This window comes from Pinus tabuliformis, chromosome 9, assembly GCF_031772625.1.
Source record: "Pinus tabuliformis cultivar Carrire ecotype Pingquan chromosome 9, CPIR1, whole genome shotgun sequence".
NCBI classification, from domain to species: Eukaryota; Viridiplantae; Streptophyta; class Pinopsida; order Pinales; family Pinaceae; genus Pinus; species Pinus tabuliformis.
In genome coordinates, this window is record NC_142307.1 from 1,120,272,347 (window position 1) to 1,120,560,704 (window position 288,358).

The window sequence follows — 288,358 nt, forward strand, 5'->3', positions numbered from 1 at the left end:
ACTTTTAATGTACATTTCAAGTTTTTACTATGTATTTCAATAGTAAATCATTTAGTTTTTTACATGTATCAGGATATGGTAGATGGCTATTGATCATCTTTCTGTATATTTCATCTATTTGTCTTTTAACTGTATGTTTTATCTGCCTCCTCTATTTTAACATTTACTGTCTCTATGTAAAGGATTTCTTCTTTGTTTTAACCATTACTGTGTAAATGACTTCTACTCTGTGTAAATGATAATTGTCTTTTAAATTTGTCAAGGATTTTGAATTCATTTCTTGAGAGAATCTGGAATAAACAAGTTTTTTGACTAGTGTAAAAATTGTTTGTCCAGGTCTCCTAGTCTTCTGCTAATCCCCTGCAAAATACAACAAATTATAAGAAAAGCATAGGGTGATAGGGAGGGCTGAAATGGCTTCAGGGAACAGGATATTGAATGGACGGAGTCCTGGCAGTGTTTGGAATGTAATTAGAGGCCAAATTGGGTTGCAGAGGCTCAGCGTAGCGCAGGCAAGGTTAAACAAGTTTTACTGTGTAAACGGGTGAAAAGAGCGAAAGTGAGGGTTTCGAAATTTAAACAGGAAACTTTTAAAATTTGGCGCGGAAGGGTTAAGTGAACAATGGATGGCTCTATCATCTGCGGGGAGCGGTTTCGGAGGCTCATCACACCGCTTTTGGCCGTGGGGTGGTTTTTCTCTGAGGGCACGCGAGTTAACGTGGAGCTGCCACGTAATCATAAGGGGCCCAAGAAAAACCATGAATCTCACGTGGTCTCGGGTGGGTAAAGGTCGGAGATTAGGAGCACGCGATATTTCTATGGGTCGTTGGATCTGGGAGTGGATGATCTGATAGCTATCGCACGGTAAAGTTGCACAGGGGACAGTTGGTGGAGATTAGCGAGGCCCAGGGGTTAATTACAAGTGATTTGTAATTATTTTAATGAATAAAGTGTGGTTTTAAAAGTATAATGGGATGGGTTTAGTAAAGTGGGATTGGGGTTAAAACATAGTGGATATAAGTTAAACAGGTATATTGGTGGAGTATAAAGCGATGGTAAACAAAACTTAGGCTTAAATGGGTTTTGTGGGTTTAAAAGGATTTTGTTGGGATTTTATGGGTATGGCGGAATTTAATTAGATAAAGTGGAGGGGGGAATTTATACTTAGGGTACAGGGTTTTTTTATGGGTTTTTAGGAAATCAATAAGGGGAAAGTGATTTCTTCAAAGGGGAATGAGTTTCACACTAGGGAAAAGGGATTTTTAGGTAGGGGAATGAGTTTGGAGGGTAAATTGCTAGGAAAATGTGTGAAACCAAGGGGCAAAGGTGAAAATGAAGGAAAAAGGGTATTTTCTTAGGAAATGATAGGATAATGAGGAAATTAGTAAGTATGCAGTGGGGGGTGAAATGAAATAGGGGAAGTTAACCAAATCAACTTGCGAACATCTTTTCGCCTTCATAACTGCTCCTACACACTGCAACACATGATCAAGCATGATAAATGTGCTTATGCCTCAATCAACTTTGTACTTCTACAACCTATATTCTACCTATCCTTTACTTACCCTAACCTTTTTTCTTCACTTAATTGGGTGCATTTAGACTAGCAGACCCTTTTCTTTCCTTTTTCTTTTGAAAAGCAAACTATCTAATTCTAACCTTATAACATCCATGGGCTCAAATTAAACTGATGAGCTCCTTATTATTCTCTACCTAACTACTGATCTGCCAAGATTATATAGTTTGGCTAGATCTTTATTCTCTAACTATAAACATGAAATTTAAGGCATGAACTAGTCAAGATTAAACTATTTGACTATCATGGGTTGTGGCATTTATGACAAGCTGCACAAAACCATTATTTTTCATAATAAAGCAAAAAGTAGTGGCACTTGGACTTGCACACTTTCATAGTTTATTGCTTTTTCTTTTCTCTCTAACCTAAAATTTTATTTTTTCCTTCATTTTTAGGGCATATATCCTAACATTTTCTTTGATATGGACATATTATCAAGATATTTCCTAACATTTTTTATTCAATATTCTTTTTTTCCATATCGTAGCTTAATGTTTTTTGAAAAATATTTTCATTTTTTGAATAATTGATTCTAACTTACCAGAACCAAAAAATGCTACAACATTGGCTCCAACTGAGGATTGCTTTCTCCTGTAATGCAGAGAACTTGCAGATCCATGTGCCTTCTCCTCGGGCTATGGAATCTTTTGTTATAAGAAATCACACTGACAGCTTGAAAAGTAAAAGAAACCGGAATTTTTACAATGGAAGTAATGAAATCTACTTCAACTTTTCAGTACTGAATGTAATGTTTGAGAAACCTTCCATTTACAGGATAAGTGGAATATAGCCCCTCAATATTTTGTAGCACAAAAGTGTTGTCTCCCTTCTCTTCAACAATTACTAAAGGTGCAAACCACAAGTTGTCAAACTTGCCATGTTTTCCCTTTTCTTCTCTCCTGGAATCCCATCTTAGAACGAGGTCACCTTCCTTGAATTCCCTTTCCCTGGCTCTTTTGTCAAACAGGCTCTTCATCGTATTATGATACTTTTTCAATTTGTATTGAACTTCATCTCTGTTTTCATTTAGTTAAATAATCTGATTTATTCTCCTTGAAAAATCATCAGGTTCATCTATTGAATCCTGCAAGAATTTTAAAAGAGGGAAGGCCAAATTGGTAGGGAAGATTGCATCTTTCTTGTAAACTAACTGGAAGGGAGATTTTTAGTAGATCTCTTTGGAGTAATTCTGTTTGCCCATACTACATAAATTAAATGAGAGTACCAACTCTTTTTATGATCTGCTAGTATTTTTTATTACCTTTACCAAGCTTTTATTGGAGGATTCTGCAAGGCCATTACCTTGTGGGTAATATGGAGTTGAATGATGTAACAAAATCTGATATTTCTGGAAAAACTCAATCATTTTAACACTAGAAAAAGATGTTGCATTATCAGTGACAATTTGAGTTGGGCAACCAAATCTAGATAAGATGTTCTCTTCAATAAATTTGATTACTACTAAATCAGTAGCATTTCTCACTGGAATTGCTTCCACCCATTTAGTGAAGTAGTATGTTGCAGTGAGGATCCATCTATGTTGATTACTTGAAGTGGGATGAATCTCTCCAATAAAATCTAATCCCCATTGGCTAAAAGGTTCTGAGACTATTGATGGAACTAGTGGAAGAGATGCTAATTTTTGCTTACCAACAAACATTTGACAAGGAACACAACCTCTGACCTTTGCTCCTACTTGTAAGAACAATGTTGGCCAATAAAATCCTCCCCTTAATATCTTATATGTTGTTGCTCTCCAAGCATAATGTCCTCCACAAAATCCTGTATGAAACTGGTCAATGATTCCTTCAGTTTCTGATTCTATTAAACATAATAACAAAATATTTAGTGGGTCTTTCTAGTACAAATTTGCATTTATGATACAGTACTTGACTGCTTTTAGTTTGAGAGTTTTACACTGGCTTTTGGAGAATGATGTTGGACATTCAAAATGGATCAAGAAATTTACAATGTCTTGGTACCAATCTGACAATAGAAATTTGTCATCAATGTATAAGGGGTTGATCTGATTTGAAGGCAAAGGTTCTTGTGAATTCTTTTCTTCAGGATTAAGGGAAGGTTCTTGTGGATTCTCCTCTTCAAGATGAAGGGAAGGTTCTTGTGGATTCTCCCCTTCTACAAGGACAGAAGGTTCTTGTGTATTCTTCTTATCTGAAGTTTGAGAAGGTTCTTGTGGATTCTTCCCTTGTATCTCTAAAATAGAATTGATTCTAAGCACTTTACAGTTGGATTTAGCTAGAAGTTTAGCTAATGCTTGGCCTTTTACTAGATTTGTAGTTTTGATAGTTAGATCAAACTCCAATATTTGAGTGATCCATCGACCTCTCTTTCCATCAATGTCTAGTTGAGTTAAAACAATTTTCACAACACTATTAGGAACATAAGCAATAATAGGAGAATGTAGGGCATACATCCTGAATGATTTCAGGGCTTGAATAAGGGCATAGGCTTGCTTCTCAATTATGTCATACTTAAGCTCGACATCTCTCATAACCTTACTGAAAAAGACTATGGGTTGGTCATGGCAATCTTCATTCTTTTGTATTAGAACAATAGTAAGGGTTGTTTCTGAGGCAAAGGAAAAGATATTGAATGGTTTAGTGTAATCAGGGATGGCCAAGGTGGGAGCTTCAGAGATAGATTTCTTGATCTATTCAAAGGATGTCTGGAAGAGAAAATCCATTTAACTTCATGATCTTTTCGGAGCATGTCAGTTATATCTTTTACAATCTCAGCATAATTTGGGATGAATCTCCTTAAAAAGTTAATCTTTCTTAGAAAAGCTTGAATCTCCTTCTTGTTTCTAGGTAAGGTCAATGTTTCAATGGGAGACACACGCTTGGGATCAATCACCACTCCTTTTTCTGAAATTATATGGCCCAACAACTTTCCTTCTTTGATAGCAAACATAGACTTTTTAGGATTCAATGATATTCCAAATTTTCTACACCTATCAAAAACCTTCACCAAGTGCTTTAGATGTTTCTGATCAGATTTAGAAAAAACAGTTATATCATCAAGATAAATGACCACAAATTTATTTACCTAACCCACAAAAGCTACATCCATAGCTCTTTTAAATGTTGCTCCAGCATTGGTTAAGCCAAATGGAATTCTAGTATACATGAATGTACCCTAGGGTGTAGTAAAGGTTGTCTTCTCTCTATCTGTTGAATCAATATTTACCTGATTATAGCCTAAAAAACCATCAATCATAGAAATTATTTGTGCTCCTTAAATCATTTGAAGTAACTGATCCATTTTGGGCAAAGGATAGTTATCTTTTAATGATTCTTTGTTCAAATTTCTAAAGTCCACACAGAGTCTAATTTCTCCATTCTTCTTTCTAACAGGAACTAAATTTGCAACCCAATTAGAATATCTAAGAGGGAGAATGATCTAGGCATCTAGGATTTTCTTAATTTCCTTTTCTACAGTTGGTAGAAGAGTTGGATTGATCCTCCTATGTTTCTGTTGATAAGTAATTGCTTCTAGATTTAAAGGAATCTTATGCCATATTAATGAAGTATCATAGGTTTTTAGATCATCATAGGTCCATGCAAAAACATCCTTATAATTTTGAAGTAACTTAAGATATTGAGCTTTGATCTCAGGATCTAGAGATGCACATATTTTGATGTTTTTAATATCATCATTTGTTCCAATATTAATTTCTTCTATGTCATCTTGTGAAGAAATGGACTGAGGGTTTCGGAGGACATCATTTTTATCAAACAATTTTTCTAAAGGAATGAGGCCTTTGGAATAAAATTGTTAGACAATTGAATAATGTCACGATCAATAATTTTTGAATTGAAATTTGAAGTATCATTTTCATTTGAATTTTCATTTATTTCTATTCTATCTTCATCAATTTGTAGAGTTGAAAAATCATCTATAACTTGCAGAAAATATTTCAAATGTTCATCATCTTCAAATATATGCCAGTGTTTTAGATTGTCTGGGATGGATGGTCTGTACTTGACTTGTATTTGATAGAGTACATTGGTCTGATCAAGAATTTTAAATGAACTAGCAGAAACAGCTAAGGCATCTGCATGAATATTCTGATTTCTTGGAATATAAGTCAAATTAAAAGCATCAAAGAAGTTTTCAACTGAATCCCAAACTTCATTTTGATAATACCTAAGTCTAGGATGCTTAGTCTGGCAAATATTTCTCACTTGTTTGACAATAAGTTCTGAATTAGTAAAAACACTTAAGTTTTGAACCTTTAAGCTTTTGGCTAATTGCAATCCCAAAAGGAAAGCTTCATATTCAACCACATTATTTGTAACTTCAAAGTCGAGTTTGCATGATTGGGTGATATTTTATTTTTTCTAGCGAAATTAAAACTACTCGAGCTCCTGCTCCATCTTTTGTACAAGAACCATAAAAAAATAGTTTCCATACATCAGTTTGATTTGGTTCAGGACTTTCAATTACATCTTCTATTTTAACTTGAGTTTCATGTATTTGGTTTGAAGAGAGTTGAAAGCAACCAAAATCCTGATCAATTGCATAAATGGAATGGTTCCTTGGCTGGTCTATTTTGCAAACAGTGTGCACAAATCTTACCTCTCTATATAACTTTAGTTGTTCTCCCCCCTAAACTGGAATAGTGGCATAAGACATATCCATCTGAAGAGTTCCCCCTAATTTGGCACAGCAAGACCCAGAAAGGAGCATTCCAAATTTGGGAGGGATATATGTGACAACTATATCAAGCACTACACTTTTCACTGGAATTTGGGTAAGGGTGACTACTAAACCCTTAATCAATCCTAAGCAGGGCACCCTTTTAGAATCAAAGGTGTACAATTCATGATAGGATCTTGTTATGTCAAATTTCAAATGGTACGGGATAGTTTTTGGCATGAGGTTATGTGATGCTCCAGAATCAAGGATACAATTATATAACATGGAATCATTTGTATTAAGATTTACATAGAAAGGAGGCACTATTTCATCTATCATATCTGAGCTAGGACCAAAGACAACTGTTGGTTTTTCATCTTGCAGACTAATGATATCACTTTCAGCATCAACCAAGGTGTTTTTTATCCATTTGGAGACTTGATTTTTATACCTAGGGTTTTTGGAAAGTTCTGAAAGTGGAATTGGAATTTTAACTCTTTCTAACTCTTTTTCAACATTAAATGTAGTCAAAGCATTTTTATCATTTTGAGCAGTATCAGTTGATTGATTTAATGGTCAAATAATAGTTGTTTGAGTTTCAACAGCTTTGGTACGAGGTTCAATTATTGGAGTCTCCTTAAGAGGTCTTCTAGGGCCGGGTCTAGGCCTAAGATCATATCTCTTGTTCAAATCTGCAATTAAAAATTCAGAGAAGGCATAGTATTTAGGAACCTGTGAGGAGTATTGAGAGTTTTACACTGGCTTTTGGAGAATGATGTTGGACATTCAAAATGGATCAAGAAATTTAGAAGGTCTTGGTACCAATCTGACAATAGAAATTTGTCATCAATGTATAAGGGGTTGATCTGATTTGAAGGCAAAGGTTCTTGTGAATTCTTTTCTTCAGGATTAAGGGAAGGTTCTTGTGGATTCTCCTCTTCAAGATGAAGGGAAGGTTCTTGTGGATTCTCTCCTTCTACAAGGAAAGAAGGTTCTTGTGTATTCTTCTTATCTGAAGTTTGAGAAGGTTCTTGTGGATTCTTCCCTTGTATCTCTAAAATAGAATTGATTCTAAGCACTTTACAGTTGGATTTAGCTAGAAGTTTAGCTAATCCTTGGCCTTTTACTAGATTTGTAGTTTTGATAGTTAGATCAAACTCCAATATTTGAGTGATCCATCGACCTCTCTTTCCATCAGTGTCTAGTTGAGTTAAAACAATTTTCACAACACTATTAGGAACATAAGCAATAATAGGAGAATGTAGGGCATACATCCTGAATGATTTCAGGGCTTGAATAAGGGCATAGGCTTGCTTCTCAATTATGTCATACTTAAGCTCGACATCTCTCATAACCTTACTGAAAAAGACTATGGGTTGGTCATGGCAATCTTCATTCTTTTGTATTAGAACAATAGTAAGGGTTGTTTCTGAGGCAAAGGAAAAGATATTGAATGGTTTAGTGTAATCAGGGATGGCCAAGGTGGGAGCTTCAGAGATAGATTTCTTGATCTATTCAAAGGATGTCTGGAAGAGAAAATCCATTTAACTTCATGATCTTTTCGGAGCATGTCAGTTATATCTTTTACAATCTCAGCATAATTTGGGATGAATCTCCTTAAAAAGTTAATCTTGCTTAGAAAAGCTTGAATCTCCTTCTTGTTTCTAGGTAAGGTCAATGTTTCAATGGCAGACACACGCTTGGGATCAATCACCACTCCTTTTTCTGAAATTATATGGCCCAACAATTTTCCTTCTTTGATAGCAAACATAGACTTTTTAGGATTCAATGATATTCCAAATTTTCTACACCTATCAAAAACCTTCATCAAGTGCTTTAGATGTTTCTGATCAGATTTAGAAAAAACAGTTATGTCATCAAGATAAATGACCACAAATTTATTTACCTAACCCACAAAAGCTACATCCATAGCTCTTTGAAATGTTGCTCCAGCATTGGTTAAGCCAAATGGAATTCTAGCATACATGAATGTACCCTAGGGTGTAGTAAAGGTTGTCTTCTCTCTATCTGTTGAATCAATATTTACCTGATTATAGCCTAAAAAACCATCAATCATAGAAATTATTTGTGCTCCTTAAACCATTTGAAGTAACTGATCCATTTTGGGCAAAGGATAGTTATCTTTTAATGATTCTTTGTTCAAATTTCTAAAGTCCACACAGAGTCTAATTTCTCCATTCTTCTTTCTAACAGGAACTAAATTTGCAACCCAATTAGAATATCTAAGAGGGAGAATGATCTAGGCATCTAGCATTTTCTTAATTTCCTTTTCTACAGTTGGTAGAAGAGTTGGATTGATCCTCCTAAGTTTCTGTTGATAAGTAATTGCTTCTAGCTTTAAAGGAATCTTATGCTATATTAATGAAGTATCATAGGTTTTTAGATCAGCATAGGTCCATGCAAAAACATCCTTATAATTTTGAAGTAACTTAAGATATTGAGCTTTGATCTCAGGATCTAGAGATGCACATATTTTGATGTTTTTAATATCATCATTTGTTCCAATATTAATTTCTTCTATGTCATCTTGTGAAGAAATGGACTGAGGGTTTCGGAGGACATCATTTTTATCAAACAATTTTTCTAAAGGAATGAGGCCTTTGGAATAAAATTGTTAGACAATTGAATAATGTCACGATCAATAATTTTTGAATTGAAATTTGAAGTATCATTTTCATTTGAATTTTCATTTATTTCTATTCTATCTTCATCAATTTGTAGAATTGAAAAATCATCTATAACTTGCAGAAAATATTTCAAATGTTCATCATCTTCAAATATATGCCAGTGTTTTAGATTGTCTGGGATGGATGGTCTGTACTTGACTTGTATTTGATAGAGTACATTGGTCTGATCAAGAATTTTAAATGAACTAGCAGAAACAGCTAAGGCATTTGCATGAATATTCTGATTTCTTGGAATATAGGTCAAATTAAAAGCATCAAAGAAGTTTTCAACTGAATCCCAAACTTCATTTTGATAATACCTAAGTCTAGGATGCTTAGTCTGGCAAATATTTCTCACTTGTTTGACAATAAGTTCTGAATCAGTAAAAACACTTAAGTTTTGAACCTTTAAGCTTTTGGCTAATTGCAATCCCAAAAGGAAAGCTTCATATTCAACCACATTATTTGTAACTTCAAAGTCGAGTTTGCATGATTGGGTGATATTTTATTTTTTCTAGTGAAATTAAAACTACTCGAGCTCCTGCTCCATCTTTTGTACAAGAACCATAAAAAAATAGTTTCCATACATCAGTTTGATTTGGTTCAGGACTTTCAATTACATCTTCTATTTTAACTTGAGTTTCATGTATTTGGTTTGAAGAGAGTTGAAAGCAACCAAAATCCTGATCAATTGCATAAATGGGATGGTTCCTTGGCTGGTCTATTTTGCAAACAGTGTGCACAAATCTTACCTCTCTATATAACTTCAGTTGTTCTCCCCCCTAAACTGGAATAGTGGCATAAGACATATCCATCTGAAGAGTTCCCCCTAATTTGGCACAGCAAGACCTAGAAAGGAGCATTCCAAATTTGGGAGGGATATATGTGACAACTATATCAAGCACTACACTTTTCACTGGAATTTGGGTAAGGGTGACTACTAAATCCTTAATCAATCCTAAGCAGGGCACCCTTTTAGAATCAAAGGTGTACAATTCATGATAGGATCTTGTTATGTCAAATTTCAAATGGTACGGGATAGTTTTTGGCATGAGGTTATGTGATGCTCCAGAATCAAGGATACAATTATATAACATGGAATCATTTGTATTAAGATTTACATAGAAAGGAGGCACTATTTCATCTATCATATCTGAGCTAGGACCAAAGACAACTGTTGGTTTTTCATCTTGTAGACTAATGATATCACTTTCAGCATCAACCAAGGTGTTTTTTATCCATTTGGAGACTTGATTTTTATACCTAGGGTTTTTGGAAAGTTCTGAAAGTGGAATTGGAATTTTAACTCTTTCTAACTCTTTTTCAACATTAAATGTAGTCAAAGCATTTTTATCATTTTGAGCAGTATCAGTTGATTGATTTAATGGTCAAATAATAGTTGTTTGAGTTTCAACAGCTTTGGTACGAGGTTCAATTATTGGAGTCTCCTTAAGAGGTATTCTAGGGCCGGGTCTAGGCCTAAGATCATATCTCTTGTTCAAATCTGCAATTAAAAATTCAGAGAAGGCATAGTATTTAGGAACCTGTGAGGATTATTGATCTTCATGAACCTGATTTTGTTTTGAGAGAGGAATCATAATTGTTTGATTAGAAGAAGTATCCATGTTATTGTTATCTTTAGTAATAGTCATAGTATTTTCATCAGGTTTTTGATCATCTATCAGTAAAGGAGTGGGAACCTGTTGATCATTACTAGGTCTTTGAAGAATTTGTAATTGTGGATTACTTCTATACTGACCTTGATTTTGATTTCGAGGTCTAGTAACTATTTGTTGAACTATCCTAGGTTGAGTCTCAATCTTGGAAATTATATTATATAGATTTCTAAGAAGAGAAGTTATTTCATCTATTTTAGAATCTTCAGTTTTAGTCTTAGAAGAACTAGAGGAACTAGAGACTTCTTGAATAGATTTGAGTTTTCTTTGGGCATTTTCCTCTTTAGCTTTCAAGGAAGTTGAAGTAGCCCTATTTTCTTCCACCTCTATAGCATTTGTTTGCATATCTTCAAGACTTCTTAAAGTTATCTCTGTTAGCATTACAACAAAATCATCGTCAAAGGCTTTAGAAAACCTAGACTTAGCTACTGCTACAAGGGGTTTATAATCAGGGGGCATCTTATGATAAAATTTGTCGAACCTTTTGATAAAATTTGATACAAGTTCACCAAATTTTCTTTTAAGTTCTTCAAACTCGGTCAAAAAGTAAAGAGGATCTTTCTTTACACCCCATTGATTTTTAAATATGTTTGTAATCTCTTCCCAATTTCTAATGGAATTTACAGGTAACTGCCTAAACTGGATTCTTACATTTCCTTCAAGTGACTGTACAAAAAATCTCATGTAAACATTTTCTTGTTCAATATTCATGTTGTCTTCAAAGTCTAGAAAAGATTGAAGATGGTCCTCAACTGAGGGACTAGTTTCTCCATTATCCCTCGGAAGGTATTTCAAATATCTAGTTGGGAATGCATCGAGGTTAGCAGCTAAGACTAAAGTTGCATATATAGCATGTATAATAGGTTGGAATTCCATAGTATAAGGTGTTGTATGAGGTGTTTGTGTGGATGAATAAGAAGAAGATTAAGAAGAGGAAGAAGAAGGTGATTTAAGGGGTGTGTGACTATGTGGAGGTGAAGAAGGAGGGGATCTCCTCAATAAATTTAAAGGAGTCTTAAGAAATAACTTTGGGAACTATGAAGCAATACCCTCTTTTGTTTCAAAGAGTGGATTTGAATATATAGAGATGGTCTCTTCAAGTTGTTTAGAAGTAGAAGCTTCAAGTCGTTCAGAAGTGGAAGGAAATGAATAAGTGGTAAGGGATATGAAATATGTGGGTTTGTATTCAGGTAAATGAACACCCAAGTCAGACTCAGTTTTAGGTGATCTTGGTGGTAGAGGGGGTTCTGGATGCCTTTCAAAAGAATGAATGAGGAAATCTGAATCTAAATCAACTCCCCTATCTAATAGTTTATAAACCCTAGGAGGTATTTGTGTCAAATCAGGATCAGATGGAATATTACTAAAAAGATCAAATGATACTAACTCTTCAAACTGCAAGGTTGAAGAAGAAGAAGAAGAAGAAGGTTGGTGTCTCCTTTTAGAACTGGCTTTTCTAAAAAAAAATCAGGATCTAACAGAGGATTAAGATCTGGTGTGATTAAAAGGTGCTAGTTTGGGCTAGTGGAGTCACCAGGTGAAGGATTTTAACCTTTCTATACCTTTAATCATCTTTAAAGGAATAGAATGAATATTGTTTCCCCAGGAAAGCTTAAGGGAATTCGAATCCCTGGCAACAACGCCAGAATGATGTTGTACCTCTAAGTTGATAATGGTCATCTATCAAGCCAAAGCATCTAAGATAATTGTTTTGGGGTTTTGTTTTAATTTGGAGGACCAATGAATGAAATAGATATAACATTGTAATTCCTACCCTTTTGAATAATATTAATCCCAAAACAGAGGGCTTCTATAAAATTTTACGCAGTGATAAAAATTGAATAGTGGTGATTAGAAACAAAAAATAATATGATTATCACAGTTTTCAGATAGAAAATTAAATAATCATAAGTATGAAAACCTCTGACCAATGTTCAGAAGGTTTAAGAGAATATTCTTATGCTTACAACAAGATGTTGATGATTCATTGATTCAGAGGGAATTAATTAAACAGACAGTTCATTAATCCATTCTCTTTATAGATTATCACTTCAGAAGCTTATAGGAATAGATTGAAACATAATTATTCCTACCTAGGTATCTCTGTAAGACATAAGAATATGAAGAAAAACATAATGAGTGTTACTGGAAAAACTTATAGGAAACAAAAACTATGTAAAACTAAATTCAAATCCTTTGCTTTGTATTAAGGGTCCAGAAAAGTCAAGTACATCAAGTGTTTTGAAATGCTTCATCAAGAGTGAAACTCTCTTTCAATGGTCAACCTAGTTCAATGGTGAACTTGGTTCAATTATGAACCCATAATAACTCATAAGGAGAGTTGTTTATACAATAGTAGAACTAAGAAAATATCCTAAATTGTTTTTACAAAAATAGATTTATTCAAGGAAAAGGAAATATCTTCATGCAAGAAAATAGAGACAACGATTGAACTGCTGCTTGATGTCCCAGTTATTTAGGTTTTGTTGTCCTTTAGACTTTGATCTTTTGCCCTTTAAGCTGCTTGGTTGTTTGATCTTCATGCTGGATGTCATTTTTACTTATGACCTTTCATATGATACTCTTTGACCTTGTTGACATGTCAATAACCTTTTACTGTGCTTTTTACTTTTACTGTACATTTCAAGTTTTCACTGTGTATTTCAATAGTAAATCATTTAGTTTTTTACATGTCTCAGCATATGGTAGTTGGATATTGATCACCTTTCTGTATATTTCATCTGTTTGTCTTTTAACTGTATGTTTTATCTACCTCCTTTGTTTTAACATTTAATGTCTTTGTGTAAAGGATTTCTTCTTTTTTTTAACCATTACTATGTAAATTACTTCCACTCTGTGTGAATGATAATTGTCTTTTAATTGTATAAATGATTTTGAATTCATTTCCTGAGAGAATCTGAAATAAACGGGTTTTTTGACTAGTATAAAAACTATTTTTCAAGGTCTCTTGGTCTTCTGCTAATCACCCGTAAAATACAACAATTTATAAGAAAAACACAGGCTAACAGGGAGGGCCAAAATGGCTTCAGGGAACAGGATAGTGTATGGACAGAGTGTTGGCAGTGTTTGGAATGTAATCGAAGGCCAAATCAGGTTGCAGAGACTCAGGGTGGCGCAAGCAAGGTTAAATAGTTTTCACTGTGTAAACGAGCGAAAAGAACGAAAGTGAGGGTTTCAACATTTAAACGGGAAACTTTTAAAATTTGGCGTGAATGGTTAAGTGAATAGTGGATGGTTTTATCACGCGTGGGGAGTGGTTTCGGAGGCTCATTGCATCGCTTTTAGCCATGGGGTGATTTTTCTTCGAGGGCATACGAGTTAACGTGGAGCTTCCACATAATCACAAGGGGCCCGAGCAAAACCATGAATCTCGCATGCTCTTGGGTGGTTAAAGGAGATTGGGAGCGCGAGATATTACTGTGGGTCGTTGGATCTAGGAGTGGATGATCTAATGACTATCATGCGGTAAAGTTGCATGGAGGACAACCGGTGGAGATTAGCGAGGCCCAGGGGTTAATTACAAGTGATTTGTAAATATTTTAATGAATAAAGTATGGGTTTAAAAGTATAATTCGATGGGTTTAGTAAAGTGGGATCGAGGTTAAAACATAGCGGATATAAGTTAAACAGGTATGTTGGCGGAGTTAACTTTATAAAGCGAGGGTAAACAAAACTTAGTCTTAAAGGGGTTTTATGGGTTTAAAATGGTTTTGTCGGGAATTTATGGGTATGGCAGAGTTTAATTAAATAAAGTGGAGGGGGGAATTTATACTTATGGTAAAGGGTTTTTTATGGGTTTTTAGGAAATTAATAAGGGGAAAGTGATTTCTTCAAGGGGAAAGGGTTTCACACTAGGGAAAAGGGATTTTTAGGTAGAGGAATGAGTTTGGAGGGTAAATTGCTAGGAAAATGTGAAAATGAAGGGAAAAGGGTATTTCCTTAGGAAATGATGGGATAATGAGGAAATTAGTAAGTATGTAGTAGGGGGTGAAATGAAATGAGGGGAAGTTAACCAAATCAATTTGTGAACATCTTTTGACCTTCATAATTGTTCCTACACACTGCAACACATAATCAAGCACGATAAATGTGCTTATGCCTCAATCAACTTTGTACTTCTGTAACCTATTTTCTATCTACCCTTTACTTACCCTAACCTTTTTTCTTCACTTAATTGGGTGCATTTAGACTAGCAGACCCTTTTCTTTCCTTTTTCTTTTGAAAAGCAAACTATCTAATTCTAACCTTATAACATCTAAGGGTTTAGATTAAACTGATGAGTTCCTTATTATTCTCTACCTAACTACTAATCTGCCAAGATTATACAGTTTGGCTAGATCTTTATTCTCTAACTATAAACATGAAATTTAAAGCATGAACTAGTGAAGATTGACTATCATGGGTTGTGGCATTTATGACAAGCTGCACACAACCATTATTTTTCATAATAAAGTAAAAAGTAGTGGCACTTGGACTTGCACACTTTCATAGTTTATTGCTTTTTCTTTTCTCTCTAACCTAACATTTTATTTTTGCCTTCATTTTTAAGGCATTTATCCTAACATTTTTTTTATATGGACATATTATCAAGATATTTCCTAACATTTTTATTCAATATTCCTTTTGTCAATATCCTAGCTTAGAATTTTTTGAAAAATATTTTCATTTTTTGACTAATTGATTCTAACTTACCAAAACTAAAAAATGCTACAACACAACCTTGTAGTAAAGGTTGGGATCTACATTTCTCTTTGTAACCCCAAGATCATCAAATAGCTGTATATTCTGGCATACCATGCCTTAGGTGCTTTCTTAAGCCGGTACAGAGCTTTCTTCAATTTAAAAAGTTTAACAACCTTGGTGAATCTTACTAGTCCTTAATATCTAATTTTTAAAATGTTTGATGATAATTCTGTAAAAAGGTTTATATTTCTAATTATTTTATATTAGACAATATATAATATTGGTGATTTTTAAGGTAAAATAATTTTTTACTATAAAATTTGGGCGAATTCATTTTTAGAAAAATGGAAATTGGCGAATCTTTTTTTGGGGAAAAACATGGAATATTAGCCCACCTACGAATATTAGCCCCTAAAATTTTCCTTGGTTTCTATATGTGTACTTCTTCTTCAACTACACCATTCAACAAGGTAGTCTTTGCATCCATTTGTTGTAATTTCCAACCCATAAAAAAAAAGAAATAGAGATGATAGATCTAATGGAAGTGTACCTGGATATAGGGGAAAATGTTTCATTATAATATTTTCCCTCTTTCTAGGAGAACCATTTAGCCACAAATCTAGCCTTGTAATTTTCTATTTTACCATATGTAACATGCTCGATCTTGTAGATCCATTTTTATGTCATAATCGACTTCCCTTTTGGTCGCAGAACCACATCCCACACATCATTTTTCATGATGGATTGGTACTTTTCCATCATAGCACCCTTCCACACTTGGTTTTTTGCAACTTCCTCATAAGTGGAAGGTTTTGAATCAATGATATTACTCATTAGTGCTACATAGTTGGAAAGAATGTGTGGTATCTTGCTATATCTGAAGGAGCCTATGGGAATTACATGTTTTCCTGCTTCCTACAATGTGTTCCAGAGCCATATTGGTGCCTTATTGATGACTATAACCTCTTTGGGTGGATCTATCAGTATATATGGCTCTATCATATCATCTTGATCTTCTGGGATATATTATTCTGGAGTAGAGGCAATCATCAATATATCCTTGGGAGCCTCTTGCTCCTCTCTGTCGTCATTGATGTGAGACTCTCTATATTTCTTGAAAGTTGCTTCTTCATCAAGGGTGACATCACTGTTAATCTCAATCTTTCTTTGTAAGCCTTTGAAGTCTCACTATATCCAATGAAGGTGCCCTTCTTTCTTGAAGGCTCTAATTTTGTTCTCTTTTCCTTTAGAACATGTATGTACACTGGAAAAAAAATATCGTCAACTAGATGACTTTTGGTTTCTTCCTAGTGAATACTTCTTCTGGTGTCTTGTTCCCCAATATCTTATGAGGAATTTTATTCTGAACATATATAGTTGTTCTAGATGCTTTTGCCAATAGATACATGGGTAAATTCTGGTCATGGATCATTACTTTAGATGCTTCTATAATTGATGTGTTCTTTCTCTCCACAACCCCATTTTATTGGGGGTTGTAGGGAGTTGTTAGCTCCCTCTTAATGCCTGCTTCTATGCAAAATTATTTGAACTCATTTGAGGTGTATTCACCTCCATTATCTGACCTCACAACTTTAATATTTTTTCCAGAGAGATTTTCTACTAAAGCCTTTGATTCTTGAAACTTATTGAAAATTTCATCTTTTTCTTTCAAGAAATAGATCCATGTTTTGTGTGATAAATCATCATTAAAAGTGACATAATATAAAAATTTACTTAGAGATGGTACAATCATTTTTCGCATACATTTGAATGTATAATGTCCAAGATCCCCTTGGATCTATTGTCACTGCTTGGAAAATTTCCCTTAGCATTCTTTCTAAGTGCATAATCTTTGTATACTCCATCATGCTCCACTTGCATATTTGGTAGACCAGTGACCATTTTGCTCAAAACTAGAAAGGGTTTGTAGTTTAGGTGAGAAATTCTTTAGTGTCGTAGCTCACTAGAGCTAATACTATTGTGTACAAGAGCTTTTGCTGGGTGTCCCTATAATTTATACAATCCTCCCTCTCAGAAACCAACCACATCAGTTGAATCTATACTTGAACGCTTAAGCCATAGAAAGACTTGGCCATCTAAGCTACTCTGAAGCCTTGATCTTCTAAAGAAGATATAGAGAGAAGATTATTCTTTAAATATTGTACAAGAAATACATATTTTATTTCAATGGAATCACTTGAATCAAGTTGGTAGGATGTTTCTCCTACTCCTTTTACTGCATGCTTTGAGTTATCTCCAAGTTCCACCTGAAGGGCTGAACTCCTTTTTGTCAAATTTGTAAGAGAATTTCATAACCTGGTCATGTTCTTGGAAGCACCACTGTGTACTAGCCAAATATCACTTCCTTGAGTGATGGTGCATGTGAGAGCTGAGACAAAGACATACTCTTCATGTTTTGTCTCCCTTGTCTTTTTCTGAGATGTAGAATCCTCCATATTTGCTACATGCACATGATGTTTTATTTTCCTTCCCCTTGAGAACAATGATAACTAAAATGTCCCAACTTATGATAGTTGTAACACCTAATATTAGATACATCCTTATTGAGATTTGGAACTGATCTTCTAGTTTTCCTTGGATTGTAGTCTCTTCTTTCTTTTCCTTTCTTCGTATGAGTAGTAAGAGATTGATTTTCTTCATCGTTGGTATCTTGTGCCTTGGATACTACTCTTGATTATTCTTTAGCACAATCTATCCATAGCTTAGGTAATTTCCTTCTTGAACAAATGCATCCCAAGAAGAAGGAAAACCATTTAAAGTTGTAGTCATAAGCTTTGCATCATCCACTGAATCTCCAATAGCTGCTAGCTAATCCTTGATCTGAGAAATCCTCATGAAGTAGGTAGAACTTGAATCTGATTTGTTCATCATTACATTTGTGAGTTGATGCCTTAGAGTTAGCTTCATGTTTGTATTCTTTCTTTCATATAATATTGATAAGGCATCAAACATTTCCTTTTGTGTCTTCAATTCTGTACATGAGGAATTAAGTGGTTTTTGATTGAATCTAACAAGATCCTCTTAGCCTTGATCTCATTCTTCTTATGCTTTGCCTTGGTCTCTTCCCCTTCTGGTTATGGGAGGTATTTATTGAAATAATTCGATAGCTCATTCTCTTGTAGGATGAGAAGTATTCTATGCTTCCATGATCTGAAATTGTCTGCTCCATCTAGCCTATCTTCTACTATGAGATTGGACACCATCTCGTAAATGGAAAATTAAATAAATTTATTTCTAGCTATGGAGAAGTGTTTGTCTTAACATGTGCTTCAATTTAAGAAATCCTTATGTTTTGTTTTATATGGTAGGAAATACCAGGGTTCAGTGGTTTACCAAAACCATGGACCTATAACCACCAACTGAAAAAAATAATAATTACTAAATGATACATAAATTATTTTTGATCTCGTAAAATAAATTTTACGGATCAGTAAAAAATTCTTTTGCAAAGTTATTTTGGAAAATACCATGGGCTCTTTACTAGCGCTCTAACACATTATTGAATTCTTTCTTATTTTCAGATCTTGGTAATTGTTTTCTTATGATCAATAATTACACTCTTGAAAAATTCTCAATCTTAATTTCGTTTTTACGATTGAGTAAACATTATTAGATTGATATAAGATATATGAGATATTCATTGATGTTGGATTGCAATTGAAGGCCTCGATATATATACGTAGTGAGGGTATATTTTCATTAAAAGACATGTCATTTTGAAAAAACATGTCCTTTTTCTTTAAATTAATTAATTATTGATTATTTATATTTATATGTTATGTTATATATAATATATAAATATATATTATTGTACATAATATAATACATTGTTTTCGATATGGAAACGAGAGACGAGACAAAATGGCAAGGGTTTTTGAATGATATTTCTGCGGTGGTCCCGCATTCCAACCCAAGCCCGATCTGGTTTTCAATAGAGAACGCAAGATGGGAGATCAACATCTCTATCGAAGGTTTGAAGATGTGCACACAACTTTTTCAAATCATTTAATCGATCTAATTCACCATGTTGTAGATTACGATCCCCCAACGATTGATCGTCCTCTACTTTGGCCGGAGTTGGCATCTTCCTTCCTGATTCGAGGTGTCTTGCATAGATTGGGCCATCATCTATCAGATCTAGTCGTTTAGTTGGTAGATCGGCATATGCTCTAGCCAGATCTGGAAGCCTTTTCTTTGTATGGCGTGGCCCTCTATCAATTTGATGTCTCACAGGTAAATCACAAGGGGGGTCTTCTTTAAAGGACCAAGTAATGATGGCTAGTGCTTGGGATTTCAACAATGCGCTTTTTCTCCAGATCAATCCCTCCCATGCCTTACAGACAAGGATAATTTTAGGGGCGAATGTTCGCCCTTTGGCGAAATTAAGGGGTTTTAAATTTTTAGTCGGCGAATATTTTGTATCATAGTACATTTTTACAAATCACCTCAAATAGCCCACCTTATTTTAAGGGAGAGGGTAAAAAAGGTAAATTTAGCCCTTGAAATTAGGACTTACAACCTTCCATTCGCCCATTTTCAAGAATAGGTTTTATTTAAGTGAATCCATTCACCCATTTTCAAGAATAGGTTTTATTTAAGTGAATCCTATGGGCCAAATACCATATTTATAAAAGAGGTATGGTAAATTAATAAAAATATAAATAAAGGAGAGGTATGGTAAATAAATAAAACATTTTTTATATTTACTCCATAACGGTGTAAACAAATAAAAATATAAGTAAAGTGGAGGTATGGTAAATAAATAAAACGTCTTTTTATACTTACTCAAACGGTATGGTAAATAAATAAAAATATAAATAAACTAGACGTATCGTAAATAAATAAAACCTCTTTTTATATTTAGTCCATAACCCTCGTTCTATTTATGAAGACTCAAGAAAGATGTTTTATTTAAGTGAATCCTATGGGCCAAATACCATATTTGTAAAAGAGGTATGGTAAATTAATAAAAATATAAATAAACGAGAGGTATGGTAAACAAATAAAACATTTTTTTATATTTACTCCATAAGTCACCTTATATTTACGAACACTCAAAAAATGGGTTATATTTAGGTGAAACCTATGGCCAAAATACTATGGGACAAATACCATGGACTAGATTGTTATTAATACCATGCAAAAAACCATTATTAACCCTAATATTAGAATTAATAAAAATAAAAATGGCACATGGTATTGACCCATGGTATTCACCAAAATGGCACATGGTATTGATCCATGGTATTCACCTGGAATGTAGCCTATTTAAATGGGGGAATTAAACCAACATGTAGCCTATGCTATTTAAATGGGGGAATTAAACCAACATGTAGCCTATGCTAAGATTCACTAGGACTTTACAAAGTTTTATTATTTAGTGAAAGACTCGCCAAGATTTTACAAGATTTTATAATTGAGTAAAATATTCGCCATGCCTGGTGAGAGATTCGCCAAAAAATTATATATACATATTATATTATTGATAAAATCGCCTTCCATTTTTCCTATATACCATGGAGATTCGCCCATTTATTATATTTATAAATTTAGGGGGGGTTCTTAAAATTTTCCCTGCTTACAGATCCCTGTCTCACTCATGATATGGCTGAAACTTTGCATGTATCTCATAAATGGGTGTTGGACCAGGAAACAACCTCGCATTCCAAATATCTATTAAAACTCCAGAAGGAAAGTCAATTATATTCTGGGTTTAGGCCTCTGAGAATGTCTTCTATTTGAAGCAAAGTATTTTGCACTTTCTGGGTATTTCGATGCACTCTCAAAGCCTGATCTACGAAGGGAAATCTATGTAGGATGATATAAGAATACAAGAGTACAACATTCTTTCATCATCCACCATCATATTAAATTTGAGGGTTTGGGGAGGCTCCCCTAGTCCAAGCAATCCAAAGGGAACAAAAGGAGTATCAAGATCTAATCTCCCCAAAGAATCAGAATTGAATCAAGGACTAGTATATGGAGGTATTTCATTCAAAGACATCCTAAAAGGGAAATATGGAGTTTCAACGAAACTAGAAGAGGCACACAATCTACCCAGTCCCTATATAGTGGAGCAACTGAATCAAATACCAGCTATGACAGTAGATCTTACAGAAGCAATTAATTTATGCACCACCTATGAATCACAACCTGTTATATGTAGTTTCAACAGTTTCTGGCCAAAAGCAATGGACTTTTTCACTGGATTCTCACAACTTGGTTAATAAATTATGAGATTCACCTCTGCTTAAGGGGATTTTTCATAGTAAAGTTTGCATCATCATAGGAACGTGAATATGTATTGCGAGAAAGATCGTGGTTTTGGGGTTCTGCAAGACATTTTTTCATTCCATGGTTCCCCGATTTCGATGCCAATACAATGATGGTATCAAGAATTCCAGTATGGGTAAGATTGCATAATCTCACCCTACATTTTAGCACCATAAAGTCCTTGAAGGTATTGGGAACCTCTTCGGGAGATACATTAAGATAGACGCACAAAGAATCGAAGAACGAATCTTCACTTTTGCTAGAATTTGTGTGGAGGTGGATCTCAGCAAAGGATTACTAGATCATATTCTCCTTACACATAAAAAGCAATGCTCAACACAGTTCCTAGATTTTGAGAACACGACATTTAGATGTCGAGCATGCCGGCAAACAAGACATTTACAAAGCACATGTCCTGATAACCAGAAAGTTCCTCGAAGGAAGAAGAAACTAGGAAAGAAACCTAAGGGATGGAAATTCCCACAACAACAACCTGAAGAAGAAGAGGATGAAGAAGAAATGATGCCACCTACCACTGAAGAAACCCATAATCCACAAGACAACGTAGAAAAGGAAGGAGTAAATAATGAAGACTCAGGAACCCCAACACACTCATCAATGCAGGCGACCATTACTGAAGCAAAGGAGATAGGGGGATCTAAACGTCATCATGCATCTAATAGCTCAGATTCAGATAAGGAAAATCCAAGAAAGAATGAAGGATCCCAGCTAGCACTTGTAACGACCACTCCATGCCAAGGAGAATGGTGAAAGCTAGAAAAGAAGAAATGGAGAAAAGGATAATGTGTATCTCCATTTTGAAGTTAATTTTTTTGGCTATGTGAACACCAGTTTAGACTGGAATGATTGAATGCATTGTAAGCATCTACAACATGTAATTTTGTTTTCATTAAAAAAATTACGATTTTTCCTGGGGGGAAAAATAGACTGTTTTCTTGAAGGAATACCTTCTGTCTCTATATAAAACATCAACAAATTTGACATTGGCAACGTGGTCATATTTGATTATGGTAGCTATGATATCATATTCAACATGCAAACTTACTAGGGTCTAATAAGAAGGATTGGAAAACATTGGGAAAGTCCCGCTCTTGCACTTGGGGCCTTTGTGTTTGTGGCCAACAGGATCCATGAACACAAAGGTGGCTAGGGGTTGGTAGACAATCGAAGGGGTTTGAGGAGGAACGATGAGTCATAAGCAAAAGAGGGATGGGTGAGGGGAATAGTTACATAGCAGGAAAGAGCTAGAGAGACAGGAAACGTGGGATGTGTCAGTTGAGGAGAGGAACTGTGGAAAGATAGGTGATCTAGAGCATGTAGGATTGCCAAAAGTAACCCCAAGCAAGGGCTGAGGTGAAGAATGCATTACATGAATTTATGACTTTTATGTTACTACTAAAGTGAAAGGTAAAGTGAAAGGTCTGAGCACTATCATCATAAAGGAGTGGAGTGTGAATGAAGTTTCCATAACTAAACCATTGAAAACCATAATCTAGGAGTGGAGTGTGAATGAAGTTTCCATTACTAAAACATTGAAAACCATAATGTTTCCTCAATCCAAAGCCATCATAATGAACTCTCCTTAGTGCTTGTATCAACCTTAACTTTAAACATGATAAGAAAGAGGGGATGTGATGGGGTGTCCGAACGATCGACCATATCTATTTGTTCCTTGCTCCGTACTTCAGTTAGTCATCCCATTCGTGGAGACTAGACAAAAATATTAACATAATTGCAAATTTGTGTTAAGTAGAAACATGGTGGAAAACACTTTAACTTTACCTATGTTTACATTTATGTTATTGGTATAATGATGGCATTAAGATCTTTTTCTTCGGGGTTAATTATTCTTCGTGGAAAAAGGGAAATCTATATTTATCTATGAGGTTGAGGATTTAAATCAAAGGACATGTTTATTAATAATCTTAAAGCAACAAAATGAAACTTGAACGAAGTCTTTAATAACGGTTCTTTCACCCAGTAATTTTTTTATTATTATTTTTAATTAAAGAATGGTTATTCCTTGTCGTTTTGTCGATTATGGATGGTCCGATTTGTCACAAAGGCCCGTACTCTCGTGATAATACAGTGGGGAACAAGAAAACCAATGGGTTACAACAAACAGTTGTACCGTTATTACTTGTAAATTGATTCACATGGAGAATCACATGTCACGTGCTCAAGAAAGTATCTCACAGGATCATGGGCAAGCCTTTAATATTTATATTTCATTTTATATGCATTTCCATATTACATACGGAAGATCATATGAAGTTTTTTTTCAAAGGGAGAAGTATGTCAGTACAATTGGCAATTCATATATATATATATATAATTTTTTTGGTTTTATAATGTCTATTTTTAATGGATATATTATAAAAAATAAATAAAATTTAATGTAGGGTTATAATGTTGAAATTAATAATAAAATTTAATTCATATTCATATTTATAATGTTGAAGCCAATGTACGTGTGTTCAATATAAAATAGTTGTAGTTTAATTGTTTTATATTATGAATTTTTTTAATATATATATATATAGATTAAATTTGTTCGAAATTTGGTAGGGAGATGTTGAAATCACAAGTTTTAGTTGTGAACTCTGCATAATCTGGGTGCCCCAAGATTTTCTCAAGGTGTTGAATCCATTAATGCATTCAAAAACATATTTTAAACAACAAAAAATCATGGTCTAACAAAAAATTGTTTCACCCAATTCCCATAAATACTCCAAAACCTACAATAGTTAGACAACACCTATAAAATATGTTGTAGTCTAACTGTTCTATGTTTTGGAGTTTGTTTAGGCATATTTCCAGTCAAATTTACCCAAAATCCAACAAGGAGTTGTTGGAATCACAAGTTTTAGTTGTGAACTATGCACAATATGAATGATCTAGGGTTTTTTTAGGGCGTTGAATCAATTTAGGCATTCAAGCATACATTTTAAACAACAAAAAATCACAATTTGACCAAAATTTGTTTCATCCAATTATGACAAAACATTCCAAAACGTAAAATAGTTAGAAAACACGATAAAATATTATATGAAACTAATGATATAATAATAATAAATTCAATGTAAGTTAAGCTACTATTCACAAATGTGCATATACATAAAATTAAAACTATGAAAACTAAATCATATTCAATATTGGAAAAAGAGGAATCTAAAAAATTCTACTTGGTAAAATCAGTTACTATTTTTTTAATTAATAAATAGTGAAAGTAAAGCCCTTTGCGTATCTCAACTGATGGGCCCACTGCCGAATCCCCTGAGACGTGCATGTAATCCATGCTCCACATGGATTACTAGGTTGAGGACGAGGTGGACTAAAGTTCTAGCCTCATCAATCAACATGTCTTCCTCTCCAAGGAGGAGTTCCTCCATCACTTTCCTAGCCAATCATCTTGCTCTGTGGTTCAATTTCCAGATCCATCCTTGCATGTGGCTCCCTCGACATTTTCCCCCTCTTTTCCTTTTCCCTTCATATCCCCTGCCATCGGCTCCGCCTCCACTCCTATTCTATCTTCCACAATTGATAGTCGGCTTTGTCTCCTCACTTCTCCTTTGGAACAATATAGCCCCTTTGTAGAAAATCTAACCACCGACACATATGTACATCCCTATGTTTTGTAGGATGTAGGAGCCTCAAGAAGTGGAAAGAAGAAGTTTATCTGGCATCAGAAGGGATTTGTCAGTTTAGTAGTTGAGAAGGGTATTGAAATTTCACTGATCATAGAGTATTCAGGAAGAACTCTAGTTGGACATTTCAGTTGTAAGACTATTAAGGCTTCTATTTTAGGGAATTAGTTGGTAGAAGTATGGTAGCCTCTAATAGAATATGTTCCCTCCTACCATATCCTCTTAAAGGGATGGTTATTGTTTATTTTTCGAACAAAGGGTGATTGCTAAAAAATTCTAGGTATAAATTGGAGCTGGGGTAAAGCAAGTCTATCACTAGAGAATTAGAATGCTAGTTTTAACCCATCTCAGGAACCAATGGATTTTATAAAAGTATGGGCTATTTTGTAGGGCTAGCTCTTATCGTTCCGGAATGAAGAAATATTAAAGGTTATTGGGAATAAGCCTTGTAGGTTTGTTAGTATAAAACAAGGTTGAGAGGCCAAAATTAATCATTGATAGGCCTAGATAAACATAGAGATAATCTTGAAAGATGGGCTGATAACAAACTTAGAGCTACTTTTGGAAGGTTTTAGTTGGAAGCGGAAGGTGGACTACTAGATATTTCCCTTCAATTGTTTCCTTTGCCATGAGGTAGGACATTTATAGGCAGAATATTAGTGTATTGGCCCTAATGCTATTGTTCTAGTAAGGAAAGAAAAGGAAAATGAGGGGGTTTCCCCTCTCCAAAATGGATCATCTCAATATTTTCTTTAAAAAGAATACTTTCGGTCCCTTCCACAAGTGGTAATCTCCCTCTTGGCCTCATACTTAACAAGTATCACTTGAGGTTGCATGTAATCATTTCATAATTTTTTTGGCCCTCTCCTTTTTTGAAGTCTCTAGCTTATCTTCCCCCCTCCGTCCTAGACTCTCAAAGCTCCCTCCTTGCTCCTCTTTCGGTCCTTTTCCCCTCTCTAGGATTCTTTCCCATTGACCTTTCTCTCCTCCACCTCCCACAGTCCCTGAGGACCTTTTCCCTCCCATCCCTAGCTATTCTCTCCCCTTAATCCCCATACTTTGGACACTACTCTGGGAAACAAAAAGAGTTATGCTCTCTACCCCTGTGGAAAGATGAAGGATGCGTCCCCTTTGAGTGGTGGTCAGGCTCTTTAATGGGTTCCCATGATTATGATCTCTTTTAATTCTAGAGGGCTACAGGGCACTTGTAATAAAATTGGCCTCAAAATACTTTTGGTCAGTTGTAAGTCGAACATTGTTCTAATTCAAGAAACCATGTGCTCTAGTGAAAATGCTAGGCAAGAACTATAACACCTTATCAAAAATTGATCTTTCTGTCATTTAGATGTTAATGGGCATTCAAGAGGGTTAATTACAAGATGGAGTTCCAACTGTAAGGCCATCTCCTCTTCAACATTTCCCTCCTCTATTTTGTTGAAATTAAAATATTTTGAATCTCCTTATTTTGTAGAAAAACTTGTAGATTCACAAGCTCATGTAATCTACTAAAACAAGAGACAAGAATCTACTTCTACTTTTTGCAACAGAAGCCCATAAACATCGAGCAAACAATAATCAATAGAGGAAGAGAATCAAAGGCACATAACACAATAAATATCTGGAGAAAGCCACAACTCAAAACCCCACTATTTGTTTTGTATTTATTAGGAAAATCAAGATGAAATTATAATGCTTATTCTCTCTAGAACAATCCCAACACTCAGCAAATTCAATCTCCAACTCATAAGCAAGCTCAAGGCCAAATATTAGCCAATTCACAAGCTCTCCAAGTCTCTATTCCAATGTGTAATTCCTATGAAGGATATATTGTATTTAAAGGGAAATAAAGCCTCTAAAAATAGCACAATCCCTCAAGGACTAGTTCCTGATTGCATGCACTATCAGTGCAACTCAAAAAAATATAAAACAAATAGTACACTGTCCTTGCACTCTAGTCTCAACTGGGTTTTTCTCAGAATCGACATGCATGAGTTTCTGATGGTGGAATCTTTAGTTAACTAGAGTAGCACTAATTAGGTCACTAGTGTCCCAACTGATTGTTTACTCACTATTAGTTCCTGAAACTGATTGGAACTACTTTAAGTGGACTTAACTCAATAAACCGAGTTAACTAATTACAACTCATTCATAACTCATCCTGAACTCCTATAAGTTAGGGAGAACATATACATGTCTTCTAAAAGACTTCCAATTCGAATTTCCTAAATTAATTAAGTTAATTAAACTTAATTAATTATTTTCAAATTGCTATGAGAAAATAATTCTTTTTTAATTCACAGTTTAATTCAAGGACAAATTAAACTGGAATTTCTTGTTGCCATTTCTCAACACTCCCTCTTAACAAGAAAGGGATTATCAACTACCCCGATCCTATCTCTATAAACTCGAATATACATCTTGACAATTCCTTTGTCAAGATGCCAACATCTTGCTTCTCAATGGGAATGTAATCTAACAACACGATCTGCCTCAATACATAAACTCTGAGATGATTATACTGGATATCAATATGCTTGGACCAATCACAAAAGACTAGATTTTCAGAGAGCTTGATGTAACTATGATTATCACAATAAATCATTGTCGGGTCCATCTTCTGACCAAATAAACCAACCAGGATCTTCCTCATCCAGATAGCCTCACATGTTGCCTGACTTGCAGCCATGCACTCTGCCTCTGCCAAATTGAGTGAAACTGATCTTCGTTTCCTACTGTACCAAGAAATTGTTGCTGAACCAATACTAAATATCCCTCCTAATGTGCTCTTTTTGTTGGATGGAATCCCTTCCCAATATGCATCGGTGAAGCCTTGAAGCTTCACTCCCTGTATCTATCTGTACCATAACAAAAAATGAGTAGTGCCTCTGAGGTATCTCAATACATGCTTTGTCACCTTCCAATACAACTTGGTAGGCCTAATCATCGCTTGACTAAACTGGTTAACTGCATAACACATATCTGGTCATATGTTCACCAAATACATGAGTGAACCCACAAACTGTCTGTAAACAATAGCTTCTACTACTTCTCCTGAAGTATCATCCTACTTCCTCCAATTACCGGCTAGAGGAGTCTTCATGGGTTTACTGCTCTCCATGTGGAATCTCCTAAGTATCTCATTGGCATAATTTCCTTGAGAAAAAAACAACTCCCCATCTCCCTCCTATACCTCCATGCAAAGAAAGTAATGCATGAGCCCCATGTCCTTCATCTCAAATGCTCTTGCAAGGTCCTCCTTGCAAGATTTGATGAGCTTCTCATCACCTGTCAGCATGAGATCATCTACATAAAGTACAATGATCAAAAGCTTACCTTCCACCACTATGTGATACAAGTTCACATCTGCTTCACTCTTCGTGAAGCCCAACCCAGTGAAGTAGCTATCAATCCTGGTGTACGAAGCACGAGGTGCTTGCTTCAACCCACACAATGATCTCTTGAGTCAGAACACATGTGAATCATGGTCCAAGGTTTCAAAACCTTCAGGCTTCTCTATGTACACCTTTTCCTCAATCATGTCATTGAGGAAGGTAGTCTTCACATCCATCTGATGGATACTCCAACCCATCTATGCAAATAGTGCCAAAATAGATCTGATAGATGAGTACCTTGCAACAAGAGAAAAGGTCTCATCATAGTCAATCTCCTCTACCTATGAAAATCCGTGGGCCACAAATATGGCCTTATGCTTCTCAACACTACCATCTGTAGCTTGCTTTACCTTGTAAAGCCAACAGGAGCTCACAACTGATTTTTCCTCTGATCTCTGGATCACATCCCAAACACTGTTTTGAACTATGGAGTCATACTCCTCCACCATCGCATCAACCCAAACTGGCTGCTGCATTTCTTCCTGAAAGGAAGATGGCTCTGTCACAACACTTGCACCCATAAGTGCTATGTATCCAGTGTACCTCTCTCATGACCTCCTCTATCTGCGCTGAGAAGTGGGTGCTCCCACATTCTCTTGTGCATCATCCAACAATCTGTCAGTCTCTCTAGTGCGCTTTCTTCCCTCTCTGGAAGACTCTACCTGAGTGGATTTCTCCACTCCCGAAACCTCTGCATGTGGCTGCTTCACATCAATCTGAGGCTCCTCAACCTTAGGAACTAAAAGTTCGTCCTCTGCATGTAGCTCAAGCTCCCTCTCAACGGATACTCGCATGGACTTCTCCTCATCAAACTTGACATCCCTGTGAACCACTGTCATCCTATTGGTTTGCATGTACACCCAATAGTTGTGGGGAGTATTAGTGTACCCCACAAAGATCCCCAACTCTGTTGTTGGCTTAAGCTTCTTCCGTTCATCTTTGGTCACATGGTAATAAACAAATGACCCAAAAATCCTGAAGTGACCAACATCTGGCCTCTTACTGGTAAAAGCTTCCTTTGGTGTTTTACTCTCAAGTATCCGATGTGCGCTATAGTTCTAAACATAAACCATTGTGTCACATGCCTTAGCCCACAAGTGTAGTGGTAGGCCTTGATCATGTAACATCGCCCTTGCTTTCCCTACTATGATCTTGTTCTTCCTCTCAGCAACCCCATTCTGTTGAGGGTTATGAGGTGTCATCAACTCTTGTTTAATCCCTTCCATTGAACTGAAGTTCTTAAACTCATTAGAGACATATTCCCTACCGTTATCACTCCGTAGAGCTTTAACCTTCTTTCTTGACTCTTTCTCGATCAATGCTTTGAATTCACAAAACTTTGTGAATGTTTGATCCCTTCTTTGCATGAAAAATATCTAGCATTTACAAGAATAGTCATCTACAAATATAACATAATACCTGTGTTTGGTGGTAGATACTGTCGAGAATGATCCACACATATCTGAATGGACTCTGCGCCACTGTCTCTATCTCCAAAGGAATACTTGGTGTATTTTCCCAAATTACAACCCTTTCATGTATCAACCTTCTCAAGCGTACCTTTGGGAAGACCGGTAGAGATTTGTGCAATATCTTCAAAGGCCCGTGATGCAAGTGGCCCAATCGTCGGTGCCATAGCTTGGCGATGTCTTGGCTCAACATTTTTCAGCTTTTGAACTCAAAGTAGCACAATCCTCTACCTCTATCTTATATAGATTCTAAACTCGAATCCATATCTTCTTTACTTGACCCGTGGCTATGTGTCGAAGGAACACCTTTCCTTTCGAAAAGATCACATCATAGCCTCATCCTCAAGAATGGCAACAAATACCAAGTTCTTCTTCAGTCTAGGTACATGCATAACATTCTTCAAGGTGAGTGGAGCCGCATGCTCCCTCTGAAAAGTAATAGTGCCCATACCAGTAACATTATACTTACCGTCATCACCCATCTCGATATGCATCTTGAGATCTTTCTCCTCCAATTCACTAAATAACTCTTTGTCGCTAGACATGTGGAAAGAAGTTGCACTGTCTAAGTACCAAACACTTCCCATCATTGAAGAAACCATTCATGCAATGAGGGAAAAGTCAAATTCGAATTGGAAGGCCAAAGCCTCACCTGCCACTCCTCCTGAGGACTTCTCTTTGGACTTATTCAATGGACAATTTGTAGCAAAGTGACCCATATTATGATAATGAAAGTATTTAACTTTTGTCATGTCCTTCTTGTTATCTCCATGATAAGAATCTGATTTGGAACAAGAAATTTTACCTTTCCCCTGCCTTGCCTTAATCGCTAAGGCACAATTCTCTTCATCATCAGTCTTTGATGAAGAGCCATCCTTGGTAGTCCTCCTGCATCAAATCTAACCATAGTCGTTTCCAATCTGGCAGCCTCTCTCGACCATTGATAGAGTCCTGATAACTATGCCAACTCTTTGGGAGTCCAAGAAGAGAAAGGCTCACCATATCCTCCTTGGAAACTGTGATTCCAACACTTCCAAGTTCATCCCGACATTGACTAAACTTGGTCAAGTACTTTGGAATCGTCTCTCCTTTCTCCATCTTGATTTTACAAAGTTTATCCTTCAGTGCCAACTTCCTTTAATCACTACTATTCTGATACAAGTCCATTAATGTTTTCCACATACCATGCATATTTTCCTTGCCACGGAGACTTGAGATGCGGTCTCGAACTCCCTCAAGGATTATTTTCCTTGCCTTCACCACACACTTCTTCCATTCAGCCAAGTTCTGTGCATTCGTAGCTGCTGGCTTGGGGACTTCTTGATCAATGAATTCCTTCAAGCCATTATCTTCTAGAAAAACCTCTATCCTATCCCTCCAGGCTATGAAATTTGAGCTTCCTTCTAAGGAATACTCAAGCCTCAACCTGTGGAACACCATTTTTCCGATCCTGAAGTATTTATGCAAATTCAACTTTCACCTGTAACCCAGAAACTCAAAACTTTGAAATCTCTTCTAGAGAGCCCATTTTAAATCATTGATATCTCCCTCATCTGAACTCTGATTCAGGTGATTTTTCTTTTGAATTTGGGTATCCTTTCCCAAGGAATCCAGATCTACAATTTGTTACTAAAAATTTTGTACATAAATTTTCAGATCTTCTTTGCAAACTCTCGGCCCAAAAACCAATCTTACTCTGATACCATGTAGAAAAACATGTAGATTCACAAGCTCACGTAATCTACTAAAACAAGAGACAAGATCTACTCTACTCTTTACAGTGGAAGCCCATAAACATTGAGCAAACAATAATCAATAGAGGAAGAGAATAAAAGGCACATAACACAATAAATATCGGGGAAGGCCACAACTCAAAACCCCACTATTTGTTTTGTATTAATAAGGAAAATCAAGATGAAATTACAATGCTTGTTCTCTCTAGAACAATCCCAACACTTAGAAAATTCAATCTCCAACTCATAAGCAAGCTCAAGGCCAAAGCTTAGCAATTCACAAGCTCTCCAAGTCTCTATTCCAATGTGTAATTCCTATGAAGGATATCTTGTATTTAAAGGGAAATAAAGCCTCTAAAAATAGCGCAATCCCTCAAGGATTAGTTCCTAATTGCATGCACTATCAGTGTAACTCAGAAAATTCTAAAACAAACAGTACACTATCCCTGCACTCTAGTCTCAACTGGGTCTTTCTCAGAATCAACATGCATGAGTTTCTGATGGTGGAATCTTTAGTTAACTAGAGTAGCACTAATTAGTTCACTAGTGTTCCAACTGTCTGTTTACTCATTATTAGTTCTTGAAACTGATTGGAACTAATTTAATTGGACTTAACTCAATAAACTGAGTTAACTAATTACAACTCCTTCATAACTCATCCTAAACTCCTATAATTTAGGGAGAACATATACATGTCTTCTAAAAGACTCCCAATTTGAATTTCCTAAATTAATTAAGTTAATTAAACTTAATTAATTATTTTCAAATTCCTAAGAAAAGAATTCTATTTTAATTCACAGTTTAATTCAAGGAGAAATTAAACTAGAATTTCTTGTTGCCATTTCTCAACATATTTTATATTGAATATTTGTGGTCCTTATTCTGATTGAATTCCTTTTTGGGAGGAATTGGAATCAATACATGCTACTGAAGACCCCTATACAACTATTGGAGGTGAATTAAATTTCACTACCTCTTTGTGGGAAGTCTAGGTACCAAATCCATGGTAGGATCCTCAAAGTTCATTTTTTGTAAACTATATGATAAAACGTGGTTTGATCGGTATTGAACTAGCTAAGATATTTCCCACCTAGAGGAATGACCACTCAAATGAAAGCAAAGTTGCTATAAGACTAGACTGCTTTTTGGTATTGTAAGAACTATGGAATTCAACATGTGTTATAAGATCCACAATAGAGGTGGGTGGGATTTCAAATCATAAGCATATTCTACTCTGTCTCTACCCAAGTCAATGTCCAAAATCCATGCCTTTTTGATTAAGTCGCTCATGGCTTCTCTAGGAGGACTATAGGTCCCTAATTCACTCTACTTGTAATAATCTAGATTATCAAGCATACTCCTCCTCTATGGCCCAATTTGTGGATAATTTGTCAATCATTAAGTAGGTATCAAAAGACTGGGAAAAAACCTTTTATGCAAAGTCTCAAGTGGAGCTCACTGAAGTGCAAAATCTCCTCCAAGATATTCACCATGTTCTTGGTTCTGACTAGGTATCCTTGAAAGCTATCACAAGCTTGAAAGGTTTAGAAGACAAGTGCTACTCCCTCCTCCTTCAAGAAGAGGAACATTGGTGATTGAAAAGCATAGCTATCTGGCTCAAAGTATGTGAAAACAATACTAATTTTTTTAACCAATTTGACAACTACGAGAAACAACTAAACTCCATTTGGGAGATTAAAAATGAATATGGGAATTATTTGTTTTATTTTGAAGATAAGGTGGAGGAAGGAGCACACTTCTTCCTTTCTCTCCTTCAAGCTTCATCAAGTTGCAAAATTGAAAAAGTTTTGCATGTGCTTTTCCTTCTTTCCTTGGTCATTACAGAAGAAATGAATGCTTTTATGACTATAAAGGTTACTAAACAAGAGGTATTGGTAGCCACACACTCAATGCAAAAGTCCAAATTTCTGGGACCGAATGGCTTCCTAGCGGAATTTTAATTGTGTTTGATGATCTATCTAAGGAAGATATTCTCAAAGTAATCAAAGAATCAAAATACCAAGGGAAAGTTCTGGGCTCCCTTAACGATAACTTTTTATTTATGATTCCAAAAATATAGGAGGGAACTTCCTTTGTGGACTATTGTCTCTATTTCCCTTTGTTAAAAATTCTTGGCTAAAGGACTGTGTCAAAACATCTAGGTGAAGGATCTGTTTTAAAGAAGTTTTCTTTAGGGAAGAAACCCTCGAAATAATGTAAATAAAATCTTCCTTTCTAAAGTATAACCAAAGTGATGAGATCCAACAATAACAGTATAAAAATCTCGAAAGATGTTGATATAAGACTTAAGATGATATTAGACAATACAAATACTCATTTTGAATATTGATATTATCTAACAAGAATAAAAAGCGTGTATAAGATTCTTCAACAACTCAAGCATTAGTACATAAATGAATTGTCTAGAAGGTAACAATCTATTAATGCAGAAGAACTAATATAAACAAATTGTTCATTTAGTTTACTTAGTATTGTAAATAACTTTTCCATGGGATTTAAGGATGGCTAATCCTTAGCCAAGCCTCTCCCAATGATCCACATGATCTTAAATGTACGAATAAAAGACTTTGTAACACAAGAAATCACTTAAATATGAAACCATTATTATAATAGGAAACAAGTACTCCTTGATTAACTTTGGAATATTGAGGTATTACAAAAATATCAATATCTTTGGTCCAAAAATAAACCCTTATTAGTTCAAAATTTTCAATATTTATAGGGTCTTTACAATATCGATATTTACATAACTTAAGGAAATAAACCTTATAAAAAATAACAACTTGTGACTCATCACTTGAAACTCGAATTTGATTGAAAATATTCAACCTGATAATCTAGAAAAACTTTTGACTATTGAATTCACCCCAAAAATCTAGATCTACCTTGATTCTATGCCTAAATGTAGCCTGTCCACTAGGATATTGTTTCTGTAGTTGAGAAATTTATGTAAAATTCCAATGAGCTTATCCCAATAAGTTTTCCTTGTGGATTTCTAAATGATTGTAATCCTCTCTGTTGCAGAAGATTGCATCTCTCAGAAACACTGTGATGCTTTACTAGTATCACATTCCCTGATCCACTATTTGTGTTGTATGTGCTAGTCTCCTCTTTTGTTGGTATCTATGAGAATTAACCCTTTAAAATGTTTGGTTTAAACATTTGAAGTCAAACTTTTAAAACAATGACAAACATCCATATGAAATTATCTTACATAAGATAAAAGCATAGGAATAACAGAGGTGGGGTGGTTGTATTTAGAATCCATGCAAGGGGGATCCATTTTTCACTAGGCGCTACCATATATTTTCAACGATTTGTTCAAAACAACGAATCAGAGACCCCTTCCCCCCTCCCTTACACTAAACGTCGAATGAGCAGGGGGTCCATTTTTTATCTATATCAATTGATCCTTGAGCATGGATCGATGTCATTGAGAGGAAAATGCGCTTTAACCAAAAAGTGCTTTATTCATTTATGTAAATAAACTTTAGAGAATGATATTAAGCTCTAAAGAAAAGTTTATTATATATAATGCTTTATTTATAGGAAAATATAACACACACACACACACACACACACACACACACATAAACTTTTACAAAGTGCAACAACAAAAATGTTTTTAATATTTTTGGAAATAATTTTTTGACAAGAAAAAGTTACAACATTGGCTACATTTGGGGACTGATTCCCCTTGTGGGACATAGAGAATCGTAGTTCTGGTGCCTTCACCTTGGGCTATGGAGTTCTTGTCATAGAAAAATTTCAAACTTGCTCTGAAAAAGAAAATCACTTTGGTTATTTACAATGAAAAATATGAAGCTTTTTAACACTAAATAAAATGTTTTAAATATTGCCCATTCATAGGCTATGAGAAGTATTCTCCATCCAAATTCTGCAAATGAAGGTGTTATTGTTCTACGCTTCAACAATTTTTGACCCAGGTGGATATTGGTGGCCAACCACCTATTACACTCGGACACCCAACAATGTTTCTTTCAGTTTCCTTAGTTGTAGCACATTTTACTATTTTTGGCAATTTTTTGGGTCCTGAACTTCCAAATCCATTTGAGGCCCTAAATGACGTTTGTTTGGAAAATGGGAATATATATTCTTCTACAAGGGTTTTCAGTTGAAATATGTAGTCCTTAGATAGATATTTTTAAAAATGTATCGTACGCGTCAAACATTTATCGTATGCCAAACTTACGACCCTGGGAAGTTGGTGTACCAATTAACCCTAATGAGGCACACAAACTTTTTCCGCTTCATCTCCTTGGGTTAGGTTTTTGGATGTTTTGGGATTTCCCTTATTTATCAATAAAAAAAGGCCTTTGAACCTCATTGTAACGCATTTCAGAGGCATGTATATGTCACATCTCTTCGCAACGATAAGCTACCATCGCACGAGCTAGTTTATTTGCACTCTGCATGTAAACAATTTTCAGTGTCTTGTTATCAATGAATTGAAGTCCATTTTTAGTTGTAGCTTTGTATTTATATTTAAATTTGTATTTCATTTCATTCATACATAAATGAGGATCAGTGGTATCAGAGCGGTCTGCTATTTTCTATTTTTCTATGCATGTCCCCAACGAGGTCGGGGTATAAGGAGCTAGGGCTTGAACTGGTTAAATATTTGCAAGATTGGACTCATCAACCTCGATGACCTCCGATGGCGGAAGAAAATAAATACAAGGGAGCAAGAGATCCTTTCAAAATATTTCTCAAAGAAGCCCTCGAGTGATAAATGATCACGATGATGGATAACTTTCCTCAGATCCTTCAGCAGATGCTCACAACCGACACATCTTCATCTACCAGCCACTCTAGAGGTGCTAATCCCTTTAAGGTACAAAACAAATTTGGCATTCCCATATTTGAAGGCTAGATAGATGCAAATGCCATAGATATATGGTTAAATATGTTGGAAGGATAGTTTTTAGTTCATGGTTTTTCCAATAGGGAAAATATTACTTTTTCACCCCTCAAAGCTACCCCACATCAAGGACAGGTGGGAAACCTACTGTGAGTAGAGGGACGAGAGATAACCCTCACTTTTTTCAATTGCACCCACTTGGAATTCTTTGATGCCATCAAGGAACAATATTACCCTATCGAGAGCTATGAAGGTAAGTACATACAATGGACCACACTACGGTAGGGAAGGGACCAAGATGTATGGAAGTTCACAAATATTTTTCATACCTTTTGTAAAAGTTGGGTATAAGGGATTCTGAGCAACATCTAGTAATTAAGTACCGTGGTTTTCCACACAAAAACATCCAAGATGATATGGAGGTCCTAAACATATCCTCGCTTGGTGTTGTCTATCGATATGCTGTCAAGATCGAGCAAAAATTTAAATAGAAGAAATATTGGATTTGTGAATCCGAAGCAAGGGAAAGGTGCCCCCAAAATACATAACAAAGGAAAAATCCAAGGTGGGGTGACCTAGGACAACCCACCAAAGCCACAAGCAAAGAAAAACATCACAAAGGCAAAGAATGACATAGAAAAGTGGTGTGAGTTCCATAAGAGCCCCTCTCACAACATAAGTGTCTTTCGAGCCAAGCAATAATTGGTGGCCAGGATGAAGGATTCAAAGTCAGATGCATGTTCAAATTAGTGTTAGAACTCGACAATGGAAATGAAAAAGGGATGCATTTTATTGATGTAGAGCCCAACACCACCATTTCCACCACCAAGATCTAGAAGATTGAAATTGAAGATATGGAAGAAGGGGAGCATCTCTTCCACTCACAGATCTGGGTGAAGGGGTCTTCACTACAATTCATTATCAATAGCGGGAGCCAAAATAACCTAATATCAGTAGAGATCATTCAGTGGTCAGGCCTACCAATCACACCACACCACACCCACAACCATACACTATCGGGTGGCTCCACCAAGGATGAGATCTTCGTGTCAACCAACAATGTCATCTTCGCTACAACATAAAACCCTTCATGGATGAGGTATTGTGTGATGTTTATCCTCTTGAAGTTTGTGATGTATTATTATGCCAACCATACTTGTGGAAGTGTCATGCTATGTATGAGTCAAGTCCTCACACTGTTATTATTACTTTGGGTAGTAAGTTATACAAAATAGTAGAGGTGCCCTGCATAAAGCCATCTCTTTGATCTCTGCTAAGAAATGTAGTAAGATCATCTTCGAGACTAGGAAAAATGTTTTGTTTTTTATTTGTTCTCAAAGTAATGGGAAGATAGTGGCCACATCAACGGCCCCTGCAAATGGTTCCGTTGTGCAACAATAATAGGTGGATAAGGTCATGGAAGAATACATGGACATATTCTCTTCATCCACAGGGATAATTTCACATTGTTAGGTCAAGCATTCAATCGAAATGACTCCCGTGGAACCTCTACCCAATGGGTCGATATACTTCTGCTCTATTATGGAAAGTGAATAAATCAAGTGGTAGATCCAGGAGTTGCTACAAAAAGAGAACATACAATCAAGTCCCTCACCTTGTGGGAGCTCGATTGTACTTGTACAGAAGAAGGATGGGACTTGGAGACTTTGCATTGATTATTAGGAGCTTAATAAAATCATTGTTAGGAATAGATATACAATCCAATGGATTGATGACCTTCTTGACCAGATCAAAGGGTCCAGGTAGATCAACAAGATAGATTTAATGTTTGGTTATCACCAGGTTCCAATAGAACCCATAGATGTATGGACGACCTCCTTAAAATCAAAGGATGACCTTTTTGAGTGGTTGGTCATGCCTTCAGGGTTGAAAAATTCCCCTACAACTTTTATGAGGATGATGGATGACATATTGCCAACTTGTTCATGGTTATATATCTGGATGACATCATCATCTTCAAAAATAGTTGGGAAGAGCACTTTCAACACATTTAGTAGGTCCTTCAAACCCTATGACAACACAAACTATGTGCCAACTTAAAGAAATGCACCTTTTGCATGAGACATGTGCAATATCTGGGTTACATCATTGATAAGAAAGGCATACAAGTGGATCTGGCTAAGATCTAAGTCATTTGGGATTGGCCAGCCCTAAACACTCTAACAAAGCTTTGCAACCTTTTGGGCCTTGCCAATATTTATTGGAGGTTCGTGTTGACATTCTCTCATATCACTTGGCCTTTGAGTCAAGTTACCAAGGGCGAAGCAAAATAATTTTTTTTCTGGTCTAAGTCCTAACAAAAGGCATTTGTTGAGCTAAAGCACCGCCTCTGGTCTACACCAATACTCACATTTCCAAACTTGCAAAAACCATTTGAAATTGAGACAGACACCTCTAACTATGCTATTGGTGCAGTTTTCACCCAATAAGGGCATCCAGTGGCCTATCACAGTGAGACACTTTCCAACAAAATTTGTAAATACCCCACCTACAATAAGGAGATGTATTCCATCGTGCATTCTTGTCGAAAATGGAAACATTAAATTTTGGGGAGGGAGACGATCATCCACATAGATCACTAGCCCCTGTAGTTAAACAGGCCCAAGGGAAGTTCCAAAATGATCGCCATCAAAATTGATCCACATATATGCAAAAATTCCATTTTAATATAAAATACAAGAAAGGAAACACCAATCATGTTACATATTGCCTCAGTCGTCCACCAGTTGCTGAACTAACCATTATTGTCAACTATTGTGGCCATGAGACCTCTGGATGGCCACAACTATATAAAAATGATCCAAAATTTTCCACCACACACTAGATGCTAGTGGATGGAAAGCAAGTTCTAGAATTCCACCTCTAGGATGTATTATTATGCTATCTAGGCCACCTCTATGTTCCTTTAAGAAAGCATTCCAAGTTGATCTGGGAGGTGCACTACATTCGGGTCGTAGGACACTTTAGTGTGGAGAAAACTGTGGTCGTACAACCAAAGTATTTTTATTGGCCAAATCTTCGACATGATGTTCAAAAATACATCAGATCTTGCACTACCTGTGCCATCGTCAAGCCAATTATTAAGAAGAAAGGCTTGTATACTCCTCTTCCTACTCATAACCAGCCCTAGGAGTTCATCTCCATGGAATATATATCTATATTTCCTTCTACCCAACATTTCAAAAACTATGTATTTGTGGTTGTCGACATATTTCATAAGATGACCATATTCGTTGCCTGCAAGAAGAGTATCACAGGAGAGGCCACTACTAGACTCTTCTTTGAACGAGTGTGGGTACATTTTGGGGTCCCATAGACCATTATATTATATCTAGATAGTGGGTTCCTAAGTTCTTTTTTGTCGAGCCTTTGGTCATTATTGGATACCAAGCTCACCAAGTTGACTGCATTCCACCCCTAGACTGATGGCTAGATAGAGGTCGTGAACAAGATGATTGTGCACACATTACGCATGTAAAAATATAAGCATCCACAGATATGGGATGAGAGTCTTCCCTATGTGCAAAAAATCTATAAAAAATCTCTCCATAGCTCAACTGGCCACAACCCTTTTGAAGTGGGCCTGGGATTTCAACCATTATGTCTCCTTGATGTTGCACTACCTTTTGCAATGGCACAAGAAGAATATACCAATGTTTAGTCCGAAGCTGATAAAGCCACTAGGTTTATTAAGCACAATAAACACATCCACCAACAATTTCATGACATCCTGGAAATCCAATGCCAAATAGAAATGATGGCATGATCAACATCGAGTGTACCATAAATTTCAGGGGGACAAAAAAGTTTGGTTACATCTGCGGAAATAGCACCTCACTAGAGCCCATCGTAAGCTTCAACAACTTCGATACAGGTTGTACATAATCACCAAGGCTGTGGGAGACAATGTTTTCGAGCTCAATATCCCCCCATTCCTTGTCTTGCACCCCGTATTCAATGTGGACCACCTTCAACCATAATTTCCACAATTACTAGACACATGAGACATTACTGAGAAGTTGACACCAACATAGCTCAACCAAAACTACATTGAATAGGCCACAACTGATCGAATCATGGACACACAGATCAAGAACACTCACAAACAAAGGATCCAACTTTATCGAGTTGTCAAAGCTGGCCAATTCTTGCGACAAGGAAAGTGGCTCACTAGGGATGAAATTCAACAAAAATTTCCCCATATCATGGAGGTGCTCAACATAATGGGGACCATTTCTTCCTAAGGAGGGAGGACTGATTGAGGTGGATATTGGTGGCCACCCACCTATTCCACTTGGACACCCAAGACTGTTTCTTTTAGAGTGTTTCTTTCAGTTTCCTTAATTGTAGCAAAATTTACTAATTTTGGTAGTTTTTTAGGTCCTGAACTTTTGGAGCCATTTTGAGGCCTTATACGGATTTTTTTTTGGAAACAGGAAAACTCGTAACTTTTGATAAGTGTTTTGCAGTGAAAATTTTTAGTCCTCATATATATATATATATATATATATATATATATATATATATATTTCTAACAAGGTATCGTACATGTCAAATGGATATTGTGCTTCATCTCCTAGGTTCAAGTTTTTGCATGTTTGGGGATTTACCTTATTTCTCAATAATAAAAAGGACTGTGAGCCTCATTATAACACAATTTAGAGGCATGTAACCACCATGTATCTTCTTAGAGATAAGCTACCACTGCCAAGATAGTTTATTTCCATTCTACTTGTAAACAATTTTCAATATCTTGTTATCAATGAGTTGAAGTTCAGTTTTCGTTGTAGATTTGTATTTTTGTTTAAATTTGTATTTCATTTCATCATGTATAAATCTAGATCAATTTTTAATGGCCCGAGCCAGAGATTATCAAACTTCCCATGTGATTTGAATGGGATAATTAGTTTTTTGTACTAAATTCCTTTTCAGAATATGTTAAAAGTGCTTAAGGAGTCATGAGCTTAATTTCAAGTTTAAACATGATTTTTTGAGTGTTTTTATGTAATTTTTAGGCACAAATTAACATAAACAAATGACTGAAAAACAACATATAACAGACATGAACATCACCAAAACAGTGTCACAACAACACATGATGAAGGATTTCACCCCGCCTGGGCTACGTCTCCTTGTTCTAGCTTCCAATGGCTTGTCCCTCTCTATTATGCTCAAAAGTGTGAATATATTAGTTTACAATGCTCAGATAGCTGTGAAACTTGTTCTAATGGCTCTAGAGTGCCCAAAAATGCCTATCTAGCCTCTTTCTGCTCCTAATTTAGTAAAAAAGTAAAGAAGTTATGGCTTTCCCAATTCCTTTTGCTAATCGCATCACAAATTCCCCAAAATCTGGCACCATTCTACAAATTCGCTCCAAATCGCGCTAACGGAGCGATAATTTTGCCGATTTTTGGGTGAAATTGTCGGACACGTTAAATTGCCTCTAACGCCTTAAGTCTGAATTTCGTGCCCATATGGGGGCCACGTCCTCGGGGCTAAGGCCAATGGTCGGGCTCCCACTTCCTTTGCTGGTGGTCATATTTGTGGCGCATGCCCAAGGTTTGGTTGTTTCCTCGAATGGCGCGAATGTCACATTTAAATATAAGTCAAAACCAATATAGGTTAAGACTCATCCGATGGTGTATAGGTATATGGCTTGTCTTGTTGCTTGGTGGTCAACGGTTCTACCCCCACTTCTTCTTCCCAGACCTTGACACAAAATTTTGGTGGCCCCCGGATTGCCACATGGCAGCCTCTGGCTAGGCCACGTGTCAACCCATGTTTGGCCACCAACCACCCAATCAAAAATCTCCAAATTTCACCCAATGAAAACGTGCCACTTGGCACAACATGATTTACCGAAGGCCCATTTACTGGTCAAACCTACCACCTCAGCGTGTACAATCAGCACTATATCAGCAATACGGACTGCTGACTGGGCTATCACATTTTGAAAAAAATTGTCTCTTTGGGAAAATGAAGAGAACATGTTTTTGGGAGCATACGGTGTTTGTTTCACACAAAACAATTTGCGTAGATTCAAGATGACGAGCACTACACGTTCGTTTATGTTCCACACCGGTCTGACAACTTTGAATTTTGAGCTATTTTTTTTAGCACCTGATCATTCCTCCCCACTGGAAGCCTTTTGGACCCTAAAAGATCACTTTCAACTGTCCAACAGGTTCCAATCTCGATCCATTTTTCCTTTGAAGAAAATTTTCCCTTGAGGCCCACTCAAAGGTAATCCACATTCCCTCATTTTGAAGACCTTGTTCTTCTATCAAGAATTGTGCCTTGCTGTAGTTCATCAAGGTATTCAGGAGAAAAATCCTCAATGGAAGGAATTTGGACATTTTATCCTTGATCTTCAATCAAAGGAGGCTCATACAACCTTAAATTATCAACATTAACAACAACATAAATTTGCATATATGAAGGAAAATCCAACTTGAAGGAATTATCACCAATCTTTTCTAGAATTTTGAATGGACCATATCTAATTGGTTTCAATTGTTTACCTTCTCCTTGGAGCCTCTCTTTGCTAATGTGAATCCAAACTTCATCACTGACTTGGAACTTGTGACCTACACAATGCTTGCCATGCCTTTCTTTGTACTTGCCTTTGTTCTTTTCAAGTTGATATTGCATTGTTTGATGTACCATTTGGAGTCGTTCAATGAACTCCTTGGATTTGTCCATGTTACCATCAATAGCAACATCCTTCTTACCAAGATGATACAACACATTATGATGCAAATGGTAAACAAATTCCTCTACTTGATTCCTTAGACTCAAGCTTGATTGTACATCTTGAAAGTATTTATTTTTCTGATCATAAATTTCATGCAAAGCAAAATGGTGCTTGAGGAAAGTATTTACACAAACAAGAGGATTAGAAATCATATCAACAAACTTGTTGCTTATACCTTTCTTATTCCTTTTGACCAAGTGGAATAGTAGAAGAAAATCCATCCAATGAACGTTCCATTACCTTTGTAACTTAATCACTGCATATTGAAAATTTCTGAATGAAATTAAATGAAATGGGCTTACCATGTTGCCCAAGGACTGCGCCCATGGCATACTCGCATACATCAACCTAAAACTCAAATGGCTATCTCAAGTCTGGAAGTGAAAGTACTAGATCTGAACTGATCTTTTCCTTCAATGAATCAAAGGCATTTTTTTTATTTTCATCCCCATTTAAAAACCTTTCACACTAGTCAATGCATGCAAAGGAGCTGATATAGAAGAAAAGTTAGCAATGAATTTTCTCCAATATTGGGCTACTCCCAAAAAACTTCTTACCTCAATAACTATTTTGGGCCTTGGCCAATTCAAAATGACATCAACCTTGGAGGGATCTATTTTCAACTCACCTCCTCCAACAATATGACCTAGGTAAACTAAAGAAGTTTTTCGAAATTCACACTTTGACATCTTCAAATACAACTATTCTTTCTTTAACAAATCAAGTACTTTTCTTACATGCATGACATGTTCATCACGGGATTTACTGAAAATTAAGATGTCATCTAAGTAAACTATAACAAACTCATCATGAAATGGCCTCAACACATCATTCATCATATGCATGAAAGTAGAAGGAGCATGGAAAAGAACAAAAAGCACAACAAGCCATTCAAACAAACAGTGCTTGGTTTTGAATGTCGTCTTCTATATGTCTTCTTCAACAACTCTACTTTGATGATAGCCACTCCTTGAGTCCCATTTAATGAAATGCTTTCCATTCTTCTTGGGCACCAAAACAATAGGTGCACCACATGGTGAATGAGATGGTTAAATGATTATTTTGTTCAACAACCCTTGGATTTGCTTTGTTATTTCTGCACTTTCCCTTCTTGACATTTGGTGAATGTTAATTTTAGGAAGAAGACACTTTTGCTGCAATGGTATTTCATGTTGGATTCTCCTCTTGGGAGGAAATCCCTTTGATTTTTGAAACAATTCATCATCATGGTTAACTACATCAACAAAATAAAATTTGAATTTTGAATTACAACCATAAAACGCTTCATAATCAACTTCAATATTGGGTTTGATCATCAGAAGCAGTAAATTCTTGCTTGAATTCACTAGTCTTTTCATTTGCCTTGCATTAACTAATGAAAGGTTTAGTTTCTTGCGATGCTCACAATATACCCCACACCATCTTTGAACAAGTGGTACTTGTTTTCATGACGATGTAAGATTGCTTTTCTATCATAGAGGTAAGGACTACCCAAAACAATTCCTGAAATATCAAGTGGTACAACATCTATTCAACTTCGTCAATAAAATTGTTGTGATTGCAAACCAAAGAATACATTTTCTTGTAACCTGTAAGTTTGTGTCCTTTCATATCCAACCCAATGGATATGGCTTGGGATGTAGAATGGTTTCAAGATTAAGTTTCTTGACTAAGTATTCAGATATCAAGTTGGCTTCAAACCCACTATCAAATAGTGTGTTAATTTTTGTATGTTTTGCAATAACCCTCACATGAAATAATCCAATCCTTGTTTCTTCATTTGGAGTGCTAGTGTGACAATTTGATAAAATAGTGCTAGAAATTGATTCTTTTCCTTTTATACCCATGTCTATAATTTTAGTTTCATAACCTGAATCAGATCCCAAATCCTCTTGAATGATTCCATCTGTCTTTTCATTTCATTTGTTATTGAGTTTCTTAGGCCTCATCTCTAGATGAAGCTTCCAACAATGGTCTTCATCATGACCCTCTTTGGAACAATGTTTACATATTGTTATCTCTCCTTCCTTTTTTATGGATGCATTTTTCTTTCCATTCCATTTGAAACCATTTTATTTTCCTTTACCCTTAAATGGATTTTAACTACCCTCTTCTAGTGTACTTTTTCCTCTTGCCTTAAGATGAGTGACTTGCACACACACCTCATCTAGATTATTGGGATTAAACATAAGGATAGTATGCCTAAGGTAACTATGTAAGCCCCCTATATACTTCATCAATGTGTCTTGTGATTGAAAATCTACACCTAACATTAGATACATTTTTCTAAATTCTTAGGTGCAATATTGAACATTTTTACCTTTAAGTTGTCAAAAGTTCTGCCAATTCATGATGGCTTTCTGCATATATGCTAGAGGGTAGAATTTTGTTTTAATTGCAGCAATGAAATCATACCAAGAAATTGAGATATTACCATGTTTTTTTTATCTCTTCTTGTGTCTTTGATTCCCACCATACTAGTGTAGCACCCTCCGTCTTCAAGGAAGCTGGCTGAATATTTAGGTCATCATCTTGAAGGTTTTGAATTCTGCAATAGACATACAACTGACGAACCCAATTGTCAAGATTCCCTACATTCACTTCACCATTATACATGGGCAATGCAAATTTAACATCAATTTTTATCAGGGGTGTTTTTCCAGTTCCTTTGAGGTATGTTGATGAGTATGAGTAAGGGTTGTATTAGTGGAAGAGGATGAAGATGCCTATGAAGATGAATATAAGATGGAGGAGATTGTGGAGGTTTACCTCCATTTCCATTACCTCCTCCTGAAGAACATTCTCCTTTTGGAGGTTTGGAGCTTTCACCTTGTAGTTTGGTATTCCTCTCTTCATAGATGACCTTCACCATCTCTGGCATGTCAAAGAAAACCTTCCTAAAGACATTCTCATCCTCTCTCATGTTTGTAGGCTCTCCTTCATGAGACATGCTCACTAAATCTTCAACTGCAACTTGAGGAAGAATTGGTGGTGGATATTGTAGCAACCTTGCACTCCTTCTCTTTGACCCAACTTCAGGACTTTCAACCAACTTCCATTCTCCTCTCATGAGCTTCAACCTTGTAAGCATGAAATTCACTTGCAAACAATTAACTTCTTCTTGCACAAAGAAAACCAAGAGCTCTAATAACAAACTTGATCTAAATGGGATAATTAGTTTGTTTTACTAAATTCCTTTTCAGAATATGTTAAAAGTGCTTAAGGATTCATGAGGTTACTTTCAAGTATAAACATGAGTTTTTGAGTGTTTATATGTAATTTTTATGCACAAGTTAACATAAACAAATGACTGAAAAACAACATATAACAAACATGAACATCATCAAAACAGTATCACAACAACACATGATAAAGGAGTTCACCCCACTCGGGCTACGTCTCCTTGGTCCAACTTCCAATGTCTTAGCCCTCTCTATTATGCTCAAAAGTGTGAATACATCAATTTACAATGCTCATATAGCTTTGAAACTTGTTTCAATGGCTCTAGAATGCCCAAAAATGCATGTCTAGCCTCTTTCTTCTCATGATTTGGTAAAAAATTGAAGAATTTATGGATTTCCCAAGTCCTTTTGCTAATCACACTTCAAATTCCCCCAAATCTGGCACCATCCTACAAATTCACCCCAAATTGCGCTAACGGAGCAACAATTTCCCTGATTTCTGGGCGAAATTTTCATACGCATTAAATTACCTCTAATGCCTTAAGTCCGAATTTCATGGCCGTATGGGGGTCACGTACCTGAGATTAAGGCCAACGGCCTGCCCTCGCTGGCTGAGCCCCTGCTGCGTTTGCTGGTGGTCATATTTGTGGCATGTGCCCAAGGCCTGGCCCTTTCCCTAAATTTCATGAATGTCACATTTAAATATAAGTCGAAACCAATATAGGTTAAGACTCGTCGGATGGCGTATTAGCATGTGGCTTGTCTCATTTCTTGGTGGTCACAGGTTTGACTGCTGCTGCTGCAACCTGGACCTTGACCCAAAATTTTGGTGGCCCCTGGGCTACCACATGGCGGCCTCTGGTTGGGCCACATGTCAGCTCGTGGTTTGCCACCAACCATCCAATCAAAAACTACCAAATTGCACCCAATAAAAATGTGCCACTTGGCACACAACATGATTCATCGAAGGCCCGTTAATTGGTAAAACCTGCCATCTCAGCCTGCATAGTTAGCACTGCGTCAGTAGAACGGACTATTGATTGAGTTGTCACATTTTGCAAAAATTCACCTATTTGGGAAAACGAACAAAAGATGTTTTTGGGAGAATATGGTGTCCATTTTGTGCGAAATGAGTTGTGACGGATTCAAGATGAAGAGCACTACGTGGTCATTCAGGTTCCACACTGATTAGACAACTTTGAATTTTGAGCTACTTTTTTGAGCACCTGATCACCATGTTTTCCATTGTCCTATCTTCTAGCATCCCATTTCAAAATTAAATCTCCTTTCTTGAAATCTCTTTCTCTAGCCTTTCTGTCAAATAAAATTTTTGTTTTGTTTTGATATTGGAGAAGTTTACCCCGCACTTGCTCTCTTTTCTACTCAATCTCAATTATCTGATGTATTCTTTTGGAAAAATCATCTGAATTTTCATAAGAATCTTGTAAAATCATCATAATAGGAAAATCTAATTCTGTAGGAAGCACTACTTTAGTACCATATACAAGTTGAAACGAAGATTTTCCTATTTCCCTTTTTGGAGACATTGTTGGCCCAAACTACAAACTTAGGATGAATATCTCAACTCCTCTTATGATCAACCAATACTTCTTTTATGACCTTAACTAATCTCTTATTTGAGGATTCAACCAATTCATTACCTTGTGGGTAGTTTGTAGTTGAATGATGTAAATAAATATGATACTTATGGAAAAATTCAGTAATTTTAATTGAATTGAACACTCGTGCATTATCTTTAATCAGTTCCTTAGGACCTCCAAATATGGACAAAATGTTTTCTTCAATGAATTTAATTACTACAGTACCAGTTGTATTTATTACTAGAATTGCTTCCACCCACTTAGTAAATAATCAGTTGCAATCAAAATCCATTTATGTTTATTACTCTATGTTGGTTGAATTTCTTCAATAAATTTTAAACCCCATTGCATAAAATGTGCTTCAACTAATACTAGAGTCAAAGGCAATGAAGATAAATTTTCTTTACTTGCAAAAATTTGACAGGGAAAACAATTTTTGACTTTTGTTCCAATTTGGGAAAATAATTTTGGCTAATAAAATCCAGCTCTCAAAATTTTATGTGCAGTTTCTCTCCATGCACAGTGTCCACCACAAACACCTTCATGGAATTCATCTATCGCACATGTTGTCTCATTTTCAATTTTAGCACAATAGAAATATACCCAAAGGGTCTTTCCAATAAAGATTCTCATTAATTATGCAGTATTTTATAGCTTTGAGTATGAGAGACCTAGCATGATTTCCGTTAAATTCAGGAGGATTGTGAAAATTTTGTAAAAAATAAACCATGTCTTTATTCCAGTCATATTATATTTTTTTCACTTATTTATACGAAATGTTCTTGTGGATTCTTTCCTAAAATTGGAATTGGAGAAGGTTCTTGTGGATTCTTCTCTGAGATTGGAGCAATAAGCTGCATTGCAGAGTTTATGCCTAAAATTTTTCAATTTGATCATGTAAATATTTTAACAAGTCCTTGACCTTTCACTAATTTTGTTGGCTTAGTATACAAATCAAATTCCTGGATCTTTTCTATCCATCTTCCTCTTTTTCCATCATCGTCTGACTAGGTCAACATGATATTTAATGCATTGTTTGGCACATAAGCTATTATATTTGAATGTAAAATATAAGTTCTAAAAAAATTGAAGGCCTGCACTAAATCATATGCTTGTTTTTCTATAATGCCATACTTGAATTTAGCATCTCTCATGACTTTGTTGAAAAAAGAATCTAGTTGTTCAAAATTCTTAAGGTTTTTCATAATAAAATGGTAGCCAATGTAAAATTTGATGAAAATGAAAAAATATTGAAAGGTTTAGTATAATATGGACTTGTCAAAACTAGTGCTTCCATAAGTGCCTTTTTAATTTTAGCAAATGATAATTTGGATTTTGTATTCCATTTTACTTCTTGACCTTTCTTGCGCATATTGGTTATATCCTTAATTATCTCTGCATAATTTGGTATGAAGCTCACCTGCTCCTTCTCATCTTGATTATATTTATTCAATATATGTGAATATAATATACATCCAGAAAGCTGTATGCCTCGAGAGCTCAGTGGCCGGTAGAGGATTCTCAGCTCTGGCGAACTACTCTTGCCTTCCTTGGTTCGAGGGAAACCATTCCTAGATTCAGACTTTGGGCAGGTGCAAGTCTTCATAAAGTTAATATTTTTTAGAAATGATTGTATTTCCTACTTAGTTCAAGGTAAACATGTTACTTCAATTGTTTATTCTCTCTAAGGATCAATTTTTACTCCACCCTTGAGTGAAATACCATTTTTTTTCATTTCTAAAATATTTGTCTTAGATGCTTGAGATGATGAGAATTTTATTTAGAGAAAACAATGAGATTATCAAGATAAATAAAAATGGATTTGTTTACCTCACCCACAAATTCCAAATCCATGGCCCTCTTAAAGGTTGCACCCACATTCATTAGAGAAAAGGGAATTTTGGCACACATAAATGTACCCCAAGGTGTAGCAAATGTTGGTTTAGACTTTGATGTTCTTCATTTACTACAATATGAAAAACCATATAGCATTGAAATTCTATTTGACCCTATTACTTTCTAAAGAAGAAAATCCATTTTTGCAAAGGATAATTATCTTTTCGAGATGCTCTATTCAAATTTATAAATTCTACATATAGTCTTATTTCTCCATTTTTGTTTTGGGCAAGGATCATATTAGAAATCCAATCTTAATACCTTAAAGGGATAATTATCTTTCATATAACAACTTCTTGACTTCTTTTTCAATTATAGGTAAAATCATTGGATTAACCTGCGCCAATTTCTATCTAAAGTCTTAATATGAGGATTCAATGGGATCTTATGTTATATGATAGAAGTATAATGGGTTTTATGATCCTTCTAAAAGATCAATTGTTGATTCTCTCTAAGGATCAATTTTTACTCCATCCTTGAGTGAAATACCATTTTTTTCATTTCTAAAAGATTTGTCTTAGATGCTTAAGATGATGAGAATTTGATTTAGAGAAAACAATGATATTATCAAGATAAATAAAAGTGGATTTGTTTACCTTACCCGCAAATTCCAAATCCATGGCCCTCTTAAAGGTTGCACCCACATTCATTAAACAAAAGGGAATTTTGGCACACATAAGTGTACCAAGGTGTATTAAACATTGTTTTAGGCTTTAATATTCTTCATTTACTACAATATGAAAAACCATATAACATTGAAATTCTATTTGACCCTGTTACTTTCTAAAGAAGAAAATCCATTTTTGCAAAGGATAATTATATTTTTGAGATGCTCTATTCAAATTTATAAAATCTACATATAGTCTTATTTCTCCATTTTTCTTTTGGGCAAGGATCAAATTAGAAATCCAATCTTAATACCAAAGGGATAATTATCTTTTCATCTAACAACTTCTTGACCTCTTTTTAAATTATAGGTAAAATCATTGGATTAACCTGTGTCAATTTCTATCTAAAAGGCTTAATACGAGGATTCAATGGGATCTTATGTTATATGATAGAAGTATCATGGGTTTTACTATCCTCATATTTCCATGCAAAGAAATCTATGTACTGTTTGAAAAAGCTTAATACGTATTTTTAACCTCTTGTGATAACAACCCTGAAATTTTGATATTCTTGTCCTCATTTCCTGTACCAATGTTCCATTCTTCAATATTTTCTTGTTGAGGTTTTACTGCTATAGAAGTGGGAAAATATTTTTGATTGAATAGATTCTCTAATGGAGCCAATCCCTTTGGAATGTAATTATTTGATATCTGAATGATATCATGATCTGCAAAGGCTTGTCTTTTATTTTTCTATCTTGATCAACAACATTTTCCTATATATCTTCATCAAGTTCTTGGTCTACATGCAAATTGAAAATTCTTCCATAAATTCTATGAAGTTCTTAATCTTATAATCATCCTCAAATGTCCTTTAATTCTTAAGATTATGTGGGATTGAAGGACTGTGTCTAACTTCAATCTGATATTGCAATTGAAAATTATCAGAAACCTTGAAAGTACTTGTTGAAACTTCCAAAGAATCAACAACTGTATTTTATTCTCTTGGCATGGAAAATTTGCGAAATGCTTGAAAATAATTTTGCATACAATCCCACGCTTCTTTGGAATAAGATATTAATCTAGGATGCTTTTTTTGACATGAGTTTTTGACCTGTTTGACTACTAATTCCAAATCTCCAAAAATAGCTAACCATTGAATCTTCATTTACTTTTCCATTTCAAGTCCAAGAATCAGGGCCTCATATTTTACAACATTGTTAGTCACTTTGAATTCCAACTTTAATGACCGACTAACAATTTATTTTGTAGGTGAAACAAAAATAACTCCTTCCCCTGATCCATCTCTAGATGTTTCTTCATCAAAAGATAACTTCCAAACACCATTTTTAGAAGTGTCTACAATATTTATAGAATTCTCAATTTTATTCTGCATACCATACTCATTATTTTTCAGATAAAATAAAACACCCTAAATCTTGATCAATATCATAAATGGGGTGATTTACTAGATGAATTTCATCACAAACATTATTTACAAATCTGGTTTCTCTTTATAGTCTTAAACTCTCACCTCCAAAAACTAGAGTAATCACCATATGCGATATCCATCTATAAAATACCTCCAAGTTTGATACACCAAGTTATTGACAATAACATGCCAAATCTGGGAGGAATATATGTCACTACTACACATTACTACATTCTTTACAAGGATTTGAGCCAAAGATACTACTAAATCTTTAATTAAACCAATGCACTGTACTCTTTTAGGGTCAAAAGAATAAAGATCGTGATAAGGATGTGTTACCTACGATTATAGTTTCTCCATAGTTGACTTAGGCATTAAATTGTGTGAGATGCTCCAGAATCCAACATACAATTATAGAGTAAGAATTCATGTACTCTTAAAGTGACAAAGAGAGGAGGTATTGTCTCTTCAAGAATATCAATATTTGGACCAAATAAGACTGATGGCTTTTCATCTTGGAGATTAATAACATTTCCTTCTGGATATATACTTGAATATTGAATCCATTTAGTTACTTGTTGCTAGTATACAAGACTTCTTGTTACCTCTGATAAAGGAATTGGAATCCTCAACTTTTTAATTTTTTTCAAGAGTGAAAGAACTGGTGATTTTATCTACTCTAGGTTGTTCTTGTGTGATAGTATACTACTTGAAGGATTTTGGTTTTTCTCCTAAGGAACATCAAAAGTTACTTTCTTTATCTGCTTAGTTACATTCGGTCTAGGCCTCAACTCATGCATTTTGTTGAGCTTGGCAATTAAAAAACCAGAAAATGCCTAATATTGAGATACTTGTGAATAATTCACATTTTGGATTGAGTGTTGACTATGATTTGGAGAGAAACTATCACCTTGAAAAGGTTACATAACAAGGAAATCACATTATTTGTAATTTTTGTGACTTTTTCAATATCCTAATCATCAATCAATAAAGGTGACTGGCTCTATTGATTAATATTCCTCCTATATCTTTATAAAATTTGAGGTTGGAAAGGCCTTCTGTATGGATTTTGTGGCCTATTGACATTTTCCTATACTTTTCTTGGTTTGAAATTCTATTTGATAGATTTTTGAGCATTTTGGTGATTTCATCAATCTTATGATCTTATTCCTTTCTTTCTCCTAAAGAGCCTGCTTCTTGTTTTTCTTTCTTCTTTTCTGCCCTTTCATCCTCTGCCTTCAATTTTCCTAAAGCAACCCTATTAGCTTCCACTTCAATAGAATATGTTTGCATAAACTTTTACAAAGTGCAACAACAAAAATATTTTCAATATTTTTTGGAAATAAAATTTGACAAGAAAATGTTACAAAAATCCATTGCATGCTCCAATGTCATCTAAAAGATAACTTTATATATCATTGACATAAGACTAAAGCCAATATTAAGTGCATTTATTTTGGAGGAGAAATTTGGTTTTCTTTAAAATTATAATGTACATGATGTAGTAGCCATTCTGTAAGAGGCTTTGCATTTAGTAAAGACTTCAAATCGAAAACTATAATTCTCAAGTTATACCTTTCAAAGGCATTTGATTAGCTTGAATCGACCTTTATCAAATTTTTTCTCATCCAATTTGGAATGACTCTCCCTATGGTAAATTGGATCATGGGTTGTATCTAAATAATGTATTTTTCTACCCTTATCAATGGGTCTCCCTCTAGATTCCTTAGAGCTTCTTGAAGATTTTATCAGGGTAGTCCTCTTTTCCATTGTTATTCCCCATTATAGTTGAATCCCTTAGAAAGCTCATCGAAGCGCATAAATCTTTAGGATTTTTGAAAGGTATTAAAATTTCGAACTCTGTTTCAAGTTTCACATCTCCTCTTTGTTGATGATGTGTAGTGTTGTATTTAGGGATCCTATAGAGATGTCATCTTCTTGAGAAGTTATATAGACTCTTTTTATAATTGAAATAATCATTAACTCATAGAAATCTTGTCTGATTAGTCATGAAAATTTAAACTTAGTTAGCAATCTAGCTAGTGAATATTTTACTTTCCCTTTGAAGCAATTCAAGGATGAGCTCAAATATTGAGGTTTTGGTTTGAAACCAAATAATTATCAATCAAAAAATTGGTTATGGTTAGTAAAAAAGGTGGAATCTATAATATCAATATGGATATTAAGAGTTTATCTATAAGTGGTCATTTGATTCTATTGAAATTCTTTCTGGAAAGAATCTGGGTATATTGGATCTCTATTGCTTATGTTCCAATGGGTATTACTAATAGTGTTTGCAAAATTAATTAATGTATCTTATGGAAAGGTGCTATATCACAACCTGAAATTGCTTTAGTAGATAGTTCTAGTTTCTCCCAAGGAGTTAAGTGGACGAGGCTTAAAACATATAAATCTCTTCTCCAAATCATTAACTGATATGAACCTATGGAGGTTGGTTCAAGGTATCTCCCTTTGGATAAAATTCACCTAAGCCACATATTTTCATGATATTTTAATTATTGACTGGTTTAGGCTCCCCCATAAATTGAGTAAAGCATCGAATATTTGGAAGGACCTAGTGGGGGCCTTCCCTTTGGTTGGTAAATGGGCCGCTTGGAAAGTAGGGGATGGGAAGAAAATTTGAATCAGTAGAGACCCTTGGTACGGTGCTAATAATTACTAACTTATATATGACCCCCTTATTTAGAAGCTTGAGCAGGAAAATGTCTTCTATCTGGCTGATGCAAAAGCTCAATCTCCCTAAGTCAAAGGTAGACCAGGTTAGAAATATGCCATATCCTTGGACTTGGAAGGATATCTAGATAATGAATGGGACCAACTAATAAACATTCTAGTGAAACAATTTATTATCCTCAAGGAAGACTCTTATAATTCTCCATGATGATCAAGGAACCCAAAGAATGGTGATTCATGACTAATATGGGCTATAAATCCTACGTTGAATACAATTATGAGGGTTTTAAATTATGGTGGTGGAATGGAATATGGAAGGTAAGTGCTCCCTTGAAAGAAAACATAACAACATGGTTGGATCTTAGCAACACACTGTTGACATGGGAAGTTCTTTGAAAGGGAGATGGTTCGGACCAAGCAAATTTCCCCTATGCAAAACATAGGAAGAATCTTCCTTCCATTTATTTGTTTGCTGCAATTTTTTTAATAAGGTCATCTTTCTAGTATGGAAGGAACTCAATCTGAAATCAAATTGGGTGTCACCCAACCTTGTTGCAAGTATAAGACTATGGCTTTCTGATAAATTAGTAAGGTCCTTTTTGGGTCTACTATGAATTTTGGTTGATTATTTATGGAAAGCTCACAATATCAGTCTATTTTATAACAATAACCCCTCTTCAGAACCTTGCACAACAAAAATTATTTCCCTTGCCAAAGAATTCAAGTCTAATATGAAGCTTCCTCCTTAGCGATTCCCTTGACTCCCTAAGATGGTCTATGACATCTCCTAGGGTTACTTTGATGGGCCCAACCAAGGCCACCCCACATGATGTGGAGTAGGCATTGTTTTATATTTTAGTCATACAAATTTTTATATTATAGATACTTACCTGGAAGGAAATCAAATAATAGGGAAAAATTCATTACTGTAGGTTCTTTCTTGAAATTTCTTGGAAGAAAAATATAAGCAAGATTCAAGTGATGGGAGACTCCAAGTTGGTTATTGACTAGGTTAACATGAGAGTGGTTATAAACAACATGGTTTTAGAGCCTCTGCTTTAGTATATTAAACATGATGCAACCTCTTCTGAATGGATCTCCTAATGTCACATTTTATGTGAGTTGAATGAAGAATGTGATGCTCTATTTAAAGAAGCACTCTCTCTTCCAATAAGTTCAGTTGACATTTATGATTTCAAAGACAAGACCGAAATGGGATCCATGGAAAAAAATCTATAATTTCTTATTTTTAGTTTTCTCTCTTTTTCATTTTTATTTTTATTTTTTGACTTATGGTCAAGTACAAGACACTCCCTATGTATAAAACGACAAAGGAAAGTGAAGCATAAGGCTAATTAAGTCTTCTATGATTGAAATTAGAATGATATATTCTACCTCTTTTTAGTTGATCTGAGGATCATTTGAGATGTATATATTCTTCCTTATGAATATATATTATTTTTTTCTTTGATGTCAATTGGGGTTATCTCAGGTGGTTGGGTAGAATGGCTATTATCTTCCCACTCCATGTTCAAATCCCCACTAGTGACATGACAATCTATAATTCCTTGACAAATATTGTTGTAATGGTCTTTTTCCTCTAAATATTGTTGAATTGTTTTCGAGCCTTGCGAAATATTAAGTGAGTATACCTATGGATTAGCCTGGTACCACCAACCTCACTCTAGCCCTCAGACTGAGAGTGACGAAGATTTCTTTAAATAAATAAATAGTGAAAGTTGTATCTTGATTTTCTTTTAGCCATATTGATGCTTAATAGATCTAGAATATGGATCTAGATTATTTGGACACAAAGGTGGGCCTTTTGGCAGTATATAACTATCATAGTGGCTAGGAGTACATCATTTGCAAGAATTTGAAAGTAATGTAAAGGGTGTAGCATCCGAGATAGAAAGGGAGGAATGATTGGAAGACAATGTCATTTCTAATATTTGTGGAATCTCAAACAACCATCCTCAAGATGAGATGTGAATGTACCCATGCATATTAAGAACTAGACTTTAACATCCTCATAGTTTAGAGGAATCATTTCAATTTGGAGAAGTTTTTCTTTTGTGACAATTTACAAAATGAAGAGTTTGCAAGGTCTAATAACATTGGCCAAACATATATCTTTCAAATTCGAGAGGAATATAAATTGTTTTAAAGAAATCTAATTTTGTTGTGAATTTTTCCTCGTTGGATAGATGTCTAGGTTCACAAAGTTTTTAGTATGATCATAAATAAATTAAAACCTGTTAGTAATTTTCAACAATGAGTAGGTTAATTCATTATACAACAAGGGTTTTGTTATAAAATTATATATTACAAAGCAACAGAACACATACAATATTGTAGAAACACAAATACAAAAACGCATAATATAAGAGACACACAGATATACGTGGTTCAACCAATTTGGGCTACTTCCACAAAGAAACAAATGGTCCTTCCTTTTATATTATGCAACAAAATAAAGAGATACAACCTACAATAGATCTTATGTAATTTACTCTTCTCTCTCACACAACCTCCTCTTTCTCTCTCTATCTCTCAAAATAATAATCCACAACTGCAATACAATTCCCTCATATAAATTGAGGGTTTCCTTCTAGGGAAAAAACCCTAAATTAACATAAATTATACGATGATATCATCTACCTAATGAACGACCCAAATTGAATATGAAATTAAAATATTTTACAAGGCAATTTTTCATCTATTTTTAGCTTCAGGGGCGCTGCCTATGAACCCCCACCCCCCATCGGGGGGAATCGTCCCCCCTGGACCCCTGCGGGGGGGAAAAGTCCCCCTGCATGGAGGGGTGTACAATATTCCTGGGGTATACATCTAGCTGAAACAAATATCTTTGAATCAGGAAGATAATTAGGCTCCACACCGAACAATCTCCCACTTGGAGACTGATTATAACAACTCCACTATTGGTTCACTTGATGGACAATGCTTCCACTTTGGATCTGTTTTTTTCTCATCTTCATCATCATACTTGAAGACCAATTGAAACCGAGAAAAATATGAGTTTCTCCCTGTTACAAATTTTGTTAACATATCTGCAAGATTCTTGCTAGTGTGTATCTTTTTGAGCTTCAACTATCCATCTTCCAACATTGATTGTATTAAATGGTGCTTGTGATGTATATGTTTAGTATTAGAATGAAATGTTGAATTCTTTACAAGATGAATGGAACTCTGGATGTCATTGTATAACCTGCCCATCTCCTGCTTCTTGCCTAATTCATCCATAAACCTTTGTAGGTTTGATTTTTTACCTTAGTTATAAATAACACTGGGGAGAATTGTGAAGTGTTCAAACAATAATGCTCAATACGTGTCACTCTGAAATACATATTGCATCAAGAATCTACCAAATACATTGGGTTCATCCTATGTAAAATGAGTAAGCGACATGTTAGTTGTAAATGCTATGTGTATTCAATGTTTTCAAGGCTACCTAGTTATTTCAAGATGAAATACATAAACATGGATCATATTCAAGTCTCGAAAACTTTTCTTAATTGATGGATCCTCTCAAATTAACTACAATTTTCGCATACAAGTATAAATTAGGATGTGAGCCTTTCATAACTACCATTTAGTTAACTATCTTAGTTCGCAAATAATTTGACTCCTTTCTAATATTTTAGAAAAATATGTAATCGGAGAGAAAAAGAAGAGGAATAACACAAATAACTATGCTTTACCTAAATATTAATTTAGGTAAAAAACTATTTTCACATGAGTTCACATTTAAGAGCATTTCTTTAACATCATTAATGAAAGTATGAACACTTTTTTATGAATTTACAAATGAAGTATAATGTATTTTATGCAATTATTATTTAATTATGCTTATTAATATTTTATCACTAATTAGTCAATATGTAGAAATGTTTGAAGCCAAATGACAAATTAGTGGTAATTGTGACTGTCCTCACATTCATTAATTATACTTACCTTAGAAGATCTATGTTACGAAACTTTATTACTTGATTATGAAAATATTAAAGAGTACGCTAATTCTAGTCCCATAAGACATGATTTCATAAATATTGTATTAAATCTATTTTCTAGGACATTTTATATTTAAACCTTTGGATGTAACCTTATTATCATGCCCCTAGAGACTTTACATAATTTTAAGCGGCCCGTGATTTTTAATTGTATGGCACCAATTTGTTTTTCATCAATGGCCCAAACACCTTGAAAATACTTCACTCAGACCACGCATCACAAATATACACTTGTTTTAAGATGTCTTAGACAATTTATATAGCAAAATCTCAAACTTAGTCTAAAACTCAACTGTATTTTGTCATCCATATTAACATCCACCTACATGCACATTTATATGTCAATTACAACATTAACTTCAACAACATTTAACATACATAAATCATCATGAAAATGTACACACAATATGGGAGGAATGGTCCATGACCAAACTAAAAAATAATATATATAATATGCAATATTTTAATAGTACAATATCTTGGCATAGGTCTCCATAATGATTCACTTTATTGGCACCCAAAACACCAAAATTTTACAACGCAAGTCACCTCGAGTTGCTACCACTCGTTTGCCTCATGCAACATGGGTCATGTGCATCTACACCACTCAACCATTCCAAGAATAGATATTTGGTTTGCCTTCAACTGTCCTGGTTGGAAGAGTGACCATGCCCCAAGACACCTCCGGTTCTCCTTCATCTCAACTGCAATACAACATCCCTACACATTACGAACTTTGGCCCTACACCTTTATTTTATCCTCAACTGTGTCTTTTGATTTTAGTTGTGTTTTTTGTTCATTATGGTGTTGTATCTCCACCACCTAATCTTCACATACATATATGGTTACAAGGGGGAATACCAAGGGGTGCGACCATTGGTATCCCTAAAATCGTCACAAAAATTCGCATAAGCAGACCCATCTTCGGTTCATCTCATCTCACAATTCGGTCCAAAGCCACCCATATTTGGTTCATCTTGTCCAACTTGGGTTCATTATATTGTCTCAATATGGTTCAAGCTAACCCATCCCACTATTCAGTTGCTATGTTTTCATGGTTTGACTCATTCCATCTTGATCATTCCAATGTTATGAACATGCACACCTTGACCATGCCACTCATCTCACTTGATTAACCCAGTATGGCCACATGTTAAGGTCAACTTGATAGGTTTGGGCATGCATGCACCTTAGTGCATCCCCACCCACTCTAATTAAGTGCAAACTCACCATCATGCAAATCATCTTTGTCAACTTAGTTGTTTTGTGTGCCTAAGCCACCAAGCTTACATGAAAACCTCACATTTCCTATAAATGTCACAAGTAACATCACATTTAGTGTGTTATAGATTTCATCACACTTGCACCTCTTTGATTATGTGCACACTTATTCTGATGGCCTGACATCTGCCCCCACTCAAAATAATTTCTATCCTCAACAATTCTCTAAACCATAACTACACAAATCACAAACTAAAGTCTTTATCATGAAGTGTTACTCCCTTGGATGATGTATTTACTACATCTATCGAAATCTCTCCTACATATCCTTCATCTATTGGATCCCATTATGGTTCTAGACTAATCAAGTAGCTAATTAGGTCATCACTCCAAGCTCCACAAGAACTCATGTCACTCACACAAATGAAAAATCATTAAACCTTAGATCATCAGAGAAACCCCATCAATATATGATATACATCTGTATGGTACCTCGAAGGTACCCAACATATGAATCACCATCAAATTGCAATATCAAGTCACTACTCCTCATGGATCAATGTGAAGTCAAGGTGCGGTCATGGTGACTACCACCTCCATCTCCAATCGCCATCTAACTTGTTGGAAGTGCACCTCCATAATTCTCCGTAAGATACCTAAACAATGTTGTATGTGAACAAATCTTTCCTTTCACCTCTTCAACTAGATGCTCCAACTCCAAATAAAATTTCCAAATGCCTCCTAAATCTCTTATGGCTGAACCAATCTCCTCCTTGGCTCATTTGTACGAAGGAATATCCTCCTGGCCACACTCATGGATGATAGGTGCCACCCTTGTTTCCATTCTACTCCAAATTATCTACTCTTAACTCCAAATTCTCCATCTTGTCAGTCAAGATCATCTTAATCTATGTCTGTTACAAGATAAGAGTATCCATCACATCCATATTCTCATGAACATCACTTCCCAATCCTTGATCTACCTTGTTAGACATTTTAATAGAAGTCATCCTAATAGTTGAACCCGTAGCTACCTTCAGAACCTTTTCACTACAATTGGATCCTATACTGATAGAATGAACAAGCATCCCATGTGTGGAACCATCATTGCTCTATCCACAATAAAAAACGCTTGTCCCAACACCAAATCATAATCATCCATTTGAATAATGGTGAAGGTCATCTTTCCCTTCCAATCTTCAATATGAATAGGTACATCCTCAATTGTCCCAATCAAATGCGTCTCTCCCAAATTAAATACCTTGAAGGATGCTTGGGTGGGTTTGGATTTCAATATAAGCTCCCCTCACCGCATATTCCCTCATAAAATTATGTGCAACCCCACTGTCAATCATAACCATCATCTAAACACCATTAACATCCATACTGACAAAGTCAAGTCTAGCCCTCTCTTGATCTTGTTTTGGGGTAGCCTTCTTCATATAAGTTACTCCCTAAACCTACAATACTCAAATTGTTGGTGCTCCCTCTTGATCCAAGGTAACCAAGTTCTACTTCAATAGGAAATTCTTCATCAAATGATCCTTTGCACATATCCAACATGAATGGAGATTCTTCTCCTTTGGAGTACCTATCTACTTCACTTCATCATCCTTGGAAGACTTCCTCCCTAGGTCATTCTTCTTCTTGCCCTTATCACCACAAATTCCTTGTTTTGTTCTTTCAAATTTCCCTTGCTATTGAAAATCCAAAATTTTATCTTTTGTAGTGATAGCCTATGCACCAGTCCAAACATTCTATCTCCTTAACTTAATTTGTGCCCATGGTTGCAATCCATTGATGAAATAGTACAATCGATCTTCAATTGAAATCTTTATGGTCTCCAACATAAGGCCTAAGAACTCCTTGATGTATGTCTGTATCCTTTGTGCATTCTTCAATGCCGTAAGGTGATTCCTAAAAATCCATGCTTGATTCCCTAGACCAAGTTGCAGATACAAAGCTACCTTCATTTATTCCCATGTATAAATCCTCTCCGTGACACAATTAACTGCTAAATCCTCCATTTTGGTTCTCCAGCACAAATTTATTGTCCTTGTCAAATACATAAAGGAACACTCACCTTTAGCTTCATGTTAGCACCCCTTTATCTAATCCAAGTATTGCTCCACATCCCAATAGAAATTTCCATGTATCTTGGCACTTATAGTCCCATCATACGACTCAAGTTCCTTAATCTTCACTTTGACCAAAGTACCAAATGTTCTCTATCCTATACCTTCTTCATAATTGTAATCATGTATGATTACTCTTGGGTCATGACTACAAGAGAATCCACCTCATCCTCTAAGTGCTTAAGAAAATATCCCAATGCATCATCTTTGGCTTGCTCCACTATTTATGTGAAACCCTCAAGTAAATTGATGCTATGAAGGAATGTTGCCCTCATAGTTTCCATGTCCCTTGTTATCTCTTGAAACTCATTCTCATGTGCTTTCATAACATTCCTCATTTGGTCCATCCATTCTTCCATAGTGACAAATCTCTTTACCAATCTTGAGCCATCCTGATTGCCACTTGTCCTAGAGTCTACCCTCTCAACTTATATTATATTGTCTTGTTTAAAAACTATGATTTCACCTAATTAGTGTTATATTCTAATATATGCTTTGATATACCACTTTAATGGTAACCTAACTTTAATACCACCTATCACACCCCTAGAGACTTCACACAGTTTTAGGCACCTTATGATATCTAATTGTGTGGCACTAACATGTTTCTCACCAATGGCATGACCACCTTGAAAACACTTCACTCGAACTACACCTCAAGAATCAACACTTGTTTTGATATGCCTTAGACAAGTTATAGAGCATAATATCAAATTCAATCCAAACTCAACTGTATCTTTGTCATCCACATTAGCATCCACACACATGTGCATTCATATGTTTATTATAGAATTAACTTCATAATGTTTCATATATCTTCATTAACATTCAACTAATTTAAATCATCATGCAAATGTACACACAATATGGGAGGAGTGGCATGTGGTAAAAATCCAAAATAATGTATATATAAATTGCAATATTTATAAGAGTACAATAGCTCAAGATAAGACTCTAGAATGAGTCACTTGATTGACACCCAAAAGACCAAACTTTTATGATATAAATCACCTAAGGTTGATACCACCCATCTCCCTCATGCAACAAGGGTCATGTTCACTTATAACACTTAGTCGTTCCAAGAATAGACCTTCGGTCTTCCTTCCAATTGTCCTGGTTGGAAGGGTTACCATGCCCCAAGACACCTCTGGTTCTCCTTCATTTTTTTTGTGGCACGACTCACTTCCACCTTGCTAACTTTGGCCCTACACTTTTATTCCATCCTCAACCTATGGTCTTATGCTTCAGTTGTGTTCTGTGCTCATTGTGGTGTTGTGCCTCCATTGTCTCATCTCCACATATATATACGATTGCGACGGGAAAGACCAAGGGGCATGAACCTTGGTGTCACTTCACCCATAACAACACATTACATAAGTTGACCCATCTCTGGCTCATATTGTCTCATAGTTTTGGTCTAATCCAACCCATCTTTGGGTTATCTCATCCCACTTCAGTTCATCATTTAATCTCACTTCAATTCAAGATGATTTGTCCCATGGTTCAATCATTCCATATTTGCATCACAACTCGTTTTGTCTTGGTCATTCTACCTTAATCTCATTCTAGTGAAATGGGCATGTGTGTCCCTGCCATTCCACTTGTCTCACTTGGTTAACCCTCTGCACCCAAAAAATAAGGTCGCCCTGATCAATCTTGGGCATGTGTATGCCTTGATGCACCCTCACACATGCTAAGTTGTCTCATGAGGTTGTCTTGGTTAAGCGTGCATGCTCACCATCACACCCAATCGTCTTGGCCAAGTCATCTTGTGTACCCATCATGCACCCAACCCACACGCTTGAAAAAAACCCCAAATTTCCTGCAAATGTTGCAAGTAACATCACATCTCTTATGATGGTGATCTCATCGGGATTTCACCTCTTCAATGATGTGCATACTTATCTTAAGGTCGTGACACTTATGGACATGAATTGGTATATTTTATATTTATCATTGCGCCAAAAGGAACTCTAAAACCCAACATAGGGGAGATGTGTAGGCATTAGGCATTAGAAGTTAGATGTGAACATATTTTAAATGTCATCTCTATATGTAATGTAAGTATAATACCATAATTTTACAACACAAATCACCTCAGGTTTCTGCCACTCATCTCACTCATGCAACAAGGGCCATGTGCAGTTACAACACTCAGTTGTTCCAAGAATAGAACTTCAGTCTGCCTTCCAACCATCTTGGTTGGAAGGGTGCCCATGCCCCAAAACAACTTTGGTTCTCCTTCATCTATGTTGTGGCACGAATCCCTTCCACCTTGCTAACTTCATCCCTAAACCTTTATTCCATCCTTGACTTGCGGTCTTATGCTCTTGGTTTTGTTGTGTGGTCATTGTGGTGTTGTGCCTCCATCGTATCATCTCCAAAGATATATGGTTGTGAGGGGAAATACCAAGGGGTGTGACCCTTGGTGTCCCTTTTCCCATCACAACACATTACATAAGTTGAACCATCTTCAATTCATCTTATCTTATGTTTTTGGTGTAGGCCATCCCATCTTTGGTTTGTCTCATCCCACTTTAATTCATCATTTCGTATTACTTCGATTCAAGCCGAAATTGTCCCATGGTTCAATCATTCCATTTTTTCATTACAACTCGTTATATCTTAGTCATTCTAACTTAAGCTCATTCTAGTGGAATGGGCACGTGCATCCTTTCCATGCCACTTGTCTCACTTGGTTACCCCTTTGTGCCCACACACCAAGGTCATCTTGATTAGTCTTGGGCATGTGTATGCCTTGTTGCGCCCGCACACATGCCAAGTTGTCTCATGATGTTGTCTTGGTTAAGTGTGCACTTTCACCATCACACACAATCATCTTGTCCAAGTCATATTGTGTTCCCATTGTGTGCCCAACCCACCAAGCTTGCACATAAACCCCAAATTTCATAAAAATGTTGCAAGTAACACCACATCTCTTGTGATGGTGATTTCATCGAGCTTTCACCTCTTCAGTTATGTGCACACATATCCTAACTTCATGACGTTAATGCACATGAATTGGTATTTTTATTTATTTATCATTGTGTTGAGAGGCACTCTATAACCTAGTGTAATGAAGATGTGTAGGCGTTAGGCATTAGACGTTAGATTTAGATAATTTTTAAATGTCGACTCTATATGTAATGTAAGGGGAGATGTGTAGGAATTAGTTTTTAGATGTTAGAAATATATATATATTTTTTAAAGGTAGGCTCTATATGTAATGTAAGTATATAATTGTCCAAATAAAAAGAGATTGAAACCTAAGGGATATAGATATTTATTAATAAAACACAGTAAATATTTATCCCAACCAACATTTTCAATATCCTCGTCTACAAGTTAGATCACCAACGTCTCCCAACTTCCTTACCACAATTCGAACTTTCAAAGGTGACTGATCTTTGGGGCTCAAAAACAAAGAGAGGCATTGGCTCTAAACAATCGTCACTATGAGCATTTATGCTTTAACAATCCATACATTGGTAAGTAATTTTAGTAGTTAAATATTTTAGTCTTATTTTTCTATATAAATAACAAAGAAATGAATATTTTGTGTCTACTGAGCCCTATTTCTTAAAAAGATAAGTCAATGGTTCCTATATGTGAATAAGTCTTCCAAATACAATTTGTTTCAAGAAGAAACACATTTATTCGATATTTTACAGAAGGTAACTACTCTTGCTAATAAGTTCTTTAGGGTTCTTAGACATACTTCGATTCTTACTAATAAGTTTTTTAGGCCTATTAAACATACTTTGGTATCATTTAACATTGTATGTTTCTTATTGCAGATTTGGGACTTTTAGTGTAAAAATGTGATATGTGTAACTATTTTTAATTGTTTTGAAGAATAAAATGGTTTTTCAGAGTTTCAAGTCAGGTGAAAAGTTACCATAGACTCATGTTTAACTTAATGATTTAAGATAAGGGTTATTCAAAACCACTTACTTTTAAAATTACACAAAAATTAAGGGGTTTCCATCTCATCTCGTTTCTTTATGAGTTCTATTTGGTAGGGGGCAAAGCATTATGCCTATACAATTACATGAATGACACATGGGAAGTGACCAGGTAGGAAGAGGTTCCATGTGAGGTGTTGGAGCCATGTTGTGGCGTCAACTAGAAAATGGGGAGCATGAACATAGAGGAGTGGATCAATTCTTTAGCCATGAGCTTAGATTCTTGGATTCTACACATTATATTTCTTATCATCAAACATAATTAGCTTGATCGTGGAAAAAGGTTAAGACTTTTTATATTTCTACAAGTTTTTTTGACATGATGAATTTCTAATGATTTGTGAGGGCAAGCCCAAGTTTGAGGTGCATGATTGAAGCACCCCCTCCCAAGAATAAATTGCTTCGATGAATGTGTCGAAGATGAAAGTGGTTTTTTGATGATCTTCATCATTTGTATAGAAAAACGTGGTGTTATTAGGTAGCTTAAGGCTATCAAGAGGAGGTTGCAATCATGGGGGCTTCACTCAATGAACCTCTGACATATCACATGTGTTCATGACATACTAAAAATACCCTTAATTTGACTACATATTGGAAAATAACTCTAAAATTTACATTATTTAACCCCCTACCAATATGAACCCAATACACCTTCCCAATTTAAAAAAAACCCTACTTTCACTAGATATTATAGGTATCCATTTTTTTATTAACATTTTTTATACCCTTTTATATTTTTTTATTAACTTTGAGCTCCATTTTTTATACTTTCCAATATAAAAACCCTTTACCCCCTATTATTTGCTCAATATATTATGTCATTTTTTCCACAATATATATCCCCCAACTTGAACACATCTGGTATGATATTGCTCCCCCAATGAAGTCCCCGTGGATGCAATATGGAAGCATCACCATTATTTTCCTTCGCACGAACTAAATTTATATTGAGAACAAATGAATGAATCTTAATACATGGATCTTCATAATATATGGATCCTAGACATTAATACATGGGTTTCCTAATTTAATATTGCTATTGATGTCTATTCTTATGGAACAATGTCAAATGTTGTCAATCCTTACCTCTAGTAGACAATTTGATCGATGATAAATAACTGGCTATACCATAAAATATGAAATATGAAATTAGTCTAGACTATAAAAATGTATTTATTTTATTTACAAAGCATATATGTAGGTTGATACATCATTATTGGTTGTTGTCTAAGCAAGGCAATGTATTAATGTAGTTATCTTAAATAATATATGTCGGATGATAGTCATTATTGTTTAAGGAAGGAAAGCCATTAATTATACTTTGATTATATAAATAATTTTTTATTTTGTAATATATTATACAATATTAACTTTAATATAGTATTAAATTTGATATATTATAATATATATTAATATATTAGGGTATATATTAACATCATAATATTAATATCCATATATATTATGTATTAATATATTGGGATGAAGATCTTTAATATTATATAATATTAAATAATGCATGAATATTAAGCTTCAAAATTATGGATATTAATATTATATTACAGAGAGGGGGGAGAGAGAGGGAGGGAAGAACAAATACAAAGAGAGAAAGGTGGAGATAGAGAGAGAGGGAGTTATAAGGGAGAGATGGAGAGAGAGAGAGAGAAAAGGAGAGAGAGGGGGAGATAAGGGGAAGAGAGAGAGAGAGATGGGGAAGAGAGAGAGGGAGAGGAAGAGAGAGGGAAAGAGAGAGATAGATATGGAGACAATGTGTGTGCATGTTTGAGGGATGAGATAGAGAGACAAAGAAGGAGAGTTTGAGGGAGATAGAAATATAGATGGAGGGGGAGAGAGGGAAGAAGAGAGAGATAGAGAGAGGGAGCTAGGGAGATATTGATAGATATGGATGGAGAGAGCATGCACATTTAGGGGTGAGACAGAGAGACAAAGAAGGATATATAGAGGGAGATATAGATATAGATGGTGGGGGAGAGAGAGGGAAGAATAGAGATACAGAGAGAGGGAGGGAGAAAAACTCTTTCATCTTATGAATATTTTGGTTTTTCACTGAAATATATCCATTCTAATTCAGTGTAAATGTTGATCCTAATCCCATTTGATTGATTTCATAGGATGCATTGATTTTAGTGTAGTTGTTGATTTCTAATCCAATTTGATTGCTTGCACTAGATGCATTGATTTCAATGCAGTCATTGATTTCTAATCCTATTTGATTGCTTGCACCAGATACATTGATTTAAATGTAGTTGTTGATTTCTAGTCCATTTTATTGCTTGCACTAAATGCATTGATTTCATTGTAGATGTTGATTTCTAATCCTATTTGATTGTTTGAACTAGATGCATTGATTTCAGTGTAGATGTTGATTTCTTATTTGATGTAAATAGATGTATGATGGACATTAATTTCAAAGTAACTAGATTAATAGTGTGCATTGAATTTAGTGTAAGTAAATTTTTTTATTGACGACGTGCATTGATTTCTATGTTACAATAATTCAACCATAAATAAAATGCTTGAATTTTCATCTTAAATAAAATGTTCACTTACACAAAATGTTTTCCTCTTGAAAATGTAAACTATTTGTAATTGCCTACATTCTTATTATTTCCATTTTCCATCATTCAACATTATTAGTCACTTTTCATTCAAACAAGGTAATAGAAAACAACTACCATTGAAAATTACTCGGGCTATAACACTATAAGAAACGATTGACTTTGGAGAAAGCTACTATTAATATTGGAGAGCAAGAGACACAAGGTATGGCATTTACTACAATAGATCAAGTTAAATATTTAAATGGTATATGATTTCAACTGCCCTTTTCATATGGTTGATATGAAAAGATGGAAAAATTAATAGGTGTGACAATAAGAATAATGGAAGAAAATAGTTTGAGATTGATCACAATGAAGTGTTTTTGTAATTGACTACATTCTTATTATTCACATTTTTCTATCATTCAATAATGCTACATTGTCACTTTGCATTCATATTTCATCATTTTTCATCATTCAAGTTACTAACAATCTTTATCATCTCAACAAACTAAGGTAACTTAGAAAATTTAAAATTAAAATAAAATGAACAAATTAATCTCAGACATATTTTGCATATTTAAAATAATCAGAATAATTAGATGTTCAACAATATTTTGTGATCACGCATGAATGAAACCAGCCTACATCTAGCTTAACCCTAAATCTATCAAGTGCTAAGAGGTATCAAATCTCTTGAGGCGCATACATTTTCTCAAGTTTTGCACTCAAAAAAGAGGTTTGTACCTTGAGAGATTTGATCCCTCTCAATACTTGATAAATCCAATATTAAGATGGATATAAATTAATTTATTTCCTATATATTTGTTTATAACATTCCCTCATTATCTTTTTTATCATAACCTTTAATTACTTACTTCCATTTGTCTTTTCTCAATCTTTTTTGTTTCAATAAAAACTAGCATTTTCACCAAGAGGTGCAAAGAAACACCAATAGGAGCAGTGGGTGATATCGAAGTAAGTAAAAGCAAAATTTGAGTAAAATGATGCATGTGTTGTATGAGTCAAAAAACCCCCCATTATAGTTAATAATAGAATTAATAAAGAATAGGGACCATTTTCAAAATTAGACTATAATTTAAAAATTCGTAATAAGGTAAGGAAATCTTAGTTTTAAGATCCCAAAAAAACTTAATTAAAAAGAGAGATAAAGTTTAGGTTTAAATTTAAAGCCTCAACGCAAAGGTATTATATCAGAACATCCTAAAAAGTCCTTTTAAGAAAAATGGCGATTAAAACCTTTCCCAAATAAATTTCAAAGGTTTAACGACCCGTATTGTGGGCACAACAATAGTTAAGTCCACCTTCGTTGGACTCATTTGTCATGTATTTTTCTTCGCTAACCCAAATCGGAGAGTCCCATTTATCATACTTTTATATATGGTATGTCTCAAAAAAATCCAATATCGTTATACGCCCGACCTTCGATGGCCCACATCATACCATGTCATATATCGCAAGTTCTCCCATTGGATCTTTTCCAATATAGTTAGTTCACCCCCTGGACCGATATAGAATTTAAATCTGCTTTATGATCCATATCACATCCGTTCATTATATCAGCCTTTTTAATAATTCTGAAAGTTGTAAACTCTGATAGGTTGGACCCGATTTGGAATTTAATTGTGATTTATAATATGATTGGGTCCACTGCCATTTATCGGTATTTTTACGATGACAATTCCAAAAAACTCTGACATCCATTTAAAAAGTGGGTCCAATAATAAATTTAACTGCCATGTATCTGAACAAGTCCTTCCCAAGTAATTACAGTATGAAACGATAAGCTAGGTGCGGGTTGAACGGAGCGATGCAGTCCTGAAATGGACCACATATTTTGGTCAATTTTGATTTTATTTCTACAACCAACAACATGCCAAGAATGTGTTTATGCAACAGAGAGACAAGTTCCCAAATTATTATCACAGATCAAGTTGTTTAAAACATTTTGTTCATTTTAGTATACAAGTGCATAGAAGTTCTATGGTAAATGAAATGTGTGTAAACTAAGCACTTCATTGCATTGTATATTGAGTTATTTGGAAAAATCCATACTGATATATTAATCAACAAATATTTGAGAAAAGGTAGCAGTTGGAAGGAATTATTAATCAAGAAACTTTTAGAACATGTAGCAACAACGAGGGTATAAAAAGCCTTAATTGTTTAAAGGAATTTAAATCATATAGCAAAAGATTTAGACTAAGGAAAATTTGACAAGAGAAATTCTTATTTTAAATAGTATCAAGCCCACACAATTTACCAGAAATGATAGATAAATACATAGAGAATGCCATTGAAATGAATATTGGGCATGCTTCCTTTCTAAAACAAATATTGATGTTCACATTTCATGGGGAAGTATCTTTGTGACAACTGCAAAGTATTTTACACGCCTACTTTATATTATTTTACAAATATTTATTTACGATTTTTTTTAAAGGTGGTTCCTATGGCATTAGATGTTTTTGGTTTCAGTTGTTGGTTAAGAGACAAGCCAAAAATGTTATTAGGTTTCTACATTTTGTCAACAAGTATTATCTAAGGCACATTACGATGGAGCAGTTGAGTCTACAACACATATCGCAATCAGAGGTTTCAAAGTGACAAGGATTCAAAAGTTGCGATATGGTGGATGCAATATTATATTGAAGTTGTTATAATAAAGGCAATCAATTCCGCAAGACATATCGCAATCAAAGATCAGTGGATCTAAGAGGATTCCAAAAGCTCTTATTAAGGGAGGTTGCAATTTATATTAAATATGTTCTAATAAAATTAATCGGATCTGGAGGTAAAAAATATCGCAAGTTTTAGTAGGAAAATCATCTGATTTCTTTGATAAATTTTTTCGATAAAGCTGACGTGTATCAAAGCCCATGTGGATCCACGTTGTGTCAATTAATGGCGAAATGCAGTGAATTTATGGTTTTTGATATTCTAAATGATTTCATTAATACTAACGATTGTTGAAGATTTGGCTCATAAAAGTCTTGGATCCATCCATAATTGGTCATTTTCTCTAAGTTATTTGATGTAAGTGTAGTCACTGGCTAGTCTTTGTGTTTTTTCCTTGTAGGCTAGTCCTGATAAACAAAATTCAGAAGAAATGTCTTAATAAAAACCTTTTTGTTTGCACTACTATAGTTGTAAAGAAGTCGTAATAGAAAGAAGAACCATTGTGATTCTACGTATGAAAAGAGTGAATGTGTATCATGTGATATTATCTGTATGTTGATGGTATGTTTATGAGTTGAATTACTACTTTATTTCAACTTTGCCATATATGTTATTGGATGTGATTGGAACATTTTCACGATTGATGTGTTTTAATTGAAATCTTTTAAGTATATAGACAAACAATGATATCATATATGTGCAGTGTTTTATATCAACTAATGTAATTAACTATTTAATTAAAGAAACTATCATTACTCATTTTATATTCATGAATGGTTTGATGATCTAGATTATAGTTCTATAAGTGAAAATATCCATAAGTCACATATATTAATGATAAATTGTCCTTGGATAGATATTATAAGGCTTTGTATATATATATATATATATATATATATATATATTTAGCTTTATATACATTCATTAGCCTCACATTAATATTTCCTTCACTCATTCAAGACCGTTGTAGTCTCTCATACCATTGAGTATAATATTGTGGAACACATGAAGAAGGTTAAGGGCAACATTTCTTTCTATGAGGTTAGTAAATTGAAACAACAACAAAAACTATTATTTAAAGAGTTTAATGCAGTTTCTACATCTCCTTTTCATTTCTTAATTCCTTAAAAGGATACAATTTTAAGAAATTGATATTAACATTTTGAATATTTTATCCTTTCAGTTGGTTCCCATGTGTGCTATATATAGTTAATTTAAATTTAAGTTCGAAGTGAAAAGTTACATAAGAAGAAAATGGATGCAGAAAAAGGGAATATTTGGGAAATAATGTAGCTTAAATTAGAAATAGAATTAGAAGTAGGATTGTACAAATCTATAGATAATTTTATGATTTTAATAATTAACATTCAACAAGGATGTCGATGGTAATTAACTTCTTTTTATAACTTTATCGAATCGTAAATCAAACGCAATATTATTTTGAATGAATTGCATACCCATATTTGGTTCGTGTATTGGAGCTCTAAACAAATCAGAGGTCTTGTGATATCGCACACTGGAGATCTAAATAAATTGGAGATTTGAGGTAACACTATATCGGATATCAGAGGTTTCGAGGGGTGGTACATTACCAAAACTCCAATATGCAATTGCTTTGTATGATTTAATTATATAAGATGTGCATTATATATTTTTTTGCAGACTTTGATTGAAAGGTTTTCAAAGTATCAGTTAAATACTGCGACAGTGTGTTATTACTCAAAGGGCCCATTTAATGTTGGTTCAATATAAAAGGGTTAAATTCGGACAACAATATAAGTCCTAGACTCAGGGGCTATTTGTTTCATTTAGTCTAATTAATGAATAATAAAAAGAAACTTTAAAATAAGATTAAGTCAAATGAAAAATATAACAAGACAACATAAGGAAAAAAGGAATTGCAAATGATCCAAAAGCCAATTGCAAATACATAGCAGTGCCCATTAGTATTATGATAATAATATAATAAAAATGGGGGTGTTGTATTTTCCACCACAATAATTTGGAAAGCTTGTTCAAAGTAGCTTTTGAGTCCTTTTGTTGTCCGGAAAAATGGATTCCAACTTCTGTGGTAAGTTACTTCTTTGACAGCTGAAAAGAGATTTTCCAGTAAGTGAGAACATACTTGTTTTTTGTTTCTTCGTGTCAAGCATTTTAACTGAGTTTCACAATAACTATTTGTAAAAGAAAGACACTATTGTGAAATTGAATAAAAAATATGCTTACTTAAACGAAGCTAGAAGGGGCTAGATGGAGCGATCAGACTATAGGTGGTTGTAAAGAATTTGATGCTACCATGGATTCCTCTTGTTGCCTATGTTTGATGTAAGAATTTCCTTGCATGTGGGAGTAGCAACTAAAGGAAAATGGTGGAGAGACGTGAAGATCAAATAAGGTACGAACTTTGGAGATGGAAATTAATGTTAAGCCTTGTTGGTCTGTGTTTCCAATGTCCATTGTCACCTTTGGTAATGCCATCCCTTGTGATCTATGTATTTTCAAACCCCATTCCATTCAAAGGGGAATTTTCCAGCGAGAGCCCCGTGTTATTAGGGAAATTGGAACATAATATGGGTTCAAGGCATCCCATGGTGGGCCTTTGTATTGGAAGAAGTCAACAACAACAAATGATGGTAATTGAGGGGGTTTTGATCCAGGTGCATAGAAAATGGAAACTACTTTTCCAAGTGCTATGTTTACAAGACCTGCTTCAACCCACAAGTTACGTGTGAGGAAAACATGTTATTCATTGCAAATAAGAATGTTTTCATCCAAATGTTCGTCATCTTCGTGTGTAACAGAAGATGGTGGTTCCTTTTCTCTTCATAGCATTGTGCAATTGGCATGTTCAATTTTTTGAGCATTTGTTTGTTATGCAATACGACAGCTAGGTTGGTTGGACATAGGTGGATTGCATTGTCGAATTCTTGTTGCTCATCATTTGAAAAAAAGGAATTTTTCATTGACATGAGAAGATTCGAATATTTGATTGCTAGTGTTTCATTTATGATATTCATGAGCAGTTGGTGGAATGCAATTTGAAGAGGGTCGCCCCCCTGTTGACGAAAGATTGTAGTTAGTGTGACGACTGTGTCAAAGGTGCACTAAAGGGAATTGTCACGTGATGTCCCGACATACATTGGGGTGTTCTTCACAGGATGTAGTAGTTTCCCAAGATCACCAACACGTATGATAGATTGATTGTCGATAGGGATATTTTGATAGGAAGGAAATACCTCCCTTAAACGATCATCTATGCGTGAAAGAATTTTAGGCCCAATAAAGCTCATTTCATCAATTAAAATGTATTTGACGTGATAATTTTTTTCTTGGAGATGAAGAAGTGTTTGACCCTCAAGAGAATGCATTGAGACTAAAGGAATGCGAAGGGAAGAATGGATTGTAAACACCTTTATGTTAAATGATGCAACACCTGTTGGAGAAAGTAGGAGCAATGGACTTGAATTGGGAGAAGATTCAATAAGAAATGTATCTCTTAGGAAATCAATTAAATGAGACTTCCTCATGCCAGCAATACCTTGGATCAAAATTCTAAGTGGAGGAATGGAGGAAGTGGTCCTAAAGTGGGTAAGGACAATGGTGAAAGAAACTTGTTGCGTGGGTGATAGTGAGGTGAGAAAGTGGAGAAATAGAGTGGGTCTAGAATGGATTTGGGTGGATGAGCGACTAAATTCTATAAAATGTATGCCTATCTCTTGCAAAGGGGGAGAGATGGTAGTATGGGCCCAATTGTGGTTAGAGTCAAAGTCACGATGTCCAAGCATGTCAAGGTCATCAATTTGCATGTTGTTTCCAGGGTGTAGTTGAGAAAGGAATTTACATTCATCGATGTCTACAGATTCATGGGGTTTGGGCACATCATTAGTGGAGGTGTCACCAAAACTAGGAGAAGGCGGGGGTTTAAGGGGCTCGATGAACATGCCATGGAACATACGCATATATTTTTGGTTCACAATGCAAAATGATTGTTACATCATTGGAGCCAATGTTTGATGGGAGTGTGTGGAAAGGGAAGTATAGAAGTAGTTCACTCCAACAAAAGAAGTGTAGGATGCATCAATAGGAGAATGGATTGAGGAATAGAAAGGGACAACATGAATAATCTTGCAAGGATTTATTTGTTTCCATTAGTTATTTTTTTGGCGAGCAAAGAAGGACTAGGAACATGCAGCCTCAAGAAGAGTTAGTGTTTCAAGTGAAAGAAGTCTATTCATGTATGCTACAATGAAGGGTGGTGTTGGGAAGGGGGAAACTATATCATGAGAAAAACGTTGAAAAACAATTCGAGTAACATTGAGGGAAACAAATGAACAGCTAGAAAGTGAAAGGGGTAGTTTTTGTAGCATGTGGCATGTTTCCTATGCACCGATGTCCCTATCGACAACTGTTTCTATTAAAAAATTTCATACAACACTAACAACAGGTGCTTCGGGCTTAAAAACCTATGAGACACGTGACAACATTTTTTGATAAATTTCTAATTTTGTCTTTGGCTTCGCTGCATATTTCACAATGTAGCGGAGAACAACATCCAGAGACAAAATGGGTTGGAAATTGATGTTTTCTCTCCATATGGATAGCATGGTAGAGTTGTGTACATTGAACTTGTCATCATTACGAGCCAGGAAATATTTATTTTGTCCATTATCATCAATCATCAACAAGGAGGTGGCATTCAAATCCCATGGAACTCCATAGCGACAGACAAAAGTAGGACCTTTTTTGCGAAGAAATGAAGAGGTGTGGCATTTTGTATGTCGTTGAATGCAATTAAGAAGATCCTCGTAGTCCTGAAGGTGAGAGGATGCAAATATAAATGGAGATGGGAGGATTCATGGGTCATGCTCTGTAGATATGTGTACATAAGGTGCACATTGTTTAGCAGGCCGATGATTCCAAGCAGAAATGTGTTCATAGAAATATGACTTTTCTCTATGCATCGTGCCTTGGTTATCCCAATCGAGGTTGTCCATATCAGGTGCATTTTCCAGCCAAAGGAAGCCATGTATGTGTGTGGAGACCCTATGTTGTCACTCATAACTACAAAAATGAGAAAGGAACTTTTGTGAGGCGAGTGTACATCTAGGCAAAAAAGAAAAAAAGGAGAAGGATGGTCAGGGAAAAACCTGCACCAGAATTCCTTTGCATGGAAACATTTTTACAAGACCTCTTCGAGGAATATTGTGAATCAACAATTAATGTACTGCTCTGCAAGATCTGTATTGTTGATTATATTGTTGAATTTCCATCGAGACATCTCCGATGAATCCGGGGGGGATGCCAAGCATGACCATGTGCATGTCATGTCATTTGGTGTCAGCTGCCCTAAGGGTTAAGAAGAAATTAGGGCTACCTCTTTGTATGATCGTATTAATGAGTTCACCTATGCATTTGTTCCAAAATGAGCGTGTCCCTCTAAGGCCTCACCCGAAGCACATAGTCTAGTCAAGAAGCATGGAATCAGGCATGTCATCGAGGTGTGCATGAAGGTCAGCAACGGTCATTGGAAAGCCCTCTTCAAGGTTTCTTTTCATGAAAACAACAGTAGTTACTTGACTACGATGTCACAACATAAGATTGTAAAAGTAATATTGGAATATTGGATGCTCGGTAAAGCGGTTTTCATAGTAGGGTATGAGGTGAGAAACATATTATTACATTTCAAATTTTCTAAGACATGGTTGACCAATCATGGCAACCCCTTTTGGGAAGAGTGTGGGGAAAACCATAGCAAACATGCCTTCTATGGTATATTCATTGATAGCGGAGTGGGAAATAGAGGGCTATGAAAGTGAAGTAGTGGAATGAGGATGGGGAGAGTGCAGGTAGTTGGATATTACTTTAAGATCAACATGGGAATTTGGGGGTGCTTATACTAAAGAGTATGGTTGGAGGTTTGTTGGGGTGGGATGTGCAGAAATGTTATCATTGAAAGTAGGGAAGGCAAGTCGTGGTTCAGGAGAGGAGGGGGTAATGTGATGGATGAGAGAAGACATATCAGTAGGGTGATTTAGCAAGGCAGATATTATATCTTGGTCTAGATAGACATCCTTCTAGTAAGGATCATGGGATAGTTTGTACTCTAAAGTTGCAAGAACATGCGTCTTGCTAACAATGAAATCATATGTTTTGTGCTCAGAGCCATGTCTAGTAACAACGACGATGTCCAATTTGGAAACCAAGCGTGGAAAAATGTTGGCGATCGTAGTGATGTCTTGGGGGAAACAAATAGTATGACCAATGTATTTGTACTGCCCAACTCGTGCATGGGTGGCTTGCAAGACTGGGCTGATATGTGATATGAGAATCTACTCTATTTGTGTTAGAGCAGCAAGGACAAACGGTTGGTTGCAAGGGTCCATGTTGTTTGCAAGTGAGAAGCAGAGGGTGGATTTTGTAATTGCACATCCGTGTAGGTTTTAACCCGCATAGAAAATACCTACATACAAATTCTAAAACATAGAAAATAAACAATGCAAGAGCATAACACATAAAACACATATACACAGAGATTTTCCTCTAAATCCCAAAACTGGGACTACTAGATTGATTTTTCATTATTTTCCTTTCAATGTTACAATACATATATATACATGCTAAAGCATCCAATACCATGGACTGAAAAACGATCGTGCCCAAAACCATGTGCGAAAAGCCATGCACAAAACCATAGGTAGGTCCACCCACCTAATATAGGGTCCAAAATTTTTTTCCCCGGGGCGCTGCCCTAGACCCCATAGAGGGGGGCTAACTGCCCCCCCCCGTGACCCCCTCGCTGCACAATTGGCGCAACAAAGAGCGTGATCTGCCCCCCCTCTAACCCCCCGGTTAACTAGGGGAGATAGTCATGGAAAGAATATACACAACCCAACATTTTACCACTTGTTATTTTCTTTCCACATGGGGCCACAGGAAAGCTTAGTCATTTATCTAGCCCTGCAAATGCCCATTGTTTCTCTACACCAACAGAACTTCTCAGAGCTCACAGATTTTGTCAATGCATCTGCAATATTCTTCAAAGTGTCCAGCTTTACCAGCAACACCTTTTTGTCTTCTATCATGTCCCTCACAAAGTGATACTGAACATCAATGTGCTTTGTCTTTGAATGATAAGCAAGGTTATTTTCCAAGAAATTCCACTTTGGCTGTCACAGTCTATCCTTATAACTCCACACTTGAACACAATCTCTGCAACCAAACTGCTTCCTTGCTTGCATGAGTGGTTGCCATGTGTTCTGCCTCTGTAGTTGATAATGCCACTACATATTGTTTCTTACTCATCCAACTGACTGCACCTCCAAATAGGTTAAACACATACCCACTTGTAGATCATTTCTGATCCAGATCTCCAACCCAGTCTGCATCAATAGAGCCACGAATATCCAAAAATCTATCCAATCCTAGTCTTCCTTGGTAGCATAAACCATAATCACTAGTGCCATGCAAATACCTGAAAACCTACTTCACTGTTGTCTAGTGCTCCTTCCCTGGTTTTGACATAAACCTACTCAATACTCCCACTACATGTGCAATATCTGGTCTAGTACAAACCATCGCATACATCAGGCTACCGACTGCACTTGCATATGGAACACGGGAAATGTCCTCTTCCTCTTCTTGTGTCTTGGGACACTGTTCAGTAGATAACTTCACACCTATAGGAATAAGAACCTTCACCAATTTACTATCCTGCGTATTAAACCTCTGTAGTATTGTCTCGACATACTTCCTCTAGTTTAACTAGAGCTTCCTCTTTTCCTGATCTCTTTTAATTTCCATGCCCAAAATATAGTTTGCAGCACCAAGATCTTTCATGTCGAATTTGGAGGACAATTGGGTCTTCAAATCCTGGATAATTTCTTTTTCATTTCCAACCAACAGCATATCATCCACATATAAGACCAGATAAATAACATGGCCACCAATTAATTTAAAATACACATAGTGATCTGCTTTACTTTTGGTGAAGCCAAGTCCCCATATAAATGTATCAAATTTCTGTTACCACATCCTTGATGATTGTTTTAACCCATACAGATACTTTTTTAACTTTCATACCAGTTCCTTCTTACCCTTCACTGCAAAGCCTTCAGGTTTCTTCATGTAGATCCCCTCTTCCAGATCCCCGTGAAGAAACATTGTCTTCACATCCATTTGTTCTACATCAAAATCAAAAGCAGTAGCAACATATAAAAGTAATCTAATAGAAGCTACCTTGGCAATAGGAGAAAAAATATCACCAAAATCAATTCCCAGCAGTTGGGAATAACCTTTTGCTACTAAACGAGATTTGTATTTCTCCACCCTTCCTTCTGCATTTGTCTTCTTCTTGAACACCCATTTTCTGCCAATGGGTTTCCTTCCAATCGGCAACTCCACTAGATCCCAAGCCTCATTTTTGTGCAAAGATGTCATTTCATCAACCATGACCTCTTTCCAAAGTTTTCCATCCTCTAAATCTACTACTTCCTTCATAGTTCTGGGATCATCATCAGTAATAGATAAAGCAAAATTTGAACAGAAAGTAGATGGACTATACCTTTTTGGTTGCCTTCTTTCTCAAATTGATCTTCTCACAACCAGAGTTTGTGGCTCTTCATCTTTTGATTCCTCTTCTGTTGTAGAGTCAGATTCTTCCTCCTTTAGCTCAAACTCTATCTTCTCAAGTTCCTTTGGTTGGACTTCATGCTTAATAACATCTTTCACCTCTTTGAACAACACATCTCAGTCGTACACTACCTTCCTTGTTACTGGGTTCCAAAGTTTATAACCCTTTAAACCATCCTTATACCCAATAAAGATGCGCTTTTCAGATTTACTATCCAACTTTGTTATTTTCTCCTTTGGAACATGTACATATTAATCACATCCAAATACCCTCAGATGTGAAAGAGAGGGCTTCTTACCAGTCCATACCTCTTGTGGAGTCTTATCCTCCAACGCTGATGAAGGTGATTTTTTGACTAGGTAACATGTTGTCTCCACTGCCTCTGCCCAGAATTCCTGTCCTAACCTGGCACCATTGAGCATGCTTCTTTCCCTTTCCATCAATGTCTTGTTCATTCTTTCTGTAACTCCATTTTTCTCAGGTGTGTATGGATTAGTCTTCTTCCGTGCTATACCACACTTCTTACAGAATTCTTCAAATTCCTTCTTGCAAAACTCTCCACCGTTATCTGTCCTTAGCACCTTTATCTTTCTCTTTGTTTGGTTTTCCACCAAAGCCTTAACTTCTTTAAACTTGTTAAAGACTTCATATTTATTCTTAAAGAAATATATCCATGTATTCCTTAAGAAGTCATCTATAGATGATACATAGTACACATACTTACCCAGTGATGGAACCTTCACAGGTCCAAACACATCACTGTGCATAAGCTCTAATATTTGTTTTACCCTCTTATCACTAGAGGGGAAACTCACCCGATTCTACTTCCCATATACACAATTTTTACATAAATCAAAATCCATAGAGCTATTAGTCATACCTTCTACCATACCTTTACCATGAAGTATTTGAAGGCCCTTCTCTCCAATATGTCCAAGCCTTTGATGCCATAGCATGGTATTTCCTCCAGAGACCACTAAATTTTCTGCTCCACTTTCAGGAACCACAGAACTGTTGCACCCATCAACAATAGTGCTACCTTGCACCTTGTACAGAGTTCCAATCTGAACTCCCCACATCAATACCAGTGCTCCCCGAACCATCTTGTAGGTATCATTCTCGAACACTGTTTTTACACCTGCATCATCCAACTTGCTTACAAAAATCATAGTTCTGGCCAATGCAGGAATATGCAAAACACCTGGAAGTGTTCTAATCCTTCCACCTTGCAAATTCAACTTAAGTTTTCCCTGACCAATGATTTTAGCCTTCCTCTCATCCCCCAAGAAGACATCACCACCATCATATTTCTCATACTCGTAGAACCACTCTCTATGGGGATTGAAGTGAAAGGATGCACCTGAGTCAATCAACCATGCCTCATGATCTACATGTGTACTTGAAGAAGCCAAGTACACATCCCCACCTTCATCTGAGGTGGTTTTCGCCTCTGCATAAGGAGCATCATTAGATCCCTTTCCTTTGTCAAGAACTTTAGATTTACAGTCCCTTTTGTAATGCCCTTCCTTTCTGCATTTCCAACACACCTTTATAGGTTTTCCTAGAGATTTAGATCTCCCACTCGATGAATTATTTTTGTTTCTGTTATGGGACCATCCTTGTACAGACAAGGCATCACCATTATGGCTCTCCAAATTTTTCCATCTCATCTCCTCCGTCAGTAAGGATGAGACTATTTCATCAAAATGCAAGGCAGTTGCATTGCTACCTATTGTAATAACCAGACTATCCCATGAATCTGGTAGAGAACACAACAAATTGATGCACTTATCTTCATCTGAAATATTAATATCAACAATTAATAACTGACTTACCACAGTATTAAATGCGTTCAGATGCTCTTTCACAGAGTCTCCATCTTTCATCCTTAGGTTATACAGCTTTTTTCGTAGGAACAGATTATTCACCAGAGAATTAGATTGGTGCAAAGTCCCTAACTTGTCCCACAAAGCCTTCACCGTAGCTTCCCCTGATACATTCAGAAATACTGAATATGAGACACATAATCATATTGTGCTCTTTTTCTTCCAATCCAATTCTTCCATTCTTCATTGGACACTCTCATTGGTTTAGTATCCGGATCTACTGCGATCCATTGATCTTTGTCCACCAACAGATCCTCCATATTGATTTTCCACAACTCAAAACTCTGACCATTAAATTTCTCGATCTCTATCTTTCCACTACTCTCCATCTTCTTTCACCACCAGAGTCGATCCCGCAGATCTCCCACTAAACAGGGTATACCACAGGCCCGAGTGAAACCCCTCAGCAACAAAGTCGTCCCCTTGAAGCCAAAACAACTCTGACACCAAATGTAGGTTTTAACTCTGTACAGAAATTACCTGCATATGAATTCTAAAACACATAAAATAAAAAATGCAAGAGCATAACACATAAAACACATATAAATAGAGATTTTCCCCTGGATCCCAAAACCAGGACTACTAGATTGATTTTTCATTATGTTCCTTTCAATGTTACAATACATATATATACATGTTGAAGCATCCAATACCATGGACCAAAAACCATTGCGCCCAAAACCATGTGCAAAAAACCATGCACAAAACCATAGGTAGGCCCGCCCACCTAATATAGGGTCCAAAAAACATTTCCCCGGGCCATTGCCCAGACCCTATAGAGGGGGGCTAACTGCCCCCCTCAAACCCCCCATACAAGGGGGGATATTCCCCCCCTGTGACCCGACTTGCTGCACAATCGACGCAATGAAAGGGGGGCTCCGCTCCCCGTCTAACCCCTAAGAATCTGGAGCAAAAGAGGTTACCATGTAATAATTTTGTTTTCATATTTGGTTATGATTCTTTTCATATGGAGTAGACATGCAAGGGAGAGAGGTCATCTATCCTTTCATAAAATTGGTGGTGTGCATGGTTAAGGGAAAGGTTGAGAAAAATATGGGGATGGGAGGGTGCAGCAGGATGAGTCGATGGTGAGGTGTGCGATGTATATGGGGAAGAAATACCAGTGAATGGAGAAAGTTAAAGAGTAGGTACAATCAGAGTAGAGAATGTTGAAGGACATGGGTTTCCAAGTGAAGATTCAAGATGTTCTAGAAGAGAAACATTACATGGGGGTATACCTGGAAACATTTGGTTGTTTAAATCAACTTTATATTTGAGATGTATTTGTTTGTTGGAGACATCTTTATTTTGTGCATAAAGGAGTCTCTTATGAACATTCCTTGAGGGGTTTGCAGAAGACGATGGCATGCCCATCTTGATACAAATATGGGGACGCAAGTATTAGTGAACATAGGATATGGGAAATAGTAGTCTTGAGTGCAAAGATAAAGTACATAGCCCCCAAAACCAAGAACTTCATTACTGGTTATATTTTTGAAATAGTGAATTTTAGCTTATAAAGTAGATGTGTCTTTTGATAAAGTGGCTATAGTTAATTGGTCGGAAAAACCTTTTTATAATAGAGTTTGTGTTTCTTTGACATTATGCACTAATTTCATGCCACTGAAATTTTGTTATTGAAATCAATATTATTTAAGAGAAGTATTTTTTGTGGTGACTAATAACTATTTATCATTGATTTGCGAAATAGATTTAAGGTAAGGAAACAACAATCTTTCATAAAAAGTTAGTGTTTGTATTTAGTTGCACAAAGAACATTTTGAAAGGATGCAAACATTCTATTTTGTTTAGAAGGAAGAAGAAAAAAAAATATACTCCATGTAAAGGTAAAAGATGGAGAATTATGCAAAGGTGGAAGGTGCAACATGTAACATAGGTGTATACACATAAACGAGAGAAGTATAATGATGAAGTGAAGAGAAGAAGAGGGCGACAGGGGACGAAATGATAATGAACGGAAAAACATATAGAAGTTGTTGTTTACACTTTAGCATGGCATGGGGAAAAGAAAATGAGTTTCAAAGGTAGCAAACAATTGAAGTAGTAGACATTATTTTGATATCTTGGAGGAGTATGGAACATGCAGAGCCATAGTTGATTTCCTCTGAATTGATTAGCACAAACTTCAAATGGTCGACACCATTGAAGCTATATGTTTTCACAAACAATGTGAAGAGGAAAGGATGACATGAAACCCTTGCACGAAGCTCGTGGATAGCATCCACATCACTTTGACACCCATGAGTTGACTTACAACATCATCAAAAGTAGTAACATTTTCCAATAGGCCTGTGTGGTCATGCATTTCAAATTTCAGCACATAATGATACTGACATTCCGGGAAGTCCCCACCACATTTTGTGCAGTGCCACATTCCATTTGAGTGGTTGACAACTTTTTTCATGAATTTCATGCCATTAGATGAGAGAGGGCAAGCTAGGAAGTAGAAATCTTGCATGTCAATAGAGGTGATGGTTCCACGAACAAAGAACCATATTCCTTTTCTGGCAAAATGCATTTCTATGAGGTTGAAAATTGTACGTTGTGGGTGGCGGCAGTTGGAAGACACCGAGAATTTTCTACTTAATGATGGTGAAGAGGCCAAGAAATATCTTTTATCAAACCATGAATGGAGCTACTCATTCTCTGGAATGTTAGGATCTAGCACGAGGCTGGTGGTCAAGATAGTCCCAATAGTTCTTCCATTAAATTCAGCTATGAGGTCGTCTTTGATTGCAAGCACGGTCGAAGCAACATAAGAGGAAAGTTTAACAAGTTGCTTGCCTACAGTGTTGCAATGCTCCCCCCATAAGGTGACGTCGATACTATACCCAGACATGTCTTCCAAGCTAAGATTTTTTCTAGGTGTTTCAGAGCCATCTCTTCGACAAATGGTGGAAGTTGGAGAAGTTGACTTGACAATGCTCATGATGTTGAAATTGAGTCGAGGTTTACAGATTTGATTTCATCTACAGATTTAAAACGGAAACGGTGGAAAGGAATTGTTGGAACATCATCTAGGGAAGGTTCAACAGTGGAAGTTGTAGAGAGCGAGACTTCCCATTTGCTATTGAGATGGTTGTAATTTGTGTTTGCTGGTTTCACTATGCCATTTGAAACCATGTAAATCTGCCCAATTTGGACAAGGTCATGCAAGGAATCTGCTAGATCACCGAAGGCAAAGAGATGGATTACATCATTGGCAGAATCAATGAGGTCAAATCCAAAGACCTTTCTGGAGGCTCGAGCATTATTGTACGAGTGAATGACTATTTTTCCAAGGACCCTACCCTGGATTGACCATTGTTTACGGTAGGGGCTTAGCACCATGAATGGAATGGAAATAGGAAGAGCAGAGAACAATTAAGTTGATGATGAAGGAGAAGCATGTGTTGAAGGAGCAGTATACAAGGCTGGGTCGTGTGACGTTGAAGAGTCCGGTTGGTATGTGGATGATTGTACAATTTGAAGAAGGGTCGGGTGCATGACATTCAAGAACTTCGAGTTCAATAATGTGAAGAGTCCTAAAAAGAAGGAAAGAAAGAGAAAATAAATGTGGCATTAGTTAGAGTGACAATGGTGTAGAGAAGGAAGGAACATAAAAACATGATGGATATGGTGAAGAGTTAACATACGCATAGTTTTGCAAAAAAGTGCAAGTGACTTCTTTGAGAATGACAACTAACCCTAATTCAAGGGCACCAGAGATGACATGGCCATTGTAAGAAAAAATAAGCAAAGTTGTATGCTGAGAGGTATTGTTAGAGAGGGAAATATGATAGCATTGGGACATTGTCTTTGTGGAAGCAAGGGAAAGTTAAACTATTCAGAGAAATGGTTGGATCCCTGTAGAGCTAGCCAGCAACAAAGTGATGGCATTCACTGTCAAGGTAACTTCCACGATGAGGAGAAAAGGAGGTGTTCTGAAAAATTAAAGTGTGTGAAATGTTGTCAACATTGGAAAAGAAATAGAAATAAAGCAGCGAGTAGGAATAGAAACTCTGTTAGAAAATTATATATTGCGGAGTAATGGAACACATAAAATATTGCAGAAATATAAACACAAAAAACGCATCAAACAAGAGAGACACATATATACGTGGTTCACCCAGTTTTGACTATGTCCACGGAGAAACAACCAGTCCTTCATTTTATATTATCCAGCGAATTGAAGAGATACAACCTATAGTAGATCCACTGTAACACCCTCTTCGCTCTCAATCTCCTCTCTCTTTCTCACTCATAATACAGATCTATATAGACGCAATACAATTCCATCATATATAGTGAGGGGTTGCCTTCTAGGGCAAAAAACCCTAAATTAAACTTAACTTCTACCGTCAGATCTCTGCCTAATGAACGGCCCAGATTGACTAGAAATTACTATACTTTTACAAGGCAATTTTACATCTATTCTTAGCTTCGGGGGTGCTACCCACGAAACCCCCCGCCAAGGGGGGGCTCCCCAAAGGTCACAACTACCCCCCCTTGGACCCCCCCTGCAGCGAATATTTTTATTTCGAACTGTGGTCCAATGTGGCGATACCTTTGAATACATAAGATAATCAGGCTCCACACCCAACAATCTCCCACTTTGAGACTGATTATAACAACTCCACCACTGCTTCATTTGTTGGACAATGACTCCTCTTTGGACCTGGCTCTTTCTCATCTTCTTCATCATACTTGAAGACCAATTGAAATTGAGCATATTCTCAGTTTCTCCCTGGTTACAACTTTTGTTAGCATATCTGCAGGATTCTGGCTAGTGTTTATCTTTTCCAGCTTCAACTCTCCATCTTCCAACACTGATTGTATGAAATGGTACTTGATCTATATGTGTTTAGTCCTAGAATGAAATGTTGAGTTCTTTGCAAGATGAGGGGCACTTTGGCTATCATTGTATAATGTGCTCGTATCATGATCCTTACCCAATTCACCCATAAAACTTTGTAACCAAATCATTTCTTTACTAGCCTCTATAGCAGCAACATACTCTGCTTTTGTTGTTGAAAGTGCAACAACACTTTGGATTTTTGAAACCAACTGACAGCTGTTCCACCTACAGTAAATACATATCCTGTAGTGCTCCTCCTGTTATCTCTGTCACCTGCCATATCTGCATCAACATATCCCTGTAGAGAAATGTTTGAACAACCAAAGCATAATGCTTGATTTGTGGTACCTTTCAAATATCTAAGAATCCATTTCACTACCTTCTAATGTTCCTTTCCTGGATTGTTCATGTACCTGCTTACAACTCCCACTGCATGTGAAATATCAGGCCTTATGCAGACCATTGCATACATTAAGCTTCCAACTGCTGATGCATATGTAACTTTAGACATATAATCCATGTCTTCTTGGGTCTTTGGGCACATTTCCTTACTAAGTTAAAAATGGCTAGCAAAAGGTGTACTAACTGGTTTTCATTGTGCATATTAAATATTTTCAACACCTTTTGTATGTACTCATTCTGAGACAATGTTAGTTTGCGATTTTTCCTATCTCTAGTAATTCTCATACCAAGGATTTGTTTTGCAACTCCCAAATCCTTCATTGCAAATGAATTTGCCAATTTTCTTTTGAGCACATTTATTTCCTACATGTTAGACCCTGCAACAAGCATGTCATCTACATACAATAACAATATAATAGAGATGCCATCATTTGGCTTTTCCAGATAAACACAATGATCAGAGTGACATCCAGTATAACCTTGTTCAGACATAAACTTGTCAAATTTTAGATACCACTACCTTGGAGCGTGTTTTAAGCCATACAAGCTCTTCTTCAACCTGCACAATAGTTTCTCCTTCCCTTTTACCTCATATCCTTGTGGCTGCTGCATATATATCTCTTCCTCCAAATCCCCATGGAGAAAGGTTGTCTTTACATCTAACTGCTCAATATGCAAATAGTCAGCTGCTACTAGACTTAGAATAGTTTTGATTGAAGTCATTTTAACAACAGGAGAAAATATTTCATCAAAATCAATACATTTCTTCTGTGCAAACCCCTTCACCACAAGTCTAGCTTTGTACCTCTGTTTTCTTCCATCTTCTTCCTTCAGCCTGTAAACCCATTTATTTTGCAATGTAGTTTTACCTACAGGCAACCTGACTAAGTCCCAAGTCCGTTTATGCATTAAGGAGTCCATCTCTTCATCCATGGCTAGCTCCCACTTTTTCCTGCTTTCAACTTGCATTGCTTCTTCATAGCATTCAGGTTCACCAGAATCAGTCAACAATAAATAATATAATGAAGGAGAGTATCGTTCAGGGGGTCTACTTATCTTGGTAGATCTTCTAACACCACTTTCAGGTGTTTGGGGTGCCTATTGCTGTTGTGGTGGTTGTTGTTGTTGTGGTTGTTGATTATTATTATTTTCAGGCACCTTTACTTTTTCAGTGATCTCATCAAGAACTGTGTATTCCTTGTTTTCTTTTTCCTGTTTCTTTTCTTGCAACTGATTCTTATACAAGACCTTTTCATTGAATATTACATCTCTGATCCTAATGATTTTGTGATTTTCATAATCATATAAGCGATAACCAAAATCATTAACACCATATCCAATAAAGGTACATTTCTTTGATTTTGCCTCAAGCTTTGTTCTATTTTATTTATTAATATGGACAAAGGCATCACAACCAAAAGGCTTTAAAAAAGAGTAGTTTACCTTTTTACCTGTCCATGCTTCCTTTGGAACACCACCATCCAAGGAACTTGAAGGCCCTCTGTTTATTAGATAAACAACAGTATCTACAACATCTACCCAAAATTGTAAAGGAAATCCTGCATGCAATCTCATGCACCTTGCACGCTCCATGATTGTTCTGTTCATCCTTTTTGACACACCATTTTCTTGTGGTTTTCTTGGAACTGTATTCTCTCTTCGAATTCCATGCTCTAAACAGTACCTATCAAACTCGTTGCTGCAATATTCACCTCCATTGTCTGATCTGAGACACTTCAATTTCTTTCCTGTCTCAATCTCAACCAAAGCTTTCCATTTCTTGAAAGTATCAAATACATCAAATTTATTCTTAATACAATAAATCCAAGTTTTTCTAATTGCATCATCAATAAAAGTAACATAATAACGAGAGCCACAGAGAGATGATACCTGAGTAGGTCCCCATACATCTGTATGCACAAGCTCTAATTTTTCACTCTTCTTTTCTTTCCCAACTCTGAGAAATCTGACTCTCTTATGTTTTCCATAAATGCAATTCTCATAGAAGTCTAAATTAACATTCTTCAAACCTGGCAACAAATTCCTTGAGTTAAGGATCTTCATCCCCTTCTCACTCATGTGTCTAAGCCTATGATGCCATAATGTTGCATCTTCTCCTTTGCAAGTTAAAGCATTAACAGAGTTAGAAATACCATTGCATAAATACATTGTACCAACATTTTCACCTTTTGCTATTACCAGGGCTCCTTTGATGACCTTCCAAGCTTTATATGTGAAAGTTGTCACACAACCTTCACCGCCTAACTACCCTGTTGAAATCAGATTTTTCTTCAGATCTAGAACATGCCTTACCTCCTTTAGTAGCCATTGGTTTCCATTCAGCTGTTTTACAAGAATCTTACCCATTCCAACAATTTTACAGGGTTTATAATCACCCAAACGGACTTGTCCAAAATCTCCTTAAACATAGTCATGAAAGTATTTCTTATGAGGTGTGGCATGGAATGAGGCCCCTGAATCTACCACCCAGGAATCAGTAATATTTTTGAAAGAAAGAATCAAAGCATCTTGTAACACCTCACTTGTCACATTTGCTTCATGATTGTTTTCTTGTTGTGCATCTCCTTCTTTTCCCTTCCGAGATCTACAGTCTTCCTTTAGGTGTCCTTTCTTTCTGCATTTCCAGCAGACTATCCCTGATCTGGACTTGAATCTGCCTTTCCTTGATTTACTGCGAAACCCTGAGCTCTTTCCTCTTTCCATTTTTCTTCCTCTAGACTCTGCACTCAAAGCATTACCCGATGTCTCATCGAAGCTTTTCCGTCGCATTTCCTCGCTAAGGATAGCACCGACAACATCATCAAACTTTAAAGTACTAGATCCAGAAACAAAGTTACTAATGGCCATTACTAAACCATTCCAACTTTATGGCAATGAGCACAAGAATAACAGAGCTCTAACTTCATCATCAAAGTTTAGCCCTACAGAACTTAACTGACTTGTAGCAGTATTATAATCATTTAAATGGTCTGCAACAGATCCACCTTCCTACATCTTCATATTAAATAAACTCTTCATAAGAAATACCTTATTTGAGGCCAAGGGTTTTTCATATAGTTTCGCCAACGCCTTAATCAAGCCCTCTGTCGTTGTTTCCTTCAAAATGTTGAAGGCAATTGATGCTGTGAGGCACAACTGTATTGTTCCGAGTGCCTTTCTATCGAGAAGTTTCCATTCTTCATCTGTCATACCCGTCGACATCTTTTTTTTCCACCCAATGGTAGGTACAAATCTTTCTGATATAGATAATCTTCCATCTGCATCTTCCACAGTGAGAAGTTTTGGATGTTAAATTTCTCGACCCTAAACTTACCATCTTCCACCGTTTCTCCCACTCGAACGAGGAACCCTTCTTTCCTGCTAGTTTATCAGCCAAATAGACCTTTGGCTCTGATACCAGTTGTTAGAAAATTATATATTACGGAGCAATGGAACACATAAAATATTGTAGAAATATAAACACAAAAAACACATAAAACAAGAGAGACATAGATATACATGGTTCACCCAACTTGGGCTACATCCACGGAGAAACAACCAGTCCTTCCTTTTATATTATCCAGCAAACTGAAGAGATACAACCTACAACAGATCCGTTGTAACACCCTCTTTGCTCTCAATCTCCTCTCTCTTTCTCACTCAGAATACAAATCTACATAGATGCAATAAAATTCCCTCATATATAGTGAGGGGTTGCCTTCTAGGGAAAAAATCCCTAAATTAAACATAACTTCTACCATCAGATCTCCGTCTACTGAACCACCCAGATTGACTAGAAATTACTATACTTTTACAAGGCAATTTTACATCTATTCTTAGCTTCGGGGGCACTGCCCCCGAAACCCCCCGCTAGGGGGGGGGCTCCCCAAAGGTCACAACCACCCCCCCGTGGACCCCCCCTGGAGCGAATGTTTTTATTTTGAATTGGGGTCCAATGTGGCAATACCTTTGAATATAGAAGATAATCAAGCTCCACACCCAACAAACTCTATAGGGGGTTTTTTTCATGTCATGACAATGCAGATATTATTTTAAGCTATATATGTAGTATGAAAACATTGATGCTTGCCATTTGAGTCTACAAGGCGATATGGTTAGCAGGTTTTCAATTCCCACCTGCTTGTGAATGAAATTTCGGGACAGTTATTTGGTTGAAGGGAGCAGAACGATGTGTAGCACCAACAATAAGAGAAATAGAAAGAGACCAGCAATAGCAGAGAAACAACAAAAGAAACTGCAACTCAAAAAAGAAGCAGAATAGTGTGAGGCGAACAGGCTAAATAGAGCACACGACCATCTACCAAGTAAGCAAAGGAAGCAATAAATGAGAGTCAGGATATGTCATAGAGATTGCAAGGCTACCAATGATAGAGACAATGAGAGAGATGCTCGTCCAAGTGAGAATAAAGTGAGAATAAATGCACATAATCAGTCATTAATTAGATTATTGAATAGAAGAGGCCTCAACTCCAAGATGTTTGGATAGGTTTGGAACCTTAATCAAAGGAAAATGTGACATATTGATTAAGTATATACGGGAGTTTCTGGGCTTTGAAAATTTGACATGAGAAGAATCCTTTTGGAAATATTGGAAGCGGAAAGTCCGATCCAACATATCAATGTGGTTCATTTCAATAAATGTGTATCATAAAGTGGCCATGGCATAATACGTATCAACTTTGTGTGAGCGAGAACAAAGTGAAAATAAATAAAGATAGTCGGTCCATTAATTAGATTAATGAATGGAATAGCCATCAAGACCAAGATGCATGTATAGGCTTTAAGTAGGAATTGTTAAACAATGTGGAATTTTGATTAAACATATATCATATTTTTTCGCATATTGAAACCTTAACATCAGAATAAATATTTTGGAAATCTCTGAAAGCAAAATTTTGATTCATCCTATTAATGTGGTTTCGTACAAGGGAATAAAACATACGATCTTCGTACGAGGGAGAATAAAACTGCAGTAAATGCACATAGTCGATTAATCACGCTTAATTAATGAATAAATTATACAACAAAAGGAAGATACATGCATAGACAATGCATCTTATCAGAGCTCGTATTGCAAAAGTTGCGATAAGGGGCGGATGTGATTTTACATTTAAGTTTGATATGATGAAACAACTAGATCTACATATTCTCTAATATTACTCTAGCGGATTCACTATTCCATTAAATTATTTTCGATTACTATATCAGGTCTGGAACCAAATAGACAATCGGAGGATTAAGCCATATTGGTGATTTAACATATGTGGCATTTCAAAATTTTTGATATGACAGTGGATGCGATATTCTGATTGCCTTGCATGTAGTTAGAGGTCCATATCGCATATCGGCAATTGGCGAATCAGAGAGGTGACAACTTTCAAATTTTGCAACATTGAAAATTTGTGATATAAAAGTACTGAGAATGTTATACCGTTGGGGAAATGTGGAAACAAAATAACGAAGGATTTTCATTGCAAAACCAGACATGGACGTGCCTTTTCTCTCTCTTCCAAATAGATGTGTGGCGCAATATGATTGGTTCTGATAAGGGACATGTGGTGGAAAGATATTGGTTCCGATAAAGCCACATGGCATATGACATCAGCATGGCATGGTAGGATGGTGGAAAAGTTGCAGGAAGTTTCAACATTTTCAGGGCCCCAAGGGAGCAAAAACAGGGTGACACGTGTCACCAAATACAAGGTGGCACATTGAAGTGAATGACGTAATGGACCAAATATCGACATTCGAAAGTTGAGGCATATTGTTGCATCAAAGTAAAATCTTGGATTGAAATCCTCCAATTAAGGGGTTGGCCATGGTCACAAAGAAGGAAAGAGGCAAGGCTGAGAACCAAGGGCGATCACAATCACTAATCATATATTGGCATTTTGCAACATGTGCAATTTCAAAAATTCCGATAGAGGGGCTCCGATATTGGGTTGGCACACAGTTATTAAGACTCAAAGAAGCTTGGGCTTAAAGCATTTAAGAAAGGAAAATAACGCTCGTTACGATATGTGATATTTTTAAAGCATATCTGTGGTTGGAGGTCCATAGCTTATAACTCCGATATAACTCTAGTGGATTCCCTATTCCATTAAATTATTTTCAATTACTATATCGGGTCCAGAACCAAATCAACAATTGGAGGATTAAGCCATATCGACGATTTAACATATGTGGCATTTCAAAATTTACGATATGACAGTGGATGCGATATTCAGATTGTGTTGCTTGTAGTTGGAGGTCCATATCACATATCGACAATTTGCAAATCAAAGGGGTGACAACTTTCAAATTTTTTGATATTGTGAAGTTACGATATAAATTTACCAAGAATGTTAAACTGTCAGGAAAACGATGAAACAAAATAACGAAAGATTTTCATTGCAAAACCAAACATGGACGTGCTTTTTCTCTCTCTTCTAAATGGACGTGTAGCGCAATATGATTGGTTCCAATAAGCGATGCGTGGTGGATAGAGATTGGTTCTAATAAATCCACATGGCATATGATGTCAGCATGGCGTGGTGGGACGGTGGGCACTTGGCAGGTAGTTTCTGCATTTTCAAGGCCTTAAGAGGTAAAAACATGGTGACACGTGTTGACAATTACAAGGTGCCACATGGCAGTGAATGACATAATAGACCCGAGATCAGCTTTCAAAGGTTGAGGCATGTTGTTGCATAAAAGTAAAATCTTGGCTTGAAATCCTCCGATTAAGGGGCTCCGATATGGGGGTTGGCCCACAGTCACAAAGAAGGAAGGATGCAAGGCCAAGAACCAAGGGCGATCGCAAGCACTAATCACATATTGACATTTTGCAACATGTGCCATTTCAAAAGTTCCGATAGAGGGGCTCAGATATTGGGCTGTCACATGGTTATTAAGACTCAAAGAACCTTGGTCTTAAAGCATTTAAGAAAGGAAAATAGTGCTCGTTGCGATATGCGATATTGTCAAAGCTACAACTGTTAAAGTGGCAGGGAGGGTCTGTTACAGGTTAACAAAGAAATTATTGGTAAAACCAGAGAAGGACGAGGTCTCTTCTCTCTCATTAGAGGGACACGTGGTAGATAAAGGTTAGTTCTGATAAAGGACAAGTGTTGAAAAGCGATAAGCTACATGCATATGGTGAACTTCCTGCAAAACCATTAAAAGAAGGTTTATTTATCATAGCACGGCCCCTTATGGAAGTGACAAGTGGCAAGGGCTGTGTGGTATGGAGAGAAATGTGGCAAGGGCAAAGCACCAAAGAGCTCATCCTATTAGAGAACAACAATTGCAACCCGCAAACATCACACTGTCAAAATAATATATTCCTCGAAGGCCAACGAATCTGCTACAGTGTCGTAAAGAAGAGCCTCACCATAAAAATCCTATCAGCTTAATTATAAAAAAATTACTTTTAACAACTACATATGTTATAAAGTAAATACATGAATATACTATAAAGTAGCTAATCATTATTAAATAGAAAAAATGAAAAAGTAAATAAATGGTTGAATATTGCATAAAAATGTAAATAAAAAATCATAATAATATAAAAATAAATTTATATAACTTATTATATAATTAAATAATTGTTTTCATAAAAAAACATTAATAAAAAAATATATAAATTAGTCATATCAAAATCAAAATATCACATGAAAAATGTTAATTATTTTTATTTTTTTAATAAATGAGAATCCAACAATAACATGTGATGGTTTCCACTGATTTTATAAAATCTGTATGAAATATTTTTAAATTTATTTTCTATGTTTTAAAAATAAGTCATTTTTCTAAATTTTGTCTTATTAATAAACTTTTTGGATAAAAAAGAATTATATATATATATAAATAATTAGTATATTATATTTCTTTTATATAAGTTAATCGTCCATTAAGTATTAACATTTACATATGTTTCATACCTTCGTATGTCAGTGGCTTGTCACGGAGGAAAACCAGCCTATTAACAAAGCAACATGGAATCAATCCAAAAATTAATAAAGTGTCTAGACAATGTCTTCATGAATATAAAGAAAACTATATAAATCCGAGTAACTTAAAAAGGACTAAACACTAACCTATGCTGACTAGCAAGCCTAAGCCTCTCAAAGCAGCAGAAGCAAACACGAAAAGAGACCAAATTCAGGCCTAGGCCTCTCAAAGCAGTAGAACCAAACAAGAAAAGGGACCAAATTCATTAGTAGGCCTAAGCCTATCAAAGCAGTAGAACCAAACAAGAAAAGAGACAAAATTCAAGCCTAAGCCTCTCGCAGCAGTAGAACCAAACAAGAAAAGAGACCAAATTTATCAGGAGACTAGGAAGAAGTAGAAACATACACCTTGATGGGGTTGATTTTCCCTCGTCGTAGCCTCTCAGAGCTTGAATAAGAGCAATGTGGGCTTCAATTCTTGAGTTTCTCTCGCATTATTTGCTTTTACTTGAGCACCACTTTGTCCAACATCAATAAGATCTCTTTCTTGACATCATTTCTGTCCATAATAATAACTCAACCTCTCTAATAGAGATCATAGTCAACATGTATTGGCTTGCTTTTCTACCATCAATAGGATCTCTTTCTTGACATCATTTCTGTCCATAATAATAACCCTACCTCTCCAATAGAGATCACAGTCAACACGTATTGGCTTTTCTACCATGAATGTGGCTGAACCCTTTCATAGATATCAGCCAGACAACCTCTCTCAACTACCACATTAGCTTCAAATTCTCGAATCTCCTCCTAAACCTCAGTAGAGATTTGTTCCCTAAAGATGCATGTTGAATCTTCCGCCCTTGGGTGAGCTTATGAGTTTGCTAAATCCACCACGACTGCCACTTCCGTGCTTGCACCTATCTCGTTGCCTAACCACAACTACCAAATCAGAGAACCAAACCAGATGTAAACACTGTAAGAGGAACGTCGAGTCAGAGAGTGAAGTAAATCTTGGGCTTGGAAAGCACTCTTCCACTACCAAAGACCACAGAAGACTGGAGGTGACGAGAATGACAAGGAAACAACAGTGGAAAAAGCAACAAGACAAGCGACGAATTATAATGAAGGCGCAGAAGGCGATGATCACACCTTGAGATTTCACAATAGAGCAGAGGGAGCAGGTGCGAAAATGACCCCAATGCTAGAGAAAATTGCGGAGACTGCATCATCAATGACATGAATTGTAATGTATTTAGTTTGAAAAACATAGACTTGAAAGTAGAAATACGATTTTTTTTATTATATATGAATACATTGAATTGTTTTTTTATTTATTTTTATCCAAATTTCAATAAAATTGATAAAAATATATAAATTCTTTTTTTTTTTCAATAAAGTATCTAGAATCGTCTATTTTATAATAGACTTCCAAAATTTTTACGGTGGACCTCGACTAGAACATTAATTTTTTAATTTATAATAACTATATCTGGCATGTGGAAGATGGACTGTGCGATACTGGCAACATCTGGTTTGATTATTGAGCCAGTGTGCATCCTTCTGCATGAAAAGTACTTGGCATGCTCGTTGCTTCTTTGCATTTTCTCGATGCGTTTCAATGCAAAAGCGCAGAGATCGATTATTTAGAGAGGACCCATAGTCAGAACCTGTGAGTTGATCCAAACTGTGTCAATTTGGTTGGTTCAATTCAACGCAGCAGTGCAGGAGTCAAATTTTTTGCAATTTTCTTTGGTTTCAGTTCAATGAAAAAGCGCAGGAATAGATTATAAATTCTCTGATTTATGATGGATAAAAAATGCATGGGTTTACAGAATTTCCAGGGATTATGGGGATTCTATTACGTAGTTGGACTAATTGCGCTTCTAAGGAAAAGGAAGGATATCAGGACCAATGAACATAATCAAAGGCTTGCTCAAACCCAAACCTGCAGAGCTCGCTTTTTCCCATAATAGACAAGGTTACACACAAAATTCATATAGAATAATAGAAAAGTTCATACAGAATAATAGAAAATAAGACGTTTCAAGTATTTATATATTTTATTTACTTATTTTCTTGCGTTTGAAGGTCGGTCTGGTCATTCAGTAGTTGGTCTGCAGTTCTGCTTTGTTCATTCGGCTTTCTAAGTTGGGCGGCTGTAAATATCAGTCGTGGGTAGCGCCATTATGAAAAATCCGCTTACCTGCTCTTTGCCTGGTCCTGACGCTGCAATCTTCTCTAACTCGAAAAGAAGTAAAACGCCATATTATTATTATTTTTAATAGCATAAAAATAATAATCTCATCCGGACAAAAATTTGAACACGGCAAGCATAGCAAATATGATCAGTATCCTGCAAACCACAATTTCGACACGGTAGGCATGGTCGGTGGGTCCAGCTCTAGACAGGTCACAAAATATAATGTTTAGATCTTCTTGAAATTTAAAATAGGATGCATGTAACTAGACATTTAATGTCTATTCTTTAATGTTAACATTCAATCAGCAATAATCCGCATGAACATTGAGATGATTGTCTTTTTTATTAGTCCCTGCCATCTGGCATCCGGCAGGGACTATAGTAATCGTTCCGGACGGAGATAGCATTAGTTCTTAGGTGTTATTCGGTTGTTATTCTAAAGTTTGGAAATGGGGATATGCCGACCTAAGCTAAGTTTCATTCGCACCTTAGGCTTCGCGATCTTATTTGGCCTCTTCCCAAGGCGGAAGAGGCTCGAGCATAAGAGGTTCGAGCATAGCTTAAAAGCAATAAGCCCGGTGCAGGGCTCAAGCCTTAAAAGCAATAAGCCCGGTGCATTTTCGCTAACCGTCACCGATCTGGTTTTAATGTTAACATTACTTCGATTCTTGCCGGGGTATGCGAAGGTTTCGTAAGGTTTCGTGTTCCCTGTTACAAGGTTGTGCATTGGCTCCCTGTTACAAGGTTGTGCATTGGCAGCTGGTGCATGCGATGGTTCAACAGCTGTCATGGTAAGGCGCTCGATCTCAATATGATGCTGCTAGATCTGGATCCGTATAACCTGAACCTGGTCCTGTCGCTGCGGTGGAGATTGAATGAAAACCAATGCTCTCTTTGCTATCACCTCGCCCGGAGACGGATCCTTTAGTTCGAAAGCCTATTGATTCGGAATCAGTTGTATTTGAACCAGTGGTTGGGCTAGCTCTGGTAGTAGCTTTCTGTCTAGCTCACGAGAGTTGCTTTCAGGTATTGTTGTTGGGAAAAGTATCCAATACGGAATGACCCTATCCCACTCTAAGGGTGATAGTACCTCAGCAACAATCAAAGCAAAGCTATTTGAGATTACTTCTTTATGAGATGTAAAAGAGGGGAGAAAGAGATCCACTAACCGATGTCTTTCGCTAATGATTGATCCAATCTTCTCTCTTTGCTGCTTGCTCCCAGCTCTTTGCTCTTTCACTGGCCCAGCTACAACAAGATCCTGCAAAATGGCAAGAGAGGGAAACTACAAGAAGCATACATTCATAATTGATTCAAGGATTAGAATAAATCAAATACACAAGTATAACAACACATCATTGAGACACATGTATATAGAAGAACCTCAAATGCTTTATTAATGGAAGAAGTAAAGTTCAGGAAGTGATACAACCATAAGAGGCCCAATCCAGCATCACCTCCCAGCAGAAAGAAATCTCCTCTTCACCTCCTTCAAAGCAAATCACCCAATAGTTCTAAACTCAAACCAACAGCAATTCCTTACATTCACAAGATTCCAGCCTCCTTAGACCTCATGAGAGAGCTCTATATATAGGAGTTTTGGAGAAAGGATGAGTCAGCTTGAGGCTGGCATGAAGCTGACTAGTGTCCTCTCTCACTTCAGTTATTCTTCAGTTCTTGAGTCCACTTGGAGGTTCTTGCTTCCACTTGGAGATCTAGACCCTCTTACTCATCACCAGTCGAATTCCCTGATCCAAGTGTCATTTTGGAAGCTTCCTGGGCATTGACACCTTGAGGAATGACTGTGCCACATGTCCAAACTCGCCCAGCGCAGGTAGCCTTCTTTGCAGTTGACATTCAGCGCAAGTAGACAGTGGAGCAGTTGACATTCAGCGCAGATGCTCAGTGGAGCAGTTGACATGATCCAGAATTGCCTTGTTTTTGAGTGTTTTCAGGTGGAGAATTGTTATTCAGTGCTGTGGTTTGCTGACCTTGTTCCTCTAAGGGTAGGAACAACATGTTTAGGGACTTTGGATCCCTTAGATTATGGACATTTCATGCTTCATGCTGTAAGGCACAAAAATGTCTATAACAGGTATGGCGGCCTCTATGAACTACTCCTTTACTTTAGTTACTTTTTCACCTGCTAGAAGAACTAGATCTGGTAGCGGAGCCCTGTATCTTCACCTTCTTTCAGACAGGATTTCATATTAGTGGAGCTGCTTGCTGCTTTTGAAATAGATCTTGCTAGGAATAAAGGGCATATGAAAAACTTACCTAGAAGGCTTGATGACGACACTGATATCATGGAGGATTGTTAGGATTGCAAGATCTTCATGTAGTTAAGAAATCCCTCCTCTTTGACGGCAAGATCTTCATGTAGTTAAGAAATCCCTGCACAATAACACCATATTTTATGCGGTCAAATGTCAAGTTGTCAATATCAGTCTTACCTCATGTCAATAGGATGTTTAATCTTAAACGGTTGCCATTAGAGAGTCCTGGATCTCTCTGCTCTTCTCTGAAGGCATAGAATTTGTTGTCTAACAGCGCAAAGAAAGCAAGCCGTTCACAACATCACCTGCCTACTCCCAAGTCATTAACTGCACGAAGCCATTCAAATAAGCCATTAACTCAAGTGGTTCACCCACTGCACACAGAAAGTGGTTCACCCGCTGCGCACAGAAGCCATTCATTCACTGCATGAATTGTGCCATTGGGATTTTCCGTCGGGACTTGGATGAACCCAGAACAGGAAGAAGAGGAAGATATGGGGGAATTGGTTGAGTCACCACAGATTGATATGTCTCTGGTTTTTCTGTACCGTCAGGATCAACACACAGGCTGAAACATCCCAGGTATTCCTATACGGCATATACTGGATGGTTCTTTGATTTCTTATCTTTACTTACAACGTATTCCAGCTTCGTCGCTCGATCATGGCGATCTTAGGGTGCAGGTAACGCGACACTTGGTATCCATGCGGTAGCATGAAGTCCAGCGGTCCAGCTGTGGCGACTTTTATATATTTATATATTCTAATTGTCATATTATTTTATTTAATAATTTTTTATATAACTTTTAATTATTCGTTTTTTCTTTTTATTACTAGCCTGTTTATTACTACGTCCAGTCTCTTTGCTAATCTAATTGAAATTCATAGGCTTCATTCAGGCCTACTGACTTCTTGCATGGCTAGTTTTTCAGGGTTATCTGGTTGGAAATGGAATTACAGATGAAGCATTTGACAGCACACAGGTGCCTTGCCCTGCTGTGGTAAATTGCAATACACCCTACGTATTTGAAACCAGTTTTATTTGCAGTATAGCAAATTTGTAAGGCCGTTGGAAGCTAGAATGACATTAAATTCTTAATGCGCTTCGACGATTTCTTTCGTATTTATGGTTGAACTGGCTATAATTTGTATTGAATCGTGAATCTTTGACATCATCTGATCCAGGACTCCTGTGCTAAAAGTCTGACTTTGGCGGCAATTGTATGAAGACTGCCTTTTGACAGCAGAATGGTGCGAACTCCGGCCTCCTTTCCCGTTTCTTTAGATGCCAATTCAAGTTTTACCGTTTTTCTGTTTTGTGGAGCTCAAACCATTGCTGGCTCCTAATGCCTTTTTTGTTTACAGAGTTGAAATGCAAACCGACAAGAAAACGGGCTTAGGCTCGTTGGCAGGGGAAAGTTTGGAGTGCTCCTCTGCGTTGGCAGGGGAAAGTTTGGAGTGCTCCTCTGCGTTGCGAGTTTCTGCATCGGTATGCTCTTTACTAACAGAATGTGGAGCAATCCTGAGACGTACGATGACGTTGATCCCACGCACAAACGGGAATTGCAAGTTCTTTCTCAAGATTGTGAAGACAAGCATGCAAGTATTAAAGCAGGAAGATCTGTAAGTATTTAAGCAGGAATATTTGTAGGTTAAGATGTTGAAAGTGTTAAGAATTTAAGGTATACTTCATACGACTTATTATAATAAGTTATATTGTGTGCATTTCATTAGAAAGTCGAAAATGGCGAAAGCAGAGATATAATGGGGGAAGTTGCCAAGACACATCAAGCCATTCAGTAAGTAGTAGCAATTACTTTTTTCGACCTGTTTATATTTTTGTCATATCACCTTCAATCTGAACAAAGTCCTTGCAGTTAGAAACTTGACTTTCTCCTGTGTTCCACCTGTGCTTCTGAAATTCTGTATATTCTTCTGTAAAATGGCTTTGCTGGCCCTCTTCCATGTTAGGATCCACAGTTCTTCCAATGGCTGTCATCGCAAGTGCCGTGTTCGCTCCCTATCTTATCTATGCCATTGAGTGAGCAGTTTTAAAGACCTTGTTCTACCTGTTTATGTGACTATTCTAGCACCCTTAATTTGAACGAAGTCATTCATGGATGCCTATGATGATTGTGTTGTTTCGAGGTAACAGGCAGCGGCTTTCATTGTTCTCTTTCGATTTATGGCTTAACTTATGTCGGCTGTCATTCATGATCACTACCCTGAATATTGCCTATTTCAGCTACATTGCCTAGTATTTTGCTAATTCATCATACGTATTTAGCAGTTCATAGGGTAGTCAGTTGTAGTTATCAAATGCCCTTGACACTGAGGTGGCTTTATCTTTCTATGGTTTAGGCATCGATGGCACAAGATTTCTTGTTATTGTATAAAATTTGGATTTGGTCTTTGTTTGTGTGCACTTTTTTGACAACAAAATTGAAACCCTTCATTTGAGCTTGCAAATTCTTGTCTCCAGATCGTTAGACAAAACAATTTCTTCTCTTGAAATGGAATTAGCAGTTGCTCGGACTGAAAAATCAGCCAACCTCAATGGGTCACCTGTTCTTGAGAAGCCTGATGGACAAGGCCCTGAGGTACGCCAGAAGGCATTTGTTGTGATTGGAATCAATACAGCTTTTAGCAGTAGAAAGCGGCGGGACTCTGTTCGAGAAACCTGGATGCCACAAGGTCCATATCAGTTATTGCTAATAAATTTTTAGGTTTTGAAATCTGGTTAATAAATAATAAATGCTTTTAATTGCAAAAATAGTTCTCATGAGCGTGTATGAACCTAGGGCAGGGATATTCTGCTGTCTGTAGCTTTTCTAGATATCCGTTGATTTTGATAATTGGACCTTTTGTTCCTCACAGGATCCAAACTGAAGCAGTTGGAGGAGAAGAAAGGCATTGTTATTAGATTCGTTATTGGACACAGTGTTACACCTGGTGGTATTTTGGATCGTGCCATTGATTCAGAAGACGCACAGCATCATGATTTCCTTAGATTGGAACATGTTGAAGGCTACCACGAGCTCTCAGCAAAGACCAAGACCTATTTTTCTACAGCAGTAGCAAAATGGGATGCAGATTTCTATGTTAAGGTCGATGATGATGTGCATGTTAATTTAGGTACCAATCCCTCATTCTTTTAGAACCAGGATAAGTTGATAACTACTATCAATGGAAGGATATCTTTGCCCTATTCTGTTATCACTAAGAACATACGGATGCTCTTCTCAGGGATGCTGGCCACCACTCTTGCACGATACCGATCTAAACCAAGAATTTACATTGGTTGCATGAAGTCTGGACCTGTTCTTGCACAGAAGTAAGTAGCTATGACCAAATAGCATAAAGCAATTTGGGTTTCCAGAGAATATCCTAAAATACTGGACCTTTCCGAATTGAATTTGTTTATAATTTTGTGAAAATTGTGATTGAAGATGTATAGAGCTAAATGATTATAGTCTTTTGGATTTCAGAAGCAAATCATATCCTTGTGCTGTGTTCTGTCACTCTGTACAAAATTCAAATTAGTGGCTTGTAAACAGTTTCCGAAGTCGTTTTATATTTAGAGGGGACATAGATGTCTTCCACGGAATTGAGGTTCTTTGTTTGAATCAAAAGCCATGGTATTATAATACTTGAATGGCAGTAAATCATGTGTAGACTGCTGTGGAGTTTGAAGTTTAAACTGAGGTGTTCTTTTAAGGCTGCCTGTTGAGGATTTTCGTGTGCCTGCTGCAATACAAAACCTTGGTTCTCGCAGTTTTCTAATATTTACTGTCTTACATTTAGGAAAATGTGCTAATAAGAATAATTTGTGTTCTTTCAGAGGTGTCAAGTATCATGAGCCAGAATATTGGAAGTTTGGTGAAGAGGGTAATAGATACTTCAGACATGCTACTGGTCAGATTTATGCTATTTCAAAAGATCTGGCTACGTACATATCTATAAATTCGTGAGTGTGGCCCTGCCTTCTCCACTCGAGATATTTTTCACTAGCAGAACGTCATTGTCTGCTCAATTTTGCTTTGAAGTTTTACAGCTTTTTGAAGGTGTTGAAATTTTCATAGGAGGGTTTCCTTCATATGTGTTGTATATTGTCTATGACAGAAAATGCAGCTGCTATTAAGTAGCCAACCTTGAACCTTAAGGTCAAAACTCTTTGCTAATCTAATTGAAATTCATAGCCTTCATTCAGGCCTCTCCAAAATATGTTGATGACTAGAAACTACGTTACGTTTTAGAGTCTAAAGCCCATGCATGCACTCACTCTGCCTTTGCCGTGTGCCGCCTTGTAACACAGTTGGTTCTAACTAATTAGTGCAACTTGGAGTTAAAGCTAAACCTGTGGTGAAAGCCTATTTCGACTTGCTACTATGGGGCCTATTGGACCTGGAACTATGGAGGCTCGCTCCTCCCTAGACCTAGTTCTAGATTTGATGCCAGAGACAGTAAAGCCATCAATATATGATGTCACCATAGAAACATTGACAAAGTCCATTGTAACCATTGGATTCATATATATATACGTTTGAACATAATATGATGTTTCCATATCTAAGTTTTGCCCTGGCCATTAGATTCCAGGCCCTAGATGTTGCATATCGAAGTGTTACTATATGAGCTGGCATAAAGACGTTTTAAAATACTATACAGGCATAGAAACTTTCTCTCTAAACTCATCAAGGCCCACTTCCATAGCTGACAAGGCCTATGAAATCTGAAGTCTCCATCCACTACAGAGCCAAGTGCCAATGCCAGAGCTGGGCAATGCTAATCCATTTGAACCATATAAATCATACATAGAGAATATCGGCATATAGAAGTTGTCATTGCCATCAGCCAACTGGACCTACTACAACCTCTCTACTTGCCATACTCTACTTGCTCTACTTGCATGGATACGTTGTTGACCTAGCAGCCCCAGTCCGCTCAAGACGTTACTATAGGAGCTCGCCAAAGCCAGCCAGGTGCTGCTGATGTCAGAGAACTAGGCCATGCCCGTTCAATTGTTTCGGGATAAAGAGTGGTGAGTAATGTGATATCCATACTTGATTAGTCAGATAAGCATTAGATTAGTGCTATTCCCATTGCTTAGACCATTGTTGTTGTTGCATATTACTGGGTTTCCTGTATTCGATCACAACTCTCATACGTAAATCACTACTAGCCACAGCCACCTGATTTCGCATTTACTACTGCCGCCACATCCATCATTCCATATGCTATTTGCTCCCCATGTCAGATCGATCACCTAATTGCACCGATCGCTCACTTAACGTAAGGTTTTCGTTTTATGCCCATTAGCTCCATTCCAAATCAATCTGTATATGTACTTATTTCTGCAGCTAGATATTGACATAAATCTCCTGTCTAGCGCGACCCAATCTACCACCAAGATTGCCTGATGTCAGATACATCACCTAATTTCGCATTTACTTCTGCCGCCACATACATCATTCCATATGCCATTTGCTCCCCATGTCATATCGATCACTTAATTGCACCAATTGCTCACATAACGTAAGCTTTTCGTTTTATGCCGACCATTAAATACTGCCTGCTCCATCCGAGCTTCAAGTATTTTAGCTCCATTCACACTTCAAACCAGCTTACAAACACGTTGAACTTTTTTATAAATTGGCCTCTTCTGCACCTGGATATTCACATACATCTCCCCGCTTCACATAACATGGAATCCATTAGCATAAGCCAACTTACTCAACTCGCGGCATTGTTTCTCTTAGCACTTGTTCTCATGGCTCTTCTGATTATTGACATCGTAAAAGTCGAAAGACAAAGAAAAAAGAAACCAAGAAAACAATAATTCTGAATCTCAAGCCTAATTTTGCATTATTTTACACATTGTCTCATTTCCCCGCTTCCTTCTCTGTTACAAGTGTACGACGGATGCTTCAAATATGCATTTGGGTCTGCCATGGTGGTGCAACTCGCATTTTTTATGCTTCTATCGTCTCTGCTCGGATGCCGGTCTAATGTCCTAATTGTTAGCATTCGTGCGTGTCTTGTATTCTTCACATGTTACAGTCTGTCATAAGAAATGCTTATTTTCAAGGTCAACTGTAAGCTCCACGGCGGTTTTCATGTTACTCGTGTCTTAAATTGATGACGATTCTCTGCAAGTTAGTTATTCAATAATGTTCATATCTTTGGTATATAGTGCTCACGTGACTATTGCTATTGCAGTTGTGTGATTTTGGGCTAGCAACATAAACTGGTGCATTCTTTTGAAATATTGCGGGGCATATTATATTATTCGTGGCACAATAGGCTTGTGGATGACCCTTTCCAGTAATATATCATGTAATATTGCAGCCCATAGTTAATGAAACTTACACTCTTTCTTGTTTACTATTTTGACATTTATCATTGCCTGTTGTCTGAGTTTCAGAAGAAGTTGACGCAGTCTACTGAAACTGGTACTTCAGCCTTACACTTGCATCTGTTCCTTGAGACTTAGTAGTTAAGTAATTCATTCGACAAAAAAGCAGGAGAAGCTCCACTGCGTTATCTGCCCAGCTCTCTAGACCACACTATCCACTGCTATCAATGTATGTCCCGTATCACTGGCGGGTTCAAGTCAATCCTTTCATTCAATGCATTAGTGTGTAGGTTATATATGTCAATACGTCATACCAGGTATATATCGTTTACTGGGTATGGCTGGAATCAAGGGAAGTAGTCCTCAGCATGCCCCACCCCATTGAGTTAGGGCGTGGGTTATTAGAGTCAAGTGACATGCTTATATTAGAATCTAGATTGCAGATGCATCAAGAGTTCACTTGCTATATAGTACACACTCTAACTTCCTAGTCCTATTCATCCTTTTTGGTCGCTGCTGCTGAAGATTAATGGACACTTATGAAAGCAGCTGCAGTATGGACACTTATGAATGGTATTCTTTATTGATCCTAGTAGTTGGTTTATAAAGACGTTTTGACTAATTTGATGGTAAAGTATCTCAAGCCTAAATTCAGATTAATGCACACTTTCGTTGTCCTTCAATCACATGAATACCTTCTTCTGCTTATCAATATGCTTACTGTTGTACCCTGCTCTTTACCTCAATCCAACTGCAGTGTTCTGCTGCAACTTTTCCTATCTGCATATTGCCATGGGCTTGGCAGGCACCAAGTAAGGCTCCCCAAACAGTAACATTAGGTTTAAATGGCATTTTTTTTATAAAATCATATGCCTCATCCAAACAACCAGATCAACCATACAGGCGTAATGCCCTGTTCTTTAGCCCTAGATCTTAAATGTTAACTTCATGCAGGGACTCGCTGCCTCGCAGCTGCCCTTGTTAATCTAAGTTTTACAATGGAAAATACCATTTAAATTTGTTTTGGCCTCCCATAAGAGGCCAAGCAAGACATGGTTTTTTTAATGGGTTAAAACAACAAATGTTGTTATTGCACTGATTAGTGAAAAAGCAAAAACATTTCATTAATATAAAAAGAGATTTATTTAAATGGGAAAAAAATTCATTAGTATCAGTGTCATTCTATTACTAAATATTTTTTTTTCTTTCACTTCTTAATTTATGACATGTTATTAGTAAATGCATTATATAGTTTGAGTGGTCCTAATGGTTACGAGCATGTATTTCCTTCTAAGAAGTCATAGGTTCATAACGACTCGAGTAGATCGCTAAATAAATTAATATATATAGTTTATTTTATAGATGAAATAGCAATATAATTTCAAGATTTTTTATTATTTAAAATATATTTTTCAATGTATAAATGGATTCAACACTCTGAATCTTTAGGGCACTCAAATTATGTAGTTTAAACAATTTAAACTTAAGTTTTAAAAAAATCTATTTGATTTTGATTAAAATTAACCAAAAAAAACTATTTCTTCTATAAGTTAGACTATATATATATATATATATATATATATATATATATATATATATATATATATATATATATATAGGATCCAATTATATTATTTTTAATTATTATTATTATTAAGATAAATAATAATAAGTACATTATTACTATAGGGAAAATGGCCTAAGTAATTAAAAAAATATAATTTAACTAAATATTAATGTATATATATTATATACAAGGTATTTAGTTTGCAATTATATTATTATTATTATTATTATTATTATTATTTTTGTATTTTAATATTCAAATTTGTATATCATATACTTTTTAAGTTGTGAATTTGATTTAATTTGGGGTTATAAATATTGAAGAGTTTTCTTACTATCTTTTTGATGTAGCTTTATAAGTATATTGAAATATTGATTTGTTTTATTTGCTATTTTCACAATTAACATAGTCATCACCACTCTAATTTAAAATATGCAATGATATCCAAAGTAAGTTAGTTTCCAACTAGTGCAGGTTTAGTGAAGCTTTCAAAACAACAAAGTCGCGACATAAGATATATGTACTATAAGAATTCCTATTTATAGAGAATCAAACAACCTTGTGCATAGAATGGTCAATAAAGGAATTAATCGTATCAATGGTGAAAAGGATGACCCATAGGAATATATATCACAAGTGTAGGAATTTACAGGGTAAGTTCCTTAGAAAGAATACCAAAAGGACAGCGCTCACAACCAGATCTCAAATCAATACACCAGTATTTTTGACGTGGTTAAAACCCTCAAAGTGCAAGGAGGGAAACAGTCCACGGCCTGTCCCAACGTGGGTACTACAGGCAATTTATTAATCAAAGAATGAAAATTTACATAAGCTTCTCTCATGCACGGATTACCCGAACAATGACCCTCCATGCGCTTTAAATAGAACTCATGGACCAATCGGGTGTCAAGCCACGGATCAAGTGTCGGTAATACCGAGGTGAGAGTGAACCGTCGGATCACTACATATCGTGACCGTCGGATTGTAAGTTACAAAATGTACAACGGTAAAGAAACACACTTTACCTAACTCTAACCTAACTCTATACTAGACCAAGTTGAACTTAACTATATCCTATGTGTCGGAATATCCTAACATCCCCCCTTAAGAACAACTTGGGATAGGATTGAAGGATTTACAAATATGACACAATAGGAGAAGGAAGGAGGCACTAGAGCCTATCCCCCCTTAGTGACAACTTCCTGAACTCCAAGCATATATCGAAGTTTAGTGAACTTCGCCTCTGTGAGAGCCTTTGTGAAGATGTCTGCAACCTGATCATCTGTTGGACAATATTGCACTTCAAGAACATGGTCATGAATGAGCTTTCTGATGAAGTGCATGTGTAGTTCAATGTGTTTGTTGCGCTGATGCTGGACTGGATCTTTGCATAGCTGAATGGCACTTTGATTATCACACCAAAGTGTGGTTGGATGCTGCTGCTCAAAGCCAAACTCTGATAGGATCTGACGAAGCCACAAGGCTTCCTTACTAGCTTCCACGGCACCACGATACTCTGCTTCTGCTGACGAAAGAGAAATGGCAGCCTGTTTCTTACAAGCCCATGTAATAGGTCCTGAACCAAGAGTGAAGACATAACCGGCAGTAGACTTCCGATCATCATGGTCACCAGCCCAATCAGAATCAGTGAAACCAACTAACAGAGGAGCTGCTTTGGCACTGTAATGAATCCCAAACTGTACTGTACCTCGAACATAACGAAGTATTCTTTTAGCTGCTTTCCAATGACTTTCACGGGGGTTTTGCATAAAACGAGCAACAAGGCCAACAGCAAAGGAAAGATCAGGACGAGTATGGGTTAAATACAAGAGTTTTCCGACAAGTTGACGGTATAAGGTAGCATCAACTTCAGGAGAAGTACAAGAGACTGAAAGTTTGACTCCAGACTGAAAGGGAGAAGGGGCTGGCTTACAGTCTTCCATGTGAAAATGACGAAGAATATCACAAGCATACTTGGACTGGGAAAGGAAAATACCCTCCTGGGATTGCAAGACTTGAAGACCGAGAAAATAGTGTAAGTGTCCTAAGTCTGTCATTTCAAATTTCTTTTTAAGGCTGGACTTCACATGGTTTATAAGGTTGGGATCACTACCAGTAAGAATAAGATCATCAACATAAAGAACAAGGATGATAAGAGAGTTGCCCACTTTCTTGGTGTAGACAGTATTGTCAGAATGACACCTAGAAAAGCCAGATTCTAAAAGAAAGCTATCCATTTTGGCATACCAAGCCCGAGGAGCTTGCTTGAGGCCATAAAGGGATTTCTTAAGTCGACAAACAAGGCTGGAGTCTGTTTGTATGAAGCCAATGGGTTGTTCCATATAGATTTCTTCCTGCAAGTCCCCATGCAAGAAGGCAGATTTAACATCCATCTGATGGACTTCCCATTTTAAAGAGGCAGCAAGGGAAAGAACAAGGCGGATAGAGTTCATTTTGGCAACAGGGGAGAAGGTTTCAGTGTAGTCAATGCCTTCAACCTGTGAAAAGCCCTTAGCAACGAGACGAGCTTTATGTTTATCAACTTTCCCATCTGGTCCATACTTGGTTCTGTAAACCCATTTACATCTAACAAGTTTGCGTCCCTTTGGTAGAGGAACAAGATCCCATGTATCATTTGTCATCAATGAATGATATTCTTCATTCATAGCTGCTTCCCAATGTGGATGGCTTGAAGCTTCTGCAAAAGTGTCAGGATCATGATTTACTGGAGCTTGAGCCAGTAAAGAAGAGGCTCTTTCAAACTGAGAACGTGTACGTCGCTGATCTGTAGGATCACCGGCAAGATCACCTGCTGCATCCCAAGTAGCACGGACCCATCTTGGAAGTTGAGGATCCTGAGAAGGTGGGGGAGGATTATCATCCTCGCTTTCATCATCTGAAGAAGAAATGTTTTCAAAGGTAGAAGAGATAGGAAGAGGTGGCACATCCGCCGGACTAGGCTCGCAGGCCGATTTATTTTCATCAAATTTTACATCTCTTCTAATGATAACATTTTTGGACTTAAATGGAATAATTCTATAACCTTTTACATCTTCAGAATATCCAACAAAAGTACATTTCTCACTCTTAGGTTCTAAAGCTTTATGCTTTTCATCTGGAATATGGGCCCATGCTTCACTTCCAAACACACGAAAGTGACTTACATCTGGTTTAATGGAACTCCAAGCTTCTTCTGGAGTGATATTCTCTAGAACCTTAGTAGGAGTGCGATTGATTATATAATTTGCACAATTAATTGCTTTGGCCCAAAAACTAAGACTGAGTCCTTTAGATTGCAGCATACAATTAGCCATTTCCTTTAAGGTGCGATTTTTCCTTTCAGCTACACCATTTTGTTGTGGAGTGTATGGAACAGTATGTTGCATTTGAATTCCATTTTCGGTGCAAAAGTTGATGAATGTGTTTTTAACATATTCTCCACCATTATCAGTTCTTAGCTTAAGAATTTGATGTCCAGATTGTTTTTCAACAAAGGCTTTGAAGGCCAAAAAAGTGTTAAATACTTCGCTCTTGAGTTTTAAGAAGTATACCCAAGTGCGTCTGGAGAAATCATCAATGAAAGTTAAGAAGTACTTGCAGCCAGAGAATGAAGCAACAGGAAGAGGACCACATAAATCACTGTGCACAAGCTGTAAAGGGGCTGAGGCGTGCCAAGAGGCACATTTGTCAAAACTGTCCCGATGATGTTTTCCGAGTACACATCCGGAACAAACACCATCTCTGCAAGATACCATAGGAAGACCTGTCACCATGTTTTCTTTACATAGATGCTGAAGGGAGCGATAGTTTAAGTGACCAAATCGCTCATGCCAAAGTTTGCTCACTTCATCATTATGAGCAACAAATACTGAGGGAAGATTTGATGACCCAAAGTTGTGAAACTTATACAACCTTTTGGAATCATCAGCAAGACCAGTAGCTAGAATCTGTTTAGGATCTTTTAGATCCTTGATTACAACATCATGAGGTGAAAATTCAACAATTTTACCTTCACCTGAATGAGTTATCTGATAGACAGATAGAAGGTTGCAGGATAAGGTTGGAACACATAATACATCATTAAACTGACCATTGTCTAGATGAACAGTTCCAGTCCCTACAACATTAAGAGATCTATCATCACCAATATATATATTTTTGGTGTTACAATCATTTAAAGAAGAAAACATGGCTTGGTTTTTGGCCATGTGACAAGAGGCTCCAGAATCAATGAGCCACTCATGAGAATGAGAAGAAGAAGAAGATACATTTAATGCATAACCAGACTGAGATGATTGATAATGACATGCAGAAAGTGCCATTCCGGAAGTTGAAGTTGAAGTAGGCTCCACATGGATGTTATGTTTCTTCATTGCGGCTTCCAAGGCTTCCATCTTCTTAAAGCATTTAGATTCTAAGTGGCCATCTCGATTACAAAAGTTACAATGTCTATCAGTCTTCTTCCATTTGTTTTTATTGGTCTTATCATTTTGCTGAAATGATCTTTCATTTTGAGGCTGAGATGGTTTAGGACCATTCTTTTGAGGATATGACTTCTTAGGATTCTTTGAATTTGGTTGCTGCTGGGCGGCTAACGCTTTCGTGGAAGAGTTTCCAAGATTAAGAAGACCAAGGTGTAAGAGTTTTTCTTGTTCTCTTATTAAGGAATCACAAAAGGAGTCAAAGGAAGGGGCCTTGTATTCTTGTCCTTGACAAATGAAAGCTTCCCTTGTAGAATGGAAAGTGGAAACAAATACAGAGTAGGCTGGTCCCAACTTAGTAAGGATGGAATAAATAAGGTTACCATCTTCTTTCTTAACTTTAACACCTTCCAAGAGATATCTAAGGGTCTTGAATTTGGACAAGAAATCTTCAATGCAAGAAAAATTATTAGGATCCAAAGTAAGCAGCTCATTTTCAAGTTGATGGGCTCTAATTTCATTTTTAATCCCAAAAACTTTAGCAAGTTTTTCTAATGCTTCATGAGGAGTCTCAAGTTCTGCAATGTGGAATCTAAGATCAGGAGAAATAGACATCCCTATCAAACCACGTGCTTGATCTTGTCTATTTTCCCATTTTTCCGCCTTGTCTTCATCTTTTGGTTTCTTCTCTTGGTTTGTGGCTATTCTGTAGAGACCTTTACTTCTAAGTAAATCTTCCATGTATGCTACCCATTGGAAGTAGTTAGTGCTGTCAAGAATGACTTGGCATGGACTTTCCATTTTTAAAAAAAGCTGAAGCTGAAGATGCTGAAAGTAAGTGTTCCAATGGATAGATATCGAAAAAATAGGCGGTTTTAAAAAAAAGGGCTCTGAAAAAGGCTTCCGGATGAAGAAGTTATGGCTTTTTGAAAAAAAATTGTTGACGTTGCCGGCAAAGTGCGCGAATGTGCGGGAATGAAAAAATCTGCCCCCACAAAATGGAGACTTGAACCCAAGACCTCTACTCTCTTAAAATAGCTTTGAACCAATTGATCTATACAAAAAATTTGAGAGAGAGAGAGAGAGAGAGAGAGAGGGGGGGGTGCCTTGGTTTGTGTGCTTGCCTTGAGAAAGCTCTTTTTCCCTACAAAACACAAAACACAAAACCCAACACGAATATGCAAAGAAAAATGAACCTTGCGGCTCGAAGTTAGCTTTAGCCAAAAAACTAGAAATTTTAAAAAAAATCTCAAGGTTAGCTTTAGCCGAAAAACTAAATATTTTTCTCAATGTTTCTGATTTTTCGAGATCACACTAAGGTGCAGGGAAAAGAGCATACGCATGAGAAAAATCCTTCCTTTCTGTTTCTGATTTGCCCAGATCGCACAGAGTCGCAGGGCAAAGAGCATACGCAGAAATGAAAGGTATAGATCCGGTTAAAAAAAAAGGCTAAATAAACTGAGACCGAAATAAGCAGAGAGAAAATAATAGTAAACTGCAAAAAAAACACTGTATACCTCCCGATCTGAAAAATGACGCAGCTAGGGCTACCGGAAACCTTTTCGCGTGAAACGAAAGGGGTTCCTCACTGGAACAGATGCTCCGAACGCAACAGAGCAGTCCTCTCAGCCCGAAAGCAGTCAGAAACAATAGATCTAGGAAACGACAGCCGCATGCAGTTCTACTGGCTTCAGATTTGGATCACCAACGGACGCGGCCCTCAAATAGCTCTGATACCATGTAGGAATTTACAGGGTAAGTTCCTCAGAAAGAATACCAAAAGGAAACCGCTCACAACCAGATCTCAAATCAATACACCAGTATTTTTGACGTGGTTAAAACCCTCAAAGTGCAAGGAGGGAAACAGTCCACGGCCTGTCCCAACGTGGGTACTACAGGCAATTTATTAATCAAAGAATGAAAATTTACATAAGCTTCTCTCATGCACGGATTACCCGAACAATGACCCTCCATGCACTTTAAATAGAACTCATGGACCAATCGGGTGTCAAGCCACGGATCAAGTGTCGGTAATACCGAGGTGAGAGTGAACCGTCGGATCACTACATATCGTGACCGTCGGATTGTAAGTTACAAAATGTACAACGGTAAAGAAACACACTTTACCTAACTCTAACCTAACTCTATACTAGACCAAGTTGAACTTAACTATATCCTATGTGTCGGAATATCCTAACAACAAGAAGCTACAACAAAGCTGCCTCTCAATTAGTAAAATGGAAATGTTCTCATTCAATACAGATAAGATGAAGTCAATCCCTTTTACAGGGTGTTAGTTGATAATATTAGAGATGATAGGGGTGACAAGACTCATATAATGTTCAAGACATGTTAAACATCACCAAAATTAAAGGAGAGGAGGCATGAGGGATTTACTCAAGGAACCTCTGACATATCACGTGCATTTATAGCATGCTAAACAATACCCCTAATTTGACTACACATTAGAAAATATCTCTAAAAATCACATTATCTAACCCCCTACCAATACGAACCCAATACACCCTCATAATTTTAAAAACCCCTACCTTCACTAGATATTGTAGGTATCTATTTTTTCATTAACATTTTTTATACCCCTTTATATTTTTTCATTAACTTTACACTCCATTTTTTATACCTACCAATTTAAAAACCCTTTACCCCCTAATATATGCTCAGTATATTATGTCATTTTTTCCTCACTATATATCTCCCAATATGAACCTATGTGCTATGGTATCACTCCCCATAGTGAATCCCCCATGAGAGGAGGCATTATTGTACCAAATATGTTGGATATGTTATGTTATTTGCATGTTAATTATGCTAAAAATCCGTGGATCTATTGTTTTGTAAAGAAAACAACAAGTAGGAGAATTTTAGAGAATTCTTATATTCTTTGCATGTAGATTACACTAGGGATTGCTCCCCTTTCCCCCAACAAAAAAAATGTATATTTTTTGTCAATTTTTGTGCTTTTTCAACAGATGGTTTTTCAGAGCATTATAATCTAATATCAATTAAGGGATTACGTTCATAATTTAGTTTGGGTTTATGAAATAGTGTTTTTGATTATATAAAGTAGATAAATATTGTATAGTGTGTGGTCAAGTAAATATTATGAAGGAGATTAGAGGTTTGGTTGTAAGATAGGTTTGTTTTCTCTCTAAGAGTTTCCAAGATAAATCTTTATGTATTGTATGTGTGTGTGCCATTACTAGTCTTTCTATTTGGTTAATTAAGAATTTGTATCATATTAGTGGTGGCATATGGGAGAGGGATTCTCCATAATCTTGATGGAAACAAGGTGGTGCATTATGCATGGGGATTGGCAAGTGTATCGAATAATCTTACGAAACCATATTTATGCAAAGCCTCTTCATTGCTAAAGAAGAGGACATAAAATCCTTGATAGTCCCATGGGATTCGATGTTAATAACCAAAGCAATGTTGGCAAAGATACTCTTGGAGGAAAAGAACTCAATTTTCTCATTTGTAGGATCAAACAAATGGCATAATCCTGTTTGAATAAGTATCATTTTATCATATCGGGTGAGAGTTGAACAATGAAGTGGTTCATTGATCCAATGTGGCCTCTTCCCTTCAGCTTGGTAAAATGTGGCTAATAGTCATAGTTTAATACCTTGATTTAATGGAAAATGAACCAATCAATAATTATCACATCAATCAACATTCATCTCGAACCAAAAATTGGAATAACTTTGGATTAGGTGGAGATACATGGTATGCCAACTTCCCTCACTCACTTCAAACAAGCTCATTCATGGTTCTTTAATGCAGTGCATTGTGATTTAGCAAGAAATATGAGATATGGTTTAGTCATGGTGCATATGGTTCTATTCATCAATAGTGTTTGTGTGGCTGTTATGGGGTATGGCATCAAGAGTCATGCCTAAAAAGTAACAAGGGTGATTGTACATTATGCAAATTTGGGTTGCAAGCCTATCCTTTGGCTTGAATTGAGGAATTCTACTTAACTCAAACTCTTTATGAATGATTAAGTTGCAACGTCAACTAAGAATTCCTTAGTGTCTTAATGCCCTCTTGCAGGTTTAGTAATTTCTAGAATTCCCTGGTTTCTTAATACCCTCTTGCAGGTTTAGTAATTTCTGATGATAGTTTTGTTGATACTAGTTTACTTTACCCTGCAATAGTTTCCTAGCTTTAGCTTGAAAAGAATTTTCAATTTTTGAGATTGAGGCTTACAAGGTGTTATATTTTTGTTATTTCTATGGAACACTTGGTTTTCTTTGGGATGGAAACCTTTTATAGGTTATACATGGAGAATCCAACAGTGAAGGAGGTTCAATGTTGTTTGAAGGTAGAGGGAAATCAATGAAACAAACATCAATGCATTGATAACAATTTCCACCAAAATTTTGCAAGCCAGTTCCTCTCACAATGCAAATGTTATGAATCTCCTTATTCAATAGTAACGACCAGCTAAAAATCTTGAGGAAAAAAGTAGTTGACTCAAAATCCTTATTCATCACTCAACACATGGATGGTCTCTCCTTAGCTTCCAACAACCTCTCCCTATAGGCAGGAATAACAAAGGAGGGCTTTGTCCATTAAAATAAAGACACAATGAAGATAGAGGAACCAAGCTCTCCTCACACAAAGGATTAGGAAGCTCAAGGAAATGCTTAGCTATGCATTATGTTGTGTGTTTTTATTGTATAGTTCAATGCATTCTAGGTAAACATGTGAAGCAATTTACTTGCAAAAAAATATTGTAGTTGCTTCTAGGAAAGGTTGTTAGAGGATCTAGTAGGCCATTTAGAACTATGTATAGTCTTAATACAATCCTAGAATTATAAAAAATATATCACTACCAAATTCAATGTGTAATGTCCCTTTTTTCGGGCATTGGGAACAAAGAGCATATTAGTAGCCTAGTCTACAAATTAAAATTTTATTGCACGCTATGAGAGTATTAATTAGTTAAAAGTGGCTATGAAAATAGCATATTAAAAAAGTCACTTTATTTAATAAAGGAAAAGTGATCCGTGGCATTCCCATGAACCATGGTATTGTCCATGGTATTCCAATAAGCCATCATAATAAAAAGTGAAGCATGAACTTGTGGAGGGCATGTATGATGTGTAGTTGATTTGGTGAGTTATTTTTTAGGTGGCTCTCTGAGCATTTGTATGACAATTTGTAACCCTAAGTGTGGATCATATTAAGGGGTGAGACTATCCTCCCTAGGGATCTAAGTGTTCTCTAGTTTTGGTGATGAAACATCCACCCTAACTAGTCTTATAGGGCAATCATTTCAGATTCTCTATTGTCACTTAATGGAGGAAGGAGGATGTGGTCTCCATGAGTCCAAGATTTTGTAGCAGCTTGTATCACCATCAACCAAGTTTCTAATAAATTGATTTTGGCATTTAGAATAGTTCTCAGCATAAATGATCAAAATTCATAAAATAATTTAAACAAGTTATTACAATGGTATCAAAGTTGGTTTTCTTGCCAACTTCAAGGGTTTTATTCGAGGTTTTATTCGAGTTACGTTGCAACAACTAATTAGGTTATGAAATCGAAGTTAAATTTTGAGGCTAGAAATCCTAGCACCAATTTTCTCATGGCAGATCGAGTGATTTCAAAACTTGAGTACAAGTCAAAACCCTAGAGCGAGTAAGAAATTTCTAAGGGTCGAATTCTGGTGAAAAGGGGACAATCTCATAGGATGAATTGTTGGAGCTTCAGAATCTATTTTATGTCTCCTAGATGGGGCCGAAATTCATTATCCAAGGGACCAAAATCAAATTTGGAGGTTTCCTCAAGCTAGTAGGAAGGGTGAAATTAGTCCAATAGGCTGAATTTATCAGGGTATTGGGAGGCCAAATTGTGGGTAGAGTTTCTCACTAAAGAAGTTTGATTTTTTAATGGTAAAGGAAGCCTGCATTTGTAGAGGATGAGGAGTTCGAATTGGAAAGGAACAAGGGCTAGAATTTTCTAGAGAAATTTTAAAAAAGCTAGCACGAGATTGCTAAAATCCAAATTGACAATGTTTTATATAGGTTGAATTCGTGTGAAAGGCGATCGAGTTTAAGCCGAACTTATTCAGGCTGATTTTTCTTGTTCCGTCCCGATGTTAATTGGGCCTGAATTGATTTGTAGGAAGTAGAGCAAATCCATGGCCATCTCTGCTGCTATATGAGGGATTTGATATTCGCCCGGTGAAATTTGGGAAACAAAACTAGTGATTAGGGTTTTAATAGTTCAGTGCAAAGTTCCAATTTAGAGTTTATGTGTAGATTATTTGAAAAACATGAGTTCTTTATATCGGGAATAAATCGGGAATGGGAAAAGGAAGCTCTGAAAAGGACATGCCACATGAAATTCTTTCCAGGTTCCTTTAACAGAGGGTGAAAGCAAGGACACTTTTGTCAAAGAGATGAAAGGGTAGAAGAACAAATCTAATGGGGGAAGTAAAAAAGATTCTCATAATTCATGTGCTACTCCAAGACATTCATCGAGGCTTAGATATTGGAAAAATATTAGAGTGACTGATTATTACTCCAAAACTCTGCAGCATATAGCTCTATATTCACTAGTAAAAAATAGTTGTAAGATGTAGCACATTACCTGTAAATCCATAGTTGATTGCCACTTAGATACATTTTAAGAGTAAGCACTTACAAAAATCCAGTTTCATACCTTGCGGAGACATTGAATAAATGAATGAAGAATGAAGGAATTTTAATGACGTCCACAAGACGAAGTGGTCTGAGGGACTTAGACTCCAAACCAAACAAGAAATCATAATCTCAATTTTCCCTCTAAAACAACCCTTTTGCCATGAATCTTGATCAAGAAATTCACAATTTTATGAAGCCTTGCTTCCTCAAATAGTTTTCTCACATTGTCCACCTTCAGATCATGTTCAAACTAATTGTGAATGTCCTCATAAGTAGCACATTCCATGACGAAGTGCCATTCAATTTCTATCACTCCTACCCTATAGAATATAAAAGTTATTTCTTCCCACTCTTCCTTGGGGGGTGTTCATCTACCCATTTCACACCTAACATGGTGAGATTTGGTCCTTAGATGTGCTATTAAAATTTTAGAATTTCCCTTGATATTGACACTCAAATAAGTATTTTCGTCATGCAAGTGAGATGGGTTGAATTTTTTTAGGTATAACGCTTTTTTCCTACCAACCTATTTTTCCCACATGGTAGTCCTAAATTTTTCAACCACCCATTTTTTTATCTCCTCTTTGGAATTAGGACAATCTTCCCAATTAATTTCCCATTTGCTCATCCACTTGTCATTTTGCTTCCTACAAGTTTTCTTCCTATGCTTTATCTCCTCTGCAACAATCATCTTGGGTCAATGATGTGCATCCATGCATTCCACCTTTTCTAAATAACTTAACAAACGAATGATTGTTGAAGCCTCCATCAGGAACATTCCAACCTCAACTAATATGATCTCAGATGGGACCATTTATTTGCTTTGAGGTTACTAATGATTAAGTGCTTTTGAATTCTTTCTAGTTGTCTCCACTTATGATTTGACATGTTTCTCCCCCAAACTTCACATCCATAAAGGACAATGAGGGTAAACAACACTCCAAAAAGAGCTTTCTTAGTTTTCCAATCCCATAATTCTTCTTTCCTACATCTGTTCTAAAAAAGGTAAGAAGCTCTTCAACCCCCTTAGATCCTTTGAGTTATGCACGCCTCCCAACTAAGCTTGTTGTGAAAAACAATTCCTATGTACTTGTACTCTTCCATTATCTCCAAGGATTTTTCCTCAAATATAAAGCTAATGTGCTGCTTTTGCACTTGAAAGAGAAGATCATGACTTTAGTTTTGCTAGTGTTTACTTACATCCCCACCTCTTGACAAAAGAGCTCTAAGGCCTTCAAATTCTCTTTCAAACCATGAGCATATTTTTCAATTAGGATAAGTTCTCCAACATACAAAATTAGCTTCACCATATAACCTACTAGTTGAATACCCTCTCCAATGGTGTTGTTTAGCCATTCTTCTAGCTTATCAACATATAAACGAAATAGAGTGGGGGGAAGGGGGCATCCTTGCTTGACCCCAATGTCACTACCAAAGCATTCCGAAAACCCCTCTTTAGTTTTGACTTTTGCACTACTTTCTCATAAATTTTATGGACAACAACTCTATATTCATTTGGGATTCCAAGCTCTTCCATTCTTCTCCACAACTTATCCCTAGGAACAATGTCAAAAGATTATTTGAAGTCAACAAAGAAACAAAAGGATTCCCCACCCTGAATGTCCCATATTGTTTCAATGCAGTGCCTAAGAGTGATGTAATGATCAATTGTAGAGTGCCTTGGCATAAAACCAACGTATCCTTTTTCTCTTTTATCCTATTTTTCTACCCAAATGTTGATTCTACACTCCATCATTCCCCGAAACAATTTTCCAAGAAGAGGATTGACCATAATACTGCAATAATTAGAGGGATTACTGATGTCTCCACTTTTGTAAAGAGGGATAGCAACACTTGTTGTCCATTCAATTGGAAAATTGTCTTGCATGATGTTGTTAAAGATCCTTTTGATGATTGGGGCATAAGATCTCAACACCCCATTTTAAAAATTTTGCCTGTAACCCATCAATATCTTGGGCTTTACCACTTGTTAAATTTTTTATACCGCACTTGACATCCTTTGCTGAAAATAACATGGTGTTGGAATTATGATTCAAGTGTTGTCCTTGATGGAAACTCACTCATAGGTTAGTTCAGTTTTGATGAAAGGCAACCCACATTGTAACAGGTCCATTTAGATGTAACAGGGCATTGGTATAGAAGAAAAGGAAGATGGAACTAAAATCTACTAATCGGAATGAAGAAGTTGAAGGTAAAGGATGGTGAAAAGCAATTTAAGATGTATAAGCAAGTACACCTAGTCAAAACAATGTATACACGCTAGTTCATAGAACAAAAAGAGCGTATACGTATACACAAACTTTCACAAGAAGGAAAATGCGTATATGTTGGAAAATCAAGGAAATTCAAGAGGAGACAATACCAGTGGTCAATACCATGGTATTAGCACATAATATTGAGCGTAGTAACGACTATTTTACCCTGCCCAAGAATACCACGGGTCCTAAGTGGTTTTGGTTTGAGGTATTGAGAAAGGCCAAAAACTATATAAGGAGGAGAAGATCATTAGGCGAGCGTGTGCAAGTGAAAAGGTTTCTAAGGAATACTTCTATCTGAAGTATATTTTATGTTGCAGGGGCTATGCTGGTGATTTGATCTGAAATATTGTGTGCACCTTGAATTCAATGTTGGATCAGGATCATGAGACCTGAAATGACTTATCATTAAATGATCTGATATTGGTTAGGCCATATTTGATTGTGTACACCTATTTTATTCTTTAAATGTCATGATCTGGGTTTGGCTAAAGTCTAGAATAGCAGTGAAGTTATGAGTTAATATTTACAGATCTATACGTTGGTTTGTCTCAGTAAAAGCGCATGTACATGCAGGTTCTACTCTTCCAAGTAGCGTATATAGAGGAAAAGCCTATTCTTCAGATCTCAGTGATCTATCAAATCAGTTCTGTCGTTTTAGTGTTGTCTGTCAATGAAGTCTTCTTAGATCTGAATGTAAAACTGAATGCATAAGGAGTTTGATATCTGATTGATTGATTGTATAAGTGAGAAGGGTGATCTCTGCTACTACCTATGTAAAGCTCTATAAATTGACAATAAATGTTCATTATATTGTTGGTTGGTATAGACTTGATTCAAAAGTTTTATGTTTCAGTAGTTTTGAAGGTATACATGAGTTTTATTAAAGGAAGTAGCGTATACACGCAGGTTAGGTTCAGTAAAGTAGTGTATACATTCTGATGCATGATTTTTGAGGTTTAATTTGGTTTTAAATTATGATGTAGGTTTCTAGGTTTAGCACAATGTTTTGGTGACAATGATATGATTGTTCAGATTAACTGATTGTTGGTTGATGTAGTTTGAGTTTCAAAGTTTTTGATGGGTCTAGTATGAAATTTGATGAAATGAGGCCTTCATGTGTATTGTTGTGTACCAGGAGCATCTAGTTTGAAAATTTATGAAACGTTGTCCCTGGAGGAAGAGAGAAGGTGGTAGCCTTCTGTAGGCCGGTGCCTACGTACTAGTAAACTAATTGGTTAGTATAAGAGCTAGGGGGTTGTAGCTCCCTTCCTGTCGAAGATGGAAAATGAGAGAAGGTTGTATCCTTCTGCAGGTGGGTGTTTGTGTACTGGTATTAGTCTGCAGTAGTACAAGATTGTAAAAAAAAAAATCTTATTATTAAAAGAAGACAGAGACGACAACAGTAGGTGGTTTTCACCCACATTGGGTTTCCACCTTAAGTCTTGGTGTTCATGTGTGTTGATTATATGTGATGGTTTATTCTGTTTTTACTTCACTATTTAATAAGTTACTGATGCACTGGTTATAGATCAACACATGATAAATTAACTAAATCACAAGTTCTCTAGGTATACACTGGTTTCACTCACAACAGTAGAATGTACACGCTAGTTCACTTCACAAAAGTAGCATATATAAATCTATTTGGGAAATAAAAAAGTATTGACCTGATAATACTGATTCAACCCCCCCCATCTCAGTATTAATTCCAACAATTGGTATCAGACCAGGTCCTTTAGAAGAAGCTTGATCGCTTGAAGGAAGATATTTCAAGATGAATTATCATAAAGGCATGGGATCCAAACCACCAATATTCAATGGAGAAACTTAGTATATTGGAAAATAAGAACCAGAGCCTATCCACAATCGCTTGGAGCTGATGTTTGGGAAATTGTGGAAGGAGGATATCAATTTCTAGCAGCAATTCCTATAGACTCTATAGGTTAGAAGTTATACGAAACCAATGCCAAAGTTGTCAATATGTTATTGGGAAGTCTGCCAGACTCAAAATTTGTCAAAGTCATGTAGCTTAATAAAACCAAAGAGATGTGGGACAAAGTCATTCAGAGCTATGAAGGAGACTCTCAGGTAAAATGTGCTAAGCTTCAAACTCTCAGAATTCAGTATGAAACTCTTAAGATGCATAGTGATGAGAGTGTTGCTAGTTAATTTTTATGTATAGATGAGATTGTTAATTGTATCAAGAATATGGGTGAAGAGTTAAAGGAAGCTACTTTATTTGAGAAAATTTTGAGATCTTTGTCTTCTAACTTTGAGTCAAAAGTGTCTTCCAGAGAAGAAAAACAGGATCTTCAAACTATTGCTGTGACTCAACTACATGGAATCCTAACTACCTTTGAAATGAGAAAAGGAGGTCCATGGGATATGAGAGAAGCTACTTTTAAAGCATCAACATAGGAAAAAGAAAAGGAAGAGCACAATGAATCAGAACATTTCAGAAGAAGAAGATAAGGTAAAGTTTGTCAAGAAGCTTCAATGGGGTTCTGGAAGATTTAGAGTTGAGCTACCTTTCAAATTATTTGCTTGTGGTAGAGTCAGCCATTATGCTGCCAAATGTCCTCATAAAGATAAATATGAAAAAGAAAAGGAATATGCAAAAGGAAATAGAAAACAAGTTGTGAATAGGAGGAGTTACTATACGCATGAAGATAGTGATGGCTTATCCAATAGTGATGAAGATGAAATTTACCAAGATTATAGACTACTCATGGCTTATGAAAATGATGATTTTTTGGATGCCTTAGAAGAGGAATACTTTCTTGAAGAAATAACTAAACTCAAAATATGTTTAGAAGAAAAGAACATGATCATCGATACGTTGACACACAAACTCACTGAAAGAGAAAAAAACAATGAAAATCTAGAATGTGAAATTGTGGGTCTAAGAAAAGAACTTGAGAAGACAAAATATCTTAATCTTAGATTTTCTAAAGGATCTGAAACTTTAAATGAAATCATCAAAGTTCAAAATTCTCCTCTAATAAAGACAGGTCTTGGATATACTAAAGAATCATCTCAATCACAGAAGCCATCAGCCTCCACCAAAAGCTATCTTGATGCAGCAAAGACCAATGAACAGTATGTCAATCGTCAGCAAAGGCCTAAAATTACTCATTAGGTAAATCATACCCAATTTACTCCAAGGATGAATATCAGTAGAAGCTTCAACCAATAGGTAAACAATGCTAAAAGATTCTCTAATCGCAGAAACTTCTTTAATGGGCAATGTTTTTCATGTCATAACTTTGGGCATAAGGTTGTTCAATGTGTTGCTTACAAATCCATCATGACTAGAGAGGCACGAAATCAAATGAGTGTAACAGGAATCAAGAAAAGTTCCTATAATAACTTTTCTCTTCTTGAAAATGAAGTAGAATGTTCGATTTGTAACAACTTTGGTCATGAAGAATCTAAATGTAGGAGAAAATTTCGGCCATCACTTCAAAAGGAGCAAACATCATTAAATCCCAAGATATGGAGAAAGAAGGAATCTCAATTAGAAAGATGTGGCATAGCTCTGTATGCAGAAGGACAAGAAAATTAGTGGTACATTGACATTGGATGCTCCAAACACATGACAGGTGACAAAGAGAAACTTCATTCATATAATGCTTTAGAAAATGAAACGGGTGTCTCATTTGGAAATGACACTCCAGCTGTCATTAAAGGTAAAGGTTTTGTCTTCTTAAAAGAAAAGGTTAAAGCTGGAAATGTCATGTATGTAGATGGTTTAAAGCATAACCTGCTGAGTGTCAATCAAATGTGCGATCAAGGAAATGAAGTTGTGTTTCGATCAAAACACAGGGGCTTCACTCAATGAACCCTTGACATATCACGTGCATTTATATTATACTAAAAAATACCCCTAATTTGGCTACATATTGGAAAATACCTCTAAAAATCACATTATTTAACCCCCTACCAATAACCCAATACACCTTTCCAATTTAAAAAACCGTTACTTTCACTAGATATTGTAGGTATTCATTTTTCATTAGCATTTTTTATAACCCTTTATATTTTTTTATTAACTTCGAGCTCCATTTTTTATACCTGGCAATATAAAAACCCTTTATTGCATAATATATGCTCAATATATTATGTCATTTTTCCCTCAATATATATCCACAAATATGAACCCACATGGTATGGTATTTCTCCCCCAATGAAGCTTCTGTGGATCAAACAAATGTGTGGTTTGGGAGCTTAATACATGAAATATCGTGATCAAAGGAACAAGAAATCCAAACAACTTAAACATACTCAAAGGAGGGCAACAACAATGCTATCTATGCAAAATAGAGGAAAACTAGCTATGACATAGAAGATTGGGACATCTAAGCTTTTCTCAAATAAGAAAAGCATGCAGGCTCAAGGCAGTTCGTGATCTTCCAGATATCAGCATCCTAGAAAATACCATCTACAAACCATGTCAAGTCGGTAAGAAAACCAGAGTTCACCTCAATGAAAAAGAAGGATTGGCAAGTAAACCTCTTGAACTCATCCATACTGATTTATGTGGACCAACAAGGAAAAAGTCACCTCATGGAGAAGAATACTTTATTTTATTTATTGATGATTTTTCTAGGATGTGTTGGATAGGTCTACTAAAGCATAAAGATGAAGAATTTGAAAATTTTAAAGCCTTCAAAGCTTTAGTTGAAAATGAATCAGATCGAAAAATCAAATGTCTCAGATCTGATCGAGGGGGAGAATTCATATCAGATGAATTCTTTGAATTTTGTGAACAATATGGAATAAAGAGGCAATTCTCCATCGCAAGAAATCCTCAGCAAAATGGCATGGTGGAAAGAATGAACAGAATAGTTCAACAAATGGCTTGAGCAATGCTTGATGGATCTGGAATTCCTGCAACCTTCTGGGGAGAAGCTATATTTGCTACCGTGACTATTCTCAACAAAGCAAATGTTTGGATAAATAGCAATCAAACTCCATATGAACTTTGGTATGGTAAGACTCCTACTATAAAACACTTTAGAGTGTTTGGAGGCAAGTGTTTCATCAAAAGGATTGATGAAAAACTTGGTAAGTTCGAACCCATAGCAGACGAAGGAATTCTTCTTGGTTATTCATACAGAAGTAAAGGATACAAATGTTATAACAAAAGACTTCAAAAAATTGTTGAAAGCATTGATGTTGTAATTGATGAAGCATGCAGAAATCCAGAACAAATGAAATCAACAGAGGAAGATGAAAATGAAGAATACAAGGAATGCTTTCCTGCATCAAATCAAAATGATATAGAAGAAGAAACCAATGAAGCACCAAAAAAAGATACAACAAATAGGGAAAAGACTTCATTAAGGTATGTTCAGAAGAATCATCCAAAATCTCAAATTCTAGGAGAAAAAGGGGCTGGTGTACAGATAGGAAGAACTCTTACAGGGAACTCAAAATGTAAATGAAGCCTACAAAGATGAATGTTTGGTCAATGCCATGGATGAAGAATTGGACCAAATTGAAAGTAATAATACTTGGGAATTAGTTCCTAGACCTCATGACAAAAATGTTATAGGAACAAAATGGATATCTAAGAATAAGCTGAATGAAAATGGAGAAGTTATTAGAAATAAGGAAAGACTTGTTCGTAAAGGGAATGCTCAAAAAGAGGGTATATATTTTGAAGAAACTTTTGCACCTGTTGCCAGACTTGAAGCCATAAGGATGGTTCTTGCTCTTTCTAGTTTTCGAAAATTCAAAGTATATCAAACGGATGTAAAATCAACTTTTCTTAATGGAGATTTAGAAGAAGAAGTTTATATTGGACAACTAGAAGGATTCATTCTTGGAAATGATGCAAAGCTCATATGCAAGCTCAAAAAGGCTCTCTATGGTCTAAAACAGGCTCCAAGGGCTTGGTATTACTACCTTGACAAATATCTACAACAAGGTTTCACAAAAGGTTCTGCAGATAACAATTTATAGACAAAGGTTGTGTTATCACTTAGAACTCAAAATCTGATGTATATAATTTTCTATCCTAGCCCGATGACAAAGGTCCTTGTTAGTTTAATTTCGTTTTAATTTTCTCCCCCTAAGATTTTGAGTTTTAAAGAGTTTCTTAACTCAAGTCATTCTCAACTCCCATTGGTTCTCCTCCACCCATCAATGTTTTGTAGCCACCTCTATGTCTTATCCGAGTCACCATGTCTTTTAGTAATTTCCCAGCATAATTCCCATTCGCCAGTTTCACAGCGCAATCATGATTAGGCAGTTTCGCAGCGCAATCATGATTAAGCAGTTTCGCAGCGCATCATGATTAAGCAGTTTCGCAGGGCATCATTAAAATTTGAAACTAATAGCGCTGCGAAATCATGGATTCGTACTTCCGCAGCGAATCTTTCCCGAAATATCAAGTCCGTTAGGTGAGTCATCAGCCATGTCTTCTCATGTCAGTTCATATATCTCTCCCATCACGTTTTAACGCTCATTGCCACTATCACCACCACTAGCTCTGTTGATACGCATGTATTATCATTCCCAAAAAATTTCACTGTGCATAAGCCTTAATGATGGCTGTAAGTCTCACATGAATGATAAATCCGTAAGATTATGTCTTGAAAGGTTTTAAGCGGAAAGATTCAAAATTCAAGCGAGGCTGATAATCAAGCGAGGCTGAATTCGAAAAGAAGCTGAATCACAAATTCTAACCAGAGCTGGTAGTCTTTGTGTGCGGAGATTTGGAAGAATTCATGGAGAAAAAAGAGCACAGATCCAGTAAACCTCTAAGGACTGAACCCGAGGGCCTGGATATAACGCTGAGAGATGAGGGTGTGAAGAAAGCATTTAAAAATGCCGGATGCTGGAACTTTTGCAAAAAATTACAAGGAGGGCATGCGCAGGTAACTAAAGAATTTGCACTAAACTTCACTGGTTTAAATTCAAAGGTAGCCATGTTAGAAGTGCAGGTGTCTCCAGAAGCAATATCCGTTGTGACAGAGATCCCAAGAGGACAAGAGGAATGGTTTAAAAATTTCAAATTTGACCTGAATCCTTGTAAGGAGTTTTTAAAGGATGCATATGTAAATGAAGATTTGAGTAGGGGAGTGCCCAGGAATTATGTCAAGGAACATTATGCTCTCTTACTCACCTGCATACAGAAATATTTGACTTGTGAAGGAAGGTATAATAAGGTTTATTCTTACCATTTCAAGCTGCTTTTGCATTTCACTGGGAAAATCTCCATAGACCTACCTTTTTATTTGTTCCGTAGCTTGAGTAAGATGTGTGATAAGGTACAGCTAAGAAAAGAGGATTCTGAAACCTCTTTGTTTCATCATGGTTTGATCAAGTTACTGGTTTTAGATGGATTCCAGAAGATAGACAGAGACTGGAATTCTTTTATTTTTATGGCTGGATTCCAAAGCAAGACTGGCCTCACTCCTCAACCGGCCAGAGATTTCACAATAGCTGAGCTCCAAAAAGAGGCAAGAGCCAAAAGGGTTCCAAAGTCACAGCTAAGAAAACCAGTGAAGCCTCTCATCATCCAAGATCAACCTCAGCAAATAACTAAGGAAAAGGCTCAGGGTAAAAAGAATGTACCCGAAACAAGCACATCTGAAGCAGTCTCAAGGGTAAGAACAAGAAGTCAAATAATGAAGGAAAAAGGTAAAGCTGTAGCAGTTGAAGAGAGCCCAGTGTCCAAGGCAAATTTGAATGATTTATTACAGGCCATTGAATTCAAGCAGTCTCTACCAGTCCAAATTGAATTGATGCAGTCAGAGCAAGAAGGTACCAAGAAATCCAAGGCTTCAAAAAGGTTGAAATTTGATAAGCTAGCTGAAGAATTCATTTTTAAACCTAGAAGACCTATGACAAGGAGATTCCAGCAAGTACAGGAAGCACTGCCGAGAACAGAGGAAACAGGGGAAGGAACACAAAAAGACATGGGCAAAACAACCATTTCTTCTCAAGAAGATAATATAGCAGCCATACAGAGACAATTAGAGTTAGCCAAGTATGAGATTGCTAAACTGAAGAAGGCCGCTAGAAAACATGCAGCCATACATGCAAAATATTATAAAACCTTATGGGAAGGAAATGAAGTTGTAAAAGCTCAGTTGAATTCAGTGGTTGATGGCCATGCACAATTTCACACCTGGACAGTACCAGCAATCAAGGAAGCTAAGTATATCAGAAGGATTAATATGCAACTGAGAGCTGGGAATAGAGCTATGAGGAAACAAATTGAAGATTTGAAGACACAGCTGAACCGGCTGCCTGCTAAATGAGTTTTTCACTTCAAGTAAGGTTTTGTTTCAAATTTTTGACAAATTTGCTTAATCTTATTTCTCTGAGGAAATAAACATGTGGAAAGTCGAAAGGAGTTTTTTGGCAATCAAATACTCAGTTGATAAAGATCTCGGGTCAAAGACAAACTGTTTCAAGTAATTCAGAAGATGTTGTTTTTAACGCAAATCAAGTATTTTGAATTAGAAGCGGGAATTTTGAAAGGGAAACGGCTAAAGGGTGTACAAGACATCAGCTGGAGCAAACAACATCCAATCAGGTCAAGACAGATGGATGTTTAAAAGGATTGAATATTCAAATCCAATTTTGAATTTTTGTCATAAAGACCCTTTATCACAGTTCAAAATATATCAAACGATTTGCTTGCAAGGAAATTTTGCCTGTACACATGTTCATGAAAAGAGCTTACAACGCATCAAGGACGTGGCAGTCTTCCATATCTTGGGTAATTAAAACCTAAAGAACATGCTTCTGTGCATTCGAAGATTTTGGAAAAAACTGAAGCCGAGAAGCAAGGGTAACCTCCTGATAGTTCTGAGCAGTTAAAAAGTTTCAACATCAAAGTAAACATGGGGCATTAAATACCCATCTCAGCCATTTCAGCCAAACTAAAAGAAGACCAGGTGCCAAAGAACGAGGAGAAGCCATCATGCATACAATATGGAGTTAGAGTCATAGTAGATTTAGAACTCTAAAAAAACTCCAGTCAGCACTTTATTGAATTTATTAGTTAATTAAATAGTTGATAGGTGTCATTAGAGGTAGTTATCGAATTCCCCTCATGCTGGAGGAGGAATCTCGATTAGTTAGAATAAGAATTCTATATATAGCTGAAACAGCAATGTAATGAGGGTTGGAAAACTTTATGACAGAGCATTGTATTTGAGCTTATGTAAGACCGAGTTCAGTAATATAATTTGGCTTTTACTTCTCAGGATTCATGAAGGATTTCTATGTTCAGAATGTGTGATCTTGTCCTTTCCTAAATTTTTACAGTTTTATAAATGTATAATCACTCAGAATTCACTGATTGTGCTCTGATTTCCTGTATGCATTTATAGACTGTGGTTTCATATGAGTTATGTTCTGAATATTCAAATGCTGAATGCCCTGACTTCTATGTAAAGTCAAGATCCTTGTTTATTGAGATGTTGTTGACTCCATAGGCCCAATGGAAACTTGATTAATGTTTTTCCAGCATCTATATTTGTCACAGTTATTTCACAAAGAGTTAGCCATCTTATCTTAATCAAAATCATTAACCCATCTGGAGAGAGCCCTCTCAGGTTGAGGAGGCTAAGCCTCAGCCTAAAGTAGGTTTGAAATAGTTACTTGAAATCTTCCTGGTATGCAGCCTTCGAGGGCTTGATTTTGAGATAACAGGTTGAAAATGATAAACTTCTAGTTATTGTTGTTTATGTTGATGATATCATATTTGATAGCAATGAAGAATCCATGAGTCATAATTTTGCTTCAGTAATGCAACAAGAATTTGAAATGTAATTACTTGGTGAACTTACTTATTTTATTGGTCTACAAGTACAACAAAAAAAAGATGGTATCTTTATTACACAAACAAAATATCTCAAGAAGATCTTGAAGAAGTACAGAATGGAAGATTCTAAACCATCATGTACTCCAATGGTAACAGGATGCAGTCTCAGTTCTAACGATGAATCACCAGTAGTAAATCAACCAACTTACAAATCTATGATTGGAAGTCTGCTTTATCTAACAAGTACCAGACCTAATATCATGCATGCAGTAGGAATTGTTGGAAGGTTCCAAGAAAATCCAAAGGAATCACATCTCCAAGCAGTCAAAAGAATTTTCAAATATCTTCAACGAACTCAGGACTTTGGTCTATGGTATCCTAAAGATACAGATCTTACTCTTCATGCATATACAGATGCTGATTGGGCAGGAAATGTGGATGATTGAAAGAGTACTAGTGGAGGAGAATTCTATATGGGTTCACGGTTGGTGTCTTGGTTCAACAAGAAACAAAGTTCGATTGCCTTATCTACAACTGAAGTAGAATATGTGGTTGTTGCATCTTGCTACACACAACTACTTTGGATGATGCAAACATTGTAAAACATTCAGATCACATTTACTCCACCCATCTCCATTCTATGTGATAATAAAAGTGCCATCGGTATTTCGAAAAATCTAGTCCTGCACTCCAAGACCGAGCACATACCCATTAAGTAGCATTTTCTATTAGAACAAGTGCTTGATCGAAAGGTTAAATTGGAGTATGTTCGCTCCAAAGAATAGTTTACTGATATATTCACTAAATCACTTCCCAGAGAAACATGAATATCTCAAACAAAAGCTGGGAGTAGTTGCTGCATCATCATGCTGTTAAATCTAGTTTTCAGATGAAGGATATTATATGCGAGTTTCATGAAGTATAGTCGTGTATACATGCAGGTTTCTGTGTTTGAAGAAGTGTATATGTTTTTCTGAAGAAAAAAAAAATAGTGGGTTAGACTTTGATATGGGTGCTCTATCTAATATTGATTATTACAGTACGACGATATGCTTTGTTCATTTATTTTTATCTCACTAACAAATTTGCCTTGATGAATGACTTGTTGACAATGCACATGTAGCACAAGTTCAGGGGGAGCATTAGCCTTCACATGCATTCAACATTGTTGGCATCATGGTTGCTGAGCTCAGCTATGGCTTCATATACTTATATCATTTGTTGCATAAGCCATGTAAATATCTAGGGTGTGATATGACTTCTTCTGTCATGGTCTATATTTCAATGAGTCCTATTGGACATATGATGTAATTTGTATCCCCACTTTGCATGGGATGGATAATGTAATAATTGTTGTATTTCTATCATCTATAAACAATTGGTATATCCCCACTTGGTTGGGTGGATGAGTCAAATATGGTGTACCCCCACTTGGTTGGGTGATTGATGTATGTATGAGTCATTGGTCATTGGGAGGTCATACTCACTTAGTTGAGTTATAGAGTCATGTTATTCTTTTGAAACATATCTCTGTAGACTTGGAATGTACTCAAGGGGAGCATGGATAGCATAATGTATATCAAAGGGGGAGAATAGCTTGGTTCGCCCTTTGCCCTTGATGTCAAAGGGGGAGAGTATTTTGGTGTTGCTTGTTATATCTAACATTTTCTATAGCTTGCAGTAATCAACACCAGCATGGTTGCCATCAAGTCCAAAGGGGGAGATTGTTGGCATTATGATTGGAGTGTTATCCTTGATTGCAACTCACTCACAGGTAAGTTTAGTTTTGATGAAAGGCAACCCATAGTGTAACAAGTCCATTCAGATGTAACAAGGCATTGGTACAGAAGAACAGGAAGATGGAACTAAAGTCTACTAATAAGAATGAAGAAGTTGAAGGTAAAGGATGGTGAAAAGCATTTTAAGATGTATACGCAAGTCCACTTAGTTAAAACAGTGTATACATGCTAGTTCACATAACAAAAAGAGCATATACATATACATGCACTTTCACAAGAAGAAAAGTGCGTATGTGTTGGAAAATCAAGGAAATTCAAGAGGAGACAATACTAGCGGTCAATACCATGGTATTAGCCCACAATATTGAGTGAAGTGACGACTATTTGATCCCACCCAAGATTACCACGGGTCCTAAGTGATTTTGGTTTGAGGTATTGAGAAAGGCCAAAAACTATATAAGGAGGAGAAGATCATTAGGCCAGGGTGTGCAAGTGAAAAGGGTTTCTAAGGAATACTTCTATCTGAAGTATATTTTATGTTGCAGGGACTATGTTGGTGATTTGATCTGAAATATTGTGTGCACCTTGAATTCAATGTTGGATCAGGATCATGAGACCTGAAAAGACTTATCATTGAATGATCTGATATTTTTTGGGCCAGATCTAAATGTGTACACCTGCTTTATTCTTTAAATGTCATGATCTGGGTTTGTCTGAAGTCCAGAATAGCAACGAAGTTATGAGTTAATATTTGCAGATCTATACGTTGGTTCATCCTGGTAAAAGTGCATGTACATGCATGTTCTACTCTTCCAAGTAGCGTATATAGTGGAAAAGCCTATTCTTCGGATCTGACTGATCTATCTGATCAATTCTGTTATTTCACTGATGTCTGTCAATGAAGTCTTCTTAGATCTGAATGTAAAATTGAATGCATAAGGAGTTTCATATCTGATTGATTGTTTGTATAAGTGAGAAGGGTGATCTCTGCTACTGCCTGTGTAAATCTTTTTAAATTGACAGTAGATGTTCATTATATTGCTGGTTGGTATAGACTTTATTCAGAAGTTTTATGTTTCAGTAGTTTTGAAGGTATATGCAAGTTTGATTAAAGGAAGTAGCGTTTACACACAGGTTGGGTTCAGTAAAGTAGCCTATACATTCTGATGCATGATTTTTGAGGTTGCAGCTGGTTCTAAATGATGATGCAGGTTTCTAGGTTCATCACAATGTTCTGGTGACAATGATTTGATTGTTCAGATTAACTTATTGTTGGTTGATGCAATTTGAGTTTCAAAGTTTCTGATGGGTCCAGTATGAAAATTTGATGAAACAAGGCCTTCATGTGTATTTTTGTGTACCAGGAGAATCCAGTCTGAAAATTTATGAAACGTGGTCCCTGGAGGAAGAGAGAATGTTGTAGCCTTCTATAGGTTGGTGCCTACGTACTATTAAACACATTGGCTAGTACAAGAGCTAGGGGGTTGTAGCTCCCTTCCAGTAGAAGCTGGAAAATGAGAGAAGGTTGTAGCCTTCTATAGGTGGATGCCTGCGTATTGGTATGAGTCTGCACCAGTACAAGATTGTAAACATATTTTCTTATTATTAAAAGAAGATAGAGACGAAAACAGTAGGTGGTTTTCTCCCACATTGGGTTTGCACCTTAAATCTTGCTGTTCATGTGTGTTGCTATGCGTGATGGTTTATTTTGTTTTTACTGCACTATTTAATAAGTTACTGATGCACTGGTTATAGATCAACACATGATAAATGAACTAAATCACAAGTTCTTTGGGTATACGCTAGTTTCACTAATCATAGTAGCATTTACACACTAGTTCACTTCACAGAAGTAGGGTATATAAATCTGTTTGGGAAATAAAAATTATTGATCCGATAATACTGATTCACCCTCCCTCTTAGTATTATTTCCAACACATGGTTGTAGTGTTGATTATGGGGGATATTTTTCTCTTGTTTTCTCTCATAGAGGAGTTTTTCATATTCCAACCAATGTGTATCTGATATATTATTATTTATTTGCTTTCACTTTTGTTGTATTTCGCACCAAAATCCTTTGGGGTTCTACTTTCCCAAAGAGATTAATTTATTCCATATTAAAGTCACATAAATTTATTTCTTTGTTTTATTATACTTTTTCATGCTTTCTGTGTCTCTCTCCTTCTCCTTAAGGGACCTTTTAGCAGCCTTGCACTCTTCATCATACCAAGGATTAGTTGGAAAAATGTTTGAGAACCCCTTCTTAGGCTGAGATGTTTTTCACACCTTTAAGGATTTATGGATTAGAGGGATCAACATATTGTTGCCAATGCATTCTATTTCTACATTGCAGTCCTTGTTTTTTGTGTTTTTTTCCCACTGAAAGTGTTGCTAGAGAGCAACAACAAAGAGCTTGGTTTTCCTGATTTACGAGGATTCTTCCATTTGCATGCCCTTTCTTATGACATTGTTGGGTCTACCCTTCCTGTAGCCCACTTGTGTGTATGCCCAACTTAATAAAGAGAGGCATATGGTTAAAATTCATCTCAATAGGAAAAGCCTTAATATTGAATTCTAACAAATTGCAAATAGATCTCTAAGAGCATATTACATAGTCCACCACACTTTGACCATTGTAGGTTTTACACGTGATGCCACCAGATGTTTTCCAAGCTTTAATTCCATTGCAAATTACCATGTCATAAAGGATACATAATCCTAACAACTTAGCGCCAAAGTGTGACACACTCCCATTCCCATCTCGAGAAGTCCTTTTCCACATGTTCTCTTCATTATCCTCTAACCAAAGATGGTTGCTATCTAATATCCCATCACTTCCCAACTAAATACACTTATTGTTTGTTTTCCTAGCATTAAAGTCATTGATTAGAACTATATCTCATAAACTCGTGAAGGTAACAATATCTCTTTTTAAAGCAACATAAGTGTCTTCTTTATCTAAATTTGTAGTCTTGTAGAACTTCGAGTTTTTTGGGGCAAAGTAACATGCATCCTGTTGAGAAATATAAAGCGAAATGATTATAGATATTTCTCTTTACTTGATAACTGATTGTGATGCCTTTTTACTTATTAGCTTTGTTACTTATTATTATATGTGTGTATCATAAAAGGACTACCAAAACAAGAAGAACAATAACACATGATATAGGTTGCAATCCAGGGCCAAAACCTCTCCACTTGAGAGTAAAACTCGCAAATCTCTTATCTTCCTTATATATTCTTCAATTAATGAATTCCAAGACCTTAAGACTGACTTTAGAACCCTCCAAGACCAAGGCCAGCCTCTCCGGATGATGTGCTAACCTTGACCTGTCAAACCCAGTCAAATCTCTTCTAGTAGCACTTCTTCGACCTCCAATTGTAGAAATTTCGGCCTCCACTACAGATCTGAAATTTTGGCCCCCAATCAGTTGTTGTTGTGACATGTGTGAATTTCTATCTACCTTCTATGCCCTCCTTTGACCTTCACTTGAATTTCCCTCACTTTAGGAGCATGAGGATTACTGGCCTTGGTGACCTTCGCTTAACCTACTTATCTCCTTTTCTCCAAGATTGAACTTCAAGATAGAAACCCTAGGTCTTACTGCAAAAACCCTCATTCTCCTTAGCATGTGTGAGAGAGAAATAACCCAAACAAATATCTTCTTCATACTCTTCCTTCTTCGATGCCTTCTTCTTGCTTCTTCTTCGATAGAATGAGATATGCGTGAATGTGTCTGAAGGAGGACAAGTTCCCTCCTATATATAGGCTCTTCAAGGTGGATGTGGCTCTTCCTTTTAGGCCGACTTACCAGCTTCCAAGTTGACTTGGTCTTGGAGACTATTTGGACAACTTTTAAGACAAAAATAATTTTCTTTACAAGTTAAAATGTGCTCGATGGGGTCTTCAACTTATGAAAATGCCTTTTTTGACTTCTTGACCTAGTACAAGCCCTAGAAGCACTCCATGAGTGCTTGGCCTATAAAATAAAAGACCTTGAGCATGAAATCCATGCTCCAAAATAATAATAATAATTTTTTCTTTCATTTTTCATTTTACAAGAATAAAAAGTAAGTTTCATCTATATGAAGATCGACCTAGTTACAAATTTTTCAACACTCCCTCTTAACTAGGGAGGTATTCATATATGGTACATGGACATTCTCAATTTGAAGAGATCTCATAAGAAGAGTCGGATTAGTAACCCATCTGTAATAACATCATACCAACCAACATTGCCACATAGCAAGGCCTTGACTAACAACTCTATATGTCCACAAGATCATATCATAATGCTAGTGAGAGCAATGATTTATAGACACCATCATCATTGTCTCTCAAGGTATATACTCCACTCGGGTGTTAATAGAGTATGACCTTCTTTGGACTATTCTTATCTTGGATAGCCAGTCCTCAAAGAATATCGGTCCACGACCACTCTCATCTTGGATGCCCTACCACATCCTCAGAGAGTATCAGATGCTAGATGTTTACCAAGTCCTCCATTTTGTCTTCCCAAGTGAACACAAGAATGATGTGCCTATCTCTCCCTATCAACTAGTGAGGATATATCAACAAAACCAGGCATGTCTCTCAAATACACAAGATTCTTATTAGGAAGAGAAATTTTCAATATGTTAGCTACCTGTTCATCAATGGAGATATATTGTAGTTGCAATAGACCATCTTGTACTAGCTTCTGAATATAGTTATACTTGTTGTTGATATGCTTCGTATTTCCATGAAATATTGGGTATTCAAACAATCATATAAAACTAGTATTGTCACAATGTATCACTGCAGGGTCCATAGGTCCAGCAAATAGGTCGGATAACAACTTCCTTAACCAAACCGCTTCTATGCTTACCTCACAGGTTGCAATATACTCAAACTTGACACTACTCAAAGAAATTGTATATTAATTTATACTCATCCATGAGACCATGGAGGATCCCAAACTAAAACATCCTCCTATAGTGCTCATTCCATCTTGCTGACTTCCTCCCCAATCAGAATTTGTATATCCAATTAGTTGGACATCATTCCTTCTATCATACTTTAGGCATAATTTGATGGTTCCTTTCAAATATCTCAGAACATGTTTTGCTACTATCCAATGATCATGCTTCAGCTCCACTTGGAATTGACTAAGAAAATTTACTACAAATCATATCTCTGGTCGAGTATTCACCAAGTACGTTAGTGAGCCAATGAGTTGTCTACACTTGGAACTCCTTAGTCTTTTCAAGTTTGTGATCATCAAAGTTGTCATTGGTTTGCAATCCATCATGTCAACCCTCTTCAACATATTGATCATATACTTCCCTTGACCCAGATAAATCTCACCAGGTCCTTGCCAGACTCCTAGCCCAAAATAGTAATGCATCAGCCTTAGATCCTTCATGTCGAATTCTACTGCTAATTTCTTCTTACATTCTTCAATTCAACCTTCTACACCTGTCAAGAGAAGATCATCTACATACATAATAATGATTATTGGTTCACCCTTCACAACCTTAATATAATGGTTTGAATCAACAAAACTTTTCGTGAAACCTAACCTCTGAAGGTATTCATCCATTCTAGCATACCATGCCCTTAGTGATTTTTTGAGGCCATATAATTCTTTCTTCAGTCTGCAAACATGTTAGGTCCCTATAATAATAGTGTAACCCCTTATTGTTATTAGTACAACCCCCTTATTATATTTTTGTGCCCATGTAGTCCCCATATTGTAATTATTGTGCCCCATAGAAGCCCACTATTGCTATTATTGTGCCCTTACATTATTATTGTTATGTTAGCTCTGATTATATTATGAACCCTTAGACTCCTATATATAGAAAGGAGGTCTCGTCATTTGTATCATCCAAGAATTTTTCATTTGTGTAATGTAAAGGAGGTTTCCCCCTCAAAGAGGCTAAATTCTAAGGTGTTGATCTTTATTTCTATCTTTTTGTGAGCTAGTTTCATAACATTTAGTATCAGAGCTTTGGATTATAGTGTTTCGTTGTTCCAAACATGTCATTGTGGAATTTTCGCTATAACATTGTTTCTACGATGTTTCAGAAGCTAAAAAAAAACCATTTGATCCGAAATATCACTCAACCTTGGGTCCAAATTTCAGATCTTGTTACACTATATTTTCGGCAATACGATCTGAGAAAGTTAGGGTTTGGGAAAGCTCCAAAATTCCATCTCAAACAGGTCATCATTCCATTTTCACTATAATTTTCTTTATACGAAGGTTTAGATTCTAAAATTAAAACCCATTTGAGCCGAAATCTTGGTGAAGCTCGGGCCCAAATTTCAGATCTTGTTTCAGTATATTTTCGGAGATACAGTCCAAGACATTTAGGGTTTCTACAAGCTCCCGAATTACATTCTAAACATGAAACCTTGGGGAAATCATCATAACTCTCTCTCTGAGCATCTAATTCAAATTTTGTAAAACGTGACAGAAAGTAGACAAACTATAGTTTGTTGGGTGTCATTTTAAAAACCTAAGGGCGAAACAGTGACGTGGGGCACGTCATACAAGTTCGCTCTACTGAAATAGTCTATAATTAGGTCACCACAGGAGATTGGGAATAAATATTTCTTCATGAATCCAATTGCAATCATACTTGTCGGGTTAGAAAGAGGACTCGGACTGCTATCACAGGCCAAAATTTCAAAACTTAAAGATCTGAAATTACAGAGTTACAATCGTTTCAATATCGAGCACCTAAAATCAAGAAAAGACGATATGAGGAAGTTTGATGGAAAGGATCTGGTAAATTCGATACTACAGATGGAGAAATATTTTGATCTACATGAGGTGAAATTGTTACCCAAAAGGTACATACTGCATCTTTATATTTAGAACTGAATCAATTTTTATGGTATAAAGGGCTTTGTTTTCGTAAAGAACTTGTCACTTGGTCAATTTTCACGAAAGAAATGATAGCACATTATGAGGATACAAAGAGTAACACCTTCTTTAGCCAATTGATAAATCTCAAACAAAAGGGTTCAATGGTAGAGCACATTGAGGACTTCCAAAAATTGAATATAAGGGTAAACGATATTCTAGAGAACAAAAGGATTGATGTCTTCATAGGGACTTTAAAGGATAACAATCAACATGAGGTTCGTCTTTGGGAACCTGATTCACTGGAGAAGGCATTCAGGTTGGCAAGAAAAACTGAAAGCGGAATTATGTAAATAAGGAATCCCACCACTCATGACTATAATTATGGAAGTGTTTTTTCTCATAGCCTTACACAACCTACAAGGTTTACACCACTACAATTGGAAGAAAAAATAGAAAAAGGGCTTTGTTACAATTGTGATAGCAAATACACTAAAGGTCATAAGTGTGATGAGAATAAATTATTTTACATAGATTATGAAGAGGAGAAAGAAAAGGATCAAGAAACATCAAAAGAAGAGGATATGCACCAGGAACCAACCATAGATAAAGAAGAAATGAATCTGACCATATCTTGTAAAGCATTGGCAAGAATTACCACTCCTCAAACTCTCAAGATAGAAGGACATATCAAGAAGAAAAAGGTTCAAGAAGTGAAAGATCACATCGAGAAAGAAGAAATGAATCTGACCATATCTTGTAATGCATTGGCTGAAATTACCACTCCTCAAACTATCAAGGTAGAAGGAAACATCAAGAAGAAAAATGTTCAAGAAGTGAAAGATCACATTTAGCATCAAGAATGAATCCGACCATATATTGTAATGCCTTGGAAGAAATTACCACTCCTCAAACTCTCAAGATAGAAGGACATATCAAGAAGAAAAAGATTCAAGCGGTGAAATATCACATCGAGCATCAACAACAAGTTCTCCAACTTTTAAAGGATAGCGCCACTATGGTGCAGAATCGAATGAAACAACAGGCATATCAACATCGCAGTGAAAGAAGTTTTGATGTAGGCGATTGGGTATTTTTACGGCTACATCTCAAGCAAGCTATTTATGAGAAGGAAATGTTGGAAATACTACATGCACTTAAGAAATGGTGACCTTACCTAATGAGAAGACACTTCAAGGTAAAAATGGATCATGACAGTCTTAAGTACTTTTTAGACCAAAGATTATATTTAGAAGAACAGAAAAATGGGTCACAAATATGTTGGGTTATGACTTTAAAATCATCTACAAAAAAGGGAAGCAAAATTTTGTTGCAGATGCACTCTCAAGAAAGGATGAGGATGTGGAAGCATTGTTTTGTGCTATTTCTATCATCCAACTAGATTGGATAAACGATGCAAGGGATGAAGGGAAGAAGGACGAAGAAGTGTGGCTAGTCATTCAAAAGTTGTAGAATATCCTAGTTCAAACAATATTGCCAGAACTTGATGAGGAAGGAAATCAGATTGGAACTTGGAGCAGTCATAGAAACAAGAACCCGATAGCTACGAAATCAATCAATTTCAGAGTATCTCATCAAGTGGAAGAACTTTCCCGCTAATGATTCCACATGGGAGGACAATAATTTTATACAAAAGCATCAAGAACTACTCAAGCATTGAGGACAACGCTTTTTGAAGGATAGGGGCATGTTAGGTCCCTATACTACTAGTGTAATCCCTTATTGTTATTAGTACAACCCCCTTAGTATATTGTTGTGCCCATGTAGTCCCCATATTGTTATTATTGTGCCCTTTCATTATTATTTTTATGTCAGCTCTGATTATATTATGACCCCTTAGGCTCCTCTATATAGAAAGGAGGTATTCTCATTTGTATCATCCAAGAATTGTTCATTTGTGTAATGTAAAGGAGGTTGCCCCCTCAAAGGGGCTGAATTAGGCATTGATCTTTCTTTTCTATCTTTTTGTGAGCTGGTTTCATATCAAAACATATTCCTTTTTGTCTTTAACTTCAAATTCCAAGGGTTTCTATATATAGATTTCTTCATCAATTGTGCCATTCAGAAATGAAATCTTGACATCCATTTGGTGGATGTTCCATCCCATCGATGCTTCTAAAGAGACCAATGAACGTATAGGTGTATTCCTTGTTGTTGGGGAAAATTTCTCTTCATATTCGATGCCTTCAAGTCGAAAGAAACTCCTAGCCACAAATATCGCCTTATACTTATCAATACTTCCATTTGTTGCATGCTCAATCTTATAAATCCATTTGGAAGTTACCATAGATTTGTCATCAGGCCTAGGCACGATATTCCACACTCCATTCTTCATTATAGATTGATATTCTTCATTCATGGCATCCTTCCATTCTTGATGGTTGACAACTTCTTCAAAAGTGGATGGCTCTGCTTCTATTAGTTTTGTCATGTAGGCTACATACCCAGAATATCATTTGGGCTTCTTGCTTTCCTTGAATGAGCCCTGAGTTGCTCCATGACCTTCTGCATCAAGTAGTGTTGAATTCAACCAATTAGGTCTCTTTCTTTATTTGGGGATGACCACAAGTTGAATAGGTTCACTGGGACCTTCATCTTCAAGGTGAGATTATTCTTCTTCCCTGTCAACTTCCTCTTCAAATACTGGAAGTTCATCATCATCAAAGTCCATGGGAAGTTCCTTTGATTTCTTAAATGAAATACTTTCATCAAATATGACATCTCTATTGACTTCTATATGATGTCCTTCCTTGATGTAGATTTTGTAGGCCTTAGAGGAGTTGTTTTAGATAACAAATGTTCCTCTCATGCCTGATGGATCAAAATTCTTTACTTTTTCCTTCGATATATGAAGATATATGGGTAAACCAAGGATTCAGAGATGAACTATAGTTGGTTTCTTCCCAGTGAATACTTTTTCAAGAGTTTCGTTATCCAGTGACCTATGGGGACTTCGATTTTGAATATTTATAGTTGTCTTCATGGCTTCTCCCCACAGAAACTTCGGTAGATCTTGGTCATGCAACATTCCTTTTACACTTTCTTCAATGGATCGATTTTTTTTCTCTGCAACTCCATTTTGTTCTGGATTGTATGGGACTATCAATTCCCTCTTAATCCAATATTATTTATAGAAAGCTATAATTTCCTTGGATGTATACTCTCCTCCATTATCAAATCTTAGTATCTTGATTTCCCTTTCTGTAAGGTTTTCTACTTCATCTTTGAATTATTGAAATTTTGTAAATACTTCGTCCTTTGATTTCATAAATTAAACCCAAGTTTTCCTTGAATGATAATATATAAATTTACATAATATAGATGACCTCCAAGTGATTTTGGAGTCATAGGACCACAAACATCGAGATGAATAAGATCCATGATTTCTTTTGACTGTGAAGCACTGCTTCCAAATGATCTCTTGGTATTCTTGCCCAATGCACATCCTTTCCATACTCCTTCATGATCTTATTTCAATTTGGGGAGTCCTTCTACTATAGAACTTGGACAAATTTTTAAATGAAGATGACCAAACCTTCTATGCCATATTTCATAAGCGTTGATTTCAATGTGAACCAATGCTTTTGCAAGAGGAGATATCAACATGTAAAGCCTTCCTTCACGGATACCAATTACTCTAGAATTCTCTATGATTTAGTTTTTACTCCATACTACAACTCTTCCATCAATGAAGGCTTTTCTATCACCCTTATCTTCTAGACTTGAAATATAAAGTAAATTCTTATGCAAACCTGGAACAAATAAGACATTTTTGAGATGAATTTTACTTCCATTTTCCATCTCTATAGATGTAGATCCAATTCCTCTTACATGATAGCTCTTATTATCTCCAAGTTCCACTGAGTAAGAATATTTTCCCTTTGATAATGTCTTCAGTTTTTTGTGATACCATTCATGTGTCTAGATGCACCACTATCAATTACGCAAATATTCTTGTCTTGGAATGTGCCAGTGAGTGCTGAGAAGAGTCCTTCATCCTTTGTCTTGGTTCCTTCCTTCTTTGTAGTGAATAAAATATTCCATGCTTTCTTTATGCCTCTCTTGAGATGGATTTCTACCTTTGAACACTTTTTGAGGAGCTTCCTCAATCCAATAGAGATATTCATAATGCCCTTAGTTATTCTTAGCTTTGATAACATGTTGAGAAATCTAAAGGGCAATGATTATAGATATTTCTCTTTACTTGATAACTGCTTGTGATGCCTTTTTACTTATTAGCTTTGTTACTTATTATTATATGTGTGTATCATCAAACAAAAACCAAAACAAGAAGAACAAGAACACATAATATAGGCTGCAAGCCAATGCCAAAACCTCTCCACTTGAGAGAAAAACCCACAAATATCTTCTCTTCCTTATAGATTCTTCAATTGACGAATTCCAAGACCTTAAGACTAGCTTCAAGACACTCCAAGGCCAAACTCTCCATATTATGTGCTAACCTTGATCCTATCAAATCCAGTCAAATATCTTCCAGTAAGACTTCTTCGACCTCCAGCTGCAGAAATTTCAGCCTCCACTGCAAATCTAAAATTTTGGCCCCCCAGCAGTTGTTGTTGCCACATGTGTGAGCTTCGATCTGCCTTTTAATCCCTCATTTGACCTTCGCTTTACTTTCCCTCACTTCAGGATCATGAGGATTACCCTTGGTTACCTTTGCTTGACCTACTTGTCTCCTTTTCTCCAAGATCGAACTTGAAGATAGAAACCCTAAGTCTTGCTTTAGAAACCCTAGTTCTCCTTAGCACATGTGAGAGAGAAATAACCCAAACAAATATCTTCTTCATCCTCTTCCTTCTTCAATGCCTTCTTCTTGCTTCTTCTTTGATTGAATGAGAAATGAGTGAATGTGTCTTAAGGAGGATGAGTTCAAGGTGGACATGGCTCTTCCTTTTAGGTCGACTTGCCAGCTTCCAATGTGACTTGGCATTGGAGGGTATCTGGACACCTTTTAAGACAAAAATAATTTTCTTTACAAGTTACAATGTGCCCGATGAGGTCTTCAACTTATGACAACGACTCTTGATTTCTTGACCTAGGAAAAACCCTAGAAGCACTCAATGGGTGCTTGACCTATAAAATAAAAGACCTTGAGCATGAAACCCATGCTCAAAAATAATCATAATAAATTTTTCTTTCATTTTTCATTTTACAAGAATCAAAATTACATTTCATTTATATGAAGACCGAACCTAGATACACATTTTTCAACACAACCAACCTAAATGTTACTTTGTTGTCTATTATATTTAGCCACATAAATTGCTATTTGGATCCCCTTTTTCCACTTCACTATTCCACTCCACATTTCTCTTATTATAAAGGTGATCCATCCATGCCCTTTCCCTATACTAGTCTCTTCATTCCACTAAAATTTTACTATATCCTTCGAATTCTAGAACCCTGCAACCATCATGCTCATGGGTTTCCATAAGGATAATGATGTCTTTCCCTTCTACTATGGGCCCCAATCCCTGTCCTCTCCTCCACGGGTAACCTTTACAATTCCAACTCACCACGTTTAGATACTCCTTGGGAGCCCCTAATCCCTAATTTTTATTTGTTAAGCGCTCACTGACTTGAGCTTTCCAATTTTTAGCCACACCCATTTTCCTGCATCCCTTGTTGATTTCACTTTCTCTCATTCCTTCCTTCACTTGTCTTGCTTTTCCAGTGTCAAGTCATCATCTAGGTTAATATGAGTGCCTCTAAGTAGCCCCCTATTCTTTAGTATATTCATCTTGCCTTCCATACTTATTAATGAAATTCTAACATGTCTATCCCTTTCATTTTTTGCCTTCCAATCAATCCTATTTTCTTGTTGACTATAACCTGTCCAATTCAGCTTGTCCTTGAGAAAAGCCCTTGCTAACACATCTGTTTTTTTTTCTCCATAGTCTTTCAAGCCCTTGATGGTGACATTTGTGGCCTTGTCTTGCCTAGCTTTTTCTTCTCTTATATGCCTCTTGATTTGTCTCTCCATGGTTTCTTTTTGCTCCGCCAATGGTTCCTTTGCCACTTGAACCCAAGATTTAGTTTCTTCTATTTATTGCTTTAGTTTGTTTTCCCTCATTTCCATGTTTGTAATTGTTGATTGAAATTCTTCCATTTGATTTTCTCTGCTAATTTTCCTTGTCCCTATGTCTTTTCCTTCTACTACCTTCGTTTTCTCTAACTCTTGTTTCAACATGATTAACTCTTGCTACCTTATTTCCATATTGTTTTGTGATGTATGTGCATTAGTCCGAGCACATAAAAATGATAAGTTATTAAAGTCATACCAAGAGCCTAACAATGTGATGGATTGATCACATGTCAAGGCTAGAACATTTTAAAGTTTACTTGTGAAAAAGTTTTTGATATTCAGCTAAGATTAGTTAGGAATATCTAATTAAAAGAAATGATTTAATAGCTAGTAGGTAGTTAATAAGGCTAAGGGAAATTGGTTCACATCCATGAATCCATTTCTTGGACAGTTTCTTTTAGTTTTGAAGGAGAGAGGAGGAACATTTTTGGGTGTTGGAAGTTTTGGTGTGATATTAAAGTTAATTGGGCAAGCATTTCTTAGACCAAGTGGTTTTTTGTATCAGCAAATAGAATATGTAAGTGTGTGTGAGATAGTTATTTGCATATTTGTTTGTGAGGTTTGTGAACCATAATATTAATATCTCGAGATTGAAATTGATTTTGTCTTTAAATTGTTGTGTTAAATGATGAATTCTTGTACTTTATTTTCCCTGTTATTTACACTTAAATGAGAACCCGGAGAATCATATTTCAGTTAACATTTTAATCCAGTACTTGTCGTGGCGGAAAAAGTCGTTTGTGCGGACACAACTGACCTCCCTAGGAGTCTAAACTCTCTAGCGACAAACAAGACAAAATGGAGCGATCTTTCTCTAAATACATCTTTTAAAACATGAAAACTACAAGTGTTTAGGCTTACCTTATTCCAAAACGCTGTTGTTGTAGTCCGTCCTTGCCGATCCGGATGAGCTCCTCCTTCACATCAATTCCTGCAACCACAAACAATCAAACAATTACCAAGCACTTTCATTTCATATAATAAAACATATATTCAACATGCAGACCAAGGAACACATGAAATAACTCATTAACACAAGCTATTGAGAAAAATAAACCAGTTTGTATTAATAACGAAACAAAGAAACTCTTACAACCTGGCCTTGGTGTTGTGCAAGTTCCTCCCAGGGTCCATCAAGGGTTTTCCTCTACTTTGACAAAGCTCACCCACTTCCAAGTAGAATCAAGCAAAGACAATCTCTCCTCACAAGGTTCTAAATGGGAGTCCTAATTCCTGCAGCATTTACCCAAAGAAAATGTATAGCTTCAACCTCCCCTCCCTCTGGCTCAATGCCTTTATTTATAGTGCTTTAAGGAGGTTATTCAGGTCCACCATCAATGGGATAATCCCCCTCTTTGGGTGGGATAGCTCCCTTATTGATGGGATAAGTTCCTCCTTAATAGGGATACATGAACCAACTGGAGGCGCATCCATTTCATCAAACCGACCTCTAGAAAGTTCTAGAAGTAACCACAAGTAACTTTTTTAAGATGAAACTTGCGCATTTTGCCTTTTACAGAAGGACGCACCTGTCCCTTAACATACAGAGCGTCCAAGGACGAAGTCTTTGTGAACATTGTGAGCGTCCCCGCAGGTAAGGCTTGAGAGAACCTGCGTCCCCAGAGATAACACATTTTTTACAAGACTTTCTCTCTTTTTTGAGTTTGAGATGGATAGCAGAGGCATAAGACTTGCCTAAGAGGGTAGCATGACTGTTGATTGAGCCATACTAACTGTAAATAGTCATGGTGACATTTTTTAGTGTAACAGATTGCCCCCTAAAGTGCGAAGCCTGGAATAGATTAGGGTTTGTAATTCTAGGAAGGGTGAAGCGCTTTATCATTTCAAGGATTGTCTTGTGGATGACCTGGTCGGAACCTGCAATTTTCAACACAAAATACATGTATAAGATTATATCATCACTGAGGTAGGCATTCCCATACTCAGATTCAAAACTTTAACTAAAGGACTAACTACTCTGATACAGGAATGATCTTGCAGTACATCATTTTATAGACTTTTGTAGACACAGTATGGACGCAGCCATCTGTTTATGATTAGTCTACATAGATAATGAATACAAAACTCCTCGCAACCTGGATGGTAGAAACTAGATCCAGGGTCTTCACTTCTACTTCCCGAATTGGTACGATTCTAGCCATGTGATTAAATGATTTGATGTCGAACATGTTAGAAACCACTTGATTACCAGTCGATGATGTAAACTGTTAACAAGCGTGAGAGAGACCACCAGTAATGTCAATGGTTCTCAAAGTACCAAGCACAACCCATGAAATGTGAATAGATGTTTTGATGTCGAACACTTCACGGAATCCTTTGATCGAAAGTCAATGATGTAAACTGACGTCAAAGGTGAGAAACCTGCCATTGATGCATGCAGACTTCAAGGTACTGTTGATTCCTAAGTCATCTTTCTAGATAATGTGTCGATGTCGATAGAAAGCGACCCGTTGCAGGCAAGCCCGCAACACGAAATCATTGTTCAAGTTGAAGAAATGTTGTTGTAAGGACTGACTCAGGGATGGTCAAATGGATGACAAGTATTTTGCAGATGAAAGTTTTGATTGCAGACCTCTTGAACACATAACGACACGACAGATGGCTTGGTGATGAATAACTCAAAGTTAATCCCCGGAACCCGGTTAAAGACTTTCAAAGTGGTTTTATCAACTGTGAGGTAAAAGATTTCCCAACCCAGGTGAATGAAAAAGTGTCGTGTTCAAGAGTGGTAATAAAGTTTCTTTTGAGACAAAAGGTAACAAACAGGTTCATTCTTCTCTCTTTTCCCCCACCATTTCTGGCAAGTACCTCTTTATTTTTAACAAGCTTGAGGAGGATAACATATGCTTGATTATAAGCTCATCCTTCGGACGAGTCCAACCTAGTTTAAATTCGAACCCTAGGAAGGAGTGGTTCGTTCCTGTTTGTAATTGAACAGGTCCTCTACTGTAAAAGTTTAACGAGCCCAGTATAGGAGAAACTCGGCATTTTTCAATTTTAGAGAGTCTGAAAAAACAAAAGGAGACTCCATGTTGAACTTTTTCGTATATTTGTGTCCCTCAAGCCCGAAAAAGTATAAAATAATACCTGGGGGAACCGCTCGATCTTGTGACCAAGGAGTACTTTCAAAATAGTGTCGTTGACCTGAAAAGTAAAAAGCGATCAAGGACACGTCGTTTTATTTCCTTATCGAGTTTGAAACGACAAAAACCCGGCAATCTTTTCCTGATTTTGCGGTCATAAAAGAGCTAAAAGGGGACCGTCTTTTAATTCCGTTTTAACGAGTGTAAAAGAAACGCTCGGCGATCTTTTCATGTTTTAGGAGTCAGAAAAGGGCTTAAAAGATGACTCTGATATTTTGTTTGTGAAAAAATGACAATTTCCCTCGAAATCCCTTTGTCCTGCACAAAAGCAACACATTACTCATACCTGTTTAAAATAGGCAAAAATACATCGAAAAATATCTTTTCATGGTAAAAAATGAACTAATTCACCCAAAAAACCTATAAAAAGACCTTTTACCATGTCATTTTTACCGTTTGACTATTGAGGTTGAAAAAGGAGCTTTTGACAAGAAACTTCCCGTGGTTGCTGCGGAAAATCCGACCGTCGGAATCGAACGCCGTCTTATCCAGGTATTTTACACATCCTACTCTGCATTTCTATCCGTTTAGAATTAATTTTTAGGTCTTAGTTTCATTTTTTGGGGGGGTTTTGGTTTTGGAATGCGCCTCTCGGCGGACGCGGGTGCCCTTCGGGTGACCCGCGTCCCCCGACTTTTTCCTACACAGGAAAATGGTCGGAAGACGCAGACCGCCTTCAGGGCATCCGCGTCCGGGCGCCCTGTGCTGTAAAGTCGGGGTGCGTCTTCCGTGAAACGCGCATTTCAAAACCCCAACCCCCTCAAAAAACTATCTAAAAATTCCAAAATCAATTTCTAATGACTATTTCTGATGTGCAGGGTATTAACCATGTTAGATTGGAGAGAAAGAGAGCATGTAGAGGATGATGAAGCTGCAATAAATCATCAACCTTCCCTGGATGCCCTAAGAGCATGCGGATTATACAAATATTGGACCATACCAGGCATGAGGGGCCAGGTAAGATTCTTGGAATGGCTGGTTGAGCGATGGAACGTTCAAGAACAATGCTTTTACATAGGAGGGCACCAGCTCGAGATAGAGCCCTCGGATGTATACTTTCTCACTGGCTTGCCGAACAGAGGCGAGCAACTCAGTCTTGCGGGGACTAGGCCGGGTGGCCAATCCCTTGATAGTCTCCGCGACGAGTGGTGCACACCTGGGGCTCGCCATTCGAAAGGCATAGAGATAAAACACATCACTCTGCCTGAACTCAAAGTCATAGCGTTCACGGTTACCAGAATTTGCGGGGCGGCCGCTTTACACATTGCTTCCGGATCCCAAATGCGGATGGCAATTGACTATTACCAAGGCACCATTTTCAACTGGTGCGAAGCTGTGTCGGCTCATATGAAGAGCCAACTGACCAAGGCAAAGAACGGACGACTAAAGACTTTTGGATATGGGCCTCTAGTCGTGAGCTTTGCCTTGGAGAGAGTTCCGATGTTGATCCCTCAGCAACTCACTGTTGATATCTTGGGTCCTCGGGAGCCAAAGCTGATACGATGGGTTGCGGTGATGGCCCGGCATCCTGACGAGGGCGCGACAGTGGTTCGATTCTCAGATAGTTACTTTCACTGGTTAGAGGACCAGGTTTTTTCGATACAGGACTTTCCGTATGCCGGAGTGGATTTTAGAGGTGATCCGGACATGGTTCTTCCACCGGGAGAACAATGGGATGACAGAGGTACTTTTATTTTCACAAGTTTTCTAATTATGTATTTTTTTATTTTTCATATATATCATCTCAAAACTAACAGTAAAACTTTCAAAATGCAGATGTTGGTCCACAGCGTCCAGCCAACCTCCGGCCTTTTGATAGACTACATCCAGCTGCACCGGTACCGGCCCCACAGGACGCGGCTGCAGAAGTACTAGCTGAGTTGGAGCATGATCTAGAGCGTCTCACGGCAGATATACCTGAGACTACTATGGACGACATTCCTATCAGGCTTCAGCGCTTCGTAGTCGCGGTCCCTGGACCGTTTAGGAGATTTTTGCGTAAGGTAGCCCGCGCAGTGGTGTCATACAGAGAGCACCACCAGTGATTGACTAGTCACTTTTGTAGTCACATGTGACATTTTGACTTTTTGTACTATCATTTTGCCGATCATAAGGTGTTTTCAACCTATGATCGAAGACGATGTATATATTTTTGACACACTTCTATCTATATATATCACTATTACCAGCTTATCCTGTTTAACATATGTGATGAAATGTTTTTTAAATTTACTTGCATGATTATTGTAAATGTCTGTCCAACATTCGAGAAGCAATTGCATCTGCTAATGTATTCAAAGACCTTGGAATATGTTGATATTCAATGTAATCAAATTCACGTTCCAAGAGACGCACTCTCAAAAACAACCTTAATAACACAGGATTTCTAATGGCATAAACTCTATTAAGCTGTAATACAACAAGTTCAGAATCTAACCTCACTATCAAACGTCGAATTCCAAATGAAATAGATTCGGATAATAATTCAATCACTGCACTGTATTCTGCAATGTTGTTCGTTGTTTGACCGAGGCTTACCCCATGCATAGAAACTAACTCGTCAGAGGGCGAATAGATAACCCAAGCTGCGGAAGAGATATTCCGTGTACTACGACAAGCACCATCAGCAAATCCAATGTATGTTTGGAGAGGCGTCGACATCTGCAATATCAAGAGTAAAACCAAGATAAGCCAGAATAACGACGAAAAACCACACTCTCTAAGCTAAGCACACTGACTAAACTAACACACTCGCTAGCTAGAAAGAAAATCTAACCTATCTAAAAATTTCTCCATACCCATCATTTAAGCATAATACCTCTTTAGGTAAAGTCCATTTCTGGGTTTACCCAAAGAGTCCCCATCAAAGTCAACTAGCTCATAAGCCCCTTTTGCTAGCTTTCGCTTTACAATGTAGGGCCCATGCCACATGGGAACGAATTTTCCAGCACCTAGCTTATCGTTAGCTTGATCATATAATAGTACTAGGTCTCCTTCCGAAAAACTTCGAGGGGTTACATTTCTATCATACTGAGCTTTCATTCGTTTTGCGTGAGTCTCGATTGCCAATGTAGCGTCACGTCGAGTCTCATCTAATTTAGCCAAGTACAATAAACGTTTCTCCTCTTCGGAAGTAGCTGGAAGTAATTCGACAGCCATTTGAAGTGATGGGATTTCGCATTCAATGGGTAACACAGCTTCCAAGCCATAAACTAGCTGGAAAGGAGTGAACCCTGTTGAATTTTTCACTGAGGTTCGGTATGCCCATAGCGCTGAAAATAACATGTTGTGCCAATTCGACCGATGAACACCAATGGTTCGTCGGATCATGATAACTAGAACTTTGTTGATAGACTCAACCAAACCGTTGGCTTGCGGATAATAAGGAGTAGAGCTATCGTGGCGCAAACCAAGCTGGCTTGTAAGCTCAGTCATCATGACGTTTCGAAAATGGCTCCCATGGTCAGTAATGATTGCTTGTGGGACACCAAACCTAGTTATGATATGATTGAATACGAAAACTGCAGCTGTTTTGCCGCTTGCGTCGAATGTAGGCATCGCCTCGGCCCACTTAGTAAAATAATCAACCGCAAGGATGATATATGCATGCCCCCGGCCGAGTGAGGGTTACAAGTAATAAAGTCGATACCCCATTTGGCGAATGGACCAACGGCAATTATAGGGTGGAGAGGAGCAGGTGGAGCGCGCATCTTGCGATCAAACACTTGACAGTTGTGGCACTTCCTGACTGCAATGATACAATCCTTAAACATAGACGGCCAGAAATAGCCAGCGCGCAACACCTTCTGAGCTGTGGCATACCCAGACATATGACCGCCACATGCTCCAGAGTGACAATCATTCAAAACCCTCTCAGCCTCTTCGTGAGTTAAACAACGTCGAAAAACTAAGTCTGCCCCCCGGCGATAAAGTGTATCTCCAATAATTTTGTATGGCTGGGATTGAAACCGAATTTTTCGACGTTTCGCTTTGGAAGCTTCAGGCCGAAAGGTTTGGGTTTGGAGATAGATGATTATATCCCCGTACCACGGATCTACAGTACTGATAAGAAACAAAGATTCGTCCGCAATGGACTCTTCTGCCACAGTCTCTGTGTCAGCACTCGGGAAATCACACATCAATTCCGCAAAAACTAAGGATTTCTTAGACTTGGACTTCTCGAACTCCAAGTCGAACTCTTGCAGGATAACGATCCATTTAGAGTACTTGCCCCCTAGCAATTGTTTTGTCAAAATATAAATCATAGGGTTGCAATCCGAAATAACTGTAGTTTTACGGAGAAGAATGTAGTGACGAAAACGCTGGACAGCTTGAACGGCTGCCAGGGCCAATTTCTCCACATGCGAATATTTTAGCTCAGTGGGATTCAAGGTCCTACTAAGATAATATATCACATGCTCCGCTCCGAATTCATCTTCTTGAACTAACACCATTCCAATGGTGGAATGCGAAGCTGCGAGGTATAAGAAGTAGTCCTGGTTGTAGTTGGGAGGATGCAATAACGGTGCATGGGTCAACGCGTGTTTAAGTGCATCAAAAGATTGTTGGGCAATCTCGTCCCAAAAGAATTGTGCGTTCTGTTTCAACAACCGTGTAAAACCTTTAGTGACCTCGGCGTAGTTTGGGATGAATCGGCGTAAAAAGTTCGCTTTCCCTTGCAAACTTTGGAGTTGGCGCAAACTCGAAGGAGGAGGCAATTTGATGATAGCCTCGACTTTCGAGGGATCGACGCGAATGCCGGCTTTTGAAACAACAAATCCCAGCAATCGACCTGTTTCTATACAGAAAACACACTTGTGGGGATTCAACCGAATTCGATAATGCCTACACCTCATAAAGATTGCTCGTAGGTGGACAAGGTGATCAGCTCGATGTAAAGAATGAGCAGGCAAATCATCGAGATAGGGTTGCACAATGTGCTTGATGTCATGAAATGCATAAGACATCGCCCGTTGAAAAGTAGCCCCGGCATTCTTAAGCCCAAAAGGTAATTTGCAATAAGCAAATGTCCCCCATGGACAAATGAATGCCGTTTTTGGTTGGTCGGCAGGTAGAATATTGATTTGATTATAGCCCGAGAAACCATCCATGAAGGAAAACATTTCACTTCCGGCACAATCATCAATAATTTGATCGATATAAGGCGTAGGATAGTTGTCTTTTGGACAAGCTCGATTTATATCCCTATAGTCGATACAGATTCTTATTGTTCCTTGTTTCTTATTGACCGGAACAATATTCGATACCCAATCCGTTAACGGGATCGGATAAATGAAACCTGCTTTCAACAGCTTTTCGACTTCTGCTTTAATCGCAGCCGCTTTTCGAGGGTGAATTTGACGCAACCGTTGCCGGACGGGTTTAGCATCCGGGTAGGTCTTTATTTCATGAACAACAATGGCAGGATCAATTCCCGGCATTTCCTCGTAAGACCAGGCAAACACGTCGCGGAATTCTTGGAATAGGGCCTTGTAAGTTTGGATTTCTTCTTCAGTACATGCGGCACCTATATGAATGTTTTCCTCGATTCCGGGCTTCACTGAAATATCAATGGGAATAGTACGAGAAATATTCCCTAAATTCAACTCTGAATCAGAATGTTTCGTTGGATCCTGAGCGTCTTTGACATATTCAGCGGTAAAGATAGATGAAAAATCATTTTCAAATGCATCATCCTTAGGTAAAAACGAAGATCTGTGATGGAGATCTTCCCATGGTAGATCGTCTACACTTAGGATTTCGCGAAGTTGTTCGTCAGATGACACGACTTCGGGAAACGTTATCCGTTCTAAGGGTGAGGTGAAAAGTGACTCTTCACTGACCACATTCATTTGGTCGACTTCGGTTGAATGAAAGTCGGTAAAAGACATGAGAGCTTCATAAGCAATTTCATATGGACTCAAAGGCATAGCATTACCGAGTGAGTCTATCTCAGAGTCAGATGGGACGAACCAAGGATCATCATAAATAATGTTTTCTGATGTAATCATATGAATTGTTGCAAACGAAGGATCTGCGCTGAGTGGAGGGAGAGGAAAAGTTCCCAGTAAACCGGAATCCTTAACTAAACCTACACCAACGTCCCTATAAGGGATTGTCGTCTTACCGACATGCTGGATACTCTCTGAAGAGGCTGGGTCGGATGAAAAGTATGTCAGCTGATCAATAGTCACGATCTTACCGTTATGTGGAAACTTAATTACTCTGAAGACCGATGAAACGACCGCTGTCATAGCATATGACCAACTTCGACCCAAAAGAAGGTTGTAGTCTAGAGGGGCATCAACCACTTCCACATCCAGACTAACGGTTTTACCTTCAACCCCTATAGGCAATTCTTGTAGAATACCAAACGGACGGAACCCACGGCCATCAAAGGCCTTAAGGATGGTGGGGGATTGGTTCAACGAAGGAGAACCAAGCGATCTCCAACATTGAATCGACATAATACACGTAGAAGCTCCCTCATCAATCACAGTCCGATGAATAGGCCTGTTTTTGACTATCACTGGAATTTGGAAAGCCATTTGATGGGGGAGACGTGGCGTACTATTTTCTAGATCAAAGATCATTAGGTTCGGGTCCTGAACATCGACAGCTCCGATAGCCGACAAAAGCAATTTCCGTTGTGCTGGGCATGATTGCAGCACTTCGAGTGCCGACATTGCTGAAGGTGAAACAGCTAAGTCCTCAACAATGTTGTAATTCTGGGCTGCTCTCGCATGTGGATTGAAAGCAGACCTTCGAAGTACACCCTTGGCGGGCGGCTTAATCACTAAGTCTGGGTTAGGTTTTTCGATCTGTAGTGGATCGGAACCAGGAGCTGAGGTTGATGGGTTAGAGTGAGAAGATTCTGCTTCCTTACCATCAACAGGAGCCTTACTACCATAATCTTGCGATCGAGTCGCAATCCTCACATGAGACATCATCAAAATGGGTTCTTCACTGGCATTCGAAGAAGAACCTATCATCTTATTCTCCTGCTCCGGAAATGGATTCTTTAACACAGCAGGAGTGGGAGAACCTTTGACTATTTTCACAACCTCGGCCCGATGAGGGCAATCTCTCGTAAAATGATCCTCTTCACAAATAAGACAAGGATATCGAGGTTTGCGTTTTTCGTCATTGGTTTCCGACTTTTCAGTTTTCTCCTTTGGAGCCTTGTCTGCTTTAGCCTTCTTCTTTCCTTTCTTCTTTCCACCGTTTTTTGATTTGGCCGTAGATGACTCTACAGCGTGAATGTCGGCGGTGAGTTCAGGAGAAGACTCTCCTGTCGGAGAATCAGGCAAAGTGATAATTGGAGTAGTTGAAGCCTTGGAAGACTTCTTCTTGCTCTTCGTAGTCACGATACCAATCATACCATCAGCGGCATGAGATCCCGAAGGAGCAGCAGCGATTTGATTCGACTTTGGAAGATCCAGAATCTTCTCGTGTAACGTACCCGACTGAGTGTAAACTAAGTCAAGGTATTGCGCTTGAGCAATGACTTGCTCCTCAGTAACTACTCCGGCCTTAGCTACATCTTCAGTAATCTTCGGTAATAATGATTTGACAAACCATTCAGCTAAGATTTGGTCCGGGATAAAAACTTTCACTAATCTCCTTCGACGTCTCCACTCATGAATGTGATCAGAAATATACGTGGACGTCGATTGTTTTAGTGAAGTTAATAACTCCGTGCCGTTATCGTATCTGACCGGCAACTGAAAGTGAGTTAAGAACGAGGTAGCTAACTGGCTAAAGTTGTAAAAAGAGGCCCGTGGTAACTCAATGTACCACTTGGCCGCGAGACCAATGAGTGTACGCTGGAAAAGACGTAAGCGGATGGAATCATCTGAGATAGAATTCGAAGCACACCAGAGGTGGTAAGTCATCACATGATTGGACGGATCCTCTCCAGACTTACCTTCGAACTTGGGTATATCGCTGGGCAACTTATTTGGCATTGGCGGCCAGAACTGAAGATATTGAATTGGATCGTTCGTTAGGCGCGTCAAGTCGGGTAAATCCAAAGTTGCGATAAACGGTAACTGCCGGTTAGGATCTCTAAAACTCTGGGTCACAATACCAGCCCCAGGAGGAGGATATCCAGGATAACTAGGAACAGGAGTCGCATTTGGGATATTATATCCTCCTGGAAAACCAGGATTAACCGGACCGTACTGGGGTTGTTGAGGTTGTTGATAAGTGTACCCAGGATACGGTTGATACTGGTAAACCGGTTGTTGGACAGCTTGCCCAGGTTGGTACTGTCCCTGGTACGGAGGTTGAACAAATTGAGGTTGAGTAGTGACAACCGTACTTATACCAGGCTGACCTACAGGCATCTGGACTGTGGTTTGAATCGTAGATCCAGACAACGGTAAAGATGTCTGAGGTGTGGTAACAGGGACAGTAGAAACTGGAGCCGTCGATACTCCAGAAGTAAGTATGGTAGATGTAGCGGTAGTTGCAGCAGCCGTTTGAGATGGAGTACTAGGTGCAATTGACGGCTGAGTAACTACCGAAGCTACAGAAGTTTGAACATTTGGCTGGACAGGTTGCGGTTGCTGGGTTGGACCAGAAACTACGGGTTGTCCAGCTTGAGGAACCATCTGTACACTTGGCTGCAACACCTGTTGACCCTGTGATGGATCCCACACTAACATTCCAGGGTATTGACCCGTAACAGGTTGAGGATACTGAGATCCATAACCAGATTGAGGGTAGGATTGATAATTGTAAGGTGCAGTTCCCATACTTGGAACATATGACTGACCTTGAGGCGGTTGATAACCTTGACTTGAGTATTGACCTTGAGGTTGATAACCTTGAGGTAAATACTAATACTGGGGTTGACCTTGACCTTGAGGTTGGTACCCTTGAGGTTGATAACCTTGGGGTTGATACCCTTGAGGTTGCCATCCTTGGGGTTGCCATCCTTGAGGTTGATATTGATACTGAGGTTGACCTTGGGGTACATATTGAGGCTGAGGTTGACCTTGAGGCAAGTATTGCACCATAGGTACATACTGACTTTGAGGTTGCCCCCCAGACACGATTTGTGTACCTTGAGGTTGCCCCCCAGGCGTTAACTGCGGTTGCCCCCCAGGCGGTAATTGGCCACCTTGAGGTTGGGAAACGGGAACTGAACCTGACATCATGTAAATGTCTCCTACACCCAATGGTATATTACCACTGTTTCCAGCAAATAACCCATGATCAACGGGTTGAGGAGATGCCCCCGCAAAGGTACCAGAAAGTGACTGATACCCAGTGGGAACAGAAGGACCGCCGTGTAAAAAAGATTCAGGACTTTGAGTAAACACGGACGACTGACCAGACATATTTACAGGAGTATAAATACCTCCAGGTGGAAAAGGAGTACGAGGTGTAGAAAAACCTACTGAGTTGTCTAAAAAATTGGTTAACGCAAGGTACCAAGAAGTACTTCTAGGAGGACTGTAAAAGATGGATTCACGCTCCCTTAGATCAATAGTAAGTTGACCTTCAAGGTGAGAGACACCTATATCTTCTTCTGGAGCAAGTTCTTCTATAGCAATCAAACCAGAAGGAAGATTTTCGGTGATAATTCTTTCTATTCTCGGTGAATCAGGGACACTAGAAGTTGGAGTAACAGGTTCGGAAATTTCAGGTTCTTCGCCTGTTTCACTGGCAGATGAAAAACTACCAGCAAGCTCAGAAACTGTAACAGTTTCGGGATTGTAACCTGTTTCTAAACTTTGGTAATCTGGATGGACTACCAAGGAAGATTCTCCTTCTTCAGGTGAACCTACTCTACTGTCACTAGGAGGAGTTACAAGGACCTTTAACCCTTCGTACTGACCCGGAATGTCTTCAGGAGATTCACCCCGCGATTTACGGAGTTTTCTTAACAAATCTATTCCGGTAACAATCTCAGGAGACTTGCCCCGAAGTCTACGGGACTGTCTCGGTAATTCCGCCACAATTAAAGATTTTTAACTACAACACACGAAAACAAAGTAAAAATTTCAAATCAAACCACCTAAAGTCTTCTAAAGAAGCAAACAAATTTGAAGCACACGCCTAAATAATCTAGAGCGTCAAACCAAACACAAACAGTAGTCTTCCGGACCAAAAGCGCTAGTTGGTGATTAGGCCCAACCTCGCAGGATTCAGTACAGAAATGGCGGGTGGAACAGTTACCCCGGCAACCTGCTTAATGAATAGACCGGCACAAGTTCCTCCACTTTAACCGTCTCGAAGTGAAGTGAACCCCCCGGAAAATCCAAGTGAGTATAACCGACGTCTGCTCCAGGTACAGTGGGACCTTCCCTCCACCGTCACCTCGGTAGAACCCTAAAGATTATGGTCACTAAAGTTACCAATCACAACAATTACACCTGGGGGAACAGTCTAAACTCCGACAGCACGCAAGGGCAGAGTAACAAGCTCAATCCCCTTACCGGCTCCTTGACAATAATCCAAGGTTTACCGATAAGTGACCCCTGGCTCCTCGACAATGGTTAATCCGAGGTTTACCGTTTGTAATACGTACTGTCTGGCGTCGTTCCCAATGATCCCCTCACTGGTTCGGACACGAGCTCGTGCTTCTCCTTTAAGAGGAGCTTTCCCAGAGTGCAACTGAAACAATTGGATTTAATCTACTCAAGATAAACTATCTGTTTGGTTTTGTAGTCTTGGAGAGTTAAGTACTCACCTACTCCAAGACCCTAGCCTAAGCTATGTTGGTGTTTCAGAGCCCTAGAAAAATAAAAATTACTAGATTGATTTTAATTTAAGCGTTACTTTTAAGGTTGTTTCTTAAGTCAAAAGGTGATGGAAGTGAAACCAGTGGTGTGTTGACTCGACTCGAAACCACTACAAAATGCACCTAGGATGATTTACCCACTACTTTACTTTTTCGATGAATTGCTTAACTAAAAAGTTGAGAGAATGCAATCTTTATAAAAGCAACTTCTTAATTGAAGACAATCAAAGAAACAATTCGTTTGTCTTTTCCAAGCATAAAAACATGACCGCTCTTTACTTGCACGAAAAAACTCTTTTCTCTTTCAAAAACAAAAAGCTACTTGAAACAAGACTTTTAAAGAAGATGTTTTTGTATTTTTCTTTTAATAAAGCAAATAAATCTAAGGTAACAAAAATCAATCTTAACAACTATTAAAATCTACGAAAATTCACTCATAAGCAAACTAAAAGGTAAAATTACTCTAAGCAATCTTAACGAGGCCAAAACCAACAATGATTATTCTAAGGTGTTTTACTTGATCACAATCAAATCAAGGACTAGCTTATTGCAGAACCAAAAACTAGCCAAAACAAAACTCTAATCTTTTTGTTCTTTTGTAAAATGGAAATCAACACTTTATAAACAAGTAATTCGAAATTTGACCCAAAACAACTTAAATGGCAAGCTGCTCACACAAGGAGACTTTACGATAGGCCCGACTTCTAAGAAGGCTGACAAACCAGAGAGATCTAAGGCTGGACAACTTTCTACCGTCAAAGTCACTACAGGACCTATGCAAAAAATCAAACCCTAGGCCTAAACTTCATTGAAATCCACTAAAACACTCAAAGCTCACAAAACAAGTTCAGGTGAAAATTTTTGATAGGGTACTAAAGGATCTGGGCAGAAAACACTAAGAAAAATCAAAATCTAAAAGCAATTAAAGCAAAAAATGGAATTTTCCTAAATTTTACAGGAAGACGCAGGCAACCCGTTATAACAGGCGCGGGCCCGCTCTGTGCAAACGACAACAGCGCGTCCAAAGACGCACTGTGCAGTACTCAGAGGGTGCGTCCTTCTGGAAAAGTTAAGAAAAACCAAATCTAACTAAATCTAAAGCTAAGCCACCCAAATACTATTCTCACAGTCAAAAACCATAAAATAAAAATGATTTTCTCAGAGCAAAGTTCACACAAAGGAAACGACTTTCTCATTAATGGATTCCCCAGTGGAGTCGCCAATTTGTCGTGGCGGAAAAAGTCGTTTGTGCGGACACAACTGACCTCCCTAGGAGTCTAAACTCTCTAGCGACAAACAAGACAAAATGGAGCGATCTTTCTCTAAATACATCTTTTAAAACATGAAAACTACAAGTGTTTAGGCTTACCTTATTCCAAAACGCTGTTGTTGTAGTCCGTCCTTGCCGATCCGGATGAGCTCCTCCTTCACATCAATTCCTGCAACCACAAACAATCAAACAATTACCAAGCACTTGCATTTCATATAATAAAACATATATTCAACATGCAGACCAAGGAACACATGAAATAACTCATTAACACAAGCTATTGAGAAAAATAAACCAGTTTGTATTAATAACGAAACAAAGAAACTCTTACAACCTGGCCTTGGTGTTGTGCAAGTTCCTCCCAGGGTCCATCAAGGGTTTTCCTCTACTTTGACAAAGCTCACCCACTTCCAAGTAGAATCAAGCAAAGACAATCTCTCCTCACAAGGTTCTAAATGGGAGTCCTAATTCCTGCAGCATTTACCCAAAGAAAATGTATAGCTTCAACCTCCCCTCCCTCTGGCTCAATGCCTTTATTTATAGTGCTTTAAGGAGGTTATTCAGGTCCACCATCAATGGGATAATCCCCCTCTTTGGGTGGGATAGCTCCCTTATTGATGGGATAAGTTCCTCCTTAATAGGGATACATGAACCAACTGGAGGCGCATCCATTTCATCAAACCGACCTCTAGAAAGTTCTAGAAGTAACCACAAGTAACTTTTTTAAGATGAAACTTGCGCATTTTGCCTTTTACAGAAGGACGCACCTGTCCCTTAACATACAGAGCGTCCAAGGACGCAGTCTTTGTGAACATTGTGAGCGTCCCCGCAGGTAAGGCTTGAGAGAACCTGCGTCCCCAGAGATAACACATTTTTTACAAGACTTTCTCTCTTTTTTGAGTTTGAGATGGATAGCAGAGGCATAAGACTTGCCTAAGAGGGTAGCATGACTGTTGATTGAGCCATACTAACTGTAAATAGTCATGGTGACATTTTTTAGTGTAACAGTACTTTTGCATCCAAGATTGTGTATTGGAAAGAGTCATTTTACATTACAGATTCGAGAATATAGAGAACTTTGTATAAAGCAAACAAAAGGAAGAAAATTTGTAAAGGAAAACCATTATCAATTTTATGTGTCAATTTATAGTCAGAGGAAGATGAGTTTCGAAATTTTGACATCTGGGTTTTGTGCAGAGGAGGGTCTACCTAGTAAATTATGAGCGATTTCTGAAAACGATCCTTGGTTGGGGAGTTACGAAGGGATATTTAAATTGTGTTTTTACAAACTCAATGGCTGAAAAAAATAAATAAATAAATAAATTTGTTTCTCCTGTAACAACACTATAGTTTGCTGAGAGAGTCTGTAACAACACTGTAGTTTGCTGAGAGAGCTTGTAACATCTATATAGTTTACTGAGAGAGTCTGTAACAGCGCTATAGTTTGCTGAGAGAATCTGTAATAGCACTATAGTTTGCTGAGAGAGTTTGTAACAACACTATACTTTGCTGAGAGAGCTTGTAACAACACTTTAGTTTGCTGAGATAGCAGTAACAACACTGTGGTTTGCTGTGAGAGCAAAAATTTGTTGTTTCTCCTGTAACAACACTATGGTTTGCTAAGATAGCAACCATCAATTTGTGGTATCCGAGCCTTAACATTTTTGGTCTATATAGTATAGAGAGATGAATAGGCATGTAGGAAAGGCACGAGGTCGAGGAGGCAAACCCACAGGAAATACAAAGCTCCGAGAAGAGATAAGGAGATTGCAAATTTGGTTAGAAGCCATGAAGTAGAGAGAAAACAAGATCCTGAAGGTGGAGATGTTAGTGAGGCCGAAGAGGAACTTGAAGAAGAAGGAGCAGCACCTATTGAAGAAGTTGTTGAGAGTATTATTGGGCTCAAGTTCAAGGCCAAATCTTGAAATCTCTATTTATGATGGCAATTTGAAAGATGAGAATCTACTAGATTGGATCAGTGAGATGGACAAGTATTTTGAATATGAGGAAATTGATGAGGATAAGAGAGTCAAGTTTGCTATGACAAGGTTGAAAGGCCATGCTGCACTATGGTGGGACAATGTACACGCTAAAAGAAGGAAGACAGACAAACCATTGATCAAGGGCTGAGATAGAATGATGGCAAAGATGAAGAGTAAGTTCTTGCCAAAGGATTACCAGCTAACTCTTTACAAACAGATGCAAAATCTTAAGCAAAAGATAATGACAGTGAGAGAATACACCGAAGATTTTTACAAGGTGAATTGGAGAGTAGGCTATGTAGAAGATAACCCAGAAAAAACAACAAGGTATATCAATTGTTTGAGGCTAGATATTCAAGATGAAATTAACATGCTTTCTCCAAGGACAATAGAGGAAGCATACCAGTGTGCTTTGACGGCAGAAGAAAAGGTAGCTAGGAAGAAAATCTGGTAGAGGACATGGTTTTTCCAAAGGGAAAGGAAAAAAAAATGGAAGATGAAAGTTTCATGCACAAAAGAATTATGAAGGCACCTCAAATTAGCAAGGGAGGTCAGAGAAAGAAGGTGGCAGCAGAGGAGGAAGACCTTACTAGAGAGGTAGAGGTACATGAAGAGGAAGAGAGACTATCTACCGATGTTACAGATGTAACAAATTGGGTCACCGATCTTTTGAATGTGCTCAGAATGACAATACGGACAATGAGATGCATACATAGCTCAAACCGAAGCAGTAGGGGCATAAGTACCTGAGGTAGAGAATGTGCCAGAGACTAGAGAGGTGTTGATGATGCACAAAGTCCTTTTAAAACCAACAAAGGAGACTGTTGAACCATTCCAGAGGAAATCCTTATTCAAGACAACGTGTAAGGCAAAAGGCAAATGCTGCAAATTGGTGATTAACAGCAGAAGTATAGACAATCTAGTTTCCCAAGAAATGGTGGAAAAATTGGGATTGAAAAAGATTAAGCACCCCACACCTTATAAGGTATCATGGTTGCAAAAAGGACACCAATTGTTGGTGCATGAACAAAGTGAAGTTGAGTTTCAAATAGGCAAGTATAAAGACAAGGTGTTGTGTGACGTAATGCCAATGGATGCTTGTCACATTCTTTTGGGTCGCCCATGGAAGTTTGATAGGAAGGTGACACATGATGGAGAGAGAAATTGTTATAAGTTCGAAAAGGATGGCATCAAGCACACTCTTGTACCATTGAAAGAGGAAGGTACAGCTGAAACAAGCAGCCCAAAAGCACTGCTACTTAGTGGAAAGGAATTTCTACAATATATGGAAGAAGAAGATGTAAGTTGTGCAGTGATTTGCAAGCCAAAGTTAGTACTTTTGCACACTGAAATTGTAGATTTACTTATTGAAGTTCAGGAGTTGTTGCATGAGTTTCATGATATTCTAGTTGATAAATTTCCAAGTGAGTTGCCACCCAAAAGAAGCATCAATCATCACATAGAGTTGATACTGGGAGTGAGTCTTTTGAAGAAGGCTGCATATTGAATGACACCCAAAGAGAATGAGGAAGTGAGGAAGAAAGTCCAAGAATTGCTGGACAAAGGACTAATAAGAGAAAGTTTGAGTATGTGTGCCATACCTACAGTATTAAGTCCAAAGAAGGGTGGAGAACGGAGACTGTGCACTGCTTTAGAGAAATCAACAAGATCACCATTCATTATAGGTTTCCATTGCCACAGATGGATGATATGATGGATTTCTTGGGTGGAGCAACTTACTTCTCAAAGATTGACTTGAAAAGTGGTTATCATCAAATTCGGATCAGAGAAGGAGACAAGTGGAAGACAACTTTCAAGACCAGTGAAGGCTTGTACAAGTGGATGGTCATGCCATTTGGCTTGTCAAATTCACCCAGTAGATTTATGCGGCTGATGAATGAAGTCTTGAAGGAGTTCATTGGTAATTTTGTCATTGTTTACTTGGATGAAATTTTAATTTTCATTCAAACTAAAGAAGAGAACTTAAGACATTTGAAGTATGTTCTAGAGAGATTGTAGCAAGAAAAGCTATTGATTAACATGAAGGAGTGTCCTTTTATGAAAAGTGAACTTGTATACTTGGGTTTTGTCATTTCTAAGGATGGCTTGAAAATGGATCTGGAAAAGATAGAGGCAATTGTAAATTGGCCCTCACCTAAGAATATTTTTTGAGGTGATAAGTTTTCATGGTTTAGCCAGCTTCTACAGAAAGTTTATCACGAATTTTAGTGGCATTTGTGCACCTATTATTGACACCATCAAGAATAATAGGCAGCCATTTTATTGGACAACAGTAGCCAAAAAAAAAAAAAATCAACTATTGAAGGAAAAGATCGTTAAGAAGCCGATGTTGAAGTTGCCAGACTTCAATAAGCCCTTTCAAGTGAGATGTGATGCTAGTGGGGAAGCCATTGGAGCTGTACTGAGCCAAGAAGATAAGCCTGATGCATATTTTAGCGGGAAGTTAAATGAGTCAAAACATAAATACTCTTCCTACGACAAAAAATTTTATGCAGTGGTCCAAGCTTTGAAGCATTGGAGGCATTACTTGATGCCTAATGAGTTTGTTCTATACACAAATAATTTTTCCTTACAATACATTATGTAGCAACATAAGTTAAATCATAAACATGAAAAGTGGGTGGAGTTCCTTCAAAATTTCACTTTTGTTTTGAAGCACATTAGTGGAAAGGCAAATAAGGTTTCCAATGCCTTGAGTAGGAGATGCTTAATCATGCAGGAAAGTCAAATACAAATTTTAGGATTTGATTATTTGAAGGACTTATATGAAATTGATGTTGATTTTAAAGAAACTTTTGTAGCGTGTAAAAATCCATTCAATAGGGACAGTAGTTCATGGAAAGAGTTTATGTTGCAGGATGGGCTATTGTTCAAGAACAATCATCTATGTATTCCCAATTGCTCGATGTGGGAACACTTGGTCCAAGAAAAGCATAATGACGAGTTGGCTGGACAATTTGGTGTTGAGAAAACACTTGAGCAACTGATTCACTTCTATTTTTTGCCTAAGATGAATGCAGATGTACAAAGGTACATGAGTAAGTGTAGGGTATGTCAACATGCGAAAGGAAGAAGTTAGAATGCTGGACTATACATGTCATTACCCATTCCTAAGAGACCTTGGGATTGGGTGAGTATGGAATTTGTTCTAAGTTTAAAAAGAACTCAACAAGGTAATAATTCAATCCTTGTAGTTGTGGATAGATTTACTAAGATGTCTCATTTTATTCTGTGTTTCAAAACTAATGATTCTACCCATGTGGCTAATTTGTTTTTTGATGAGATTCTTCAGTTTCATGGTTTGCCAAAGAGTATGATCTCTAACAAGGACATAAGATTCACTGGACATTGCCGGAGAACCTTGTGGAAGAAACGTGGCACTAAGATAAATTTTAGCTCAACCTATCATCCACAGTCTGATCGGCAAACAGAGGTTGTAAACAGGAGTTTGGGTAATTCGTTGAGGAGTTTAGTAGGTTAACAACCAAAGTAGTGGGATCATGTGCTAGCCCAGGCTGAGTTTGCATATAATGACTCACCAGATAGGAGAATAGGAAACAGTCCATTTCAGACCTTGTACGTCATGCATCCGAGGGGAATTTGTGAGCTAAGAGATATGGGAAAGCTTGAGCATAGAAGTACTGATGGAGAGGATTTTGCAACAGCTATGAGTGAGTTGCACAAGCTAGTAAAACAAATATTACAAGATACAAAAATCAACTACAAGCAATGAGCAAATGTACACAGGAAAGAGGTAAACTTTGAAGTGGGAGATATGGTACTAGCTCACCTAAGAAAGGAGAGGTTTCCAAGGGGAGAATATAACAACTTGAAAATGAAGAAGATAGGCCATTGTAAGATCCTCCGCAAGTTTTCAGTGAATTATTATGAGTTGGAGTTACCTCCAGGAATTAGCGTTTCACCCATTTTTAATGTAGCAAATTTGTATCCCTACATAGTTGGTGATGCGACCAATCTTTTGGGAATCTTGACCAGGATGAAGGAAAGGAACAACACTGGCTGAAGAAAATTCCTGTGGCAAGAGTTACAAGACCATCTGATGGAGGATTCTACTTGGATGGATGAAGCAGCACTATAGAAAGCAGGTCATTCTATAGAAGATTTTATGAGTAGGAGCTCATAAAATTTTCTTTCTTGGGAAGTCTAATGTAGGTGCATTAGGCCGAGCACATAAAAATGATAAGTTATTAAAGCTAGACCAAGAGCCTAGCAATGTGATCAATTGATCACATGTCAAGGCTAGAACATTTTAAAGTTTATTTGTGAAAATGTTTTTGATATTCAGTTAAGATTAGTTAAGAATATCTAATTAAAAGAAATGATTTAATAGCTAGTAGGTAGTTAGGGCTAAGGAAAATTCGTTCACATCCATGAATTCATTCCCTGGACAATTGTTTTTAGTTTTGAAGGAGAGAGGAGGAACATTTTTGGGTGCTGGAAAATTTGGTGTGAGATTGAAGTTAATTGAACAAGCATTTCTTAGACCAAGTGTTTTTTTTTATCAGTAAATTGAATTTTTAAGTGTGTGTGAGACAGTTATTTTCATATTTGTTTGTGAGGTTTGTGAACCATAATATTAATATATGGAGATTGAAATTGATTTGGTCTTTAAATTGCTGTGTTGAATAATGAATTCTTGTACTTTATTTTCTCTATTATTTACATTTAAATGAGAACCTGGAGAATCATATTTCAGTTAACATTTTAATCCAGTACTTTTGCATCCAAGATTGTGCATTGGAAAGAGTCATTTTACATTACAGATTTGAGAATACAGAGCACTCTGTATCAAGCAAATAGAAGGAAGAAATTTCATAAAGGAAAATCCTCATCAATTTTGTGGGTCAATTTCTGATCAAAGGTAGATGAATTTCGAAATTATGGCATTTGGGTTTTGTGCAAAGTAAGGTATGTTTGGTAACTTATGAGCGATTTCCCAAAACGATCCTTGGTTGGGGAGTTACAAAGGGATCTTTAAACTATGTTTTTACAGACTAAATGGCTGAAAAGAAAAAAAAATTGTTCCTCCTATAACAACACTGTAGTTTGCTGAGAGAGTCTGTAACAGTACTATAGTTTGCCAAGAGAGCTTGTAACAGTACTGTAGTTTGCTGAGAGAGTCTGTAACAGCATTGTAGTTTTCTAAGAGAGTCTATAACAACACTATAGTTTGCTGAGAGAGTTTGTAACAACACTATAGTTTGCTGAGAGAGACTGTAACAACATTGTAGTTTGCTGAGAGAGCTTGTAACAACACCGTAGTTTGCTGAGAGAGTCTGTAACAAAATTGTAGTTTGCTAAGAGAACTTGTAACAACACTGTAGTTTTTTGTGAGAGCAAGGATTTGTTGTTTCTCCTGTAACAACATTGTGGTTTTCTAAGAGAGCAACCATCATTTTGTAAGATTGTTACCTACTCTTTAAGAACCTTGTTTTCCCTTTCATGTTTCTCACTGGCCTACAAAATTTCTTTTAATTTGAGATCTTCATGTTGCCACTTTAACTCAATATACTCAATTATTTTTTTCAATCTCATGAGTTCGCTTACATAGAGCTCTGACGATGAAAACAACAAAGTGGTTGTGGGGTTGTGTGTGTCTTTACTGCTTTCTTCTCTGTTTGATGTAATAACTTTGCTTTCATTTTTGGCCTATCTGCATCGTCAAATCTCCTTGTACTACTTTGCATTCACAAATATCAATTTCTCATTTGTGAAAAATACATTGGCTTGAGAAAACTCTGGGAGAAAGGTATTCCAGTTCCCACTTATATTCTCTACAATAATGTTGGGATAAGGCTCTCTATCTCCTCCTGATATTTGGAGATTGTAATTCCAAGATGGGAACCAACCTTCCTCCTAAAGTCTCCTTAGTACTAAACTCAATATTTGCATTTGGTAACCTCCTACTACATCCCACCTATTTGAGGTATTTTTTATTAACTTTGTGTTTCTTGGGTATTTATTTTTTGCCAAAACATACGTTTTTTCTGCATTGGGCTCCCCTGTCCCCATGCCAAGTTATCTTACTACTTTACTTGTTAGTTACAAGAGGTTTAACCGAGTTCAAGGGACCTAGGTTTGAACTATTCTGGATTTATTTTCCAGTTTAAACTATACTTTTTTCTTATCAGTTTGAAACACAAACAATGAACAAAACAAAATAGTCTATAAAGGTGAGAGGTGGGTCCAACCTATGCTTCCTGCTAGGAACCAAACCTCGACCTAAGAATTGTGTCTAACTACAACCTAGAACTCAAGGAACGTTTTTTATAACATCTCTTGACCGCTACTTGGAAATACCACTACCTCCCTACTGGCCACTTGTTTGAGGTAAATTTTGATCCTTTGTTGCATCAACATTGCTCTTCATTGTATATAAGATTTGGTAAGGGTAGGGCACTTGGAAATTTTCTTTTTTCGATAAAAGTAAGGATTCTTATTTGGAGGACAAGTGTTTTGATCACTTCATCGAGATTTTCCAACTACTCCCTGTAATTGCATAGCAACTTTGGCAATGAAGGGTACTTTAAATAAAAATAAATAAATTAAGAAAAGGTTAAAAATGTAATCCTCACATTCATATGATCATAGAAATGATCTATAAATCCTTGTTGACCTGAATTTGTTAATGATCTCATAATCAAATTAATAAAAGGTTGAGCCAAGTAATACATATGAAGACTAGTATAGGTGGCTAAGTTGCTTCTATTGAATAGGATAAACTTTGGGAAGTTTAACCAATGAGGCAGCCAATAGAATCAAATTGAGGGTGACAGGTAAGTGACCAATCTCGAATTGTCAGGGTGTTGTTGAATCTTCTACTATAGTCTTAGCCATCACTGAGGACCAAGACAAATACCAAGGAGGTAACAAGCTTATAATAGTAATTGAAGCCAAATCCCTTGCTAAACAAGATTGCATTGAGTTGTAAAAAAGGCTACAACAATAAATTGCAGGCTATTGTATTATATCAATATTGGAAGTAAGATTGTAGCTATTCCCATCATTATGGATTCATGGATGATAGATGGAAACATGCCTTATAAGGCATAAAAAATTCCACAAATAACTCGGTGAAAAGACAACAATAATTCAACATTAAATCAGTTGGTTCTTTGGATAATGATGTTTTTATAGAGAAAATAACAAGATAGATAAGAAAACCCATCTCCAAAGGAGTCCATATTACTCTTGAGCACAAGCAACGAAGGGATATATATAAAGAAATGGAAGTGGGAAATTGGCTTTTTGTACATGGATCAAATTTGAAGTTTATGAAGACAGGGGATGTCCTCTCTAAATTACATAAGTTAACACATGCTTGTCCAAATTAGCCCAATCTTATTGGAGGATATTTAGTTGGGAAGTGAATCCATCAATGCTTGCCTTGATCTAGCACAGGTTCATGGAACATCCTTGTAAGGAGGTAATACTTGTAATTACTTCTTGCCTCTATGAGATCATAAGGATAATTTCTCCTCTTCCCCTCTACAATGATGACATTCTAAGAAGGGTTTTACAACTGATTATGGAAAGCTTCCAAGGATTGCATGATATCAAGAACCTTGCCTTTGGTAATAAAATCAAGATCTTGGATATGGTGGTTAGAACTAGAATGTGTGCCACTATGTTCAATCTAGATTGTAGTGTTTTGATTTTCAAATATTCCACCATTTCTTCACCAACATCAGAGAATATCATCCAAGATGTTATGAAACTAGCTCACAAAAAGATAGAAAAGATAGATAAACGCCTTCGAAATAAGCCTCTTCGAGGGGGGAACCTCCTTTACATTACACAAATGAACAATTATTGGATGATACAAATGACAAGACCTCATTTCTATATATAAGAGTCTAAGGGGTCATAACATAATCAGAGCTGACATAATAGTGATAATGTAAGGGCACAATAATAACAATATGGGGACTACATGGGCACAACAATATAATAAGGTAGTTGTATTAATAACAATAAAGTGTTACACTAGTAGTATAGGGACCTAACATTCCCCTCTCCTTCAAAAAGTGTTGTCCTCAACACTTGAGTAGTTCTTGATGCTTCTGTATAAAATTCTTTTCCTCCCATGTGGAATATTCAGCGGGTAAGTTCTTCCACTTGATGAGATACTCTAAAATTGATTGATTTCATAGCTGTCGGGTTCTTGTTTCTGTGACTGCTCCAGGCTCCAATATGATTTTTCCTTCCTCGTCAAGTTTTGGCAATATTGTTTGAACTAGGATCTTCTGCAACTTTTGAATGTGTGGCCACACTTCTTCATCCTTCTTCCATTCATCCCTTACTTCATTTATCCAATTGGGTTGTATAATAGAAATAACACAAAACAATGCGTCCACATCCTCATCCTTTCTTGAGAGTGCATCTGCAACAACATTTTGCTTTCCTTTTTTGTAGATGATTTCAAAGTCATAACCCAACAAATTTGTGACCCATTTTTGTTGCCCTTTAGAGGATTATATTTGTTCTAAAAAGTATTTAAGACTATCATGATCCCTTTTTACCTTGAAGTGTCTTCCCATTAGGTAGGGTCGCCATTTCTTAAGTGCATGTAGTATTGCCAACATTTCCTTCTCATAAGTAGCTTTGTGTAAATACTTTCCTTTGATTGAATGACTTTCAAAAGCAATGGGTCTTTCATCTTGCATTAAAACAACACCAGTTCCATTTCCTGAAGCATCACATTCCACAATAAATATTTTTGTGAAGTCCGGGGTAGCTAAGACTGGTGCTTGGCACATTGCCTCTTTAAGATGTTCAAAGGCCTTTGTTGCTTTTGGAGTCCATGAAAATGCATCTTTCTTCAATAATGTTGTTAGAGGTGCTACTATTCTCCCATAATTCTTAACAAACTTGCGATAATACCCTATCAACCCAAGAAATCCTCGTAGATTCTTTATGGATGTGGGGATTTTCCATTTCTTAATGGCTTTAATTTTTCTAGGATCTACCTTAACACCTTCATGAGATACAATATGACCCAGACATTCCACCTCTTGTACTCCAAAGAAACATTTGGAGCTTTTTGAATATAATTGTTTCTCCTCCAATAGTTTGAGCACCCTATCAACATGTTGAACATGATCCTTCCAAGACTTGCTGTAGATTAGTATATCATCAAAAAGTACTAACACAAATTTTCTAAGGAAGGGTTTGAAAATGGAATTCATCAAACCTTGAAATGTAGAAGGTGCATTGGTAAGGCCAAAAGGCATGACCAAAAATTCATAATGACCCGCATGAGTTCTAAATGCTATTTTCAGAATGTCTTCAATTTTCATTCTGATTTGATGATATCCTAAATGAAGATCCAACTTGGTGAAGTAAATTGGTCCATGTAATTCATCCAATAATTCATCAATGGCAGGAATGGGAAATTTATCTTTAATAGTGAGCTTGTGAGCTCCCTATAATCTGGAAACATGTGTGAAGATCCATCCTTCTTGTGCACCAATACTACTGGAGTAGAGAAAGAACTTTGACTAGGTTGAATTATACCAGCCTCTAGCATTTCTGCAACCATGTGTTCAATTTCACTCTTTTGGGCATAGGGATATCTGTACAGCCTGATGTTTGGAGGAACACTTCATGGAATCATATGAATAGCATGATCATGATCACGAATAGGTGGGAGGCCTTTGGGAGTATAAAATACCTTGGAATGATTGTCCAAGGCTTTTTGGAGTTCTGGAGAAATAGATGATTTCGATGTCGGAACCTCTAGCGAACATAATTGTGCAATTACGCTTCATTGTTCCTTCTTTAGAAGCTTTTTCATACCGTTAGAGATGATTATATTTCTCGATTTCCCTACAATACCCCTTAATTCAACTTCCTTTCATTTCGTGCAAAATTTCATGAAAAGTTCTTGAAAATTAAAAGTTATTGTACCCAAGGATTGTAGCCATTGGACTCCTAGTGCAACATCAGCACCATCCATTGGAATGGAAAGCATTGGGCTATTCAATACATATTCTCCCATGGATAGCTTTATATTATGACACTTTCCAGAGTAATTTATGGTTCCTCCACTTGCAACCATCACTTGACACTCTGGTGCTGGATATATGAATCAATTCAATTCCTTGACTATCTTACAATGAATAAAATTATGGGTACTTCTCGAATCAATCAACACTATTAACTTTTTCTTCTTGATATGTCCTTTTGTCTTGATAGGTTGAGGAGTGGTAATTCCAGCCAATACATTACAAGATACGGTCGGATTCATTTCTTCTTTATCTAGGGTTTTTCCCTGGAGTATATCCTCTTCTTTTGACATTTCTTGTTCCTTTTCTTCCTCCTCTTCACAATATATGTAGAATAATTTTTTCTCAACACACTTATGACCTTTAATGTATTTTATGTCACAACTGTAACAAAGCCCTTTTGCTCCTTTGTCTTCCAATTGTTGTGGTGTCAACCTTGTAGGTTGTAGAAGGCTAGGGGCAACAACACTTCCATCTTTATAGTTGTGAGTGATAAGCTTCTTGATTGCCATAATTTTGCTTTCCATTTTTCTTGCTAACCTGAATGCCTTCTCCAATGAATCAGGTTCCCAGAGGCGAATCTCATGTTGGATATTATCCTTTAAAGTGCTTATGAACACATCAATCCTATGCTCCTCTGGAATATATTTTACCCTTATGTTCAATTTTTTGAAGTCCTCAATGTGCTCCATCATTGAACCCTTTTGTTTGATATTTATCAATTGGGTAAAAAAAGGTGTTGCTTTTTGTATCCTCATAATGTGCTATCATTTATTCCATAAAAATTGCCCAAGTGACAATTTGTTTACGAGAGAAAATCCATTGATACCACACAAACTGATTTGGTTCCAAATATAAAGTTTCAATATGTACCTTTTGTGTGTTTTTCACGTTGTGGAGATCGAAAAATTGCACCATCTGTAGTATTCATGTTCCAGGATCCTTGCCATCAAAATTCCTCATATCGATTTTTGGAACATGGTGGGTCTTCAATCCAATATTAGAGTCTATGAAATCATGATTAACATTTCTTTTGTTCTCATCATCAGTTTCCTTTACTACCCTTTCACCATTAGTAACCATTTCTTGTAGCAACTTATTCAAATTTATCTTCAATTCTTCCATCTTAGCATCCATGTCATTCATCTTAGCGTCCATGCCATTCATCTTAGCTTCCATGCCATCCATATTAGCTTCCACGACATCCATCTTAACTTGCACGCCATTCATATTAGCTTCCACGCCATTCATCTTGGCTTCAGTTACCTTTTGTGAGAGTGAAATTTGTTGTACTTGGTCTTGTAATTTTGATATATCATGTTGCATTTCTTCCTCTTCTTCACAAAGCATGCTAGAGCTTTTAGGTTGCCTTCTGGGTGTTTTCATTTTCTATCTTTGGGGCATCAATTAATGCTAATAATTCTTCACTATTCCCTTTGAATTCCTTTAAACTAATTTTTCAAACCAATCTCATGCAAAATTTAAAAAAAAACTACACACCTTTTTTTCACTTTGTAAGAGCTCGATATTGTGTTAGAAAATTATATATTATGGAGCAATGGAACACATAAAATATTGCAGAAATATAAACACAGAAAATGCATAAAACAAGAGAGACACAGATATACGTGGTTCACCCAGTTTGGGCTACGTCCACCCCGAACATCCAGTCCTTCCTTTCTATTATCTAGCAAAATGAAGAGACACAACCTATAGCAAATCCACTATAATATCCTTTGTTTTCTCTCATAGTCTCACCTCTCTATTTCTCGCTCAGAGAATACACATCTATATCACAGCCTCAAATACAATGCCCTCATACAAAGAGAGGGGTTGCCTTCTAGGTCAAAAAACCCTAAAATAAACATAAGTTCTACCGTCAGATCATCCGCCTAATGAATGACCCAGATTGACTAGAAATTAATCTACTTTTACAAGGCAATTTTACATCTATTTTTGGCTTCAAGGGCCCTGCCCCCGAACCCCCGCCAGGGGACTGCTGGCCCCTGGACCCCCTCGGGGGGGACAAGTGCCCCCCGCACCCCCCCCCACGTGGAGGGGTGTACAAACTTCCTGGGGCATACATCCAGCTGAAACAAAAGACCTCTGAACAATCATGCTCCACACACAACAATCTCCCACTTGGAGAATGATTGTAGCAACTCCACCACTTCTTCATTTGATGGAAAATGACTCCTCTTTGGACCTGGTTGTTTCTCATCTTCATCGTCATCCTTGAAGACCAATTGAAACTGATCGTGTTCTCAGTTTCTTCCTAGTTACAACTTTTGTTAGCATGTCTACAGGATTCTAGCTAGTGTGTATCTTTTCCAGCTTCAACTCTCCATCTTCCAACACTGATCGTATGAAATGGCACTTGAGCTGTATGTGTTTAGTCCTAGAATGAAATGCTGAGTTCTTTGCAAGATGAATGGCACTTTGGCTATCACTGTATAACGTGCCCATATCATGCTCCTTACCCAATTCACCCATAAACCTTTGTAACCAAATCATTTCTTTACTAGCCTCTGTAGCAGCAACATATTCTACTTCTGTTGTTGAAAGCGCAACAACACTTTGGATTTTTGAAACCCAACTAACAACTGTTCCACCAAGAGTAAATACATATCTTGTAGTTCTCCTCCTGTTATCTTTGTCACCTGCCATATCTGCATCGACATATCCCTGTAGAGAAATGTTTGAACCACCAAAGCATAATGATTGATTTGTGGTACCTTTCAAATATCTGAGAATCCATTTCACTGCCATCCAATGTTCCTTTCCTAGATTTTTCATGTACCTGCTTACAACTCCCACTGGATGTGCAATATCATGCCTTGTTCATACCATTGCATACATTAAGCTTCCAATTGTTGATGCATATGGAACTTTAGACATATAATCCATGTCTTCTTGGGTCTTTGGGCACATTTCCTTACTAAGTTTGAAATGGCTAGCAAAAGGTTTACTAACTGGTTTTGCATTATGCATATTAAATCTTTTCAACACCTTTTGTATGTACTCATTCTGAGACAATGTTAATTTGCGATTTTTCCTACATGTTAGACCCTACAACAAGCATGTCATCTACATATAATAACAATATAATATAACTGCCATCATTTTGCTTTTTCAGATAAACACAATGATCAGAGTGACATCTAGTATAACCTTGTTCAGACATAAACTTGTCAAATTTTAGATACCACTGCCTTGGAGCCTGTTTAAGACATACAAGCTCTTCTTCAACCTGCACACTAGTTTCTCCTTCCATTTCACCTCATATCCTTGTGGCTGCTACATATATATCTCTTCCTCCAAATCCCCATGGAGAAAGGTTGTCTTTACATATAACTGCTCAAGATTCAAATCTTCAGCTACTACTAGCTTTGTACCTCTGTTTTCCTCCATCTTCGTCCTTCAGCCTGTAAACCCATTTATTCTTCAATGTAGTTTTTCCTGCAGGCAACCTGACTAAGTCCCAAGTCTGGTTATGCATTAAGGAGTCGATCTCTTCTTCCATGGCTACCTCCCATTTCTTCCTACTTTCAACCTGCATTGCTTCTTCATAATATTTGGGTTCACCAGAATCAGTTAACAATAAATAATATAATGAAGGAGAGTATCGTTCAGGGGGTCTACTTATCCTAGTAGATCTTCTAACACCACTTTCAGGTGTTTGGGGTGCTTGTTTCTGTTGTGGTGGTTGGTGTTGTTGTGGTTGTTGATTATTATTATTTTCAGGCACCTTTACTTTTTTAGTGATTTCATCAAGAACTGCATATCCCTTCTTTTCTTTTTCTTGCTTCTTTTCCTGCAACTGATTCTTATACAAGACCTTTTCATTGAATATTACATCTCTTCTCCTAATGATTTTGTGATTTTTGTAATCATATAAGCAATAACCAAAATCATTAACACCATATCCAATAAAGGTACATTTCTTTGACTTTGCCTCAAGCTTTGTTCTATTTTCTTTATCAATATGGACAAATGCCTCACAACCAAAAGGCTTTAAAAAGGAGTAGTTTACCTTTTTACCTATCCATGCTTCCTATGGAACACCACCATCCAAGTAACTTGAAGGCCCTCTGTTTATTAGATAAATAGCAGTATCTACAACATCTGCCGAAAAATGTAAAGGCAATCCTGCATGTAATCTCATGCACCTTGCACGCTCCATGATTGTTCTGTTCATCCTTTCTGACACACCGTTTTCTTGTGGTGTTCTTGGAACTGTCTTCTCTCTTCGAATTCCATGCTCTGAACAGTACCTATCAAACTCTTTGCTGTAATATTCACCTCCATTGTCTGATCTAAGACACTTCAATTTCTTTCCTGTCTCAATCTCAACCAAAGCTTTCCATTTCTTGAAAGTATCAAATACATCAGATTTATTCTTAATACAGTAAATCTAGGTTTTTCTAGTTGCATCATCAATAAAGGTAACATAATAATGAGAGCCACCGAGATATGATACCTGAGCAGGTCCCCATACATCTGTATGCACAAGCTCTAATTTTTCGCTCTTATTTTCTTTCCCAACTCTGAGAAATCTGACTCTCTTTTGTTTTCCATAAATGCAATTTTCACAGAAGTCCAAATCAACATTCTTCAAACCCGACAACAAATTCCTTGAGTGAAGAACCTTCATCCCCTTTTCACTCATGTGTCCGAGCCTATGATGCCATAATGCTGCATCTACTCCTTTGGAAGTTAAAGCATTAACAGAGTTAGAAATACCATTGCATAAATACAATGTACCAACCTTTTTGCCTTTTGCTATTACTAGGACTCCTTTGGTGACCTTCCAAGATTTATCTATGAAATTTGTCAAACAACCTTCACTGCCTAACTGCCCTGTTGAAATCAGACTTTTCTTTAGATCTGGAACATGCCTTACTTCCTTTAGTAGCCATTGGTTTCCATTCTGCTGTTTTACAAGAACCTTACCCATTCCAACAATTTTACAGGGTTTATCATCACCCAAACGAACTTGTCGAAAATTTCCTTGAACATAGTCATGAAAGTATTTCTTATCAGGTGTGGCATGGAATGAGGCCCCTGAATGTACCAACCAGGAATCAGTAATATTTTCGAAAGAAAGAATCAAAGCATCTTGTAACACCTCACCTGTCACATTTGCTTCATGATTGTTTTCTTGCTGTGCATCTCCTTCTTTTCCCTTCTGAGATCTACAGTATTTCTTTAGGTGTCCTTTCTTTCCACATTTCCAGCACACTATCCCCGATCTAGACTTGGATCTGCCTTTCCTTGATTTACTGTGATATCCTGAGCTCTTTCCTCTTTCCATTTTTCTTCCCCTAGACTCTGCACTCAAAGCATTACCCGATGTCTCACCGAAGCTTTTCCATCGCATTTCCTCACTAAGGATAGCACTGACAACATCATCAAACTTTAAAGTACTAGATCCAGAGACAGAGTTACTAATGGCCATTACTAAACCATTCCAACTTTCTGACAATGAGCACAAGAATAACAGAGCTCTAACTTCATCTTCAAATTTTAACCCTACAAAACTTAACTGACTTGTAACTGTATTAAAATCATTTAAATGATCTGCAACAGATCCACCTTCAGACATCTTCATATTAAATAACTGTTTCATAAGAAATACCTTGTTTGAGGCCTAGGGTTTTTCATATAGTTTCAACAACGCCTGAATCAAACCCTCTGTCGTTGTTTCCTTCTAAATGTTGAAGGTGATTGACATAGTAAGCACAACTGTATTGTTTCGAGTGCCTTTCTATCGAGAATGTTTCCATTCTTCATCTGTCATAGCCGTTGGCTTGTTTGTTTTTCTGCTCAATGGTAGGTACAGATCTTTCTGATACAATAATCTTCCATCTACATCTTCCATAGCGAGAATTTTTGGCCGTTAAATTTCTCGGCCCTAAACTTACCATCTTCCACCATTGCTCCCACTCAAACGAGGAACCCTTCTTTCCTACGAGTTTATCAGCCAAATAGACCTTCAGCTCTGATAGCAGTTGTTAGAAAATTATATATTACGGAGCAATGGAACACATAAAATATTGCAGAAATATAAACACAGAAAATGCATAAAACAAGAGAGACACAGATATACGTGGTTCACCCAATTTGGGCTACATCCACCCTGAACAGCCAGTCCTTCCTTTCTATTATCCAACAAAATGAAGAGACACAACCTAGAGTAAATCCATTGTAATATCCTTTGTTTTCTCTCACAGTCTCACCTCTCTATTTCTCACTTGGAGAATACACATCTATATCATAGCCTCAAATACAATGCCCTCATACAAAGAGAGGGGTTGCCTTCCAGGGAAAAAAACCCTAAAATAAACATAAGTTCTACCGTCAGATCATCCGCCTAATGAACGACCCAGATTGACTAGAAATTACTCTACTTTTACAAGGCAATTTTACATCTATTTTTGGCTTCGGGGGCACTTCCCCCAAACCCCCCAGCCAGGTGGGATTGGCCCCTCCAGACCCCCGCGGGGGGCAAAAGTGCCCCCCACACTCCCCCTACATGGAGGGGTGTACAAACTTCCTGGGGCATACATCCGACTGAAACAAAAGACCTCTGAACAATCATGCTCCACACACAACATATTGAATTTATTGTATCTCTGTAATTGCAGATCTCAAATATCTGAAATCGCTTCCTACAGTAGCTCTTTGAGTCCTCTTTCTAACCCCGCAAGTCTGATCAAGGTTGGATTCTCCAAGGAAGAGTTATGCCAAATCTCCCACGGTGATCTGATTATAGACTAGTTCAGTAGAGCAAACTTGTACAAAGTGTCACGTGTCACTGTTTCAACCTTAGTACCTGAAAATGATATAGAGAAAACTTCACGTTGTTCTCTTTCTGAAACTTCTTACGAAATTTCAATCTGATGCTCATAGCAAAAGTTATGACGATTTTCCCCAGGTCACCTGTTTGGAATGTAATTTGGGAGTCTACAAAAACCCTAACTGTTACCGGGAAATCTAGTGTCTATTCAGAACTGCTAGTCCCACTAAGATGGGTAGCTATCTTTGAAACAAACTAACTAAAATTACTTATGTTTTCCTTTACGAGAGAGATGAGAAAGAACTAGAGAGTACCAACCTCAGTCTTTTGCTTGGCTCTTTGCTTGTTTCCTTTCCCCTTCGACAGAATCTCACCACTGCTTCCTTACTTGTCCTGCTTCAAAGAGTACCTGTAGGATCACAACAGCATAATACCATCAAAGCATAGAGATCTATCACTGTAAACAATATAGGATCAGATATATATTTACCATACACATGCATATATCAACAAAATATTCAGAGATACACAAGAATATGGAGGAAAACTCAAATAAATTTATTGATAAAAGTAATAGAAGAGAGGATTACAACCACTTGGTCTGACCCAACACCATCCTCCCAGCTTGAAAGCCCTCTTCACCTCATACAAAGCAAGATCACCCAACAACGTCTTCAAAGAGAAACCAGCAGCACCTCTTTGCAAACTACCAAATTCCAACCTTTGGATCTCTGGGATGAGGGATCCATATATAGATATTTGTAGGGGGGTGAGTCAGCTTCTGGGATTTTGATTAGTGTCATATCTCTGATATTTCTTGGTTCCACTTGGAGATTTCATGATCTCTTACTCATCCTTGGGTGAATTCAGGGAGGCAAGTGTCAAATGAGCAGCTTCTAGAAGATTCTTAGGGTTTCCACCTAGCAAACTGCTTGTGCCATTTATCTTCTCTTGCTCATCGCACCCTATAGAAGAGCTTTCTAGTATGCATCGCACTTTTTGCATGTGGTGGGTGAGATGCATCACACCCTTTGCTCTGGGCAATCTGTATGGTCCTGCTTTGACTAGTTCTGAGTGGTTTTTCATGGAAAACTTCTGGGAGATGACATAATCAGTTGACCTTGGTCCTTTAGGGTATGAAACAACACTTTTAGGGACTTAGAAGCCCTTGGTTTATGGACATATGTGATTGGGGTTGCAGTGCCCAAACATGTCTATAATAGTTGCCCCCTAAAGCATGAGGTCATAAATCTTTTGATGTTGGGTGAAATGCTTTATAATGAGGATCCAAGGTTTTTCGAACTACAAGGTGACCTGTAATAAGATACAATACAATACATTATCTTCATAATATTTTCATGATCTAGCTGAGGCAGGCATTCCCATGCTCAGCTTGATAAATTCATTTTCATGTACATAGGACAGATAATTGTCTGTGTGCAGACTGATGATTCTGGTAGAGCCATCATCCCTTAGTTTGGATGATTATCTGTGGAAAATGATGTACATTTGATGTCTTCATTTTCCTGAATATTTCGCAACCCGGATTGATGAAACTAGATCCGGGGTCTTCAAAACTCGTTCAATATTCACTCGAAAGTACAAGTTGATCCATGTGAAAAGATGTTCTGATGTCGAACATGGAAGGACATCGCCTAATTACCAGCCAATGATGTAAGCTATTAACAGGCGTGAGAGGAATCACCGATGATGATGATGACCCTCAAGGTAATGCAGTACAATTCATGTGGTGTGAATACATGAGTCAATGTTGAACACCAGGCAAAATATTTCGGTCGAAGGCCATTAATGTGAACCTGTCGCCGGAAGTGAGAAACTTGCCATTGAGGCATGCAAGCTTCAAAGTACTGAAAGGGTTGTTCCTAGGTCGGCTTCTTGGATAATGAGCTGATGTCGACAAGAAGTGACCTGTTGTAGGAGGTCATTGATGAATCCCACATCTACAAAATGGAACAGAGCAAATGATTTTGTAGAGGTGAAAATGATCTGATGATACAAGGTTCAAGGTGGCGGTCATGAAAGAATGAAGCATTAAGGTATTGCAGCGGATGAGACACAAGCTGGGTAGGTGAATTCTCTGAGCGACTTCTCTTGAACATATCGGCGACACTGAAATGGATTGGTAGCGTTGACCCCAAAAGTGGATGGTACAGTGGACCAATGGTGATATGACCGGTGAACGGAATAACCCAACCCGACTCAATCATGGTGATGGAGTGAAAGTTTCATGTTCAAGAGCGACCTACTACCAATAAATTTTCTTCAAGTTTTCTTCCCAATTTTCCCCAATCATTTCTGACTAGTACCTCTTTGTTTTTTTCAAGCTTAAGGAGGATAACATATGCTAGTTCTATAATTTGCCCTTCGGGCAAACCCGTCGCTATGTTTTAACGAGCCTAGCGAAAGTGAAACTCGCTCTTGTCTGAATGGACAAGTTTGTCGCTATTGTTTTAACGAGTTTAATGATAAGGATAACTCGGTCCTTTTCAATTTTAGAGATTCTAGAAAGAGACGGAAAGGAAACTCCAATATTCCTTTTTCGTAGTATAATCCCTGTCCAAAAAAGTATAAAACAATGCGAAAGGGATGAATTTTCGATAGTTTTAATGAGCCGAACAAGACAAACGCTCGATCATTTTGTGTAATAATCCCCCAGATCCAAAAAGATTAAAATATAGAGGAGGGATGGTACTTCCAATCACTTTAACGAGCCGGAGATGCCAATTGCTCGGCAATCTTTTCATATTTTACGAGTCAGATGAAAAGAGCTTAAAGGAGACTCGTTTTTTAGGAACGAGTGATATTCGGGTTGCAGCTGGTTGCAGGTGAGGGTTGGAACTTTCCAATCACATCAGTGTTAAGAAGATGGCTAACAGAATCACTCGTCGCAGTTGTTCCTCAAACGGGGTAAACAATCAAATATAGGTGTATGATCGGCTAAAATAGAGTGGAGGTGATAGTAAGAACACGACCAAGGCTCTAAAGCTGATGATAATGCATTTGCAATGGTTATTTACGAGAGGTGGGTTCATTTTTTAATGAGCTTGAACTTTGGTGGAACATATGCTCATTGCTAGGTTTAATTTTTAACAAGCTTGAACTTTGCGTAAAACTGCTCGTTTCTAGGTTTATTTTTTAACGAGCTTGTACTTCGCGTAAAATTGCTCGTGGCCTGGTTCATTTTTTAATGAGCTTGAACCATGTGACATCATATTCTCAGATTTGGTTTCATGTTTACACAAGCTTGAAATGAAAAACTATGCTTGTTATAAGTTCGCATGCCCCCAGCATAATAACGCAAATTGAGGTGCATGCCCCCTAAGCTTCATTGCATTCAACGAGGTGGATGGAATGAAGGTTCACTTTCGAGATTTTTGAAAGACTCAACTTGGATTTTATGAGATCATAATCAAAGACTCAATTTGGAAAGGGAGTTGTTTCATTTTTTAATGAGGTTGACACAGTAAAAGAACTATCCTCATAATCCACCATATTTACAGTATTTGATAGAAAATAAAAAACTAAAGGATGATTAAGGTTGCTGGAATAATCTTTGTGGTGATCCGGAAGATGGGAACGATGGTGGTAATATTCCCATGGTGCCTCTCCTATCATCATTGACTGAATGATTCCTTCGTCTGTAGAATGTACATGCGACCAAGGATCTGAAGAGGTGCCATATTCCTTACACCTATCTATCCAAACACTCGACGAGTGTTGATTTTGGTTTGCCCCCAGGCCAAGAAAATTTATTGCTACAATATTTCTAAAATGGTGATGATCCATGCTTACAAAATGTTCGGGAATCTTCTGGATCTTTTAGATATAGAAGATATCATATTGTAGGTTTCCACCATGGCCACTTCCGCCAGATCACTCTGAGGCAGTAGGGCAAAAGTACCCATCAATGTAGGGTCTTTTAGCAGGCCTACTTCGATATTTTGAAGCGAATGAGAGCTTCCATGGATCATCAGGATGCTTCCCGTAATTTGTGAACTGTTGGGGAGAAAGGTTTGCTGGTCAACGATTGTAATTCCTCCTTGAAAAGGAAATGCAATCTTTTTTAAGTATGTTGACACAACAGCGGCCATAGCATAAATCCAAGGCCTTCCCAGTAGGATGTTATAGTTGATATTTCCATCGATAACTTCTACATCAATTTCTATTGTTTTTCCCCCAAGTTCAACTTGTAAGTTACTCAAAATCCCGTATGGAGTGTATGTTCATCCATTGAATGCTTTTAATGTCATTGACGATCCCGACAAGGGTGGTGATCCTAAAGTTTTCCAGCAACTCATTGACATAATACATGTAGATGCCCCCTCATCAACAATTGTTCGATGAACAGTTTTGTTGAGGGCTTTCACTTGAATGAGGAAAGCGGGTTGAGCTGGTAACTGAGGTTCATATCCTTTATGATTAAAATCCACAATATTGGAATCCATTGGGTCAATCCCACCTGTTGCTGATAATAGAGCCTGCTTTTGGGAGGGGCAATTTTGCAGTACTTCAAGTGTCGACATAGCGGGCGGAGATTGGGCCAGGTCCTCTACTATATTATAATTCTGTGCCGGTCTGGCACGAGGATTAAATGTTGATTTGTGTACTACTCCCTTTGGTAGCTTTATCGTTAGCTCAGGAATGATGGGTGGCACAACTTCAGTTGAAGTTGTTGTCGAACTACTAGGTTGATCAGTAGCCTTGTTGTTCGACAGCTGTGGATTCTTGTAATATTTACTCCTTGTTGATATCAAAGCATCATTTTGCTATTTTGAAATGGACAACATAAGAACTTTGGATGGGGAAGCATTATCGCTAGCAACCAGATTGGTTCCTGGGTTCAAAAATGGGTCAGTCAATACTGCTGAAGTTCTTGAATTCTTAAATATTTTCTTAACTTCAGCTTTATATGGACAATCTCTCGTCCAATGATCCTCATCGCATATGAGGCATGGTTGACTAGGTTTCCTCTGCCCAGAAGGGTTTGCATAAGATTTTTCAGGAGACGAATCATCCTGTTTCTTATTTTTTCTCTTCCCTTTCTTCTTTCCCCCTGGTTGCTTCGGTTCTTTGCCTTTGTTGGTCGACACGGCATTAACCTCCGAGGCAGGAAGTTCTTCATCTGAATTTTGACCAGAAACCTTACGGGTTTTCTTAGATGTAGCCTTTGTTGATTTCGTGCTTGTCATACCTATCACACCATCGGTGGCATGAGAGTCCTTGTTTGATTTAGGAGGAGGAGGAATGGAAAATTCTGGTCTTGGAGCATCAAGGATTTTGTCATAGAGTGTGCCAGACTGAGTATAGATCAAGTCTAGATATTGCGCACGAGCAATGACCTGCTCTTCAGTGACGACTCCTCCCTTTGCCACATCTTCTATAATAGAAGGTAACAAAGACTTAATAAACCATTCAGCTAGTAGCTGATCAGGGACATATGTTTTTACCATTCTACGACGACGTCGCCATTCATGAATATGATCAGATATGTGAGTGGCCATTGTCTATTTGAAATTGGTAAGAAGCTCTTTTCCTGTTTCATACCTTATTGGTAACTGAAAATGGGTTACAAAGGTGGTGGCAAGGGCGCCGAAGTTATCAAATGAAGCTCTAGGCAATTTGATGTACCATTTTGCTGCCAGACTAGTTAACGTTCACTAAAAAAGGTGAAGCCAAATCAAATCATCATTTAGAGTGTTGGAGGAACAACATAGATGAAAGGTCATCACATGATTCGACGGATCTTCACCCGGATTTCCATTGAATTTAGGAATATCAGACGGAAGTTTATGAGGAATCATCGGCCACCAAGGGGCATAAGCTATTGGACTGTTTGTTAGCCGATTTAGATCTGGTAACTCTAGAGTTGCTACGAAGGGCAATTGTTGATTCAGGTTCGGCGAAGCGTACCCAGGATAAGATGGGATCACCTGAGTAGTGGGTCTTTGAATACCAACATAATGCATTTGATGCTGATAACTTTGATAAGGTTGTTGGGCATAATCAATTTGGGATGACTGGTGATAACCATTTTGAATATATGGCTGCCCATTACCTGCAAAGCATTGTTGCTCAGGTCTTTGGTAAGCTTGTTAGAATTACGGTTGTTGATGTTGCACCAGCCACGGTTTTGAAACCATTTGTTGTTGCCCAATACTCGATGTTTGACCAATATGAGGGGTAATAGTACCCATTTGAGCCTGAGTCGCTCCAGTTAAGGAGCCACTAATTGGCGATTGTGGTTGTGTCATGGAGACAAGAGGTTGTTGTACCACAACCTGAGAAACTTGAGGCTGGCATACAACAGGAAATGCTTGTACTTGCGACACTGTCACAATAGCTGGTGTAGTGGGGATATTCGACACAGGTAGACTCGGTTGCATTGAGTATACAACTCTTGGTTGTTGAGGCAGTATTGGAACCCAACCGCTGGATGTGATTCCAATTTGACCTAGATTCGGTTGTGAACTCTCATATGGTTGTTCTCCCGGAGGGAACAATGAAAGGGTATAGTGCCCCCCATACGGCGACAATCCAGTGCTCAAAGGAATGATTAGCCTTTGGGGACCAGGCTACCCAAATTGATACTGTCATGAAGGATCAATTTGCTGAGATCCAACATAAGAAATTCCAGATATTATTCTGGACGAACAAATGGAAACATACCATACTGTCGAAATAGTCCTTGGGTGGACTCCCTCTAGCGGTTGAGAGCTTGTTGGGACAGATGGTATACTAGAGAACATTGTCGGAGTGGTGGCAGGAGGTTCTGCTACTGCTGTATTGGATGACACAGTCCTAGATGTTGATGTTGTCCATACATATCGAGTCTATCCAAAAGAATTCCTATGGATTCTATAGGAACTTGCGATGAAGGGGTATTAACTTCTGAAGTAGAAGGATATAGGTGGATCCCAGTCCCAAAATGCGATGGAGTACTAGATGGAGGATCTTCCGTAATCTCTTCTATAGAAATCAATCCGGGTGGAAGAGGAAAACCGTCAGGTCCGTAAAATATTTTTGGTGCCAAAGAAGGTATAGATTCTGTAGCGACAAATGTTAAAGGGGTAACACCTCCCGAATCAACTTTAGATTGAGCTGGTTCAAGAATCGAACTGTTTACTGTTACACTAGGATCAGTTCCAATGTCCTCTTGTAACTGCGGAACTTCTTCTGTAGAGGCAGGGATACCAGAAATGGTTGGAGTAGCTGGAGTCTCAGAGGATGTTGAAACACAAGTTTCAAACAAACCAAGAGACCTTGACCTACTTAAACGAGTTCGCTTGGCCCAAAATGGTTTTGTTTTCAGAGTCAAAGACAGTTGACTTGTTAGTCTCCGTGAACGAAGGGGTTTTGATTGACTTTCTCCCATGATTGCGGATTATTTGATCAACTCAAAATAAGAGGGGAAAATGTTATTCCGAATTAAATGAATTTTAGACTCTTTGACACAACTTGCTTTTTCAATTTTTAAGAGTCGAGAAAAAGCTAAAGATGACTCTAGTCGCCTTCGATTTTTAATGATCTTGAAGTGACAAGTGCTCAGATGTACCTTTTCCTTTAAGGAGTCTGAAAAGGAACGAAAGAGACTAATCTAGAAATCCAGACATAGGGATGACCAAACCAATCGCAAAACTGCAGAATACTTTTTACAGTACGACAGTCAATATTCCCGAATGTTGTGTTCAGTGCATTGCGATCGATAGGGCGGTAGACATGGCTTCCTAAGGATAAAGGATATAGCCTATTGTGGTCTCGCAATATATACTCGACGGTACGTGGGAGCACAAGTCTATACTGGCACTTGTTGTCTCAAAGAGGAGGAATCACCCAACCTATGATGAGAGCAACAGTTACGAGGCTTTACGACGCTGGAATATGTCTCTAGCCTAGACTTCTAGATGTTGTGCGTTAGGTTCCAAAGCATTTTTATGTTCATTGAATTTATTTTACAGTTGATATTTCTTAAGAAGTTTACCTTTAAGGTTCACTGCGTGATGTAGATATACAATTCATAAATATGAAACCTAAGATGATAAATAGTCATTTACTCTTCTTTTTGAAATGAAAATCCTAGCTACTAAGGAAAGATAAACGAAATCCTTTCAACATAGAGCAGAGAGCACACACTAGATGCACTGTCCTAAATCAAAATCAACAAGTAGTCTAAATGCAAATACACATGCATCTATTTGTTTTACGCTCTCTTAATGTGTGAATGACAAAAAGAATGCTAAGTACAAATCTAAATTATATCTTCTTTCAAAGTGATAGTACTAATTATTTTATTTTCAAAAAACGAAAAGGAGACAAGATGACACTTTGCAATTTTGAATTGAAAAATTGCTTTCGACACTTGAAATACTATTAATTCAGATCAAATACAAGAGTAACAGTGTAATCGACTATCAAAAAGAGAAGGATTCTTTTCCTTGACTGAAAATGACACTTGTGACACTTTCAAATCAAAAGACGACAGTTCGATTAAGCTACTATTTTGTAAATGAGAATTGTGAATGGCGAAAAATACATAAAAACATTCACAAATATTTGTACAATGGAGGTTGGATGATGCAAAGGAAGGGGGTTTCAACAATGGTCTACTGATCACAGACAACAAAACTCCTGAATAAAGTTGAAGACAGTGAAGAAAAAACCAAAATCTAGAGGCAGAAACAGTCTTATCTGATCATCGCACCTGTAACACAGGGAAACAGGGATGCATCTCACCTACTGCACACGGGAGGTGCGATGCACCCAAATTTCCAAGAAGAGAGGGTGCAATGGTCCAGGGATGAGAATTTAACTTGGTTTTTGGTCATAGTTTTCAGCTTAGTTCAGGGATTTAGGCTGAGTTAATGATAGTCAGTAAATACAAAGTATAGGGGCTGATCTAATGAGGTTACTTGAGCTACCTCTAGGGCACTTAGGATGTTTGCAAGTCAGTTGTTCAGATCATAAACAAACCCAGAGATTGACTGAAGCAGCATTTATATACTTTGCACTTGCATAGCAAATTCAATTCGAAGGCTAGCTGGCTTAACTTCAGGCTCTGTCTGTGGTTTATGAATCAAACAAATAGAGACAAGCAATCAAACTAATCGCTCCCCAGTGGGGTCGCCATTTTGTTACCGGGAAATCTAGTGTCTATTCATAACTGCTAGTCCCACTAAGATGGGTAGCTATCTTAGAAACAAACAAACTAAAATTACTTGTGTTTTCCTTTACGAGAGAGAGATGAGAAAGAAGCAGAGAATACCAACTCAGTCTTTTGCTTGGATCTTTGCTTGTTTCCTTTCCCCTTCGATAGAATCTCGCCACTGTTTCCTTACTTATCCCGCTTCAAAGAGTACCTGTAGGATCACAATAGCATAATACCATCAAAGCATAGAGATCTATCACTGTAAACAATATAGGATCAGATATATATTGACCATACACATGCATATATCAACACAATATTTAGAGATACACAAGAATATGGAGGAAAACTCAAATAGCTTTATTGATAAAAGTAATAGAAGAGAGGATTACAACCACTTGGTCTAACCCAGCACCATCCTCCCAGCTTGAAAGCCCTCTTCACCTCATACAAAGCAAGATCACCCAACAATGTCTTCAAAGAGAAACCAACAACACCTCCTTGCAAATTACCAAATTCCAACTTTTGGATCTCTGAGATGAGGGATCCATATATAGATATTTGCAGGGGGGTGAGTCAGCTTCTGGGATTTTGATTAGTGTCATCTCTCTTATAGTTCTTGGTTCCACTTGGAGATTTCATGATCTCTTACTCATCCTTGGGTGAATTCAAGGAGGCAAGTGTCAAATGAGCAGCTTCTAGAAGATTCTCAGGGTTTCCACCTAGCAAACTACCTGTGCCATTTGTCTACTCTCGCTCATCGCACCCTATGGAAGGGCTTTCCAGTATGCATCGCACTTTTTGCATGTGGCAAGTGAGATGCATCGCACCCTTTGCTCTAGGCAGTCTGTATGGTCCTGCTTTGACCAGTTCTGAGTGGTTTTTCATGGAAAATTTCTGGGAGATGATGTAATCAGTTGACCTTGCTCCTTTAGGGTATGAAACAACACTTTTAGGGACTTAGAAGCCCTTAGTTTATGGACATATGTGATTGGGGTCGCAGTGCCCAAATATGTCTATAACACTAACTTCCTCAACTCATATCTCCGAAAATATAGTGAGACAAGCTCTAAAATTTGGACCCGATGTTCATAACAACTTCGACTCAAATGGGTTTTTTTTAGCTTCTGAAACGTCGCAGGAAAAAAGTTATAGCGAAAATGCCACGGTGACATGTTTGGAGCAGCGAAACCCTAGAATCCAAAGTTCTAATACCAAATGTTATTAAACCAGCTCACAAAAAGATAGAAAAGTTAGATAAACGCCTTCAAAATAAGCCTCTTTGAGGGGGAAACTCCTTTAAATTACACAAATGAACAATTTTTGGATGATACAAATGACAAGACCTCTTTTCTATATATAGGAGTCTAAGGGGTCATAATATAATCAAAGCCGACATAACAATAATAATGTAAGGGCACAATAATAACAATAGTGGGCTTCTATGGGGACTACATGGGCACAACAATATAATAAGGGGGTTATACTAATAACAATACTGGGTTACACTATTAGTATAGGGACCTAACACAATCATTGTAAAAACCATCATGAAAAGTATTTTGTCTTTAATTTTAGGTGATGATGATACCATTTTCAAGCATATACAATCAAAGGTGTTGTCTATTTGGAGGAAAGAGCAAGTTGTTTCACTTGCCATTCATGAATTCTTAGAAATATTGGTTGAGCTTAACCTTAAATGGTTCAAAAATGACTTTCCTGAAAGATAGCTAAATTCATTGGGGTTGCAGGCCACATGATATGCCAGCAAGGGTAAGAATCAAAAAGGAAGGAAACAAAATGGTACATCACAGTAGGGAAGGAGGACAACTAGTCACCAGGGTGGAATTGTTGAAGGAAATGTTTTTTTGTAGTCAAATGGTGCTAAAGAAAAAGTAGCAGGTGGAACTATGTAGCATGGAGACAATGCCATACCACAAGAAGAGAACATTTCAACTAATGATGAATTAGTAGAAGAAGAAAGAGCTAGTGAGACACATTCCTTGTCATCTATAGGTGCTATAGTTTATGAGGATGAAAATAACATTGACACTCAAGATATCATGGGTAAACTGAACATGAATGAAGAATCTATGGATTTGCAGGGGAACGAGGAGAGATATAGTTTGTAGTAGGAGGATCATGAATAATCTCTTCTAGATAACTCATAAAAGGATCTAATGGAAGTATTGGGTGATATGGTTGAGCTTTCACATTATGGACGAACAATCATTAAAATGCAATCATATATAGTGTTTACAAGGCTTCCAGATGATAGTCATCGAGAGGAAATTTTAGGAAAGAGTAATAATCTTGAAAAAGACATCTTAGCAATGAAGGAGAAACTCAGGAGGTTAAAGGGCACAATATTAAAGAAGGATAGTGAGCTTGAAGAATGGAGGATCAAGATTACTAGGGAAACTATCAAGCTTCTTATTATTGAGGATAAGTTAAAATTCCTAATAGGGCAAGAAAATAAACATGCGGTTGATTTGTGTTTAAGCAGAACAAGAGGTGATATGTACAACATGCCTCTTCGAAGTACATAATCAAGGCTTGTATCACATTGTAGGGGGGTAGAAGTGTTAGTAATGAGAAACCCTAAAAATGTTTGTTGAGCCCCCATAGAGGGAAATTAATGACACATAAGCATGGGATGGATGGATGGTATGAGGAAGCATGAATCCAAGCTTGCAGGTTGTTTGATCATGATGGAAAGTATATCAAGATGAAGGATTAAGTGATAGAACTTTGGTGTGTTAGCTTCCCAATTATAATCATAGTAGCGTAACATCAACATGGTGGTATTTTTTAGGGATTGGTGATGCTTAGTAAAAGATACAATTTTTGGGAAGTTACAGACTCCAAAGGTGTTATGGTGGTAGTTGACATCTACTACGGAAGAGGTCCCCAAGAGTTGGATTGGAGAGAGGTCATGTGTTTGTATTCTATTGAGTGGGTGACACTTCTACCCAGGGGTACAACACAACATAAACCCTAGGATGTTGGGAATGATAAAGTCCCTATTTGGCAGTGGGATCTAGGTTGGTGATCCCATCTTATGGAAGGGCTTGACCACTCTCTATGGAAGTGGGATCTAGGTGGATCACCTCATCATATGGCAGGGCATGAATCAGTAGGAAGGAACAATTGGGAGCATTAAATACATATTTATAATATGGAAGAGTGTGGTAGGATTGGGATGGTACAACAATTGGATAAGGAATAATTTTGCATATTGGTGTGGGATCCTATTATTTATCTTGGAATTGCTTGGGGTAAAGAAATTTTAGGAAGGGTAGATTGTAAAGTCCCTTTTTTCAGGCATTGGTAATAGAGAGAATCTTAGTATCCTAGGCTACAAAATAAAAATTTATTGCAGGATATGAGAGAATTAATTAATTAAACATGGCTAAGAAAAGAGAATATTAAAAAATTCACTTTATTTAATAAAGGAAAAGTGGTCCATGGTATTTAGATGATCCATAGTATTTTACATGGTATTCTGATAAGTCATCATAATTAAAATAGAAGCATGAGGTCGTGGAGGGCATGTATGATGTGTAGATGATTTGGTGAATTCTTTCTAGGTGGCTCTTTGAGCATTTGTATGAGGGTTTGTAAACTTGAGTGTGGATCATCTTCAAGGATGAGACTATCCTCCCTAGGGATCTAATTATTCTCTAGTTTTAGTGGTGGAAAATCCACCCTAGATAGTTTGATGAGTGAATCATTTTAGATTCTCCATTGGCACTTGATGGAGGAAGTAGGATACAATTGCAATAGTCTCCTGGAGTTCAATATTTTGCACTAGCTCACATCACCATCAACCAAGTTTCTCGTAAACCGATTTTGGCATTTAGAATAGTTTTCAACATGTACTTTCTTATTATAATAAATATAATAGTTGGACAAGTTTCTTGTTGCGTATATTTGTATCTGTTTGATCTATTTTTTTGTGGAATTTTTTATGTGCAAAATTTTCTAAAGAAATAAAAATAGAAAAAATTTCAAAATTCCTAAAATAATATAAAAGGGATATTACATAGTGCAACCCTTTTGGTCTAATATAAATTCCACTTTGGTTAAAGAAAATAATAATTTGCACTATATTGCTTCATTTGCACATGTTTAAAAATTTCATTCAGTATCAAAGTGAGGCTATTGGTTTTAGAGAGATCTTGTTGTTGCCAGAGTTTAGCTTGTTCTCGATAGAGAAATATTATCTTGGGTTTGTGTTAAACGTACTCCTAGTGGGAGTTATGTGGAAATTATTCTTGTGCAAAACAAAATGGTGAGAAGTTCCAGAATTGAGATTGAGAAATTTAATGGTTAGAGATTTGAGTTATGAAATCTGAAGGAGGAGTACCTTCTTGTACTTAAAGAAAAATGGATCAATGTAGACATTGATAATATAACTACAAGTATGGTAACTATAGACTATATGAAGTTGGATAGGAAGGCCTAAAGAATTATCCACTTGTGCTTTTTAGATTCAATGTTATTGAATGTCTCAAAAGAAGCTACAATCAAGGTATTATGGGATAAAGTATCAATCTAAGTCCCTAGTGAATAAACCTTCCCTTCAAAAGATGTTATACCACCTAATGATAAATGATGGTTAGTCCATGATAGAGCATCTCATCGCTTTTAACACAGTTGTAAGTCAATTATTTTCCACTGATACTAAAATATTAGAATAATATAAGTGCATAAGTCTATTGTTTTCTTTTCCAAATTCATGGGATAGCTTAGTTGTAGATATTGGGAGTAATGAAACCACATCAAAGCTTGATAATGTGGCTATATCCTTGTTATTCTAAGATATGAGGTGGAAGACCATGGATTGTCAGACCAAGGATCCCTTTTTCATGAGGTGTTTCCCTATAAATAGAAATAAAAATATGTCTTCAAGGCACAAATCTAAATCTAGAGGTAGAAAGAAATCTTCACAACAATCTATAAGCAAATGTTGAAAATGTAGTAAAGGTAAGCATTCTTTGAAAGATAGAAGATCAAAAAAAGTTGATAAAAGTAAGGAATTTGATGATACTCCTTCCACAAAATAAAATGCGTTGTTATAAGAAGGAGGGGATGTCTACTTGACACTTACAAGTACATATCCAAATCATGATGCATGGTTGATTGAATTGAATTCAACTTTTCAAATGAATTCTCATAAGGAGTGGTTTTAAATACGAAAAATATAATGAAGGTAATGCCTTCTTAGGGGATGAATCTACAACTAAGATCACATGAAGTGGAGGCGTTTGGTTGTTGCTTAAAGATGGACATATTAGAACCTTTCTTGGAGTTATACATATTCCATGTTTGGCTAGAAACTTGATATTCATGAGTAAGATGGATTATGCAAGTGTGTAAGATATATTTGAAAATGATACATGCAAGATGGCTCAAGGACAAATGATAATAATGACGGGAGTTCAGATTGGAACTTTATACAAGTTATTGGGGAGCACTATCATTATGGGTGTAATAGTATTATTGCTATTTAGAATGAAACTAATAGAGCACCTACTCTTTTATTAGAGAAGAAAATACTCTAGAACCAAGAATGGGACATATTAGAGAGAAGGACCTTCATGCATTGCATGGTAAAGTTATGGTTAAAGGTCTCCTTGATTATTCTTTGAACATTGTGTATAAGATAAACGTAATCATGTGAGATTTTCAATTGGTGATATGATGGAAAAAGGGATCCTAAAGAGAATACATATTGATGTGTTTAGACTTGTACCTATTCCATCTATAGGAGGATCTCTATTCTATGCCTCATTGTATGATTGTTATACAAAAACATGGTTGTATCTTCTCAAGAATATTTTTATTTTTTTGAATAATTCAAATAGTTCAAAGATTTTGTAGAAAACCAAAAAGAGAGGAAAATAGAGTGTTGAGGACTATTAATGGAGGAGAGCTTTGTGGGAAATACTTTTAGAAATTTTGTAAATAATGTGGAATACCACAACTCCACACACTCAACATATTGGAGTTGTAGAAATGATAATTATGAAGTTGATGGAAAGGGAAAGAAGTATGCTTGGAAATGCATTCATAGAACACAAATTATGGGCAAAGGTAGTAGACACAACATGCTATATGATCAATTGATCACCTTCATCACTAGTTGATAAGACTCCTCAAGAGGCTTGGACTAGCAAGAAACCGTCTCTTGTACATAAACCCTCTCTTGTACATCATATATTTTTTGGTTTGGATTCTTACGCACATGTTCCAAAAGAGAAAACAAACAATTTGGACAATAAAGTAGACAAATTTATCTTCATTAGTTATAAAGATGGAGTGAAAGGCTATTAACTTTGGAATATAGTAATATGGAAGACTATTTATAGACATGATGTGATACTCAAAGAAGTTAACAATACTCCTAAGCATGAAGTTGAACCAAGATAAGGAGAACCAAAGAAAATAAAGTTCAAGTGAAGAATGAAGAATTTATCTTAATAAATAAAGATGAGTTCAGTTGAATTAGACGAAGAGGAAGAATCATAGACCCTATTCTTGAGGAGATGTATTATAATAAGAAGTAAAATATAAAGATACTCCACTTGATTTTTCTTTTTCCTTTCTTTTATATGTGATTGAATATGATCCTAGAAATGTTAGAGAAGTAATAATTCTAAGCAGGGTAAACTCTATAAGAAGGCCACAATAGAGGAAATGGATGCCTTGGAAAAAAATGAGGAATGGGACCTGGTCAAGTTTCTTGATGGAGTAAAACTTGTTGGTAGCAAATGGGTGTTCAATAATAAGCTCATTTCAAAACGAAAAGTGAAGAAGTACAACATTTCATGGTAGAAAAAGGATATTCCTATATTGAAGGAATTGACTTTGATAATATTTTCTCTTGTTGCAACATTTCATTTCGTAGTAAAACAAATGGATGAACAAAATTATTACATGGGGACTTGGAAGAAGAAATATACACAAAATAGGAAGAGCAATAAGAGGCTACCTCACAAACTAAAATGCCCCTATTTTTCCTAAAGAAATATCCAAGAATGTGGTATCAAAAGTTTGGTACTTACATACTAGGACCAAGATTTGTGAGAATAAATACTAATCATTTTTTGTATTCCAAAAAGTTAGTGATCACTTTATTTATGTAGTATTGCATGTTGATAATATTTTTCTAATAAAAATAACAAGGATATCATCGAGGAGGTTGAGCTTCAACTATCTTCTAAGTTTGACATGAATTATTTTGGTGCTAAAAAATGTATTTTAAGCATGGAGATTAAAGAGATTGCATGAATATGAAATTTATGTTACATTAAAGGAAGTTTGTTGAGGAAATTTCTTAAAGATATGATATGCAAGAATGTAAACTGATCAAGGTTCCTATTCTTATAGGTGCAAAGTTATCTACATAACTATGTCCCAAGGCACAATAAGAGATAGAGGAAATGTCCCATCTTTCGTACTATAGTGTTGCTAGTATTTTAATGTATGCTATGGTCTATACTAGACTATACATTACCCACATAAAGGGAATTTTGAGCAGATATATGCCAAAACCAGGGGAGGAGCACTAGGTAGTTGTTAAAAGAGTTATAGATATTGTGTGGAACTACAAATTATGCAATTTGCTACTAAGAAAGACTTGAACCAAACAAGATAAATGTAAAAGGATTTGTTGATGTAGATAGGGTTGGACATCTAGAACATAGGTAATCTACAAGTCATTATGTGTTTAAACTATCTAGAGGAGCAATTAGATATATGAGCAAGGAACAAGTTATAGTTGCTCTTTCAACTACTAAAGTTGAATAATGTAACCTCTAATGCAAGTGAGGAAATTTTATGGTTGCAAATATTATGTTTAGGCATTAGGTGTAGAACAAATTGTAAGGTTAGATTGAAATATCTATAATGTAATATTTCTACTCAACAAACTTGCTTATCATTATATTGATGCACAATACAACTTTGCGAGGAAAAAAGGTTTGAAGCCAAGAAGGTGTTGTTTGAGAAGGTTGACACCTTGAAGAATGTTGTAGACTCATTAACAAAATCCATTAGTACTAAGAAGCTTTGTTTGTGTATAGAAGCAATGGGAATTGTTGCCTTGAACTCATGACCTTATAAATCCTTCCATTAATCTTTTACAAAGAAAACAAAAAGTGAGTGAATGTTGGAGATATGTTATATTCTTTGCATGTAGATTACATTAGGTAGTGCTATGAAAAAAAATTAAAAATAAAATTGGTTTGTTTTTGGCCTAATTGTTCTTTCGACCAAATTGTTTTTGTCCCATTGTAATCTAATTTGGGTTAATGTATTGGGGTTGAATCTAATTATGGGTTAATGAGTTAGTGTTTTGGTGGAAATGACTTAAATATTGTATTGTGATTGATCAAGTAAATATAATGAAGAAGACAGAGTTGTGGCTATAAGTTAGGCTTGTTTTTATATTTAAGGGTTACCAAGGTAAATATTTGTGTATTGTGTGTGTCCCCATGTTGTTCTTTCTATTTTGCTTAAGATCTTGTATGCAACACTTCACTTTCAAGGCTTAAAGTTTCTAAATATTTATGACAATATCACTACACATTATTAGAGGGTGATGAGGATCGATATTAATCATGGTCAAGAAAGGAAGTGGATTTTCTTTCATCACAAAAATCAAAGGCCTCCTTCTGTAAGGAGCATAGATCTTCCCCACATACTTGTATAATACTAGAATAACTTTAGGATAGGCTTTCAAGTTGATCTCCACTCCTTTATCTACTATTATTTTTCCACTTACCAAAAAAATGAACAAGGGTGACTCAATCTTAGTCTTAGAGAACTTTGACATCAAAGATCAAGAGGATTGACTCCCCAAGCCCACATCTAAACCTAGCCTTGGTGTATAAGATTCAAAAAGAAACTTGTAGGGCATTCAAGGAAGATGAATAATAGAGTACCCTTCATTGTTATAGAGAGGCTCCATCATATTTGATTAAAAATTTGGAGAGCCTACATCATACACAAGAAGGACAAGCAACTCCAAGTCTCTTTCAAATAAAACCACTCTTAAGATACCTACCAAAATGTTACACAATTGGAAAAGGAAGTAAAAATTAGATGTAAGTGTAAAATTCCAAAAATGAATCTCATTTTGATATTTTGCCTGTAAATTTCCATTATACATCATTTTGTCTATTTGGAGATGCATGAATGCTCTAGTGTTTGAATATAAATAAATAAATGTTAGGGAAATTATCATAAAAGTGGTGACATATTTCTCAGAAATAAGGCCAATTAAGATGAAATATAAAAAGAGAGAGATCATGTTAAAGGACATTTGGGAAGCATTCCCGGTAGGTTTTTTTGACTGGGCATGCCAACAGAGGAAATGTGCATGTGACACTTTTATTGGCTAGAGCCAGGAAAATTTTATCACTTTTGGTGGGATGGTGGAAAAGGCACTAATAACAGGGAAAAATGACACTTTTCTCGACTAGAATTAGGCAAATTTTATCACTTTTGGTGGGATGGTGGTAAAGGCACTAATAACAGGGAAAAAAATATAACTCTGTGGGGAGTTCTAATTTTTTCTAGATGGTTAAGACTGGAGACTCTTCATGTTTTTGGTGATGCAAAGGGCATAATTGTCTAGATAAAGGATTATATTCATTTTAGTCCTCCTATTCTATCAAATTGGATGCGTCATATTCACAACCTAGTCCTTCCAGTCTATAACTTTTGAGCATATATATCGGGAACAAAATGAGGTAGTTGATCTTCTTTGAAAGAGAGGCATAACAAAGGAGCTTGGGGAATTTATTTCATTTGTGCAAGACACCCAAATAAATGTTGGAAGCATCATTTTCTCTTGAAGTGCATTTGAGTTCTTTATTTATATTTTATGAGACATTTTATGTAATCTAGTAGGTGCTATATGATACTATGAGATCTATATCTTTTTTGAAGATATATGAAGACCTCTATATCTATAAGGAATTAACACAATATAATGATGGGGAAAATAAAAATAGTATAAAACAATATAGAAATTTATAAAAGATGTTTTTTGTTTTTCTGAGTTAACTTTTGGATACTATGAGTTCAATTTTGGATACTATCTACCAATAAAAAAGGATTGAAGGAAAAAGACCTCTATTTTTTGTACTCTTTTTATGTAATGAAAAAAACGTTTTTTTCTACTTAAAAAAAAATCTCACACACAATAGAAATGATGAGGTACATATACTCTTTTGTTGCCTTCATCATAGATGGCCAAAGGAAGTAACTGCCATCCTTTTCTTCCACTATACTCAAGCTTAATTATTCTTTAAAAAGGGAAATTTATATTTATTTGAGGTTAAGAATATAAATTAAAGAAATGTTTATTAATAGTTCAAAAGGGAATAAAATATATTAAAAAGATGTAGAAGTTGGACCAATGCTTTGATAATGGTGCTTTTACATCTTGATTGTTTTTTATCCATCTTAATGTTTAATAGATTCAAATGATGAATATAAATTGGTTGTACATAAAGGTGGTGTTGTAGGGAAAAGTATCCGACTCGGATGACCCTAACCCACTCTAAGGGTGACAGTTCCTTAGCAACAACTGTAAAACAAACTACTGAAGGTTTACTTCTTTATGAAAGCAAAAGAGGATGGAGAAAGCACTAACCGTTGCCTTGCGCTTAATGTCGAACCCAAACTCTCCTCTTTGGCCGCTTGCTCCTAGCTCTTTGTCCTTCTGCTCGCCCAGCTGCAATGAGATCCTGCACAATGACAAAGAAGGAAACTACAAGAAGCATGCAATCATAACTGGTTCATGGATTAGTGTAAACCAAACATGCAATCATCACAATATATAACTGAAACAAGAGCACATAGAAGAACCTCAATAGCTTTTATTAATGAAGAAATAAAGGTTCTGAGAGGATTACAACCATTGCAGGCTCCAACCCAGCAACACCTCCCAGCAGAAAGAATTGCTCTTCTTCACCTCTCTCAAACAATCACCCAATAACTCAAGAATGAAACCAACAGCATATCATTACTTTGCACAAAATTCCAGCCTCCTGAGCTCATAGGAGAGAGCTCAATATATAGATGAATTGAGAAAGGATGAGTCAGCTTGCAACTGATGTGTAGCTGCCTTGTGTCCTCTCTCTCTTCAGTTAATCTTTAGTTGATCTTCAGTTCTTGAGTCCACTTGGTGAACCTTGCTTCCACTTGGAGAAACAAAGCCTCTGACTCATCACATGGCGAAATACCTGATCCAAGTGTCATTTTTGGAAGATTCCAAAGCAATGACTCACTGTGACACATGTCCAAACTCGCCCAACGCAGGTGGGCTTTGTTCTGCCTGCTTTGCAACGCAGGTACATCATGGAGCAGTTGTGTTTCAGCGCAGAAGCCTAGTGGAGCACCTGCTTTGATTTCAGGATTGCTTGTTTTTGAGTGTTTTCAGGTGGAGAACTGATCTGAGAGCTGTTGGTTTGCTGACCTTGTTCCTCTAGGGGTAGGAACATCATGTTTAGGGAACTTTGGATCCCTTGGATTATTGACAATTCATGCTTGTTGCTGTAAGGCACAAAATTGTCTATAACAAATGCCCCCTAAAGTATGAGGTCGTTTATCGGGTGAAATGCTTTATTGAGAGGATCCGAAGTTCATTCAATCTGCTGAGAAGTGTCCTGTAATAAGATACAATACAATACATTATTTTTCATACATTTTTCATGATCTAGCTAAGGCGGGCATTCCCATGCTCAGCTTTATAAATACATTTTGGTACATAGAACAGACGATCGTCTGATGCTAGACCGATAATTCTCTGCCGAATTTATCATCCTTTGAAAAGGATGATCATCTGTTGCAATGATGTACATATCAAATGTCTTTATGTCCTGAATATATATCGCAGCCCGGATGGATGAAACTAGATCCGGGGTCTTCAGTCTCTTCCGATCTTCACTCGATGTACAAGTCGATCCATGTGAGAATTTCGTGAAGTCGAACATGGAAAGACATCGCTTGATTACCGGTCAATGATGTAAACCGTTAACAAGCGCGAGAGGAATCACCGATAAGGATGATGACCCTCAAGGTACGGCAGTACAATCTACATGGTGGGAATAAAGGACTTGGCGTCGACCACCATGCAAAATCTTCTGGTCGAAGGTCATTGATGTATACCTGTCGCCGGAAGTGAGAAACTTGCCATTGAGGCATGCAAGCTTCAAAGTACTGAGGGGGGTGTTCCTAGATCAACTCCTTGGATAATGAGCTGATGTCGACAAGGAGCGATCCGTCAAAGGAGGGCCTTAATGAATCCCACATCAGTGACACGGAACGGAGCTAGTGATTATGATGAGGTGAAAACAAACTGTGATGTATGATTCAGGGTGGCGGTCATGAAGTGGATGAAGGATAATGTATGGCAGTGGGTGGAACACGGTTGACTCTTTACAGAACCACATCTCTTGAACATATAACGACACTGATGTGATGGATTGGTAGCATTGCCCCAATTGTGGACGGTGTGGCGAGGACCATGGTTCTGCGACCGGTGAATGAAACAACCCAACCCGATGCGGTACGGAGGACAAAGTGTCATGTTCAAGAGCGACTTGCTACCATTAATACTGTGAGGTTCTCCCAATTTTTCCCCAGTCATTGCTGACCAGTACCTCTTTATTTTTGTCAAGCTTGAGGAGGATAACATATGCTTGTTCTATAACCTGCCCTTCAGGCAAGCCCATCGCTATGTTTTAACGAGCCTAGCGATAGGGAAACTCGTTCTCGTCTAAAGACAAGTTTGTCGCTATTTAATCATTTTAACGAGTCTAACGACAAGGAAAACTCGGTCCTTTTCATTTTTAGAGAGTCTGAAAAGGTACGAAAAGTTAACTCCAAAATTCCTTTTTCGTCATCTAATCCCTTAAGTCCGAAAAAGTTTAAAACAATACAGAAGGGATGAATTTTCGGTTGCTTTAACGAGCCGAACAAACAAGCGCTCGATCTTTTTGTGCAATAATCCCTCAGGTCCAAAAAGATTAAAATCTAGAGGAGGGATAGCTCTCCGGTCGCTTTAACGAGCTGGAAGGCCAAAACTCGGCAAACTTTTCATATTTTACGAGTCAGTGAAAAGAGCTCAAAGAAGACTCGTCTTTTGAGGAACGAGTGATGAACAGGGATAGCAGCAGATTCCAGGTACAGGTTGGAATTCTCCAATCACGGCAGCGTCACAAGGATGGCTAAGTGAAATCACTCTTCGCAGTTGTTCCTCAAAATGGGTAAACAAACATATGGAGGTGAACGATTGGCCAAATGAACGGATGGAGGTGATGGCATATAAACACGACCAAGGGCTTTTAATATGGCTTTCAAAGGTTACATTTCCCGAGGTTGTTTACCGGTTCATTTTTTCTGGGTGAGCTTGAACTGCTAGGGAAAGATTGCTCACAATTTACGTTTATTTTTTAACGAGCATGAACTTCTGCACAAAAACTGCTCGATTCTTGCGTTTATTTTTTAACGAGCATGAACATTGCTAAAACTGCTCGATTCTTATGCATGCCCCCAGCATCATAATGACGCATGTCAAAGGAGGGTGCCCCCCAAGCTTCATTGCATTCAACTTGGTGGTTGGAATGAAGGTTTACCTTTGAATTTTGAAAAGGGGATTTGTTTCATTTTTTAATGAGGTTGACATAGTAAAAGAACTATCCTCATGACTCCTTGTTTCATTTTTTAACGAGGTTGACACGAGATAAGAACCGTCCTCGGGGCCTACTGTATTTACAGTATTTCCATTAGGGCGACGATCCACGCTGACAAAATATTTAGGAATCTTCTGAATCCGTTGGATATAGAAGATTTCATATTGTAGGTTTCCACTGTGGCTACTTCCGCCAGATTACTTGCCGGCGGTAGGGCAAAGTACCCATTAAGGCAGGGTCTTTTAGGAGACCTATTCCGATATTTTGGAGTGATTGATGACTCTCATGGATCATTGTGCTGCTTCCCGTAACTTGAGAACTGTTGGGGAGAAATGTTTGTTGGTCGACGATTGTAATTTTTCCTTGAAAAGGAAATACAATTCTCCTGTAGTAGGTCGACACAACTGCAGCCATGGCATATATCCAAGGCCTTCCCAGTAGGATGTTGTAATCGAGGTTTCCGTCGATTACTTCCACATCAGCTTCTACTGTTTTGCCCCCCAGTTCAACTTGCAAATTACTTAAAATCCCGTATGGAGTGTAGGATCGTCCATCAAATGCTTTTAACGTCGTTGACGATTTCGACAAGGGCGGTGAGCCTAAATTTTTCCAACAACTCATCGACATAAGACATGTAGATGCCCCCTCATCAATAATTGTTCGATGAACAGTTTTGTTGAGGGCTTTCACTTTAATAAGGAAAGCTAGTTGAGCTGGTATCTGAGGGTCATATCCTTTATAATTAAAGGCCACAAGATTGGAATCCATTGGGCCAATCCCACCTATGGCTGATAATAAAGCTTGCTCTTGGGAGGTGCATTTTTGCGCTACCTCAAGTGTCGACATAGCGGACGACGATTGGGTCAGGTCCTCTATTATATTGTAATCCTGTGTTACTTTTGCACGAGGATTAAATGTCGATTTGTGTACTACTCCCTTTGGCGAGTTTATTATTGGCTTAGGAACGATGGGTGGCACAACTTCGTTCAAAGTTGTTGTCGAACTACTAGGTTGTTTATCAGCCTTGTTATTCGACCGCTGTGGATTCCGGTAACCTTTATTCCTTGTCAAAGCATTATTCTGCTGCTTTGAGGTGGACAACATAAGCACTTGGGATCGGGAAGCATTTTGATTGGCAACCAGATTTTGGCTTGGATTAGGGAACGGATCAGTCAATACTGCTGGGGTTTTTGAACTCTTGAAGAGTTTCTTAACTTCAGGTATATGTGGACAATCTTTCGTCCAATGATCCTCATCACATATATGACACCCTGTTGGGGGTCTCCCTTTCCTTTTCTTTATCTTCTTGCCCCCTGGTTGCTTCAGTTGTTTGCCCTTGTCCGTCGACGCGGCATTTACTTCTGAGGCAAGAAGTTCTTCATTTGCATTTTGACTATAAATTTTGTGTTTGCCAATCACGCCCTCGTCGACATGAGAGTCATTGTTTGATTTAGGAGGAGGAGGAATTGAAAATTCTGGTCTAGGGGCATCAGGTATTTTGTCGTAGAGCGTGCCAGACTGAGTATAAACCAAGTCTAGATATTGCGCACGAGCTATAACTTGCTCTTCTGTTACGACTCCCCCCTTGGCCACATCTTCCGTTATGGCCGGAAGTAATGACTTTATAAACCATTCAGCTAATAGCTGATCGGGAACATATGTTTTTACCATCCTACGACGACGTCGCCACTCATGTATATGATCAGATATGTGGGTGGCAGTCGTCTGTTTGAAGTTGGTAAGGAGTTCTGTTCCCGTTTCATACCTTATCGGCAATTGAAAATGGGTTAAAAAGGTTGTGGCTAAGGTACTGAAGTTGTCGAACGAAGCTCTAGGCAATTCAATGTACCATTTTGCCGCTGGACCCGTTAATGTCCTCTGAAAGAGGCGAAGTCTTATCGAATCATCATTCAAGGTGTTCGATGAACACCATAGATGGAATGTCATCACATGATTCGACGGGTCTTCACCTGGATTTCCATTAAATTTAGGAATATCTGACGGAAGTTTATGTGGAATCGCTGGCCACCAAGGGGCATAATCAATTGGATCATTCGTCAGCCGGTTTAGATCTGGTAATTCTAGAGTTGCTATAAAGGGCAACTGTTGATTCAGGTTAGGCGAAGCATATCCAGGATAAGATGGGATTGCCTGAGCAATGGGTCTTTGCAGACCAGCATAATGCTGGCAACTTTGACAAGGTTGATGGGTGTAACCATTATAGTATGGTTGCCCATTACTTACAAAGACTTGTTGCTCAGGTCCTTGATATGATTGCTGGAATGGCGGTTGTTGACCAATACTGGATGATTGACTAGGATGAGGAGTCACAGTAGTTGTTTGAGCCTGAGTCGCTCCAGATAAGGAGGCACTACCCTGAGATTGCGATTGAGTTGTTGAGACAAGTGGTTGTTGTATTGCAACCTGAGATTGGGGTTGACATACAACAGGTGGAGTTTGTACTTGCGACACATTCACTATAGCAGGTATGGTGGGAATATTCGACACAGGGTGTACTGGTTGCATCGAATATACAACTCCTGGTTGTTGAGGCAGTATTGGTAACCAACCGCTGGATGTAATTCCAGTTTGACCTGAACTTTGTTGTGAACTCACGTATGGGCATCCTCCCGGAGGAGGTAGTGAAAGGGCATACTGCCCCCCATATGGTATCAATCCGGAACTCAAGGGGATTGATTGCCCAGATTGACCTCCAAATGGATCAATTTGGCGAGTTTCAACATAAGAAATACCAGATGATAATCCGGATGAAGAAATAGGAACTAACCATGTCATTGTCCCTGATTGGACTCCGGCTTGTTGTTGACAATTTGCCATGACAGATGGTATACCAGCGAACATCGTTGGAGTAGCAGCAGGAGGCTCTGCTGCAGCTGTGTCGGACGACACAGTCCTAGATGTCGACGGTTGTTCAGACATATCTAGTCTATCCAAAAGATTTCTTAACGATTCTACAGGAACTTCCACTTGTGGTGGACTAACTTCGAAGATCAACGAGGGAAGGGTGATGATTATTCCGCTTAAAATAAATTTTATAACGACGCTTTAGACACAACTTGCTTTTTCAGTTTTAAAGAGTTGAGAAAAAGCTAAAGATGACTCTAGTCTCCTTCGATGTTTTAACGAGCCCGAAGTGACAAATGCTCGGATGGACTTTTTCAGTTATAGAGTTTGAAAAAGGCCAAAAGAAACTGCTCTGGAGATCTAGGCAGAGGGTGTGCTCAACCTTTCGCAAAACCACGGAATACGTTTTACGGTACGTGTGGTCAATCTTCGTGAATGCTGTGTTCACTGCATTGCGATCAGTAGGGCGGCCGACACGGCTTCCTAAGGATAAAGGATATATGCCTATAGGGGTCTCCCAATATATACTCGACGGTACGTGGGAGCACAAGTCTGTATTAGTGCCACCGACTCTCAGGAGGAATCACCCACCTTCTTCGAGATCGACAGTCACTACGTTTAACGACGCCGGAACACGTCTCTAGCTTAGACCTCTATGTGTTTGCGTTATGTTTCAAAGCGTTGTTAGTTTCATTGAGTATATTTTAAGTTGATCTTTTTAAAGTTTTCCTTTCAAGGTTCACCACGAGATGTATATGACAAATTCCTAAATGCAGCCTAAGATGAGAAGCAAGCTTTTTTTTTTTTTCAAATCTTTTTGACTGATGAAAATCTTAACTACTGAGGGAAAAGAAGGACATATCTTTTCACACAGATCATACAACACAAACTAATGCACTTTCTCCTAAATCACATGCAAAATTTTCAGATGCAAAATGCACAATGCAAGTATTTCTTTTCTCTTTCTTAATGTTGATGTATTACAAAAAGAAAGTCGTTATATAACTTTGATTTCGATTTAAAGCGAAAGTAAACAAGCTTGTCCAAAATCAAAAGACACCTTAAGATTTACTTGCTTAATCACTGGAAATGCATGAAATCAAACCATAATGACGAAAGTAAAATGACCAATCAGCTATGGACAGCAAACAAGCTAACTCTTTAGACCAGCAAAATGCCTAACACAGGTTCAGATCTAAGAGGCCAAAAGCAAGACTAGTTTACTCTTCGTTATGGGAAATTGTAAATGAGTAAGAAATACAAAGAACAAGTACAATTTCGTTATATAACAGAGGCAGAATGATGGCAAGTAATATTGGTTTCAAAACAGGCACAAGACTGACACCTAGCAGCAAAACTAAGTGAAAACAGGCAAGAGAAAGGAGGAAACACCAAATGCACTAGGCAAATTTGGGCCAACGCAGGCTCTGCACAGCCAAACTGGCTCTCAGCGCAGGTAGCCCCTTCGGGACCTGCGTTGCAAAGCAGGTAGCCTGTGTACTACCTGCTTTGGAAAACGAGAATTGCGTTTTCACAGTTTCCGGGTCATAATTTTCTCAAAAATGCACGGTTTTTGCTCAAATCAGAAGCAATCAGTCAAGCACACTCAAAGGGATGATTAGGAAGGTGCAAAGCTATCACTAATAGCTTACAAGGATCCTTGTAGATCAGCTCTTCAAATCATGAATTTGCTCAGAAAATGAGCAAGAGTAGCTGCCCTCTACTTCGCTTTTGATATAGTCAAAAGCTTTTCGATTTGGTACTCTTTTGTTCAGGAAATGAATAGCAAAATACTACAAACACAATCAAACGGATACGATCCCCAGTGGAGTCGCCAGTTTGTTGTAGGGAAAAGTATCCGACTCGGATGACCCTAACCCACTCTAAGGGTGACAGTTCCTTAGCAACAACTGTAAAACAAACTACTGAACGTTTACTTCTTTATGAAAGCAAAAGAGGATGGAGAAAGCACTAACCGTTGCCTTGCGCTTAATGTCGAACCCAAACTCTCCTCTTTGGCCGCTTGCTCCTAGCTCTTTGTCCTTCTGCTCGCCCAGCTGCAATGAGATCCTGCACAATGACAAAGAAGGAAACTACAAGAGGCATGCAATCATAACTGGTTCATGGATTAGTGTAAACCAAACATGCAATCATCACAATATATAACTGAAACAAGAGCACATAGAAGAACCTCAATAGCTTTTATTAATGAAGAAATAAAGGTTCTGAGAGGATTACAACCATTGCAGGCTCCAACCCAGCAACACCTCCCAGCAGAAAGAATTGCTCTTCTTCACCTCTCTCAAACAATCACCCAATAACTCAAGAATGAAACCAACAACATATCATTACTTTGCACAAAATTCCAGCCTCCTGAGCTCATAGGAGAGAGCTCAATATATAGATGAATTGAGAAAGGATGAGTCAGCTTGCAACTGATGTGTAGCTGCCTTGTGTCCTCTCTCTCTTCAGTTAATCTTTAGTTGATCTTCAGTTCTTGAGTCCACTTGGTGAACCTTGCTTCCACTTGGAGAAACAAAGCCTCTGACTCATCACATGGCGAAATACCTGATCCAAGTGTCATTTTTGGAAGATTCCAAAGCAATGACTCACTGTGCCACATGTCCAAACTCGCCCAACGCAGGTGGGCTTTGTTCTGCCTGCTTTGCAACGCAGGTACATCATGGAGCAGTTGTGTTTCAGCGCAGAAGCCTAGTGGAGCACCTACTTTGATTTCAGGATTGCTTGTTTTTGAGTGTTTTCAGGTGGAGAACTGATCTGAGAGCTGTTGGTTTGCTGACCTTGTTCCTCTAGGGGTAGGAACATCATGTTTAGGGAACTTTGGATCCCTTGGATTATTGACAATTCATGCTTGTTGCTGTAAGGCACAAAATTGTCTATAACAGGTGGGTTTACTAGTAATGTGGAACTATACTAATAATGGGGAATAATTGTTTGCAAAAATTTGAAAGAAATGTAAAAAGTGTAATACTGCAATCGAGAAAATAGAATGATTAAAACAAGGGTAATATAGAATGATTAAAACAACGATAATAGTTGTGATACAATATAGTCCCTGTATCTACCATTGTTAATAATTAATTGATTAAAATTTTTGTAGAGTGTCGAGAAAACTCCGCAAAATGAAAGCAACAATCTCTTTGTACAAAGCTCTCCATACAATGAATGCTCTCCGCACAAGATCTCCACACAAATTTCAATAATAGTTTAATTGTCAAACATACTCATAGGTTAATAACATATCTATATAGATTAATAGGTTCATAAGTAATAATAATCGATATTCATATGCATATACTTTGGCTCATTGTAAATGAGTGCAGAGCTACACACAATGAACTTAACTCATTGTGCGAAGCCCCGTAATTCTAATTTCAAGTCAATCATCGATGAAAAAATGTAACACCATGGAGTCTAATAATTTTTCCATATTTAATTACAAGTAATATTAAAGATTTAATATAACCAACATTATATGCGGCACTAGTCAAACATTATTGTATGACAATTGCTTTGATAAGAATTTTTACATTAAGTGACCAAACTCCGCCATCTCAATTTTGGGTGGTGAAATGAGACGCTCCCAGTCCATCTTTTTTTTTTAAATGAAAATGTCCTATACATTTGACATGATCTACCGTACAGTGGATAGTTTAATGACAATGTCAACTAGTTGTGCTCGCTGATATCCAAATCTATTGTCAAAGTTAAAGTGGTTGTAAATTTTGATGCAATGCCTAAGTTTAAAGAGTTATTGCATTCACATGGAAACATGAGAAGGTGTAACCCCTGTTTTAGTTATTTTAGATGCAATAAACTTGATGGTAAGAAGGCTAAGTTTTATTCCCAAGCACACATCAAATATATGAGAATGTCATCCTAATTGCCTCGCCTTATATCATTGCTTCAAATGGGCATTCTCCAATGATCTGAAATGATCATACATTAAGCTAAAGTAGAATTGATTAATGCCATTAGTGAATCGAATGTTAACTTAAAGTTCTTTAACCGTGAGAATCGATTGGAAAGTAAAGACTTTACGGCAGATGAAAAACATAAGAAAGATGTAAAACAGAAGTGAAAAGCAACAAAAACACAATGATACCAGACAACAAGATTGATTATGGAGTTCATCCCTGATGGACTACGTCTCCAGGTCCACTTTCAAGATGGGCAACCGCTTTATTAGGATTGAATCTGAGGAGGTCAATTACACAAAAAATTAACTAGACTGAATGTGCACGCAGACACTTCTAGTCATTGTCACCAAAAAGCTCTCTGAATTATCTTTGCCATGCCTATCACAGTTCCTAATTCTGACTCTGGATGCTCCTGTTACACTGAAAACAAAACAGCCTATATCCTCTAGAATCTGCATACAAAACTCAAAACCACTCCCCTTTTTCTTCAATGAACCAAACTCTGGCTTTATAACCCTGCAAATACACTCTAAACTCTGATGCCAATATTTAGAATGCATGTGCTAGCTTCTAGGGTTATTTTAGGGTTTTAGTTTAAGAAATTAATGTCACATAGGGATAGAGGCCAAGGTCTTCATATTAGTTTAAAGAAAAAACTAACAAAAATAACCCAAAAATAACTTTAGGTTATAGATATCCCCCACTGTTCAGCTAACGGTGCAGAGAAGGATGATGGTGTCCATGTGAACAGGCCGCGGCTAACCATAGGCAGACACTGATACAGGTTAGTTATCAGCATTCCCGGTTGATGACAGTGATGGTGCATGTCACTATGCATACCCTCGATGGTTGCGGCATCATCTCGTTATCTTCCTTACCCGCGTGGTTGCACACTTCCAAACCATTCACATGTCGATGGTTACTACCTGGCAGTTCCACTGTGGTTAAGGCTACGACTTCACAAACTGCCCCAACTCCTACTGCTCACATGATTACGGTTCTGCTGCTGTTTGATGTTGTCGTTAGCTATAACCTCCACCCGGTTAGACTGTCTAGTCACATGGCAATGTTTACTCCACCATGGTCAGGCTATCCCTCTATGTTGTAGGGAAAAGTATCCGACTCGAATGACCCTAACCCACTCTAAGGGTGACAGTTCCTTAGCAACAACTGTAAAACAAACTAATGAAAGTTTACTTCTTTATGAAAGCAAAAGAGAATGGAGGAAGCACTAACCGTTGCCTTGCGCTTAATGTCGAATCCAAACTCCCCTCTTTGGCCGCTTGCTCCTAGCTCTTTGTCCTTCTGCTCGCCCAGCTACAATGAGATCCTGCACAATGACAAAGAAGGAAACTACAAGAGGCATGCAATCATAACTGGTTTATGGATTAGTGTAAACCAAACATGCAATCATCACAATATATAATTGAACAAAAGCACATAGAAGAACCTCAATAGCTTTTATTAATGAAGAAATAAAGGTTCTGAGAGGATTACAACCATTGCAGGCTCCAACCCAGCAACACCTCCCAGCAGAAAGAATTGCTCTTCTTCACCTCTCTCAAACAATCACCCAATAACTCAAGAATGAAACCAACAGCATATCATTACTTTGCACAAAATTCCAGCCTCCTGAGCTCATAGGAGAGAGCTCAATATATAGATGAATTGAGAAAGGATGAGTCAGCTTGCAACTGATGTGTAGCTGCCTTGTGTCCTCTCTCTCTTCAGTTGATCTTTAGTTGATCTTCAGTTCTTGAGTCCACTTGGTGAACCTTGCTTCCACTTGGAGAAACAAAGCCTCTGACTCATCACAAGGCGAAATACCTGATCCAAGTGTCAATTTTGGAAGATTCCAAAGCTATGACTCACTCTGCCACATGTCCAAACTCGCCCAACGCAGGTGGGCTTTGTTCTGCCTGCTTTGCAATGCAGGTACACCATGGAGCAGTTGTGTTTCAGCGCAGAAACCCAGTGGAGCACCTGCTTTGATTTCAGGATTGCTTGTTTTTGAGTGTTTTCAGGTGGAGAACTGATCTGAGAGCTGTTGGTTTGCTGACCTTGTTCCTCTAGGGGTAGGAACATCATGTTTAGGGAACTTTGGATCCCTTGGATTATTGACAATTCATGCTTGTTGCTGCAAGGCACAAAATTGTCTATAACAGATGCCCCCTAAAGTATGAGGTCGTTTATCGGGTGAAATGCTTTATTGAGAGGATCTGAAGTTCATTCAATCTGCTGAGAAGTGTCCTGTAATAAGATACAATACAATACATTATTTTTCATACATTTTTCATGATCTAGCTGAGGCGGGCATTCCCATGCTCAGCTTTATAAATACATTTTGGTACATAGAACAGACGATCGTCTGATGCTAGACTGATAATTCTCTGCCGAATTTATCATCCTTCACTGATAATTCTCTGCCGAATTTATCATCTTTTGAGAAGGATAATCATCTGTTGCAATGATGTACATATCAAATGTCTTTATGTCCTGAATATATATCGCAGCCCGGATGGATGAAACTAGATTCGAGGTCTTCAATCTCTTCCGATCTTCACTCGATGTACAAGTCGATCCATGTGAGAATTTCTTGAAGTCGAACATGGAAAGACATCGCTTGATTACCGGTCAATAATGTAAACCGTTAACAAGCGCGAGAGGAATCACCGATAAGGATGATGACCCTCAAGGTACGGCAGTACAATCTACATGGTGGGAATAAAGGACTTGGCGTCGACCACCATGCAAAATCTTCTGGTCGAAGGTCATTAATGCATACCTGTCGCCGGAAGTGAGAAACTTGCCATTGAGGCATGCAAGCTTCAAAGTACTGAGGGGGTTGTTCCTAGATCAACTCCTTGGATAATGAGCTGATGTCGACAAGGAGCGATCCGTCAAAGGAGGGCCTTAATGAATCCCACATCAGTGACACGGAACGGAGCTAGTGATAATGATGAGGTGAAAACAAACTGTGACGTATGATTCAGGGTGGCGGTCATGAAGTGGATGAAGGATAATGTATGGCAGTGGGTGGAACAGGGTTGACTCTTTACAGAACCACATCTCTTGAACATATAACGACACTGATGTGATGGATTGGTAGCATTACCCCAATTGTGGATGGTGTGGCGAGGACCATGATTCTGCGATCGGTGAATGAAACAACCCAACCCGAAGCGGACGGAGGACAAAGTGTCATGTTCAAGAGCGACTTGCTACCATTAATACTGTGAGGTTCTCCCAATTTTTCCCCAGTCATTGCTGACCAGTACCTCTTTATTTTTGTCAAGCTTGAGGAGGATAACATATGCTTGTTCTATAACCTGCCCTTCGGGCAAGCCCATCGCTATGTTTTAACAAGCCTAGCGATAGGGAAACTCGTTCTCGTCTAAAGACAAGTTTGTCGCTATTTAATCATTTTAACGAGTCTAACGACAAGGAAAACTCGGTCTTTTTCATTTTTAGAGAGTTTGAAAAGGCACGAAAAGTTAGCTCCAAAATTCCTTTTTCGTCATCTAATCCCTTAAGTCCGAAAAAGTATAAAACAATACAGAAGGGATGAATTTTCGGTTGCTTTAACGAGCCGAACAAAACAAGCGCTCGATCTTTTTGTGCAATAATCCCTCAGGTCCAAAAAGATTAAAATCTAGAGGAGGGATAGCTTTCCGGTCGCTTTAACGAGCTGGAAGGCCAAAACTCGGCAAACTTTTCATATTTTACGAGTCAGTGAAAAGAGCTCAAAGAAGACTCGTCTTTTGAGGAACGAGTGATGAACAGGGATAGCAGCAGATTCCAGGTACAGGTTGGAATTCTCCAATCACGGCAGTGTCACAAGGATGGCTAAGTGAAATCACTCTTCGCAGCTGTTCCTCAAAATGGGTAAACAAACATATGGAGGTGAACGATTGGCCAAATGAACAGATGGAGGTGACGGCATATAAACACGACCAAGGGCTTTTAATATGGCTTTCAAAGGTTACATTTCTCGATGTTGTTTACCGGTTCATTTTTTATGCGTGAGCTTGAACTGCTAGGGAAAGATTGCTCACAATCTACGTTTATTTTTTAACGAGCATGAACTTCTGCACAAAAACTGCTCGATGATTGCGTTTATTTTTTAACGAGCATGAACATTGCCAAAACTGCTCGACTTATACCAGTCTTAATACAAGGAATGCTTTAGGTGAGGTAATCTTATTTAAGGAGCGATACCTCACTAATTACTCCGAATTGGCAGGTTTTAACTTTTTCCCTTCATCCTTTCTTTATGCAAGCTAGAAACGGCTAATCCTACGAGTTTAACGGGTTAGACCTACAGGTTTAAAGGGAGGACCTAAAATTTTAAAAAATAAATAGTCGTCCCGTGCTTGCACTCCAAAAGGTTTGCATGCCCCCAGGTATAAAGTATAATTTCGAGATTCTGCCATCTCTTACTTATTATCCGAAAAATGGTTTTGTTTGCTGCCGCAAACTAAACTCTCTTTTCAGCAATGTCTATCATTAGGTTGCTAAGGATGGTGACCACTTGTTGCAGCAATTTCATCTCTTTCTTTGAAGACTGCCCCTACTTATCCTTCAAAACAGCTTGTTTTAATGGGTGAGGCTTGACATTCATAGATGGTGGCTTCTTGCTGCCACAAATAGACCCCCTCCTTAGGAGAGCCCACTTCTTTAGACAAAGGGAGCGATCGCTTCGCCCACATAACTTTGACAAAAGAATTTTATCCTAGAACAACCCCCTCTTCCACTGTCGGACGGGGTACGGACTAGTCCATTCTTCTGCGGAAATTAACTTTATACCTAAGGTTTTCTCTGCCCGAGGCAGGCCAGGGTGCATGCCCCCTGGGTCCCAGTTCTTTCTTTCCTGATTACTCGCATTCATCGGGAAGTAGAACCGGAGGCGGTGGCATTCCTTGAGCGAATAAACCGTTAAGGGATGGTATTTGACTATTTGCAATGCGTGATCCTGGAAATGAAAGTTGGTCTACTAGCTGGACCATTCTTCCTTCGTGCGGAAAACACATGACTCTAAAGAGCGAGGACACTATTGCCTCCATGCAATATATATAGTCTCGTCCAAGGAGTAAGTTATATGCCAAGGGTCCCTGGACGACCATGATGTTCATGCGAACTGACTTCCCTTTCAATGTAAGCGGAACATTGGGGAGAATCCCTAACGGGTGACTGGTTCCTTTATCAAAACCTGATAGATTTCTCATCTCAGGTAAAAGCGCCAGGCAACCCAGTGCTTTCCAAGCAACAGAGGAAAGGATACTCACAGATGCCCCTTCATCAATGATAGTTCCAGCCATCACCATTCTGTAGATTTGGACTATGATTCTGAATGGGATACTGGCTGGTAACCGGGATCTGCCTAGTTGATTCCAATCAAAGGATACAACTAGGTTGCTTGGTGGTGGGACCGAATATACGGCCGGATACGACCCTAACGATGTTCCTTCCTGCGATAAAGGAATGGGCGCATTGCCCTGATGCTCATCAGAGTCTGTGTTGATGAAAAGAATATGGACGGTGTCATCCTTATCCTCTTCAGTGAGGGTGTCATTTGAAGATGGATCTTCAATGACGGAGTCATTGGACGATGAAACCTCTGAAGGAAGAACCGGGTCAACTGCCGTTTCGACCTTTAGACTTTCGTCTGGTCTGGATTCAGTAGGTTCATTTTCAATGACCGACTCTTCAGCTGACCACTTGGGCGGGTCAGCTGGATTTTCAACTGTCGAGGGATTAGGCGCGAGTTTTTGGTATCCAGGAGGAAGTCGTAACGGCGAAACCGGACGATCTTCCAAAACTCTCTTTGCCTCATCTAAGAATCGACATTTGTGGATGGCATGCTCGCCTTCACACAATATACAGGGTGATCTTGGTCTCCCTCTTCGTCCTTCACTCTCGCTAGTTGACGGACTGCAATCAACATGACTGCCAGAGGTTGATGCTACCGGATTGTGCAATCTTGGGGACCAGTCCCTTAGTATCCGGGGAATACAAGGACAATCACGATGGAAGTGGGCCCCTTCGCAAATGACACATGGCGATTTAGGCCCGGTCGATGCAGTGTGTGGGTTTTTGTCAGCTGTCTTTTGCTTGCCCCCAGTCGCCTTCGCCATAGGCTCCTTCTGCTTCTTTTCTCTCTTCTTCCTTTCCTTCTTCTCCTTGGGAGGCTGACTTTTGCTAGTTCTACCTCGCGAAGATGAAGGATCAGAGGAAGTATTGTAAGAAGTGGAAGGCTGGTGGGTAGTCCTAGACTGGTCTGATTGTTGATTCGACTGCTCAGGATTAGTGGCGATCTGGACTACATTAGTTGAAAAGAGCCATACAGGTAGGCCAATTGTCAATCCTGGAAGTGACAATGTTGCCATATGAGGCGCACCAACATCTCCCCAAGAGGAGAAGGGATTTGGACTTCCGCCAAGGTTGCCTCCTTGGTTGGTGGGCTCCATACTTTTCAACTGAAAGATCAACGTGGGAATAACAGGTGATTTTGTTCCGCTTAAAATAAATTTTATTAACGACGCTTTTAGACACAAACTTGCTTTTTCATGTTTTAAGAGTCGAGAAAAAGCTAAAGATGACTCTAGTCGCCTTCGATGTTTTAACGAGCCCGAAGTGACAAATGCTCGGATGGACTTTTTCAGTTATAGAGTTTGAAAAAGGCCAAAAGAAACTGCTCTGGAGTTCTAGGCAGAGGGTGTGCCAAACTTTTCGCGAAACCACAGAATACGTTTTACGGTACGGGTGGTCGATCTTCGTGAATGCTGTGTTCACTGCATCGCGATCAGTAGGGCGGTCGACACGGCTTCCTATGGATAAAGGATAATTGCCTATAGGGGTCTCCCAATATATAAACGACGGTACGTGGGAGCACAAGTCCGTATTAGTGCCACCGACTCTCAGGAGGAATCACCCACCTTCGTAGAGATAGACAGTCACTATGTTTAACGACGCCGGAACACGTCTCTACCTAGACCTCTATGTGTTTGCGTTATGTTACAAAGCGTTGTTATGTAAATTGGATTTATTTTAATGTTGATCTTGCTTATCAGTTTGCCTTTAAGGATCACCACGAGATGTATATAACAAATTCCTGAATGCAGTCTAAGATGAGAAGCAAACTTTTCAATCTTTCAACTTTGAAAACCTTAACTACTGAGGGAAAAGAAAGGCAAATCTTTTCACACAGATCATAGAGCACACACTAAAATGCAAATTTTTCTAAATCGTCAAGCACACAGTCAAATGCAAAATGCACAATGCATGTATTTTCTTTTCCCTTTCTTAATGTGGATGGATACAAAAAGAAAGTGGTTATATAACTTTGATTTCGATTTAAAGCGAAAGTAAAAAAGCTTGTCCAAAATCAAAAGACACCTTAAGATTCACTTGCTTAATCACTGGAAATACATGAAATCAAACCAAACTAACGAAAGTAAAATGACTAATCAGCTATGGACAGCAAACAAGCTAACTCTTTAGATCAGCAAAACGCCTAACACAGGTTCAGATCTAAGAGGCCAAAAGCATGACTAGTTTACTTTTCGTTATGGGAAATTGTAAATGAGCAAGAAATACAAAGAACAAGTACAATTTCATTATATAACAGAGGCGGAATGATGGCAATTAATATTGGTTTCAAAACAGGTACAAGACTGACACTTAGCAGCAAAACTAAGTGAAAACAGGCAAGAGAAAAGAGGAAACCCCAAATGCACTAAGCAAATTTGGGTCAACGCAGGCTCTGCACAGTCAAACTGGCTCTCAGCGCAGGTAGTCAGTTCGGGACCTGCGTTGCAAAGCAGGTAGCCTGTGTACTACCTGCTTTGGAAAACGAGAATTGCGTTTTCATAGTCTCCGGGTCATAATTTTCTCAAAAATGCACGGTTTTTGCTCAAATCAAAAGCATTCAGTCAAGTATACTCAAAGGGATGATTTAGAAGGTGCAAAGATATCACTAAGAGCTTACAAGGATCTTTGTAGATCAGCTCTTCAAATCATGAATCTGCTCAGAAAATGAGCAAGAGTAGCTGCCCCTCTACTTCGCTTTTGATATAGTCAAAAGCTTTTCGATTTGGTACTCTTTTGTTCAGGAAATGAATAGCAAAGATACTACAAACACAATCAAACGGATACGATCCCCAGCGGAGTTGCCAGTTTGTTGTAGGGAAAAGTATCCGACTCGGATGACCCTAACCCACTCTAAGGGTGACAGTTCCTTAGCAACAACTGTAAAACAAACTAATGAAAGTTTACTTCTTTATGAAAGCAAAAGAGAATGGAGGAAGCACTAACCGTTGCCTTGCGCTTAATGTCGAATCCAAACTCCCCTCTTTGGCCGCTTGCTCCTAGCTCTTTGTCCTTCTGCTCGCCCAGCTACAATGAGATCCTGCACAATGACAAAGAAGGAAACTACAAGAGGCATGCAATCATAACTGGTTTATGGATTAGTGTAAACCAAACATGCAATCATCACAATATATAATTGAACAAAAGCACATAGAAGAACCTCAATAGCTTTTATTAATGAAGAAATAAAGGTTCTGAGAGGATTACAACCATTGCAGGCTCCAACCCAGCAACACCTCCCAGCAGAAAGAATTGCTCTTCTTCACCTCTCTCAAACAATCACCCAATAACTCAAGAATGAAACCAACAGCATATCATTACTTTGCACAAAATTCCAGCCTCCTGAGCTCATAGGAGAGAGCTCAATATATAGATGAATTGAGAAAGGATGAGTCAGCTTGCAACTGATGTGTAGCTGCCTTGTGTCCTCTCTCTCTTCAGTTGATCTTTAGTTGATCTTCAGTTCTTGAGTCCACTTGGTGAACCTTTCTTCCACTTGGAGAAACAAAGCCTCTGACTCATCACAAGGCGAAATACCTGATCCAAGTGTCAATTTTGGAAGATTCCAAAGCTATGACTCACTCTGCCACATGTCCAAACTCGCCCAACGCAGGTGGGCTTTGTTCTGCCTGCTTTGCAACGCAGGTACAACATGGAGCAGTTGTGTTTCAGCGCAGAAACCTAGTGGAGCACCTGCTTTGATTTCAGGATTGCTTGTTTTTGAGTGTTTTCAGGTGGAGAACTGATCTGAGAGCTGTTGGTTTGCTGACCTTGTTCCTCTAGGGGTAGGAACATCATGTTTAGGGAACTTTGGATCCCTTGGATTATTGACAATTCATGCTTGTTGCTGCAAGGCACAAAATTGTCTATAACACTCTACAGTTTGGAGCCTGCGGAGTATTGATATTTGTCACATTTGTTTTATATTAAGCTCGAAAGGGGTTTCTAGACTTAGGAAACACATGTTTAATGCATTGTTTAGGTTTTTAGGTATAGGTTAGAGTTTTAGGTGTTAGGGTTTGTCATTATGTTTGTAGCATAGGTTTTAGCAATGATTTAGGATTAGACTTCATCACTTGCTTTAAAAAAAAACCCATTTGTGACATTGTCACAATGTGACAGAAACCCCACATGACGATACCCATGAACCAAAACACTGAATCGACACTAGATACAAATGAAGATTGAACACTGAACCTGTGCAACTGATCTGACGAGATCCTCCTGGATCAATCCACTCCACTTGAAAGCTTTTGGACCACAAAAGTTTTACTTAAATAGATAGTAGATGAGGGTAGAGCTCCCTCACTCTCCACCTTGTCCTGATGATGTACCAATACATTCGATCAACCGCCTGAAAGTGATGACCCTGATGATGCTGATCAAGGCACATTTTCAATCTGTGAATTTTTCCATCCATTTGTAGTATGCACAACTTGCGAAGATGGTCAAACAAATTGTTATGAACATGGCAATCGACTTCTTTCCATGAAGTATCATGAACTAGTGATTCATACACATCTTTGAAAACATTCTCTACATGATATTGTTCAATACTATTGATATGTATTAAAAATCTATATTATGGAATGATAGAGACAATCAAAGAAATTTTTGACATCAAACTAGCTACTTTATTTGATATACTTTCTTGCTTCCTAATGACTAAGTGAACTTGCTACAATAAACCCATCAAACTGTAATATGAAAATTGCTGCAACTTAGTTTGATTTTGAAAGTATTAAAATGGTTGTTGATTTTTTTGAATCACTATTTCCTTATTCATTAAATGATGTTCCATTGATTAGCACTTTCCCCTAATGCATAAGTTTCCCTTAGATGTATTGAATACTTTGACATTGCTTTAGTAAAGGCTTTGATATGAAAACAAATAGGCTTCCTCTCCACTTGAAAAGAGGCTTCCAAACTGTTTGAAACATGAAATGGTGACACAATACAAGAGAAATTTAACACTGACCTTCCCCAATACTGACTTGCATCCCTATAACTGATAACTTCCAAACTTGGACTGAATTGATTCATTCTAGCATTAGGAAGAGGAACTTTAGGCATCAATTGTAACTCATGTTATATTCACTGCTTATGAGTAAAATGTTTGGTTTCTTTAAATATAGCTGAAAAAGTTTCTACCTCTTCGATCAAACTATATTTAAACTCGGACTCATAACTTGAACAAACATCATGTTGATTCTTATGTTGTTCCTTTACACACATGATTACAAATCTCTTATTTGAACTTATTAATCTCTTCATCTAATTAGCAACAACTAAATTCAAGTGATTTTTACTTTGATGTGCCCTGAAAATAAATTCAACCCCATCTCTCTTAAGGTGATATTTATGCTCTCTCCTATAAAATACTACATCATGATCATAAAGATAATGACTTCCCAAGACAACTCCACATATGTCTATTGGAACCACATCTAATTCCACTTTATCAATGTAATTAGTTGTAATGGAAAATCTTAATCAACATTGTTTTGTGACCTTTATCTGAATTGATTTATTTAGCCATCCTAATGGGTAAGGTCTTGGATGATTTCGTGTCTCCAAACCCAAGTTCTTAACTAAATATTCAGATATTAAATTTTCCTGTGATCCACTGTCAAACATTATATCTATCTTTGTGTGCTTAGAAGTTATCCTTATGTTAAATAATTCAACTATTTTATCCTCATTTGAAGGATTTATGTTTGATGAAGATGCAATAGTATTCGAACTTGAACTAGTGTCAAAAGTTTTACCTATCGAAACTATGGTATTTATCCTCCTTTCATCACCTAAATCAGAACCTAGACCTTGCTGAACTGCTACAATTGTTTCCTTTTCATCCTTCTCTTTAAAGAAATTTTTGGGCTTAAGTTGTGGATGAAGTTTTCAACACCTAGATTCATCACGACCAATTCTCTGGCAATGAGAACAAGTAGGTCTTTCCTTATGAGATGTCACTGATTTATTTCTCTTCGAATTGTTCTTCCCCTTACTGTCATTGCAATCCTTGATTTCCAACTCTTTGGGTGATTGCGGTGAAAACTTGAATGGTCTGCCACCTCATTCAATATGTATGGCTTGAACACACACTTCATCAAAATAATCAAGATTAAACATCAATAATGTATGCTGCAAATATGAATGTAAACTGCCGATGTATTTTAATAAAATTTCACGTGTATCCAATGAAATACCAAGTGCCAATGCTTTCTTTCTGAACTCCTGAATAAACTACTCAAACAGTCTGCCCTTTACCTTGCCTCAAATGTTGCCAATTAATAACAACTTGTTGCATGTATCCTAAAGGATAGAATTGTTTCCTAAGAGCTTTTAAAATACCATGAAGAGATGACTTTACCTTTCCGCTTTACATCTATTTGAGTTTTACTTTCCCACCAGATTAAAGTTGTTCCTCCCGTTCTAAGTGTAGCTAACTGAATTTTTGTTTTATCGTCAGAAATGTTCTGAATATGATAATACACTTCTAACTGCTTAATCCAGCTATCTAGCTTTTCAAGATTCATTTCACCATCATAAATAGGTAACTCAAATTTTACATCAAGTTTCAAAAGAGATGTTTTCTTAGGCTTCTTTTCTATTTCAAATTCTAAACTGGAAGAAGAAGAAGATGATGATGATGATGGAGATGATGGAGGTGAAGGAGGTTTGTCAACCTTGCCTTTACCTTTTTCCTTATTTGATGTCTTCAAAGAAGAAGCAGCATCTCTCGCCTTCTTATCTTCGTAAAGTTCTCCCAACATTTGTTGCATATTCAAGAATGCTTGCTAAAACTATTCCTCGCTCATCTTAGCTTCCGGCATTTCACTTGCATCAGATCCTGTCATGGTCGACTTATGAGTGACTCTTCTCTTTCTAATTTTTGGATCAATCTCCTCGAAGATTCCTTCTCCACATTACGACTTTGACCTGGTTAACATTTAATGGAAAATTATACAAATGCAACCTGCTCTTACACCAAATTATATGATCTGAAATGATCATACATTAAACTGAAGTAGAATTGATTAATGCCATTAGTGAACCGAATGTAAAATTAAAGTGCTTTAACCGTGAGAATCGATTGAAAAGGAAAGGATTTACGACAGATGTAAAACAGAAGCGAAAATCAGCAAAAATACAATGATACTAGACAACAAGATTTATTACGAAGTTCATCCCTGATGGACTACGTCTCCAGGTTCGCTTTCAAGATGGGCGATCGCTTTGTTAGGATTGAAATCTGATGAGGTCTATTACACAACACATTAACCTGACTGAATGTGCATGCAGGAACTTCTGGTCACTTTCCCCCGAAAGCTCTTTGAATTAGATTTCCAACACCTATCACGACTCCCAGTTCTGACTCAGGATGCTCTTGTTACACTAAAAACAAAACAACCTATATCCTCCAGAATCTGCATACAAAACTCAAAAGAACTCCCTCTTTTTCTTCAATGAACCAAACTCTAGCTTTATAACCCTGCAAATACACTCTAAACTCGGTTTCCAATCTTTAGAATGCATGTGCTGACTTCTAGGGTTATTTAGGGTTTTAGTTTAAGAAATTAATGTCACATAGGGATAGAGGCGAGGGTGTTCGAAATAGTTTAATGCAAAAACTAACAAAAATAACCCAAAAATAACTTTAGGTTATAGATAGCCCCCGCCGGTCAGCTAATGGTGCAGAGAAGGATGACTGTGTCCATGTGAACAGGCCGCACTAACCATAGGTGGACACCAATGCAGGTTAGTTGTCAGTGTTCCCGGTTGATGACGGTGACGGTGCATGTGACTATGCTTACCCCCAACGGTTGCGGCTTCTTCTGGAGGTCTTCCTTACTTGCACAGTTGTGCCCTTCCAAACCATTCACATGTTGATGGTTACCACCTGGCAGTTCCACCGCGATTAAGGTTGTGGCTTCACAAACCACCCCAACTCCAACTGCTCACATGGTTACTATTCCGCTGCGGTTTGATGTTGCAGTTAGTTGTAACCTTCGTCTAGTTAGACTGTTTGTTCACATGGCAATGTTTACTCCGTCATGTTCAGGCTAACCCTCTGCAATTTAGAGCTTGCGGAGTATTGATATTTGCAATATTTGTTTTGTATTATGCTTGAAAGGGGTTTTTAGACTTAGGAAACACATGTATAATGCATGGTTTAGGTTTTTAGGTATAGATTATGGTTTTAGGTGTTAGGGTTTATCATTATGTTTGTAGCATAGGTTTTAGAAATGATTTAGGATTAGACTTCATCACTTTCCTTCAAAAAAACCCATTTGCGACATTTCTCACAATGTGATAGAAACCCCACATGACGATACCCATGAACCAAAACACTGAATCGACACTAGATAAAAATGAAATTGAACACTGACGACGAACATTGAACCTTTGCAACTGATCTGACAAGATCCTCCTAGATCATCCAAATAAGAATGCAGTGGATCAAATCCAAAAGACCTATAACATAACCCAGCCTCATCACTAAATCTTATGCAAGCTCACAACGTTGAAGAAATGAATCTACCCCAAAGCCAAGAGGATTATGGCTCATCCCTTGATTTCTTTTGGCCTTTACACTTCGAAGTCCACAGTCGTGACCAAAGACGTGGCCCAATTTCAAGCTATTGTCACCAATGGTGCTCATATTTGATATGATATTGTCATATCTATTCCAAATCATATGTTGGTGAGATATTGTAGATGGAACTGCGTGGATTTCACTTTCTTTACTGACACTAAAAACTTCACATAAAGTTGCTCTAAGAACCTTGGTTCACAATTTAAACTGCACACTTGGACAAAATGTCTACAACTCCATTCCCTTTACATTCTCGGACAACTACAACTTCTGCAAATCAATATGAATGTCACTGTATCACGGATTGGAATTCTAGCACACGCGTTGCGAATACTTCTAGTTAGAAGCCTAATGTTACCAAGATCTTCTTTGCTGTTGCAGGAATACTTACGATGTTTTTTTTTTCCTTTTTTGAAACACTGTAAAATCAGAGAGACAAACCACTTTAAGAGATTTTAAAGGAGAATAACTTGAAAATTGAGATGAACTAGTTCGTTCATGTTATTGTCTCACATAACTCATTTAGCTTCTAACACTCTAAAGCTTCTCTCTGGGTCTCCCTACACCGAGGGATGGTCCTAAACATATGGAGAGTGTGAGAAGAAAGGATTGTTTTGGGTTTACTATTGGGCCAAATGGGTCATTAATGGTCTCCATGATTAGGGCATTATTGTGCTTGCAAAACTGATCAAGTTCAAGTCGACAACATGCTATGCCACAAGTCATTCAATTGTTTGTGGATGATCTTGTTGAAGGGCTTGCAGATGTTATTTTGGACATTAGAGACTAGAATGGTCATGATGGTGATAATCATATTGCAAGCCCCTTGTGAACTTTGTTAACAAGCATATGATTTTGCATCAGGTACGAAGATCGAAACCCAATAGCTTCATATAGGGTTTGAAACCTAGTAGCTTAAATAAAAAATCATACAAACACTCGTGAGAAAGCAGGACTGTAAATAGTAACCCAAAAAAAAGGGTTTTTTGAAAACAGTTGAAAGTCTATGAGAACAGTTATAACCTAGGAACCATTCCATTGAATTTGGTGGTTTCACTATTTTTATGAACGTTACATGTAATACCATATATTAGCTAAGTAATTGCATGGTGTAATTTTGACAGATTCTTGCTAGAATCGACATCGAGGGGGGAATATTTCTCTGCATGCTTCTTGGGAATCACAAGGCGATTCAATTTTCCCACATTATTGGGCGTGACAACCTTTTAAAAAAGGTACTCATGAGAAAGACCCCGCATGGAGACAAAAAAAGGAGAATCTATTTCATTGTGTGGGAGTATAACCTAATTACCATTGCCATTAAATTACAATATTCTTCTATGAATCATATAGGTACTGCCTAATTGCTCGCTAGTATTTGGGTAATTTGATTTAAGCTCAAATTTATAGAGATTTTTTATAGTTTTATACTGAAGGCCAGGTCAAACTGCACGTAATTATTTTTATTGGAGGAAGCTCTTTTCTCATGACTACTTGTGCAAGGTTGCAATACGAGTTCATCAGTGGTGATCTGGTCATGCACATTGTCCGACGATTTTGATAGTTTCGTACTAGTGGATGTGGTGGTGGTACTGCTTCTGCCATTTGAGAATCACAGAGCTCCCTGATAGTAGAGTGAATCAAGATGTTCAAAATAAGGGTAGGTCTTGAAATTCTTAGGCCTCTTTCTGTTACTGTCCTTGGTTGTAGTAAGCATATACATACATACTTGGAACCATTGTTTTTCTTTCTGATGACATCCAGTGGAGTCCATTTTGATTCGTCTAGAAAACAACCATGTAATAATTGAGTCTATACTCTAAAGGTTTATTTTAGAATCAAGTATCTGTAAGTATGTTCACTTGTCTTCTTAAAATAACAATAAAATATTTGTCTAAATGAAAAATCAATGTCAACTATAATAAAAGACAAAAGTGAATATGTTATGCATGTTTAGATAGTTTTCCATATAACTTAATATATTTTCATGTAAAGTAATTAGAAGTAAAAAAAATGTGCAAGTAAGATATTTAACATTGTGTAATCTATATCGAATTCAAAATTACATGTTACATTTTGTACTCTAAAAAAAAAATTCACTTGAAAAAGTTTAATCCCTTTTCGCTCATGTTAAATCCCTAATAAGATAGATCTAGGCTAATATATTATACAATAAATATTATACTAACCAACATAAGGTAGAGTGTGATTAATCAAACACACTAGTGTATATAATGAAGAACCAAAGGCATTGACAAGTCATGTGATTTCCAAAATGAAACAAGACATAACTTGTGCTTAAATAGATCTAGATTAACGTTACATGTAGTGAATACAAAATATTATATTTTTTTGTTTAATGCATATGCTTGTACTATTCGATGCATATTATTTTCACCTCAATTTCACTATTTACAATGCCAATGGACACATCATTTAATACTAAGATTTGCAATAATTATTGATATTGCAAGTTATCCTACATATTTCCTGTCGATTCCCTTCCGAGTTGATAACAATGACGTGCCTCACCAATTTAACTTGTGAGAAGACATTCAATATATTAATAATCCCTTCATAATAGACTCAACAATATCTTCCTGTCCTGGAAACCATTTTGAAAAAGCTATTATAAGCTCTGAAGTCTAGATTGTTAGCGAATCATTAGAATGTTGTTTAAATGAAATTACATGGCATATTAAATCAATAATTACCTCGTTAGAGACATCAATGAAGTTCATAGGAGTGGCCTCGTGAAACACTATTTCACAGGCTTCCACTGGGGAGTTGAAATGTTTCACAACAATAATGCCAGAGTGTGGAGCTTTGTTTGAGTGCTGAGAAATGTGTTTTCTCCGCAATTCAGTACAATCAACTTTTTCACACTTAAGCACATGTTCTAAGAAAAAAATCTACTGTCTTTAATACTAAAGAATAAATGCCTTCATATGTGTTTTATTTAAATACATGTTCATTAGGGCTTTTGATACTCTAGGTCATCATAATTAGGTTTGAATCAACTTTTTCACACTTAAGCACATGTTCTGAGAAAAAAATATATTGTCTTTAAACATAAGAATAGATGCCTTCGCATGTGTTTTATTTAAATACATGTTCACTAGGGCTTTTGATACTCTAGGTCATCATAATTAGGTACGACATACACATGACATTCGATAAAGTGCTTAGGGTAAGGAAGGTTGGTTAAAAATAATATTTGTATTTTAATTTTCATGAAATAACCATAACTTGTTATCCAAACATTTTGTATCATAGATTTCTAACTCCTAACCTATTGAATTGTCGACTGTTTTGAGGAATCACAAAGAAATTATTTACTCCGAGATTCTGATTTATAAGGAGAAAAAGAAGATATAGAATTTCACTTTGTTATGGTTTGAAAATAGTTCAAACTAACTCAAACTAGTTTAAATTTGATTCAAGAAGGGTCCTCCATGCCGTGGTTTGGTGTTTAAAGTGTTGCTATGCTAGGGGTGCAGAAACTACAAATAACTACTATATTTGGGTGGAAATTCCCAACTACGGCGGAATATTCGACAACAACTCTTTACCTATAAAATATTTGAGTGAATGTCCTATCTCGTCCATTGTCAAAGTGTTTCCTATGACCCCTCATGTCTTCAAATATCGGATGATATATCCAATATGAAAATGTGTTGTCAAATTTCCTATTAATGTAAATAACCATTGCATAACATTTATTTCCACCATTAATGGTTTTTTGTGCTGACAACGTCTAATATAGGACTGCTTTTGATCAATTTGACTAATATATATATATATATATATATATATATATATATATATATATATATATATATATTATATGATTATAATATAATTATATATAAAGTTATTAAATATATTATTATAATTATAATATATATGTGTGTGCGGGTGCGTATGGAGGCTATAACATCATATAACTTTGATATAGTTGGTATATATATTAGTTGTGATTGTTTTGAAAGGTTGTAGGCTTATTTTGAGGTTAATTTTTGAACAAAATCATCATTGAAAGTTTGGTGACAAAAAACGTCACATAACATTCCTTAAGGATACCAAGGGCTTTTGAGGATGGAAACTGTTATTTCCCTTGTAGAAATTTCTAGGGCTTGAGGCCAAGGAGAATCGTAATAACATCAGCTAAAAAACATTGTAGAAACTATGGACACGCTGAAGGAAGACATGAATATCATCCATTTGTAAGTTATTTATTATATGTATTTGTATTATAGATTGTTTTTGTAAATGTTTATATGTATATTGTATTTTAGATTGTATATATTTTTATATTATCTTTCGATTGTAAATGTATTTTATAAAATTCTTTTGGGAGGTATTAAAACTAGGTTATCATCTTGATGTGGACTAGATATATTATTTGATTATTTTCGTTAGAGTCAATTAAGGGGTTAGGTCGAGTTAGGGGTTAATTAATTTATGGGCTTAGGGATAAGGGGTTACTATTTAAGGGTTTAAGGCTTAGGGGTTAGGGGAATGGGGTTAAGGTGTTAGGGGGTTAATGTATATTGTTTAGGGGGTTAAGTTGGACCTAGATTATTTAGAGGTTAATCATAGGTTTCTATGGAACACTATTAATAAGTTTTTAAAGTATATTATGCAAAATATGACATTAAGAAATAATATGACATTACAATGATGAATGAAAAATAAGATGAATATGTTTTTTATTATGGTCATAATTATATATCTCAGAAAATGTCTCACTTTGAAAAAATTAGTCTCCTCTGTTTGTGTCTTGAACAAACTAGTCTCCTATGCATTTATGATGGTGTTATCCTTCTCTTTAACGCCAGGGATCCCTTGGGGGCGCCGCTAGCTGGGCGCACCAAGACGTTCACCCAGTAGGGGCACCCTTGTGATGAGTTGGTGGGTCAAACCAACTTGGCAAGGGATGCCCACATAAAATAACTAAGGTTGACCCATGACTTCCCATGAATATAGTTCCCACCAAGGGGTCTCATAATGATTTTTAGAAAAATGACTAAAGTAATGTTTGAGTATTAAAATCTAGTTTATAATTGATTGATTATGCAGCATGGTAATTGTTACCACTCAAACTAGCAAGGGAAATAAAGGGAGTTCATAAGAGGGCAACTGCTAGGTTAAGGGAAACGGTGAAGGCTTAGCCCACTATCACCACAGCTAAGTCTCCTTTCTCTTTACAAAATTTCAATGATGGGAGGAGTCACGATAGAGTAGGGATCACTTGTAAAGTATATGTCAATGGATAGGTGGAAAGTGACCCTGTAAACCCTTTCCCAAGGATGGAGTGAAGAATGGAACTCGCTTGCTCTTTAAGCAAGGGACTTGGTACTCTAGGGGTAAGGGGTGAGGATTGGAGGGTTGAGGGAGAAGGAATAGGCTTGTAGATGAGGTTCTCAATCCCTATAATCGTTGGGAAACATGGATTCCCAAATGGCCCTTGACAAATAATCTTTATTAAGAAGTGGGACCACACGAGGCAAAGTGGACCCAACCCAAACTCGGGGATGGAATGCAACAACCAATGATGTTCCTATCCTATACAAGGTGAAGGGAAAGGACCAAACAAGAATATTTACTTCAAAAGGTTGAATTGATCCTATTGAGGTATAGTCTTGGGGATGTCTAGGCAAAATTTGATCCTAGAGCTAGGGATTGGGATTCTCAGAGATTCCACCATTAGAATTGCCTTAAGTTTGGAGGAGAGGGAGGGGACCCACCAGCGCAGTAGCCTGTAGGAGATCGAAGTTTTCCCTTGGGTCAATTCCTGGGAAATTGATACCCTAGGTGACCTTTGAGGGCTAGACCTGGGAAAAAGTGGTAAAAGGTGAAAAATGTGAAAGAGATGATGAACCCTTTTAGGGATCAGTGCCTAATTAACTTGGGGATATGGAGTCGAGGATGATTATGACTAAGAACTTGGTTTCTTGACCAAGGAGGCTCGGAAAGGCAGCTTCATCCAATGTTGAGAGAAAGAAAAGAAAATTGACCTTCAAGCATTTATACTTCAAAAAAAATGATGCAAGCTTATCGATACAAATATAATCTCTAGGAAATTTCATTCATATAACATTGGCCCATACATTAAATTAGTTAAAACATGCTAGTTCCACATTTCAATTATGCAACAACTAGCCCTAGCTTTAGTAGTATGCATCAACAAGAATAACATTTTTTGAATCAGTGACCGGAGAATCCACAGTATGAACATTTTTATACCAACGTTTCAAATCCCAAATGGGATCCATCATCAGGATTATAGAATGATGATAAAAGAAGAGCTTCTTAGGGAATAAATAATAATGAGGATAAATTTTTAGGGAACAACAAACTGTCGGCTTGGAATAATAATTTAATTTAATTTAATTTTAATAATTTACTTTTATTTTTATATTAAAATTTTTATTGAAGAGTTAATATATTAATTCATAACCTAAAGATTAAATTAGGGAATTGAACTAATACTAAAATTAGTTTATTGAACTAAAATATAATAATTTCTATATAAATTAAATTAATATATTAAACTACTTCATATTAACAATTATAAATAATAAATATTTATAATTGATTAATATATTAATTAATACTTATATCGAAATTATTATATTATAGCATTATAATGCTAATTTTTATATTAAAAAGGTTATTTCTAAAAAATATTAGGGAAAACTATATTAATTTCTATATAAATTAAACTAATATATTAAACCAAATCATACTAACAATTATAAATAATTAATATTTATAATTAATTAATATAATAATTAATATATTAATTAATAGCTATATAGAAATCAATATATTATAGTATTTTAATGCTAATTCTTCAACTTTGATATTAACAAAAGGTACTGACTAATAAAAATAGAAAAGGAGAGGGATAACTTACCTATTGAATGCTTTACCTGGGGATGTGTTGGCGATTTTGATTTCCCTGATCAAGGGAAGCCAGCTCCCGCTAATCTCCATACCATTGTCTCTGTTCAGATTATGAGGATGCTTGATAATTTCAAGTGCTTCTCTGATCTTTCGTCTCTAATGCTGCTCTTCCCTTGCGATAATTGATGCGCTTTCCAGGTAGATATGGTGCTTTGTCTAACCATATCTGCCTGGAAAGCGCATCAATTATCACAAGGGAAGAGCAGCATCAGAGATGAAAGATCATAGAAGCACTTGAAATTATCAAGCATCCTCATAATCTGAACAGAGACAATGGTATGGAGATTAGCGGGAGCTGGCTTCCCTTGATCAGGGAAATCAAAATCGCCAACGCATCCCAGGTAAAGCATTCAATAGGTAAGTTATCCCTCTCCTTTTCTATTTTTATTAGTCAATACCTTTTGTTAATATCAAAGTTGAAGAATTAGCATTAAAATACTATAATATATTGATTTCTATATAGCTATTAATTAATATATTAATTATTATATTAATTAATTATAAATATTAATTATTTATAATTGTTAGTATGATTTGGTTTAATATATTAGTTTAATTTATATAGAAATTAATATAGTTTTCCCTAATATTTTTTAGAAATAACCTTTTTAATATAAAAAATAGCATTATAATGCTATAATATGATAATTTCGATATAACTATTAATTAATATATTAATTATTATATTAATCAATTATAAATATTTATTATTTATAATTGTTAATATGAAGTAGTTTAATATATTAATTTAATTTATATAGAAATTACTATATTTTAGTTCAATAAACTAATTTTAGTATTAGTTCAATTCCCTAATTTAATCTTTAGGTTATGAATTAATATATTAACTCTTCAATAAAAATTTTAATATAAAAATAAAAGTAATTTATTAAAAATAAAAGTAATTTATTAAAATTAAATTAAATTAAATTATTATTCCAAGCCGACAGTTTGTTCTTCCCTAAAAATTTATCCTCATTATTATTTATTCCCTAAGAAGCTCTTCTTTTATCATCATTCTATAATCCTGATGATGGATCCCATTTGGGATTTGAAACGTTGGTATAAAAATGTTCATACTGTGGATTCTCCGGTCACTGATTCAAAAGATGCAAATCACAGATCTCTTAAATCCAAGAATAACATTATCAAAATTTACTTACAATGTTATAGAGTATATCCAACCATAATTTCATTTGCAAGTCAAGAAAAAAATAGCCCAAATCCATACATCAAAATTCATCCATCTCTAAAAATATCCTCCAAGGAAAAAATGAGAAGTTCTCTTTGATTAGAGAGATCCTAAGTCAAGTGATGATCCAAATGAATGTATCTAACATCAATATATAGCCTCCTAAGGAGTTCAAATTAGCCTATGGGCCTACATTATCCCCTAATGATAAAATAATGTGCAAATAAAACCCCTATCGGTGACACGCCCACCAAAGTAGCTCACAAGTGGAAAAATAAGCCTTACAAGGGGCCAAATAATAATATGTATATGTCGTGGGGCCCTCAAAAGGCCTAATAATGTCCTGAAGTGCCATACTGAGGAATAAATTCCTTAGAATATGATGGTCAAGGGGGTCGCGGCTTGTTCTCCAAGTAGTAGACCTATGGTGCTCCTAATGGGTCTAAGGGCACATAAATGACCCCATGGGTCTCCATATGAATCAAAGATGCCTACAAACCCTCTGCAAGTGTCTGAGTGGTGGAATGAATGCTTCCATGATGTCATGCAAGTCTTGGCACACCTGCCAAGAGTGTGGGGATCCTGTGGGGGCCTACCGGACATAATATACCAAGCATGTCACTATCATCCAAAAAGTGGATTGCTAGTAGTCTTTGAGCATTGATGAAGATTTGTGGAGTGCTTTCTACTACTGTGGAGGCCAATGGATATCTATGCACACCCTATATGTAAAAGAGTTTAAAATAAGTGGACACTTCATAATGGCATGCCCTTCCGTAGTGGGCTTTGGTATGTGCTAATGTCTCTAAGCTCCAAAGGGGTTAACCAAGTACCTTATGTTGGCATTATGATGCATGTGTTGTACTTGATGGCAACCGGCTCATAGAAGAACATCTCACTTATTTATAACTAGATGAATCTTCAGAAGAGATATCAGATGTGACTGAATGCATGGGATGCAGGATAGCTCAAAGGAATCAGATGACAATTCTCAGTATGACAAGTTAGCTTTGCCATCAAGTCCAAAGGGGGAGATTGTTGGCATTATGATACAAGTGTTGTCCTTGATGACAGATTATAGTGCAACAGGTCAGTAGCAAAGAATTGATGATCAAACTACAAAGAATGAAGAAAGAAGAGTATATATGCAGGTTCACTATATACCAAGTAGGGTATACACGCAGGTTCACTATATACCAAGTCGCGTATACGCAGGTTCGCTATATACCAAGTAGGGTATACACATAGGTATACGCAGGTTCCCTATATACCAAGTAGGGTATACACGCAGTTTCATGCACGGAAAAGCGCGTACATGTCGGAAAGCTTATTTTTGGTTGGGTCTGTTGTATTTAGACCTATGGTTTTGGTCTGTGGTATTGCACCCATAAGTGTTGATCCCAAGTATTGGGTCGATGGTATTGTTTTATTATGGTTTTGGTTCGTGGTATTGAGCAAGGCCTAAGACTATAAAAGGAGAGGAAGATCATTAGGCAAAGGCATTTTTTAGAAATTCTTGAATATCTGATGAAGTATGAGATCCAGTATGCAGTTTATGGGTTGATGATGCATTGCTTGATCTGAGCTAAGGAGGGATCTCACCGGTTGATGGAGAACAAGATCTAAGGAGAGATCGAGATCAAATGGTTTGAAATGAACTATCTTTATATGGTTGATTATGCTTATTCTAGATCTACATACTGACGCATGTTATATAAATGTTATGAGTATGACTGATGTCTGGTACAGCTGCAAAGTTATAAGAAAATATTTTTAGATCTCTACGTGGGTTGGCCTTGGAAAAAGCGCGTATGTACGTGGGTTTGATTCATCATAGTAGTGTATACCATTTGAGCTATGATGTTTGAAGGTACAGGTGGTTCTGACTGTTGATGAGTTCTGATGACTGTTTAATGGTGTCAATATTCTGCATATCTTGGTTGGATGATTGTGTATTGATGGATGAGAACTAATATGGATCAAGATCATAATGACTCATATTTATGTGATCTGATGAACTATATCTGGGTGCTAACACATATATTATCCTTGTATATGTAATGATCTGGTTATGTCTGAAGTCAATTGGAGATACTATTCTTTCTGGTCCAAAAGCTCCTATATCAATAGGAAATGCCCTACCTCTGAGTGCGGTTTGAATTATTAATTTACGTGATCGGAAGCAACCGATTGGGTTTACACTGAAACCTATAAATCTATCACTACAGACAACCACTACCAACACTAGGAGGCTGGGAGGTCATGCCTGGTAGCCCTATAGGCCCACTACAGCCGGTGGTAACCTTATACCTCCAATAAGCTGCCTTGCTCCCTAACCAAAATGATGGACAGCCATTTAGGCAAGCAGAGCATTAACCTTGGCTCCCTAACGTCATCCGTGAATCTGTATCCTATGCCTTGATGGAGAGCCTCAATATCCTCCTCCATAGTATAATATCCCATCTCAATATTGAATTGTCTGCCCCATAGCTAGTAGCACCTATAACGCCTATAGCACCTAGAGCACCTAGAGCAAATCATCTATAAGCAGCTAGAGAAGATCCAGTTCCTGGTCCATACAATCCAGTACTTAGCAATATACTAAGCACCTGGGTGTGTTATTTCCTTTCTTTCATAAGCACCCTTCTGGGACTTCAAGGTTCAGGTCCTGGGTCAACCCAGCCAGTAAGGTCCTGATCAACCCTCTCATTTTGAATTGAGGGGATCCAGATCCAGCTTTCTATTCTGTCGGTTCAATTGTCGGTGCTAATCCAGACATTCCCTTAAGAAAAGAGAATCTTCCTCTCCTTTCCCTTTTGGTTGAGCACCTGAAGGTCCTTATCAGTCGAGCCCCCTGTCAGGTCCTTGCCCCCGGAGGGACAAGCAAAGTGCAGAGAAGTTATGAATAAGTAATTAATGACATATACGCTAGTTCACCTTGATGAAGTTGCGTATACACACAGATTCAACACTTCCAAGTAGCGTATGCACTCTGATGCATGTTTTTGATGATACAGTTGGTTCTGATTGATTTTGCAGAGTTCTATGACTATGTTCATTGACAGGGTTTCAGTGTTTCAGTGATTCAGAGATTGATGATGCTAGTAGTGATTGTATTGAGCTTCAATGATAGTTATGGGTCCAGTATGAAAATTTGATGAAACGTGGCCTTCAGATTATAGTGTTGTGCTTCAGGAGTATCCAGTCTGAAAATGTATGAAACGTGGTACCCGGAGGAGAGAAGATTGCAGGCAAGCTCCTACGTACTAGTATCTTAGCTAGTACAAGAGCAAAGGGGGTTAGAGTTCCCTTCCAGGAGAGTCTGGAGAACGAGAGAACGTTTTAGCCTTCTGTAGGTTGTAGCCTGCGTGCTGGTAAAGGACTACACTAGTACATTGTAAAAGAAGTTTCTTAATAAAGGAAGATAGAAACGAATTGCAGCAAGTGGTTTTCACCCACATTGGGTTTCCACCTTATATCATGGTGTTCATGTGTGTGTGTTGATCTATCTATTTTACTACTACTATTGACTGTTAATATGGCTAATAATGTTCTGATGCATCCATTGAAGATCACATAACTGAATCATGAGTTTAATGGTCATACACTAGTTGCAATAGAGACAGTCGCGTATATACGCGGGTATACTTAACTGAGGTAGCGTATATGAATCTGAGTATGAAAATGAAAAGTTTTATTGATTAGATAATACTGATTCACCCCCCCCCCCCCCCCCTCAGTATTATTCCAAAAATTGGTATCAGAGCAGGTCCTTTGGTAGAAGCTTGATCGCTTGAAGGAGATCCGTGGAACTATGGGAAAGAAGCTTAAGAAGAAAGCACCTAAGAAGAAGAAGACATCTCAGAAGAACTATGACAGTGGGAGAATCAATTGGGGATTAGGAGTAAGAAGCTCTTCAGATTCAGAATCAGATTCATAATCATTTCAGAATGAAGATGAATTATCAGGTATGAATTTGCTATCCTCTGATGTTCCAGCTATCTATCCATTTGGAAAAGATGAAAGTGATAGCGAAACAACTGAATGTGCTCTTATGGGTGAGCAAGAAAGACATCAAATAGAGGAAGAATTTAAAAGCTTGACTGAAAAAATCAGAGATCAAGAAGATCTACTGAACATAAATGATGGTGCCATCAAAGAAGTTGTTACCAGACTAAAGGCTCAACGTGAGGAAGTTAACAAGGTAAGGAAGCTATTCAAGGAAAAATATCAAAAGTTGCAGGATGAAGTGACATCATTAAGAAATGAAGTCAATGAGAAAGACACAATCATCAAGAAACTCAGAGATAGATCCAGTTATTATGAAAGTCTTGAAGCCACGATCCGCTCGCTAAAGGAAGATCTTGAAGAATCAAAGAAGCAAAATAAAGATCTACTCCAAGCTATTGAAAAACAGGAAAACGAAGTTATCAGCTTAAAATCTCAGCTGGAATGTTCCTTCAGAATTCGTCAAATATAGTAGGATCTGAATGAAGAACAAGAAAAGGAGATTCTCAAACTGAGGCATCAGTTGGAAGAAGGAAGGAAAGCTGAAGAAGACATGAAGAAGCAATGTCTAGAAAAGGAAGAACAACTTCAAGTTGAGGTAAATATCTTGAAAGGTAAATTAGAAGAAAAGGATAAACTGTTACGATTTCAAGATAGTACTAAAGCCTTGGATGATATTCTTAGTAGTCAAAGGTCTCATGCTATCAAGACTGGTCTTGGTTTTCATGAATCTATTGAAGGTGAATCTAGTTCACAAGGTGAGGCAAGGAACTCTAAAGAGAAATCCAAAATGATCAACAAGGAGATGAGAGGTCAACCTCATCAACAATCAAGGAAAGAGATTCTTTAAAGAAAATATCTTACTCCTAACTATGGTCGGCCATTTACTCAGATGAATAATATTGAATGTTATGAATGTCATAATCTTGGACATGTTGCAGCTAGATGCAGAAGAAGGATGGTTCAAGATCATCACACAGAAATATCATCACATTCCAGGTACTTCAATGGATATTGTTTTTCTTGCAATATGTTTGGTCACAAAGCTGCTGATTGTTACAAGAGGAATATGAAACATGTGAGATGTTATGCATGTAACAAGCTTGGACATATAGCAAAGGAATGCAGGAACAAAGTACGAACATCACACCAAAAGGAGAAAACATCATCACACTTGAAGATATGGAAGAAGAAGGAAGTACAGTCAGAAATATGTGGCACAGCACAATGTACTCAGATACAACACAGCACAGACATAATAGACTCAGAGGGAGCTAAAAGTATAAAACTTCAGTGTCCTGAATCTCATACGCAAGTTTCATAAAGGGAAGTCGCATATATACGCAAGTTAGACACTGCAAAGTCGCGTATATGTTAGCCTGAGGAAAAGCAGTTGGGACAGGCTCAGAAAAAGGATCTGATATGATTCAGTCCATTATTTTCTCTATTGGTTAATAGTCACAGTTTGCTGAGGATGTGTGAAAATTCTTTTGATACTTGTAAGATGTTTAGAAGTGTTTTGATCCTAACTTGATGATGATGATGTCTTGATGTTTATTGCTGATATATGCATGATCAGATCTAACATATGGCACAGGTTGAGGGGGAGCATATGCCTTTAATAATTCATTGTTGGCATTATGGTTAATAGTCCTTGGTGATGATGCCTATATGGCTAAATGATATATCTTGCTATGATGTGGTTATGAGTTGTCCATGATATGATTCTTGTGGTTACATGGTTGATGTTCAGATCATATTTGTGGATTGATTCTTAGATGGTGCATATATGATGCTTACATGGTGATCTTCATAAGGAGAAGTACAAAGCTTGAATTCACATCTTCTTTACTTGATGTTGTTGTCGTCATATGCATAAAGATCATATATTACAGTTATGATGCAGGATTCCTATTGTTCTTGGCACATATATGGATGAGGATTGTTGGCTATTCAAAATTGCATTATTGGAGACATGATGATGATGAGTTCTTACCTATATGATGATAGGTTGAACATATGTTGATTGATGCAGATATTCCCAATTGATGATACTTGGTTCATGCAGATCTGGATGGCTATGGTGTTTCTCACATATGATAGAATGTGAATGAGTCTGTATATGCAGAATTATGTTCAAAAGGATGAATTGATGCAGACATACTTTGTTATAGGTTGATGAATTATACTCTACAGGACATTTACAGGTTGTTGATCTGGAAGTGGTTGTACGCGAGTTCTATGAGTAATATCCGCGTATATACGCCTGTTTCTGTGGATACAGTCGCGTATATGTTGGTTTGAAGGAAATCAGTAAGAAGAGTCTGATATGGGTCTGACAGAGACAAGTGGATTGGTTGCAGAAGGAGAACATGATTGCTGATGATTGACAGATGCTGCTGATATTAGTCTATTGATTACTTTCATAGTCTTGCTCTAGATATTTCGTCTCTATGTCATGTATATCTTCTTTTTATCAAGGTCATGTAACAGCCTATTCTGGTTTCCCCACTATGCCTGGGATGAACATGTAATGATCTTGGTTGTCATATGTAAATTTCTGATGTATCCCCACTTGGTTGGGTGATGGATGTATGTATTGAGTCTTTTGGTGATAGGAAGGTCTTTTATGATGCTTAAGTCATGGTTCTTCTTGAAGAACATCTTTTGCAGATCTTGCCTACAGTCAGGGGGAGCATGATTAGCACACTTCAGTAGAGTAGAGATTCAACATGTACTCAGGGGGAGCATGGACAGATTGGTACACCCTGGCATATACAAAGGGGGAGCTCATTCAGAGATTTCAGCAGATACTCAGGGGGAGTATGGATAGCAGAATGTTTATTAAGGAAAGAAAATATCTTGGTCCACCCTTTGCCCTTGATGTCAAAGGGGGAGAGTGATTTGGTGTTGTTGCCATCAAGTCCAAAGGGGGAGATTGTTGGCATTATGATGCATGTGTTGTACTTGATGGCAACCCGCTCATAGAAGAACATCTCACTTATTTATAACTAGATGAATCTTCAGAAGAGATATCAGATGTGACTGAATGCATGGGATGCAGGATAGCTCAAAGGAATCAGATGACAGTTCTCAGTATGACAAGTTAGCTTTGCCATCAAGTCCAAAGGGGGAGATTGTTGGCATTATGATACAAGTGTTGTCCTTGATGACAGATTATAGTGCAGCAGGTCAGTAGCAAAGAATTGATGATCAGACTACAAAGAATGAAGAAAGAAGAGTATATATGTAGGTTCACTATATACCAAGTAGGGTATACACGCAGGTTCACTATATACCAAGTCGCGTATACGCAGGTTCGCTACATACCAAGTAGGGTATACACACAGGTATACACGTTCATTATATACCAAGTAGGGTATACACGCAGTTTCATGCACGGAAAAGCGTGTACATGTCGGAAAGCTTATTTTTGGGTCCGTGGTATTTAGACCTTGGTTTTGGTCCATGGTATTGCACCCATAAGTGTTGATCCCAAGTATTGGGTCAATGGTATTGTTTTATTATGGTTTCGGTCTATGGTATTGAGCAAGGCCTAAGACTATAAAAGGAGAGGAAGATCATTAGGCAAAGGCATTTTTTTAGAAAGTCTTGAATATATGATGAAGTATGAGATCCAGTATGCAGGTTATGGGTTGATGATGCATTGCTTGATCTTAGCTAAGGAGGGATCTCGCCGGTTGATGGAGAACAAGATCTAAGGAGAGATCAGGATCAAATGGTTTGAAATGAACTATCTTTATATGGTTGATTATGCTTATTCAAGATCTGCATACTCACGCATGTAATATAAATGTTATGAGTATGACTGATGTATGGTACAGTACAAAGTTATAAGAAAATATTTTTAGATCTGTACGCGGGTTGGCCTTGGAAAAAGCGCGTATGTACATGGGTTTGATTCATCATAGTAGTGTATACCATTTGAGTTATGATGTTTGAAGTTACAGGTGGTTCTGACTGTTGATGAGTTCTGATGACTATTTAATGGTGTCAGTATTCTGCATATCTTGGTTGGATGATTGTGTATTGATGGATGAGAACTAATATGGATCAAGATCATAATGACTCATATTTATGTGATCCGATGAACTAGATGTGGGTGCTAACACATATATTATCCTTGTATATGTAATGATCTGGTTATGTCTGAAGTCAGGAAGTGAAAAGAAGTTATGAATAAGTAATTAATGACATATACGCTGGTTCACCTTGATGAAGTTGCGTATACACGCAGATTCAGCACTTCCAAGTAGCGTATGCACTCTGATGCATGTTTTTGATGATACAGTTGGTTCTGATTGATTTTGCATAGTTCTATCACTGTGTTGATTGACAGGGCTTCAGTGTTTTAGTGATTCAGAGATTGATGATGCTAGTAGTGATTGTTTTGAGCTTCAATTATAGTTATGGGTCCAGTATGAAAATTTGATGAAACATGGCCTTCAGATTATAGTGTTGTGCTTCAGGAGTATCTAGTCTGAACATGTATGAAACGTGGTACCCGGAGAAGAGAAGATTGTAGGCAGGCGCCTACGTACTAGTATCTTAGTTAGTACAAGAGCAAAGGGGGTTGGAGCTCCCTTCCAGGAGAGTCTGGAGAACGAGAGAAGGTTGTAGCCTTCTGCAGGTTGTAGCCTGCGTGCTGGTAAAGGATTGCACCAGTACATTGTAAAAGAAGTTTCTTAATAAAGGAAGATAGAAACGAATTGCAGCAGGTGGTTTTCACCCACATTGGGTTTCCACCTTATATCATGGTGTTCATGTGTGTGTGTTGATCTATCTGTTTTACTGCTACTATTGACTGTTAATATGGCTAATAATGTTCTGATGCATCCATTGAAGATAACATAACTGAATCATGAGTTTAATGGTCATACGCTAGTTGCAATAGACACAATCGCATATATACGTTGGTATACTTAACTGAGGTAGCGTATATGAATCTGAGTATGAAAATGAAAAGTTTTATTGACTAGATAATACTAATTCACTCCCCCCCTCTCAGTATTATTCCAACACCTTATTAGGTGGTTTCAACCCTTAAAGGGGATAGTATGTCCAAGGTACATCCCTCTAATGGGGGTGGTAAGTGATAAATAGTGGAATGGAGTAGGGAATGAGAGGGGAAATCCTGGGCCACATAATGGGGCATAGGGGTAGCTAGATAAGGGGAAGCACATACCTGGGTATGTAATGTGCAGGAGGGAGAAATCATGGTACATGAGGTGCCCCGACCTTGATTTTTCCACCCTTCTTTATATGCCTTTTTCCTTTTATGATTTTTCTTTAATTAACTGCTTGGGGCTCAAAGGATAAGAGCATGATGTGTAAGATATAGCGGTGATTACCCCCTTTTAGGTAGGGTGGTTCCTTGCCTTCCAGGGGTTGGGACAATCATGGGTTCCTAAATGATAAAGGAGGGTCATCTAGGGCCTATGGAACAAGGGTGATGACCATGGATTGGGGTATATCCCATGTATTTTCTTTTTCCCATGTGTTAATTATTTTTTCTCAACCATATTTTGCATTTTGTGGTACAATTTCCCATTAAATGTGGCCAATTATGCATTTTTCATTTTCTTTTGGCTTCTTCAACCTTCATGGCATCATTCCAGGCCCGGCCCAAGGTGGGGGCAAGGGGATAGGGAGGCTAGAATGGAAATGTGGACCTATGTGGGAGAAATTATGAATGGGGTATAATGAGTGGAAAGGGAGTAATATATGCGGATAAAGGAGTGAGACCACGCACCCAAAGTTGGAGTTTCCAAAGTAGCACCACCCTAGATCTAAATGGTCAATAAAGGATATCCCATGGGACTAAGATAAAAGGGTAACATCCAAAACAGATTAAGGGGAAAGGAGCACAAACTAAGCCCACCCTTTCTGCCAAATCCCCCCATCAATCCATACCCATAAGTATCCATGATAAGTAAATGCGATACTCAATTTCCAAATGACAAGACATACTGTTAGATTCGGGAGGCCCACCTTCAAAGATATGATCAATATAGGTGGGTGGGGGACCACATGGTTGGCTTAGGTGGTAGAGAAATGGCACAACGAGCTAGTAGGAGGATGTAAGGGGTTGCATATTGTCAGCTCAGGTTCATCATGGAGAAAAAATTATTCTGGGGATATCACCACGAAGTGGTGCGTAACATCTGGCTCCAACTGGGACGTGATCTCTCAAAGAAGTGAACGAGGTTGCTCTAACGGGAGGTCACGAGAACTCCAACAATATTTGGGTCACCATAGACCTATTATTTTCACATACCAAAGATAAAGTCCACAAGGCAGCATGTTTTTCATTATGTCTTATGATCACACATGCTATATGTTAGGCCTTAAAATCAACATAAAATAAAATATGCAGATATGCACCTATCTACTATGAGAAATATCATATGATATTATTTCTAACATGGAAATCAACATGTGATGCATCATACCATAACATACATGTGATAATGCTAATGTTAAGTGTAATCATAAAGCAAGTGCAACCAACATATCATCATATCAATACACATGTGCCTGCCAGTATGACTACTCACGTAGAAAATCCAAAAGTGAATGAAAACTCAAACACATGGAGGATGTTGTGGGCGGGGGTGGGAAAATATGATGCCGACAGATGGATGATTATGTGAGAAGAGATGAGAAAAGGATGTGATCTAGTCTATGAGATCTTCTCTTGCAACCAAAATATAGATATGTCAACAACTAAGCTCATAAAATTTTGATGTATTGAAACCTCTCGCATATCACTTCTACCATTGTCCTTAATATTTATGTCATGGCTTATGGAATTCATTAGGTTATTATTAGTCAGAAAGGGAGGCCAACAAGATGGAGAAACACAAGTAGGTTGCACATGATGATTACGCTAGAGAGGGGAGACTGTGGAGTGATCAAAACCTTAAGGGTGTGTCCAAGGAGGAAAAGTATAATCGATTAAGGGATTTTCTTTAACACTATACTCGGGTGGGGGGAAGGGCTCACAGTTACTTGACATCATATGACTAGGGATGAGTGAATCACTTGATGAAGAATCAAGACAATGGCCAATAGGAAAAAGGGAGAAAGAAATATTGTATTCAATGGGTTGTGCTTTCCCAAAATCATAGTCTAAAGTCTCAAGTGATTTGAACATAGAATCATATTCAGGAGAAGTAGGATCCTTATCAATTTCCTTAGTATCAAAGATTGGGTGTCCCCTCTTTATGCAAAGAAAAATTAACATTCTCCTTCCCAAGGGTATCAATGGGTGTGTCATCATAAATAGTGCATGAGGGGATGTTGGGCACGGGATCCCCCAAGGGCAGTTTTGGGGCTTAGAGCCCAGATTTTGGTCTAAGTTTGTAATTCCAATGTAAAGACTCCACATTTTATGGGCGCGGAGCGCATAGTTGTAAAAGAGTCATAGGGTTGTCTGCCCTTATTCTAATACTATAATGTCGGTTGTAGAAGATCTACCCATGGTCCACGGACCATGAGATTGTTTAAATAGAGCGAAGCTCTAAGTAGTTAAGGCATCTAAGCTAATGGAAGAAAGAAAATATGATGTATGCGAGATAGATCTGAAGTGTAAAGTATAGTTTTGAGTCATAGCATAGGAAGAGGCTCTACAGCTGAGTGCACAAAGGCCTAGTAGTCCACAGCTGAATGCGTGGACCCCTGCAGCTAAGTGCACAGGGTGAGTCGAGTCTGTAATCTTCTGGAAGTATTAATAAAGAGAAGTTTCTATCAGTTTTGTGTATTTATTTCCTATTTATGCATCTATTATATTGGGTATGAATTTCACTTTTAATGCTTATATGATGCGTGAATGAGTGTAAGTTATTGGTTATGGGAACACAAGTTAGAATATATGTTACATGAAGATAAATAAGATATGTCGATAAGATAAGTAAGATAATTAGTCTAATTTGGGAAATAGCGTGGTTCGATACCTTGGTAGTGCGAAAACATCTCAGCCCTTGGTTAGGGCTGTGAGCAGGCTAGTTGTAACCCTTGACGAAGGTACTGAAGGTTAGAACAGTGCGCGAAGCGACCTGCACGAAGGCAAGTCTAGTTGGAATAAACCAACATCACATCCATCTCAAGGGTGTAGAAAATTGGTTCTAGCATCCCCCCATACTGCTTTGGGTGATACTTCAGTTTGTGCTCCGCGAGCTGATGCCAAAAGGGCCAGTAGTGTAGGGATTTGTTTAGCTAAATAACTCTGAACCTAGGTCAGGCCCCCATAAGCCAACAAATGGTTCCATAACCAGGACCGAAATCTGCATAGAGATGTGTGATGTCGTATCATTGGAATCCAACTAAGAAAGAAATTGAAGGTTGATTGGACAGAAGAATTTATGAGTTCGCGGTGCAGGATAACAAAAACCCGCGACTATAAAAAGAAGAGTGGCTAGATAGCTACCTGTACATGGAGATCCATGAAATATTTTTCGCATCCTTCCCTACTGAGCTATATGGGTGGATCGCGAGGCTAGCAGATAGCCAGGGAAGGTGGAAGCTTGACAATCCTATTGTGTGGACCCCAGAGCTAGTGCAGAGATTGGAAGCATCAGAGGATAAGATCATGCGTGCAGTCGATCATTGGCTCGATCGCATTATAGGAGGATTTGTTACTAAGTTCACGGTCGACACCTCAGTCAGCTATAGCGAGGTAGAGTGACTCTTTTTCAAAGGACTATGAGGTAAGTACGTAAAATATTTGAATACTTGGATTAAATTTTGTCGTGCGAAAAGCGGGTTATGTTGTTACCTTGGTGTTCGGGGCTACGCGAAGCGGAAAAGTTTACAAAAATGAAGGAAATAAGGGTCCAAAAAATATCCCCTTGATTTCACCTCCACGAGGGGACGAGGAAGAGCTCGCGAAGGCCCCTCCATGAAGTGTTATTCAGTTGATAAAACAAAGAATTTCACGAATACCACCTCCACCCACACCGCCACGAACTTCACCACCATCACCTCCATCTTCACCCGTACCAACTCCACCACCATCACGATTCAGTATGGAAAACACAGTGAAGTTGCCTGTGTTCAAAGGTTTGGGAAATGAGGATCCAGACCAAATATGGTTCATTATAGGAGCTATATGGGAAGCGCAAGGTGTTATAGATGACCATATAAAGAAAGCGATGCTGGTTAGTGCCCTTCAGGATCACGTGCTAATCTGGTATATTAAGTACTCCAATGATAACCCAAATGCGAGAGTCATGGATATCCAAACAACGATAACTAGAGAATTTAACAGGCCTAAATCTAAAGCACAATCGATCGTGGGATTTAAAGAGATCACAATGCTACCAGGTGAGACTCCTTGGGAACTAGATCAGAGGCTGAAATGTATGATCCACGAAGCCAATATGAATCTGATAGATGGACAACATCGCGAGTGGTTTGTAGCTTCGCTACTACCACATTTAAGGAGTGCGCTATCGCAGCAGAAGATAACAACTTAGGCAGAGGCTTTGGAGATTTTTATAAGGCTACATGAGACACCGATGCAAGATCCTAACCTAGGAGTTCAGAAGATCCACACGCAACTGAAGAATTTGTGCCTTGAGATGCAGAGTCTAAAACAGGACAGGACAGTTCGACCAGAAGTGCGCAAAGTGGTATGCTGTGTGAAATGAAAGAGTCAGGGTCATGACAAAGACCACTACCCAGTCTTTACAAATTACCTCGCAGGAGGAGGATTGATGCCTTTAAGGCCGAAAGCTCAAGTAGGAACTAGCGCGGTGCCTACTTTGTGGTGTGCAATCTGTCAAATAGCCAGAAAGCATGCCACAAACAAATGTCACCTATTACAGAAGTATTCACAATTTTCGCAACAATCATTCTACAACTTTTGTAGGTCGGTGGGACATGACGAGTGCACTTGCAGAAGCTATGAGTTGATGATAGATAGAACTCCCACCTATAGAGTTCAGGCCAAAATGCAGCCCCTTGACTAGAATGCAGGAATGGCACGAACAAGATTTTAGGGGCATGGACGAGGCCAAGGTGAAGGAGGACCTTGTAGAGGATGCAAACAGTTGATTTGCTACAATTGTGGAGGGCTAGGACACTATGCCCGTGATTGAATGAATCCAATGTGCCCGTTGTGCAAGTATTGCACACTGTTTGATCATGAGATAGAAAACTGTCCTGCTCTAATAGCTAGGATACATGACAAAGTAGCGCTACCACCTTCCCCGGCTCAGAACCTACATATGATGAGGTCTGAGCCACGTGAGGAAGACTCGAATGTAAACATTGTGCTCCAAAGTGGAAACACGATGGGAGATGACAAAGGAAAAAAACCAAAAGATAGTAGATGAGTTTGCAAAGCCCCGACGAAAGAGGTCGAGTTTGATTTGGAGCGTGCTCGGAAACCTTCATGGAAGCTAAGAAGAGCTTCGTTGATGCCTCCACTTCAAGAAGCAAAGATAAACTGGAGCCAGAAATGGACCCATATATGCTCACAAATTTCCTGGAAACCTATATGAAGTTATTGTGCAATAGTTTTACAGGAACTCATCAACAGATGTGTTGGGACCGCGCCGAGAGAACTACGCGTATTCCAGAAGATTGGAAAACATAAGACAAGGACAGGGCGTGAAATGAGACTTACTACGCAGATCAAGGAATATGAGATTGATCAAGTCATTCTGGATTTAGGATTAGATGCAAATGTTCTATCGAAACAGACATGGGAGCGAATGGGAAGACCTGCGCTGTAGTGGTCTCCAATTCAGCTGAGAATGGTGAACCATCATAAAATAATACCCATGGGTTGATTGCAGGGAATAATTATGGATATTGAGGAAGCGAGCGTGCTAGCGGATTTCGAAGTGATAGAGATTGTTGATGACAACAATCCCTAGCCTGCTCTCTTAGGAATTGACTGGGCCACTAATATGAATGAGGTAATCAATCTAAAGAAGTGAAAAATGGTTTTTGAGAAGAAGTCATTGTGCGTAATTATACCCCTGGACCTTGCTGAAGGATCACGCTATACAGAGCCAGTCCGCGACTATGAAAGTGATGATGATTTGGACTGCATCTACAAGATAACATCAAGACCAAGACTAGGTAAATCTAACCGTGTATGGATGGATTACATGGGAGCACGAGAGCTCCTGCACTTCAGATTTTGATGAGGAAATAGAACGCTAGCAGAATCAGTTACATGAAGTAACTACACTAAATTGCAATATGATGACTAGGTCGTTGTGCTACGTGTCGACATAAGTAAGAGATCTACCCACTTATGATGGTCTAAATGAGGTAGATCCCTTCCTAGATGCATTTGAAAGGGAGGTTCTGGAAAATCAACGCTTCTAGGTCTTGGACTAGGTACTGTCCGCTACACCCACGAGATGGTGGGATATGAAAAAAGGCAGCTTTGATGATTAGCGTGAATGTATGAGAATGATGCAAGTACAATTTGGGAAGCCTAAGATGCAACTAAATGACAAGTATGATGGGCAAGATGATCCATGTGCACATCTAGCCAAGTGGACGCAGGCCTATGGAGAAAATCCAAAACCTGAGTGGGTGCACCTATTCTGTCATACCCTAGATGTTATACCAATGAACTGGTATATAGAAACAGAGCTTCGCCAGAGGACAGGTGAATGGGATATCTTGAGCAAAGGGTTCATGATGACCTTCAGTTTTGAGGATGGGTGGGACAGTGTTGATGAAGCGCCACAAGAGGTAAAAGCAGCCATCTTTAGGATACCACAGGAGTCAGTAGACTTGATTCAGCCTGAATGGGCTACTAAACTGAGTCATGCACTGGAATTTTATAATATAATTGCTGAAGAGGAGGATGAGGACCCGTAGAATATTAACATTCCAAAAATAGAAGGCCACCGCAAGGTTCATGAAACACGGATTGCGACCCTAATATAACTGCATTGGTGAAAACTAAGCAGGTAAACATAGGTACGAAGGCAGAACCCAAATTCGCAAAGATTGGAGACTACTAGGACGACGCGCAGTGGATAAGGTCACTGAATTACTCTGCGAATATCAGGACTTATTCCCAACCAAGTTTATAGATTTGAAAGGAATAATTGGAGATCTAGAAGTGATGAAGATCACATTAAAGCCCGACGTGAAGCCAGTTAAGCAAAGGCCTTACCGTTTAAATAAAAAATACAAGGAGAAGGTCCATGTAGAACTAGACAAAATTCTCGTAGCACACATCATTGAGCCTATGGAAGAATCCAATTGGGTAAGCCCAATGGTGGTACAAGAGAAGAAGAAAAAGGATGAGATAAGGATATGTGTGGATCTCAGAAAATTGAATGACGCTTGTGTGCATGATCCATTCCCAACTCTGTTCATAGATTAAGTTTTGGACAATGTAGATGGTCAGGAAGCATATTCTTTCACTGATGGGTTCCCTGGGTACCACCAGATCAAAATTGCACTGGAGGATAGGAGCAAGACAACCTTCATGACTAAGTGGGGTTGCTTTCAATATCTTATCATGCCGTTTGGATTGAAGAATGCCCCTGCAGTATTTTCGCACGTGGTTGTTGTGACATTCGAGGAATATATTCATAAGTTCTTGGAGGTCTATTTTGATGACTAGACTGTATTTGGGTTGGTTAAGTGCCATGTAGTGAGCTTGCGCTTGATGCTGGATACTTGTCAAAGATACCAAATCACGCTCAACCTCAAGAAGTGTCTGTTCCTCGTGCCTTTTGGGAATCTATTGGGGCATGTGGTTTGCAAGCAAGGCTGATGGTAGACCCCACGAAGATCGTGGTGATTCTGAACTTGGAAGCACCAAGAAGTGTGTAACAGCTGTGTGCTACTCCGGGACATATGGGATATTACAAAAATTTTATCAAAGGCTATGCCTAGATAACTGCATCGATGGAAAAATTGTTGAGAAAGGATGTCATGTTCTGCTGGAACGATGACTATAAGAAAAGCCTGGATATATTGAAAGAAAAGATGGTTACTGCACCAATTCTTGTCTTCCCAAACTGGAAGAAAGAGTTTCATGTCCATGTTTATGCGTCATGTATAACACTGGGGAAGGTACTAACACAGGATGGTAGAGAAGGCTTGGATCACCCTATCACATTCGTAAGTCGCAGATTATCGAAAGCAGAGAAGAATTATTCCACCACTGAGCGCGAAGGGCTAGCTATGGTGTATGCGCTCTATAAGTATCGACACTACTTGCTAGGAGGTAAATTTAAGATGTATACAGATCACTCCGTGCTAAAATACCTGGTCAATAAGCCTGTGTTGGGGGGGCGCATTTGCAGATGGCTTTTATTATTCCAAGAATATGATTTTGAAGTTGTTGTGAAGCCTAGACGACTGAACGCGGGACCAAATCACCTATCATGCATTAAGACTGGAGAGGAACCTACTAATTTGGAGGAAGGATTACCCAACGCACATCACTTTGATGTGCGCATAACGGATGGACATTTTGAAGATGTAATTCACTTTCTAACAACTGGAACTGCGCTGGAAGGATACTCTATCCAGCAAAAGAAGGAATTAGTGGTGCGCGTGGTAGATTTCTCTGTCATTGCTGGGCATTTATACAATATGGGGAATGATGAAATACTGTGAAGGTATGTACCTGAATTTGAACAAAGCAGTATCCTCGCAGATGCTCATGGGGGCAGTGCGAGATGAAATTATGTAGGAAGTGCAACTGCGTAGAAGATTCTACGCGCAGGGTTGTGGTAGCCAACCCTTCATTAGGATTTTGTAGGACCGATCAAACCTCAAGGAAAGACAAGCGCAAGGTACATTATCACTGCGACGGAGTATCTGACTCATTGGGTAGAAGCGCAACTGGTGAATGATTGCACAGGCAAAACTGCTGTGAAATTTCTATTTGAACATGTACTGACATGATTTGGATGTCCAAAGATCTTAATGAGAGATCGCAGTACACACTCCCTAAACGAAATGATCAGCACGCTGGCGGAAGAGTTTCAGGTGTATCACCAAAAGAGAACATTGTATCGTCCACAGGCTAACGGGACAGTGGAAGCGTTCAAAAAAGTACTGGAAACCGCGCTGACCAAGGTATGCAATGCGCAATGAAGTGATTAGGACCTATGCATACTAGCAGCGTTATGGGCTTATCGGACGACATGTAAGAAACTGACGGGACAGACACCTTTTAGGCTTGTCTATGGAGTGGAAGTCATATTGCCTATGGAATACATTGTGCCTAGTCCAGACATAGCAATGCTCACAGGTATGATGGATCACGGAGCCATAGAGGAGATGCTTGCGCAGCTGGAAGAGCTCGAAGAAGAACGATCTTTGGCTGGATTCCACCAGCAGGTACAGAAGAAGCACGAAAAGGCATGGCACGACCGACACATCAAGATGCGCACATTCAAGATAAATGATTTGGTTTTGTTGTATGATAGTAAGTTTGATAAATTCCCAGGGAAATTTAGAATGCACTAGTTAGGGCCGTATATTATTAAGGAGATTACAGATGATGGCACAATACAGTTGGTAAAGTTGAATGGCAATCCCTTCCCAGGAAAAGTGAATGGAAGTCGTTTGAAGCCATACATATGTGGCCCGGCCATTTGACTAGCCAACCGAAGCACAGTCTTAGTGCTCCAGGTAGCTGAAAGGAGGCACGGGACTATAAACTACTCTGCCTGGGAACTGCCCAATGTCAGGACTATGCCTAGTAGCGAAGTTTCATAGGGTCCGTGACAGCACGAAGATAGCTGTGCTGCCACGTGGGTTAGCCGGAAAGTGACCGTTAAAGTCACTATTCATGATGTGATTCTTGGGTTGAGGCCAAATGGAGTAGGCGGCGGGCATTTGAGGTGAACTTTATGGGCTAGATTCTTGAAAAACTACTGCCAATCTAGCATTAATGGACCGAATGTGGGGGGAACGGTCAAATTCAAATTCAAAATGCATTATAACAAACAAATGGTTGTCCAACAAACAACACTTGGAAATTTGAGAACTGAGTTGTTGCACACTCAGGTATTCATGAACCGAGACTTATTCGATATTCTGAAAGTGAATTCGTTGTTTGAGAAATTACCAGAGACACTAAGAGAACTATGGAATAGCACTATGTCAGCACCCAAAGAATCCATGGACACAGGAGTAGTGACAGTCAAGGAAGCCGTGCAGGAAATTGCCGAAGTAGAAGTCTTGCAGGACGACCCAAACTTAGAGCGCTTAGAGATAGAGGCATGCGAGCTACAATAGATGTACAATGAGGTAAAATGGACCACACAGATGGGTGCCCTTACATAGAGGCTTGCAAGGATGCAACAGGAAAAGGTGCTCAAGGAGCAGGTGGATCCCACTCGGCATAAAGAGGCAGTTTTGAAAGTGCGCCTACAACCATGGATCGATGAGGCTTATACCATTACAACATCCATTGAAGCAAAGCTCATGCAGCTGCAAGCAACTCAGGAAATTATTTAGAGCAGTAGTTCAATGACAATAGTAACCGAAAAACACATAAAGGAATTTCAGCAGGCAGTCGCTCAGTGTGCTTCCGAACTTGTAGTGGTCCAATCGGAGTTGGGAGGTCTTCATGCAAAGATCTCTGCACCTATAGAGTGACTCGAGGGTGAGTAACAATGTTTATGTTGAGGGCCTATTGGGAGTGGGATCCCCAAGGGCATTTTTGGGGCTTAGAGCCCAGATTTTGGTCTAAGTTTGTAATTCCAATGTAAAGACTCCGCATTTGGTGGGCGCGGAGCGCGTAGTTGTAAAAGAGTCATAGGGTTGTCCACCCTTATTTTGATAATATAATGTCAGTTGTAGAAGATCTACCCATGGTCCAAGGACCATGGGATTGTATAAATAGAGCAAAGCTCTAAGTAGTTAAGGCAACTAAGCTAATGGAAGAAATAAAATATGATGTATGCAAGATAGATATGAAGTGTAAAGTATAGTTTTGAGTCATAGTGTAGGAAGAGGCTCTACAGCTGAGTACGCAGAGGCCTAGTAGTCCACAGCTAAGTGCACAGACCCCTACAGCTGAGTGTGCAGGGTGAGTTGAGTCTGTAATCTTCTAGAAGTATTAACAAAGAGAAGTTTCTATCAGTTCTATGTATTTATTTCCTATTTATGCATCTGTTATATTGGGTATGAATTTCACTTTTAATGCTTATATGATGCGCAAATGAGTGTAATGTTATTGTTTTAGTGAACGCACATTAGAATATCTATTACGTGAAGATAAATAAGATATGTCGATAAGATAAGTAATATACTTAGTCTAATTTGGGAAATAGCATGGTTCGCTGCCTTGGCAGCACAAAAGCATCTCATCCCCTAGTTAGGGCTATGCGCAGACTGGTTATAACCCTTCATGAAGGTACTAAAGGTTAGAACAGGGTGTGAAGAGACCTGCGTGAAGGCAGGTCTAGTTGGAATAAACTGACATCACATTCATATCAATGGTGCAAAAACTTGGTTCCAACATCCCCCCCATACTGCTTCGGGTGAGACTTCAATTTGCGCTCCATGAGATGATGCTGAAAGGGCCAGTAGTGTAGGGATTTGTTTGGCTAAATAACTCTGAACCTGGGTTAGGCCCCCATAAGCCAATAGGGGAATGGAAGACCAATCTCATGCTCATCCTCCTTTTCCATGTCATAAATGGGAGCGTAATCAAATTGACCAACAATTTCCCATTTCTCTTTTTCAATGCGGAAATAATCTTCAATGTCAACTTTCAAGGGGCTAATGGGATAACTCTCTCAAGATTTTCAAGAGAGGATTCATTGAGAGTAATGTCCTTGAGCAAGGTAGGGTTGGTCTCATTTTCACTTTCCATAAATTCATCCTTCCCAACACATGTGCCCTCAAAATCATCATTTTCATCATGTGGACCCAAGGAGGACCTGTCTTCTTACTCATTACCTAGATTCTTAATGTCTTGATGATGCTCGATGAAAGCTTCCTCTTGGATGCTTAGTGCAGGGTGTACTTGAAAATGTCTAAGAACGCCTTCAATGAAATCTTCAATAGTTGAAATGCTCCTAGGTTCATGATCATGCAGCCATGAGTTATGACAACTGAGCGAACCCATGAACAACAACATAAGGACATATTGGTGGACAACCTTATCTCTTTAAGCATGTGCATTAAACATTTCTATGTGATCAATCGTAGAGAGTGGATCACCATCAAACATGGGTACCCCACGTACCATCCTTCCCGCGACATGATTATGATGTCCAGGGATGCTAGCAACATCCAAAGCGGGAAATTTACGAATGAATGACAACTTATTTGAGGTATAAATGAAACATATGTAGGAGTCACAAGAATGAAATTAAATATGCCTAGACAAATGTTTGATTCACCTTAAATATGCCTAGACAAATGTTTGATTCACTAGGGCTTCATTCTTCCAATGGAGTCGCTAAGAATGATATGGCAATATGTCGTATGGGTAAAAACACATGTTTCGTGTCCTCAACAACGACGCCAGAAATGTTACTTCTCAAGCCCCCAGGGGAGTTAAAAGTAGTTCTTAAGAGGGAAACTATTAGGTTAAGGTAACCAATGGAGGCTTAGCCCACTATCACCACAACTAAGTCTTGCTACTCTTTACGGACTTTCACTGATGGGAGGAGTCTCAGTAGTGTAGGGATCACTTGTAAAGTATATGTTAATTGATAGGTGGAAAGTGACCTTGGAAACCCTTTCCCAAGGATGAAGTGAAGAATGGAACTTTCTTGCTCTTTAATCAAGGGACTTGGTCCTCCATGGGTAAGGGGTGAGTATTGGAGGGTTGAGGGAGAAGGAATAGGTTTGTAGACAAGGTTCTCAATCCCTATAATCCTTGGGAAACTTGGATTCCCAAATGGCCCTTGACAAATAATCTTTATTGAGAAGTGGGACCACACGGGACCAAGTGGACCCACGGGACCAAGTGGACCCATCCCAAACTCCGGGATGGAATGCAACAACCAATGATATTCCTATCCTAGACAAGGTGAAGGGAAAGGACCAAACGAGAATATTTACTTCAAAAGGTTGAATTGATCTTGTTGGGGTCTAGCCTTAGGGATGCCTAGGCAAAATTTGATCCTAGAGCTAGAGCTTGGGATTCCCAACGATTCCACCATTATAATTGCCTCAAGTTTGGAGGAAAGGTAGGGGACCCACCAGCGCAATAGCCTGTAGGAGATCGATTTTTTCCTTGGGTCATTTCCCAAGAAATTGATGCCCTAGTTTACCTTTGAGGGCTAGACATGGGAAAAGTTTTAAAAGGTGAAAAAGGCGAAGGAGATGACCACCGTTTTTAGGGATCAATGCCTAATTCACTTGGGGATATGGATTCAAGGATGATGATGAGTAAGAACTTGATTTCTTGATCAAGGAGGCCTGAAAAGTCAGCTTCATCCAATGTTGAGAGAAAGAAAAGAAAAGTGACCTTCAAACAATTATACTTCAAGGAAAATGATGCAAGCTTATTGATAAAAATAATCTCTATGACATTTCATTCATATAACATTGGCCCATACATTAAATTATCTAAAACATGCTTAATTCCACATTTCAATTATGCAGCAACTAGCCCTAATTTTAGCAGTATGTAGCAATAAGAATGACAACGTTAAAATTTACTGACAACTTTATACAGTATATCCAACCAAAATTTTGTTTGCAAGAAAAAGATCGAAGACAAGAAAAAAATAGCCAAAATCCATACATCAAAATTCATCCATCTCCAAAAATATCGTTCAAGGAAAAAATGCAAGGTTATTTATGATTAGAGAGATCCCAAGTCAAGTGATGATCCAAATGAATGTATCTAACATCAATATATAGCCTCCTAAGGAGTTCGAATTAGCCTATGGGCCTACATTATCCTCTAATAATAAAATAATGTGCAAATAAAACCCATATTGGTGACAAGCCCACCAAACTAGTTGTCAAGTGGAAACATAAGCCTCACAAGGGGCCAAATAATAATATGCACATGTTGTGGGGCCCTCAAAAGGCATAATAATGTCCTGAAGTGCCATAGTAAGGAATAAATTCCTTGGAATATGATGGAGAAGGGGGTGGCCCTGTTTCTCCAAGTAGTAGACCTGTGGTGCTCCAAGTGGGTTTGAGGGCACATAAATGATCCCATGGGTCTCCATATGAATTGAAGATCATTGTAGATCCTCCAAAAGGGTCCAAGTGCAGAAATGAATGATGCCATGAAGTTGTACAAGTCCCGGGACACCTGCCAAGAGTGTGGGGCTCTTGTGGGGGGCTATCGAGCATAATGTAGCAATCATATCACCATCATCCCAAAAGTGGATTTCTAGTAGTCTCTGAGCATTGATGAAGATCCATGGAGTTTTATCTACTACTGTGGAGGCTAATGGATCTCTATGGACACCCTATATGTGCCAATGTAGACCTCTGGGGGTTAGGATCTTGTATAGGGAGACCAAACCCATATGGAAACCACTTGTAATCCTGCATAATATCCAATGTGTCCCCTAGGCTTCTAGTACAACCAGTCATTAAAATAATCATGGAAAAGAGTTTACAAACCATGGATAACAAAGTGGGCACTTTATAATGGCATGCCCTTCAATAGTGGGCTTTGGCATGTGCTAGTGTCTCCAAGCTCCAAAGGGGGTTAACCAAGTACCTTATTAGGTGTTTCATCCTTTAAAGGGTATAGTATATCCAAGATATATCCCTCTAATGGGGGTGGCAAGTGATAAATAAGTGGAATGGAGTAGGGAATGAGAGGGGAAATCCTGGGCCACATATTGGGGCATAGGGGTAGCTAGATAAGGGGAAGCTCATACCTGGGTATGTAATGTGTAGGAGGGAGAAATTGTGGTACATGGGGTAGCTTGACCTTAATTTTTGCACCCTTATTTATATTCCTTTTTACTTTTATGAATTTTATTTAATTAACTGCTTGGGGGTCAAAGGACAAGAACACGATGTGTAAGATAAAGTAGGGATTACCCCCTTTTAGGTAGGGTGGTTCATTTCCCTCTAGGGGTTGGGACAATCATGGGTTCCTGAATGATAAAGGAGGCTTATCTAGGGCCTATGGAACTAGGGTGATGGCCATGGATTGGGGTAGAGCTCATGTATTAGCTTTTGTGCACATGCTAATTAATTTTTCCTCTCCATCTTTTGCATTTTGTGGTACAATTTCCTGTTAAATGTGGTCAATTATGCTTTTTCTTTTTCTTTTGGATGCTTCAACCTCCGGGACATCATTCTAGGCCTAACCCATGGTGGGGGAAATGGGATAGGGAGGCTGGTCCTATGTGGACCCAGAATGGAAATGTGGACCGAGGTGGGAGAAATGATAAATATGGTATAGTGAGTGGAAATGGAGTAATATATGCAGATAAAGGAGCGGCACCATGCACCCAAAGTTGGGGTTTCCCAAGTAGTACCACCCTAGAAACAAATGGTTATAAAGGAGATCCCATGGGACTAAGATCCAAGGGTAACATCCAAAAGATATCAAGGGGACAAGAGCACAAACTAAGCCCACCCTTTCCGCAAAATGCCCCCATAAATCAACACCCAGAAGTATCCATGATAAGTGAACCCAATACTCAATTACCAAATGGCAAGACATATATTCAGATTCGGTAGGCCCATATTCAAACATATGATCAACATAGGTGGGTGAGGGACCAAACGGCTAGCTCAGGTGGCAGAGAAATGGCACAACGAGCTAGTAGGAGGCTGCAAGGGGTTGCTGGCTACCAGCTGAGGTTCATCATGGAGAAAAAATTATCCTGAGGATATCACCCATGAAGTGGTGGGTAATGGTACTAAAATATTATAACATTTTGTTATCATTGATAAGAAAACGAAGGTGGGGTGCTTGGGAGCCAATGGGGGCATCGCGTGCTGGGCACACCAGGGCACCCACCATGGGGGGGCACCTGTGGGATGAGTTGGTGGGTTGGCCTCACTTGGAAAGGGGTGCCTTCATAAAAGAAGTAATTTCAGCCCATGACTGCCCATATAAAGAGTTCCCACAAGGGGGTCTCGTAAATATTATTTTTATGAAATAAAGTAAATTAATTTTTAGGTGTTAAAGGTCAGTTTAAGATTGAATATTGATAATGTAGAATGCAAGTAACAAATGAAAATATTTTTTTTCATTGATGCACTGATGATTTGTGTTCACTGATTTTCACAGCAAGGTGAACACACATGCCTTGGGTGCATTCGCACGAAAGCGGGGCACCAGGGCGCCCATGGGGGCTTCGCGTGTTGGATACGCCAGGGTTCCCAATGCCCATGGGGGCATCATGTGTTGGGCACACCAAGGTGCCCAACACCCATGGGGGTGTTGTGGATTGGGCACACCAGGGCACCCAAGCGATGAGTTGGTGGTTCAACCCGACTTGGCAAGGGGCACCTACATAAAAGAAGTAAGGTCAACCCATGATTGCCCATGAAGAGAGTTGCTACCAAGGGGTCTCATAATGAGTTTTAGAAAAATCACTAAAGTAATGTTTGGGTGTTAAAAAGAAGTTTAGAAATGATTGATTATGCAACATGGTACTAAACAATTATAATATTTTTTGGTCATTGATGAACAAATGAAGGCAGGGTGCCCAAGCGGCCATGGGGTGTGTGCTCGGCATACCAGGGTGCCCAATGCCCATGGGGGTGTCACATGTTAGGCACGCCAAAGCCCCCGTGCAATGAGTTGGTTGGTCGACCTGACTTGGCAAGGGTCACCCGCACAAAATAAGTAATGTTGGCCCATGACAGCTCATGAACAAATTTCCCACAAATGGATCTCATAATGATTTTTAGAAAATTATGTAAATTAATGTTTAGGTGTTAAAATATGGTTTAGAATTGAATATTGATCATGCAAAATGGAAATAAAAAATCATAACATTTTTGTTTTCATTGATGCACTAATGTGTAGGTTTTAACCCCGTACATAAATTACCTGCATACGAATTCTAAAACACAGAAAATAAACAATGCGAGAGCATAACACATAAAACATTGTATATACATAGAGATTTTCCCCTGGATCCAAAAACCGGGACTACCAGCTTGATTTTTCATTATATTCCTTTCAATGTTACAATACATATTTATACATGCCAAAGCATCCAATACCATGGACTTAAAACCATTGCGTCCAAAATCATGGACCGAAAACCATCGCGTCCAAAACCATGTGCAAAAATCATGCACAAAACCATAGGTAGTTCCACACAACCTAACATAGGGTCCAAAACCAAAATTTTCCGGGCCGCTACCCCGGACCCCATAGGGTGGGGTTACCTGCACCCCTCAAAACCCCTATGACTCCCCCCACTACGCAATCGGCGCAACGAAGGGGGGGGCTCCACCCCCCTTTTGACCCCCCGATTAACTATGTTGGCTAGTCTTGGAAAGAATATAGCACAACCCGAAAATAATGATTTGTGTTCAATGATTTGCATAGCAAGGTGATTACGCATGCCCACACGAAGGTGGGGCATCCAGGAACCCATGGGGGCATCACGTCAAGGAACCAGTGTGATGATTTGGTGGGTCAACCTGACTTGCCATGGGGCGCCCGCACAAAAGAAGTAATCTCGGCCCATGACTGCGCATGAGTTAAGAATGGGGTCGACTTTGAAATTTTTCAGCTTGTTCTTGTATGCATTGAAATTTGACATGGTTATGGTAGATGCATGCTTTGACGATATGGGAGAGTTTTGAGACTCAAATAAGACTCACAAAAATAATTCGATAATCAAACGACAAAATTATAACATATATAAATGTCAAGGAGATGAAATTATTTATTATTATTTACCAGTTTCAAGCTTATTAGTGCTAATTGTCCTTCTTTCTCGAATGAAAATTCATGAGGCTAGTTAGTCTTGATCCAGTGGCATTCCCGGTTTGATAGGAAAAGCTCTAAGTTAATGAACTGAGCTATGACCTATGAGCTTTTTCGATTTCATCAAGTCCAATCAAAATATCTAGTAGCAAGGCTCCTCAAGTAGCTAGGCCTGTTGATGAGGCTCATAAATAGGTAAATTATATGAACCTTAATGCCACTCTCCAATTTATTAATTTCAACTTTTCTCACATTTCTTTACATATTTTATTATATTTTTCTTAGTGAGAAGGGTAAAAGTGAGATGTTATGTTATGTGGCCTAATGTGCATTAATTGCAAGACTTGGAGCAAGTTTTTGCTAATTTAAGTGCAGGAACTTGAAGTAGACAAGAAAGAGGTATTTAGGATATTGGATCTCCCTCTTTAACTCCTAAATCAATTGAATATTCCTCCACCATATCTCATCATCTTCGAGTTACAAGCAGCCAAGCCCATCAAGTTCATTGGCAGCCAAGCCAGTGGTAGTTGAAGACAATTTAATCTTGAGTTTGGGTTAAGGACCAACCCTAGTAGTAGAGGTTCCTCTTCTTTTTGTATATGTATGCTTAGATTACATTCATAGTTAGGTGCTGAATTTATTTCAGTTTTATCCCATTTGCAAGTACTTGAATGATTGTTTAGCTTTTCTCCCATTAGTTGAAAAGGTAGATCAGTGGTACAGTAGTGAAAGCTAATACTTTAGAAAAGCTTGTGATAATAGCATCTTCCTCATCTCCCTCATGGGATCATGGTTTGAGAGCCCCACTCCCATAGCCCCAAAAACAAATTTGTCTCTTTAGATCATTGCATGGCTAAGGTTCTTGATTCAGTAGATTACTATTTATAATTCCTTAGAGGCACCTGAAATTGTCATTTTGGTTTTTGAAGTTGTTGTAGTTTAGAAAGCATTGCATTTCACATATTTCGCCATTAGCCATCAATAACTCTATTTTTCCTAAATTCAACTCATCTTTTCCATATGTAAATGAAGTTATGCATAAATCAAGGAAATAATGTATGTTCTTGTAGGAGTTTTTGATCTACAAGGATAAATCATGTCACTAGCCTCATCCAAGTTGTCTTCACCCATACTACCCAAGTATACCAACCCCTAATCCGAATTTCTGTTTTGTAGCAAAGTGGACATCTCCCTTGAGCAAATCCAACCATCTTGAAGAGTTGGGCTGAGACTTGGGTAGTATACACCTCCTCTATGCCTTATCCCACCATCAGACACCTCTACCACACTTTATTCCACCTCTCCTACCCTCTTATAGCTTTCAACCTGTTTCCTTTAGTAAACCAAGACATCCTATAGTAAAAACCAAGACATCCTATAGTACTACAAGAAACCTTGTAGCAGCGTGTTTTAAGCCCAGATTAAGCAGAAATGATCATCTGAGCTTAGGTTAGGCCTCCACTTGGCTTCCATACCATCAGCACCATTCTGGACCTATTTCCTCATGCATTTCTCTCCTACACAAGATCAGATTGGTTCACTTAGCATTTACATTTATAAAATTGAAAATAAAAAAGACTCTTTTCTGCAATTCCTAGTTAGCACATGCATACAATGGTCAAAGTAGTTTGAGATTAATTTCCATGCTTACTTAGTCTAAATAACTAGATGTTATAATTCAAGTTCAAATAGGTATCTTTTGGAAATAATGTGTAAATTCTTAGCTAGATAATTTCATGCCACTTCACAACACTTTCCCATTCAACATTTCCAATTCCTAGAATAAGCAACATTTGCTTTCTACATCAAAAATAGTTTTCCATTTGCTATTAATAGTTAGACTCCTTCTAGTCAATAGAAGACTAGTTTGAAAAACCCTAGTAGTCTATTTCCCCAATTGAAAAGTGATAAGAGTATACCATTGCATCTACCATGTATACAGCGTTATCACCTCCAAGTTTGTATGAACCCAGGGTTGATGAAGTAAAGTTGGTAGCCCTAGGAGTTACAACATTCTTGCTACAATACTGGAACTCATCACCTGCTATGTTGGGGTTATTATATCATTATAAAACAGGCATTTTAGCACTCCTCAGTGTCCCAAGGCTGAGAAAGGAACCTAGCAGGTAACCTCAAACCAATCTTTAGACTTGGCAACTAGCCCTACCAAATCAAATAGGGCTCTCTCAAAGGTCTACAGCCAATGAAATGATTGGATAGGGAATTCAGATGTTAGGCTAGATATTAAGCTCAATGGTGTTTGATTTTGTGGTTTTCTGGATAACGCTCATGGATCTAGTAACTAGGCTAAGGTTTCTAATGATCAATTGCAGAGATATAATGGGGCAAGGTAGGCATGATGAGTGACAGGAATAAGTTGTTGGGGTGGTGCATAGATGAAAAGATAGAAGATCAAAATGAGCATGTAACCATGAATTCATTCATTAAGAAGAAATAACACTAACATCAAAATCTCAACAAAATGGAGCATATAACCTATGAATTATGTTTAAAACTCATGAGATGATCACAAGAAAAGCATAGAGATGGTAGGAAAAAGAAATATAAGAGAAAATGTTGTCACAGAGACACACCACAAGAATCCCAAGATAATAAATGCAATTGTCTGTTATATTACTGCAAAAAGTACACTAGCTCCAAGCTATGATTCACAAACATCCAACCTACAATACTTCGAAATATGAAGTATTTATACAATTATTTACAAAATAAATATCTTGAAACAAAATTCAAGTTTTGTTACAAAAATTCATAAAAATAGTTCAAACTACTAAAAATATCATTCAAGTGAGCTCTGGTACTGTTCTAGGCATTCTGGTGCAACTGAGGCCTCGAATAAACACTCATGTTAGTTATGCTGGTTGATGAATGGCAATGATGTTCCACTTGCTACTGCATTCGGTTTTGTAAACTGTTGTAATGAATGTGCAATGTTGTCACCTGTCCTTTTGCTACTTCTTCTATTTCAGTTTTAACAATTTCCCCTTTTATTAAATTTAACTGTTGTTGTTTATTGAATAAACATGGTAATACAACACTTAAGGAAGAGGTAATAATATTCAACAAATACATAAATGCAACAAAGGGGTCTGATTCTTTCGAATTGTGAATGGATGCACGTGGAGGGGCCATGTGGCAACTGGGGATTGGAGGAAATGAACATAATAAGGACAGTGAGTTATAACAGCCGTGAATGGAGGCCGAGAAAATGGAATGGTAAGAGGGAGCGAGATCAGGCGGGACGAGGTACATGGCAGTAGGGGAGTGGAGGTGGAATGGAAGCACAGGACCGTTTGTAGGAAAGAAGTGAGGGCTGAGCGGTTTTCAAAGGGGGGTCTGATTGGTTTGTGGTAAGTGTGGGGGGGTGTGAAATCATGTAGGAGGGACACGTAGCAGTGGGGCTCAGTGTGGAAACTACTTTTCAGACCCCCCCCCCCCCCACCCATCGATAAAAGGAAGCATGGGGAGGGGGGCCGAAAAGGCCTTGGAGTCGACCGATGAAAAAGGTGATGTGATCGAGAGCAGGGAGATTTGGTAGGCTTAACCATGGGTGGACCCGAAAACCCATTAAATTCACCATATAAATTATCACATCCAGACTAGGACTTAACCACAAACCCGGACCCGAAGCTATAACAAATTTCAACATAAAACATATCGTGTCCGGAGGGGTCTTAGCACATCACAATCACAACCATGAGAAGTACCTTTCACGGGAGGGACTTAAGACTGGTGTGAACCCCAATTACGATATCACAATCAATGAAAACTATCAGCGAGTGGGACTTTATTAACAGAGAAACTTTATCGCAATTAACTATCGGTGAAGGAGCGTGCGATATGCGATATTGCAATTGCAATCGAGAAGGGGAGATAGGCATTGGTTATTGATTGACTTATGCGATATACCAATAGCGATATGGTTTGTGGGTCCCAGCCCTTAAAAAGGGATTGCAGAAATGGTTTCTTAAGTGTTAAATGGAATGTGGCTAGGGTTTTAATATTAAATGGATTTTTAGCTTGAGGGATATGCAAAGGGATTTTTGGGATAAGGCTACTGTTTGAGAATTTCAATGGGGAATAAGGCTAGAGTTAAAAATGAGTTTTTCCAAAGGAGAAAAATGGGGTTTGGCTAGGATTTAAGGATTTTCCAAAGGAAAAAGGTGTTTTAGAGGGAATGAGGGGATTTATGAGGGAAGGTTGAGAGAGGTTATGGAGCATGAATGAAGATGTTGAAACAAGCTGAAATCTCCTTGAACATATTACCCCCCTAATTACTGCTCCCATAATGATTAACCATAAGTGATGTCATGACTCTTGTTTACCATTTTGATGACTTGACCTATTGATAACATCTAATGCAGTATGAAAAAGATGATTTGGGCCTTGAAACATGACTGACCATGAGATGAGACTAAGATGGTGATTAAGACATTTTATTGATGACTCATCATAATGAGTGATGACACGACCAAAATGGCATTTGTCCATGAAATGGAGGAAGCAGTAGCATACCTAGACAAACTAACTGGTGACAAAACTTTTATTTTAAAACCTATTGAAACTATAAAAATTTGACTTAGAACCCTATCAAAACTTTGAAAGAGTACATTTGGTCATTGGTCACTGGCAGGACTGATATACACTAACATTGGCTCCAGCTAGGGAGGACAACTCCTTTAGGAGGTGTCAGGAACACCATAGACCAGGTAGCCTCATCCATTGGGCGATGGAGTCAAGAAGAATAGATAGACCCAAAACTCAACATTGAAAATGACTGACTGACAAAACATAGGACACTGAAATTGTCTTAAATACAAAACACTGACTTACTTATGGCAGCAAACCATCTAGATCTTAGGGCCTTCACCTCAGTCTTCAAATCCTGATGATAACCACCCACCTGTTGAATATATATATATATATATATATATATATATATATATATATATATATATATATACAATCATGTGATATGATCCCTCCAATGTAACCAATCCAGTAAATGGCTACTTACTGGAATCTTTCTCACACTTTTCTTCAGCAGGCAGAAAAAACAAAATCTAGGCAACTCCAAGTGTCCACTAAATCCAATAGTTGTATTGATGGAATTGGAAAATTATCCCTTCATCGATGGCTACAAGAAACTGACCAAAGGATCATGGAAAACATGCAACATAGGAAAAATAGGAAAACAAATATCATTCCAAATCGTTGTTTTGTTTATGTGTTGAAACTGATTCTCTTCAAATAGAATGAGAACAAATTATTTTTCCTTGTTATTATCCATTGTAGTCAAGTGCCTTAAATGCTATTGAATCTCATAAAGTATAACAACAATATCATGTTCAGCCGGGAAGTCTAAAAAGGACCCTTCATTTAATTCAGCATATACTTCATGTTGTTCTTCACAAGGATCTGAGATAACGTTTTCTCTTTTAATGATCGAGTTAGAGAATGGATGAAAAGAAGAAAGAGGTGTTGGATTACCCTTATCATTCACTTGGTCACACAGAATCTTGCAAGGTAACTGCAAACTCTCATTAATTTCAGGTGAAGGAACATGACTTATAATAATATGTTGTCTTACTTCATTAACATCCAAGGAAGAAATTAATGATTGAGAAATTTTACGATTTTCTTCAGGGGTTGTACATTGAGATAAGATATAATATGAAAGAGAATTGAAGACATGGTATTCATTATAAAAATCTCACTAGTCTTTAATCACTGAAAAAAACACTACTTGTTGAAAATGTTCATGTGGATCAAGACAATTAAGCTCTATTGGTTCCTCTTTCGAATCACAAGACTGTTGTAAATCAACAAATTAATTTTCAATAATATTCTCAATTACCTTTATTTGTTAATCAACAGGAGGAATTTTTTCTTAAATTGGATCTTATGCAATTGAGACAACCACAGTGTTGATGTGTTCATCCACAGGATCTGAAACAACATGTTAATTTTCATTGCTTAAGTTTCCTGTACATCCAATTTTAGAACTCTAACTTGGACCAATTTCTTCTTCACTGTTAGGATGAAAATTTGTTTCATCTCCAATAAGAGAAGGAGTTTACGTGTGGTGTGAATGATCCTTTGTATCAAAGAAGCTAATATCTGTTATTTTCTGTTGGGAAGAAAATTCATAAAGGGCCTTTATGATCTCATAATCCATACACTCTTCATCACCAAAAGCCTCTTCAAGGTATTGAATGAAATCTTCATAGGATTCACAACAATCTTCAAACAACAATAATGAATGATGAGTGTTGGGCATGGAATCCCCCCACATCATGTTTGTAATGTCCCTTAATAATAAATAATAAATAATGTAATATAATATTAAAATACAAGAAAATAAATAATAAACAATAAATAAAAAATAGTAATAGTAAATAAATAATAAATAACAATACTAAAGCTCTAAATAAATATAAAAAGAAATAAAACAAGAAAGCAGTAAAAATCAGTAAAGCTACCAAAAAGTAAAAACAAAATAAATAAAACAAGAAAGCAATAAAGTTGCATGTAGACACATGGAATGTGTGCATGTGGTTCCCCTTCCAATGTTTGCTCTATGTAATAGATGGTGAGGAAGATGAGAGGCATTCCATGATTCCACCATCCATTCTCTTGGAAGAATAGTGTTTTGAGACAAAGGATTCCCTGGTAGTAGTACATTGATTGAGGGCTCAGGGGTGGCCAGTTGTAGCAAGATTTTGTACAACTGAGCCTATGGTTGGGTGGAGAGTCGTCTCCAAGACTTTGTTGCAAGTAGCAAAATTCAACTAGGGTTCCACAGGTAAGTTGTCTCTCTTCACTCATACTTTTGTAATGTTAACTAGTTGATAAAGTGATTGTTGATTATAAATCGCTTGATTAATCTAATTAATTATGTGTTGTTATTTCAGGGCTGTTACATATGGTATCAGAGCCTTGGTTCAACTCTTAGGGCCTATAGATATTTTAATGTGGCTCTGCAAGTTGTGGCTATAAATTTTTCTCATTATCCCTTTTTGGCTTTGGCTCTACCCTCAATTCCATATTTTATTGAAAATAATGAATTCAATGCTAGGGTTTCTCAGAACAATGTTCAGAATAAGAGAAAGTTGTTCTTTTCGAACATCGCATTGCCTTAAAACCGAATATCAATCACGTTTATTCAATTGCACTCAGGATTATTGTGATTTTAACTTGGCAAGATTATTATTATTTGGAAATAAAAAAAAAAAAACCATACCTGCACCCTCAAGGATCATTATTTTTGAAATCCCAAGACCAGCTTGTGTGGCCATCTTTTGCAGAATCGGGAGTAGGATTTCATAGGATTTTACTTATAATTCTTAAGAAACGAGGACATGACCCAGAACGGGCTAATCCAATATCGGAAGCTTCAAATGTCCTCGAATTCATATATGCAGCATCTGCAGTTTGTATATATCACCAAGGTAAAATATATATAATAAATATATTTGTTTGGATATAAATAGGGCAGAAAAATATAATTTATTTATTGTTCTCTGAGATATAAATATATAAGGCGGCAAAATATAATTTATTTTTTATTTGATTACTATGTACTTCACCGCATTATAGGCCTGGTGACCTCTATATAAAAGTTCAAGAAAAATATTTACTTTGATTTATCCATAATTTTATTTATATTGAAATTAAAATCAACCCAATTTTAAGTTTTGACTTACATTGTAAGTTGTGCTTTGACTTATCTGGAATTCTGCAGATCTTTTAAACAAAATTTTATATTTATTGACAATTTGTTTTTACGGTCCTTGGAGTTTCCATGTATCTAACTTTCTTTGCCGTGAATCGCTGCTTAGAATAGGTTTCATTTTGATTAAAATCTTCATAATTACTTCATTTTCTCAAATTTGCGTTGACATCGTTGCTTAAAGTCCGTATATTAGAAATAAATGATGCAATTCTTTGCGTAGCTTTTACTCTGTATATGGTTTAATTTTTGCTCAGATAGTCACGATTCTATTGGCCATGTTATCCGGTTTCATATTTCCTTTCTCGCGAATCTTTTTTTACCCGTCCTTTTTGACGTTTTTTTATTATCAAAATTGTGTTCAAATTGCCACAACTTTGTAGATTGCCTTAAATGCTTCCAGATTGATTAAATTACCTTAAAGTCACTCATCGGGTACGGAAAAAGACATATACTATAATTGATATTCATTTGGAGTGCATTTCCTTTTAGAATGGATACATATTTTTGCATTTTTTTTCCCTATTGAGCGATAATATCAAGGACAAAGTCAATTAGTGGTGACTAATAGAATTTCCTAATAAAATTTTGTGTGGTAGATTACATAACTAAAACTTATTTTAGTGAAAGGAGCTATGTTAAATATCCCTTTTTACAGATCGATTTTACCAGAAAGCTGTTTAATTGGGTGCTTCGAAGCCAAAATGTTTTTCCCTTGAAAATTTTGTTAAAAATCATGGCCTGGAAAAATTCCATTTTCTACGGGTTTTTCCAATTCCCCCTTGTTTGATTTTTTTTTCATGCTGCTTTTTCTGATTTTAATAGATCGAGAATTGAAATAAACCTAAATTGATTTTAAATAAGTCTCTTCCCTTGAAAAAAAAAACCACACAGTAATATTCCATAATTGAAACAAAATCGGCTTTTCAAACTTTTACGAACTTGAATTTTCTGCTTGCTCTGGGCTCTTCATTGTTTAATGTTTTTGGGTGGGTGTCATATGATCATAGGTTCGAAGGAAAATATTTCGTCGTTCACCGTGTTTGGGAGTGAATGGCTCTGAGAAGATACAACAGTAGCTTTCATGCAATTACACGCAATGCATATGCTTCAAATTCTTCTTCAAAGCTGCTATTGGTATCTCCTTCCAACAATTCTTCTTCCACTTCTCTGAGGCGCATCAATGCAGACATGTTTCCTTTACCTACATTTTCCTTTTCATCGGACAATCCAAGGGGACTTCTCAAGCCTGCCGAAACATTACCATTATCGGTGTCACATAGTTGTGGACTCAAAATGCCTTTACAACCTAGTCCTAGTGTGTGGGGGGCCTTACTTGCTACGTGCAGAATCCAAGATAATTTAGAACTAGGAGCGTATGTAGCAGAACACCTATTTCATTTAGAGCCTGATAACATTGGAATTTGTGTTCTAGTATCGAACATCTATGCTTCTGCTGGCAGGTGGGATGAAGTAACAAATCTGCAAAAGTTGCTGAAGAACAGAGGATTGAAAAAGAGGCCTGGATGCAGCTGGATTGAGGTAAATAAGTGTTTGCATGCATTCCAGGTAGGTGATAATTCCCATTCAACAAGGGAGAAAATCTATAGTGTTGGAGAGCTGGAGTGAGTAGATAAAGGAAGTAGGGTATATGTCTGATAGAAACTTTGCTCGGCATGGTGTTGAGGGGAAGAAGGAAGTCTTTGTAGTCACAACGAGAAGTAGACCATTGCTTTTAGACTTATTACTCATACCTTCCTACACTGATATGAATGGTCAAGAGTTTTCCTGTCTCCTTTGACAGCCTTACTGCCAATGAGTTCATGTTCAAGATTGTTAGGTGAAAAATAGTTGTGAAGGGTGCCAAGCCTTTCCATTATTTTCAAACATGATCTCCTCCATTGTGAAAATTATTCAGTGGATGCCAATGGAACTTGGACTATTAGAGTTTCAATAATTTGCCAATGAAATGTGTATTATAGAATCAGTTTATGTTGACTGGTGAAGAGAGTCATTCTGTATCATAGAATCAGTTTATGCTGACCGGTGAAGAGAGTCATCAGATTACGTATGTTATCACATCGTATACTATTAGGAAGCATGGTTGTTTTAACTGAGTTATAAATCCATACAGTATATCATCATGAGGTATTATTGTGAAACATCGGAAAAATTTTGTGAGTGCTCCCTAATATGAGCCATTCCAACTCTTTTATTACTTTTAATATGTGCTAGTATGACTCGATTTCAAGTTTCAACACAGGCTCTGCTTTTCATCTCCATATGTTATGTTCGACATGGCTTGGGGTAATGCAGATACCTATGCCAATCAAGATTCAGATTAAAATGGGAGGTCCAAGGGACCTAGGAAATTCTTCAATGTTGTAAAAACATCCACTAATTAGTGGATGCCTATATTGCCAGCAAGTAACCATTAACCTCATGCTGTGATAGAATTGTGTGGACATTAGTTCATTCTGGATATTGCAGTCTAACATAGAGCACATTGGGATGACAAAATGATTTGTCATGGATGATGTTGAAGGTGTGCCGCAGTTTCTCAAAAAAAACATAGTGAATTTTGTTGAGAATGTATAATATATTTCAGAACTAAAATAAAAATGGTACATCAATAATGATACATATGGCTAATTTGGCTCTATTTTATTTTCTTCGTCAGGACTGGGAAGACTCAAATTGAAAGCAGAATGTACTTAGTAGATACAACTTTAGAATTTGTATTTTTGCATTTAACTTAAGCGAAAACTGACAGTAACTTGTTTAAAACTAATAAGCAATTAGTTTCGTTGGATTTTCTTACCTAAGTTCCCTGAGAACGAAGGGGATGTGCAAAAAGGTCTTGAGTGTACTTGGAGAGGACAGCTCGGATTCATTAGTATTAAACGTGAAGAACGATCAAGCCCTTGTGCCCTTAACATGTTACGAACTTACGACTGATAAATACCTATTCTTATGTATGTACCATAATTGTGCCAGCTTTAAATCATTTGTATTTAGTCCCGGGAAAAGGAATCTGTTATAGAATGATGTATTCATTTAATTTTTCTATTTGGAGGACCTTGATTAAGTATTTCTAACCATAGAAAAACACATCCATTAGATATTGAAAGCATAAGCTATATCTTTTAATCTATATCTTTTAATGTTTGACAATATATAAGATTCGGAAATCTACATGCACGATTTAAGTTGCCATTGGTTAACCGAACATTCTTATCTTGCTATCTTATGGATTTATTTTATTTCTTAATTCTATTATTTGATGGGTTGCCTGTAAAAAAGAATATTAAAATACTAAGTTCATTTCATCGACTCAGGAATCGTGAGTTTGAGCAAGTCAAGGTCCAGTGCGACCAATATAGCCCAGGGTCAACTACCTGGGAAGATGCAAATGTTATTTTTAATGACTTTCTTTATTTACTTGATTAAAATGTGTGGTGAACTAATTAGGAGTGCTTACTTAGCTAAGACAAATACTTTTATGGAGCATCTAAATCATGTTTTATTGTTTAAACTTTATGATACATCTAAATTGTACGCTATGATTTCAGTTTATTTTAATTAACTATTATGATGTTGAGTATAACGTTACATGAAGTTTCATGATTCAAGGTTAATTGCATATATTGGATAAAGTTGTCTAAGGAGAAATGGAAAGGAGAAAATTGCAAATTTTCTAATGATGATAACTAATGATATCTCATGTGATTATGGCCAACTTGGATATAGATACGTAAGGTGGTTGAGAGGAAGTGTCACAACAAGGGTAAGAAATCAATAAGAAGAGGCAACCTATTTTAGAACATAATGGAAGAGTTTGGTATAAAAATAACTTGGTACTCTAAAGGTATCACTATAAGGTCTATCTAAGGATGATGCACATAAAGAAGAAAATATTGGCAATCAACTAATGAAGTTGAATAATCATGGTAATAATGAAGGTCATTTTGAAGTAACCTCGAAGGTATGGTGACATAGATTAAAGAAGTAAATCCATAATAAAATTGGTCAATTGGAGGAGATAAGTTGTGTGCATGACAACATCTATAATAGTTTTTCCCTCTAATGGGAGGGCCACATTGTAAAGTTTTCCATAAGTGACTAACTATATGCATGAATTATGGATAACAAGATGTATGATTAAGCAATTTTATTATGTTGATGTCTTAAAACAGGAAAGCGGATTACATTTGGTAGCCATCTTAATGAATTTATTTATAGGGTATTACCCAAGTTGGGGAATAATAACAACATTTGCAAAGTGTATCAATGCTATGCTTCTAAGAGAGGAGGAAAAGAAACCACAATGACTGGAGGTGAGAAATTAAAGTCAATTTAATAAAATAGAGTGAAGTGAAGAAGTTTCCATTTTTGAAGATAGTAGACGTGGAATATTAGGAAATTAAGGCTCGGAGAAAAATAAAAATATATCTATGAATATCGGGTAGGAGAAAATGAAGGGATATTCTATCAACAAGAAATTTCTTTTAAGGGTATTGATGAGTGGACCAAGAAACATGATTGGTAATGGTCATAGTGATGATCTACATAGCTTAAAAGTGTGAAGATATGAAGTTGAGAATTTTCATAATGAATGGTGATGATAAACAAGGAAGATGTTTAAAGGTTTAAATGGTAAAAAAAGTAATAGTTGAAGTATAGGAAAGAAATGTTGCTAGAAATTTTATAAGGATACCTTGAGAAGGGTTGTGTACATATTGACAAAAGAAGTGAGAGTCAATTAATAGAGGTTGTACTTGACTGATCTGCACTCATTGTTTCATGAGTAGGACTTAATTTGCACTCATTGTTTCATGAGTAGGACTTCACATAGAGAAACTTATCAAGTTTTGTTTCCATAGTGTTAAAAGAGGTTGTTTCCATAGAACACCACACATTTAAATTTTTCATGGACAATGATGGTAGTAGTGTTTCCAACTGTTTCAAAATCTAAAATAAAGATACTATTTAATGAGCAAGAATCTCTTGTCCAAATTGAAGAAGGGTGAATTTACGATAAAGCAATCAAATGGTATTGAGATAGGAACTTGACGAGATAAGAAAATATTTTTTTGTGGATGAAAATGATAATTGTTAAGTGATGTATGTATAAGTCAACATGGATAAAAAAATCCTCATGCAAGTAAATTAAGCACGATATAAAATTAAATCATGATGACCTAGTGTTTATATGCAATTGCATATAGCGATATTGGAATCGGTAAGCCAAAGGGTAAATGGATGTAAAACCAAGGGATTTTAATTTTGAGATAGATGATTTAAATAATGATTGTATAACTAGTAATATCTTAACAATGAATTTCACTAGAATTTCCTTGGGGAAGGAAGAATATATGACGCGATATTAAGACTCAAGATGATGAGGCTCATGTGAAATTTAACGATGTACTTAAATGATTATCTCTATGGTGTAAATGGTCAAATTCCTAGTTTAAAGAAGTGGAAATGATTATTGAAAAACTAATTGGTATCTTGATTAAAACATAACACTAATAACACTGATGAGATAACATAGATCCTAGATGGATGTTGAATAATCTTAGTTCATAGTTGAATGTTTGTAAAGTAAATGAAATTCATTTTTCTGATGAATCATGATAAGAATGCTTATAGAGTATTATTCTATATTTGATGAGTATTGAGATGTTTCTCATGTTTCATGATATGATGGTATGAGGGTGATCATGCACATGTGCTTCATATTTATATAGTTGTTACAATATTGATGATGTCTCCTTATGATGATTATGATATGCATAATGTGGCATAGGAATTATAATGCTATAATATGAGGTTTATTGACATGTAGTTCGTTTATTATGTGAATTCATGATATGTCTTTGAGGCAAATATGATGAGGTTATAACTTATGATGGTATTTCATGAGGTGAATCATGTGATAGTTGCGTACAAATTTATGACATGCATGAACATGCAGTTCGTTATTATTCATAATGTTGCGATTAACAATGATGACATGCAAGACTTGGCATGTGGATTGTTTTTTATGATACTATGATGGTATAGTTAATGCATTGGTTGCATGTTGAGGTGTGATGATTCACAGGACTCCACAAATGGGCCGAGAGGGTCAGTTTATTTGATGATCTCGTGCGAGCCCATACACACGAGGGAGAATAAGTAACACCATATGGGCTAGGGACAAACTCAATCAACACTACATATGCCAGTGGTTCCTTTGTCTTGTGTAGCTCTTGATGGATAGCTCTTGAAGGGCTATGGGACCATCCTGAGGAGGCCAAGTGCCTGATGTTCTAGGCTAGGTGCCTGTTATTGGATTGGGATGCCGAAGTCTGGTGGGGGTGTAAGGACTTTGATGCCTAGGGCTGTGCGCCTTAGTAGTTGTGGAGGGAGTGGACCAACCTTGTGAGACGCCTAGAGTCATTGAGTACTGTACTGGATGCCTGCCTTGGGGCAGATGAGGTCTGAGTCAGGCGCAAGCCTTGGGGCCAGCCTTGGACTAGGATATAGACTGGGGAGACTTATGCCTGGTTCCGAAATTGGGAAAAAGGATAGGGATTCCTTGAGATTTTGCGGGTATTGTGAAACTTTTGATGCCTGCTGGTTATACTAGTTCAACAAAGGGTGTAGGACAAACATGAAGTAATAAATAACTAAATAAATAAAATATTAAATAATTCAACTTAACTTCGAGACGAAGTTCCTTAAAGTGGGGAAGTATGTAATGTCCCTTAATAATAAATAATAATAAATAATAATGATAATAATAATAATAATAAATAATAAATAATATAGTATAATATTAAAATACAAGAAAATAAATAATAAACAATAAATAAAAAAATAGTAATAGTAAATAAATAATAATAAAATAATAAATAACAATACTAAAGCTCTAAATAAATATAAAAAGAAATAAAACAAGAAAGGAGTAAAAATCAGTAAATTTATCAAAAAGTAAAAACAAAAGAAATAAAACAAGAAAGCAATAAAGTTGCATGTAGACACATGGAGTATGTGCATGTGCTCCCCTTCCAATGTTTGCTCTATTTAATAGATGGTGAGGAAGATGAGAGGCATTCCATAATTCCATGATTCCACCATCCATTCTCTTGGGAGAATAGTGTTGTGAGACAAAGGATTCCCTAGCAGTAGTACGTTGATTGAGGGCTCGGGGGTGGCCAGTTGTAGCAAGATTTTGTGCAACTGAGCCTACGGTTGGGTGGAGAGTCGTCCCCAAGACTTTGTTGCAAGTAGCAAAATTCAACTAGCATTCCATAGGTAAGTTGTCTCTCTTCACTCATACTTTTGTAATTTAATGTTAACTAGTTGATAAAGTTCTTGTTGATTATAAATCGCTTGATTAATCTAATTAATTATGTGTTGTTATTTCAGGGCTGTTACAATGTTTTTGGGCTCAAAGCCCAAGTTTTGAGTGATATTATTGTATAGATCTGTGAATTGCAAGCACGAAATGTATGTTAGAGTCATAGCGTTGTTCACCCTAAGTTTGAATGTAATGTCAACCTACCCATGGTTCGCAGACCATGGGATTGTATAAATAGAGCGAAGCTCTAAGTGTAAAAGAGAAAAAAGTAAGGAAGTGAGAGTGAAGTATGAGATAGAAGTACAGAGAAAGTGTCTAAGTGTGTCTTGGGTCGTAGTAGTAGGAAGAGGCTCTGCAGCTGAGTGCGCAGAGGACAGTAGAGTCCGCACTAAGTGCGCGGACCCTTGCAGCTGAGTGCATAAGGTAGAGTTGAGTCTGTAACCAGAGACGTAATTAATAAAGAAAGGTTTTGTTACCAATTCTTTGTATCTGTTCTAAGTTATTACATGGTTGATGTCATTTGCAATTATACTATTTATTTACTGCGTGCACTTATATGAATTGTGAATATTGTGAAGTATAACTGAAAGCGTACAAATAAGCTAAGGTAATCAACTAATATCGGGTTACCAGTAAGGACTTGGGTAATAACACTGTTCGGCCCCCAAGTAGGGTTGAGTGAAGGCAGCATCTCAGGCTATGAGTTACGAGTAAGTGCACGTAGCGACGCGCATGCAGGGTCGAACCACGGACCACTTAAACCCATCAAACATCCCCAAGGTGCAAAAACCTAGTTCTAGCACCCTCCCATACTACTTTGGGTGAGACCTCAGTCCACGCTCCGTGGACTGTTTCCAAAAGGGCTAGTAGTACCAGGATTTATTTGGCTAAATCACCTCCGAACCTGGGTCAGGCCCCAACAAGCCAACAATGGTTCTGTTGCCGGGATCGGGATCTGCATAAAGGATGTCTGATGTCATGTCACTGGAATCTGATAAAGAAATAAATTGAAGAGTGGTTGGCCATAAAGATTTACATGTTTACAACGCATGAAAATAGGAATCCATGAGTATCAAAGGAATAGTGGTTAGAGCGCTACTTATATACGGAAATCTATGAATTTTTCTTTGCATCCTTCACCTTTGAGTTGTATGAGTGGATTGCGAAGCTAGCAAATGGTCAGGGAAGGTGTAGGCTCCACAAACCGATTGTGTGGACTCCAGAATTAGTGCACAGACTAGAAGCATCGGAATATAAGATCAAGCGCATTGTGGACCATTGGCTCGATTGAATTATAGGAGGATTCATCACCGAGTTCACAGTAGACACGATAGCCAGCTACAACGAGGCAGAACGACGCTTCCTCAAAGGACTGCGAGGTAAGTACATTAAATCTTTGAACACCTGGATTAAACTGCTATTGTGTGAAAAGCAGGTTATGTGAATAAATTGATGTTTGGGGCTATGCGAAGTGGGAGGATCTATAGAAACGAAGGTAGCGCAGAGATAGAAAATATCCCCTTGATTTCAGCTTGGCTGGAAAGTGAGGAAGAGCTCGCGAAAGTCTGTCTGAGAAGCACGATCAATCTGATAAGGCAGCGAATTCCGTGCCTACCACCTCCACCTACACCACCACCAATCTCACCATCTTCACCTCCATCTCCTCCCACACCACCTTTGCCACCACCACTGTTCAATATGGCGAGTGTGATAAAATTTCCAGTACTCAGAGGAGTAGGGAACCAAGATCTGGACCAAGTTTGGTTTGTGGTAAAGGCTGTATGGGAAGCACAAGGAGTTGTGGTTGACAATATAAAGAAGGAAACGCTAATAAGAGCATTGCAGGATCATGCACTAACATGGTACATTAAACATTCTAATGACCATCCAAACACAGGGATCGCAGATATCCAGGCTGCACTGAACAGGGAATTTAGCAGGCGAAAATTGGAGACCCAATCGATTATCAGGTTTAAGGAAATTGCGACGCTTCCAAACGAAACCCCATGGGATCTGGATCAGAGACTGAAGAGTATGATTCGTGAAGCCAACATGACTTTGACGGATGGACAACATCGTGCATGGTTTGTAGCGTCACTAATGCCACATTTAAGGATGGTGTTGTTGCAACAAAAGTTATCCACACAGGCCGAAGCTTTGGATATTTCAATGAGACTACACGAGACCCCAATACAAGATCTTGGCCTGGGAGTCCAACAAATCCATGTGCAACTGTAAAATTTGTGTCTGGAAATGCAAAGTTTGAAACACGATAGGACAACTCACCCCGAAGTGTGTGAGGAAGTATGGTGCATAAAATGCATGGGCCAAGGACATGAAAATGACCATTGTCCAGTCTTCGCGAACTACTTGGCGGGAGGAGGACCGATGCCATTAAGACTAGAGGCACAAGTAGGACCGAGCACGGCACCTACATTATGGTGGGTGATTTTTTAGATAGGAGGAAAACACGCTACAGATAACTGTCACCTATTACAGAAGTATATGCAGACATCCCAACAATTGTTCTGTAATTTCTGCTAGTCAGTAGGCCATGATGAGTGCACCTGCAGAAGTTACGAGCTAATGATGGATCAGACTCCTACCTACAAAGCGCAAACCAAAACACGAGCCCTCGATCCAACTACAGGGATGGAACGCGCTGGATTTCAAGGGCGTGGACGAGGTCGAGGTGGAATGGGACCAGGAAGGGGTTGCGGACATCTGATTTGTTACAATTGCGGAGGGTCAGGGCATTATGCCTGTGATTGTATAAATCTGACGAGAGCATCATGTTTATATTGTACTCAGTTTGATCATGAGATGGAGGACTGCCCTACAATGATAGCGAGGTGCGCAATAAAGGGATACTCCAGCCTCCCCCAACTCAGAATTTGGAAATGATGAGGTCTGAGCCACGCGAAGAGGACCCAAATGTAAACTTAGTGCTCCAAAGTGGTATCACGATAGGAGATGACAAAGGTAATCAGCCTAAAGAAAGTGCATGGGTTCACAAGGCTCTTACAAAGGAACCTGAATTTTATTTGGAGCATGCGAAAGAGACATTCATGGGAGCTAAGAAGAGCTTCACGGAGGCCTCCACTTCAGGTAGTAAGGATCAACTAGAGCTGGAGATGGATCCTTCAATGATCACTACCTTTTTGTAGACATGTATGAAGTTGCTGCATGACTGCAAAGTGGTAAAGGGACTATAGGAACTTATCACTAGGTGCATTGGGTCAGGAGAACTGTGCGTAGTCCGAAAGCTTGGGAAACATACATCGCGAACAAGAAGGGAAATGAGATTGACTGCGCAAATCAGGGAGTATGAAATGGATCAAGTAATTCTAGATCTAGGATCAGATGCGAATGTGGTGCCAAAGCAGGCATCGGATCACATGGGTAAGCCCGCGTTGCAATGGTCTCCTATTCAATTGCGAATGGAGAACCAACAGAAGATTCTACCAATGGGACAACTACAGGGAATAACGGTAGACATCAAAGGTGCAAGCGCGCTTGTAGATTTTGAAGTGATAGAGATTTTCGATGACAGCAATCCCTATCCCGCACTACTGGGAATAGATTGGGACACTAATATGAACAGAGTGATAAATCTAAAGAAGCGCAAAATGAATTTTGAGAAAAATTCACCATGCGTAGTGGTACCTTTAGACCCTGTGGAAGGATTGTGCTACACAGAGCTAGTGCACGACGACAAGAGCAACGACGAGCTAGACTATATCTAAAAGATAACAGCTCGGGGAGAGGATTGGGTGAATCCTACAATGAACGGTTGGATTTCATGGGAGCACAAAAGCTCCTGCACATCAGATTCGGATGAGGAAACAGAACGATGGCAGAACCAGTTACACAAGGTAACCACACTCAACTGCAACATGATGGTAAGATCATTGCACTGGGTGACAATAGAGGTAAGGGATCTACCAATGTATGATGGGTTGACAGTGGTAGATGAATTCCTGAACGAGTTTGAAAGTGAAGTGCTAGAACAACAACGATTCGATGCTATGAAATGGGCACTACACGCTACGCCTACAAGGTGGTGGGGTATGCACCAATAGAGTTTCGGGGACTAGCGTGAATGCAGAAAGATGATGTGCTTACAATTTTTGAAGCCTTAGATGTCGGTAGAAACCAGGCATGATGGACGAAATAACCTGCGTGCTCACCTGTCCAAATGGGTACAGGTGTATGGTACACAACCCACACAAACGCACATCGCTCTCATGATAGGAGACAAGAATAACAAGCAAAAGCAGGCAAGGCAAGTGCATGGACGACAAAGTATGATAAGACCTAGCGTGCCAAAAATTATACACGATGAAGCTTTTGCCAAGTTATGCGAAGTGCTGAACAGGGTCCACCATGTGAGATGCACTGACTGAGACCTAAGCGTACCAATGGTTGTATGGGATTATAGGACCATGTGCAAAACTCTGACCACGCAAGCGCTTCCGAAGCTGAAGTATGAAGCAGAGGATGTAGTCCCTATGGAGCACACGAAGCTGAGTCCACGTGTAACAACACCCATAGATACGATGGTCCACACAGACCGGAATGAAGAAATCACACAACTATGTGAAATAAAGGAAGCAATTCTTGTTGAAAAACCGAGGATGGTGAGGCAAGGTGCGTATGGTCAAACTGACGAATTGGAAAGCTGTCGTTGTGAGTTGGTTAGTCTGTTGCCTTGGCTTGCACTGCATATCGCCAAATGTAGTGACCCGGGTAGTGCATTAGTAAAGTGCATGGTGCCAATCACCACAATGGAAGATGAGGATTCTCCACGAACCATGGTGGAGGATGAGATGGAGCCCTATATGGGTGGTGCGACTACCTGACTAGTTGTAGGGAGAACAGTCTTAGCACCCCAGGTAGCTGAAAGAGAGTGCAGGACTATGAAATATTCTTCATGGGAGCTATGCGATATAGGAAATATGCATAGAATCAGAACTTCACAGGGTTCCCAATTGTGCATGGAGGACTGTGCTGCCACGTGGGTCGGTTAGAAAGTGACCATTTGTGTCACTATTGATGATGGGATGTTTGATTTGAGGCCAAATGGAGTGGGCGGCAGGCATTTAAAAAGCGAGCTATCAAGAAGATTTGGGAAAATCTGCTGCCAAGAAAGCATTAATGGCCCGAAATTGGTGGGAACGGTCGAATTCGAATTCGAAAGACGCTATAAAACTCAAAGGCTGGCTAGTGAACAACACTTGGTCATTTGAAGATTGAGCGCTTGAGCAGAGCACAAAGAATTGAGAGCTAAGTGATAATTGAGCCCCTAAGTTCGCGAGATACAACATACAGCCTAGCAATGATGACGACCACTAAGGATGGGTTGGGAATTGAAGAGGTAACTGCTGACAAGGCCGCACATAGCCAAATGGTGGAGGATGCTCCAGAAGGTGCCTGGATTTTGACATAAATGCCCAAATCACCACGAACACCATGGCCCAAGAAGGATAAACAGGTAATGGGTCCAGTACACATGTCCCCGAGGAATCCGCGGCACAGCAAAATATCCATGGAAGAGAAGGGGAAAGAAGTTACAATAGAAACAGATGAGGAAGAAGAAGGCTTACATGCCCTAATTGTCGCAGCGGAAGAAGAAGAGAAGTGGAGGAGCATATCCAACCATTGCGCTCTGCAACAAAACTACCAACGTATGTCCCTCTGCAGAAAGGGAAAACCAAGGTGCCGAAGAACATGGACAAAACGAAAAGCTCACTCTAGACCCCGGTCTTCCCCGACGACATTGTATTTGAGGGCATGCACCTAGGCCGCGTACCAACCATGAAATTTGAAGACTGGGACCTCACTGACAGTGAGAAGTTACCACACCTAGAGACTGGGAACTTACTGAAGTAGAACATCGAGAGGGCAGTGATCACGTTAGAGCCACAGAAATGGCTGCGTAGTGTGGAAAAGGTCGGGTTGCTGCACTTGTTATGGATACCACATTTCCACCACACGCCCATCACCATTTTCATCATCAGGCAGCTGCTTTTCCTAGTGCATGATGGGTATCTATGGCTAGAGGAGCCTATTCCCATCATGGCAAACCTCATTCACCGGATTTCTTGGCTCCCCTGTAAAGGAAAGGACCTCGCGACTATAGCCGGAAAAGGTAGCGATTTGGCTCTCGTGGAAGCCGTGAAGGTGAAATATAAGCTAGAGAAGAAGAAGAGGGGCTACGTCATCTCCAGCATCAAGGACAAAGGGGTGTGCATAGCGACCCAACTCATGGCTAGAAAAATTATGAGAAAGTGTCACGCCGATGAGGTACTGGCGCTGGTGCTCGCGTTGGCCGAGCATTGCTCAGAGGGGATCTAGTTCAATTGAGATAAATTCCTCTACGAGGAATTTTTGATAAACTGTCGCGAAGCCCAGGAGTAGGGTAAGACCTTCCACTACATGTGGTTGCTATTATCCATATTTCTAGTAGCGGGAGAACTACCGAAGGACACCCAGTTTCCCAACATTGAAAGAGAGTTGCCAGAGGCTGCGAAGTACGCTTCGCTCTAGGCCACCAAGGATGTGAAACGGATTCGCAACATCAAAATATTTTGGGTGCTCATGGAGGTGAGCATTCAGATGTGGATCAATAGGAGGCCACGCCTGTCACCTACGGTGCACAATAGTCTACAGATTTTTGCAAGCTTCAAATATGATATGCACAACATCTATATCAGGGCAGGAAAGGATCCAACAAAGTAGTGTACAAAGCTACTACTTGTAGCCACTGACGACAAAATTTTTACTGTCTTGGAGACATTACCTCCTGAATGGCGTGCTCCAGACCTGGAAGAACTAGAGAAGGTGGTAGCCAAGAAGAAAAAGGACAATGCTAAGTTGTGCATCACTCAATTAGTAGGGAGAAGGTAGAACGAAAAACTAATAGCTGAGGTAAGGGCAGTGCGAGAAGTGGCATAGAAAGTCGCAGAGCAGAAAAAGGCCATAGAAGCAGCAGCAACAGTGCAAGTAGCAGAGACAGCAACAACACAGGTGGATGAGGACCAAGCAACATCCTCAGGGCAAGAGGCAGAGGAAACAGAAATAACAGAAGGGAGCGCGGACCCAGGGGCCACGTTCACATAGTTAAAGTGACCACACATCCCAAAGAGATCGAGCCTAAGGAAGAAGGTCAAGGCATCAAAGTTGGCCATTGACCCGATCACCTTAACCGATGGTGATCTCCATGACATTGGTGAAACAGCTCGCGATGTCACTAGTGAAGCGCATCAAGATTTTATGTAGGAGCACTACACTGTGTTGGGGGCCCTCAGGGCATAGCTGTAGAAGTTACAAGTGTGACCCCCTCAAGAAGGTACCCTGTCAATCCACGTCGCAACAGGAACTTCAGCAGCAGAGCAGATGCTGCACGCAAGGATGGAAAATACAATAGTGTTGCCAGAGGGAGCTCTAGTGTCGTCCAATGCGATGGATCGGTTTTCGCTTAGCTTGGTGAAAGACCTTGGGCTTAACCTAGATTCCCTTCCCTGGGAAATGTTGTATCAGTTACAAGATGGGATAACAACAGAGCTGCGGACCAGGGAGAGCCACGCGATCCAAGTTCTTAGCGAGCAGAAAATAAACATAGAACAACTCAGCTTGCAGCGTGACGAGTTGGTGTCGTAGAATCAACAATTGGTGCAGACGGTAGATGATGCTTACCAACGCATCCCGTAGCTGTCCATAGCAACAAATCTACTGGTAGAAGTGCAGATCCATAGTTTGGCAGCTAGAGTCCACGAGGCTAGAAAAGAGACGACAAAGGTTCAGCTGGAGCCGAATCTTCAGATCGCCAAGTTGCGGTTGAAGGCACAACCTTCCACTACCCCAGAGATCAGAGAACAATGTGCTAGTTCTATTACAATAGGGTTGGAAGAAATTGGAGGAGAAGTGCACGACTATACTGATATGATGGAACAATCACTTGGGGTCCTCACAACTTTACAGGAGAATCCCAACATCCAGCACCTGGAGATAGAGGTGCAAGAACTCTAGTAACAGTGCAACAATATAAGAGGAACTGCGCAAACAGTAGTCCTCACTCAGCGGCTTGCGAGGATGCAACAAGCCAAGGCATTAAAGGAGTAGGTGGACACAGTGCGCCATAATGAAGCAGTTCACAAAGTGCACGTTCAGCCATGGATTGAGGAAGCCTTCACAATCACGGCAAATATTGAAGGGAAGCTATTGCACATTTAGGGGATGCATGCATAGATGCAGGGAAGAGCACCAGCCACAGAGGTCTCAGAAGAATGGATGTAGCAGGTTTAGCAAGCAGCAGCTCAGTGCACTGCCCACATCAGTACCATTTGAGAACAGTTGGAGGGACTCCACGCCAAGATCACCGCGCTAACAGAGTGACTCGAGGGCGAGCCACGATGTTTGTGTTGGGGCCTGTTGGGCATGGAATCCCCCCACAACATGTTTTGGGGCTCAAAGCCCAAGTTTTGAGTGATATTATTGTATAGCTTTGTAAATTGCAGGCGCAAAATGTATGGTAGAGTCATAGGGTTGTCTACCCTAAGTTTGAATGTAATGTCGAGCTACCCATGGTAAATGGACCATGGGATTGTATAAATAGAGTGAAGCTCTAAGTGTAAAAGAGAAAAAAGTAAGGCAATGAGAGCGAAGTATGAGATAGAAGTACAAAGAAAGTGTCTAAGTGTGTCTTGGGTCGTAGTAGTAGGAAGAGGCGCTGCAGCTGAGTGCGTAGAGGCCTAGTAGAGTCTGCAGCTAAGTGCATAGGGTAGAGTTGAGTCTGTAACCAGAGAAGGAATTAATAAACAAAGGTTTTGTTACCAATTTTGTATATCTATTCTAAGTTATTACATGGTTGATGTCATTTGCAATTATACTGTTTATTTACTGTGCACACTTAAATGAATTGTGAATATTGTTAAGTATAAATGAAAGCGTACAAATAATCTAAGGTAATCAACTAATATCGGGTTACTAGTAAGGACTTGGGTAATAACATTGTTCAGCCCCCGAGTAGGGTTGCGCGAAGGCAGCATATCAGGCTGCGAGGTACGGGTAAGTGTGCGTAGTGACATGCACACAGGGTTGAACCCCGGACCACTTGAACCCATCAGACATCCCCAGGGTGTGGAAACCTAGTTCCAGCATCCTCCCATACTACTTTGGGTGAGACCTCAGTCCGCACTCCGCGGAATGTTGTCGAAAGGGCCAGTAGTACCAGGATTTGTTTAGCTAAATCACCTCTGAACCTGGGTCAGGCCCTAACAAGCCAACAATGAGATTTTCCATAAAACTCAAAGAATGTTGCATGGAAATTATCTTTAAGAGAGAATAAGCTAACTGGATTTAACCCTTCATACCATGATCTTGCTTTCCCTTCCAGGGTAGCCATAAAAAATTTCATCAAAAAATCCTCATGAAAACTATTCCCAAGATTATGTATATGCCAATGAAATTGTACTAGATGCATAATAGCCTCATCCTTGTTTCCATCTATGAATTTGGGCAGATTAGTTTGCCAATCTATGCAATGAATTTGATTTGGAAAACCAAGAATGTGAGCACGATTCATAGGAGCATACCTTCTAGAAATTGAATCCATCTTGAGAACAATAGATGAACTAAAGCATCCTTTCAGTTACTAATACTTCTGCCAGTGAAATCACCAATAAAACCTTGATTTCTGGATCCTAATGCTAGTGGAGTCTTTGAATCAGGTTGGAGCCACTAGGTGAATGATTCCAGCCTTCCTATGTCTTATCATTGTCCACCATCAGCCATCATATCTAAATTTTGATGATATTTCTGGGGGAATATGGAACTTTTCACTCCCCAGTATGGTTGCCAAAAATGTTAGCACTCCTCAGTGTCCCAAGGCTAAGAAAGGAAGCCAAGGAGGTAACCTCAAACCAATCTTTACACTTGGCAGCTAGCCTTACCAAATCAGAGAGGTCTCTCTCAAAGGTCTCACAACCAATGAAATTATTGGATAGGGAATTTCGATGTTAGGCTAGATATTAAGCTCAATGGTGTTTGATTTTATGGTTTGGATGATGCTCATAGATCTAGGACTAGGCTAAGGTTTTTAATGATCAATTGCATAGATATAATGGGGAAAGGTAGGCATGATCAGTCATAGAAATAGGTTGTTGGGGTGGTGCATAGATGAAAAGATAGAAGATGATAATGAGCATGTAACCATGAATTCATTCATCAAGAAGAAAGAACTCTAGCATGAAAATCTAAACAAAATAGAGCATATAACCTATGAATTTTGCTTAAAATTCATGAGACGATCACAAGAAAAGCATAGAGATGGTAGGAAAAAAAAATATTAGAGAAAACGTTGTCACAGAAACACACCACAAGAATCCCAAGATAATTACTGTAACTATCTATTATATTACTGCAAAAAGTACACTAGCTCCAAGCTATGATTCACAAACATCCAACCTACAATACTTCGAAATCTAAAGTATTTATACAATTATTTACAAAATAAATATCTTGAAACGAAATTCAAGTTTTCTTACAAAAATACATAAAAATAGTTCAAACTCCTTAAAATATCAATCGGGTGAGCTCTAGTGTTGTTCTAGGCATTCTGGTGCAACTGAGGCCTCGAATAAACACTTTTGTTAGTCCCGTTGGCTAATGAATGGCACCGTTGTTTCACTTTTTATTGCATTCAGTTTTGAAAATTGATGTAATGAATGTGCAATGTTGTCACTTGTCCTTTTGTTGTTTCTACTATTTCATTTTTAACAATTTCCCTTTTTATTAAATTTAACTGTTGTTGTTTATGGAATAATCATGGTAATACAAGACTTAATTTTAATCAGGGAAGAGGCACTAATATTTAGCAAATACATAAACGTAGCAAAGGGGGCCAATTCTTTCGAATTGTGAATGGATGCATGTGGAGGGGCCACGTGGTAGTTGGGGATTGGAGGAAATGAACATAATCGAGACAGTGAGTTAGAACAACTACATGAATGGAGGTCGAGAGAATGGAATGGTAAGCGTGAGCGAGATCAAGAGGGAGGAGGTACATGGCAGTAGGGGAGTGGAGGTGGAATGGAAGTGCGAGATCTTGGCGAGAAAGAAGTGAGGGCTGAGAGGTTTTTGGATGGGGGTGTGAGTGGCTTGTGCTAAGTGAGGGGGGGTGCGAAAGCATGTACGAGGGAGACGTAGGAGCAGACCCCGATGGGGAAAACCACCTTTTGGACACCCCCCCCCACTCACCAATAAAAGGAAACATGACAAGGGGGCGAAAAGGACTAGGAGACATCTGATGAAAAAGGTGATGTGATCGAGAATGAGGAGATTTGGGAGGTTTGACCATGGGTGGACTTGACAACCTATTAAATTCACCATATAAATTATCGCATCCCAACTAGGACTTAACCACAAACTTGGACCCGAATCTATAACAAATTACAACATAAAACATATCACACCTGGAGGGTTCTTACCACATCACAATCAACCAGGAGAAGGACCTTGCGGGGAAGAGACTTAAGATTGGTTCGATACCCAATTGCGATATCGCAATCGGCGAGTGGGACTTTATCGGCAGAGAAAATTTATTGCAATCGATGGGAACTGTCGATGAAGCAGCATGCGATATGTGATATGTGATATCGCAATCACAATCGGGAAGGGTAGATGGGCGTTGGTTATTCATTTACTTATGCAATATGCTAATAGCAACATGGTTTGTGCATCCCAACACTTAAAAATGGATTTCAGTAGTGGTTTCTAAGTGTTAAATGGAATGCGACTAGAGTTTTAATATTAAATGGATTTTCAGCTTGGGGATATACAAAGGGACTTTTAGGATAAGGCGATAGTTTGACAATTTCGATATGGAATAAGGCTAGAGTTAAAAATATGTTTTTCCAAAGGAGAAAAATGGAGTTTGGCTAGGATTTAAGGATTTTCCCGAGGAAAAAGGGGTTTTAGAGGGAATGAGGGGATTCATGAGGGAAGGTAGAGGGAGGTTATGAAGTATGAATGAGGATGTTGAAACAACCTGACATCTCCTTGAACACATTTTTTCCCCTAATTACTACTCCCATAATGATTAACCATAAGTGATGTCATGACTCTTTTTGACCATCTTGATGACTTGACCTATTGATAACATCTAATGGAGTATGAAACTAATGATTTGGACCTTGAAACATGACTGACCATGAGATGAGATTCAGATGTTGATCAAGGCATTTTACTGATGACTCAACATAATGAGTGATGACACGACCAAAATGGCATTTGACCATGAAATGGAGGGAGTAGTAACATACTTAGACACACTAACCAGTGACCACATTTTTATTTAAAAACCTATTGAAACTATAAAAAATTTGACTTAGGACCCTATCAAAACTTTGAAAGAGTACATTTGATCGCTGGTGACTGGCAGGACTAATAGAAACTAACAAGGCCTATAAGGTAATTTGTTCAAGTCAGCTTGGATCCTCTCCTAGGCTTCTTCTTCTAACTGGCACTCAAAACTATATCTATGTTCGTATCCCTTCAATATATCCATAAGATGCCCTTCAAACATGCCTTACGGTGGACTACTATTTCCTTTCTAATGATAATGGTATCTTCTTTCATAAGCTTGATACTTCCTATAATATATTCTGTAGTAGAAGCTTCCAAGGTGCTAAGTCAAGAAGCTCTACTCAAGGTGGTAGATTGATCCTATTCTTGAGTTTAAGTTAGAGTCCTATAGTTGCTCCACACTTACATATAATTTCTCCTTTTGTGACCTTTAACAATATGTCTAGTCCCTTGAGATATCTGTAGAGTTCTAGTGCAAGTTTGTCCCTTTATGGCTTTCAATACTCCCAAAAGGATGTGAAATTGATCTTCCTTCAAAGTTTCACAACTCGATGGGGTGAGAGGTTTCTATTTCGCAAGACTTGTATAAATATCAAAATTTTTGAAGATAATTGTGTTCCCTTAAGGTGACTGAGATTTGGACTAGACCTTCCAAATGACCTTACAATGCCTCTATATAGTTCGGTCCTGGTCCTTCTTGAAAGTAGTTTCCTTGTTGCCTATTAGGACTACCTCTAGTCCACAAAATATGAGTTTAAGTAGTAACTTGACCACCTTCACAAAACTGCACGGAACCTTATGATTTTTGGATCTTTGAAATGTGTTACAACAACTTTGAATTTGGGCATAAGTATTTGATATTTCTCCTAGTATTCACAACCTCGCGATGATTCAACTCTACTCAAGGTGATAGGTTGATCCTCTTCTAGAGTTCAAGTCAAAGTTCCGTAGTTTCTCAACACTTACATATAATTTTTCCTTTTGCTAACTTTAACAATAGATTTAGTCCCTTGAGATATATGTAGCATTCTATTGCAAGTTTTTCCCTTTAGGGCTTTCAATAGTCCCAAAAGGATGCAAAATTGATCTTCCTTCAAAGTGTCACAACTCGATGGAGTGAGAGGTTTCTATTTGGAAAGACTTGTATAAATATCAGATTTTTTGAAGATAATTGTGGTCCTTTAGGGTGACTGAGCTTTGGATCAGACCTTCCAAATGAGCCTACAATGCCTCTATATAGTTCAGTCCTGGTCCTTCTTAAAAGTAGTTTCCTTGCTACCTATTAGGACTACCTCTAATCCACAAAAGATGAGTAAATTAGTGTAAATGTAACCATTAGTGTAAATTGATTATTAATTAATAAAATTAATCACTATTTTCTATCATATAGTTGTTGATTTTTTTTTATATTATTTTATTCTTTTGAAATTAACAATTACATTACAAATTATATTATTAAATCAAAAACATATTATATTAATTATTTCATTATTACATCAAAACAATGTCATATTAATTATTATATTATTAATAATTCCTAGCTCGTATATATGTTTTTGATATGTCATTGCATATGGTTTTTGCATAGATTGAGTTTTCTCAGTGGCTCCGCTCCCTTATACGTTTTCAGCATGTCATTGCATATGGTTTTTGCATAAATTGAGTTTTTTCGGTGGCTCTACTCCCTACATTCGATTCTTGCAGCAAATCTGAGGGTTTCTTTGTAGCTCCTCTCCCTACATTAGATTCGACGTTCCATTTAGGGTTTCTTGGTGGCTCCTCCCTACATTCAATTCTTGCAGACCTAAGGGTTTCTCAATCGCTCGTCCCTACATTCCATTTCATGTTCGCTTGAATGCTTCTTGGTGGCTCCTCAATACATTCGATTCTTACAGATCAACCTAGGAAATTCTTAGTGGCTCCTCCCTACATTTTATTCAACATTCCATTCCCTATGAAAAATCCTTCAAGAATCCATAGTAGTTGGTGGATTCAGGAATCAATGTTAATCAATGGTAAGTCCACATTCCCTCTTAAACACCTACAATTCTAGGGTTTTCAAAAAATTGTCACAATCCTAAGGCTAGGCACTATTGAGACCATTTATGCCCTAAATAAAAACTTATTTTCTCGATGTATACATTAATAAGACAATAGTAGCATGGTTATCAGTTAATTAATCTGTTCATTCTTCTTGATTCCTTTCTTTAGTCATGGCCTACGACTTATTCATCCATCTGTGAATATCTTATTTAATCATGGGCGACCAGAGGTGGTGAACATAGCAGTCCGTCGATGCTAACATGAGACCAATAAGTTCATACATGGTACCTTTCACCAACATCACGACTGCACATTCCTTCAATTCTCTAGCTTGGATGAACCTAGGCAATTATCCTTCTAAGGTCACCCCTATAAGACACATATCTCAATTCACACATTTCATTCCATTTGGAACCATAACTCTCGTAGTTAAGCTAGGAAGGTTACTAGTGCACTAGCCATCACAGGAACTTATTTTGCAAGGGGATGGCTGAAAGAATACTCAGGTGATCAGATTGGTCATATTTCATAGATAGGAAGAATCACTTGAAAAGGTCTGACTTCAAAGAATCTAGCC

The 288,358-nt window shown here is 37.7% G+C and overlaps 1 protein-coding gene across 1 annotated transcript; it reads left to right on the plus strand.

The window, feature by feature from the left end:
- Nucleotides 1–98,375: 98,375 nt before the first annotated feature.
- On the plus strand, nucleotides 98,376–103,757 carry LOC149152586 (putative beta-1,3-galactosyltransferase 8). Its single transcript, XM_089443532.1, has 9 exons — nucleotides 98,376–98,516; nucleotides 100,698–100,825; nucleotides 100,995–101,062; nucleotides 101,153–101,388; nucleotides 101,500–101,564; nucleotides 102,248–102,459; nucleotides 102,643–102,900; nucleotides 103,012–103,099; nucleotides 103,607–103,757. The coding sequence occupies exons 1-9, from the start codon at nucleotides 98,376–98,378 to the stop codon at nucleotides 103,734–103,736; spliced, it is 1,326 nt and encodes a 441-aa protein (XP_089299658.1). The 3' UTR covers nucleotides 103,737–103,757.
- The last annotated feature ends 184,601 nt before the right edge of the window (nucleotides 103,758–288,358 follow it).

What these genes read in the sequence shown, in the direction of transcription:
- LOC149152586 (XM_089443532.1), top strand. Translation starts at nt 98,376, where the DNA reads ATGCTCTCTTTGCTATCACCTCGCCCGGAGACGGATCCTTTAGTTCGA. An exon ending in ATTTGCAGTATAGCAAATTT is followed by an intron (nt 100,826 to 100,994) that starts GTAAGGCCGTTG and finishes AATTGTATGAAG; the next exon opens with ACTGCCTTTTGACAGCAGAA. An exon ending in TTCTTTAGATGCCAATTCAA is followed by an intron (nt 101,063 to 101,152) that starts GTTTTACCGTTT and finishes CAAACCGACAAG; the next exon opens with AAAACGGGCTTAGGCTCGTT.